The sequence below is a fragment of the Symphalangus syndactylus genome, chromosome 10 (genome assembly GCF_028878055.3).
Source record: "Symphalangus syndactylus isolate Jambi chromosome 10, NHGRI_mSymSyn1-v2.1_pri, whole genome shotgun sequence".
Lineage (NCBI taxonomy): Eukaryota > Metazoa > Chordata > Mammalia > Primates > Hylobatidae > Symphalangus > Symphalangus syndactylus.
The window spans coordinates 78,692,314-78,980,671 of record NC_072432.2 but is presented as its reverse complement, the minus strand read 5'-3'; the positions used below and the strand labels follow the sequence as shown (position 1 = coordinate 78,980,671).

Here is a 288,358-nt window from a genome sequence, read left to right as displayed (position 1 = left end):
ATTTAATTTGTTCTGCAATATTATTAAGAAAAAGTTTAGTTAGAATGCAAAATAAAAGGAAGATAATTTCTGTACCTATCCTCATACATATATATCTACTACTACAACAGGGATTACCTCCTCTCCAATTGAGAGAGTAATGTCAAAAATAAGGTTAAGATATAGATTCCTTGGCCACCTTCAACTAATAGAGAGCCAGGAAGAATGGTATCCCTGAAGGCCCTGTGTTCCCTCTTAAGGAGCTTGAACTGTGTTCTATATCAGGTAGTAAACAAAAGTCATCTTGCTTAGTCAACATTGACTTTTCATTCATTAAAGCTACCAACAAAGACCTCATTCTGTTTTCTATCTATGCTAGGTGTATTTTACTGAAATATCTTCTTTCCCTATATTCAAGAAATTTTCAGTTGCCATCAATGTCAGATTTTTAGCCCAATAATCTGGTTAATTATACCTGCTTATTCAAGAATGAAAATTAAGAAATTAATGCATAAACCAGTGTTATCATACCTTCAGTTTCCAAAGTATCTTTCAGTAGATTGCACTTTAAGCCAAACAAATAACTAAGCGTAGTGATTTCTGGCACATCAATGAGGATGATACTTTGACACATTTGAGAAATTTCCTATTTACTCAATCAACATCCTGTATTTGGCTATACATTTCAATCTCATATGAAACTAGCCTTACTTTGGACTAAAGTTAGTAGCCTAGAAAATACAGAATAGGATAAATGTGATACTCCAAAAAGTGACTAAAGCAAAGCATTAACTTAATTGTTAAAACACCTTAAATGATTGACTAACAAAGTATTGTGTGTGTGTGTGTGTGTGTGTGTGTGTGTGTGTGTATGTATGTGTATTTTCTCCTCCTGAAGCAAATGTGAAATATTGCTGGGTCTATAGAGTGGTGATTTGAATGTTATTTATTTTTAAATTTTTATTTTTAAACATAATTTTATTAAAAAAATATGATCAGCCTGATAAGAAATGAGTGCAAAAGCCAGTACAAATTAAAACCCCAAAATTACTTTAATTATAATGATCAGTGTCTCATTTATTGATATTTAAATAATATAGTATCTTCTTCATTCATTTATTCATAATTGTCCTTATATAGCTCTAGATTTCTAGGAATAGTCTAATCTTTGAAAAAGCACAAGGAACCTGAAAATTGTAATTGGTATAATTTCACGTACTATTCTGTTAAGAAAATATATCAGTGAATTGTAATTCACTTTAATATATGTGTGTGCATATATATGAATGTTAAAATTCCATATTAATCTTCAGGTCAACTAACATCTTCTCTCATCATATATTCCAGGTGAGTGTATTAACAGTAAACTCCTAGAAGTATGAGTATAGCAACCTCAATCATCTCTGAAAAAAAAACATTTAGTGAGCTCAGATCTCAGTGAGGATATTACTAGAATGTCAAAACTGGGAGTAGGCATCACCTCTCTTCTAAGCAAATATTTTGAAAACAAGCCCCAGGGAAAAGAGCATTTGGATGTCAATTTAGAACAGGTGGAGGAGACGACAGGGAAGCGCCCCCAGGCAAGAATCAACATACAGGAAATAACCGACAGGGCTGCTCTCTAGTCTATTTAGTGCCCAACAATTAATCCCTGAAGAAGAAAAAACAACAACACTAATGTGTAACACACATTTATTTGAAAAGAAGTAGTACCAGAATAAGTGGATATTAGGGCTTATATATCTGGAAATTGCAAAATAAAACTCTTACTGGACTTTTGAAGTTGAAACTCCTTGGAACCAGACTTCCAATTTTAGCAACTTCTTTTCTCATCCATTTTCCCCACTTCTTCAAGGGATTTAAGAACATTTTAGAAGCATGATGGCACTGTCAATCTTTAAATGTCACTGCTCAATTCTAGCCATCTTTTAAGTTACTAACTTTTCTAATCTAATTATATAAATGGTAATTACCTATAAAAATAGCAATTAATTCTGAGAAGCACCTGCAAAGATAAAATTGTGCTGATGAAGCCTGAAACCTTGTACTCAGTAGGAACTAAATTCAATGAAATCAATGGGAAGCAATGCCTGAAGTAAGCTTCATACCAAGGCCTGAGATTATGAATTTGTTCAACATTGTATAATTATTTTCCCCACTTTATTTGAGTTTCTCAACTATAGTGATGAAGGACATAAACTAATTACTGAATTGACTTTGATCCCTGTGGCAGCTTAGGTGATTAGGCTTTGTGATGTTTAACGTCTGTATTCTAAATATGCAAAAAAATAAGCGTAATGATTACAACAAAGGTATGCAAATCAGAAATAGTCATCTCTCCTTTCGTTTGGTACTATCGCCTCAGTGCCAAAAATTTTCAAAGTATTTTATGCGCATAGACTGTGTGACCATTGAGTTAGCTGTTCCATCAGTATAGGAAAAGAAGAAAAATGATACACGCCAGAACAATCCTGAAAATCCTTATATATCAGTGTTTCTCACCAGGAATATGTTGTCCCCTCCTCCTCACGGGCCCACAGGAGTGATCTGGCAAAGTCTCAAAACAATTTTGTTCACCACAACTGAGGGAGAATGCTACAGGCATCTAGTAAGTAGAGACCAAAAATGCTACTAACCACCTATAATGCACAAGAAAGCTCCGTGCAACAAAAACCATCTGCCCATGTTGTCAATAGTACCATCATTGCGTGCCTCGTGCTACATACAAACAGAAAATATAAAGTCAAATAAGTACTATCAGAGAAGAAATAAGGGCACTGTAGAACAAAGCTTGAATATATATTGACAATGGAATGCTGACGTTTAAAAAATAATTAAAAAGTCAGGAAACGACAGGTGCTGGAGAGGATGTGGAGAAATAGGAACACTTTTACACTGTTGGTGGGACTGTCAACTAGTTCAACCATTGTGAAAGTCAGTGTGGTGATTCCTCAGGGATCTAGAACTAGAAATACCATTTGACCCAGCCATCCCATTACTGGGTATATACCCAAAGGACTATAAATCATGCTGCTATAAAGACACATGCACATGTATGTTTATCGCGGCACTATTCGCAATAGCAAAGAGTTGGAACCAACCCAAATGTCCAACAGCTATAGACTGGATTAAGAAAATGTGGCACATATACACCATGGAATACTATGCAGCCATAAAAAACGATGAGTTCATGTCCTTTGTAGGGACATGGATGAAACTGGAAAACATCATTCTCAGTAAACTATCGCAAGGACAAAAAACCAAACACCGCATGTTCTCACTCATAGGTGAGAATTGAACAATGAGAACTCATGGACACAGGAAGGAGAACATCACACTCCGGGGACTGCTGTGGGGTGGGGGGAGGGGGGAGGGACAGCATTATGAGATATACCTAATGTTAAATGACGAGTTAATGGGTGCAGCAAAATAACATGGCACATGGATACATATGTAACAAACCTGCACATTGTGCACATGTACCCTAAAACCTAAAGTATAATAATAATAAGAAATGTAAAAATATTGAAATTCATATTGTGAACAAAAGCTGAGAAAATTATCATTTTTGTGATGATTAGATTGACATAACTACTATAGAACAGGTTTACTTAGAATATTTTTCTCAAAGGTGTATTTGTTAGAATTGCAGGTAAATTACTTCTAATTCTTCCTTTCTCCTTATAATTTTATGGTATTCTCAATAAGGGATGTTTTACAAAAATCAGCAGTTCCTATAAAAAATCTTGGCAATAATATAGAGACAAAGCCAAGAACTTGAATAGACCATAGATAATTAACTTGCCAATTAAAAAGAAGTTATTATCTTAGCTACTAGGTGACCAGTGGGTTTTTTTGTGTTTTTGTTTGTTTGTATGTTTTCAAAAAATCCTAAATTAGGATTTGAATTCTAAAATCTTCAGCTAAAACCTCCAATTCTTCAGATGTGGAAATCTTGATCTATAGCTTGTTCTGAATAAGAGTAGTCTTTTATTCCAAGAAAAAAGAACACATCTCCATTATAAATTATTTTCTACATGGAGGAATGTTATGGATTAAAAATTCCCTTTGTGAGGTTGTTTGTTCCTTTTAAATCTATTTTGTTTGTGTCATCACCATTCCCAAATGAATTTCCTCCATTAGGGATATTTACCCAGTATCTGAGAATTTCTGTGTATGATGCGTGGAAAATCATTCATCTCCTGAGAAAAACAGGTGCATATCATTTCCCATCTTTCTTTTCTTTCTTTCTTTCTTTCCTTCCAACTCCCAGAAAGAACTACTTCCTTGTTAAAACTCTGAACCATTTCAAATTCCTGGTAGGATGAAGACTTAGAGAAATAAAAGGTCATGGCATCCCTGATAAAAAATATACAATTATACACAAAATATTATAAAAATTGAGAAAGATGAAAATAATAAATATTTTATTTTTCACTATTATAAAACAATTATAAGGTTATTTGATTATAGTATCTGATATATCAATGTTTTATTAAGGGAATTCTGATACAACAAATAATTAAAAGTTGCTCAATTAACTTAGTAGAAGCATGAATGTGAATAAGTAGGCAATTCTTTAGTATTCATCATAAAATGCCAAGCAAGGAATACTGATGGAGATTTTTTTATATTTGTCTGCCTGAAAATCTTGTATTTACTTTTCATATTTTTGCCTGAAAATCTTGTATTTGCTTTTCATATTTTGTTTTAAAAAATCTCTTTGAACAGTGCAAACTTCAGAATGACATTTGAAAGGAATTCGTAATTGTTTCTATAATATAGTAAGCATAATGACTTTTATGTAGTCATTTAATTGGCTTGAGCGGAGTGATCTTCTAAGTAGATATATCATATAGTATATATGTATCTCTATGAGCTAGATGTTGAAATGAAAACCGAAATTTTTAGCAAGATATTATAAGTTCATCACGAAATTCACCAACAATTCACCTACTTGCAAAAAGGACCACATATATTATCTTTTTCTATTGTTTTTGAAAACACCTTGAAAACTAAAAATAGATGTACACAAAGGCCCTGTTGCAATGGAACTATTTCATTAGGATTTCAATGGAGTCATATGCAGGTTAGTATATGAAAATCATGTGTTTTATATGTCTATTTCCTCCCACAATTTTTATTTAACCAAATGTATCTAAAACAGTAAAATATAATGTCTTTATAATACTATTGAAAAAATCTCAGCACAGATTACAGATAACAAAAAGTGTTATGTCTTTTGTCAATTTCTTCTGCCTCTGAGTATATAGACTCACAGTTGATCATGCTAGGATCTGTGAAAAGAATGTTCCTGGAGAGAATGATTTTCTTGTTACTGTGCTTTAGAGTTCCTTTATTATTGTTCATTGTCATGCTTTACTGTGGGACAACAGGTAGCTTTTTCTATCACACCTATGCTTGCTTAAGAAAAGGTTCCTTAACCCTTCTCTGTCACTATAATTCCCACGTGGTGAGGACACCGACAAATGGAAAGGAATGGAAGTGTCCTGAGGAAGATCAAACCCTCTGACTATGCTCAGCCATATGAAATGACAGAAGAGATTCTGTAGACGAAAGAGCACAGGAGAATAACACATCAAGATACTGGAATTGTGAAATTTAGCGTAAATGTGTCTCTGTACATAGTGAACTGTAATCTAGCTTAGTATATAAACAAACTTTAACCTAACTTAAGAGTAATGTGTTATTTAATGATGGGGGTAAATTCTGAGAAATGCCAGATGAGAAAGGAGGTTTTGTCATTGTGTGACCATCGTAGAGTGTACTTACACAAACCTAGATGTTATAGCCTACTATATGCCTAGGCTATACAGTATTGCCTGTTGCTCCTATGCTACTATGTTACTGGACTGAATACTGCAGGCAGTTGCAACACCGTGGTAAGTATCCCTAGATCTAAGCATATCTAAACATAGAAAAGGCAATGTGCTGCCTTAAAACATTATGATGGCTATGATGTCACATCATAGGAATTTTTCAGATCCACTATATTCGTATAGGACCATTATGAAACATGTGGCTCATCTTGACCAAAAGCATCATTTTTAGGGCATGACTAGATATCCTTGTAATAAATATGTGAGCCTCAGCCAATCACAGGCTGCTAACGGATAAGACCATGTAAATAAACTAGCAAATGTTTTATCACACCATGCCTAAATAAGGCATATGCTGAGCTATAAGCAATTGAGCTGTTTCTCTATATCACTTTCTTTTTTTTTCTTTTGTTTTTTTTTTTTTTTTTTTGAGACGGAGTCTTGCTCTGTCACCCAGGCTGGAGTGCAGTGGCACGATCTCAGCTCACTGCAAGCTCCGCCTCCCAGGTTCACACCATTCTCCCGCCTCAGCCTCCCGAGTAGCTGGGACTACAGGTGCCCGCCACCACGCCCAGCTAATTTTTTGTATTTTTAGTAGAGACGGGGTTTCACCGTGTTAGCCAGGATGGTCTCGATCTCCTGACCTTGTGATTCACCCACCTCAGCCTCCCAAAGTGCTGGGATTACAGGCGTGAGCCACCGCGCCCCACCCCATCACTTTCTTTTTGTCTCTCTAAATTCTGCCTGCCAACATTGCTGACTGGATCTCTGTGACACCCTAGCAGTTCATAGTGCTGCCCAATTCATGAATCTTTCTTTGTTTAAATAAATTCAGTTAAACTTAATTTGTCTAAAGTTTTTCTTTTAATAGAACTGAGCAGCCACATTTTTTAACCTAATAATTTTTATATAAGGATAAATGACTAAGTTAAAACTAATCTTAAATAGCAGAATTGCAAGTTATTAACTCAGATATTGTGTGTGCTAATATATAATTCATTTTTCATAGTTGCTGTTATTCAAAACATACATAAAGGAGAAAGGGAGTTGTTAAGTGTCCATCTGTCTTACACTTGGACGTCAATAGATGCTATATAAATTTTTATCGTTGATTGTATAGTTCTACAAATATTTTAGTTATATACATGACAGAAAACAAATATGAACAAAATTCAGCATTTTCTTCATCAAAATGGGGATCTAGGTGTTCATTTTATAAAATTTTGAGGATTTTTAAGGGGTTTTTGTACAAACATGTATTTCACTAATGAAAATTATAAAAATAAGTATAATGAAATGGAAATAAGCCATTGACTTTAAGACATAGTAACTAATATATAATATGCTAGTAGTTCATGTGGATTTTATTATTATACAAATATTCACTCTTCCCTAGCCCTTTATTAAGCACCAAAAAAGCCCCCACCCCATTGATGAGTGCATCAAAGCGACTTGGCCAATTGAATGCACCTGTGTGACGTTTCTCAGTGGAGGCTTTAAGAGGCGTGATGGGTTCCTTGCAGACCTTGTGCTCCACCATCTGCCATGAGAAGAGCATGCATATCTCAGGTATCTATTAGCCCCAGAAAGTGAGACATGCAGAGCACATCTAAATCCAACCTGCAGGCAAGAGCAGACCTATTCCAGCCAATCCACGGGCTTTTAAATTTAAAAACACTAGTGTGAGCAAGAAATACATGTTCGTTATTAGTAATCCACTGAAATGTTGGGGTTTGTGTGTTTTGCAATATAATTGCAGCAAAATGTATATAACATAATCATGTTATCATTTTTGCCACAGTAAAATAGTGCACTTTATTTCCCCAAACAGGTAATGGAAAAACATTTATTAACACCAAAATAGTTAATGAGAATTCCAGATGGCAACTAACTTGAGTTTATCTCAGGATATGCATCTTTCTTTGTTTCACTAAATTAAAGATAATGAGGGCTTTAGAATGAGTGATACCTGTATTCAAATCCTGGCTCTTTCATTTAATAATCTGATTAACTCTTCCGTGAGTTTCAGCTCCTCATTTGCATACAGAAATAATGCCAACTTTATTGGTTTATAAGAGTCAAATACAAATAACATGGAAAGTAGCATAGTTTATGGAGCATTGTAAGGTCAATAATTAGTAGTTATTATTATAGAGCTCTATTCTGCCGTTTTTCAAAGAGAAAAACACTTCTGGATAATGTTGGATTCTATATTAATTTCAATTTTAGTACTCTATAATACCAAAAAGACACTGTTGACTTTGGAAGTGAATGTATGAGGCATTTGAAAAATACGAAGTAAACAGAAAAAAAAGGGTGATGAAATAAGTAGTAATATAAAACATGTAGTTATACATGCAAGATTCTTTTAGCTATACATAGCAGACAAATCAAACTAGCTTTATTATAAGGAAACATATTACCTCATACACTCTGAAAATATGGTGAGCTTAATGGCTAATTGGTCTTTCTGTCTCTCCCATTTGCCATACCCTGTACTGGCTTAATCTTTGGGATTATTCCAAAATAGCTAAAACTGTTCCAGGATCACCATCCATCGTGAGAAGGGGTGAGAGACCATCTCTGTCTGTGGTTTTCTCTAGAGAAAAAGGCAACTTCTTTTCCAATGCTCCTAGCAGAATTCCCCTTATGTTTTAACGCCATAATTCGATCGCACTGAAATATTATCAAGGCAAATAAGCGTACATTTAAAATACTGGAACCCCACCTGGAGATGGGCATGGTGGCTCAGCTGCCTCTGATGCACAAAGCATTCTGATGGTGTGATGGTTACCTGAGCCAAACAAGGGCTCTGGTAGAAAAGAAGCCAAGTATGAGGCAACCAACCATGCCTCTCACAAGATAAAAATGCACACTACCTGATAAACTGTTGCTCATATGATATAGGTTTTTTCTTATAATAGATATGTTTTAAATATCAACCAATCTGAAGGAACAAACAGAAACTTTTGAAAATGGCAAACAACATGTTTTAGCCTAGTTGACCATTAAACCTATAATTGATTTGGCATACAGCCACCACAAGCTGTTGCAAGAAAGAAAAAGTAAAGAGCTTTTATGAAACACTCATCTAAGAATAGAAGTATGAATTTTTCCTCTACGTGGGCATTGCACATTATAGTACTTTCTTTAAGAACTCTGCAAGAAGTTTAAACGCAGTTGTAAAAGTACATCCCAACACAATAGTCCTCTGTTAGTCATTTGCACAGGTTCTTGCATATAAAAATAGCTGGCTTTTGGGTAACCTACAGATAAGAAATTTCTGGGTCTTCAGAATAAAAGCCTGATTATTTTTTACATTCTATTCTAGTGTAACCACTTATAAAGACAATTTCAATTGCATGTTCAACATTTCTATATATTTAAATTCAACAAATGGAAAAATATTTTCTATCTGCAAAAAAGGCACTTAACTCTTGAATTCACAGACTTTGTATTTTCACTTCAACAGCAGTTAAAAATAATGCCTGCAAATAGGAATTTCATGATTCCTCAGTAACTCATAAAAAGTACATAGAGCCATTTTAATTTTCATTCCACAACTATAGAACTGTCAGATCTTGTTAACAGTCAATTAAAAGACTACCTGAAACACACGATTTAAAAAATAACAATCAGAACTTAGTCATATAATGGTGTCATTCTACCTCAGATGCACCACTACTTCTAGTTTTCTATCTTGGCCAAAGAGTAATTTCAGTAGTTTCCATTTGGACACTTCTACCATTATTAATATTGCTAGACAGCTCAGGAAACAAATTTGGGGGTTCTGAAAGCTGTTGTGTATATCTATCCCATAATGCTTTCAAGGACCAGGTAAATGAACATAGGATTGGTCCTTGGACCCTTTTTAGCCACTTTGAGACACAACATGGGTTAAGACTGTACTCCACATGTTCCCACTCTATGTGGAGAAGGCATGATTGTGCTTTGGATTTCCTGTGAGAGAGTTGCTACTCTGTATACATTCTTTGGCATCACAGAGTCCATCCCAGGGTTCTAGCCACCCCTTCACACAATGGTTTAAATATGAGAACTGGCTCAAGTATAAAACATTAATATCTGGCCACCACCACAGATCAGTGATAGGCAGCACCCCTGGGTCACAGTTCTGATTTTGCTTCCAAAATTCAGAGGTAATTATGGTAATTATGCCTATCTTGACTTTGGAGATAAAGAAATACTAATCCTTGCACCAAAGATCAGCCACCATAGACCTTCTCAGTAATGACAGTGAAGACATTACTAACACTTTTCTTTTGGTTTAGTAAAGAAAGAGTTTTCTGAAGTCTCTTAGGGAAGGTGGATTCTCTAAACTTATGAAATAAATTCACTGTAGCACACTCCACTCTCAGAGTTCTTTGAATTTTTCCTTATTCTGCCAAGGCAATTCTTCAAAACTTCATTTGCTGTTGGTCGTCATTTTTTCTAAACTTCATGTAGACATTGCGAAAGTAGCAAAAACCTCATTACTTTTACACTAACCTATAGTAAAACCTCCATTATCTAGCCTGATATTCTGTCACACACACTTTCACTTCCCAATCAGGTTCAGCAATCTCAAGATCCATTCCAAAACATGTTATGATAGTTCTTGCCAATATTTTACTTAGGTCCTGCAGTTCTTTTCATGAATAATATCTTTTCTCCCAAAATGTGAAGAGTACTTGCATAATTAGCCTTGTTGTCTCTTCAGGGTTTGTTGACCTAAAAGCCATGAGAAGTATAGACAATCTTGAAGAGATTGTATAACATGGTGTAGTCTTTTCTCTTCGAATGAAATTCTGCATGTTCTGTAACCTAATGAAGGCTATTGTCTTCTAGCAAAGAGGAGAATAACCACTTCCAAAGGCTCAGTGGTTTCAGGCAAATCTGACCATTTAAACTCCTTATGTGCGTCTACCCAGATGTCCCTGACAGAGGCCTAAGAATCCCACTCTATCTCTGGTAGTGGCCTGATTTTAATATTATGGTTATGTTACAACTGTGAATTAAACCTTCTCTTGATATTGCCACAAATGCTCAAACTAAGCTCCAGGTTTGAAAATAAAAGTGTTAAAATTCCGTCACTGAGGCTTTCTGACTCTTACCATACTTCTGAGTTGGTCACTGGGTACATGTGCACAACGTGCAGGTTTGTTACATATGTATACATGTGCCATGTTGGTGTGCTGCACCCATTAACTCATCATTTAGCATTAGGTATATCTCCTAATGCTATCCCTCCCCTCTCCCTCCACCCCAAAATAGGCCCCAGTGTGTGACGTTCCCCTTCCTGTGTCCATGTGTTCTCATTGTTCAATTCCCACCTATGAGTGAGAACATGTGCTGTTTGGTTTTTTGTCCTTGGAATAGTTTGCTGAGAATGATGGTTTCCAGCTTCATCCGTGTCCCTACAAAGGACATGAACTCATCATTTTTTATGGCTGCATAGTATTCCATGGTGTATATGTGCCACATTTTCTTAATCCAGTCTGTTGTTGTTGGACATTTGGGTTGGTTCCAAGTCTTTGCTATTGTGAATAGTGCCACAGTAAATATACATATGCATGTGTCTTTATAGCAGCATGATTTATAATCCTTTGGGTATATACTCAGTAATGGGATGGCTGGGTCAAATGTTATTTCTAGTTCTAGATCCCTGAGGAATCGCCACACTGCCTTCCACAATGGTTGAACTAGTTTACAGTCCCACCAGCAGTGTAAAAGTTTACAGTCCCACCAGCAGTGTAAAAGTTTACAGTCCCACCAGCAGTGCAAAACTGTGAACTAGTTTACAGTCTCGACATCCTCTCCAGCACCTGTTGTTTCCTGACTTTTTAATGATCGCCATTCTAACTGGTGTGAGATGGTATTTCATTGTGGTTTTGATTTGCACTTCTCTGATGGCCAGTGATGATGAGTATTTTTTCATGTGTTTTTTGGCTGCATAAATGTCTTCTTTTGAGAAATGTCTGTTCATATCCTTCGCCCACTTGTTGATGGGGTTGCTTGTTTTTTTCTTGAAAATTTGTTTGAGTTCATTGTAGATTCTGGATATTAGCCCTTTGTCAGACGAGTAGATTGCAAAAGTTTTCTCCCATTCCGCAGGTTGCCTGTTCAGTCTAATGGTAGCTTCTTTTGCTGTGCAGAAGCTCTTTAGTTTAATTAGATCCCATTTGTCAATTTTGGCTTTTGTTGCCATTGCTTTTGGTGTTTTAGACATGAAGTCCTTGCCCATGCCTATGTCCTGAATGGTATTGCCTAGGTTTTCTTCTAGGTTTTTATGGTTTTAGGTCTAACATTTAAGTCTTTAATCCATCTTGAATTAATTTTTGTACAAGGTGTAAGAAGGGATCCAGTTTCAGCTTTCTACATATGGCTAGCCAGTTTTCCCAGCACTATTTATTACATAGGGAATCCTTTCCCATTTCTTGTTTTTGTCAGATTTGTCAAAGATCAGATAGTTGTAGATATGCGACATTATTTCTGAGGGCTCTGTTCTGTTCCATTGGTCTATATCTCTGTTTTGGTACCAGTATCATGCTGTTTTGGTTACTGTAGCCTTGTAGTATACTTTGAAGTCAGGTAGTGTGATGCCTCCAGCTTTGTTCTTTTGGCTTACGATTGACTTGGTGATGCGGGCTCTTTTTTGGTTCCATACAAACTTTAAAGTAGTTTTTTCCAATTCTGTGAAGAAAGTCATTGGTAGCTTGATGGCGATGACATTGAATCTATAAATTACCTTGGGCAGTATGGCCATTTTCACGATATTGATTCCTTCTACCCATGAGCATGAAATGTTCTTCCATTTGTTTGTATCCTCTTTTATTTTGTTGAGCAGTGGTTTGTAGTTCTCCTTGAAGAGGTCCTTCACATCCCTTGTAAGTTGGATTCCTAAGTATTTTATTCTCTTTGAAGCAATTGTGAATGGGAGTTCACTCATGATTTGGCTCTCTGTTTGTCTGTTATTGGTGTATAAGAATGCTTGTGATTTTTGCACATTGATTTTGTATCCTGAGACTTTGCTGAAGTTGCCTATCAGCTTAAGGAGATTCTGAGCTGAGACGATGGGATTTTCAAGATATACAATCATGTCATCTACAAACAGGGACAATTTGACTTCCTCTTTTCCTAATTGAATATGCTTTATGTCTTTCTCCTGCCTGATTGCCCTGGCCAGAACTTCCAACGCTATGTTGAATAGGAGTGGTGAGAGAGGGCATCCCTGTCTTGTGCCAGTTTTCAAAGGGAATGTTTCCAGTTTTCACCCATTCAGTATGATATTGGCTGTAAGTTTGTCATACATAGCTCTTATTATTTTGAGATACATCCCATCAAAACCTAATTTATTGAGAGTTTTTAGCATGAAGGGTTGTTGAATTTTGTCAAAGGCCTTTATTGCATCTATTGAGATAAACATGTGGTTTTTGTCTTTGGTTCTGTTTATATTCTGGATTGCGTTTATTGATTTGCATATGTTGAACCAGCCTTGCATCCCAGGGATGAAGCCCACTTGATCATGATGGATAAGCTTTTTGATGTGCTGCTGGATTCAGTTTGCCAGTATTTTATTGAGGATTTTTGCATCAATGTTCATCAGGGATATTGGTCTAAAATTATCTTTTTTTTGTTGTGTCTCTGCCAGGCTTTGGTATCAGGATGATGCTGGCCTAATAAAATGAGTTAGGGAGGATTCCCTCTTTTTCTGTTGATTGGAATAGTTTCAGAAGGAATGGTACCAGCTCCTCCTTGTTCCTCTGGTAGAATTTGGCTGTGAATCCATCTGGTCCTGGACTTTTTTTGGTTGGTAGGCTATTAATTATTGCCTCAATTTTAGAGCCTGTTATTGGTCTATTCAGAGATTCAACTTCTTCCTGGTTTAGTCTTGGGAGAGTGTATGTGTCGAGGAATTTACCCATTTCTTCTAGATTTTCTAGTTTATTTGCATTGAGGTGTTTATAGTATTCTCTGATGGTAGTTTGTATTTCTGTGGGATCGGTGGTTATGTCCCCTTTATCATTTTTTATTGTGTCTATTTGATTCTTCTCTCTTTTCTTCTTTATTAGTCTTGCTAGTGGTCTATCAATTTTGTTGATCTTTTGAAAAAACCAGCTCCTTGATTCATTGATTTTTTGAAGTGTTTTTTGTTTTAGGACCAGTTCTAGTACAAAAACTCTTCTTGTAGGTTTCTACAGATTCAGAACTGGAGAAAATGATTCAAGTGCAATCTTTGAAGGGAAGTGAGGATTAATAATACAAAATGAAAGACCATAAAAAGGATATTATTAAGCCAATTATTACAGTGAGTAACTGAAATCTGCAGAGAGAATCTGGGAAATGATACCTAAAACATACAGCATTACTCCTCTTGAAGGTCAAGGGAACTAGACTATTAACATATTAATTTTCATCATTCATATTTTAAACGCTGCTCAAAGGACTTGTTAATTCCCTAGGACTTCTCATCTGCTTCCTGTACAGTCAGAGAAACCCCTTCTGGAAAAAGCTATCGTCTACAAAAAATACAAATACAATTAGAAATTCTTTAGAGCACATTGAAACTGTAAGGTCTCAGGGTCCTGTTTTGAGTGCTGACAGTTGTTTTCATTACCATATTTGACTAAGAAAATCAGTCACAAATCTAGAAATTCTCCCCTCTCTAGATTTTGCTATTCTCTTCAATTTTGGTATGATAATTTCCTTACTCTCTAATCAATGCTTTTAATAAGATGATTTTGCATTTTAAAATATTTTTCATGCATCTCATGTCATTATTAATGAAGACATTGACTACCATATGCCCCAAACATATTCAAAATTGGTTAATTGTCCCCAAAACATCTTTTATAATTTGTTTGCTAAAACCAGGTGTTTTGCCAAATTAATATTAACTTGGTCATCTTTTAATCTTTCATTTGCTTTTCTATCCTCTATATTGTCTCCAAATTAAACATTGGAGAATTTTGATGAAATTGATAAAATTGGCCAGGCATGGTGACTTGTGCCTGTAATCTCAGCACTTTGGGAGGCTGAGGCAGGTGGATCATGTGAGGTCAGGAGTTTGAGACCAGCCTGGACAACATGGTGAAACTCTGTCTCTACTAAGAATACAAAAATTAGCTGGACGTGATGGCACATGCCTGTAGTCCCAGCTACTCAGGAGGCAGAGGTGAGAGAATTGCTTGAACCTGGGAGGCAGAAGTTGCAGTGAGCCTCGATCACTCCAGTGCACTCCAGCCTGGGCAACAAAGTGAGACTCTGTCTCAAAATGAAAGAAATAAATTGAATAAATTTGAGTTAAATATTTTTGGTAAAAAGAGTACATAGGTGATGCTGTTTATTTTATGTTGTGTAGTCATAGAAGGCCTATACATTTAAATGATGTCTCAGTACTTTGTAAAAAGTGAAATACATACGTATTAGGAAACTTTATAAATACTCAGTAAAAAAAATTATTTACCAAGTCACTTTATCACAGTGCAATATGTATCATTAGACATTTTAGGGTTTCTTTTGTTTTGTTTTGCTTTGTTTTGTTTTTCTTGAGACAAGGTCTTTCTCTCTGTCTTCCAGGTTGGAGTACAGTGGTGAGATCTCAGCTCACTTCCAACTCCACCTCCTGGGCTCGAACAATCCTTTCACTTCAGCCACCTGAGCAGCTGGGATCACAGAAATGAACCACCAAGCCAAGCTAACTTTGATATTTTTTGTGGAGACAGTATTTCACCATGTTACTCATGCTGGTCTCGAACTCCTGGCTCAAAGGATCTCCCTCCTCAGCCTCCAAAAGTGCTGGGGTTAGTGTGCCTGCACCTGGCCAATTTTAGTGTTAATTTACTTCATTTTCTGTGCAGTATCTTCCAGTGTTTTTGTGATTAGAAAATTCTGCTCCCTAATAGATAAATGATAAATGTTCATTGATATTGTTACTAGCATTTTTTTTCAAATTTAACAAAATTACATATATATATATATATATATATATGTTCTAAATTACTATTTTTCCAAGTACCTATTTTTAAATACTGCTTTAAACTGATTATTTGTTAACTATTATAATCAGTTTAAATTAAACCACTATTGTACTCCTGGTCATTTTCAAAATTTTATTATGCTTGCATTTTTTTCAAAATAAGAAAATTTATTCTTATACAATTATATAACCCTTGCTTCAGTTTTTAAGAATCTCCTATAGTTTCTAGGACACTTAGCCACAGCTGACTTCAGACATCTTTTCTACTTAATAGTCTTGGCAGAGCCCATATTTTGAGACTGATTATGCCTATTCTGAATAGGTTTTGGGCTTGTCTCATTTTTCCTCTGGCATCTGACCATTAATTGTTTTCTTATTATTATCTAACCTAGTTATGTGAAGCAGTCTTCTAATTGCAGCACTGTGTTGGGCTGAGGCATGTTAAGGTCCATTCTTGGATACATTTTTTTAAAATAAATTTTATTGTGTATATTCGTGATTTGCAACATGATGTTATGGGATACACATAGATAGTACAGTGGTTACTATATTGAAGCCAATTAACATAACTATCATCTTTTATGTGTGTGTGACAAGAGCAGCTACAATCAACTTAACAAAAATCCCTAATACAGTGCAATTTTATTAACTTTAGTTTTCAAATTGTACATCAGATGTCTTGACTTGTTTATCTTATATATCTGCTATTTTGTATTATTTGATTTATACCTCCCCATTTCCTCTCACCCACATCTGTAATTTAAAAAAAGTTTCATTCTCTATGTCTATGTATTTTAAAATTTCACACATGTGAAATCATGCAATAATTTTCTTTCTGTGCCTGTTTTATTTCATGTAGCATAATATTTCCCAGGCGCATCTATGTTGTGGAAAATCTTAGGATTTATTTTAGGCCGAATAATATTCCATTGTATATATGTATGTCATGTTTTCTTTATCCATTTGTCCACCAATGTGTGTTTAAGTAGTTTCCACTTCTACATTTCCACCAACAGTGTACTAGGGTTTTCTTTTCTCTACACCTTTACAAACATTTATCTCCTGTCTTTTTAATAACCATTCTTGCTATGGGGGTGAGGTATTTATCATAGTGGTTTAAATTAGCAATTCCCTTATGAGTGGTGATTGGGAGCATCTTTTATAAACCATTTGTTAACCATTTTTGTGTTTTCTTTACAGAAATGTTTATTCAGGTATTTTCTCCATCTTTTAATCTATGTATTTGTTTTTCTGTTATTGAGATTGTGTGTTTAATAAAATTTTAGATATTAACTCATCAGATATAAGGTTTGCAATTATTTTTATTCTTAATCAGTAGGTTGCCTTTTTATTTTGTTATTTTCTTTGTTGTGCAGGTTTTTAGTTTGATATAGTCCATTTTATTTATTTTATGTTTTATAGCCTGAGCTAAAAATGTGATATCAAAAATATTATTGCCAAGGACAATGTCAAGGAGATTTTCCTTTGTCTTCTCTTCTAGGAGTTTTGCGGCTTCAGATTTTACAATTATGTCCTCATAACAATGAGTTAGGGAGGAGTCCCTCTTTTTCTATTGTTTGGAATTGTTTCAGAAGGAATGGTACAAGCTCCTCTTTGTACCTCTGGTAGAATTTGATGTTAATACATCTGGTCCCAGGCTTTTTTTTTTTTTTTTTTTTTTTGGTTAGCAGGCAATTAATTACTGCCTCTATTTCAGAACTTGTTATTGGTCTATTCAGGGATTTGACTTTTTCATGGTCAAATGGAATACTATGCAGCCATAAAAAGGATGAGTTTATGTCCTTTGCAGGGACGTGGATGAAGCTGGAAACATCATTCTCAGCAAACTAACACAGGAGCAGAAAACCAAACACTGCATGTTCTCACTCAAAGGTGGGAGCTGAACAATGAGAACACGTGGGTGGACACAGGGAGGGGAACATCACACACCGGGGCCTGTCAGAAGGTGGGAGGCAGTGGGAGGGAGAGCATTAGGACAAATACCTAATGCATGTTGGACTTAAAACCTAGATGATGGGTTGGTGGGTGCAGTAAACCACATGACACATGTATACCTATGTAACAAACCTGCAAGTTCTGCACATGTATCCTGGAACTAAAAGTATAATAATAATAATAATAACAAAGCCTAGAAAGCAGTAAGTTAAAATGCACGAAGGGTTATAGAGGTTTCTTGCATCTATGGCACACACAATGTCACTTCTAGCAACCACCGCAAAGAAATAATTTAAAGAATGGTCAAGACAGCACATGTGTATAGATATTTTGCAGGGCATTATTCATAAAGTGAGACATTGCCTAACATCCAATAGTTAATGGTTATTAACTTTGGTTTATCTATCCAGAACATGATATCATTAAAATAATTTTAAATGACAATTATGAGAATAGATATATAGATAATATTATGTAGTAAAGATAAATAAGCAAAGTAAAAGATTTTAAATTTTAGAATTCCATCTATTTATAATTGATACATATTTATATGTTGGATTGAAAGTAAGAAAATAAAAACATGTCATGTGTTAAATCAGAACAATAATGATTAAATTTCTGTCTAATTTTTGTTTTAAATAAATAAACTGTCTTAAAATTATTTCTAGAAGCTTACATTTTAAGGACTTTTTTAACCACCAGAAGTATATTTTGATATACTTACTTAAAATATGATGTATAATTCATATTTTTCAATGTAATAATCTCCACAGATTTTTTCTATTTCAATATTCTTATTATTATAGACACAATTATGTTTGTTATATAATACCATGCAATTAACTTCCTAAGGTAGTAATATCATCTTTGTAGAAGCTACAGGAAAATAAGGTTTTACATTTTTTGTTAGATATTCAAAAAACTCAAATGACTTAGTAACATTTTTTCTTTCTGTTTGGGCAAAGAAAACAACTTCTTACTTTTACCAAGATGTCATTTTATGCAAGGAATTTATCGATTTTTATTTTCCACTTACAGTAAAATGACTTCATACATTTGTGGAAAGATGTACAGAAAAAAATTAAGACAAAATTCAAGATGATTTTCTCTCACTGTAGGAGGCATATTTGAAATGTTTCCAGGCAACTAAATTGGAAGTGTTTGCATCACCAACAAAGAGAAATATCTCATGAGGAACTAGTGAATAAAAGCAAAATTTTTGGGTGTTGCTTTGAATTTGTCGATTGAAACTTGCTTCACTTGCCTGGGCAACATGGTGAAACCTCATCTCTACAAAATATTAAAAAAAAAATTAGCCGTGTGTGGAGGTGCACACCTGTAGTCCTAGGTACTTGGGAGGCTGAGGTGGGAGAATTGCTTGAGCCTGGGAGGTTTTGGCTGCTATGAGCCATGAATGCACCTCTCCACTCCAACCTGAGTGACAGAGAGAGACCATGTCTCCAAAAATAAATAAATAAATACAATTTACTTCTGCAGTTTAGCGGGTTGTCTTTAATGGTGAAAGTGTAACTCGGTCTCTGAGCATGTTAGATTTTCTTGACACATATATTGGATCATTTAGGAAATAAGATTTCTATTAATTTCAACACAACATTTTCTTTGAAGGCAAAGCCTAAAAAAATTAAAATGCCTGAAAAATATCAAGGACATACGAAAGAAAAATAGAGCAATGCTTTCTTATTCTTATTAATCTTATTCTAGATTAATCCATGATTTCGCGAGTTATAAATAAATATATACTATCTTCTCTTTGATTTAAACTTTGGATCTAAACTAACAAGCTGCTGAAAATTTTATTTCAACGATTTCCTTTTACTGGCAATAACTTTTGTCCCAGTTTCCATTACTGTACAACATATCTCTCTTAACTTAGTGGTTTACAACTACAACAACCATTTTTTTATGTTCAGAGTTTCTGTGTGTTACGAATGCAGAATGGATAAAATCAGAGCTGCTTTCCTCTCATCTACAAAGTCTGATACCTTAGCTGAGAAAACTCAAAGACCAAAAGTGAATTGATATAGCTAGGAGCCAGAATTACCTGAAGGGTCCTTCATTATCTTATTTGGTAGGGAGGAATAGAATTCTAAGTCTGCAGATCACTGTACCTACATGTGTACTTACATGTGTAAACATGTCCTCTTTATGTGGTAGGGCTTTCACATAGCTTTGTGACCTTAGTGTAACAGAACTTTTTTTTTTTTTTGAGACAGAGTCTCACTCTGTCACCAGGCTGGAGTGTAGTGGTGTGATCTCGGCTTACTGCAACCTCCACCTCCCAGGTTCAAGTGATTACCCTGCCTCAGCCTCCCAAGAGGCTGGGACTACAGGCACGCGCCACCATGCCCTGCCAATTTTATGTACTTTAGTAGAGGCGGGGTTTCACCATGTTGGTCAGGCTGTTCTCGATCTCCTGACCTTGTGATCCGCCCACCTGGGCCTCCCAAAGTGCTGGGATTACAGACGTGAGCTACTGTGCCCAGCCAACAGAACATTTTATGTGGTAACTCTCCAAGAATGGGTGTTTCAGGGAGCAACGCAGAGGCTGCCTCATCTTTAAGTCACACAGAGAGGAGACATAGACAACACTTCTTGATGACAGAAGTTCTACGTCACATTGTAAAAGGGCACATGAAATGGAAGGTATTATTGTAACAAACTTATTCATTTGTAACAACGGGCAAATAAGAAACTACAGTACTTGCTAGTAGTACTGTTAAAAGATATATCTAAATCTATATCTATATCTCTATACACACATACATATATATAAATATGAAGAAATTAGGTATAGGAAATATGATGGAAACTATTTTTTTAAAGAGTCTGAAATGATTAGTAGAAATTTGCTAAGAGAAAAAACGAAACTGTTAGAAAGTGTTTCACACAGAAGTACTTTTTTAAAGTTTTGGAAACCTGAGAATATGATCTAGTTGGGAGATGGGAAGTAGTTCAGAATGACAGGAGTTTAGAATATTAGAAAGCAGTTGTAAGAATTTAGACTGAAAAAATAAATTGAGTCAGATAATAAAAATTTTTGGAAGATGCACTAAAGAAACATATTGAAGCTCTTTAAAATCATGTATGGGTTTCAGTCAGGGGAATAAAGAATCCAGTTTGAAAGATCAAATAGAATTACAGAGCAGAGAAAGAATTGGAAGTAGGCAAGTACAGAAACAGGAAGATGAATTAGCACACTAGAGATTCTGAGAACTTCAGTGATAATGATGTTGAGAATTATATGACGTAGACTTGATTCGTGTGGGAAGTGGAATCAATAGAACTTCATGATTGAGTAGATGTCAGAGATGAAGGAGGTGACTGTGACTAGCATTTGCTTTGGGTTTCTGACTTTGGATACTAGGTCGTGTTGTTTCTTTTAATTGGGATGATGAATATAGGAGGCGGAGGACATTAGGATTTGAGGACAGAGTTGGTCAGTTGTGAATAGAGGCAGAGTGGTTTAAATGAAGACGTACATAAAGTGAAGATTAGTCTTACAATATAAATCAGGTCCCAGTAGTGTATACATGATAGATAAAGGAATGGATGCAGATGAGATTTTCTGATGAGACTCACTGGTGTGAGAATGAGACAAAACTAAACACAGAATATGAGGAAATGCTAATTATCAATTGAGATAGTAATTCAGTCAAAAATTCTGAGAAGTGGCTGACAGAAAATAAGAGGGAAACAGGGGAGTATCAAAAATAATCACTGAAAAAAGAATTTGAAGAACAATGAACAATGAGCTCTTCTTAAAAAAGACAATAGTATTCATTAATTGTTTTAACAGGAAGAATTAAGCACAAAATCTCGGTGAAAGAGTTATCAGTGGCTTCATATGTCAATACAAAGTGAGCAAGTGGAGCAAAGAATAGAGGTAATTATTTCACTATGTGCTGTAATGGGAGCAAGTGAGAACAGTATGGTTCTTTGGTTATGAGATGAGAAAATCTGAAGTGGTCTAAATGGGAATTCAAACAACAAATACAGAGAAACTGTTCTTAATACAAATACACACAAACTATAGCCATGTGAGGTGATAGATATGTTAATTAGCTTGGTTGTGGTAATCGTTTCACAATACGCGGATATATCAAAACATCATACTGTATACCTTAAATATACAGATGCTTCTTGACTTATGATAGGGTTATATCTGGATAAATCCATCAGAGCCTGAAAAATACTGTGAGCCAGAAGTCACAATATTTTCAATTTGTGATGAGGTTATCCAGACATAGCCCATCATAAATTGAGGAACATACTGAAGGTTTGTAGCTTTTGCATTATTGTAAAGTCAAAAATGGTTAAATCAAACCACCATAAGTTGGGGACCATGTGAATACAATTTTTAAAAAAAGACTGGAGAAAATTCAAATAACTACCGTTTTCTTTTCTTATTCTCTTTGGAGACCTGTGAGTTCCCTGGGCACTGGATCCAGACTAAAGTAAGATTCCAAGAAATATCAGTTGTCTCTTGGGTAATTTGAATTTAACTAGTAACATGCAGTGCATTATTGTTAAATGGGTATTCTAAGACTCATTATCCATAATTAAAATAAAAACAAGCCACGGAAACAGTCCAATTTTCTAACAATTAGTATGACAGAGATTATGAGATCATGAAGCGGAGATGAAATTCAGGTATAAGCCAATAGGATGGACATTAGATAAAGCCTACTGGAATGGAAAGAAAGAATGTGTGTGGTAAAATACAGAGTTATAGCTTGAACTAAATGGATATAAATAAGCTTAGGGTTTTTTTTTCTCAGAAAGCTCATCATCACTGATCATTAGGGAAATGCAAATCAAAGCCATAATGAGATACCATCTCACACTAGTCAGAATGGCTATTATTAAAAAGTCAAAAAATAACAGATGCTGGAGAGATTGCACAGAAAAGGAACACTTACACACTGTTGGTGAGAATGTAAATTAGTTCAATCATTGTGGAAGACAGTATCACAACTCCTCAAAGACTTAAAAACAAATACTATTTGATCCTGCAATCTCATTACTGGGTATATACCCAAATACTCAAAGGAATATATATATATGCATATTTATATGTATATATAATTTTATTATAAAGACACATGCACATGTATGTTCACTGCAGCACCATTCACGATAGCAACCACATGGAATCAACCTAAATGCTCATCAATGATAGACTGGATAAAGAAAATATGGTACATATACACTATGGAATACCATGTAACCATTAAAAGAATGAGATTACGGGCCGAGATTATGTCCTTTGCAGAAAAATGGGTGGAGCTGGAAGCCATTATCTTTAGCAAAGTAATGCAGAACAGAAAACCAAATACTACATGCTCTCACTTATAAGTGGGAGCTAAATGATGAGAACACATGGATTAATAGAAGGGAACAACACACACTGGGGCCTGTCAGAGGGTACAAGGTGGGAGGAGGAAGAAGACGAGGAAAATAATTAATGGGTAGTAGGCTTAATACCTGGGTGATGAAATGAAATCATCTGTACAACAAACCCCCATGACACAAGTTTGCCTATGTACCCCTGAACTTAAATAAAAGTTAAAACAAAGTACTACAGCTGAAAAATTCAGCCAGTTCTCAGATGAAAAAGGGCACAGTCTGATCGCTATAGACTGAATTATGTTCCCCTCCCCACAATACATATGTTGAATCCCTAATCCTCAATATAACTATATTTGACTTTAGGAGGTAATTAAGGTTAAATTAGGTTATACGTCTGAGGTCTGGATTGGCTAAGATTACTGTCTTTATAAAAAGCAATCCAAGAGAGCTCACTCACTCCCTCCATTCCTATGCACCAAGGAAAGACCATGTTAGAACACGACAGGAAAGTGAACATCTGACAGCTGTGAAGAGAGCTCTCACTTATAACTTAATCCTACTGGACCCGGATCTTGAACTTCCTAGCCTCCAGAACTGTGAGAAAATAATTTATATTGTTTAAACTATTCAGTCTGTGGTATTTTGTTATGGCAGCCCTAGCAAACTAATACAACGATGGATATTTACATTTGAAGAGGTAAAGCAGCCCATTATGCCATGTAGAAAGCAGACCACTACCATGGTCAGAGAAACCATATCAGATTTATTGTCTCAGTGTCTGCTTTAGTCTGTTTTGCATTTCTATAAAAAAATAACTGGGTAATTTATTAATAAAAGTGGTTTGTTTGGCTCGTGGTTCTGCAGGCTGTACAAGAAGCATGGCACAAAGATCTGCTTCTGGTGAGGACCTTAAGAAGCTCCCAATCATGGTGGAATGGGAAAGGGGAACCATTGTGTCACATGGCAAACGATGACGAAAGAGAAAGAAGGAGGAAGGTGCCAGGCTATTTTTAAATGACTAGCTTTCACATGAACTAATAGAGGGAGAACTCATTGATTACCTCAGGGAGGGCAACAAGTCACTCATGAGACATCCAACCCCTTGACCCAAACACCTCCCATTAGGCCTCACCTCCAACATTGGGGATGACATTTCAACATGAGATTTGGAGGGACAAATATACAGACTATTTAAGCATTTTTTAATAAGTATTACACACGCTAAGAAAATTCGAGTCATTCACAAGATAATGTGGGACAGATGGATAGTCAAGGGATTTATCCCAGCTGAGTGAAAATTATGGTTATTAAGAAATAGGACAAAAGAAACAGACAACATTGATGGGATCAAAATACAGGTCTTAATGCAGCATTATTGGAGTTTGTGTGGACCCATGGGAACCTCTGGTGGTTGCCAACCTTGAAGGACCCAAAGAAATCCCCCTCTATTTACTCCAGTTTGAAGGAATTTAAGAAGCCAGAAGCCAAAGATGACAATGATAAATCTTACCTTGAATTGTTGGAATACATTGTCTAGCAAATTAATAAGAATTAGGATTGAATAAGAATCATAAGTCTCTTGGTATGAGCCGTGGCTGAGGACTCAAGGCCATAGAAACTTGTGAAGGTAAAATACAGAAGATGAAAAATAAAGCTTTCAGGGGCTGTTTGACATAGGACCTCAATGCACTGTGATCTGAAAATGTTTGGTGAACTAATAGAGATTATCATTAGTTGAGGATGAGACGAGGATGCAACAGTTGATGAAACTAAAGTTTGTATAAAAATAGGAATTTTTGAATTGACTTTATGGTAAGGATTTGCCTCCATTTTTTTTTCTGTTTTTGCTTTTTTTTGAGACAGGTTCTCACTCTGTTGCCCAGGCTGGAGTTCTGTGACGCAAACACAGCTCATAGCCTTGACCTCCTGGGTTCAAGTGATCCTGCCACCGCAACCTCCCCAGTAGCTGAGACCATAAGCGTGTGCCACCAGGCCTGGCTAATTTTTTTTCAAATTTTGTGGAGGTGGGGTCTTGCCATGTTGCCCAGGCTGGTCTCAAACTCCTGGGCTCAAGCTATCTTCCTGTCTCAGTCTCCCAAAGTGCTGGAATTACAGGCATGAGCTGCTCCTGACCTGCTTCTTCTTTACATGAATGTATTACTGAGATGAATAGTATGTCTCACTAGTAAACCCTTCCTCTACCTAGTATTGTAAAGCAGAAGACATACAAATTTTCACATTGGCGAGTATCAGTTAAACATTCTAAGTGGCAACCGAGAGATTTGCCGTAGTCCACTGATTGCTAATTTGAAATAGTATCAGATACCTAGTGTACAAAAGGAAATCATCACTTTAATTAAGGACATGTTAGAAGTTGAAGTGTGGGTACAAACAAATCAACTGTGCAATAACCATGTGTGGCCTGTGAGAAAAGAAGATGACTCGTGGAAACTAACATATTATTGAGGCTTGAATAAAGTAGAATTGCCGATAGCATCATCAGTCCTTGACTTGATATTATCAATAAAAAAATTTAAAAAGATAAAGGAGATGGATATTCGTTGATTGCTCTTGCAAATGTTTTTTTCTTGATCTTGGTCTCAGGAAAAAAAAAACAAAACTCCAGTCTGCTTTCATGTGGGAAGGATGTCATTTACATTTATTGAATTATGACAGCATTATTTGAATCACCAGCTTACAGTCACAGATTAGTTAGGAAAAATTCAGACTTCATGCAGATTCAGAATGGGATAATACGTGACAGTGAGGATCTCATGATAATATTAGAACTGAAGATAGGACTTACTTAAATGTGGTGTTGACACACATGACTAACAGAGACTGCTCCATTTATCCAGCAAATATCCAAAGGTCTGCCCAAATGCTGAAATTCTTAGGAATAACCTGGAGAGGAGCCACTCATGACATTCCGCAACAACTGAAAATAAAATACTGTCATTAATTTTCCTGGAAATCAAGCAAAAAGTATACCACATGGTTGAGTTGTTTGGATTTTCAAGGATGCATATTTCATATCTTGCTATATTACTAGCTCTTATTTGTAGAACTACTCAAAGGAAGGGTATGTTTGAATGAGGACCTAAACAACAACACACTGTGTCTGATTTGAGAAAATAAGTGGCTCAACCAATACCTTTGGACCCTTGTTATCCTCACTCAAATATGATTTTGGAAGTGTCTGCAACTCACACTTATTCAGACTAAAGCTAATGGCAAAAGCGCATGAGTGTTGCATAGCAGTAACTACTGTATGTTTTTTTTTTTACCAGGCATGGTGATACCTTATAGGCCTTTTGAGGGACAATTATTGGCTTGCTACTGGGCATTAATTTTAATGACTCCTATGACTGAAGGACATAAAATAATCTTGAAATCTGACATAACCATAATTTCTTATGTAATGTCAGACAAACATGCTAATATGGAAGGTGGTGTCCAGAAGAGTTTCATAATAAAATAAAAATGATTTATACAGAAACATCATACTGGAGAAAAACAAGGAGGTACTTGCTGTATTAATGAGCAAGTAGTCTCTTCCTCTAGGGATGACTTTGGATCTACTTAAGGAACTGCTGGAATCCTGTTGCCCTATGAACAGCTGAGACTAATTTGTAAATAAATGAGGTTTATTTGCCTCATGGTTCTACAGGCCATTCAAGAAGCACGGCACCAGCATATGCTTCTGGTTAGGACTTCAAGAAGCTTCCAATCATGGTGCAATGGGGAAAGGGAGTGAGTGTGTCACATGGCAAGAGATGAAAAAAGAAAAGGAAAGAGAAAGGTGCCATCTCCTTATGAATGACCAACTCTCATGTGAACTAATATAGTGAGAACTCACTCATTACCTTGGGAAGGGCATCAAGATCTCATTTTTGATTGTTCTTACAATCAGCAGTCAAACTACAGGGGCCAGGAAGTGTAGATTCCTCCCACTCGATAGATTTCTTGGCTTTTCTAGAGAATGTTAGGAAGACAAGATGGGAGAGAATATTGGTATGACTATGTGAATCTTCCTCAGATCACTTCAACTTTCATTTTTTTTAACGCTATGCAGAGGTCATAGGACTAGGGATGCAACTTTGGATGCCAGAAACAGGGATGACCTCTCAGCAAGAAACTATGTAACTGTAATCACTGTATAACTATAAACTTTGATGACTGAATGCTTAGAAGGGTCACCAGTTATAGTAGACAAAATATAGCAGTTGCCTGCCAGACAGTCCATAGCGTGCTGGGCACAAATACATATCACTCTTGATTTTGCTGGTGGGAAGATATAAAACAAACTAGGAAATAAAGTAAGTTTCTGATAGGAATAAATTAGAAGGCTTCATAAGGTGGGTCAAAAATTCTCTGGGGAATGGTCCTACTCTGAAATGTAGAGGTCTATTGGGTGCCTTAGGTCATACTCAGACTCCTCTTGGTATGACAAGCATTCATCTAACCCTAATATGGGAGATCCAGTATTTGTGGGTATAAAGCATGTATCCCAACTTTACTCAGGCCATTAGTACACGATGGCATAAACATGTATGATAGAATAAAAAAGTCAGTGCATAAGACATGGGAGAACTTTAGGGAAGATAGATTCCTTCTAGACATCTGGGACAAGCTGAATTTGCTTTTAATGATGGGAAGCAGTCAGAAGGAAAAGATTTATTAACTAGAATAAGCATACTGTAGAGAATAAATAATCTTTCAGAAAGAAGGTCAGGGAAGGGAGTCAGTCTGGAGAGAGGATGAGGCTTTAGTGAAGTGGGTCAAGCAGTCTCAACAAACAATAATGCATATTGCAAGGACCTGGCATCGAGAAGTGCCTGTACACTGACTCAGTGAAGGGGATGAAGTGAATATTTTAATACAGATGGGGGCTGAAATAGCCAACGTACCATGGCCCTCCATCCTAGCTGCAGGAGTTCAAGGGGCACGCTTGTGGGAAACTTATGGGACTCCAAACTATTTAAAATTTATCTGGGGTGGGGGTGCTTGTAATTGACATTGATGCGCCCTACCTTCCCCTTTCCTAGGAACAGATCAGATAAGACATATCCTATACCACAGTTAGTAGGGATAGGAAATATTCTGGACTCTTATATCTTACCTACAGGAAGGAGTTGGGCCCTGCTATATAACAGCAAGCAATAAAAACCAGTCTAAGTAAAAGCCTCTGAACTGAGAATGAATGACTGACATTGTTCCCAACTGACTTAAAATCCAGAAGGGAGTCATATGAAAATATTAATACTGATTATCAAATCTATTGAAAGGTCAAATTAAAGCTTCCTCGGGACATAATACTGCTGGGAAATGAGTGCTTTGAGGACTAAGTGGATTTAGGTCCCCATCAGCTAGTTTCAATGCTGAGTTGTTTTGCACAAGTTTATCATGAGGTACAAATAATTGTCTACTAAGAAGGAAATTGAATAAATTAGTACAAAATATGAAAATGTGTGAAAATGTATGTCATAGATTAATAGGTTGGATTAGCTGTTTCTTTTTTCTTTTCTTTTTTCTTTTTTTTTTTGAGACTGAGTTTTGCTCTTGTTGCCCAGGCTAGAGTGCAGTGGTGTGATCTCGGCTCACTGCAACCTCCACCGCCTGGGTTCAAGCAATTCTCCTGCCTCAGCCTTCCTGAGTAGCTGGAATTACAGGCCTGTGCCACCATGCCCAGTTAATTTTGTATTTTTAGTAGAGACGGGGTTTCTCCATGTTGGTCAGGCTGGTCTCGAACTCCTGACCTCAGATGATCTGCCTGCCTCGGCCTCCCAAAGTGCTGGGATTACAGGCGTGAGCCATCGCACCTGGCCGGATTGTTTCTTTAAGTCTATCCCTTCTCCACACTGATATTCTAAATGTTAGGCATATTTGTAATGATACTGTTGTATCTGTTATATAAATGCTATACTAAATGTAGATGCTCAGGAAAATATAATATTTTTGTTCTAAGATAGCCTAGGTCAAGAGCCAGGAGAAAGGACTGTGTAGGCAAGTGTTAACTCAGCTGGCCTGTGTTGCTCAAACCCTAGAAACTGCAAAGAAAGAGTTGTCTTTAAGACTAATATTGATCACCGGAGACATAAATTCTGAGCCCTCAGAATATTTTGCTTGATAAAAGTCTTTTGTATGCCTGAGCCCTTGGACCATGTGATACCAGTTTTATTAGTTTAAGATAATAATGTAATTTATGGTGAATGCCTGTTTTTACTCTTGAGGGCTAGAGTCTAAGTAGCTGAGGTGTCACGCAGGTGACAGATGCCTACTGGGTGAGGACACCAGGAAAGTTGTACCTGAATTTTGATGCATGCTCCTTTGTTCTATGTTGATGTTTATCTGCATCTGCTCATTGTAATAAACTATAAACATGACTATAACAGTTTATCTGTGTTTTAAGAGTCCTTATACAAAATCATCAGGTCTGAGAATGGCCTTTGCAACCATGACACAAGATAAACATGTAGAGGAATTGAGTAGAATTGAGAGTCCAGAAATAAATGCTTACACGTATGGCCAGCTGATTTAACATGTGTGTCGTGACAACTTAATACGGAAATTACAGTCCTATTAACAAGTGGTGCTAGGACAACTGAATATCTGCATGCAACAAAATAATGAATTTGGACTCCTCCCTCACATTATATAAAAATTAACTCAAAGGCCAGGCGCGGGGGCTCACGCTTGTAATCCCAGCACTTTGGGAGGCCGAGGCGGGCGGATCACGAGGTCAGGAGATCGAGACCACGGTGAAAGCCCGTCTCTACTAAAAATACAAAAAAATTAGCCAGGCATGGTGGTGGGCACTTGTAGTCCCAGCTACTCGGGAGGCTGAGGCAGGAGAATGGCGTGAACCCGGGAGGCGGAGCTTGCAGTGAGCAGAGATCACACCACTGCACTCCAGCCTGGGCGACAGAGCGAGACTCCGTCTCAAAAAAAAAAAAAATAATAACTCAAAATAGATCGTAGACCCAAATATATGTGCTGAATCTAAAACTCCTAACAAAATACAGGAAAAAGCCTTTGTGAATTTGACTTGGGGAAAGATATTTTAGCTATGCTACCAAAATCCCAACTGGCAATAAAATTAAATAAATAAATAAGTTGGACTTCATCAAAATTAAACTTTTTTTTGCTTCAAATACACCATCAAGGAAGTGAAAACAACCCACAGATTAGGAGAAAATATTTTCAGATGATATACTTGATAAAGGGTTTGTATCTAGAATATATAAAAAACTGATACAATTCAATAACAAAAAGACAAATAATTTAATACTGGACAAATAAATTGAACAGACATTCCTCCAAAGAAAATATATAGTCACTGGACATGTGCAAAGATGCTCAACATAATCAGCCAATGAGGAAATATTAATCAAAGCAACAGTGAGATAGCACTTCACACTCACTAAGGTGGCTATAATCAAAAATACATCTAATACCTGTTTTTGCTCTGTGGCTAGAGTTTAAGTAGCTGAGGTGTCACACAGGTGACAGATGCAACTGTTGACCAAAATGTGAAAAAGTTGTCACTGGCATTAAATTGTTATTGAAAATATAAAATGATGCAGCAACTTTGGAAAATCATATGGCAGTATCCTAAAAATTTAAACATAGAGTTACCATATGATCTAGAATTCTACTCCTAGGATTATATTCTAGAGAAATAAAAACATACATCTATACAAAAAAACTTGTACATGAATGTTCACAGCAGCATTATTCATAATATCCAAAAGATAGGAACAACACAAATGCCCATTAACTGATGAATCGATAAATAAAATGTGATACATTTATACAATGTTGTATTATCCAACAATAAAAAGGAGTTTCAACATAGATGTACCATGTAAACATTATGCCAAGTGAAAGAATTCATTCAAAAGACCCACACTGTATGATTCCATTTACATGAAAGATCTAGAATAGGCAAGACCATAGAGACAAAAATAGATTCGTTTTTGCCTAAGACTGGTGTTGTTGGGAGGAAGTGAGAAGTGACTATTAATAGTTATGAGGCTTCTTCTCAAGGTGATTAAAATGTTCTAAAACGAATTACAGTAATGGTTGGAGAACTCTGTAAATACAATAAAACTATTAAATTTTACACTTACATGGATGAATTGTAGGGGATATGAATTATATGCCAATGAGCTGTTATTTATACAAAAGCAATGCACCAGAACTGATTGGGTTCATTTCTAAACTTTTCTAAATTATATATTCAATAGTTCCCCCTTTTCTTTTGGGAGATGTGTTCCAGGACCCCTAGTGGATGTCTGAAACTGTGGGTAGTACCAAACTCACATATGTTTCCTATACATACAAACTTATGAAAAAATCCATAAATTAAGCACAGAAAGAGATTAGCAACAAAAACTAATAATAAAATAGAACAATTATAACAATATACTGTAAAAAAAAGTTATGTGAATGTGGTCTTTCTCTTTCAAAATATCTCATTGCACTGTATTCACCTATTTTTGGACTGTAACCAACCATGGGTAACTAAAATCAAGGAAAGCAAAACTATAGATAAGGAAGGGCTGCTGTAATAAAATGTTTGTTAATATTTGTAACTTTAAAATATGTTAATTAATTAGTGTTTCTTGAAAAATAATCAGAAAAATCAAAGATGAACTGACTATGTATCAAGAGCTGGATTTCTAGTAGGGGTAATTTACCATCCAAACCTGACCATTTCTAAATGTTATAGGAGTGCGAGTGATAATTATGCTGGGAGAATAAGCATTAACTGAGACTTTCTCAGACCAATCAAGACATCTTTACACAATGCTAGTGAGTTTGGACTTTATATTAAATTCAATGAACATCCATCAGTTAAAATAATTCAAAGAAAGTAACCTAATTTATATTTTGTAATCATTAAAATTTCAAGAAATGTAGTATAAGGAATGGTGTGCATTTAGGGAGTTGGCAAGACTGAGAACTGGAGGCTAGTTAGGAGGATGTTAGAGTAATTCAGGCAAAAGAGAACAGCTGTCTACAGTGAGACAGTTTTAGTGGGAATGGATAAAGTGAAAGTACTTAAAAGATGAGTGCGGATGTGTTAGACACTAGTTGTTGATTGATAGATGCATTGACCAATAGAAAGTTCTGGCAACGACAACAACAAAAAAGAAAATGACTAGCGATGTGAAATACCGAACATAGAGTATACAGCAAATGAGCTATTTTACAGTAATATTACAGTTCTTACAGTTATTCTGGGTGCAGAAGTTGGATTTGCCATTGAGATTGTGAGAAATTTCTGGAGTTCCAGTATGATGATGTTTGACAACTCTGGGAAAGGAGATAAGGTCATCTCCTAAAAGTAAAAGTTAGTAAGAGGTGGAAAGAGAATAAGGAAGATTTGAAGTTATTCTTGAGATGAATGGTAAGAGTTGAGTGGAAATAAAAGGATGGAGATTTAGAATTTGATAAAGATCTAGTACTGCTTGAGCCTATAAATTTGTACAGGCAACATATTTGTAGATACATACTTTTTTGGGGCAGCACTGAACAGTTCAGATATAGAAGGAGAGAAGAAAATCCAAAAACTTGGGAATGAAACTTAATGTTTTATGCAATACAATGACAATAGCAAAGCGGCTGAAATTGAAAAAATGAATTCCATTGCCTAAGCTGAATGGGGAGTCACTGAAGACAGGATAATTGAATGAAAGCATAGAAATGTGTCAAAAGGCTAGTGTTCTCAATGGATCAAAGCATATATAAGGTAATAAGCTTTCAAGCATAAAAATATTTTAATTGTGTATGAGATTATTAATTTTAATATATGTGGGATTTATCAGTTCTTGGTGTTATAGTATAATACAAGTTGTGGTTTTGGAATTAGATGCCAGAGCCAGAGTTCTCGTTGTGAGGACTGTGAAGGAAATATCTGTTCCAGGCCCCTCCCCTTGGCTTGTAGATGGCTGTCTTCTCACTGTTTTTTCACATGGTCTTCCTTCTATGCATATCTGTATCTGTGCCTAAATTATCCTCTTATCTCAAAATAAGGTAATATTCTGAGGTCCTGGTGGTAAGAATTCTAACATATCTTTTGGTGGGGGGATACTATTCAACCCACAACATATAGGAATTAGGGGCTTAATGAATTAAGAGGAAACAGTAATATCTCAGGTTTTCCTTATAAAGTTGACATTACCTAGGATACTAGAAGTTCTCAGTGTACGGAAGAGGCAAATTTTCCAAAACTGAGCGGTACTTTCTAGAATAGGAAGGCTGAGACATTTAGTGTAATATTCCTAGATAACATGGCTCTCATCTGTAACAGTTTCTACTCTATAAAGGTAGGCCAATTGTATTTTAAAGTAGGTTGGAGAAGGAGAATGCTGAAATGATTTTCCAAATCCAAAAAGAGGGTAAAGAAGGATATCCAGAATAATGAAAACACTTCTAAGGCAGTGGTCTCAGGAATGACTGGCTTCTATTCAGACTAGGAGGCATAGAAGTATTTTAAGAAAGACATTTAAAATAAAGGTGATTTTTTAAAACACAGAATGTAGGTTTCATATTGCAGAATGGCACATTTAGCAAGGAAGGAAAAGAAAACTATTTGGATCAGAGAATTAGTGCTAAATGGAGGTGGAGGGAAGAGATTAAATATTCATTAGTGACCAAAAACAACAAAAAAGGAGACAAGATGGGCCTTCAGAATTTCTAAAGTATTAGTGCCCAAATTCCCATTTTGAATTCACTGGGCTTCCAAGGCACTCAGTGTTTTGGCAGGAGCACCTGAGTGTGAAACAAGGTTAGTGGATGTAAGATAACAAGCATCCCCTAAAAAGTTTCAATTCATTTTGCTGCTAAAGAAATCCAACCATTCATAATAATAAGCAGCTGAAATAATTAGCTGTATTTCCTTTTGTCAAAGTCATTTTTAATTGTAAAAATTATCAATTAGATAAGAGGTTTTCAGGGAGACGGGATGCAGTGGAAGTTTATGAGGACTCCACTGAATTAAATAAAGTGAAAAAATATTTTTTTCTAGTTGCTGAAATATAGACATTTTAAAGATCCTTTTGTGAAATACAAACAGCCACTGAATCAGGTTGAATAACTTAGAAATGATGACCTCTTTATAAGGAGGTAACTGAAACAGGGGAATCGCTGTGTTAAAATTTTATCTTTGAAGATAACTCTTTTTTCCTAGGTCTTTGTTATTCTTTTTTTCAGTTGGAAATACTAAAGTAGTGCATTCTTCATAAAATAAAATTTTAGAGGTCTTACAAATAATTGGTAGCATGATGTCTTGAAAAATGGATCTTCAATTTTTATTTTCATTGGGAAAGAAATTATAAATATATACTGCTCTGGAGTCTGATTGGAGGGTAAAAAATGTTTTATGCTGACAAATAAGACTGCAAATGACACCACTCAGAGTAGTAAAAACTTGCACTTGCACTTATAAATGGAAATATACTATATATTATATATATATACTTATTCCTATATTTAATATATAGTATATTTATATATAGTCTGACATTTGGAGGGTGAGAAGCTAGTTGACATCATCTTCAAGCTCTGAGACTCTTGTGTATATAAAAATATGGAGAACTAATTGAAAGTTCCCAGGAAGAGTAATGCCTCCAGAAGAAATCTAGTTTTGATCTATACAAGGTAAGAAATTATTTTATTAAAAGCCCTGAAATAGGGAAAGACAGTGAGTCCTGAAGATTTACATTTTCTTGGAAATTGATAGACCTGGGAACATTGTTCTGCCACCTTTATCAGGTCAGGTGATAGAAGGGGAGTTTAGATGTAAAAATCCATTTGCATGTTAAGAAAAGAGACTGTGTAATTAAAATGAAATATTGTAATGTTGGGAACATAGTCTCCACATAAGAGTACAATGTTGTATTAGTCCATTTTCATGCTGCTATGAAGAAAATACCCAAGATTAGGTAATTTATAAAAAAAGAGGTGTAATTGATTCACATTTCCACATGACTGGAGAAGGACTCTGGAAACTTACATTCATGGCAGAAAGGGAAGCAAAAATGTCCTTCTTCACATGGCAACAAGAGAGAGAATTGCCAAGCAAAGGGAGCAAAGCCCTTCATAAAATCATCAGATCTTATGAGAACTTACTCACTATCATGAGAACATTATGAGAGAAACTGCTCTTATGAGTCAATTATCTCCAACTGGTCCCGTCCTTGACACATGGGGATTATTACAATTCAAGGTAATATTTGGGTGGGAACACTGAAAGAAACCATATCATTCCATCCCTGGCTCCTCCCAAATCTCATGTCCTCACATTTAAAAACAAAATATTGCCTTTCCTACAGTCTCCCAAAGTCTTAACTCATTCCAGCATTAACTCAAAAGTCCAAGTCCAAAGTCTCATCCAAGACAAGGTAAGTCCCTTTCATCTACGAGCCTGTAAAATCAAAAGAAAGTTAGCTACTTCCTAGATGAAATGGGGTAAGGTATTGGTTAAATGCACCCATTTAAAATGGGAGAAATTGGCCATAATGAAGGGGCTACAGACCCTATGCAACTCTGAAATCCAACAGGGCAGTCAAATTTTAAAGATCCAGAAAGATTTCCTTTGACTCCATGTCTCACATTCAGGTCACTCTGATTCAAGAAGTGAGTTCCCATGGCCTTGGGAAGTTCCACCCCTGTGGCTTTGCAGGATGTTTTCATACATCCTCTGAAACCTAGGCAGAAGTTTTCAAACCTTAATTCTTGTCTTCTGTGTACCACAGTACCACATGGAAGCTGCTAAGGCTTGGGGTTTGCACCCTCTGAAGCCATGGCCTTAGCTGTACCTTGGCCCCTTTTAGCCTTGGCTGGAGTGGCTTGGACACTGTCCTGAGGCTGCACACACCAAGGACCAGCGGGCCCTGGACCCTGCCCAGAAAGTCTTTTTTCCCTTCTAGGCCTCCAGGTCTGTGATAGAAAGAAATGCCTTGAAGGTCTCTGACATGCCCTGGAGACATTTTCCCCATTGTTTTGGGGATGAATATTTGGCTCCTTCTTATTTATGCTAATTTCTGCTGCAGGCTTAAATTTCTTACCAGAAAATGGATTTTTCTTTCTATCATATTGCCAGGCTGCAAATTTTCCAAACTTTTATGCTTTGCTTCCTCTTGAATGCTTTGCCACTTAGAAATTCCTTTCCCCACATACCCTAAATCATCTCTCTCAAGTTCAAAGTTCCACAGATCTCTAGGGAAGGGCCAAAATGTCACCAGTCTCTTTGCTAAAGCATAGCAAGAGCCACCTTTGCTCCAGTTCCCAACAAGTTCCTCATCTCCCTCTGTGACCACTTCAGCTTGGACTTCATTGTCCATATAACTATCAGCATTTCGATCAAAGCCATTCAATAAGTCTCTAGGAAGTTCCAAAAGTTCCCACATCTTCTTGTATTCTGAGCCCTCCAAGTCTCCAGGAAGTTCCAAACTTTCCCACATTTTCCTGTCTTTTTCTGAGTCCTCTAAACTGTTCCATCCTCTGCCTGTTAGCTAGTTCCTAAGTTGCTTCCACATTTTCAGGTATCCTTATAGCAGTGCCCCACTCCCTTGGTACCAATTCACTATATTAGTCCGTTCTTATGCTGCTATAAAGAAAATACCCAAGACTGGGTAATTTACAAAGGAAAGAGGTTTAATTGACTCATAGTTCCACATGGCTGGGAAGGCCTCAAGAAACTTACAATCATGGTGGAAGAGGAAGAAAACACCTCCTTCTTCACAAGGTGGCAGAAGCGAGAAGTGCCAAGCAAAGGGGGGAAAGACCCTTATAAAACTATCAGATCTCATGAGGACTCACTCACTGTTGTGAGAACATCATGGGGGAAACCGCGCCCATGATTCTCCACCTGGTTCCAAGCTTGACATGTGGAGATTATTACAATTCAAGGTGAGATTTGAGTGGGGACACGGAGCCAAACCATGTCAAATATTCTTACCAGAGAATAAGAACTATGAATGGTGATTAAGGGGGCTCATTCTCCCCACTGATCTTTGAAGATCTCTGAGTATAGAACAGAATTTAGTCTTACCAGCAAAGATGAAGGATATTAACCATAGCAGGGTCTATATTTACAGTAAGCAAAATTATCTGAATTTACCAGGTGTTCATTTGGGCACCAGGTTACTTACTTCGTAGCACCAGAAGCATCTTCTAAGAAGGGGTTACTCATAAATTCTGGCTCCATCATCGATGTATACACGACTAAGGAGCCTTTGGACAAACATGCATGAGGATGGTTTAGGATTGTTACTGGCAGAATGACATAGAAAAATGTCATTCTCTTAGTGGGAAATAAAGTGACTTGTGCCCTTTGACTGTAACATTAAAAACAATAAGACTTTTCCTGTATTGCAACCTTCTGACAAGGAGACAATTATTATATATGATTTTGAACAGTTTTTAACAATTTATGAAGATATCAGTGATATAAAATTTAGTAAAAAATAAGAGATAATTGTATTTTTAATATATTACCAAAGTTTTTGAAATTTTTTCTTTACAAGCAAAGATAAGGGATAGAGGCAAATGCATAATATAATGATAGTATATAACTCTGGAAAAATCTACTAACCTCTACTTTCATAAATACCATTGTAAATGTAATTCAAAATGTCTGAAAAATATGAGATTATTTCTCCCAGCTTATGTGTTTTTCTAATTTTTAAAATATCCCCAACAATACCTTTTTACCAGAACTTGCAAATAAATGAATCTCTATTATTATAAAGATAAAACTGAGGTACTTTAAATTGCAGAGGTTCACAGAACAAAATATATAAAAAAGACAAATGCAAAATAGCACTTTCAACACTGCCCTCTAAAGAAAGGCTAGTGTTTCTGAAATAAATTTCTAAATTTAAAACATATTCTCCATATTCAGAATTTTGCATGCGATTAAAATGAAGGAGAAATCTAAAGAGAACAAAACATGAAGTAAAATGTGGACATTTGAGCAATTATCAGAGGAGACAAAAGGCCTTGAACCTAAGAACATTTTCTCAAAAGTAATTTTTCAGCTGTTAAATATCAAAAGAGTCCAGGCTTATTCCATGTAATGCAAGACTGCAGAATCCTCCTTTAAAAGCTATTCCAATACGGAAATAATTCTTCATATTTTATAGCTTATGAAGTCTTTCATGTAAGAATCTCAAAAAGGAAATAAGTGTAATAATTGAATTTTTTGAATATTAATGACTTCAAGAAAGATGGAAGCAATTAAAAAGAAATAGAAGTCTACTATAATGAAAGCTACTTTTTAATGTCATACATAAGGTTAGTTGGATAGTTACAGAAAAGTGATAGCTGATAGCTATTATTTTGTTTCTGAGTTTCTTTCTAAGCAGTATAATTATGCTCCATGAGCAGGGTGGAGATGTCTCAGAAGAAAGCATGTGTTTTACTCCAGCAGGAAGCTGTCTCTTTTATTTCTATCAGAACACTTCTATTCGTGAAGTGTTTCCATATTAAAACATATAGCCACTGCATTGAAGGCTGTTTACAACTCCAGGCCTCAAATAGGGAAAAAAAAATTCTAAATCTTAAAATGCTGAACTACTCTTTACAGTCAAGGCCACTACTCCATAGTAACACAGTGGCCTGTGAGATATGATTTACATGCCTCTAAAAGTCCCATCTGCTCCAGAATGATAGCCATATATTTAAAACAGTTTCTTAGATGGCCATCTTTATTTAACCCCCTTTGTCAAGCAAGGCCTCCACTATGTTACTTAGAATCTATTCAAATTGCAAAACAAGCAGCAGTTTTAAGCATATTTATATAAAATAGCCCTCCTTCCAGGCTGGCTCAGCCTCAAAACAAAGGGTTGGCCAAGCCAAAAAAGCTAGATTCTACTGTTGTCTTGGCTCGATGCCATTGTGTACTACAAGTACACCAAAGTATCTACAGCACCCTGGTTACACTATGGTGAAGACATCATTGTAAAAAAGTCGTGTCAAAATTAAATATTTCATTACCTCAGAATGCATAACATGTATGTCTTAAGTCATATTAGGGCTTAAGTAAAATCAGTATCATTTTAAACTTCAATTGCATTCTTAAAGTTACTATTTTTAAAATACCTTATTGCTTACTCCTCCATTGTTCATGGAAGAGACAGAGATTGTTCAAAGTCCCCAAGAAGGAAAAGTAGAGAAATAATTTTTTTTCTCTACATTTGAGATGAACTGAGGTGCATAATCAAATTTGGGGTAATAAGCTTCATAATGTGTAGTTCAATCCTTGGCATTTCTCTCTGAATCTTTCAGGGCCACGTACCCCAGCATATGTGTATTTTTTTTCCTCTTGAATTAATTAAGCTCCCTATCCCTCTGGGCAGGCAAAGTTTTCCAACAGCTCTGCCTCTTACTGGGTAGAATAATGTAATTTAAGAAGGCAAAATGTGAGGGGGGATATATCGTAGTAAACTTTTGACTACGGATTTATGCCGTGTTTTCTAATTATTTTATCACTAGAACTTTGACTCTTGTCTTATTTATTAATTGATTCAGAAGTTGAAGTTAAGAGGGAAATATAAGATAATATTTTTATACATTATCTAATCTCCAATAATATTTCTGAGCAGTAACCACTAGTGTTGCTTTCTCTAATAATAAACTTTTAAAAATATTTTGTTTTATATCAAAGAAATTATTTGGATATTGCTAATATCACAGTGTTAATTACTTTGTAGTTTTTATATTTTCAATATCAATTTGTGAAAAAAATACAGGATTTGCTCTTCTAAAAGAAGTATAAAATTATTTGTACAACATCTCATAAGCAGCTGTTAATTGGGGGAATTCAATTCTACTGCTTTTCCTATAATTAAATGCAAAAGAAGACGATTTAGAGTATTAAATGGGAAAATATAACAAATAGAAACAGAAGAGTGAAAGAGATAACCCCCAATTTTCTCCCCGTTTTAGAACCTTGTCAAGGCATTCCTATTCAGTGGCTCATAGGTAAACAGTTCATACTGAAACACCAATTCATTAGAAAGAAAGTGTTGTTAATTATAACATAATTAGAATGGAATGTCCAATAATGTTATTATCTCCAGATGCTATCTATTTGCAAAAGAAAACAAACACATGAGGTAAAGTTAGAAAAGCTATATCACAGAAAGGCATGATGTAGATTTCTGCTCTGTCAAAACAGAATGAAATGAAACTAAATGAGCTTTATAAAAGACAGCCTTTCCAGACCATACCTGGTTTTAATGAGACGAGAGAAATTCATTGAATAAATTTATCAAGTCCAGCACAATTTATTAATAATGTACACAGTTTTTAGTCTGATCATTGAAATATGGCCACAAATTACCAAACAGAAGGTAAACGAAGTCTAAGCAGACAATTGAAAGAGAATGTGTTAGTGTCCATTTAAAGAGATTCCCTACACACTAGACCTTCTCCCCCAGAGAAAGATAAATACTTCTTCGTTTCAAATGAATCACTGAACAGAGGAAGATCAATTTAAAATGTAGCTTCAAGAGAAGTTAAAGGGACAAAAGTGTGTGATTCTCCTGGAGCTCCAGACAGATTAGATGACCTTAATTCAAAGTGAGAATATCTAATCCAGTATCCATCACTGCTGATATGATCAATTTTCCATCTAATACATTTGAAAAATTTGCTAAAACAAATACTTGCTTTTATTTATTTATTTATTTATTTTTTTTTTTTTTGAGATGGAGTCTCACTCTTGTCACCCAGGCTGGAGTGCAATGGCACGATCTTGGCTCACTGCAACCTCTGCCTCCCGGGTTCAAGCCATTCTCCTGCTTCAGCCTCCTGAGTAGCTGGGATTACAGGTGCCCACCACCACACTCAGCTAATTTTTTTTTATTTTTAGTGGAGACAGGGTTTCACCACGTTGGCCAGGCTGGTCTTGAACCCGACCTCAGGTGATTTGCCTGCCTTCACTTCCCAAAGTGTTGGGATGACAGGTGTGAGCTGCCACACCCAGCCAGCAAATACTTTATTTTCTATCCTACTATTTAAAAAAGTAAGTTACATATCTGTGTACAAACATATAGTACACGTTTCTATAACCATACCTATATATTTTCTAATGAAATAGTGAAGTTCATTTTTACTAAACATGTTTTGTTTTTGTTTTTGTTTTTCTTTTTGAGATGGAGTCTCGCTCTATTGCTCAGGCTGGAGTGCAATGGTGAGATCTCAGCTCAATGCAAGCTCCGCCTCCTGGGTTCACGCCATTCTCCTTCCTCAGCCACCAGGGTAGCTGGGACTACAGGCACCCACCACCACGCCCAGCTAATTTTTTGTATATTTAGTAGAGATGGGGTTTCACCGTGTTAGCACAGGATGATCTCGCTCTCCTGACCTCATGATCCACCCGCCTCGGCCTCCCAAAGTGCTGGGATTACAGGTGTGAGCCACCATGCCCAGCCAATATGTTTTTTTTGTTTTTTTTTCTTAAAAAAAAAAACAACCTACCTATACTCAGTGTGGAGGATTCATAAACTAGTCACGAACTACTTAATGAAAATTGGGAAGCAAATGATAATCCAAATACATGAAAGCTAGTAATAATGTTTAATCAAAATAAAACGTAATTCAAGAACATTAATATAAAAATAAAACTAGAAGCTCTATATTCAGAACTTTCAAAAATGATCACAACTCAAACAATGCAAGAAAATATTTAGAATACAAAAAAATCAAGGTCAAATGCTAATAAAAGGTAATTAAAATAGCCCTATAACACAATATAAGAGAATTTTGGAAGAAATTACTTAAATCACAGTTTTAGTTTCTTCATGTACGATACTACACATGCATTTAGGAGTTGTAAAGGTTAAATGGCATAACTTGTCTAACAAGTCCTCTGTAAGTGATGAGGGAATGCCAAACTGAAAGGAACCATAAACCTGATTCCCTTCCCAAATTACAGAAACAAATTTCTATCACAGTGAAACACAACAATAAATGCCGTAAGTGGATTTTAATGTTATTTACCAAATAGTATTTTAGGCATGTCTTAATGATAAATCTAAACAGCAGTTTGTATTCCACAATTCTTATCTCTAGCAGCAGGCATTTAAGAGGAAGTAATATTTGAGTGCATCCAGAACAGTAAGCTGATCTGATACATTTTTTATTTTTTAAACTTAAATTTAGCATTTTACAACTGCTTTATTAGAGGGTTAAATAAAATATGAACACATATTTGAAATAAAATGGTCACCTTATAATAAGCATTTATTAAAAAAAAAAAAAAAAAAAAAAAATAAGCATTTATTTTTGAATCCCCCTTTCATCATATATTATAAAAGTCTTATGTGTTGTATTTTCAAATGTTGTATTTTAAGTGTAGCAAATGAATTCACCCTTTTAAGATATATTGAAGGATAACTCTGGCATACGGTCCATCCTAATTTAAATTACAAGTGGATATAAAAGTTAAATATTTGTGAATGGAGTTCTAAATCTTCAGGCTCAGTTCAACTATTCATTTGATAACTACTGATGCTTTTTAAAAAATACTCAGCACTGTCACAGAGAAAACTGCAGTTAAGAGATCATACACTTTAGAAACAGAAACATTCCAAAAGTCATGAATATAACTAGAAAAAATGATGCTTGAAACATTTTCATTTATTTCAAGGTTTTTAAATGAAAGCATAGAAACACAATCCCCCTAAGGAATGTGTTTAAATCACATAGTCTGAATTCCCATAAGGTCTATTTCTTGAATGGTTTTTACATGTAAGCAGAACAACCTTCTGCAATTGACTTCAAATATGTTTCTGTATACTTTATAGGAACAAAGATGAGAAAAAAATATGTTACAGCTCATGAATACTGGAGACTAGAATACACATAAAGTTACTTTTAAAGACTGTCTACAAAGTACAGCATGAATTGCTAATTTGTCAACCCTCTAGTCAATGTAATCAAAAACAAAGACAAAATTCAGAATAAAATGCCAGCTCAGAAATTTGTGTGTGGTAATTGCCAAGCTGCTTCTTGACCTTGCCATACACAAATCTTCTCTCAAATTAAATAATTGGAAAATTTCTTTCTGGAGCGTCTGCTTTCGGGAAGACGGAGAAGACACATTCTCCTACGCCTCCCATTAAATACACTCCAAACCTGGACATCTTCTGTAAAACAAACATAGCTTTTCAAAGGTGGAGAGAAAAAAAGCAGATAGGAAACTTGAGACTCAAATAAATGACGTAGGCATAAGTTCCCCAGTTTTCTTTTTGCTTCCTATACCTCAGACTCGGAGCTGAAGACGCAGCCACCTGGAAATACCAACAGGCACAAACAATAAAAACCCCAGAGTAGTCTGCTCTCTCTAGCCAAAAGAACAGGCAAGGAGCAGCTTAGCAGGACAGAAAAACTTTAAAACCCTAAATGCTTTTCTATAGCCAAACAACACAGACATTTAAAAGACAAAGTGGAAAGCTAAGACTTCCACTCCTGGCAGGTTATAGCAAGGCACCTGTGATAGTGAATTTCATGAGTCACCTTAATTGAGTTATAGGGTCCCCAGGCATTTGGTCTAACATTATGCTGTGTTTCTGGGTGAAATTTATATTTAAATCAATAGACTGAGTAACGTACATTGCTCTTCTCAGTGTGGGTGGGCCTCATTCAATCAGTTGAAGGCCTAATGGAACAAAAAGGATGACTCTCCCACGAGTAAGAAGGAACTCCTGCATGACTGTCATCAAGCTGGAACATTTGTTTTTTCTTCCCTTCAGATGTAAACGGAAACATTGGCTCTTCCTAGATCTCAAAGCTGCCAGCCGTCAGACTTGAACTACACCGTCATTGGCTTTCCTGGGTCTCCAGCCTGCTGGCTATAAATCTTGAAACTTACACACAGTTGTCTCTGTGTACCCACAGGGGATTTGTTCCAGGAGCCCCATTTATACCCAAATTCCCGCATACTCAAGGCCCACAGTTGGCCCTATGGATCCTGCATATGTGAAAAGTCAGCTTTGCATATCTGTGGGTTTCGTATCCTGCATATACTGTATTTTCTATGTCATTTGTCTGTGGATGCAGAACATGCAGCTACAGAAGGCCATCTGCATTTGCTGAAAATATGCATATAAGTGAACCTGTGCAGTTCAAACCAGTGTTGTTCAAGGGTCCACTGTATGTATCTATTTGTGTATATATATGCATGTATGTATACATGTTCATCCTATTGGTTTTGTTTCTCTGGAGAAATCTGACTAATAAAGCATTTCTACCTCTCCTTCCAGCAAGGTGGTGTCAGGAAAGGCCAATTAGGGAGTCAGAACATTCATGCACACCAGGCAAATAATGGCCTCCTTCTTTATGGTGTCTGTCAGTGGCGATCATGAGAGAGGCTGACTTCTACCGTCACTAGATAATAATCAGTTGTCCCTCCTACTCCCCCTGTGGTGATGTCTCAGAAAATCTGCTGGAGAGTCAGGCCTTTCACTACCTCCAGCCAGTAAGTTTTTCTACCACTCTAGTGTCAGAGGAGACCCATAGGGATTAGTAAGGAGGCCTGATGGAGGCCCAGTGTGAACCAGAATTCTTACACATGTCCAGCAGTAATGAAAAGCTTTCCCTTGTGTGTGGATCATGAGTGAGGGACCTAGATTTCCACACCCATCTGACAACAACAAGGCAGTGCCCCATCTCCACACACATACATTTTGTGTCAGCATGGTTTCATAGAAACTATGGTTTCATAAAAAGCCAGCTAAAACGAAAGTAAGCTCTTCAGTCTCATAACATAATAACCAAAATGTTTAAGGTTCAATAAGAAACACTTGTTGTATCAAGAACCATAAAGATCTTCGACAGAATTTTAAGACAGTTAATAGATGTCAGCACCAAGTAACAGAGGTGTTAGAAAAATCTGACAAAGATTTTAAAGCAGTTGCCATAAAAATGCTTCAGAGAAAAATTACAAACACAATTGAAACAAAATAAATATAAAATATCTTAGAAAAGGGTTGACAAAAAATTCAAAATATAAAGAAGAAACAAATAAAAATGTTTGACTTAAAAATGCAGCAATTGAACATATAAAAACTCAACATATGGGCTCAAGAGGATCACGAAGGAGACAGAAGAAAGGATCAGTGAACATGAATAAATAATGATTAAAAATTATCATCTGAAAAAGAGAAAGAAAATAAGACTGAAAAATAAATAAATAAAAAGAGCATCCAGAACCTGTGAGGATATAACTGAACTGAAAATTCATGTAATTGAAGTACTGGAAGAGGAGATAGAAGGTGAGAACTAATTTCTTATCAAAACCACTGAAGCCAAAAGGAAATGGCCTACTATTTTTCAAGCGCAGAAGAAAAGAATGCCCAGTCCAGTATTCAATATTCAGTATAAACATCTTTTATGAAAAAAAAAGTAAAAAAATCTCAAATGTATTGAAACTCAGAGAGTTTGTTGCCATCAGAGCCACCTTAAAAGAACAGCTATAATACAAGTTCTCTAAACAGAAAATAAACAGCAAATAAAAGAATCTCGTGGTATCAAGATGGAAGAGAGAACACATTAACAAAAAACAAAAAAATAGATAAATACTATAAACTTTTCTTATTTTATCAAGTCTTGTAAATTATGTTTGCAGATAAAGAAAAAAAAACTATGAATTGTCTGATGAGGTTCTAAATGTATTTAGAGAAAATATTTATTAAGGATATTGCATATGGAAGGTCAGGAGACATAAAGGGAGATAAGCTGTCTACAGTTCACTTGAACTAACTGGAAAAATATTGACCCCAGAAGACTGTGATAAGTTATGTTTATACAATACAATACCTAGTGCAACAATTAACAAAGTTGTGCAAAGAGATATACTGTGGTATAGACTGAATGATTGTATTCTTTGATAATTTCTATGTTGAAATCCTAACCCCCAATGTGATGGTACTAGAAGATGAGGAATTTGATAGCATATTAGTTCATGAAGGCAGAGAGCTCTCATGAATAGGATTTAATGTCCTTATAAGAGAGATCCTGGAGAGCTTCTTTACTTCTTGTACCATGAGAGAATATAGGAAGAAGAAAGCTATATATGAATGAGGAAACAGGCCTTTATTAGAAACCAAATCTTACAGTACCTCAATAGTGGACTTCCCAGCCTCTAACTGTGAGAAATAAATTTCTGTTCCTTATAGGCCACCTTGTCTATTCTATTATAGCAGCCCAAACAGACTAAGCCAACTTGAAAACACGATAGATAAATCAAAATGGAATTTTTAAAATGTTTTCCATATTTTCTAGAGAGGCAGGAAAAAAATAGATAGCAAAAAAACAAAAGACAAAAACAGAAAACAAGCAAAACAAAACAAAAAGCAAAAACCAAAATAATAGACATAATCGCTAACATATCAAGAATTATATTAATATAAATGAACTATATACACTAAAACAGAAATTGGCAGAGTAAATTTAAAACCTGACTCGATTGTATGCTGTCTGCAAGAAACTCACCTTAAATACAGTCATGCATTGCTTAGAGATGGAGATGCAAGTCTTTGCTATTGTAAATAGTGCCACAATAAACATACATGTGCATGTTTCTTTATAGTAGAATGATTTATAATCCTTTGGGTATATACCCAGTAATGGGATTGCTGGGTGAAATGGTATTTCTCATTCTAGATAGACTGGATAAAGAAAATGTGGCACATATACATCATGGAATACTATGAAGCCATAAATAAGAATGAGATTGGCCGGGTGCGGTGGCTCACACCTGTAATCCCAGCACTTTGGGAGGCCGAGGCGGATGGATCACGAGGTCAGGAGATTGAGACCATCCTGGCTAACATGGTGAAACCTCCATTTCTACTAAAAATACAAAAAATTAGCCAGGCATGGTGGCAGTCACCTGTAGTCCCAGCTACTCGGGGGCTGAGGTAGGAGAATGGTGTGAACCCAGGAGGCAGAGCTTGCAGTGAGCCAAGATCGTGCCACTGCACTCCAGCCTGGGTGACAGAGCGAGACTCCTCCATCTAAAAAAAAAAAAAAAAAAAAATGAGAGCATGTCCTTTGCAGGGACATGGGTGAAACTGGAAGCCACCATTCTCAGCAAACTAACACAAGAATGGAAAACCAAACAACACATGTTCTCATTCATAAGTGGGAGTTGAACAATAAGATAACACATGGACACAAAGAGGGGAATATCACATACCAGGGCCTGTCAGGGGGGTGGGAAGAATGGGGAGGGAGAGCATTAGGACAAATACCTAATGCATGCAGGGCTTAAAACTTAGATGATGGGTTGATAGGTGCAGCAAACCACCATGGCACATGTATACCTATATAACAAACACACACATTCTGCACATGTACCCTGGAGCATGAAGTAAAATTAAAAAAAAAAAAAAGATGGGGATACATTTTGAGAAATACATCATTAGATGATTCTGTTGTTGTATGAATATGTGTACATCTTAGTGTGTACATATATAAACCTGGATAATATAGCCTAGCTAGGATATATAGTATACCTTATCACTCCTAAGCTATAAACTGGCATAGCACGTTACTATACTGAGCACCCTTGGCAATTATAACACAATGATAAGTATTTCTATATCTACACATATCTAAACAAAGAAAAGCTACAATAAAAATATGATGTAAAAGATAAAAAGTGGTACACCTCTATAGGGTGCTTGCTACTAATGGAGCTTGTAGGACTAGAAGTTGTTCTGAATGAGTCATTGAGTGAGTGATAAGTGCATGTGAAGGCCTAGGACATTATTGTACACTACTGCAGACTATAAACTGTACACTTAGACTACACTGAATGTATTAAAAATATTGTTAATCTTAGCTTACTGCAACTTTATAAACATTTTTTGCTTTTTTAACTTTGATTCTTTTATAACAACACTTTAAACACAAATTGTATTGCTATAAAAATATTTTTATATCCTTATTCTATTTTTTCTATTTTAAAACTTATTGTTTTTGTTTTTTTTTTAATTTTTTCATGAGTTACTAAGATACACACTATCCTAGGCCTAAACAAGATCAAGATCATGAATATCACTGTCTTCCACCTTCACACCTTCTCCCACTGGATGGTTTTCAGGGGCAGTAACACATAAGGAGCTGTTATCTCCTATGATAACAATGGCTTATTTTGAAATATTTCTTGAAGGACATGCCAAAGGCTATCCTACAGTTAGCTTTATTTTTGATAGTAGGACTATACTCTAAAAGAATAATTAAAAGTATTGCATAGTAAACACATAGACCAATAACATAGTCATTTATTATCATTATGAAGTATTATATACTGTACATAATTGTACATGCTATACTTTTATATTTGAAGTGCAGTAGGTTTGTTTACAGCAGCATCACCACAAATACATGAGTAATCATTATACTAGGACATTATGATGACTATGATGTCTCTAGGGAATAAAAATTTTTCAGCTGCATTATAATATAATCTCATGGGACCACTAGCATATATATGGTCTGTCATTGATCAAAATGTCATTACACAGTGTATGACACTGTGACAATATCAGCCTGCTGAAAGTAAAAAGATAGGGAAAGATATATCAGAAAAAAATAATCAAAATAAAGCAATAGTGGCTATATAAGTATCAAATAAAGTGGATTTCAGAGCAAAGAAAAGTGCCAGGCAGAGAGGAGCAATATGTAATGGTGGAAGTGTCAATCTACAAGGAAATGTAGCACTATTACATCATGCATATTTGCTGAATGCAGCACTGCAGAATATGTGAAACAAAGATTGATAGTACCTGTTGGAGAAATAGTCAAATTAGAGTTGGAAACTTCAACAACCCATTCTCAACAAGTGAAAAAAATAGCAATAAAGTAGATCTCTATACCATCAATAAACGTGATATAATTGATATTTATAGAGGAAATACCTAGGAAATACCGTCCTGGACATAGGAATGAGCAAAGATTTCATGACAAAGACATCGAAAACAATATAATTAGATCCCATTTGTCCATTTTGTCAACAAAAGCAAAAATGGACAAGTGGGATCTAAATAAACATAAGAGCTTATGCACAGTAAAGGAAACTATAGGGGGTAAGCAGACAACATACAGAATGGGAGAAAATACTTGCAAGCTATGCATCTGACAAAGGTCTGATATCCAGCATCTATAAGAAACATAAACAAATTGACAAGAGAAAAAAAATTCCATTAAAAAGTAGGCAAAGACTTGAACACACACTTTTCAAAAGAAGATATATATGTGGCCAACAATCATATGGAAAAAAGCTCAACACCACGGATCATTAGAGAAATGCAAATCAAAACCACAATGAGATACCATCTCACACCATTCAGAATGGCTATTATTAAAAAGTCAAAAAATATCAGCCGCTGGAGAGGTTGTAGAGGAAAAGGAGCGCTTATACACTTTTGGTGGGAATGTGAATTAGTTCAATCATTGTGGAAGACAGTGTGGCGACTCCTCAAAGAGCTAAAAACAGAAATACCACTTGACTCAGGAAATCCATTACTGGGTATATACCCAGAGGAATATAAATTATTCTACCATAAAGACACATACACTTGAATGTTCATGGCAGAACGATTCACAATAGCAAAGACATGGAATCAAATTTAATACCCATCAATGACAGATTGGATAAATAAAATATGGCACATATACACCATAGGATACTATGCAGCCATAAAAAAGAACAAGATCATGCCCTTTGCAGGAACATGGATGGGGCTGGAGGCTATTATCCTTAGCAAACTAACACAGGAACAGAAAAAAAAATACTGCATGTTCTCACCTGTAAGTGGAAGCTAAATGATAAGAACTTATGAACACAAAGAAGGGAACAATACACACTGGGGTCTACTTGAGAGTGGAGGCTGGGAGGAGGGGTAGGATCAGAAAAGATAACTATTGGGTACTGGGCTTAATACCTGGGTGATGAAATAATCTATACAAAAAAAGCCCTGTGACAGGAGTTTACCTATGTAAGAAGCCTTCACATGTACCCCGAACCTAAAATAAAATTTGTAAAAAAAAGAAAATAATAAAAAAGGGAAAATGTGTTTACTCTTAAGTGGAAGTGAATCTTCATAAAGATATTTATCTTTGTTGTCATTGGTTGAGGGGAGGTGGTCTTGCTTTCTCAAGGGTGGCAGAAATGAAAAAAAAAAAATCTGTATATAAATGGACCAGAGCAGTTCAAATCCTTGTCATTCAAGAGTGAACCATACTTACAACAGACACATGGGGGACTGAAATTAGAAAGTTGATATCATTTGCGATTGCTTTAAAAAAATGAAATACTTAATGTCAATCTAACAAAACATGTATTGCACTTATATGTTAAAAACTACAGTGTTGTTTAAAAAAAGATGTAAATAAATGGAGAAACTCTGTGTTCATAAATTCAAAAATTTACCAAATTAAAGATATCAATTTCCTCAAAAATGATATAAAGATTTGTCACATTTCATTTCAAAATTATAGCAGGATAGATGTAGATAAGGTCACACTAAAATCTGCACACTAAGGGAAAGAAATTATAATTGTGAAAGAATTTTTTTTTTTTTTGAGACAGAGTCTCGCTCTGTCGCCCGGGCTGGAGTGCAGTGGCGCAATCTCGGCTCACTGCAAGCTCCGCCTCCCGGGTTCACGCCATTCTCCTGCCTCAGCCTCCGAGTAGCTGGGACTACAGGCGCCCGCCACCGTGCCCGGCTAATTTTTTGTATTTTTTTTTAATAGAGACGGGGTTTCACCGTGGTCTTGATCTCCTGACCTCGTGATCTGACCGCCTCGGCCTCCCAAAGTGCTGGGATTACAAGCGTGAGCCACCGCGCCCGGCCGTGAAAGAATTTTTTAGAGGAATGATAAAGTGAAATATATTCTATAATTTCAATTATATAGCTCCGGTAGTCAATAATGTGTGGTGTTGGAAGAGGGACTGATGTGTGGATTAATGCAAGATAATACAGCTCAGAAACTGATCTGCACAAATTTTATTAACTAGTTTTTGCCAATTGTGCAAAATCAATTCAATAAGGAAAAGTAGCCTTTTCAACCAATGGTGCTGGAGTAATTAAATATTCTTATGTTAAATATAAACATTAACATCAGTCCCACACGTTATGCAAAAGTTAACTCAAAATGGAACTCAAAATTTAAATATGTAAAACTAAAAACCTTTTGGGAAAAAAACAAAAGCATAGACGTCTTTGAAAACTACAGCTAGTCACAAAATCTTTAGAATTAACACTAGTGGTAAAGTCCATGCAAGGAAAAAAAAGTGATAAATTAGGCATCAAATCTTCTGCTCTTTGAAAGCTCTTGTTAAGAGGATAAAAAACAAGCTATAGACTGGCAGAAAATATTTGAAAAACACTTATTCAACGAAAGACTAATATCTTGAATATTTATAAAAAACTGGAATATATAAAAAAAACTCTCAAAACTCACAAAAAACAAACAAAAATATCCAATTAGGAAATGGTCAAAAGACAAAACAGACATATAACCAAAGAGGATACACAAGTATGATATAAATACATGGAAGATTGTTCAACATAATTAGGCTTTAGGGAAATGCAAATTAAAACCACAGTGTGATACCTATCTAAATGGCTAAAATAAAGATGATGGTGAAGAAACCAGATAAACCAAGTAGTCTGGTGAGAATGTAAAATGGTACAGCTACTCTGGATACAGTTTGCTAGTGTCAAAAAAAAAAAAACTGTCCAACTGCATTTATCCCAGAGAAATGAAAACTTTCGACTAGACACACCTTGTACATGATTATTTATAGCAGATTTATTTGTAATAGTCAAAAATGGGAGGCACGAGATGTCCTTCCATGAGTGATTAAACAAACCATAGTACATTAATCCCATGGAATATTATTAATAATAGTAATAAAAAGAAGTAGGCTATGTCAGTCTATTCAGTCTGTTATAACAAAAGATCCTCAACTTTGTGGCTGTTAAAAAAGAGACGCGGCTGGGCGCAGTGGCTCACGCCTGTAATCCCAGCAATTTGGGAGGCCGAGGCGGGCAGATCACGAGGTCAGGAGATCAAGACCATCCTAGCTAATATGGTGAAACCCCGTCTCTACTAAAAATACAAAAAATTAGCTGGGCGTGGTGGCGGGTGCCTGTAGTCCCAGCTACTCCAGAGGCTGAGGCAGGAGAATGGCTTGAACCTGGGAACCCGGGAGGCGGAGCTTGCAGTGAGCCAGGATCGCGCCACTGCACTCCAGCCTGGGAGACACAGTGAGACTCCGTCTCAAAAAAAAAAAAAAAAAAAAAGCAAGACAAGCCTAGTTCTCACAGTTCTGGAGGCTGAGAAGTCCAAGATGAAGGCACCAGATTTGGTGTCTGATGAGAGCTTGTTTTGTAGGTCATAGACAGTGCCCTCCAGCTGTGTCCTCACATAGTGGAAAGGGCAAAATGTCTCTCTTGGACTTCTTTTATAAGGGCACAAATTCTGTACATGAGGACACTGCCCTTAGATCTATTCACCTCCCAAAGTAACTGCTTGCTAATATGATCATCACATTGGGGGCTGAAATTTCAACATATGAATTTTGAAGGACAAAAACCTTTAGATGATAGCATAAACTATTCATACATGCAACAACCTGGTTGAATCTCCAGTGGAAAATACTGTGTTCAAAAATGGCAATTCCAAATGTTATCTAGTGTATGATTTGCATAACATGCATGCAATGACACCATCGTAGAAATGGAGAAGAGATTAGTAGTTCCTAGCGGTTGGTGGAGGGGTTGGTATGCCCATATAAGAACAGTGTGAAAAATCCTTTCGATTATGGAAATGAGCTGTATCTTGATTGTATCAACATCAACACCCTGATTATAATATTGTAGCATAGTTTTACAAGATGTTACCATTGAAATATATGCAATTATGTCAAGTAAAATATTTAATTATAAATATCATGTATTATATCTTAAATGTAATATTTTAGTAATTAAAAGTTTTAAGGTTGTAATATACTGGCAAATGAAAATTTTAAGATCGTGTGACTGATATCCAACAATTTAGTTTTAGTCTCCAAGATTTTTCATATTACAAGCTTTCAGAAAAAAAAATATTCTTAAAACATGATGACATGATAATTAATCTAAACTGGAAGATAAATTGTGGTTAATATCGACACCAAGATGTCTACCAAAAAAAAAAAAACTCAAACAAATAGAGCAGGTCTCAGCAGTATATAATTCTGTTTTTATAGTATATAAGCCTGATTCTTGGACCAAGTCATTACAAGGTTTTGCTTTTTTGAATAGGATTGTATTACTGCTTTAACACTTTAAAAAGGATTCTAATTTAACCATTTTAGTGATGTATTCAAAGTACAGGAATGTAATTTCTCAGTAGTCTAATGATTAGCTTGGGACTCCTGCTTCAAAACTCCAGTGTGTCACTGACTAATCATTATCTATTAATAAATGTCTTACAACATATAGATCATAATGTTAATGGAAATTGAAGCAAAATATGGAATTTACTTCCTGTTTTTTTGCAGTAATAATAATAATAGTTTTAAGTGTAGCTAGCATTTCTGGGCAAAACTAGATACTATTCTAAGCATTTTACCCAACATCAAAAGAGGGTTATTATTTTACATATTTATTATATAATACTTTATATATTCTTGGTTGAACGTCAAACTTAGGAATATATCTTAGCTGATGTTAGAAGAGGCAAGAATTCATGATCATTTACTAAATTTTACTCAATACATGTTTATTATCAGTATATAATACACTGATTAGAAACAAGGTAACTACTAGACCAGTCAAGTCAGTACTTGGCCAAGTTTAGAAATCCTACCGCTCATTTGCCTCTACTGGCAGTATATTTTTATAACTCATTTTGGCTTCAATTCATCATGTTTAAAATATACATATTTCTTTACATTGAAAAAACAAAATTGCATATTTTCCTGTCATGAAATAGTTTTAGTAAAGAAGTAGACTGTAGCAACTTGAAAACGATAAATGTTATAGTAACATAGTTCTGAGAATAACAATACATTTTGTTATACATACTTTATCTTGAACCAGTGTGTTTTTTTACCGCATTTTCATAGACTTACCACAAAATAATTGTAATTGGAAGAAAATTGTGGTAACATTGTACTTCTCGTTTTTTTCTGTTTTACATGGGGACTTGACTGTAACAATTTTTTTGAAAGAAATATTTAATGTGCAAGGCATATGAAAAGATTATCAAAATTCTTGCTCAGTAAAATTAAATTATAGTTAAGTAATTTACTACCTATCCTGGAATCCTAATTCCTGACAATCTAAAATTATTAATGAAATACATATGCAAAAGACAGAATATATGTATATTAAACACAATTTGAGTATACAATAATCCTATGTATATAAATTCTTATCTTTACCAAACATGTCAATTTATTGAGATAATTTCATTTAGCTAGAGTAATATATATACACACACATACTAAAACACACACGTGTGTATATTGTGTGTATGTTATATACATATATATGGAGACATATATTATATATGGAGACATATATGTTTGTCACCTACTCTGTCACCTACATATATATAAACAGACGTATATTTGAAAATAAGAAGTTCAAAATGATTCACATTTTCAGTAGGTATGTGCAGTTAATATCTAGTACTATAACTAATCCATTCATAAAGAAATAACATGAGATAAAAATTAACTACCTAGTGCAAAATTGTTTAATCTAATTATAAAGAACAAAGAAGCAATTTTCCAGATAAAATATAATTAATCAGAGTAGGTGACATAACACATATGGGTATTATATTGGACAAACCCTTTTGGCCCTTCCCTTTCTCTGTTACAAGAAGCACAAAGAATGAACACGTACTAAGCTTTAGAATATGACACACTGAAAATAGGACAAGAATTCACAAAATAGAAACGACTGACCAAAGATTTTTTTTCATGTCTCTTTTTTATTATCACGTTTATTTCCATTTATTTTAAAGCATATCTCCTTGGTTTTTGTCCTTGTTACTTGGCCAACTGAATCATCAAGGAGGATTAATGTGACTTTCAAGGACCTTGGACTTTTTGCTTTTTCTTAGCACCCTGCCTACCTACCCAGGCTGAAGATCCTTTGAAGTCAATGGGAAGTCCACATCAGATGTGAGGAGTAGGGTACAGGGCAAACAAGAATAGCTTCCTAACAAAGCCGTTACAGCTTCCTAACAAAGCCCTTATCCGTTCCACAAATATCCACAGTCTGGAGTGCCACAACTCTTTTTTAAAAATCTGAGTAGCTTACCTATTCAATCATTTTAGCCCCTGTGCCTTAGATCCGAGTAAGGCTGTTTGTTTGACAGCTTGGGACAAATCTCTCTTTGGGTCACATATTGAACCATGAACTTTTTGTCTCAGGACTTCTCTCATATTGTGAAACTGTCTCTCTGTGTCATGCTTCATAGAATACTGTAAAGGACCCGAAAAGTTATGACAGAGTGAAATGGAAAAGGTAGCTGCTGACAAGCACAAAAATGATGAGACAGATACATTTTGAGATGGCTGCTGAACCCTGACAGCTGACTGAAAGCTAATCAGGCAAAGCACCTCTCCCAGTGCCAAAGAAAAGTCTGGCAGAGGAGAGGAGCGTGCTCTCATCATTATGGGAAATTGAGTAGCATGTTCTAATGGAACGAGGACAGCCTTATGTTCTGGATCTGCCTCTGCTGCTAACCCCTGCATACCTCTGGGCAAGACAATCTAACTCTTTGGGCCTACTTCTTAATAAAAGAAGGCTAGAAAATAAAATATGTAAGTTTCCTTCCAGCATTCTTTGATAAGAAATCTCATCAATTTATCATTCAAATGTTTTTATCATTGTCACCGGTATGGAGACTAGTTGGGATTTAAAGAATAAGAAGCAAAAATAATCGACAAAGGACCATTAAGAATAAAGAGGAAAACAGGGAACAAGACAAAAATAAATCAAATATCATTTCTTGAGAAATGTCACTGACATGGAAATGAAAACTGAAAAGTGGAGTGGCTACAGCTAGCATAATGTTGCACAAGAAGGTACTGATTTTGGATGGAAATGTCTCCTTGTACCTCACATATCATCCTGTCATCTGTAGCTACTTTTATTTTGAACCCAGTAAAAATATTAAAGAAAAAGATCTTGCTGCCAACCTTGTCATAATGTTTTGATATTATTCTTTTCCTAGTAAAGCAGACACAGGATTCTTGAATAATTTTCTTCTTATCAGCCTTTTAAACTATTTATGTTTTTAATGACTTATGATAAGAAACTCATAATTGCTAAGTTTCTGCCATATGTAGTGTACCTCTGGATAGCTCAGAAAGTAAACATAACATATTAAAATCACAAAGCTGCAAATCTTAGAAACTCCATTGCAAAATTTTTGCTAGTATGTGTATAAACAGAAACCTTGGCAGCCACATGATTTTCATAGCAACCAGCCAAGAATTAAGTAGTGGAAAGGAAACCCGCTTCCCACAGAAGCTAAACAGTAAGAGTAAATGAAGTTTATTTTGATTATGAAGAAACCATTTTATTCACTGCAAGACACAGCCCAAGGATGTTTTATTGCATGAACAACATTAATTCAAGGAAAACCCACAAATATGAGCCAATTCTCTAGAAAATAAAAATATAGGTAAAATTATTTTATTTGTGAAAAAAATTGACAAGAGAGAAGAAAAATCCATCAACTCTGACACAAAGTAGAATTTTTCATCACCAAATTAACTCAGTGTTTTTAAGAAATATCAGTTGTTTGATAATGAGTATGACATGAAGAATAGTTCTCAGCAAATAAGATATTACTTTCTGGCTGGTAATTTTTTTTCCTCCAGTAAAATAATTGGTTTCTGAGTCAATCTCTTTCCAAACAGTAATTAATGAGAACTACTGACATTGGTGGCAAAAAGAAACCATATTGGCAGTTCGACTATGAAAAAGGATTTGTTCACTGCCTCTGCTTATGGGATCAATTGTTAGTTACATAAAATAAAAAAGTAATGTAAAGAAAAGAAAACATGTCTTTCTTAGTATAATGCCATAATTATATTGGCTTATCTAAATAAGAAGTGAAGTCAGATATGAGCACATTTAATTGTTACAGTGTCAATGGCACGAGTTATATAATGATAAAAAGATAAATTCAACATCAGAATAGTTTGCTGTTTCTAAGCAATTGTTAGGGAAATCAGAATTACCTTCAAAATTTATTTCTAAACCTTTGCCACATTCTTGCTATACTCTTATGTACTGAGAAACATTGTTGAGGATCGTGAAAAATTTATTCTTCTTTTTCAAGTGACTCGACTGTTTCAATAAGTTACCAATATATAGCATATTTATAGAGTCCAAAGATATATTTGAAGTTTCAGAGAGAAAGATATTTAAACCTTCATTTTGTCTATTATTTTTGAAAATATAAATGCTTAAGATATAAAAATGTAAAATATCCTTGCAACTTATTGATTTATTAAATGTCTGTGTTCTATGAGTTAAAGATAAGTAGAAAGAGCTGGAATGAATAACAAATGGCTATTTTTAACTTGTTGAGTGCTTTGCTCACAAGCCCATCAGCACACCTCAATGATAATTGTTTTTTACAAGTCAGTCAGAAAAATCAGAGAAAGCTGTAAATAAGCTGTTGTTATCTGAAGGCTGCAGTATAATGCAGAATAATTATTCCACTTACTTTTCATTCACTGTTTATGTGTGCCAGTTTCCTAGGTATTTTTTAAGTGTATCACCAAATTTTATCCCCATTTTGTAAATGAGGAAACTAATACACAAATACATTTACTGAAAAGAAAGACACTAATTATTATACTGAATTATAGATTGGCATGCTCTGCCAGACATAAACAGCTAATACTTTATTTTGAGGGTTAAAATAATTATCTGAGTATACTTCCATAAGAAAGCTAATCATATGGTTGAAGAAAATTTGATGGAATCAAGAAATTTATCATTAAAGATGGTTTAAGCAAGAGGCTTTGAGCTGAAAATTAAACGCAAAAGAAGTTTCTTATAGGAAAAAATGATAAACAAGCTTCTTTTCTTACAAAGTAAAAAGAAGAAATTAGGGAAGGAAGGAAGGAAGGAAGGAAGGAAGGAAGGAAGGAAGGAAGGAAGGAAGGCAGGCAGGCAGGAAGGCAGGCAGGCAGGCAGGCAGGCAGGCAGGCAGGCAAGAAGGGAGGGAGGGAGGGGAGGAGGGAGGGAGGGATGGAGGAAGGGAGGAAGGAGGGTGGGACAGAAAGGGGAAGAAAGGAATCATTATTTTGTTGGAATTATTTTAATAGGTTTAATTTAAATAACAATCATGAATTTCCCGCTGGTAAATTTGTGTAACACTGACCTCTTGGACACATTTTACAAATGAGAAAAAAATCAGAAGAAGGTAAGATATTAGGAAAGGCCAATATTAAATATTATTTCTCTATCATGAGAGGATAATTATAGATAGGATGAATAAATATAAAATGTGTGATAACTATAAAGGAGGTCCAAAGAAGCTAGATGTCCTAATATTAGAAAATGTTTCCAAGTAGGCCGGGCACGGTGGCTCACGCCTGTAATCCCAGCACTTTGCGAGGCCGAGGTGGGCGGATCACGAGGTCAGGAGATCGAGACCACGGTGAGACCCCGTCTCTACTTAAAATACAAAAAATTAGCCGGGCGTGGTGGCGGGCACCTGTAGTCCCAGCTACTCGGAGAGGCTGAGGCAGGAGAATGGCGTGAACCTGGGAGGCGGAGCTTGCAGTGAGCCGAGATTGCGCCACTGCACTCCAGCCTGGGCGACAGAGCGAGACTCTGTCTCAAAAAAAAAAAAAAAAAAAAAAAAAGAAAATGTTTCCAAGTAATATGGGCCCTGCCACAGAGCATCTTTGTTAAGAAAGAAACTAAAGATCTTCAAGGAAGATTATAATTGCACCTTCAACAAATGTAAGTGCAGAGCCATCATGTACGGAATATCCAGCATTGAGGGATACCTTTCCTAAGGCATTCATGGGCTGTCAGCTGTTCTAGGTATGCTACAAATCTATGAGTTACTCGGTCCCCCATCAGTGGATGAAGGATGGGAGGAGAGTGATCTATAGAATTGCAGTTTATTGACAAAAACAAAAAGTACTGACAAAACGCTAGCTTAATAATTTGTTTCCCTTTTGCTATTGCAAAATACACTAGGACCCTCAGTCACTAAATTTTCTTCCATAGGAAAGTATCAGAGACTTACCTTTCACAGAAACAAAGCAATATTCTACTGGTATCCTGTGGAAGGCAGTTCTTTTTTTTGAGATGGAGTCTTGCTCTGTCACCCAGGCTGGAGTGCAGTGGCGCGATCTTGGCTCACCGGAAGCTCCGCCTCCCGGGTTCCCGCCATTCTCCTGCCTCAGCGTCTCCGAGTAGCTGGGACTACAGGCGCCTGCCACCACGCCCAGCTAATTTTTTTTTGTATTTTTAGTAGAGACGGGATTTCACCGTGGTCTCGATCTCCTGACCTCCTGATCCGCCTGCCTCGGCTTCCCAAAGTGCTGGGATTACAGGCTTGAGCCACTGCACCCGGCCTGAAGGTAGTTCTTCTTAAGCTCTGCCAAAAATTGTGGTCTTGAGGTATATTGGATTTGCTCCTTTAAGAGAAGACAGTCCTCACATGGCTATGAGGTAATACCCCTCAGCACAGAAAAAGGGCGGGTGGGGGTGGGGAGGGTAGGCAGAGAGATCCTGTCAGTATCTGCCTTGTTATTTATTTTATTTGGGCATCTAGCCGTACATAAAAACTAGATCATGAAATATTCCATTTTTAAATATAGATGTGAGAAAAATAAGTGCATGCATGCAAATAGTAGCTAAACATCCTAATACAAAAACTTTGGTTTTAGATAGGGTTTGAAAGAGGAAAAGTTCAGTGATACAGAAAAAGGGGATTTATTACAAGAATTAGACCTTAAGCAGTTATGGGAACTGGTTAAGCATTCTGTCATCGCTGTGGCCTCTGCATGTACTTTTCAGCCTGAAATTAGGCTTAGAAGGCAGAAAAGAAAGATACATGTATAGTGGACAAAGAATAAGAACTAACTGGAAGCCACATCTGTCTCTCACTGCCTCCAACTATTTTGATAAGGATGACCTACAGGACAGCCTGGTACTCTTCACTGTGAAACTGCACACTCCGTGGCCCAGGATTCAAAGTTGAAGAAGATCCAGTGGGAGAGGAAAGAGCTGGAGGTCTAACTGATGCCCATTAATGATTCAAGCCAACAGATGAGCGAAGATGTGCAGAAGCTGTAACAGCACTTGGCCTTACACCAAACTTCAGAGCATTAAAAATTGTGCTTTTCCGAGGTCAGGAGATCGAGACCATCCTGGCTAACACAGTGAAACCCCGTCTCTACGAAAAATACAAAAAAATTAGCCGGGCGAGATGGCGGGCGCCTGTAGTCCCAGCTACTCGGGAGGCTGAGGCAGGAGAATGGCGTGAACCCCGGGGGGCGGAGCCTGCAGTGAGCCGAGATCGCGCCACTGCACTCCAGCCTGGGCGACAGCAAGACTCTGTCTCAAAAAAAAAAAAAAAATTGTGCTTTTCTTCTCACACAAATCTATCTTATAGCCAACTTGACTAGACACCATCCAGTGAAGAAAATCTGTGAAACATAGCTGCTACTTAGCTAAATTGACACAGTGAAAAGCACTTTAAAGAAATCAAAAACACTGACCCAAGTCATTTTGTACTGTGTATCTTAACTGGAAAGATATGCAAGAGTCTTCCTAGACTGTCCACAGGCTGCCTCCAATTGCAAAGAAATCTTCCTAAACTTTAGTTATGACAAAAGGAGAATCAACAGTTTGCTCAGTCCAAAAGAGGTCAGAAGATTCCCACAGTGGGAAATAAGCCAAAACATAAAACAAAATCTTTGTAAAAGTTGTTTTTTTTTCATACAGTCTCTACATTTTTATAACTAGAGAGGATATAGATATAGATATGTGAGTTAAAATAAAATAAATTGGAAACCATGCTTGAGAACTTTTTCAGCAGACAAAAGTCAGTTAAGCCATGGAAGCAACACTGAACTTACTTGATTTGCAAACATAAGCAAAATGTAAGTTGGGCTATTTTTTATAAATGGCTATATTAAAGAAAACAAAACCTAAGCTTAACCAATCAGAAGCTTCCAACTAATTTATACGACCAGGGACTTCCCGGTAGAATAAATCAAATAAGGCACCTACATAATTGTAACCAGTCGAGTTTGCCTTGCTTCCATGTTGACTCTGTAAAACCCTTATCTTTGTGTTCCCTCAGCAGAGCCTAAAACCACCTTGGTTTGGTGCTTCCTGACTCATGAATTACTGCTTGTTTAAATAAACTCTACAATTTCATTGTTCCTCAATTTACCTTTTAACAATAGATATATACAATTTTGAATTATCTATTCTTTTTTGTAGCTGAGGACATATGAGTACACTCAGCCATGGAAATTTGGAGCCTCTGGGTTTGAACTGACACTGTAAACCTGAGGCATTATTGAATTCTTGTTCTGTAAGCTCAACTAGCCTTCAACTCATCTTCAAAATAGAGCTCCTCTTATTGCTGATCCAAAATTTTTATTCTCTTCACATTTAGGATTCTAGATTCCCTTCAGAATTTTAATTTAGCAAGAAACAAGTGAAAAGTTTATACAATACTGGGAAAAACAAATCCATTTCAGTTTCAAGAAACTGAAGAGAATAGAAATTGTTTTGTTTTGTTTGAAGAGAATAAAAATATTGCCACTACTGATCCCATGCAGTTGTAAATAAATATTTATTAAATTTCTACTTTATATCATGCATTTCAGGGAACCAAGTACTTGCTGTCTTATGAAATAATAAATTCTAATGCAATAAATAGTACATATGAGTTGACATCGTATACTGAAGGAAAATCTCTATGTGTTGAAAACAATATCAAATACTTGTCTGAATAACATGCAGTTATGTGTTTGGCTATTATTACAAGCAAAGATGGAGACGAGTGAATAACTTTACAATATATACCTTTCATTTATCTCTAATTGCTATGCTTTGTTCAGAACAGATCCTTGGGCATTTAGCAGTATGCTCCTCTCGAGGCTAAACAGGATGTTATAATTTACACTCTAACATGATACTCCTAGGGCATTCACTTGATGATTGCGTAAGTGCCTTAGAGCATGATGGGAAAGCTACTGAGGAGTTAAAGTGGGCTACTGCATACTCAAATGTGGAAATAAACTAAGCAAGAAATGAAAAAAGCGAAAAGAGAAATAAGAGAAAGAGGAAAATACAGCATTCATTTGTTGAATAGTCACCAAGGGATAGTGCTATGCTAAGCAGATTCCTTTCTCTCTCCCAGTTCTCTCTCTCTCTCTCTCTCTCTCACACACACACACACACACATACACACACTCAAAAGTATTTGTTGAGCACTGATAGAATATCTGTAAACACAATAATGATTAAGACACAAGGTACAGAGAGCATAATTGATACAACTTCTAGGCCGCTGTGTTGTCATCCCACCAGAAGCATAGTTCTCACTCAACTTCTAACAAGTAATTATCCATTGTCATGGCTAAACTTGGTATCTTTTTTTGAAACTTTTCTTAACCCTACCAAATTAGCCTTCCCAATTTAGTGTGGTCTAATTTATTATTTTCAATAATTTAAAATAATCACTGGTTATTAGTAATAATTACTATAGCAATACTTTATCAATGAAAGATCTTATAAGAAGTACAATAGTTTGGGGCATGTTGAGTTTGAGAATGTCTAGGAAAATGTGTCTGTAGGCCGTTGTAGCTTGATCTACAACTATGCACCTTGAGCTTGAAATTTTGTTAACTTTAATGATAAATCTTCAAAACAAATGTCTTTTTACCTTTGTTAAAGATAAGACATTTGAAACCTATAGAGATGTTTTTAATTTTATTTTATAAAAAATTTTATTTAATAAAATGTCTGATAATGAGTAAAAAAATAAGATTGACTTCAGGTGTTCATAATGCTAATATCTATTTATCACTAAATTGCAATAATCTATATAATGATTTTATTCTCTGTTTGTCTTCAAGCACCCAGCAGAGGATCCAACTCATATAAATGCTCAATAAATATTCTTTATGCATCCAAAGTCAATATAGATTTGGTTATTTTGGTTGTATTTGGTTGTTGCCTATTCTGATTGTTCAGTTCAAGCACCTTACCAGTTGCAAAATTCGAATTCAATTCTGGCTGCACTGTTTACTTACCCTACACTGGTATCATATGAAAAAAATTAATAAAGAAAAACATCAATAACACCACAGGGTACTCTTAACTGTGCTAATGAAAGTCAGAAAAACCCTCATCAGTAAAAAAAGATAAATAATATACAATTTTATCGAATGTATACTTATAGGATTGTTTTAAAAGTATTGGTTACGAGGTTTGATACCTTTAATAGACAAAGTTTTGTTACATCTGTGGGTCAATAAACATTTCTACATGTAAAATAAAATATTAATACTTACAAGTGCCTATTAGTTAAAATAAGTATATCCAAACTATTAGACCCTAGAAGTGAGGGTTTTAGTTCATTACAACTTTAAGAATCATAGTGGAAGGAGATCTTATGGCTCACAGTGTCCTGACTCATTAAAAAAAAAAAAAAAAGATTTAAAAGAGCAGGTAACTATGAGTTTAATGTTAGTAATATGGTTTAGCTCTGTGTCCCCACCCAAATGTCAGCTTGAATTGTAATCCCTATCATCTCCACGTGTCAACGGTGGGACCAGATGGAGGTAATTGAATCATTTGGAGCAGTTTCCCCCATTATGTTCTAGTGATAGTGAGTGAGTCTCATGAGATCTGATGGTTTTATAAGCTTCTGGACTTTCCCCTGCTTGCACTCATTCTCTCTTTGCCTGCCCTGTGAAGAGATGCCTTCCTTCATGATTGTAAGTTTCCTGAGGTCTCTCCTGCCATGCAGAATTGTGAATCAACTAAGCCTCCTTCCTTTATAAATTACCCAGTCTCAAGTATTTTCTTAAGGCAACTTGAGACTGGGATAATATAGTAAACTGGTACTGAGGGAGTGGGACTCTGCTATAAGAATACCTGAAAATGTGGAAGCAACTTTGGAACTGGGTAATAGGTGAACACTGCAACAGTTTGGAGGGCTCAGAAGAAGCCAGGAAAATGTGAGAAAGTTTGGAACTTAGAGACTTGGAGGGCTCATAATACAGAAAGATGTGGGAAAGTTTGGAACTTCCTAGAAATTTGTTGAATGGCTTTGACCAAAATGCTGATAGTGATATGGACAATGAAGTCCAGGCTGAAGTAGTCTCAAATGGAGATGAGGAACTTCTTGGGAAGTGAAATAAAGGTGGCTCTTCCTATGTTTTAGCAAAGAGACTGATGACATTTTGCTCTTGCCCTGGAGATGTGGAACTTTGAACTTGAGAGAGATCATTTAGGGTAACTAGCAGGAGGAATTTCTAAGGTGCTAAGTGTTCAAGAGGAAGCAGAGCACTTAAGTTTGGAAAATTTGTAGCATGACAATATGAAAGAAAAGAAAAACCCATTTTCTGGGGAGAAATTCAAGCCTGATGCAGAAATTTTGCATAAATAACAAGTAGCTGAAAGTTAATCACCAGGACAACGGGGAAAATGTCTCCAGGGCATGTCAGAGACCTTCAGGAAAGTTCCTCCCATCACAAGCCTTCAAGCCTAGGAGGGAAAATTGGTTTCCTGAATTGTGACCCGGGCCTTGCTGCTTTTTGCCATCTGGAGACTTGGTGCCCTGCGTCCCAACTGCATCAGCTCCAGCAGTGGATAAAAGGGGCCAATGTACAGTTCAGGATGTTGCTTCAGAGGGTGCAAGCCCCAAGCCTTGGCAGCTTTCATGTTATATTGGGCCTGCTGGTACACAGAAGTCAAGAATTGGGGTTTAGAAACCTCTGCCTAGATTTCAGAGGATGTATGGAAATGCCTGGATGGCCAGGCAGAAATTTGATGCAGGGGTGGAGCCCTCATGGAGAAATTCTGCTGGGTAGTGCAGAAGGAAAATGTGGGATCAGAGACCTCACACAGAGTCTCCACTGGGACACTATTTATGGGAATTATGAGAAGAGGGCCACCATCCTCTAGACCCCAGAATGGTAGATCCACTGGCAGCTTGCGCTGTGTGCCTGGAAAAGCTGCAGACACTCAGTGCCAACCCAAGCAGCCAGGAGTGGTCCTGTACCCTTCAAAGTCACAGGGTCAGAGCTGCCCAAGGTTGTAGGAGCCCACCTCTTGCATCAGTGTGACCTGAATGTGAGACATGGAATCAAAAGAGATCATTTTGGAGCTTTAAGTTTTCATGACTGCCCTATTGCATTTTGGACTTGCAGAGGGACTGTAGCCCCTTTCCTTTGATGAATTTCTCCTATTTGGAATGGGTATATTTACCCAATGCCTGTATCCTCATTTTATCTAGAAAGTAACTAACTTGCTTTTGATTTTACAGAGTCATAGGTGGAAGGGACTTGCCTTGTCTCAGATGAGACTTTGGACTTGGACTTTGAGTTATTACTGGAATGACTTAAAACATTGAAAGACTGCTGGAAGGGCATGATTGTGCTTTGAAATGTGAGAAAATGAGATTTGGTAAGGACCAGGGCAGAACGATATGTTTTGGCTCTGTGTCTCAACCCAAATATCACCTTGAATTGCAATCCCCATAATCGCCTTGTGTCAAGGACAGAACCAAGTGAGGTAGTAGAATCATGGGGGCAGTTTTCTCCATGCTGTTCTTGTGATAATTAGTGAGTCTCATAAGATCTGATGATTTTATAAGCTTCTGACATTTTCCCTGCTGGTACTCATTCTCTCTCCAGCCACTCTGTGAAGAGATGCCTTCTGCCATGGTTGTAAGTTTCCTGAGGCCTCCCCAGCTATGCAGAACTGTGAGTAAATTAAACCTCTTTTCCTTACAAATTACCCAGTATTTCTTCGTAGCAGCATGAGAATGGACTAACACAGTTGGTCACAAAAAAAGAATGAGTGGAGGAGAAAAATACTATGGGATAGATACAATTGATTTGTGTATCCTCTAGATCAAAATTTAAGGTTTGGTGACCTTCCATTATATTGACAGGAATCCTGTTGTTCAGCAATTCCCAAATTTCCTTGATAATAATAACAACCAAGTGTATTGATATTCAGAATTAGTCAAGGTCTTTAGTGAAGGAGTTTAAGAATATTCATTTTAACAAGTGCATGAGGCAATTATTGTGATCATGCACATTTGCAGAGCACAAGTTGGACTTAGAATAAAAATATATAATTTAGAGTCTTAACTTTCATGTTATCCACATAACTTCTTACATAAGTTTTATTTAATAAATCCTAGCAGAATTTAAAGGAGTGTCTATTAGCTTAGAAAGGATTGTATGCTTGGTATTATAGTTCATTATTTTATTTTATAAAGCGATAGGTTCAAAAGAGATGCATTCTAATGTCTTTTCCAGCTGCAAAATGTGGAGACCACGAAACAGCTCCATTTGTGTTTTGTTTATCAGTTGGTTTGTGTTATTTTTAAGAGATTTATGGGAACATAGTTTAAATTGGAAATGCAGAGATGAAAGGTATACATTAGCAGTTTAAGCACATTGAGATTATCTCAATAGCTTTCCTATATAAGCAATTTCAGAAAGTCTATTAACCTAATCAGATAAGAAACAGCTATGATTATGTGAGTCACTTGTATTCAGAGAGAGATTTTTTTTTCAGAATGTTAAAACAGGATAAAGAAAAATAAAATATTTGTATTTGATGTTGACAGTTGTGTGACAATCAGTTTTGTGGCAATCTGGATGAATACTTCATAGAATACAATTAAACTAATTTTTATAGAAACCCATAATAATATACTTATAAAAATATATGGCCTAAATTTGAAGATCAGAAAATATTTACATTGCCTCCAATATGTAAGTTTATTAATCTATATAAATATACATATATATGTTTTGAGTATGCTAAAACATATCCTCAATGTAAATTGGTTATTGGGATATACACATATTAGAATAATCAGTAATTCACTCAAGAAACAACTGTGTATCAGCATTATGGGAGGAATTTCAAATTTAGGAATAGGTGTATCCCATCTTTAGAAGAAGATGGAATGGAATATGGGTATATTCCATTTTTAGCTCTGAAAAGAAAGATAAGCCTAATTTTATTAATCAGAGAGGATCCAATGACCAACACAGTAATCATTTCTGTGCTATTGGTGAACTGAGTGGCACTGAAGTAATAATACTATGGAGAAATGGCAATTTGCATAAATTACCTGAGAATTATTATGCAATAAAATTAAAATAATTCTATAAATATAGCATAATAATACCAAGATAATTATTTACTCTTCAAGGAAGTAAATATTTTCTATTTTTGCCAATAGAAACTGCACTGTACAATACACTTATATGTGCATATATAAATATATAAATGTGTATATTTGCATGAGAAATTTTATTTTTATGGGCTAAAATCTCAAATTTTCATATAATGAAAAGTAAGGTTATGCATATTTTTAATGTTGATAAATATTATGAGTCTTCAAATATGGCATAGCAATTCGGCAATATTCAGCAACATATGAGAGTGCCCATATTCTCATCATTCACAGAAGACATTCCTTTTGCCAACCTCATATGTTGTTTTAATTTGCATTTTCTTTATCAATTCTGAAGATATTATTAACTTTCATGGTGACCTTTCTGTTCATATTCTTTTCATGCTTTTCTCCAGAATGCATTTCTTTCATTTATTTCTTGGGCTATTTTAAAAATCAGAATCATTAATAATTTTTTTCATGTAGCCTGCAAATATTTTTTAACAATGTTTCATTTGTTCTTTGGCTTTGTTTATTGTAAATTTCACCATTTTTAAACATTTTTATATTGCCAAATATGGATATATTTATTGGTCATGGGCTTTCTTTCTGGCTAGAGAGGATGGTCTACATCTTGTGTTTTTTTAAAGGATTTTTTTCTTTCTAATATTTTTCTTATTTCTGTGTGATATAATTTGTTTGTCTTTAAATTACTGATGTGTTAGGAGTTATTCCTTCACAGCAGTGAAATAAAAACACAGAAAATATATTCTTGCTTTCAGATGGATGATCAATTAAGATCATTAAAACTGGGCACGGTGGCTCACGCCAGTAATCTCAGAACATAGGGAGGCTGAGGCAGGTGGATCATCTGAGGAGGCTGAGGTCAGGAGTTTGAGACCTGCCTAGCCAACATGGCAAAACCTTGTCTTTACAAGAAATACAAAAATTAGCTGGGTGTGGTGGCAGGCACCTGTAATCATAACTACTACAGAGGCTGAGGTGAAAGAATCACATGAACCCAGGAGGCCAAGGACGCAGTGAGCCGAGATTGCGCCACTGCACTCCAAGCTGGGCAACAGAGCAAAACTCTGTCTGAAAGAAAAATAAAAAAGTAAGATTATTAATAATCCTCCCCTTTCCCCACTGAATTGAAATGTAAACTTATTTTTGTGTTAATTTTAATGGACTATGTATTCTGTTACATTAATCTAATTCACTATTCTTAAGACAATATTATGTTATAATTAGAATGGTTTTATAAACAAATTCAATATCTGGTAAACTGAGTCCTTTGTAATTCTTTGTTTTTCTTTCATATTTTTTGATTTATGCAATTTTGGCCTTAACTAATTAATATTAGAATCTAGAAAACTATCCTTGGGGACAGTTACTGGAATTTCCTTACAGTTATACATTATTTTGGGGGAATTATTTCTTTCTGAAATTAAATCTTCCCAGTAAGCACATAACTCTCTCTGTCTTCTTATAGTTTTAATGTCCTTAAAAATTGGTTGCTTCCTTCCTGTAATTCTTATTTTAGGGCTACATTTCTCATTACATTTTTTCCTCACGTTCTTACTTCTTTGGCCACTCTTGTGAATATATGCGTCTGTGTATGTGTTATGTTTTTATTTCGATTTGTATGTAGCTTTTTCTTGACTTGGAGAAAATTTTTTTTATTTATCTTATATCAAACCATGAAAATCTTTCACTTATTCAAGTATTTTTAACCAGAGACTCTTAGTTTTTCTTTTTTTCTTTTTCTTTCTTTTCTTTTTTTTTTTTCTGAGATGGAGTCTTGCTCTGTCGCCCAGGCTGGAGTGCAGCGGCTCCCTGCAAGCTCCGCCTGGGTTCACGCCATTCTCCTGCCTCAGCCTCCTGAGTAGCTGGGACTGCAGGCACCCGCCACCACACCCGGCTAATTTTTTTTTTTTTTTTTTTAGTAGAGACGGGGTTTCACCGTGTTAGCCAGGATGGTCTCGATCTCCTGACCTCGTGATCTGCCCTCCTCAGCCTCCCAAAGTGCTGGGATTACAGGCATGAGCCACCGCGCCTGGCCTTAGTTTTTCTTAAGTTAGAAATCCAATTATCTTCCCCCCCAAAAATAAAATAAAATAATTTGGCAATGCTTTCTAAAATGTATAGAAACTTTCCCTCACCATGAAGAATAGCAAGAAAAAATAACTCATTTTATTCCTCCTGAATTTAATGGAGAAAAGGCTTTAGTACTTCAACATGTTGTCTGATGTTTTCTATCGTGCTTGTAAAAATTAACTGTATCCTGTTTAGTTTCCCTCTATTTATATTTTACTTAGAATTTTACTATGGACTACTGATGCATTTTATCAATTTGCTTTTTGGAATCTATTGTTAAATAAATTCACTTTTTAAAAATTATTTTTTCTTTGCAATGAATTTCTTGGAATAAAAAATAACTATATTATGCTGTTTTTATGAATTGCTAGTTTCACTATGCTAATATTTTATTTTGCATGTTTTATCTGTGTTTATGTGACTATACATTTGTTATTATCTTTATTTGTTAGAACAGTAAGTTTAAGCTGAATTCTAAGATTTTTTGTTTGCTTGTTTGTTTTGAGACAGAGTCTTGCTCTGTCACCCAGGCTGGAGTGCAGTGGTGTGATCTCAGCTCACTGCAACCTCTGCCTCCCAGGTTCAAGTGATTATTCTGCCTCAGCCTCCCGAGTAGCTGGGACTACAGGTGTGTGCCACCATGCCCAGCTAATTTTTGTATTTTTAGTAGAGATGGGGTTTCACCATAATGGCCAGGATGGTCTCGAACTCCTGAGCTCGTGATCTGCCCACCTCTGAATTCTAACTAGTATTATAGTTGAAAATATAAAGATGTTACGTTTATTTATATAATAGAATCCACTCTTAACTCGTTAATGTTCAGTGTCTCCCTTTGAATGGTGAAGCTTTTATTGCCTTTATGATCACTTCATTGATATTCTCTTTTTAAATCCTCTTGTATTTATTTGTTAGATTATATTTTCTTAGAAAATAATCAATTTACTCTAGATTTTTCTAATGTATAGCCATCGTATTACATGTAATTTTTTCTTATAATTTTAATTTTCCATTGCTAGGTTTTTCTTTTTTTTGTATTTCTGAGTTATAAGTTAAGATGCATTGGACAACAAGTCAACAAAAATTAAAAAGGAATCTGGATATAAGACAGACCTAAATCTGGTTAAATCAGCAGCTCAACAACATCACTGATGGCAAGTTTTCTCGAACACTTCCCCTCAACCGTTCTTAGCATAGCACTTTTCCTCTTAAAGCAGTGGTTCTCAAACTTTATCCTGCATCCAAATCAGAGAGACTTGTTACAAGCAGAATTTCTGCTTAGTAGTTCTGGACTGGAGTAGGCCCTAGATTTTGTATTTCTAACATGTTTCCAGGTGATGTTGATGCTATGGGATACAGCACAATTTGAAGAAACAATCTCAGACTGACTCCTCTCATTACCTAAAAACAACTGAAAATTTTTCAGAGTTTTTGGATATATTACAGCATCTTTAGGCAGAAAATGAAATATTCTTATCTATTTTCCCATTTTGAAGGAATTTCTTTTTTCAAAATCCATGTAGTTGCCTTTCCCTCAATTCTTATTTCCAAGAATTTTGCCACATGTCTGTAACTAAACCAAGGTCTTTGCAAGATAATCGATTGAGTTTATTTATATTTGCTTAAACTGTACATCAGGATTCACCATCTATGGCTCTCCTGAAGACCATCATCACTTGAAGGACAGTAAACAAAACCAAAGTTTTATTACTTAAAAAAAATGGAATGACTGTAGATAATAACAATGCTTAAACAATAACAAAAACCATCATAAATTTTGCCTCTTTCTTTTGATGTCAATCAAGCAGGCAAAGATTTGTTGGCCTTTTAAAAATTATTTGATTTTATTGTTCCTTTCTATTTTTTCATATTCCCTTTGTAATAGCTTAATTTCTCAATTACTTTGATTTACCTGGTGGTCTTTTGTTCAGTTTCTCAATGTAAATTTTTAATTTATATACTTTTAACTTGACTCTTTTAATGAATACATTTACAGTGACAACTATTTATCTAAATCCATTCTTACTTGATTTCCCTAGGTTTACTGAATTGCTTTCATTTTATTATTTTCTGGTTTATTTTCAATTGGTTTCTATTTTAGAGATCTTGTAGTATTCTATGGTTATTTTAGAGAATAATTCTTAATTTTTAAATCCAAAACTTTTTAGACCATATTTCTACTCTTGATTTATAGGTTTCATTTAATTATATCTTATAAAATATTTACCCTTTTGGAACTAAATAAAAGTATATTTATACTTTATACATTATAGGATACATTTTTGTAAGTGAGGTATGTATATTTTAAAAAGCATGTATTCTCTTTAGACAACAAAATTATATACGTAATGTTTGTAAACACATAAATATTTAAGCTTTTTGATTATATATGTTTAAATCTTCTGTTATAGCTATATATTTAGTTTTCTGTATATTTGCCTTGCTACAGTCTGAAAAGAGTATATTAAATCACCCATTACTCTTGTTTTATGAGTTGTTCTTGTATATTTAAGTGGTTTTCATTCATATATTTCACTTCTCATCTTTGATTCATAAATGTTTACTGTGTTCATCAATTTTAAATTTTATAATTACACGTGGCACTCTTTCTCCTATATAATGCTTTTGGGCCCTCAACTTCAATTTGTCTAACGTTTATAGTAACTATGATTTCTTTATTTGCATTTGCTTGGCCTATATTTGTTTGAGCCTGAATTTTCTCTTTTTAGTGTTTTATTTATTTTTTTTTTAGTTTGTTTCTTGTGAACAATATCTAGCTGACTGCCTTTTTTTCTATATACTAACCTTACTGTGGGCTGGTTTTATAATTCTAGAGTTGGCACTGAAATTGTTTCTTTTCTTTCTACAGAGAATCCACCTCATAATACACACGCCAAACATGAGCAATCCATCCTTCATTATCCTGAGTGCCAGTGGAAGGGAAGTTCAATAGCCAAAGATGAAGCAGAGTAAGATACTCTCATCCCTCAGGCTGTTAAAACACATGCTGAGAGTTTATTTAATCTCAGCGATTCCTAAGTGAATTATATTTTTCCTCACAGTTCAAAAGGGGCATTGAAGACTAAAGTCAAGCTGATAAATTATAATATATTCAAGTTCCATTAGCCAGGTCATATTAAGCCTTTAGGACTCAAAACATTTAGAGAACAACCTGCTGGCCAACATGATCAGGTCTGTTTATGGGGCTTACAAAAACTTAGGAACTCCTGTGGGAAGGCCTGTTCACATTCTGTCTGGCTCTATATCACAGTGGTTCTTTCACAGTTCGCTTACAGGACACAAGGGGACTTTAACCAATACACCCAATCTGATAATGTCCATATTTTAATAAGAGATTAAATGAATCCACGTTTAGTATAATAACTGGCATTCAATTTGATTCTTCTCATTTATATATGTTACTTTGTTACAATTTTGTTCATTCATCCTTTATCCTTCCTAGTTTCAAAATTCTGTTCTGCATTTTACTTTTGCCCAATCCAAGTTGTACTTCTTTATGATTTCAAATTTAGTTATCCAGATGATTTATTCACTAACAGCTTTTCCATCAAAATGAAATGAAATGAAATATTCTGACTACCCCAGAGGTTGAGAGGTTGAGGCAGGAGTATCACTTGGACCAGGAAGTTGCAGTAAGCCACAGTTATGCCAAAATACAACAGCCTGGGCAACAGGGCAAGACCCTGTCTCTAAAAAAATAAATAAATAAATAAATAAATAAATAAATAAATAAATTGCTTTGAGTAATTTACTTTTCTGTTTCATTCTCCTCCAACATGAAATCTTCAATTAGAACTACTTTACTCTCCTGATTAGCTCTGTCTTTATCCTCTTAGTTCTGGGTCATTATATATTTTTCCATACATTTTATCTTCTACTTCAGTAATAATTATTTAATTACTTATATTTTTAACTACTGTTACAATATTATGATTTATCTGAAGTTAGTCATAAGTAGTGTAAGACTTCTTGCTAACCACTGTTTGCTTATTGTATCTTTCATATCTTGAAATACCCATACTGATGCAACTGATACTTGGGTGAGAGTGCATGTGAGTAGATATTTTCTGAATTCTTGCATGCATGTCTAACTATGTAGCATTTTTATACTGACAAAGAAAAGATATACTGGCTGGATAGAGATTTCTGGAATTGCTATCATTTTCTCTCAATAGTTTGCAGGTGTGCTTTCATTGTCATTAGTATCTAGTAACAGCAGATAAAATAGTTGTCAGTAAAGTTTTCTTCTGCTATGAAGGTTGCTAAGATATCTGGTTATCCTGGAAATTCAAAAATATCATTGTTATGTCTAAGAGTAACTCTTTAAAAATAAATTCTTCTTAAATTATTGAGTTTCTTTAATTCAAATTTATTTTAGCTTAGGGAATTTCTTTTATGTTCAATTATGGTCTCTGCAAATGTTTTCTGTTATATTATTCCCATAATTTGCATTCACAATATTCTTCTTCTGTTCTCTGTATTATATTTTTCTTATGAATTCAATTTCCATATATATTGAAAGCAGAAAGAAAAAATGCCATTTATATATATTGACTTGATCTTTCTCAATAATATTTTTTCTGAATAGTAACTATTATTTTTCAGTTGATCTACTGACTTTACAATTTTTAAATTATGGGATGTTTTTGGTTCAGCAAATATTTTTTTCATATGTGTGAGCTTTCTCATTACTTTTTGTTGTTGCTGTTAGTTTTTTCCCAATGAAATTCTCTCTCTTTCATTCAACAAACTTTAAAGAGAGGCTTTTGTTTTGAATGTCCACCTTGAACATACATCTTCATTGCTTGTTAACATGTTTCCTTAATTGAGTTGTAATTATTTTCTCTTCTTAATTATACTTTGAGTTCGGTAAGCCCTGATGCTTTCTGTTAGGATTCCTTTCTCAGTGGCAAGGTGAATGACAAATAGAAGAAGTGGTAGTTTCTTCTCTAGGAAGAAGGTAGAGAAAAAGCTGGTGGATATTTACTGTATTGCTGATGCACGGCAGGAATCTCCCATCCCAAGCTTTCCTTGTGCATGTCAAAAGTTCTCCTCCAAGCAGTGAGACTATAGGCAATCAGCTCACAAGAGCAGTTATCTAGGAGTTCACTGAAGACAGCAAGATATTGTAGACCCTCACAAGATAACACTCAACCAACCAATACACATAGTCCATCTCTGATGGAATTTACTGGCTTCCTGAAGAGCCTTTCAGGAAATCTTGAGATCCTCATTATTTTCCTTGAGTCTAGAAGAAAAGCACAATTTCTCTTCTGCTGTAGACCCTACTCTTTCACTCCATATAGAGAAAAGTGAAGTACCATGTCTGTTCTTTCTCATAAAGATATTGGGAGAAACACTGAGGTCAAATAAATGTTCTAGGCTCTGGCAAATTTTATCACCTATCAAAGGCTTTGGGAAAAAGAAAGGATACATATGGCAGTAAATAAAATTTACTATATGTCCAGGCATTTCTATAAACATTTTTTCTTTGTTTTGTTTTGTTTTTTGAGATAGGGTCTCACTCTATTGCCCAGGCTAGAGTGTAGTGGCCTGATCAGGGCTCACAGTGTCTTAACCTTCTGGGCTCATACAATTGTCTAACCACAGCCTTTTGAGTAGCTGGGACTACAGGTTCATACTAGCACACTGAGCTAAGTTTTGTACTTTTTTGTAGAGAAGAGGTTTTACCATGTTTCCTACACTGCTCTCGAACTCTTGAACTCAAGAAATCTGCCCGCCTAGGCCTCCCAAAGTGCTGGGATTACAGACATGAACCACTATGCCAAGCAGAGTTTTTTATTTTTTATTTATTTTTATTTTTTTAAATATATATATTCATGTAATTCTTATAACAACCTTGTACAATATTATTATCCTCATGTTATATGTAAGCAAATCAGTGCATTGAGGCATTACTCAACATGGCCAATGTCACACTGCTGGTAAAGTAGAGAATATAAAATTAAACAAAGTCTCAAGCATGATACCAACTGTCATGCTATATTGCTTATTTTGTTATTTTCCTGTCAGTTTATTTTCATCAGAACACCACACAAATAAGACACAAACCTTGTTCACTTATTTGCACATACTTTGTCTTGGACCAGAGGAAAAATAAAAAGGACTTTTGTTAGGACTTGGAAATATAAGCAAGACATAAATCAAATCTTTAAGACCTTTAGTCTAATTGGCTTCATAGAAAGTGAAATCCATATTCAAACGTTAATTTCAATGTATACATGTATACACACAAAGAGACAGATTTGTTAATTTACAGGAGACATTTCCAAAAGGTTTACAATAGCAGTTTTGTTTACCAAGTTAGCTATTTATTAACTTCAAGTGTGCCACTAGATACTTAAAAATAAGCTGGATCACAGCAGTAGTGACTCATATAAATATTATGAACTTTGCTTTGTGCAGTTTCTCAAGCATGAATGTATTAGCATGTGGGTGGGGCTGAATAATGTTGTTGTTGGAAACTCTGCTCTGTACTGTGGGATGCTTAACAGCATCCCTGACCTTACTCACTGGATGTTAGTAGCACCCACTGTCCCACATTTTGGTGACAACCAAAAATGTCTCCAGACATTGCCTAATTTCCCCTGAGAAAAAAAATTGGCCCTAGTTAAGAACGACTGCTCTAGTATTTTTCCTCTTGGATAATATTCTTTACAGTGACAAGAAAGAAGTTATACACTCATAGATTTTATAGGGGAAAAATGGCAATTTTAAATTTTAAAGAATACAATTGTTAACCTGCCATTGCCAATTCTTATCTCAGACTGCCTTAATGATCATTCTTTAGTGGAAATATCATTTCTGAGAGCTTTTAATTCATGATCCCTGCAGGATCATTTATAAGTCTCTCTGTCCCAAGCCACATCAGTCTTGTCTTCTGTTCAATTTCTTGAAATAATATCTGTAATTCATCATGAGAATAATTGCATTCATCCTAGTTCTAGTCTTTCCTCCAGCTGAGATTGAGATGTCTAAGACTCCCTAACTGGTGGGGCTTCCAACAATAGTTAGACACACTATCCAGGCGAGAAGTCTAGTAGAAAACTTACTCTATAATATTGAATAAGTCACTGGATCTGAGAAGCTGAGCATCTACTGAAATGTAGGCAAAGAAAAACAAAGACTAAGGTCTATGATCCAGTTTTCCTAGAAACTCTTACTTTGGCATTGATATTTTCTTTGTTGAATATTAACTTGCAACCCTCACTTGGCTCCCTAAGCCTGGCACATACCCATATCCCTTTGTTCACTACGGACAAAGAGATTTTCATATCTAAGGCGGGCATTATCAAAGTAGTCACATTTTCGGCACAAATATGCAGAATTTTTACTTCTAGAGTTTGCATTAAGGTAGATCGTGCTTTGAGTAGTACCTGGCACTTCATAAAATATATTAAGTGAAACACCGTCATTAAGTCTTTCAACTTTTTAATTCTATGCCAATCCCTATCCTTGTATAAGTTAGCCATTTATCAAAGTTACATCGTGTAAACATAGGTATAAACATCATCTGAGTTTTGGGAGTGCCACGTATATATACACAAACAGCTTTCTAATTCAGAATGGGCCCTCTCCTCTGTTTGACATATTACAACAGTTCTCTCTGTAGATTTCTAGCACTTGAGCCTTACCCTTACAGGATAGTTTCACATATTGCTTTGTGGTGTGATACCTAAGCTCACTGCTGAATGTTCCTACACTTCATATGGGGGAAAGTACTCTGATTTTGCACTAGGGATTATGATATATCTCAAATTCCTAATAAAATGTTTAAAATAAAAATAACACCCATAACATCCTAACATTCCACAAGTTCTTCTTTTTTGATAAGAGGAGTTACTGCTGCTCTTAACATTTCTACTTATTTTACAATAGCCCAAGTATTACGATTCTCTTGAGCAATAAATCCTCCTCAAAATCTTTATATCCAATGCCAGACATAGCATATTTCAAGCTGTGAGCTTTAGTTGTCAAACTCTTGAAAGTAACTACAGGTCTAAAATAAGAAAAGCATGTATGATCTCCTTCCATTGCTGGAAAACCAAACATAAAGTTTTTGAATGAGAAAAAAGTGCTTGTCAGCTACAAGCACTTAGTGTCCAAAATGATATATGTGCACTTAGAATTAGTTCATGTTGCTAATACATATTAAATTATTTTATAATATTATAACTATATGGTACTTTTTTATTTTAGCAAAAACTTTACAATTAGAAACTGTTGGCAGGTAGAACTGGTTTTCATTCATGCCTAGTTAAGGCAGAAATGTCTGATTTGCTCTAATGAAGCTAAATAGTGCCTATTGCCCTTTGAGCTAGAGTTTTAGTTCTGGTCCCTCACATATTAGTTATATTATCTTGGTTAAATTGTTTCTTTTCTCCAGGCTTTAGTTTTCCTATTCATGAAAGAAGGGTTATATTTGAAATCTTCTTAAGTTTGTTGTGAAGATTAGATGAGATAATGTATGCCAGTACATTTGCATAATGTCAACACATTTGCATAATGTTGAGCAAAATTCAAAGTGTTTACTACATTAGCTACTAATAGCATTTCAATATATCTCATCATTCAACTCTAGTATGAATAGAGGTTCCTCCTGAGGACAAATGCATAAGACTCTGATAATGATCATAACATTTCACACTGTGCCTACACACCTGCCCCCAGACAGATTATAAGAATAGATTCATGGACCACTTCAAGATAAATGTACACTACTAGATACATTCATTTAGGAGGTTGATAGTCTAGACACTGTATTTTTATCAATTTACTACAGAGTCCTGAATTGTCAAATAAAGTAATCCTGGAGCAGCATATACCTAGCTTTAGAACCAAATGCAGCCCAACTACTTTCATTCTCCAGGGGAGCTAGAGAGGAATGGTTCTCTGTGTGAACTCGAGGATTTATTTCTCTAGTGCTATATATTTTGACATCTCCCAGGAAGTTTTATGAAGTACCCCTGATTAAATGTAGTTAGAGAAAAGAAGCTTCCTCTTTTAATCCTCCAGCAATCAGCTCTGTAATGGTATAGGGAGAAGTATTTGTACCCTTTTCAATATCCTCACACTGCAATTCTGACCCAGGAATGAGTTTATTGTCATACCCAAGACTTGCGGGGAACTCTCTTTCTGCCTTCTATTCATCTTTCCCCATTGGGTGACTTTGTTAATATTACTGGTGAAAGCCTTTACTGGGCCTGATTTCACTAATAGGCAAGAACCCTATCAACAGGTAAAATGGCAGTGAGGCTGACAGATAGTGTATCATTTTACTGTCTTTAATTTCTCTACTTTCATGGGACAAAGCACACCCGCCATGGCTTGTTTTGCCAGTTTTGGATGGGCCAAGTACTTTCTTTTTTTCCGAAGTAAGGTAAGTGATGTAGCCACCCAGGCAGCTCATTAGCCTTGGAGTACGCCCAATACTAACAGTCTTATCTCACAGTATATAGGGGGACCTGAGTAGATGAATCCAAATTTTCATTTTAAAGTAAAAACTGGGGAGATGGCATTTTAATACCAAGTAAAAGCCATGTTTTCCAAACTAGCTTTGATTATACTATACCTTTATACCGGGGAATCCAAACTTAACATATTTTTTTCCTTTTATTAGTCCTCCTTTTACTGGGCATTACATATTTATTAATACAACAATGTTTTCCCATTTAGCTATATTCTTTGAGTGCATATCCTGTATGGGAAGAACCCTGAAGTAGAGGAGAGTTAAGGAACACCTCAAATTTATTATAGAGAGATAATACTCTGATATCTGAATGGCAGTGATGTAAAGATTTTTCTTCTAAAGGGAGCAGGAGCAAGCAGAGTCTCAATTGCCAAAGTTTTAGCGGGCTGTGTTAGCAACACATAAGTTCATTAACAATCCACAAGACAGGCCGGGCGTGGTGGCTCACGCTTGTAATCCCAGCATTTTGAGAGGCCGAGGCAGGCGGATCACGAGGTCAGGAGATCGAGACCACGGTGAAACCCTGTCTCTACTAAAAATGCAAAAAATTAGCCGGGTGTGGTGGCGGGCGCCTGTAGTCCCAGCTACTTGGAGAGGCTGAGGCAGGAGAATGGCGTGAACCCACGAGGCGGAGCTTGCAGTGAGCCGAGATCGCGCCACTGCACTCCAGCCTGGGCGACAGAGCGAGACTCCGTCTCAAAAAAAAAAAAAAAAAAAAATCCACAAGACAAACATAGCAGGCAAAAAATGTCTTGAATTAGGATTTTCTGTTTGCAAAACTCTGCATCAAGAGTACACCAAGATTCAGGTCATCCTGCAGGAAGAGTCCACGGTAGATAGATTTAAGAAATCCATGAATTTATCAGAGAAATTGGGAGAAGGAATTCATGAAGTTTACTAGAAGTCTTCCTACTAAAATAGAATGTGAGCACTTAGAGAGTTTTTAATGACCTTATTCTGCATTCATGGTTTAGATATTTATATTCCTTAGAGTATTAAAATAAAACTTGTAATACAACAGTGACAAAAGGACATTTGTCCTAAAAATTATTTTATTGGCCATTTATTTCACCCAACTTTGTGAATGAATGAGGAGAGGCATTATCACCCCTGCTAATATAAAGTCATTCATTCAACAAGAGGCATATCTAGAAGAACCTCACAATATAGTTTCCTTTTGCCTTATGCCATATTGACCCTGAACAATTTCAAGTTGCTTTTTACTCCCAATATTTAAAATGCTAGAGGTCTGCTACATTTATAGCTGGACACAAGCCTTGAATTGCTAACCAGGTATCCCATTCTTAAAATTTTCTCATTATACTGTAATTTGCTGTGCATTTGGGAAAATTATCAGAAATACCACGTTAAATGATACTAAACATCTCTCAGTGAGGTGAATTATTACATACAGGATGACAGCAAAATATGTGCACATAAGAATTTGCCCAGCAATGAACTAAAAGTATATGGTAAAAAATGTGTGGTTTTATTTGCAAAAGTTGGTTGTTTGATTATTCAAATTTTGTGCAGGAGAAATATATTGACTGAGACTAAGTATCTTTTGAGTCAGACAAATCTTCATTTAAATTCCACTCTGCTTTTTACTGGGTGTTTGACTCAGAAAATTTCTTAATCTTTCTGAATTTTTTCTCTTGTATATATAGTTTAAATAAGAGCTCACTGAATTAATTTCAGTGTAAAGAGAAGCTCTATGTAAAATATTGATCACTGTGCATTGTGAAGTATTCAGTAAGAGTTTTATGTTATATATATATATGTGTGTAATTGCACAAAGGCGACAACTAAGTTGTATAATTCAATCATCACTTTGTTAGAGATGGCAACACACTATGTTGCCCATGCTGGAGTGTAGTACCTATTCATAGACACAATCGCAGAGCACCCTAGCCTGGAACTCTTGAGCTCAAGCCATCCCACTGCCTCATCCCGCTGAGTAGCAGGTATTACAGGCACACGCCGTAGCACCAAACAATCACGTTTTTATTTCTAAAATATGTCAAGCACTGTGGAAACTTTAGGGATTAGAAGATAAACGAACATATTGTTTATAAGCTGACGGGAGAGACACACATTAGGCAAATAATCATACTAGTCAGTGTAAAATTACCATTGCAATTAGTGATAAGAAAGAAATATATCAGGAGTTTTTATACTAAAGGTAATAAAATAAAATTAATTTTTAAAATAGACATATTGCTAAAATAGGTCTCGAGTATTTTAATATTTTCCTAAGAGCATAAGAAGTCAATAATATGTTTATAAAAAGGTGCTAATATGATCGGTTGTTTCAAAAGTTACCTGTAATCACAGTCTGAGCAGCAGTTGTTGGGAAGACAAGAATAGATTAGGTGAGGATAAATATCAAACAATTACAATATTCTAGCCTGAAGATGATGGCAGAATGTGGTTGTGAAAACTGAGAGGAGTCAAAATATTTCAGAAAAATTTATGACATAAATTGACTAAACATGATAATAATGAATAAGGATGATGAAGGACAGGAAATGTCAATGACTTCCAGTTTTTTGACATGCGTAAGGAGACGGATAGTGGTGCCATTTCAACAGCATCGATAATAATTAATAACGATAATAATATATTTGGAAACGTGCCTGTTAATGGCTGAGCAATCAGTTTTATTCATCGTATCAAGATTAAATGTCTTTCAGAAATGTAACTTATGATTCAAAATGTGTTAGAACATAAAACAGTTGAATGTTGAGGAGGTAAGGAAAATGTCATTGTTTTCAATATCATCTGATTCTGGAAATTGCAAAGGTCAAAAAGCTGTGGATAGTAGTTCTACTTCAAGATTTTGATGATCAAGATGTAGTTATAGCGATCAGATTTACCTCCCTTCTGAAAACAATTAAAAATTGCAGGTAATAAGAAGCAATGCTTTCAAGTCACTGGACTTCAGCCAAGATTAGTGATCCCTGAGAAGTGAGAAACAAACAAAACAAGTTTTGTCAATATTCAAGCTTATAGGCTTTATAGGGTTTCCAGATGTGGTCCAGGAACAGTGAACCTAGTCAGAGTCAAATGGACATCCTGAGTTAAAGCGGCAGACCTGAAGTACAGAGACCAAGGTAGGTAAACTTTGGAGGAAAGAATACAGAAATGAGAAAAGAGGATAAAGAGAAAATTTCAGAAATCTAGAGAGAGTCCCCCTTGAGTGTTCAGCTATCTATTAGTAAGTCTGTAAGGGTAAGGAATTAAGACTAAGGAAAGAAGCACACAAACAAATTTGGGGTAAAAGTATTCAGTAAGCATTCTGGGCTGGGAATAATGCCTGTTTCCATTGGTTAGACTGGAAAAACCTCATAATACAGTGGCAGGTGTTATTACACAGCAGGACCCGAAGTAATAAAACTGTTTCCAAGAAATAACGTCCCAAAACAAAGCTCTAAATTTGTATAATCATTTTAAGTTACCCAGCACTGAAAAAGGCAAAAAAAATCACAAAGTCTAGTATACAAGAAAGACTTACAAAGAATACAAATAAATGAGAAAATGCAACTCATAATAACAAAAAAGGATCAATTAAAAATTACCCAGAAATGGTAAAGATTTTCAAATTAGCAGATAATGACATTAAAGCAGTTATCATAACTCTATTCACATGCTCAAAAAGTTAAGCAAAGACATAGAAGATATTAAACAAATAAATAAATAAAAATTCTAGTGATGAAACTAGAATGTGCAAGAGGAAAAATTCTCTGGGAGAGATTAATTACCTATTAGACATTACAGAAGATATGATTAGTAAACTTAAAGACATCACAAAATTTTAAAAATAAAACAGAAATTAGAAACATAAATTTAAAATAAAAATAGAGATGAGTAACCTGTGGTGCATCTTCAAGTGCTCTAATATGTACATAATAGGAGATTTGAAAGAAGAGGAAGAAGTAGAAATAGAAATATATAAGAAGAAAAATTTGCTGAAAATTTTGAAATTTAAAAATATATAAATCTATATGTCCAAGGAGCTCAGTAGATGCTGAGCCCAAGGAATATATAAATAATACACCAAGAAATATCATAATCAAATTGATCTAAATTAGTGATAATGAAAAAAATCTCAAAATCAATCAGATCGAAAAGGGAAAATATATGGATGACTGAAAATCTGTAGTCAAAAACAATGCAAGATATCAACTTAGCAAGATCTTTAAAGAACTGAAGGAAAATATGTCAACCAAGAGGGCTATATTGATGAAAAATTCCTTAAAATATTGTGGAAGAAAAAAAATTTTTCCAATCATGCCAGAGATGCAATAATTTTCACTAGCATGACCTAACTATATTGCTTCTTAAAAGAAGTATTAAGCAACTTTTTTTTTATTATTTAAACCTCTTTAAAAGATAATTGTCTTTTCAAACAAAAATTAATATATTTGGGATTTATATCATATGTAAAATTAAAATGTCTGAACATATTACAAAGGAGGCAAGAAATAAAAGTATAGTATTATACAATACACAATATATAAAATATATCACAACAATCAAATATAAGATGTTAATGTTACACATATTATATGCATATATAAAATTATACATTATATAATCTTAATTTCATTTATAAAATGTAATATGTATGAAATCTTTTTTCTTCTTTTTTTTATTATTATTATACTTTAAGTTTTAGGGTACACGTGCACAACGTACAGGTTTGTTACATATGTATACATGTGCCATTAAAACTTACTTTAATATCCTTCTTCACTCCCCCACCCCATTGGGAAAAGGCTAAAACAATCTGGATGGGTTTAATTACAAATTAATATATACTGTCATTGTGTAAAGTAAATCAACATTGTGGCAACAAGGGACTATTCTTGGAAAAAATGAAACCCATATTAACAAAATATGTCATGGAAGAACCCCACTTAGTGATTTCACTGGCTGCTTGAAAGACAGTCAATAGAAAGGTCAGAGTTCTGCATGTTCTCTGGGGCTTGTCCATGCAACGGAAAAAGATCTTGCCCAGACTCAGCCAAGCCTAGTTAGCTCCAACCAGGCCCTAGACAAAAGCTAGGTAAGAGCGCATCCTTTCAATAGGATAAGGGTAGAAAAGGCAGATTGACAGATAAAATCCTGCAGCTTCACTTAAAAGCCCAGGGGGAAAAAGAAGGCAGGAAGTTGCTGGGAACGCTTAAAGAAAGATGCAGCATTTTTTCCACGTTAAAAAAATGTTAAAAAATTAAAAAACAAACAGAAATCAACTGCAAGATCATTGGAGAGGAAGAAAGAAGGAATAGAACTTCATCGTTTTCAGTGAGTTTGAACATGGTCTCGGCTTCATCCATGTCTTCATTAAGCAGACACCATCCTCTCAACGCTGTTCAACCTGTGAGACCCTTTGCTTAGCAGCTTGAAGGAAATGTCTTTTTAAAAAAGGTACTATATACACACATACATAAACGCGCACGTGTTTACATGTGCATGTGTATATACATATAAGTTGTAATAAAGTAGTTATAAAAAGCTGGGGGCACCAAGGCCTTTGGGGCTGACTTCCTTGCATTCAGAATTCCACAGGATGATACCCACCCATGAACTTCTCTCCAATTTGAAACACTCCATCTTCCCTTAAGATCGCCTGATACTGAGGAGACTGAGGCAGGTCCACAAAACAAACGAAGGTCCTAGAAAATGTGTCACCAGTGACATTGTTCACATGTGAAAGGAATACTAGGGTCATGGGTTATTTGAGAGCTCTCTACCCTTTCTGACTCCCCCTCCCTGCCCAGACAACTCGCAGGCCGGAATACTACATCTTTAAATAGTTCTGGCTAAGCCCTCTCGCCACATATGTCAGTAACATTCCAAGCTGACGACCACATGTTCAGGCTCTGGCTCCCTCCCTCTCTACTGAGGAGTGCTCTGATGTTTCAAGGGCACAGTGGGGCCACCTGTCTCCCATTTCAGCTCCATCTTCAGTTGATCATACATCTCAGAAACAACCAAATTAAAAAAGAAAATTGATGCCAAAAGAATGTTCATATTTGAAACACCTATTACTCCTTTTTTTTTTTTTTTTTCCTGAGACAGAGTCTCTCTCTGTCGCCCAGGCTGGAGTGCAGTGGTGCCATCTCGGCTCACTGCAACCTCCACCTCCTGGGTTCCAGAAATTCTCCTGCCTCAGCCTCCTGGGTAGCTGAGACTAGAGGCGCATGCCACCATGCCAGGCTAATTTTTGTATTTTTAGTAGAGATGGGGTTTCACCATGTTGACCAGACTTGTCTCGAACTCCTGACCTCGTGATCCACCCACCTTGGCCTCCCAAAGTGCTGGGATTACAGGCGTGAGCCACCACACCCGGCCTGAAATATCTATTTCTTTTGAGATTATTTTTAAAATTCCATTTGATGAATCTTTTAAAGTGAGCTAGACAAAGTGTGTGTGTACATGCACACACAGACACATACCACCATACACCCGCAAAATTCAGAGGCTTGGGGGGAAGGTTGGTTGCTGCCAAAAGATCTAACAGAAGAAAACTTACGTGCTGATCAAATTTTAATAATGTGGTTAACAAGAAATGTACACCATTTAGGAAGCACACGAAGACTGTGGGTAGGAACCACTGATCCCTGGAGTGTCTGGCTCCCAAGCCCATTTTCTGCCTACCTTCGGCATAGCTTGATAGTTACTACATTCAGAGAATCCAAGAGGACTGCATGGACAGATGAACCTTTATTTAAAAAAAAAAAAGCACTTCAAATAAATTAAAAGGGACAACCGTCAAGTGTTCAAATTGTGAAGAAATAGTTGAAAACCTAGACAGACTCCAAGCTGCAGTCTTCTAACCTCATTCTTTGTCCAATAGCAAAACCCCACACATCTCAGTACTCCCACTCAAATTTTTCCCTACTGAGACGAGGGAAGCAATTGCAACCAGGAGGCCAGGCGGAGGAGAAAGCTGCATCTGACTGGAATGAGCATTGCCACATACTTGCTAATACGGGTTTCACTTTATGGCCAAATGTATTCTTTCAAAAATAAAAAAGGGGAGAGGGAAGCTGCATGCTTTTAAAAATTGAAATTATTTAGGGATAAAACACTAACTCCAGTGCCTTTAATGGGCAATGGCAACTTTTTTCCTCCGAAGTCAAACACTATCCCCAGCTGAGCCTTTGTGCTACAAGCTTTACAGGAGATTTTGCCTAAACTTTATTAAAAGAAAAGAACAATTTTAAATATAGACACTGGACTAGCCCAGTCTGTATTTTCAAGTCCACATTCTTCATCAGAAGCACCGCCTCAGGGACCCCCCCGAGTCTGCATGTTTTCAAGTTCACAGTACATGGAACCAGTTTTTCTTTTAAATTTTGTCCTCACTCAGAGCAGCCACACACAGTGGCCGTTGACGCCAGAACCTCGGGTGGGGCCTTTTCCTACGAGGCCTGGCAGGAGCTGCGGAGCTGCCCAAGGTTTCTCCTCAATGAGAATCCATGCTGTCATGCTCTATGGATGGGAAAAAAGCAAGATAATACATTATATCTTTAAGTGACATATCTCCTCTAAAGCAAACTCTAAAATAACATAACAAAAAATGATATCTAATAAACCAACAAGAGAAAAATAAAATTTAAAAGATTTTATTCAATTTTAATTCAAAATATGAGGACAAAGTAGGAAAAGAAAACAACAGACTGGATAAGTAAGAAACAAGTGAAACGTAGATGGTGCATTTAAAAATGAAATATAGATAACAAGCACCACATGATTATCTCAATAGATGCAGAAAAGGCCTTCGACAAAATTCAAGAGCCTTTCATGCTAAAAACTCTCAATAAACTAGATATTGATGGAATTTATCTCAAAATAATAAGAGCTATTTATGACAAACCCACAGCCAATATCATACTGAATGGGCAAAAACTGGAAGCATTCCCTTTGAAAACTGGCACAAGACAGGGATGCCCTCTCTCACCACTCCTATTCAACATAGTGCTGGAAGTTCTGGCCAAGGCAATCAGGCAGGAGAAGGAAATAAAGAGTATTCAATTAGGAAAGGAGGAAGTCAAATTGTCCCTGTTTGCAGATGACATGATTGTATATTTAGAAAACCCCATTATCTCAGCCCAAAATCTCCTTAAGCTGATAAGCAACTTCAACAAAATCTCAGGATACAAAATCAATGTGCAAAAATCACAAGCATTCCTATACACCAATAACAGACAAACAGAGAGCCAAATCACGAGTGAACTCCCATTCACAATTGCTTCAAAGAGAATAAAATACCTAGGAATCCAACTTACAAGGGATATGAAGGACCTCATCAAGGAGAACTACAAACCATTGCTCAGTGAAATAAAAGAGAACAACAACAAATGGAAGAACATTCCATGCGCATGGATAGGAAGAATCAATATCATGAAAATGGCCATACTGCCCAAGGTCATTTAGAGATTCAATGCCATCCCCATCAAGCTACCAATGACTTTTTTCACAGAATTAGAAAAAACTAAAGTTCATATGGAACCAAAAAAGAGCCCGCATTGCCAAGACAATCCTAAGCCAAAAGAACAAAGCTGGAGGCATCACATTACCTGACTTCAAACTATACTACAAGGCTACAGTAACCAAAACAGCATGGTACTGGTACCAAAACAGAAATGTAGACCAATGCAACAGAACAGAGCCCTCAGAAATAATACCACACATCTACAACCATCTGATCTTTGACAAACCTGACAAAAACAAGAAATGGGGAAAGGATTCCCTATTTAATAAACGGTGCTGGGAAAACTGCCTAGCCATATGTAGAAAACTGAAACTGGATCCCTTCCTTACACCTTATACAAAAATTAATTCGAGATGGATTAAAGACTTAAATGTTAGAAGTAAAACCATAAAAACCCTAGAAGAAAACCTAGGCAATACCATTCAGGACATAGGCATGGGCAAGGACTTCATGACTAAAACACCAAAAGCAGTGGCAACAAAAGCCAAAATTGACAAATGGGATCTAATTAAGCTAAAGAGCTTCCGCACAGCAAAAGAAACTACCATCAGAGTGAACAGGCAACCTATAGAATGGGAGAAAATTTTTACAATCTAATATCTAGAATCTACAAAGAATGTAAAGAAATTTACAAGAAAAAAATCAAACAACTCCATCAAAAAGTGAGCTAAGGATATGAACAGACACTTCTCAAAAGAAGACATCTATGCAGCCAACAGACACATGAAAAAATGCTCATAATCACTAGCTATCAGAGAAATGAAAATAAAAAAAGTCAGGAAACAACAGGTGCTGGAAAGGATATGGAGAAATAGGAACACTTTTACACTGTTGGTGGGACTGTAAACGAGTTCAACCATTGTGGAAGTCAGTGTGGCTATTCCTCAAGGATCTAGAACTAGAAATGCCATTCGACCCAGCCATCCCATTACTGGGTATATACCCAAAGGATTATAAATCATGCTGCTATAAAGACACAGGCACATGTATGTTTATTGTGGCACTATTCACAATAGCAAAGACCTGGAACCAACCCAAATGTCCATCAATGATAGACTGGATTAAGAAAATGTGGCTCATATACACCATGGAATACTATGCAGCCATAAAAAAGAATGAGTTCATGTCCTTTGTAGGGACATGGAAGAAGCTGGAAACCATCATTCTGAGCAAACTATTTCAAGGACAGAAAACCAAACATCGCATGTTCTCACTCATAGCTAGGAATTGAACAATGAGAACACTTGGACACAGGATGGGGAACATCACACACTGGGGCCTGTCGTAGGGTGCAGGGAGGGATAGCATTAGGAGATACACCTAATGTAAATGACAAGTTAATGTGTGAAGCACACCAACATGGCACATGTATACATATGTAACAAACCTGCATGTTGTGCACATGTACCCTAGAACTTAAAGTATAATAAAAAAAGTAAATGAATAAATAAAGTAAAACATAAGTAGTCCAAACCAAAAGGCAGAAATGTTTAGACTGAATGCAAAAAAACAAAACCAAATTACATCCTACTAAAATGAAGAAACTTTACATATAAAGGTACCAATAAGTTAAATGTAAGAAAATGAAAGAAGATCTATCATATTAATATGAGTCTAAAGAAAGCAGGAGTGTCTATATTAAAATAAGACAATGTTGATTTTATTTTATCTTTTAATTTTGTTTTAATTTTGTTTTGTTTTTGTTTTGTGGTTTGTTTTTGTTTTTATAAGGCAGGGTCTTGCTGTGTCGCCCAGGCTCAAGCACAGTGGTACAATTACAGCTCACTGGACCTCCCGGACTCAAACAATCCTCCCACCTCAGCCTCCTGAGTAGCTGGTACTACAGGTGCACACCAACACACTCAGCTAATTTTCTTTCTTTTCTTTTCTTTCTTTTTCTTTCTTTTGTTTTTTCTTTCTTTCTTCTTTATTTTTCTTTTCTTTCTCTTTCTTTTTTTTCTTTCTTTTTCTTTCTTTCCTTCCTTCCTTCCTTCCTTTCTTCCTTCTTTCACTCTCTCTCTTTCCTTTTCTTTCTTTCTTTCATAGAGAAACTTAGCAAACTGACCCAGTGAAGTCTACAATAATGCACGGTTGGTTTAAAATTAAAAAATCTACCAATGCACTTCAACATGTTAACACATTAATAAAAAAACACATCATCAATTTAAATCCATTTGGAAAAATCCGTATTTGATTCTTTTCCACAAATTTTGCTATTGGATATCACTTCAAAATTAACTGCAATCCATGCTGCATTTCATATGAAAAATTAACAATATGATAATTGACATAATTTTAAAATCTAAAACTATAATTATTTTAGAAAAATTGTAAGAGAAACCTTTTGTGACTTTGAGTTAGAGAAAGAATTCTGTGATTTAACAAAAGAATCGTAATATATAGATTAATTTGCCCTCCTAAAAATTTTAAATGTCTGCTTTTCTGAAATGATGGTTAAAATCATGAAAGACAAGCCATAGACTGGGAGAAAGTATTTGCTAAGCATATAACTGAGTCACCATAACACATAAAAGAATTTCAAAAGTAAATTTTAAAAAACAACAATATAAAAATCAATAAAAGTAGCCAGATGTGGTGGCTCATGCCTGTAATCCCAGCACTTTGGGAGGCTGAGGCAGGTGGATCACTTAGGTCAGGAGTTTGAGACCAGCCTGGTCAACATGGTGAAACCCTATGTCTACTAAAAATACAAAAAGTAGTCAGGCATGGTGGCATGCACTTGTAATCCCAGCTAGTCGGAAGGCTGAGGCAGAAGAATCACTTGAACCTGGGAGGTGGAGGTTGCAGTGAGCCAAGATCACACGTCACTGCAGTCCAGCCTGGGTGACAGAGAGAGACTCTATGTCCAAAAAAAAAGACAAGAAAAAAGAAAAGTTGACAAAAGTTTTGAGCAGATTCTTTACCAAAGAAGACATATTAAAATAGTTATAATCATTCATTAGTTATTAGAGAACTATAAATTAAAACCACAGTGACATACCACTATCCATGTATTGGAGTGGCTAAGCTAAAAAATGCCAATTATACGAAATGCTGGCAGATCTGTTTGTATTAGCCAAAAGTGAAAACAATCTGATTATCCACCAACAGGTGAATGGATAACCAAACTGTAGTATATCCATGCAATAGGAAACTACACAGAAGTAGAAGAGAATGACCTCTTTACACATGCTATGACATAGATGAATTTTAAAATAATTCTACTGATTAAAGAAACCAGGCCAAAAAAACCCAGAAAAGTACACATTCTGCAAGTCACTTTAAATATATTTCTAAAATATGAAATCTAATCTCTAGTGAGAGAAAGCAGATCAGCAATTGCTTAGGGATATGATGAGAAGAGAACAACAAGCAAGAGGTATTGCAAGGGCATAAAGAAAATTTAGGGTAATGGACATGATAATTATGTTGATTTTGTTGATAGTTTTTCATGTATGCGTATGTCAAAAATTATCAAACTTTACACTTTAAATATGCGCACTTTATTGCCTGACAAAAAGGCTCTTAAATTTAAGAAACTCTATTTATCAAGAGACATCACAAAGTCAATAAAAAGATGAAGGAAAGAATACAACAAAAAGCTATGGGCTTTTTAATTAGTACATTCATCATTAACATAAAAGGTTCCAGCTGGAGGTGCAGAGGTGCTTTGTGTCCCATGAGCAAATGGCTCAATCAGCTCTGAGGACTTCTAACCATGCCGTTTAAAGGATTGTCATAACCACCAGTGTTTGATAATGAGCAACTAGGGAAAAGAATGATGGATAAGGAAAATGTCCAGTTAGATACAATAATCTCATTGACGTTTTATTCTGTGTTCTCACTCCAGAGAATTTATGCTGAAGGTTTAAACCTGCATGTGATGTTCAGAGCTAAAGGAATATTACAATTACGTGTTTGCCAGATGTTGGTCCACCCAGAAGATACACGATGCCCTTTATTTCTCTCAATATCATATGCCATTTTAAATTAAAATATTTATTTAAAGCATAAAATAATATTCTCCTATTAGGAATCATGTAATTTGTAATTAGCAATTAGAATAACAGTTATTATGTGGATTAAAAAGGTATTGAGGATTTAAATTATCGTGAATATATCTCAAATGCTACCTTGATCACATCGGTGATAATAATCAAGTTATGTGCAACTAAGTAGATCAGAAAAAATTTTAGCTTCATTTTAAGAATATTTATCATTAAGAGATACATCATATGCTACCTAATTGTTCTCATATATTTTTATTTTATAATTTTGACACAATACACAGTTATAGTAATGGAAATAAAAATATTTCAGCCAAACGAATAGCAGCAAAAGACTATGGATTTGTATATTATCTTGCCAGCATTTATATGGAAGATTTTCTCTGTAGACCTTGAATTTACATGATAAATATTCAAACTCTGTGGACTGATTATATGTCTAGAAAACATATTATAAAAGTCCAAGGCACTTTCTTTTATCTGACAAGTTATGTTAGGTTTCCCCACTGACCTAATTATGTTTCCTTTAAATCACAACAGATCTTATGTAGCAATGTAAGAAAATAGCCAAAGGTTCTTGACCCCTCTTCTGAAACAAATCAACAAAGTACCTCCACAAGCAAGACCATTTCAGTAGCCATCTTTAATCTTTCATGAGGCTTCTGACATTCAGTTATGTCTGGGTACCTGCTTCGAGATGGCATGGTTCTTTAAAGCAATCATTTTAGCAAACTTTGTCTATGTACATATCAACTGCCTTTTTACACACCAGAAAAACCAAACATGATCTCAGAATTTCATTCTGTGAGAGGAAAAGAATCCTCAAAGAAAGCAATAATTTAAGTATCAAAAACCACAATTACTTTTGCACTAATCTAATAGCAGAGTGGGGCGGAGTAATGACAGGGTTGAAAATGACTTAAAAATAACAGAAATGTGAGAAAACACAGTAACAAACAAAGCAAGGAGGAGGGGAGAAGATGAGAAAAGATTGCTTCATGGAAGAGCTCAGGGAAATAGTGAAAAAAAAAAACCCAGAAAACCCTTAAGTCTAAAACTGAAGAATTCTCCAGGATGGCCACTCACAAAAACTACATGTCCAATAAAACTAACTGTACCTTTCTTAGCTTTTTACTTTGCTTCAGTCAAAGTACTCATATAAAGCACATTTCTCCACCTCTGTTGTTACCTATATTCTGAGGTGAATAGGGTTCACATGAAAGTTGTTCTCGTACATATTCAGAAAATGTTGAGATTCACTTAGAGATAGTGATACTAATACAATTTCAATATATTATAGGTTATGTCATTTACTCTCCAGGGTGAAAAACAGAAGCTACTCTAAGGAAAAATAAATTGCTATTAGAATTAGGTGCTTATAAAATTGTTGGAAGGTCTGAAAAAAGCCAATTCTAGTCTGGGACTCCAGAGCAATTCTAAGAATATCTAGAACCAGTCCACTTCTGACGCAAGGCTATCCAAAGTAGGCCATAATGCCTCCTCTCCTACCAGAGAAGGATTAGACACCAAAAGCTGAAACTGACACACATGTTATAACACATGGAGGGAGCAGTAAGATCAAAGAGCTACTACTTCTACTAGAAAGCCAAAGAATAAACCCTCAGCCCTGTTGCCCAATAACTATGATATTTCCAAAGAGTAGGTACAGCCAGAGTGAAGGAAGAGGGTCTCGCTTAGCTATAATTTTCAGAGCTGATGGACAACATTTAATAGGTGAAATCTAATTCACATTTAGAACCTTAGCTGCAAGGGAATTTGGAAATTTTGGTGGTAAGCATTGTAAAATTTCCAAATAAAGGATAAGTAAAATACAGATTGAGAGACCCAATCATAATATTTTAACACATGAGGTCATATATGTATTTTCTAATTTTATGTTTAGCAAAATAAAATAAGTATCTCATGAGTTGCCTACATATGGCACTTTCAATATGCATATTTCTGTTAAATAATTAGTTGATATTCCATTAATATCTATGACCTTAGGAAGTGAGATGGGATGACATATGTGGATTATATATAATATCAAGCAATTTCTATTCCACAAACTTTATTTTGGAATTCCATAACAATACAGGGCTCAGAAAATAACTCACTTTGTGTGAATTTAAATATAATACCTGCAGTCCATTAGCTAAATACAAAACAGTGATTTTTAAAGTTGGTGATTTTAATAATTGAATACATATCCCAAATCTCATATGAAATGTGCTAAAGTCAATGATTTGAAAATATTGGATAAATATTGCCTCTTCCTCACGTTTGCTGAACTCTTAACACTCAGAAAGAATGGTATTTTGATAGAAGTACATTTCACAGGTGCCTGTTTGCATATGGAGAATCTACTAGCAAAACTTTATGTGGATTAATAGCTCCTAATGCACAATAGGATATGGACCCTTAAGGGATTTTCCATTCACACTTCTATTTCTCCATCAAAGAAAATATAAACCAACACTTTCTTCAATGAGATTCTTTCCATGTACCAATGTAATTGTCCCGCGGAAAAGATGGTATTTTCTCATTACAAATTGACATCGTCACTATCACTGTTTAGCTCCTCAATACCTCTTATGTAGGTAACATCATACATTCCTGACTTGTTTTACAACCTCTCTAATTTCCCTCTCTATGCACGCAAATTCATCTTAAAATACAGCTCGAAATCTTTCACTTCTGTGTCAACTTTTCACTATTTTCAATGGCTCCGCATGTGTATCTTCCTTTTTTGTTCAATTTCTTGGACTAATTCAGTTCAAATTTCTTAGTTCGTTACTTAATATCAACTTTGTTTCCATTATCCTACTTATTTAATATAGAATGGATACAATGTATTTCACAGCCATCGCATCATATCCAATGTTTTTCCATTTCCCCACATTTTCTCATGTTGCTCTCTGCCTAGAATGTCTTTTCTTCTCCAACTCCTCCTACTGGCATGAGTTCATCCTTCATAAATTGGCTCTAATGTCACCCCCCTAGATTTATTTTCCAATCATCCTTGTGGTTTATTTTTCCTCTGGAATTTTATAGACATATTTTGGAGCTTCTTATGGCATATGCCAGTCTATTTGTTTAGTAGTTATTTTGTGTCCCTTACTACACTGCAAGCCCTCCATAGTGCCCAGTATAATGCCATATTCTGTGGCACTAAGTTGCTATTGATTGAATATACATATTCATAAATTAGTCTAGAGAAAAAAATTCTTATCTGCTTATTAAAAACATGAAAACCACTGAAATTACAGTCTTTTTTTTTCTTTTTCTGGCATCCTGCAGAGTAGCTTAAAGCCATTTTGCAATTTTCTAACTAAGAAATAATTCATACACAGGTTTTTTCTTATTACTTCCCATAACTTACTTTGTAGAATTCTGAGCTTTGATTATAAATCAGAGTTCAAAGTTTTCAAATTCAGAAGAAAAATTGTATTGGGGTTACATGACAAAATCAATGAACAACCAGATTTAAAACAGCAATTTATAAACTACACAGTTGTTTGTTTGCAATAATTAACTTTATCTACTTCTTAGAAATGTTTAAATCAGTTGCTATTTTAATATTTAAAAGCTATTTATCAAATTAATTTTTAAGACACAAAAATGTACTTCTTGTGAAAGCTGAAAATAAATAAGCAAGTAAATAAAAAACATTCATAGACAAGTTTCTTTATTTTAATTCAGGAGCACTGATAAAAAGTCAAATAGACTCCCAGTGCCCACATGTCTATTATGTTACACATATTACTTGAAACATTATATTTTAAAAACTAATGTAAAATTATACATAATAAACTATATGTGTAATTTTAGTTTTTTGAAGATTATATAAAATAATTTAAATATTTAAAATAATATAAAGCTATTAATATAAGTTGGAGAAAGTCAGATTTATTTTATTGTCATTTACCCAGAATGTTAAAAGCCAGTTTGCATAGAATAATGTTGAACACAAATATAATGTGATTTAAACACCAGGGAAAAGAAAACACTGTAAGTTGCCTCGAATACTTATTTAGGCATTAGGCTGAGACTTAGAAACCCAACATTATATGCAGGGCAGCACTGCAAATGGGAATTTTTTCAGTCTTTTTTATTTGAAAATTTAAGAATAATATTATTTACATCCTGAATATTTTAAATCAAACTCTCCTCTCTACTTTTGCTTCCTTAAGAAATTCTCCATCCCAGCCATTGCCACAGTTTTAACATAGACAGTCATCATTCTCACCCCTCTGACCTAAAGAGCTTTTTAATCTGCCTCCAGCCTCATCCTTGTCAATTCTCTCTTCGACATTGCATTTAACAGATTATTCTGTATTGCATATATGATAGACATTTCTTTATTTTAAATGTATGAATAAATGTCTATATTTATAAAAATAAATTCCAAGTTCATCCTGTACGTGACTTAATGATCTCAGTCTTACATACTATATCCAGCTTCATATTTATCATCCCATCTTTGATTTTGTTTGAGCACTTCAAAAACTCTGTATTCCACCTGATCCAAAATAGCTATTTGAGACTTTCTGTTTTCTGAAAACTTAGAATCACACCGTTGGCCAAAAACAATTAGTTGGTTATAAGTGATTGTTCTCTTAAAGAGTTCATTAACAAATGACATATGGAAAAAAAAAAACTCAATGTTGTGTATTGGGACAAAGCATAGTAAAATTTAAATACAAATTCAATCACTTTTATAAGTATATATTGTGAAAATATGAAAGGTCAGGCACAAGTGAGTCTTTAGGATTTCAAGACCAAGAAACAGTTCATTAAAAATTCAGTCTCTAAAGAAGGAAAAGTTGGACTTTGCAGTCAGATAAAAAGCCACCACATGTAGAAACTCAGGGTTTAGCTTCTCGTTTTCAACTTCAGAAATGGTTTTATGTTTTTGTCTGCTTCATATTGCTTTGCCTTTGTTGTTGAATGTGTTAATGAAATTGAGAGGAATTAAGGATTTGGCAGTGACAGTAAAGGCAGCCTTCTCAGCCCTTGCAGGGGTCAGAATGGGGACAGAAAGGATAGTAGTTTATAGTTCAAGGTAAGGACAGCAGGGAGGCAACTGGTGCCTCAAAACAGACCTAAAAGTATCTGGTTAAGTGCAAAGTGAAAAGACAGAAGGAGGCTGCAGCATGGATTGAACCAAGAGTGAATTTAAAAAAAAAAAAAAAAAAAAAAAAAAAAAAAGGCGGTGGAAGAAAGAAAGAAGAAGGAGGAGGAGGAGGAGGCGGCGGCAGCGGCAGAGGAGTGGACAGCAGCGGAGGAGAAGGCGGCGGCGGAAAGGGAAACTTCTTAAATTAAATATTGTGGAGAAAGTTGACATTGAAATTGGAGCGTAAGTCAACCCTGAGTTCTCCCTGAGAAAAAAAATATATATTTTTTTCTGAAAACAAAAACAAAGCCCTCTTCCTGCATTCTTGATTTCACATGAAATTACCTGAAAAATTTTGCAGGCACGGCTTGTGTCTACGGGTATTACAGCTATCTAAAGTAGGTCACTTTGAAATAATTCTTTGTAAATGTTCTTGTTCATTCAGAAATCACTATGATAAAAATAATATAACTCATAAGTAGAAGGATGCTAACTGTTCAGGAAAGGTAATTTTTACCTTCCTGTGTGCATGAGCATATGAACAATCTGTCTGAATTGAGAAGAGATTGCAAAGAAACAGAAATGGTGTTCCATTTGCTGACTTCTGATGTGTGTTGTTTATAGTACATATAAAGGGTAAGAAGAGAAGTTTCACAACTTCATGAAATTTCATACGTGGAATTTCACAGCCGGGAGAATGATGAGGGAAGCAGATGGCATAATAATTTATTAAAAAATCAGCCACTTTCTCATATATTTAATAGCTCTTTCTTCATTCTTTGGGATTTGCATTTTAAATGATTAAGGATACAGTAAGACAGCATGAAACCTCATTAACAAAGATATATCTTCGGGCCTCTACCTGAAGGGAAAGTGGTGATTTTTCCACCTCTTAGCCCTCAGTTTAAATACCTGCTGATTTGTTTTATCTCTACTTACTTCAAAGTATTTCAGCCACATTAATGCAGCTTTTAACTATAGAAACCAACAGAATACAAAATCGAGCTTTTAGCTATATCCTAAAACAAACCAGAACATTTTTCATTTATGAAGTCTCTATTGTCTATGACAATATGTAATATATGAGGTTAACCAAGTGCTTCCCTTGATGCTAACATAAGAGGGGATAAACACATCTCTATGATTTTTGAAGTTAATTATGAGAACTACATAGCAGATTTGCTTTTAAACAGATGTGGTGTCTTTAGTGCTTTGACGTAGGATACTAGAGCAATAGTGGTGGTAGATAGTATATATTCTCACTGTACATATAACAAAGCAATGTAATAATTAAGGCTTAATCAGAGCATTCTCCTGCGGCTTTCCCAATGACTGTTGAGGCAATAATGACATTATAGATTAGATAGCAAATTGCAACAAAGTTAGGCAACAGCATCATAAAAAGCAATATTGATGTATAAAAGAATTAGATAAACTTAGCCAATGAAGCATAACACCTTATTCATATTAACCTCCAGCACGGCCCTGGAAGTCCCAGGCATTGATCCAATCATTTGCTTGCCTAAGTATTTTCCACCTTCTATGCATCACTTACTTCTTCTCTCTAACACCCACTCTGTTCTATAGAAATGCTTTGTGTTCTCTCTTTTACAAGGTAAATACTGAGCAAAAGAAGTGGGAGGCAATTTTCAGCAAAAGACAGTATTCAAGCAGTTAAAGCTACATGCACGTGAAAAGCATTAGAATCTGTGGGCTGTTTTTATACCTGACTCAGTCCTGAAAAGTTAATTAAAGCATGGCAATCCTACTGACTTCACAGAATAGTGGATGTCCTAGGAGCATAAGTCCTTCTTGTTGCTAGTTAGGATCAAGGAGAACACTAGTGTGTGCTTTTGTGGTTGCACACTTGCGTTGGTGTTTGCATGTGTGTTTTCTTTCGATGGTTTACTCTGTTTTTTTTTTTTTGAGACAGAGTCTCGCTCTGTCGCCCAGGCTAGAGTGCAGTGGCGCAATCTCGGCTCACTGCAAGCTCCGCCTCCCGGGTTCACGCCATTCTCCTGCCTCAGCCTCTCCGAGTAGCTGGGACTACAGGCGCCCGCCACCGCGCCCGGCTAATTTTTTGTATTTTTAGTAGAGACGGGGTTTCACCGTGGTCTCGATCTCCGGACCTCGTGATCCGCCCGCCTCGGCCTCCCAAAGTGCTGGGATTACAAGCGTGAGCCACCGCGCCCGGCTGTTTTTTATTGTAATGGTGATTACATTCCAATAAAAACTTTTCAACCCTACTTCCATGATAAAAATATATATATTTTATAAACAATAGTGAGCATTGAAGTCAGTGAAGGTAATAATAATTGTCGTTCTCAGAAAAGAAAAAAAAGAGTATTTAACCTGGATGAATCTGGGAATACGAGAGCAGAGGGCTTAGGTGACCTCTATAGATTCCACTGAGAAGTTTTATATTCCAATTCCTGTAAGAATATAAAGAATGATTACTGTGTGTCTCAATACTCTACCCTGTGAGATGATAAGCCTTCAGGAGTTCCAGGAAAGTGACAGAGGGTATTAAGTCAGAGGCTCACTAGGAGACACACTGACACCTAAGATACAAAGCAAATACAATAAAACATAAAAAAAAAGTGCTCAAAAATGTTTCCTTAATGTATGAATTTCCTCTAATTCTTCTGTGGCTAGTAACAATTATCCCCAAGGTTGAAAAAGAGAAAAGTGAGCCAACCCTATTATGTTAAAATACCAAAAATAATCTACTATAAACTTTTTTAAATGTGCTTTATCTGTTAAAAATAAAAATAACTGCCTATTCAAGTGGGTCAACATCTGAATAAAATATAATTATTTTAATAAAAAACATGTTCATATTTAAAAGCAAATTTTTATAAACAGTCCACATGCATGTTGATATGATTTAGCTGTGTCCTCACCCAAATCTCATCTTGAATTGTAACTCTCACAATTCCCACATGTCCTGGGAGGAAGCCAGTGGGAGGTGATTGAATTATGAGGGCAGGTCTTTCCTGCACTGTTCTCATGATAGTAAACGAGTCTCACGAGATCTTATGGTTTTAAAAAAGTGGAGTTTCCCTGCACAAGCTCTCTTCTCTTGTCTGCCATCATATGAGATGTGCCCTTCACCTTCTGCCATGTGAAACTGTAAATCCATTAAACCTCTTTCTATTGTGAATTGCCCAGTCTCAGGTATATTATTATCGGCAGTGTGAAAATGGACTAATACAGTAAATTGGTACCAGTAGAGTGAGGTGCTGCTGAAAAGATACCTGAAAACTTTGGGAGGCCAAGGTGGGCAGATCATGAGGTCAGAAGATGGAGACCATCCTGGCTAACATGGTGGAACTCCATCTCTACTAAAAATACAAAAAAATTACCTGGGCATGGTGGCACGCACCTGTAGTCCCAGCTACTCGGGAGTCTGAAGCAGGAGAATCTCTTGAACTCGGGAGGTGGAGGTTGCAGTGAGCCGAGATCACAGCACTGCCCTCCAGCCTGGTGACAGGGCGAGACTCCATCTCAATCAAAAAAAAAAAGAAAAAAGAAAAAAGAAAATGTGGAAGCAACTTTGGAACTGGGTAACAAGCAGAGGTTAGAAAAGTTTGGAGGGCTCAGAAAAGACAGGAAAATGTGGGAAAGTTTGGAACTCCCTAAAGACTTGTTGAATGGTTTTTACCACATGCTGATAATGATATAGACAATGAAATCCAGGCTGAGGTGGTCTCAGATGGAGATGAGGAACTTGTTGGGAACTGCAGCAAAGGTGACTCTTGTTATGTTTTAGCAAAGAGGCTGGTGGCATTTTGACCCTGCCCTAGAGATTTGTGGAAATTTGAACTTGAGAGAGATCATTTAGGGTATCTGGCAGAAGAAATTTCTAAGCAGCAAAGCATTCAAGAGGTGACTTGGGGTCTGTTAAAAGTACTCAGTTTTAAAAAGGAAATAGAGCATAAATGTTTGAAAAGTTTACAGTCTGACAATGTAATAGAAAAGAGAATCCCATTTTCTGAGGAGAAATTCAAGTTGGCTGTACAACTTTTCATACGCAATGAGGAGACAATGGTAATCCCCAAGACAAGGGGGGAAGTGTCTCCAGGGCATGTCCGAGGTCTGTATGGCAGCCCCTCCCATCACAGGCCAGGAGGCCAAGGAGGAAAAAGGCATTTTGTGGACTGGAACCAGAATGCCCCACTGTGTGCAGCTTAGGGACTTGGTGCCCTGCATCCCAGCCACTCCAGCCGTGGCTGAAAGGGGCCAACATAGAGTTCAGGCCACGGCTTCAGACAGTGAGAGCTTTCAAGCTTTAGCAACTTCCACGTGATGTTGAGCCTGCAAGCCACAGAAGTCAAGAATTAAGGTTTGGGAACCTCTGCCTAGATTTCAGAGGACGTATGGAAATGCCGGGATGCTCAGGCAAAAGTTTGCTGCAGGGGCAGGGCTGTCATGGAGAACCTCTGCTAGGGAAGGGCAGAAGGGAAACCTGGGGCCGGAGTCTCCACACAGAGTCCCTATTGGGACATTGCCTAGTGGAGCTGTGAGAAGAGGGCCACAGTTCTCCAGACCCCAGAATGGTAGATCCACCAACAGCTTGCACCACGCACTGGAAAAGCCACAGACACTCAACACCAGCCCGTGAAAGCAGCTAGGAGGGAGGCTGTACTCTGCAAAGCCACAGGGGCAGAGATGCCCAAGACCATGTGAACCTACCTCTTGCATCAGCATTACCTGGATATGAGACATGGAGTCAAAAGAGATCATTTTGAAGCTTTAAGATTTGACTCCCCCTCTGGATTTCAGACTTTCATGGGGCCTGTAGCCCCTTTGTTTTGGCCAATTTCTCACATTTAGAATGGCTATGTTTACCCAATTCCTGTACCCCCATCGTATCTAGAAAGTAACTAACTTGCTTTTGATTTTACAGGCTGATAGGCAGAGGTACTTGCCTTGTCTCAGATAAGACATTCGAATGTGGACTTTTGAGTTACTGCTGAAATGAGTTAAGACTCTGGGGGACTGTTGGGAAGGCATGATTAATTTAGAAATGTGAGAACATGAGATTTGGGAGGGGCCAGGGGCAGAATTACATGGCTTGGCTTTGTCCCCACCCAAACCGCATCTTGAATTGTAATTCTCACAATTCCCACGTGTAATGGAAGGAACCCAGTAAGAGGTGACTGAATTGTGGGAGCAGGTGTTTCCTGCACTGTTCTTGTGATAGTGAATGAATCTCATGAGATCTGATGGTTTTTAAAAAAGGGGAGTTTCTCTGCACAAGCTCTCTTCTCTTGTCTGCCATCATGTGAGATGTGCCTTTCACCTTCTGCCGTGATTGTGAGGCCTCCCCAGCCATATGGAACTGTAAGTCCAATAGACCTCTTTCTTTTGTAAATTGTTTAGTCTTGAGTATGTCTTTATAAGCAGTGTGAAAACAAACTAATACACATGTACTAAATAATAGCATTGAATATTCAAAAGAAAACATTAATTCAAGAAGAAAAGTATAAGCATTTGTGTTTTTTATTAATCATGGAAATCGGTTTCATTCTATGAAACATTTTTCATAACTTTTTCATAAGTTGCTTTGTTGCCAATCAATCCAGGGCTTTTCATAGAAAAAATCACAATAAACAGAGATAGTGCTGGCTTTATTTCTAACACTCTCTCTTAATAGTGGATTATACTAGAACAAAATCACCTACTTGCCTTGCGTCATTGGCAAAAGATTTGGTATCCTCAAATTTGTTGTCCTACTAAAAGAAAATCTGTTTTTTATTGAAATGTACATGAACAGGTTACATGTAACTTCCTTTCTGATCAAAATTTTTATACTATTTGATCGATGGATAGAATTAAATGTATTTATCTCTGTCTCTGTCTCTGCCTCTCTTTCCCTCTCTCGTCTTTCACGTTCATGCTCTATCTGCATGAGAGACACAGTAAAAATCACCAGCACTCACTAATTTTTTAAATAATTACCTGTCCTTGAAATGTTTCTCATAGGTGTTTTATCCTCTAGATCTTTCACCTCCAGATGTTAATGCTTGCTGGAGTCCAAAAGTGCATGATCCTGAAAAGAGTTTTAAAATAATAATGCACAGAGACGAGAAGATTCAAGGTCACTTCAAAGTTATAACTTACAAACTATTTAAGTAATTAAAAATGAGAAAATATACCTGAATTAACTAGGAGAACTGAGGAAATTACATAAGTAATTTAATAACATTATCTGACTAATTTAGATATATGAAATTAAAGTATCTTTCCATAAACAGGATCCTCACATCTCCACTTCAACATATTTATTTTCTTTTTTTCTCTCTTCTTCACTTCTGAAATAGAGAACATGTTAGAGGGAACAACAAGTAGAGTGCATCTAGTACAGGAAAAATATTAATTGCTTGAAAATGCAAAGTGAGGAAAGAAATCAATTGTGAGTAAACAGCACAGAATGAAACCCCTTGACCTTGTCAGATGCTTTATGGGAGAGACCCTTCAATCAGAAATGTGCTGATGCTAAATTATCACAGGATTTGATCTATCTTTTAATAATTGAAAACTCCCACTCCTGGAAGAGAACCAGTTCTCTTAAGAGCCACTAATTTTTCAGAGTGGAAATTTAGTACCTGAAACGATTGCAGATTTATCCACTAAGACTTGTATTTATATTATATGGCACATCATATTCAATATTAGGCTCTGATTGTAAATAGCCACATTGTCTTTTGAGATGCACTATCCTGTGATGTTATTAAAATTCTTTAAAATGCTGTATATAGTTTAATATCTTTAGTATCATTCCTTTAAATACCAAACCATAAACAAAGATAAATGCCATTATCTACAACATCAGTTGTTACATGTTGCATAAAAAGATGCTAAATTTGAATTCATCAGGTATTTTTGTACAGACATAAAATAAAGAGAATAATAATTAAAATTGTTATTCAAAACTTTCACTTTATTTTATATGTACAATATCCTTGTGTTTTAAAAACTGGTATATTACTGTAAGAAAATTTATCAACGTTCATCAAAATTATAAATGCACATTCATGTGGTCTAGCAATTCCATGTCTAGGAAATTATCTTCTAGATATAGTCACATATGGACATGTGTCTGAACAAAGTTACTCAATGCAGCATTATTTTTTAAAAACATATTATTTTTATTGTGGTAAAATACACAAAGTTTATACCTCAACCATTTTAATGTAGTGCAGTGATATTAAATATATTCATCATGTTGTGCAACCACCACCATCGTCCATTCCCATAATTCTTTTCATCCTGTAAAACTGAAACTCTGTTCCCACTAAATAATAACTTCTCTTTCTTCTTTCCCTCCAGCCTCTGGCAAATACTATTCTACTTTCTGTCTCTATGATTTAGCCTAATCTATCTACTTCATATAAGAAGAATTATACAGCATTTGTCTTTTTCTGATTGACTTATGTCACTTAATGTCCTAAAGTTTCATTCACATAATGGCATGCATCATAATTTTCTTCTTTGAAAGGTTGAATAGTAGCCCATTATATGTATGTTTCCTATTTTGTTTATCCACTCTGTGTGGACAATTGAATTGCTTCGACATTTTAGCCTTTGCTACTTCTGTGAACATGGGTATACAACTATCTCTCCAAGATCCTGCTTTTAATTATTTTACATACATACACAAAAGTGGGATTGCTGAATTATATGATAATCCAGCTTTTAGTTTCTTGAGGACCTCCATACCGTTGTTATCCACAGCAGCAGCTGTATCATCTTAACATTTTCCCACCAACAGTGCATGAGTGTTCTAGTTGCTCCATATCTTTGCCAACACTTACTATTTTTGAGGTTTTATTTTTATTGTTTTCATACACTCCTACTAGATGTGAGGCAGTAGTTATGATTTGCATTTTCCTAGTGATTAGTGAAATTGAGCATCTTTTCCTGAGCTTATTGGGTATTTGTATATCTTCTTTGGAGAAATGTTAAAGTCTTTGGGTCATTTTTGAATTGGGTTGTTTGGTTTATTTTGTTGTCCTCTTGAGGACTTCTCTACATATTCTGGATATTAAACAGATATGTTATTTACAGATATTTCCTCTCATTCTTTGGATTGCCCTTTTCATCTATTGATAAAGTCCTTTTTCACATACTTTTAAAAAAACTTTTCATGGAGTCACATTTGTCAATTTTTTCTTTCGTTGGGTGTGCCTTTATTGTCATTTCAACGAAGTAACTGGCAAATCTAATTTCATGAATCTTCTTCCATATGTTTTCTTCTAAAAGTTCTATAGTTTAAGGTCTTACATTTAGGTTTTTAATCCATTTGGAGCTAAGTTTCATATATATATAAAATATTAGGTAAGGGTTCAAATTTACTCTTTTTCATGTGAATATTAAATTCTCCCACCACTATTTGTTGAAAAGACTGTTCTTTCTTCATTGAATGGTCTTGCCACCCTTGTCAAAAATCATTTGACCTTACACATGAGGGTATTTTTTCTAGGCTTTCTATTCTATTGCATTGTTCTATATATCTGTCTTTATGACAGTATCACACTGTTTTGATTACTGTAGCTTTGCAGTAAGTTTTGAAATTAGAAAGTGTAAGTCCTACAGCTTTATTCTTCTTTTCCAATATTTTTTGGTTATTGGGGTCCTTGAGATTCCATAAGAATTCCAGGAAGAGGTTTTGTATTTCTACAAAACAGTCATTAGAGTTTAATAGGGATTGCATTGAATCTGTGGATCACTTTGTGTAGTATTGATATCATTAACAAAAACTTCCAAATTAGAAAGAAGTAAAATTATCCCTATTCACAGATTATGTAACATTGTATATAGAAAATCCTAAAGATTCTACTAAAAAACTATTAAAATTGATCATTGAATTTAGCAACATGGCAGAATAAAATCAATACACAAAAATCAATTGCATCTATATACACTAACAATGAACAATCTGAAAGAAAATTACATAAACAATTTCTTTTACAATAGCATCAGACAGAATAAAATACTTAAGAATTAACATAGCCAAAGAGATAAGAGACATGTAAAATAAAAACTATAAAACACGGCTGAAATAAATTAAAGAAGACATAGGTAAATGGAAACACATCTCATATTCATGGACTGGGAGACTTAATGTTTTTAGGCGGTAAATGTTATCCAAAGCAATCTATTAATACATATTGAATACAGTCCCTATCAAAATCCTAACGTCTTATTTTATCATTTAAAAAAGCTCATATCCTAAGATTGTTTCTAAATAACAAGTATGTAAAGAAAATCTCAAACTGATGACTCATGTGAATATGTAATAAAATTACTCTAGATGATTTTGCTGAGTATTAAATAGCTAGTCTAGAGATACCTAGGGAATGTAAAATGACTTTTACTGGAGGGTTTAATACCTATGATACCTAATTAATAGCCCTTTTCTATTCAGGTATATGTAGGAACTAGAAGAGAAAAGATACCTGTTACCTGCGCTTGCATATTTACAGCAGCACTAGTTACAACAGCAAAGATATGGAATTAGCATAATGTCCATCAATGGAAAACTGGATAACTGGATAAAGAAAATGTGATGTGTGCATGCACAAATCATATACCATGGACTATTGCTCAACAATCAATAAAAGAATGAAATCATATCTTTTGCAGAAACATGGATGGAACTGGGGGCCATTATCCTAAGTAAGATGACTCAGAAACAGAAAGTCAAAGACTGCATGTTTTTACTTATAAACAAGAGCTAAACAAAGGGTACACATGGATATATATAGAGTATATAGAGTGGAATAATAGACATTGGAGACTACAAAAGATGGGAGGATGGTATTGAGTTGAGGGTTGAAAAATTACCTAAGGGGTAGAATGTTCGCTCTTCAGGTGATGGGTATACTGAAAGCTCACGCTTCACCACTACATGATATATACATGTAAGAAATCTGCACTGTACCCCCTAACTCTATAAAAATAAAAGGCACATTTAAGGAAAAATAAATAGGCCAGGCATGGTGGCTCAGGCCTGTAATCCCAGAACTATGTGAGGCTCAGGGGGAGGATCACTTGAGGTCAGGAGTTCGAGACGAGCCTGGCCAACATGGGGAAACCCCGTCTCTATTATAAATGCAAAAATTTAGCTGGGCATGGTGGCAGATGCCTGTAATCCCAGCTACTCAGGAGAATGAGGCAGGAGAATCACTTGAACCCAAGAGGCAGAGGTTGCAGTGAGCCAAGATCGTGCCATTGCACTCCAGCCTGGGCAACAAGAGCCGAACTCCATCTCAAAAAATAAATAAATAAATAAAATAAAATAAATAAACAGTACTATCTTCATTAGTTGAAAGATAGAACAGAAAAAAGGAAAATGAATAATTTTATAAAAAAAATTTAAGAAAGGTACATCTCCATTTATGCATGAAAATTTATGTAATACATTTGTAATATTTATTCAACGGATTGAGCACTTACTCTCCACTAGGATGCCCAAGATGCTAAAAATACAATGATTAATAAGACAAAGTTCCTGCCCTCAAAGATCTTAGTGTGAGATCCAGATTGGTTTGATAAATGCTGCAACTGTCGTAAATATCAATAGAGTTAAGTAGTTGTGGAGTCTTTATGTCTGGGCTATGGGAAGTGGTTAGGATTGACTCATAAAGAGTTATTTTCTCATTAAAACTTGAGAAATCTTACAAGATTTTAAGCAGGAAAGTGACAGCTGTGATTTGATCCTTTTTTTTTTTTTTTTGAGATGGAGTCTCACTCTGTCGCCCAGCCTGGAGTGCAGTGGCACGATCTCAGCTCACTGCAACCTCCGCCTCCCAGGTTCAAGCAATTCTCCTGCCTCAGCCTCCTGAGTAGCTGAGATTACAGGCACCCGCCACCACGCCCAGCTAATTTTTGTGTTTTTAGTAGAGATGGGGTTTCACCATGTTGGTCAAGCTGGTCTCGAACCCCTGACCTCATGATCCGCCTGCCTTGGCCTCCCAAAGTGCTGGGATTACAGGCGTAAGCCACCACACCCGGCCCTGATTTGCTCTTTACTTACCCAAAAACCTTCAATGAAAAGAAGAAATAGTGACTTAAAAGAAGTAATGTGTAGAACAATCCTTTGGACCCATGAGAAGAAAATTAAATTGTTGTAGAATCTGCTTCCAAAACTAATGCCAGTGACACTGGCAACACAGACAGGAAGGTGTTTATTCTTATGTCTATATTTCATAAGATCTACTTCAGGCAACAATTTCACCTGGTGTCTTTCCTGCCAAATTATATGTATTTTCTTCATCTAAAACTATTCAGACAAATACCTGTAATCTTAGATCAGTATACTCCCTCAGATAACCTAATATTGTCTTACCTGACGATGTGCTAGAAGAGACAATTTTGAAGTAGAGATAGACCCATATTGTATGATGTATTTTGAAAATAATTTCTCAAACATCTTAAATGACACTTTCTTAATCACTTGAGAAAGTTATAAAATAGTAATAATAATTATTTCATCAGATTTTTAAGAGGCTTAAATAAGTAAAAACATATTATGGAATATAGCATAAGCTCAATAAATTTATGTTCTTTTTTTTGTCCTTAAATTTGTTAATCATCGTATTGGACTAATTAACCCCCTTATTCCAATCTTTTGATTTCACCCTAGTTATTTTGTCTGTTGTTTTGCTTATTAGTGAGTTGGACAGCCATTGTTCTGGTGCCTTTTTCACTAACTAGACTTGTAACCTACTGTAAATCTCTTCGCTTCTTTGCAACTGAAGGTATTCCTTTGAAACATAAGCACACTGAAACTTTTAATCCCTGGGACCCCCTCTTTTTTTCTCTTTTCTGACACAGAATCTTGCTGTGTCCCTCAAGCTAGAGAGCAGGGTTGTGATCTTGGCTCACTGCAATCTCTGCCTCCTGAACTCAAGCGATCCTCCTACCTCAGCCTCCCAAGTAGCTGGGACCACAGGTAGGCACCATCTTGTTCCAACAAAGAATGTTTTTTTCTAAAATAAAATGAGAATTAATAGCATATTAAGCACCAGAACATAAATGAGTGGGAAAAATAAGTATTCATAATAATGTAAAAGAAACTCCAAAGTCTACAATAGAAGTATGTATAGAAGTATTTCAATGCCTGAATGATGGGCTCTAACACATATAACAAACAGGCAGAAACAGGTCTTTTTAAAGGTAGCATTCAACAAAAGAGTCTATTTACCTGATTTTAACACTACAAACAGAACTGTTAATCAAAGAATCAGGTTGGGTTATGATTGCCAGATAAAATGAGAAGTTCCAATTAATTTTGAATTTAAGACAAACAAGATATTTTAGTATAAATATGTCCTATGCCATGTTTGGTATATATGTATACTACAAGCATATTTGTTTTTTTAATCTGAAGTTCAGATTTAATTGAACATCCCATATTTTTATTCTAAATTTAGCAACCCTAACAGAATTCACCAGATACATAATCTATATTTAATAATACATTAAAAAGTTTTCTAGCTCAAGATTTCATTAAGAAAAAATAGCCCTTTATCAGATAATTCATTCATCATTCATTAATTTATTATGTTAAAAGTGTCTCAGAAGTCAGATTTTGTGCTAGGTATTTGGGTATTCCATATTTAACAAAAGACTACCAGATCATTCTACATTCTGGGATAATTATTCTCAGTATATGAATTATAGACCACAAGGGGCAGAAAGAGTAGGCTAAATTATTTCAAATTATAAATGTTAGCTTTTAAACAAAAACCTATAATTGGAAAGTACGTCACAGGTTTACAAAACCCTCATACTTATTCCTGACAATACTGAATAACAAATACATTTTAGCATTAAGTTTAGAATATAATTTTAATTAAAGTCAACACATTCTATTAGTATTATAGAGTATTATGGTATCATGCAGAAACCTAGAGATATGATAATCATAATCATTAAGTCTGAAAAAAAGTAATAGTATCCTTGTGAGACTAATTGAGACAATGTGTATGAAATATTTTTTTCTGTGTTTGATACAAGGTACATAATAAATGGGAATTGTCTTTACTGTTAATATTAACAAGCTATACTCTCTGCTTGTATCTTCTAGGTGTTCACAGTGTACTCTAAATAATAATAAAAATGTTTGGCTTTACAAGCGTAGGAACATAGGAAAAGAGTTTTAATTTAATGCAAACAAAGAAGTCTGTTATATGCAAGTTTCATTTTTACTCTATTGGGATAAGAGTAGGTAAAACTAGGGAATTTATGTTCCCTCCCTCTGTAATGTCTGCTAATCAGATAAGTTTGAAAAGCATCATCACAGAATATTAGAGAACAGGCTTGCAGACTCTTCAAGGAGAATGCCACATGTGACATTCCTATTTTATTTTAGTTAATTTCAGCTGTTTTTATACTTCACTAGATAATAGCATGTGTTAATGTCTCCAATTTGTAAATCTTTGGCTACAGCCTATTTCTAATACAGATGAACTAGGTAGAACCATCTGCTTATTTTGAAATTTAAAAAATATTTTCAGTAAGCGGATTTGCCGAATATAATTCAATTTGCACATGAAACTTAATGCCTGGCATTACTCTGGTTCATTGACTATGTGTCAGTTGAACCATATTTATATTACTTGGTTTATTTGAGATAAAAAAGGTAAAAGTAATTGTAATTTTTTAAATGTGAAAAATTAGCTTTGTCTCAGAGTATACATCATAACTGTCAATAGTTAGCAAATATATAAATTAGTATCCCATATTACACTTCTTATTAAGACACTACCTATAGAAAAACTCTACAAAATTCACTAGATTTATAAAAAGTACTAATTAGCTAGGCATGGTGGCGCATGCCTGTAACCCCAGCTACTCGGGAGGCTGAGGCAGGAGAATCGCTTGAACCCAGGAGGCGGAGGTTGTGGTGAGCCAAGATCAAGCCATTGCACTCCAGCCTGGGCAACAAGAGCAAAACTCTGTCTCAATAAATAAATAAATAAATAACACAATCGGGGCTCACTGCAACCTCCGCTTCCCAGGCTCAAGCGATTCTTGTGCCTCAGCCTCCCAAGTAGCTGGGACTATAGGCACACGCCGCCACGCTCGGCTAATATTTTGCATTTTTTTTTTTTTTTTTTTTGAGACAGAGTCTTGCTCTGTCGCCCAGGCTGGAGTGCAGTGGCACGACCTTGGCTCACTGCAAGCTCCGCCTCCCAGGTTCATGCCATTCTCCTGCCTCAGCCTCCCAAGTAGCTGGGACTACAGGCGCCTGCCACCACACCTGGCAAATTTTTTGTATTTTTAGGAGAGACGGGGTTTCACCGTGTTAGCCAGGATGGTCTCGATCTCCTGACCTCGTGATCCGCCAGCCTGGGCCTCCCAAAGTGCTGGGATGACAGGCTTGAGCCACCAGGCCCGGCTAATTTTTGGCATTTTCAGTAGAGACAGGATTTCACCAAGATGGCCAGGCTAGTCTCGAACTCCTGACCTCAGGTGATCCGCCCACCTTGGTCTTCCAAGATGCCGGGATTACAGGCGTGAGCCACCGCACCGGCCAGAAGTGCCTGCCTTTTGAAGGCTGAATAGTCTTCCATTGTATGAATGAACTGCAGTGTGCTTCTTCATTCATCTGTCCACGAACCTCTGGGGTGCTTCCACATTTTGGCTGTTGTGAATAATGCTGCTGTGAATATGGGTGCACAAATCTCTCTTCCATTCCTGGCTTCTAATTCTTTTTGGTAGGTACCCACAAATGCAACTGCGGGAACATCTGATCATTCTGTTTCTGATTTTTCCAGTACACGCCATACTATTTTCCCTGTTCCTTCACGGTTTTACATTCCCTCCAATCATATTCGAGCATTCCTACTTCCCTCTAATCTCACCAGTGCTTGTTTGTTTATCATATCCATCCTAATGTGTGGTGTCACATTCTTGGTTTGATTTGCGCTGCCCTACGATTAGTGATTTTGAACGTCATTTTAGATGCTTATTGGCCATTGCTATATCTTCTTTAGGGACACGTCTACTCGAGTTTTCTGACCATTGTTAATGGGATGCTTTGGGTTTCTCATTGTTTAGTTCTAGCCGTTCTTGATATACGATGGATATCAGCCTCTTTTCAGAGATATAATTTGCAAATATTTTTCCTAATCCACGGGTTATCTTTTTACTCAGTTCACGGTGTTTTTTGCTGCACAAAAGTGTCTGTCATTTAGATGGAATCCAAGGAATGTAATTTTCTTTCGTTGCCTAGGCTTTTGGTGTCATATCCCAGAAAGCATTGCCCAATCTGATGTCATGAAAGTGTGGCCAATGTTTTCTTTTAGGCATATGATACTTTTAGCACTTGGGGTTAGGTCTTTAGTCCAGTTTGTGTTAATTTTTGCACCTGGTGTGACATAGGGTCCACCTTCATTCTTCTGCATAGGGAAATCAAGTTCCTCCAACACCATTTCTTGAAAAGGCTGCTTTTCCACCAATGAGCTTTCTTAGCACTCATGTGAAAAATCGTTTGAACATAGAGGTGAGAAGTTATTTCTGGGCTCAAAAACAAACAAACAACAAGCGACAACAGATAAGGATACAGCATGGGCCAGGCGCAGTCGCTCACGCCTGTAATCCCAGCACTTTGGGAGGCCGAGGCGGGCGGGTCACCTGAGGTCAGGAGTTCAAGACCAGCCTGACCGACAGGGAGAAACCCCCGTCTCTACAACAAATACGACATTAGCTGGGCGTGCTGGCACATGCCTGTAATCCCACCTACTCGGGAGGTGGAGGCAGGAGAATCGCTTGAACCCAGGAGGCAGAGGTTGCGGTGAGCCCAGATTGCACCATTATGCTCCAGCCTGGGCAACAAGAGCGAAACTCCATCTCAAAACAAAAAACAAAAAACCAGCATGATTTCAAGAGCAGAAGGAGAAGAGCTTCAAAACCAGCATAATGAGAAAGTTAGGAAGCTTCTTACCAAAACGTCTGGAAATAGACAAGAAATTCTTGTGAACTCAAATTTTCATACTGTACTGTCAAACACTAGAACTCACCGATTCCATCTTTCTGTATTTTGGGACCCGATTATCCACTTCTCTTCATTTCCCATCCCACCCCTTTTCTTCCTAGCGTCTGCTAACCCCCTCTGTACTCTCCACCTTCCTGAGATTCCCTTTGTGTGTAGGTGTGTGATGGAGTCTCTTTCTGTTGCCCAGGTTGGAGTAAACAGGCACAATCCGGGCTCACTGCAACCTCCGCCTCCCAAGTTCAAGAGCTTCTTGGGCCTCAGCCTTCCGAGAAGCTGAGACTACAGGCATGCCTCACCACGCCCGGCTAAATGTTTGTGTTATTAGTAGAGAAGGGGTTTCACCATGTTGGCCAGGCGGGTCTCCACCTCCTGGCCTCAAGTGATCCGTGCGACTCAGCCTTCCAAAGTGCTGGGATTACAGACCTGAGCCACCACATCTGGCCAAGATTTTCTTTTTTGTTCCCACATCTAAGTGAGGACATGTAATATTTGTCATTCTGTGCCCGCCTTACTTCACTTAACATACAGACCCTGCAGTCTCATCCATTTTTTCTGCAGTGGAGAGGATTTTATGCCTTTTTAGGCTGGATAATACCGCTTAGTGTGTGTATACCAGTTTCTTCATTGAAACAAAATTCTAAAAAGCAAATATTTTTAAAATGTCTCGGAATGTGAAACTTTAGGGATACTGTGCCCATTTTATTCTTTTCTATTTCCCATTTTATTTATATGTAAGCGTATAAAAAAGCAGCAATCAATGTGTGTAGAGATCTGTGACTTCAACAAATGTAAAGTGAAAATGCTAAGTGGTGGATGGGCGCCGTCGCTCACGCCTGTAATCCCAGCACTTTAGGAGGCCGAAGCGGGCGGATCACCTGAGGTCGGGGAGTTCAAGACCAGCCTGACCAGTATGGAGAAACAATGTCTCTACTAAAAATACAAAAAAAAAAGAAAAAAGAAAACTGAACAGGGCGTGGTAGCACATACCTGTAATCCCAGCTACTCGGAAGGCTGAGACAGGAGAATCGCCTGAATACGGGAGGCAGAGGTTGCAGTGAGCCAAGATCGTGCCATCGCACTCCAGCCTGGACAACAAGAGTGAAACTCTGTCTCAAAAAAAAGAAAAGAAAGAAAGAAAAAGAAAAGAAGAAAAAAAAAGAAAATATTACTCCCATTATCGCAGGGGGTGTTCAGCCCTGATGATATTGTTTTCTAATATCCAGGGAAGGAGAGTATGATATTACTCCCAGTATCGCAGGGGGTGTACACCTTTTTGTGATATTGTGTCTAATATCCAAGGAAACAGAGGATGACATTACTCCCAATATCGCAGAGGGTGGACACCCCCCTGGGATATTGTTCTGAATATCCCAACGGGGAGAGGATGATATTACTCCCCATATCAACCCTGGAGGGTTATCTTCCACCCCTACTCTTGGCCACCGCTTAGCCGGAGCTGGTCTTCTCTCTTGGCCCGGCTCAGTGAAGAAAAGTCTCCATTCCTCCTCTCGGGGGACCGTAAGGGTCATAATGACTCCCGTTCTGGGTAACTTCAGCAGCAAAGAGCCGCGCTCTGTCAAAGAGACAGTGGCTCTCAGCTTGTTAAGCAAGTCCCTCCCCAACAAGGGCAAGGGACAGTCAGGCATGGACAAAAACTGATGAGTCACTGTATGTCCTCCTACAGTGCAAGTCCCAGGCAAGCAGAAAGCTTGCTTTGCTGAAACCCCCGTGGCTCCGATGATGTCAATAGTCTTTCTGGAGAAGGGGGCGACCGGGGCGGTTACTAGCGAATGTTCAGCACCAGTATCTACGAGAAAATCAACGCCTCTACCCCCGACTGTCATTCTGACCATAGGCTCTTTGGGGACACTTGAACCCGCTCTCCCTCAGTCCAAGAACCCTTCTGCCAGGCTGAGCAGGGCCCCTTCCTCCTTGTCCGGGGCCTCCTGCTCTGAGTCACCTTGTTTTCTTTTAAGCTGAGGGCATTTGTTCTTCCAATGTCCTATTTCTTTACAATAAGCACACTGGTTACGCTGCCAACTCTGACAGCCAAGCTGAGTTTCTTTCCCAGGGCCCCCCTTCCCTTGCCTCTTTGGGGGGACCCCTCTGATTCCTGCAGCTAACACACAGGTCGGCGTTTCGCTGGGCCTGACGTTCAATCTCTTTGCGGTGTTCCTTACGGCTTACTGCATCCCTGTTTACAAACACCTGCTTAGCTCTTTCTAATAATTGTGATGTATTCGTCCCTGCGAGCCCAGCCTGTTTCTGCAGTATTCTTCTCACGTCTTCTGCGCTTTGATGGACTCAAGCCACGTGAAGCATGTGCTGATTTTCAGGGCTATCGGGATCAAAGGGAGTATACATACAATAGGCCTCACACGATCTCTCGTAGAATTGTGCTGGACTTTCTTCTTTTCCCCGAATGACCTCAGAGACCTTGTTAACGTTCATGGCCTTCTGAGCTCCCCTCTTGAATGCTTCCAAGAGAGCTTCCCTGTCTCGGTTTAGCCTTTGCATATCCTCTCTTTCATTTGGGTCCCACTGGGGGCCGCTTCCTGGTAACTGGGTCCTTCCATACTCTTGGGGGTTATGATAATCAGCTGGTGCATGTTCCTCTAGCCACTTAGTTGCTGCTTGGAGCACTCTCCGCCTTTCATCTCTGTGAAAGAGGAACATGAGCAACCGGTGGCCATCAGCCCAGGTGGGGTTGTGGGTCTGGATAATAGTTTGGAGCAAATCAATTCGAGCTTGTGGCTTTTCGGTATAGGACGGGGTATTGTTTTTCCAGTTGAGAAGGTCGGCACAGGTGAAGGGCTGGTACAGAAAAGCACGCCTCTCCACCACGTGACCATCCTCATCTACCCCAGTATACCGCTGCTCTGTCCGGGGCATGTGTATCCCCGTTTTGGGTCGTCAACAAGCTGCCAAGGGAGGGGTTTCTCCCGAGGCCTCACCTCCTCTCTTGTCTACTCTGGGTGGCCTAGGGATACGCTTGTCTTGCGGAGGCGCAAGCACTGTGGGCTCAAGAGTGGGGAGCCTCTTTCCCTGGTAAGGGGAGGGCACCACTGGGATCACTGGTGCCATCTCCTGCAATGGATCTTCTGACGTTGGGTCGAACAGAACTTGAGGAGTTGATTTCCCTGAGCGGGTGGAGCGGGATCCTTCCCTAGCTGTCTGTCCCTTGGCTACTAGTATTGCTGCTGCCTGCCCTCTTAGCCACTGTGGGGGGTCTAGCACCAGCTGTCACCAAGTGTCTATGTATGGGAAGCGGTCTAGGTATCCTTTCCCAGTTACCTTGTGCCACGCTTGAGAAACAAGGGACCTGTCCAGGCTTCCTTCTGACGGCCAACCCACTTCTAATGTTGGGCAATCTATTTCCCACGAAGTTTGAAGCTCCCCGGTGATCTGGTGGTTAGGAGTCGGCGCTCTCACCGCCACGGCCCAGGTTCGATTCCCGGTTATGTGAACCAAGAAGTGGAGCAGGACGAGTCGCGGACAAAATCCCTCAGACGCCGGATTCAAGAAGGAAGAGGTTCCTTTTAATCGGCCGGGGGCGTCGGCAGACTCGCGTCTTAAGAGCCGAGCGCCCCGAAGGAAGACAGAGTTCCTAGGCCTTTTCTCAGGGCTTACAAATCTAAGAGGTTCCACGTGAAAGGGTCCTGATGAATTCAGAGCACATGTGCTTAGAGTGGGGGAGGGGGGTTCATCTTTTCACCTCAGGCCGGCTCATCAGTGGCACCGGCTGGTCTTGCCACTGACTTCAATCCTCTTGTTTTTCAACTTTTACTTCCTCCTCCTCTTCAGAAACAGGAGACAGAAAGAGAAATGCCTTCTCTCCTCAGGGCCACAGGATGATATGACTCCCAACATCGCAGGGGGTGTACACACCGCAGAGAAACTCTCCCTACTATCCAGAGGGAGGGAGGATGATATGACTCCCAATACCGCAGGGGGTGTGTACAACCGCGTGATATTGTTCCTCATATCCAGAGCGAAAGAGGATGATATGACTCTCAATATCGCAGAGGGTGCACACCCCTCCTGTAATACTGTGAGGAAGGTCGCAATATTACTTATCACAATTAATAATATCAATTATTAATTGATATTAATAATTATCAATATTAATAACTGATCGTATAATTTTTAAAATCAATACCGATAATGATGATAATTTTCAAGAGTCACACTGACGATAACAATAAATTATTATTATTAACTATTAATAACGCCTGATATTAATAACTGGGACTGATCATATTCATTAGAACACAGTAATATTAGCTCCTAATAATTAATATTAATATTAATATTAATAACCCAAAAACTTTTTATTAGCAATTATTTCTTAACATTAATATTGGTAATTCATATTAATGTGAATCATAAATGAGTAGCAAGTAATACTAATATGACTCCTAATACCGCAGTGGGTGTACCCCCACCTGCGATAGTGTTCCTAATGTCTACGGAGGGAGACAGCATGGTATTACTTTCAATATCGCAATAGGTGTACACCCACCTGCCAATATTGATCCGAATAGAATCTCCAGGGGGTGGAGTATGACGTCACTCCCAATAGAGCAGTGGGTCTACATCCACCCGGTGATATTGCTCTTAATATGCACGGAAGAAGAGAACGCTAATACTCCCAGTATCTCAGGAAGTGTACACCCCGTCGGTGATGTTGTTCCTAATATCCATGGGGGGGAAAGGGTGATATCACTCCCAATATCACAAGCAGTGTACACCCACGCTGTGAATTCTTCCTAATGGCCAGGAAGGGAGCGGACGCTCTGACTCCCCATACAACAGGAGGTGTCCAGCCACCCGGGGATATGATTCCCAACATCCACGGAGAGGAGAGGCAGCAATTACTCCCAATATCGCAGGGGGTGTACATCCATTCTGTGATATTGTTCTTAATATTCCAAGGCAGAGAGGTTGATATTACTCCCAATATCACAGAAAGTGTACAAACCCCTGTGATATTGTTCCTACTATCCAGAAGAAGACAAGATGTTATTACCCCCCATATCGCAGGAGGTGTACACCCACTCTGTGATATTTTTCGTAATATGCAGGGCGGGAGAGGCGGGGACTGAGAGCCAGCCCCTCTTGCCCCCCCCTGGCTCTTAGGACCCCCATCGCAGGGGTGCGAGGCACCCCCCGCAAGGCGGGGACTGAGAGCCAGCCCCTCTTGCCCCCCCTGGCTCTTAGGACCCGCGGTGGACTCTCAGCCTGTTTACCATATTGTGAGTAATATCATCTCCCCCTCTGGAAATTATCAACTATTGCACAGACGGGTGTACAGCGGCTTTGTACAGAAGACGTACACCCGTCTGTATTCGAGTAATATCATTCTCTTCCTCCCTGAAGATGAAGAACAGTATCACAGGGGTGTTTCTTCTCCCTGCGATATTGGGTGTCACGTCCTCCTCTCCCACGTTGCAATTAGAAACAATATCAGTGGGGGTGTGTTCACCTTCTGTGATATTTAAAGTAATATCAGCCCCTTCCGTCCAGGATCATGGGAACCATATCCCTGGGGGGTGTACACTTTCTGCGATATATGTAGTCATATCACCCCCTCCGCCTTGGAATATTATTAAGGAGCATCTCACCCGCGGTTGTACACTTCCTGCGATATTCGGGGTAATATCAACCTCTCGGCCTCTGAATATTAGGAGGAATATTACAGGGTGGATGTACACCTCCTGCCCTATTTATGGGAATAATATCTATCTATTATGTGGAGTAACATCATCCTCTCCCTTTCAGGATATTAATAGCAATATCACAGAGTGGGTGAACACAGCCTGCGATGCTGGAATTATTATCATCCTCTCCCCCTCGGGATACTAGGAATAATATCACAGAAGGGGTGGACACTCCCTGCGATATTGGGAGTAACGTCATACGCTTCTTCCGTGAATGTTAGGAGCAATATCACCGAGTGGCTGTACATTCATTGCTATGTTGCAGTCATGTCATACTCTACCCGCTGGATATTAGGATCAGTGTCACAGGGTGAGTGTACACCTACTGCGATATTAAAACTAATATCACGCTCTCCATCCCTGGATATTAGGAACAATATCACAGGTAGGTGTACACCTCCTGCGGTATTAGGAGTCATAATATTGTGAATTATTAAACATCAGTCTCATTAATAACTATCAATGGTAATATTAATTCATAGTATAACGTTATTAATCATTAATGATTATTTTAAAGAGGATTATGCATGATTAAAATTAATTATTGCTATTAATGTCATTTTTATTATTAGTTATTTATCTTAATATTTATCATTGTTTTATTACCAACATTACTTATTATTGATTTCAGTAACATTCATTACTGATATCATTATTTTATAATTAATAGTGATATTGCTATTAATTAATAGTAATCTTTTTTTTTTTTTTTTTTTTTTTTTGAGAAGGAGTCTCGCTCTTTCACCCCGGCTGGAGTGCAGTGGCGCGATCTCGGCTCACTGCAGGCTCCGTCCCCCGGGGTTCACGCCATTCTCCTGCCTCAGCCTCCCGCGTAGCTGGGACTACAGGCGCCTGCCACCTCGCCAGGCTAATTTTTTTGTATTTTTTAGTAGAGACAGGGTTTCACCGTGTTAGCCAGGATGGTCTCGATCTCCTGACCTCGTGATCCGCCCACCTCGGCCTCCCAAAGTGCTGGGATTACAGGCGTGAGCCACCGCGCCCGGCCTATCATTAATATTTTTAATCCGTATTAAGCTTTACTCTCTCTACTGTAATTATTAATATCGATGATTACTATTAATTATTATATTTATTAATATTAGTAATTAATAAAACTGTTCCCGATATCCTTGGGGGAGAGGATATGACTCCCAGTATCGCAGAAAGTGTACACCCCTCCATGATGTGACTCCTAATAGCCAGGGGGCAGAGGATGACATTATTGAAAATATCGTAGTGGGATATCCATCCCTACGGTCATCTTGTTTCTAATGTCCTGGTTGGGAGCGGATGATAGGACTCCCAATATCGCAGGGGGCGGAGACCTCCCCCGTGATACTGTCCCCAACATCCAAAGGTGGAGAGGACGATATTTCATCCAATTTCACCGGGGGTGCACACCACCCCTGTGATATGGATCCTAATATCCAGGGGCCGAGAGGATGATATTAGTCTGAATATCGCAGGAGGTGGACACTCCCTAGGGATATTGTTCCTGATATCCAGGGACCGAGAGGATGCTATCACTCCCAGTATAGCAGAGGGTGTACACCCCTTCTGTGACATTGTTCCTGTTAGGCAGCGGAGGAGAGGAAGATAATACCCCGAATATCGCAGGGGGTGTACACCCCCTTGTGACATTGTTCCTTCTATCCTGGGAGGGAGAGGAAGATAGTGGCGGCAATGTCGCAGGGGCTGTCCACACCCACTCTGATATTGTTCCCGATATCCCTAGGGGGAGAAAATGATGTTACTTCCAATATCGCAGGGGGTGTACATCCTCCTGTGATATTGTTTCTTCTATTCAGGGGGAGAGGATGATATTACTCCCAAGATCGCAGGGGCTGTAGACACCTCCTGCGATATGGCGAGTAAGAGCCAGCCCCTCTCCCCTCCTGGCTCTTAGTACCGGGGGGCGCCCTCGCCCCCCTGCGATGCGGCTCGTAATATCCAGGGGGGGAGAGGGGGGTGATATTACTCCCCCCATCGCGGGCGGCGCCCTGTTAATCCTTTACTCCTGGGATGTTTTCTCTACTGCCACACTTGGTTGACACCCTGGGACATTATTTTCCGTATTCTGGGAAGATGCCACTACTAAAGTCACAGGGGGTACACACCCTGCTATATCCGAGATGTAGGGGAATGTTCATCTTCATGTCACAGGACTCTGCACACTGCGATATTATTCACAATATCCTAGCGGGACAATAATAAGAATATCATAATGTGTGTACACCGTGGGGTGTTAGTCTCCTAAGGGGAAGTTACTTTGATTGCCACACGGGCTATGTTCCCTTTAATATTATTCATCGTATGCCAGGGGGATGTCACTCCTTGTGTCATAGGGTTTCTACACCTTGTGAAATCCCTCGTATTATCTTTAGAAGATGTCACTTCTCATATCACAGAGGGTGTACACTCTGTGATATTATCGTCAAATTCTAGGGAAATATTACTTTTAATGTCACAGAGGGTGTACACCTTGTGAAATATTTTGTTATAGTTTTGTGGGAGGTTACTCCTAATGTCACACGGGGTGTATGCACAGTGATATTACCTGTAATATTTTCTGGAAATGTTAGTCGTAAGACACAGTTCCTGTACACCCTTTAATATTCTTCGTAATATTCTGGGAAAACGTCACTACTAATGTCACAGGGCGTGTAGACCCTGTCATAGGATTCGTAATATCCTTGCAGGAGTTCACTAATAATTTCACAATGTGTGGACACCGCCTGTGTCATTTTTCGTAATATCCTGGGGGGATGTTTCTTTCAGTGTCACAAAGGGTGTACAAAATGTCACAGAAGGTGTTCACCTTGTGACGTTATCTGTAATACCCTAGAAGGATGTTACTCCTAATATGTCACAGGAGTGTACACACTTTGATATTATTTGTAACGTCATAGAGAGATATGACTTCAAATATCACAGTGGATGTACTCACAGAGTGTATGCCCTGTGACACGATTCATAATATCCTAGGGAGATACAACTCCTGATATCACAGTGCGTGTACCCCGTGTGTGTTAGTCGTAATATCCAGGGTAAAGATTACTCCTAAGATCACAGAGTGTGCACACCCTGTGATATTTTTCTTCATATTATAGGGAGATATTGCTTCTAATATCACAGTGGGTGTACCCCTTGTGTGTATACTCTGTGACAGTGTTTTTTATATCCTAAGGAGGTATTACCCCTAATGTCACAGTGGGTGTTCACCCTGTTATCATTCTTATTTGACCTGACTGCCTTTTTTAACCCACACTACAAAAGGAATAGCAATGCCTCGGCCTCCCAAAGTGCTGGGATTACAAGCGTGATCCACCACGCCTGGCCATGTTATTATTATTAAGTCTGGTTTGGTTAGGAAAAACTGAGATTAAAAAAATTTAATTAAGGTTATTATATCTTTATATCCTCCTGTATGTGCCTGTATGTGATTTTTTTTTTTTTTTTTTTTTTTTTTTTTGAGACGGAGTCTCGCTCTGTCACCCATGCTGGAGTGCAGTGGCACAATCTCGGCTCACTGCAACCTGGGTTACAGTGATTCTTCTGCCTCAGTCTTCCTAGTAGCTAGCATTACGGGTGTGCCCCACCACACCTGGCTAGTTTCTGTATTTTTAGTAGAAATGGGGTTTCACCATGTTGGCCAGGCTGGTCTCGAACTCCTGACCTCAAGTGATCCACCTGCCTCGGCCTCCCAATGTGCTGGGATTAAAGGCGTAAACTACTGCGCCCGGCCCTGTATGTGCTTTTAAAGTCTTTGTGACATTGAGTTACAGGGCTTTGACTCCTGGGTCTAAAAAGAACATCACGTCCTGCTAAATCTATTACTTAATTTAATATAACTTTAGATTCTAAATTATGATGAGTTTGTCTACAAGTATTTATCCCATTACATTTACCTAATTATTTTATTTTAATCATTTATCTAGATTATTTATAAAACTGCTGTTGTCATCATTTAAAATTGTGGAGCTGCCATTGCAAAATTATAACTAAGACAATGAAAAAGATTTGACCAAACTGACTCCTTCTTGCTTCCAACCACCAAGCTGTCCTTGTTCATTCCTGGGTTTAGGCTGAACTAACTTTGGGAAGAACTTAGTTTATAGTTTATCTTTGAAAGAAAGATGATAACAGTCCTTTCCCAAAACAAACCTTACTGCCTGTGGACTAGACCGCCAAAAGCCACAAGATTAGAAGTCACGGTAATCTAGGTCGGGCGCGGTGGCTCACGCCTGTAATCCCAGCACTTTGGGAGGCCGAGGCGAGCGGATCACAAGGTCAGGAGATCGAGACCATCCTGGCCAACATGGTGAAACCCCGTCTCTACTAAAAATACAAAAATTAGCCGGGCGTGGTGGCGGGCACCTGTGGTCCCAGCTACTCAGAAGGCTGAGGCAGGAGAATGGCGTGAACCCCAGGAGGTGGAAGTCGCAGTGAGCCGAGATCGCACCACCGTACTCCAGCCTGGGCGACAGAGCCAGACTCCGTCTAAAAAAAAAGAAAAAAAAAGAAGTCACAGTAATCTTAATAAATTGAAGATGTTGGCAGGGCTTGGTGGCTCGTGCTTATAATCCCAGCACTTTGGGAGGCTGAAGCGGGAAAATCACATGAGCCCAGGAGTTCGAGTCCAGCCTGGCTAACGTGGCGAAACCCCGTCTATACAAAAATACAAAAATTATCTGGGAACGGCGGCACATGCCTGTAATCCCAGCTACTTGGGAGGCTGAGGCATGAGAATCACTTGAACCAAAGAGGCAGAGGTTGCAGTGAGCCGAGATCATGCCATTGCACTACAGCCTGGGTGACAGAGTGAGACTCGGTCTCAAAAAAAATAAACAAAGTCAGGGCGTGGTGGTTCATACCTGTAATCCCAGCACTTTGGGAGGCCGAGGTGGGCAGATCAGGAGATAAGGATATTGAGATCACCCTGGCTAACTAAATCCCGTCTCTACTAAAAATACAAAAAATTAGCTGCGTGTGGTGGCGGGCGCCTGTGGTCCCAGCTACTCTGGACTGAGGCAGGAGAATCACTTGAACTTAGGAGGTGGAGGTTGCAGTGAGCCGAGATCATGCCACTGCACTCCAGCCTCGGTGACAGAGGAAGACTCTGTCTCAAAAAAACACAAATACATAAATAAATAAAATAAACTGATGTAGCTTATTACACCAGTATCAATCTCTTATTTATTTAAAGATTACACAAGCAAAGATCATTCTGTCTTGGGCTGGTTTTAGTTTTGTAACCCCTATGCCAAATTTTGACACCTTATAGCATTTGACAGGGATAAGTAAGAAATTGCTTGATTAATAAGTACAAAACAAAAATGTATGCTGGTAATTCTTAAGACATTTCTAATATTACTTTACCAATAATTTTAAAGCTAGCTTGTTTATTAAAGATTTTACTTAAGTTCCATAAACTTGAATAAGCATTTGACTAGTCTTTTTTCCCAATAAAGTATTTGATTCAAGCACTTTTATTTTCTCAAGCCAATTAATTACAGCTCTTTTATCTATTTTAAGTAGTGAAACATTGTGTACAGAACATAAATACATAGACATATTAGGCATGCTGATAAATTACATCTTATAGATATATAAAAACTTTTTCTCCCTATCTTAGACTTTCAGATTTTTGATAATCTGTTTCACAACCCTAGGCATTGATCAGGTAAACACCCTGAAATTTGCAAATTAAAGGAAACCACTCAGGTGAAAAGCAAATAGCAAAATTTACATCACAAGCTACTCAGAGAAAAAGTCTGGTGGTGCCAGAGGGAGATTAAAGATAGATGCCAAATCAAACATAAAATTACAGAAATCTATCGTAAGATTGGATAAGGAGACCAGCTTTATTTAGATAGGAACTACCTATCTTTTAACTGGATCTCTGAGCTGTGGGCAGAGCCCACACTGATTCCTGGGTCTCCAAAATGGGAGAATTATAATAAGGTTAGACCACATGATACTTTTAAGTTTTTTTAAGTGCACTTAAAAAAATTTTTTTTAAAAAAAGACATTTCTAAGTGTCTAAAACTCACTCTTCCTTAAAAACCCAAGAGCAAACTCTGTTGCAATAACTATGTTAGCCAAAAACAAAAACAAAAACCAGGTAACACAATACAAAAGTGTCAGGCCCCTGAGCCCAAGCTAAGCCATCATATCCCCTGTGACCTGCACATACACATCCAGATGGCTGGTTCCTGCCTTAACTGATGACATTCCACCACAAAAGAAGTGAAAATGGCCTGTTCCTGCCTTAACTGATGACATTACCTTGTGAAATTCCTTCTCCTGGCTCATCCTGGCTCAAAAGCTCCCCCGCTGAGCACTTTGTGACCCCCAACCCTGCCCGCCAGAGAACACCCCCCTTTTTCCTTTACCTACCCAAATCCTATAAAACGGCCCCACCCCATCTCCCTTCACTGACTCTTTTCGGACTCAGCCCGCCTGCACTCAGGTGAAATAAACTGCCTTGTTGCTCGCACAAAGCCTGTTTGGTGGTCTCTTCACGTGGACGTGCGTGAAAAAAAAGTAAGCAGTTTAAGAGCTGAGAGGACCTTGTCTGTTTGCATTCTTGGGCTTCCATAAGGAAAAACAGGTTTCTCCTCCAAAGGGAGTCTGGTGCCTTCTCTGTTTTCTTTAAGGAACCGCAGGCTATTACAAACTATTTTAGGTTCCCCATGCAGCAGAGGGTGCAAGAGAAAGGAGAGAGAGCAGAAACCAATAAGTGAAGAAAGCAGAATTCAGTCAACTGAGAAGAAAAAAACTTTTGGTCAAAAAAAAGAGACAAGGTCCTAGGAGAAAAGCAAAAACAAAACCATGAGGGTCTTTTAAATACAAACACACACATATGCACACATACACACACACATCTTGGATGTTAGCTTTTAATTAAGCTGACTTTTAGCCACTGAGCCCCTTTAAAAGATACATTTTTAAATATCATTACATATTTCAGCTAGGACAAATGGCTGCTGTTCCAGAAGTAATAGCCATTGCCCTTTCAGTTTGCCCCGATCAGCAAAAAGGCCACCTTGCTGTGTAGTTAAAGCCTATTACTAGTCAAAATCAAAGCTTTTCCTCTTTGTTTTCCTTTTGCTGGTATATTTCTCTGCTACTGCGTCACCGTCTTTGTTGTTGTTGTTTTTGATGTTGTTGTCGTCGTCGTTGTTTTTCTGGGAATTTAGCCACTTCAGAGGCCTTGTTCCATAATTTGGAACTTCCTTTGGATTTGATCTAGTTGGATAGAGCTGATCAAACCCAATGGGAAAAAGACTGAAACAACAACAAAAACAGAAACAAAAAACAACAACAAAACAAAAGTTAAGCAAAATGAACCATTGCACAACTTACATGATTACCAAGCACTCTAATGGTAAGGAGAAATTAAGACCAGGCAGTTGGAAATCTTAACTTTAACCAAGACAAACCCCACTTCATTTACTTGCCTAGGGATGGGTTTCAGGCTGAAGGCTGCTCTCTACCATCCTGAAGTGGGGGGCAGCGGGGGGGATCTCATCTGGCTGGGTGTGGTGGCTCACACCTGTAACCCCAGCATTTTGGGAGGCCAGGGCAGGCAGATCACTTGAGGTTAGTAGTTCAAGACCAGCCTAACCAACATGTTGAAACCCTGTCTCTACTAAAAATAAAAAATTAGCTGGGCATGGTGGTGAACGCCTATAGTCCCAGCTACTCAGGAGGCTGAGGTAGGAGAATCACTTGAACCCAGGAGGCAGAGATTGCAGTGAGCTGAGATCGTGCCACCGCAGTCCAGCCTGGGTGACAGAGCAAGACTCTGTCTCAAAACAAACAACAACAACAAAAACTCATCTTCCCTGTTGGAAGTGAGCTCAAACTCCATAAAGGAGTTACCTGCCTTCCATCATTATGGAAGCAGGGAAAACTTGCCTTCCTTGTGTTGGAAGCAAGTAAAATTCAAAAAAAGGAGTTATGTACCAAAATAAACTGTAGATCTCAACCAAATTTTGGAAGATCAGGGATTCTCTGGAGAGGGTGCTTCCAGACCTCAGCAAATTATCCTATTGGTTTGAGCCATAAAGATAGCTCAAGCTGATACCAAACACCAATAGGAGATTTGTCAAAGGTCAGGGGCACCTCTACTTAGAATCCCTCCGTGGTTACCAAAACGTGAACCCCCAAATTATGAGACAGGTCTCAGTTAATTCAGAAAGCTTATTTTGCCATGTTTGAGGATGTGAGCCCATGACAGCCTCAGGAGGTTCTGATGACATGTCCCAAGGCAGTCAGGGCAGTTTGGTTTCATACATTTCAGGGAGACATGAGACATCAATCAACATATATAAGATGAACATCGTTTCGGTCTGGAAAGGCAGGAAAACTGGAAGCTTGGAGGAGGCTTCCAGGTCATAAGTAGATAAGAGACAAATGGTTGCATTCTTTTGAGTTTGTGATCAGCCTCTCCGAAGGAGGCAATCAGATATGCACTTATCTCAGTGAGAAGAGGGGTGACTGAATAGAGGGGGAGGCAGGTTTCCCTAAGAGGTTCCCAACCCTAACTTTTCCCTTTAGCTTAGTGATTTTGGAGACCCAAGATATTTTCCCTTCACAATGTCAGTGATTTTCTGGCTGTAGTTCAGGGAGTAAGTAACCCAAAGGGTATTTGAGACAGTTCCCAAACAATTTAGAAGTTTATTTTGCCAAGGTCAAAAACATACCCGTGACACAGCCTTAGGAGTCCTGAGAACATGTGCCGAAGGTAGTCAGCTACAGCTTGGTTTTATACATTCTAAGGAATCATAAAACATCAATCAGTACATGTAAGATGTACGTTGGTTTGGTCTGGAAAGGTGGGACAACTCGGTTGGGAGGGCTTGTGGGGAGTGGGATTTCAGGTCATAGGTGGATTCACGTTGAAGAGTTTATCTAAAGGCGTGGAATCAGTAGAAGGGAGTGTCTGGGTTAAGAAGGGGGTTGTGGAGACCAAGGCTTTTATTATGCAGATAAAGCCTCCAGGTGGGAGGCTTCAGAGAGAATATTTCTCATCAGACTTAAAAAGGTGCCAACTTCTTAGTTAATTCTCTCCTGGATCAGGAAAAAGACTTGGAAAAGGAAGGGAATTCTTTACAGAATATGGATTTTCCCCACAACAGACACCATTGCAGGGCCATTTCAAAATATGTCAAAGAAATAGCTCTTGGGGTAAAATACTTCAGTTTTCTTCAGGGCCTGCTGTCTGCCATGTTGCTCTCTTATTGATACAATGTCTCCCTTTGTTGTCTTAAGGTCTCTGTTTTAATGTTAATGCTGGTCAGTAGTGACTGAATCCCAACAGGATGAGGCTATAATGAGGCATGTCTGACCACTCATTCCCATCATGGCTTGAACTAGTGTTTCAGGTTAACTTTGGAAAACCCTTGGCCAAGATGAGTGTTCCATTCAGTTCACTGGAGGCCTTGGAATTTTATTTTTCATTTACAAGCATTTATAGTGTCAGCCTGTAAATAGAGTTCTTTCTGTTCATAACTCATTTTCCTTGACCACCTCCTCCCTACTGACAATTTGTATTTCATTCCTTTCTCCGTCTGGTGTTTCCTGCTCTATTAGTCAGTCATTTACCCCTGGTGCCCATAATTTAATACCAAATGGTGGCTTCCCAATTTCAGCTCAGTCCACTTATTGAATGATTCCAAGTTAATCTGTTAGGATTAACTATTATCCTCCTCACATACATACATATATATTTATATACACATATATATACATAATGTCTCACTCTGTTACCCAAGCTGGAGTGTAATGGCACAATCTTGGCTCACTGCAACCTCCACCTCCCGAATTCAAGTGATTCTCCTGCCTCAGCCTCCCAAGTAGCTGAGATTACAGGCACATGCTAACATACCCGGCTAATTTTTGTATTTTTTAGTAGAGACAGGGTTTCACCATGTTGGTCAGGATAGTCTTGAACTCCTGACCTCAGGTGATCTACCAGCCTCAGCCTCCCAAAGTGCTGGGATTACAGGTGTGACCCACTGCACCCAGCCTTCCTCATGTACTTTATTGTCTCTTGCCTATTTCTATACTATTGCTTATAGTACTCACTTCAGGAAAGACCTTATTCCAACACAATGATAGGAAGGGTAAAACCAATGATTAAGACAATAATTACTGCATCAAGTTTAAATTCTGAGATACAAAATATCTACAGTAGTAGTTTGACATTCACAATCCCAGCAATGCTTAGGACTATGTATTCCAAAGAAGTAGCCACACAGTGTAGAGAAGTCTGTACACAACATGGCACATTATGATGATGGAACGATGAAAATAATAAACATTGTCCTTACTCTTCCATTTTTGTCCAATGTTTCCTATTGTAAAGACACAGCGACACTGTTCCTTTGTGATGCCATTGTCTCCCTACACATGGAAGAGATATGGTTAAGTTTTATTCAGTAATTTATTCACTAATTTGATGGTCAAAAATTTCAAAGTATGGGCCAGGTGTGATGGCACATGCCTGCAATCCCAGCACTTTGGGAGGCCGAGGTGGGCAGATCACCTGAAGTTGGGAGTTTGAGACCAGCCTGGCCTACACAGTGAAACCCCATCTCTACTAAAAATACAAAACTTAGCTGGGCGTGGTGGCACGTGCCTGTAATCCCAGCTATTCTGGAGGCTGAGGCATGAGAATTGCTTGAACCTCGGAGGCAGAGGTTGCAGTGAGCCTAGGTTGCACCACTGCACTCCAGCCTGGGTGACAGAGCAAGACGCTGTCTCTAAAAAAGAAAAAAAAATTTCAAAGTATGTGCAATGAAGAACCATATTTAATAGACGTACAAATATTAATTAATTAAGAAATAAATCTACTTATCTCTGAAAATACTGCTGATTGATCTGAGGGACTTGAACTTCAGCTATAATCGGATATATATATTTAATTAATCCATTGTAGAATTTTAAGCTGTAAGCTCCTTCATGAATTTCCCTAAATCAGTAGTTTCATGGAATATTGACAAATGAAATATTATGTACCTTCACTCCATTTCTGGCACTCATAGGGAATGAATAAAATATTAGACACCAATGCAATGTAACAAATCTCAAATAAGTGCACAGAATGTACAATTAAACTGAGGATTTCTGATGAGCCTTATTCTACAAAATCTGAGTGCCCACTACTATAGCAGTAGGTACTACTTCAAAATTCAAGCCACACAGCCTCTCTTAAGTCTGTAAAATGTGTAACTTGTATCCTGCCATAAAGTCAACAAGTATCTTTTTATCATGCTATGATCCCCATTCTTTTCACAGTGAAGATTCAACAAGATCATCCATTTAAAGGACAGCAAAGAATCTGACACATAGGAAGCTATTGGTTCATTCATTTGTTCATGCAATACTTATTCCTAGAAATATTTCCTAATATGGGGGAAAGATTCAATAAGATCATCTATTTAAAGGACAGCAAAGAATCTGACACATAGTAAGCTATTGGTTCATTTATTTATTCATGCAATACATATTCCTAGAAGTATTTCCTAATGTGGGGCATAACTCTATGGCTTTGTGCCTTAACACAATCTAACTGATGTACATATTCTAAAAACTCACATGCAAGTCTGTGTATATACAGATCCATCTATCCTTTCTATTCACAGAAAGAGAATATTTTTTCTTATTAGTTAGGGCTAGAATGTTTTGTAACTGCATATCTTTATTCCTGGGCCATCTTGGAAATTACTTGACATGGGGAAAAGAAGAAAGATGAGGAGGAAAAGGTAAGAAGGAGGGGGAAGAAGGCAAGAATAGAAAACATTAATCCAATGAAATTTTGAAATGATTATTTCCTCTTTTTACTTTTTATGCAGGCTGGAGTTTGTTTGGTATTTTTTAACTAATTAATACACAATTCTCATTCTCTCTAATTTTCTTTTTTATCTTCTCAAATTTTTCCAATTACCATGTATTACTTTAGAGAGTATGCAAAAAATATAGCAGGAAAGCTGAAATAAGAAGAAACAAGATAACTTTAAGACTATTAGTTACCACCACAGTTCGCTTGTGCCCTTGCATGGACTTGGCATATGACCCTGGAAGGGTCATCTCCTGTAGCAAACTGCTGACCTTGGCAGGTGAAGGATGTTCTGTCACTTCAGGGAAAGGCATTATGAAGAAATAATAACAGGCAAAATTAAATGAGGACAGTGACAACCAATACATAGGTGGAGCTAGAAAACCGGCCCAAGAGAGTTTCAATCTTCTAAAAAAGGAATGGGATGACTGGGAATAATTAAAATCAATGGCAAGAGTCCTTTCCTCTCAAATTGACTGCAGCAAGAGCCAGGCAAGGGCTAAATAATTCTTGTTAAAAGGAAAGAAATAAGTAACCCAAGCATTACTCATATGAAAACTCTCACACACCTGACCTCTTGCTATTTATTAATTTTGTTCTTACTCAAATCTCAAAATAATTTGATATCTCCTTTTTGCCACTGGAAAGGGATGAGCATCAGTAATTTATACCTATAGACCTAAGCTCTGATGAAGGGCTACATTTTTTAAAATAATAAAAACAATAATTTATGCCTTGCCTTTTTTCTGAGAAGTAGGATAGCAATATTTTAAATGGAATAATTGCCATACGGTCCTGAAACATTCACATGTATATATACAACCTCTCATTAGACATAACAAATACTGGATGATGTGTAGAAACTAATCTTTTTTTTTTGAGATGGAGTCTTGCTCTTTCTCCCAGGCCAGAGTGCAGTGGCGCAATCTCGGCTCACCACAAGCTCCACCTCCCGGGTTCACGCCATTCTCCTGCCTCAGCCTCCCGAGTAGCTGGGACTACAGGCGCCCACCACCACGCCTGGCTAATTTTTTGTATTTTTAGTAGAGATGGGGTTTCACCGTGTTAGCCAGGATGGTCTCGATCTCCTGACCTTGTGATCCGCCCGCCTTGGCCTCCCAAAGTGCTGGGATTACAGGCATGAGCCACCGCGCCCAGCCCTAGAAACTAATCTTGACCAAAAAACAACAACAAAAAAATCCTGACTTATGGCATACGCCTTTACAGAAAATTTACCTCGTGTGGTAAGTACGCAGCTAGAGATGGCCTTAGAAAAAATACTGTAGGTTGGCCACGCATGGTGGCTCACGCCTGTAATCCCAGCACTTTGGGAGGCTGAGGCAGATGGATCATGAGGTCAAGAGATGAGACCATCCTGGCTAACACGGTGAAACCCCATCTCTACTAGAAATATAAAAAAATTAGCTGGGCATGGTGGTACGTGCCTATAGTCACAGCTACTTGGGAGGCTGAAGCAGGAGAATCGCTTGAACCCAAGAGGTGGAAGTTGCAGTGAGCCAAGATCATGCCACTGCACTCCAGCCTGGTGACAGTGCGAGACTTTGTCAGAAAGAAAGAAACAAAGAAAGAGGCCGGGCGCGGTGGCTCACGCTTGTAATCCCAGCACTTTGGGAGGCCGAGGCGGGTGGATCACGAGGTCAGGAGATCGAAACCACGGTGGAACCCCGTCTCTATTAAAAATACAAAAAATTAGCTGGGCGTGGTGGTGGGCGCCTGTAGTTCCAACTACTCGGGAGGCTGAGGCAGGAGAATGGCGTGAACCCGGGAGGCGGAGCTTGCAGTGAGCCGAGATTGCACCACTGCACTCCAGCCTGGGCGACAGAGCGAGACTCCATCTCAAAAAAAAAAATAAAAAAAAAAAAGAAACAAAGAAAGAAAGAGAGAGGAAGGAAGGAGGAAGGAAGGAAGGAAGGAAGGAAGGAAGGAAGGAAGGAAGGAAGGAAGGAAACTGTAAGTACATATTTTTTTTTCTCACATGTACTGGTTTATTATAAAGGATATTGCAAAGGATCCAGATGAAGAGAGCCACAGGGGAAGGTATGAAGGAAGGGGCCTGCAGCTTCCGTGCCCTCCCTGGGTACGCCACCCTCCAGGAAGTGCCACATGTTCGGCTATCCGAAGCTCACGGAACCCTGTCCTCTTGAGTTTTTGTGAAAGCTTCATGACATCAGCATTCCTTCCCTCAGGATATAGGAGGGAACCCTCTGCTGCGAGAGTCTTAAGACTCACAATTAGAAAAGTGGGGAAACACTAGAGTGAAAGGAAGGCAGGAGAAGGTCAGAGGCTTGCTCCTGAGGCCTAACGTACCCAACATTGTAACAAAAAAAGAAAATACTGTAACAAGGGATATAGGAGTTGTAAGCCAGGAGCTGTGGACTGAAACCAGTGTACATCATAGCAGCACAGGCCACTCCCTGGTTTTCCACCATGTTGCCTTTACTTCAAAAATAGATATATTACGCATAATCACTAACAATTAATCCAATCCTTCATACTGTTTGAATGTCTTCCAGGATGAGGCCACTCAGGTTTGCAGGTTTCCTCTCAATCTTGTCAGGTCTCGGAAGCAGGCTTGGCCTCAGTAAATACGCAGCTTCACCCTTTAAGGCATCTGGGATAATTAAGCTAAGAGACAGTGTCATCTCTTGCTCTGAGATTCTTTTGAGTTGTTAATGTAATACTGAATTTTTCTCAATTAATAACTCATGTATTCATTTATTTACTCTCAGCTACCATTTCTCCTTCTCTCCATTAATACCCAAATCTTTTCACCTTTGGAAGAGAAATTAGAACCACCACAGTGCGGGTCTATGTTGCAGGCAGTAATACAAGTCCAGCAAGTAGCTCCTCCTCAGTCCAAGCCCATCCAGACCGGGTAAGGTTACACAGGTGCAGAACTAGTGAGCTGGTTTTACCACCAGTCAATATAGCTGCATTCACTGACAGCCCCAATTTTTCTAGATAGCAGGAAGACACAACCCACTCCCATCATGCTTTTGGGAATTTTGATATAAGGTTTCAAAACACAGTTACAGTTTTTTGCTTAGAAATCTTCCCTGCTGTTCCAGCAGTTATAATTGCAGTCCTGGTCCTAGGACCACTGCATCAGCCAGGGGAGAAAAAAAATAAATTTCTTTTAGGTGATTTGGGGAAGAAAGAAAAACTTCCATTTGTTATACCAGTGTACTCCTCCCTTGGCAAGAATGGCATAGTCATACTAGCATCCTCCCACCTCCCTGTTCCCCAGATCAACCAGAAAAACAAAGAAAAAAAGTCCAGCAGAAACACTCTAGCGCTGCTCACGTTGCGTGTGAGAAGAGAGGAAGGCAAGTGAGCCAGCCCTTCGTGCTTTTATCTCCCCGTTTTACGCAATCAGTGTTTCAATTGCCTGCTCTACTTCCCTATCAAACTATTACTCTAGATGGATATCTCTTTGCCCAATGTTAGACTATTGTTATGGGCTGTGCAGTGTGTTCCTTGGTCTGAAAAAAATGACGGTTAGCCATCTATATCCATGTAATATCTTCTGTTCCGGTTTTTTATGGCACTCAGAGAATTTTCGTCTTCTTCTGGGCAAGCAACATCCACTGCATAGCCAGTGTCTGTTCCTGTCAAGACCCATTTGTAGCCCTCCAGGGCTACCAGCATTTGTCACACTTGCCAGCTATGTTCAGGGCCTTCCCACCAGGGAATCTGTCCCAAAGCCATCAGCAGTCTCTGACTTTCTTATTAAGAAACACAACAGTTCTTTCTGGCATTTTGTGCCTGAGAAGGTGCAAAAGAAACATCTCTACATTCAGCCCATCTCTGCCCTGTTACAATACCCCCATATCCACGCAGTTCAACGGCCCGGGTGGCCACTTCAAGGGAGTACGTGGGGATATCTCCTCGTCAGTTCCAGTCACTTTCTGAACCTGGAAGGGAGTTCTTCTGATGGGCGTTGACTTGTTCTTCTTTAATGCACCCCTCGAATCTCCATAGAACAGTGCTCCTATGTGCATCCGTTTAATAGGCCAAATTTCCATGGCCCTCTTGCCTGAGTGTATGGCCAGGCCATGGGTCACACTGCCCAGGGGTCAGTAAACACCCAAACTCAGGGGCTTTTACCATTGGTCAATTCTTCCATCACTGTTAGAAAACCAGCGTGCAATTCAGCCCACCAAGCAGATCTGGTTTTACCTTCTTTTATCAAAGTAGCTGCCTTCCAAACACGATGGTGTCCATTTACCTTGGAATTACCGTCCACAAACCAAGCAGCTCTTTCTCATCAGTTGAGAGCCATTTATCAGGCACTGTAGAACCCAGCAGTTTCTCACACAGTTCCAGAGTCAGTCTTAGGAGAAAGGAAACTCCCTGCTCAAGACTATCCTCTCCTTGCATTTCTTAGGTGGCATGGTCCTCTATAAACCACGTCCGTTTTATTACGGAAGTCTCCTGGGCACAGCAATCCCTGTTAGAATGTTTCTCTGACGTCGCTGGGACAACATGGGTATTTCAGGTGTCATGCGCGTAGCTTCACCTAACATTTCATAGCAAAGCAGTAAATTCCCCTCAAATGGAAATTCCATAGTCCCAAGTCCCAGTAGATGTTGCTGGGAGGTGCTCAGAGGCTTTTGCCACAAGCTCCAGGAAATACATCACAGAGGCTTATCAAGTGGAGAATTTATCCATAACAGCATTCTAGCTTCTACTCTGCACGGTGTAGACTTGGGCAATCTCACTGGTTCCCATTTAGCATGTCCAATTAATATGCTTGAGGGCAGATCTACATGCCTTCTGTTTTACAGTACCAGGGAGGAGAAGTATTTCCCAATGAGATACTGTGTTCATTCCCACACAAAAAAATCAGGTAAAAGAGTTGCAATCACTTCACATAAAGTGTTTTCAAATATACCAACCTTCATAGTCCTATCAACCCTTACATTTTTATGTTCTAGTTTCAGGATCTTCTCTTCTTTACCCCCAGGTCATTTTACCCTCTCTTGTGTAAAAAGCTTTGGGTCCCCAGCCAAGGATTGAGCCAAAGGACCATGGCCCTTTTATTAATCTTTATCTTGATTAGTCTGCCTGACTGTTGCCCCAGGCAATTTTAGATCTGATTTTTCATTGTAATCTCTGCCTTCCAGCTTTTTAAATTTCTCCAAACTGGCAGAAATACAGCAGACTGGTTTGCGGCCTTTTAATGTTGGGGGACAAGATGGGGCCCCCTCTGGTCCATCCAACCTTCAATAGTGTTGTATTAAGACCTTTGCTTAACCCCATCAATTTCTATTTTATTTATTCTATTTCTTAATAAGCATCTAAAGTTTTCCATTCTGCTGGGACGAGTCCCATGACTCTCCCCTTTCTTTTTCTTCTTAGTTTCACCCCATCAATGTTTTCTTCATTCACCTTATTTTTTAATAACCACTTTAAAATTTCTATCTATCTTCCTGGGATGAGTCTTTGACTCTCTCTTTTGCCTTTCATTGTTCTGTTATTAATTAACCTAATGTTTTTATTAGCATCTGTGAGATCATGAGGGGAAACTGAGACCACAAATTTGATAAGGCTTCTTGAACTATTGTTTGAGTCTGCAGGAGTAATGTCACATGGGGTGCCCATATAGAAGGGGCCCCCTTAACCAGAGTATTTACCATGACCTGAGTAATGGACATATTCACTGAGTGAATATTCATGTCCTCATAAAGCCAGTCACACATGGCTTGCATATGAATTGTATCAGCTGCCTTATGTAAGGTGTTCCACTTGGCATTTATAGGTGGAGTTCAACAGTCCACCTTCTCTTTTTTTTTGTTGTTTTTGAGACGGAGTCTGGCTCTGTCGCCCAGGCTGGAGTGCAGTGGCGCGATCTTGGCTTACTGCAAGCTCCACCCATACCCTCATGTACTTCATACAGATACACACCACAGAGAGAAGTGCCACAAGTAAAAAAAAAAAAAATCCTTTTTTTGTATATCTTGATGTGCCTCCAGTTACCCTTTACTGAGAAACTGGTGATAACTATTAAGATTCATAAATTTTAAAAAAGTGATTTCCTGAAATTCCACCAAGTATTTTTAGAACTATTGAATATATTCTAAACCAAGAAAACACATTAAAAGTAATTAAGTGGCCAAAATGGTAATATCCCAAATCTCTGGAAATTTAGAAACAGGTTCATCTCCTAATTATGGCAACAGCACTGTCACAGCTTCTTGCCATTCTGTGTGCCTCATTATGTGGTCATCCAACCACACTGCAGCCCTTTGTTTTATGGTCTCTATTGTTGGCCACAGTTGTTTGTTCCTGATCTTTACTTGTTGACTCTAAGAACCATTGCATTATACTTAAAAAAAAAAAAAAAGAAGAAGAAAAAGAAAACCACATCCTGTCTCTGTGACTGTCATCGCAGCACTTTCTGTTCTATGTGTCTACAGAGAACATATTTTCTGTGTCACAGGCCCTTTCTATGAGCTGTGGCTCTGGGAAAAATCTCATAACTGCTTTGGTAGAAAGAATAACCTCTTAATTGGAGTACATTTTGGAAATAGATGTAGCCTTTGCATAGAATTATGGAATTTCTTGTGAAACACCATTAAATTTATCTCTCACTATTCCTCTCCCCCATCTTACTCCCCCAGAAAACAAAACAATGCTGGATAGTCAATAACTTTATGTCTAAGATTCTTGGAGTTACAATGCCACAGACTTAAACTGTACTTGTCACCAAACACTTCCAAATAGATTAGAAATGTTACTTATTTTGCTAATCCTGGCAGTGTCCATTTACAAACATACTAGTTCTTTTTTTTGTTTATTTTCTTTTTTTTTTGAGATGGAGTCTCACTGTATCACCCTGGCTGGAATGCAGTGCTGCAGTCTCCACTCACTGCCAGCTCTGCCTCCCGGGTTCACGCCATTCTCCTGCCTCAGCCTCCCAAGTAGCTGAGACTACAGGCACCCACCACCACGCCGGGCTAACTTTTGGTATTTTTGGTAGAGATGGGGTTTCACCGTGTCAGCTATGACAGTCTCGAACATACCTCAAATGCAAACAACTAAAATATATATGATTGTATGTTTAAAAGAGCAAAAGGCTATTGTTTCATTAATTTTCAGACCATTTTGAAAAATAATAACCAAATTCAATTCTGTTCTTTCTTACACATTTATTGAGTTAATGTGGTAAAAATGGAAAATGCAAATATCTTGGAATGAAGAGACCATATCTTTAACTGTAAATAACTATAAGACATTTAGAAAATTATTCATGGTTTAGAGATAATGAATACTTTTCATTATTTCTGTTTCTCCATCTATTTCAATCCAAGGTGGGAATGGTAGAAGGCAAGGGAAAATAGCGAAGTAGTTTATGGTATAATCTAGATGCTTTTCACCTAAGCCTAAATTCTATATATTACATTCTAGTGATAAATGTCTAGGCTTATTTAAAAAATAATCCCTTTTGGGAATTTATGAGTACGTGCACATTAATATGCTCTGTCTCCAATCCAATTCAAATGGATTCATTAAATATCTACCAAAGATTGAATATGTATAAAGTATTAGTCTAGGTACAGCATACTTTTTTCATTATTAACTGTAAATAAAGTGTTCTCTATTTTCTTATTTAGACAACTGGAAGGCCATAACATCACCCCCTTAGTAATGTTCAATTGTGATTATAAGTGCACAGTCCTAAGAGTGATACACCGAGGAATATTTCAGTGGCAGAAGAATGTAACTTAGATAATTTCCTTCTTAGGGGAGTCCAGAAATTGTTACGGCTTCCACCCCATCCCCTTAAACATCCACAAATAACTTTTGAGACCTTGCCACATAATTAATCTCATCAGCTCTGCAAGATGCTGCTCTTGGAATGATATTTATGTAGGCCATAATTATCTTACATATTTTTGGTTCTAGAGCAATTAAAATACTGGAGATAGTGGGAAGGAGTCTAACACTCTGGTGAGTACAAAGTTGGGTAAAAGTGAGCTGAAATAGCAGAACGTTTTCTGAGACTTGTGAGTACGCACGGTCTCATTATCGATTCCTCTTTGCATCATCTCTCACTTTGTCTTTGGCTTCCTATTTCTTGTTTCTGCAGTCCTCTGATCCTCATGTCAATCAGTTGCTCACTTCACACATTCTGATTCTTTGGCTCCCACTTCCATCTGACCAGCCTCTGTTAACCATCTGCTGCCATGGAATATACACTGATTTCTGTCTTTACCTGATAAAAGCTTAAAGCTGCAGGTACTTTAATATTTCACATGTGCTCTCTTTCCCAAGTACCCTTCTTCAACATCTCAAATGGTCAGTCATTTCTGATATAGGTAATAAATGTGTCAGCACACTTTTTTAAGTGTTACATTTTCACTGCACTCACTATGGTCAGAAGTAACACCTCAATATCTGATATTGAAATTGCTGATTTCAAAAGCCTCCATTCCTCTATCCACACATATGGGGGAATGAAGATAATTGCTGCACGTATGCTGATCTTGTCCTTAGAGCTTTTCACACATCAGGAACAAGGCCACTTTCTCCTTATTAGTGCAGCAAGCACCTGTCCACACATTGTGATTTTTAAAGAGTGTGAAAAGATCTTGTTGCTTCTCCAACAATCTCTTCCCATGCCCGTAATTCCTCTAATTGGGCAAAGCCTTTTGTAAGAGAATGAATAAATGGCTGATATGAGATCATTTCCTAAGAAAAGGGTTTAAAATTTGAGAAGAACTAGGAAACAAAAAGACACTCAGCAACATGAACCTGAAGGAGAGGAGGGATATAAATGAGATGTTTCATAGAAAGGAAATCTTAATTCGAAAATAGATATTTGAGAACAGTAAGCAAATGATATGCTCTTCCATTTGTGATGGCTTTTTTTTTTGCTTACCCAATGTTGTTTTATGCCTCAACACCCTGAACGCTGACTCCACTGCCAAAAGCACTCCTTAAATATAATTTAAATAAAATATCAAAGGAATTATACCCAATGATTGATTTATTGGTAGAGTGCTCCTCTTTGGCTATACTTGGAATTTTTTTTTTACTTGAGTTGACCTAAAGCATATTTTAGTATTCTTCCAATGCCTAGGATATGTGAACTGTTTCACAAAATGTACATAGGCACTTATAAGGGATAACTGAATAGCATTATTCCAAATGTCCTCAAATTGAAATGATTTCTCAAATTCCATGCTAAATTTCTCATTACATTAAGCTTTTATTTAGCAAAAATGTGTATCAAATCATCAGGTTACTACAAAAATCCACTTAAAAATAATTTAGTTTTATGTGATAAAATAAATATAAATCTGTGATTAAGGCAGGTATTTACCCAACATTAATTAACTGAAAGGTAATAGTTTGTTCTTATTAAACATCATTTGATACAAATAAACATTCCGAATTATATCAATAGCATTGTCAGTTATAAGTTTAGAGAAAGACATAGTAAAATCAATCTCAGGGGAAGCTGGTGAGTCATAAAGGTAGAATAAATTGTTAGAAAGATGGTAAATGAGTTTTAGCACCATATGACCAGAGTACTGAGAGATCTACTTTACCAAATGGACAACAAAATAAACAGTAGAAGTCTGATGAGAGCTAAGGTAAATTTGGAAGACATACTATTTGAAACAAAAAGAGTATTATATCAAGACAGAAAATATAAAATTTTAATAATAAATAAGTTAAATGTATTTATTGTCTCTTGACAGTAGACAATTTGCCAAACTGTTTACAGGTTCTACAGCCAGAACTCTGAGTTGCACTTGAAAATTTTTCTATGCAGGATCATATTTAGGAGTAATCTTAGAGTATTAAAACTGAAATTTTACTGTCCCCTAAAAGGTATATTATATATTCCTTTCACATATATGTATATGTATCTGGCAATATCAGTGACTATTTTTATATTTTAATGATTGTTTCAACTGCCAAATGTGCAAACACACTTTCAACATTGTCTAAGGCAATACTTTGCTTTGTACCTTATCAGGATAAAGTAATAACTTTTAAAAAATCTTTTTAACTATTAAAAAAAGTAGCATATTAAGTACAGGCTCAAGTGAGTTACTTTTTAATCAATCCTTCTTGATTTATATGTCTTATTAATCTAGTTCAACTCAAATAACCACTTATTGAGGATAGGATTAATGAGAAACACTACGCAAGGTAAAATGTTCTTGCATTTATTTTGAAACATGAAGAGCAAGAAAATTGTAGATGTTGACAGTAGAAACTGAACAAGGCTGAGAGTTTGAGAACGACTAATATAGACATGTTTAGTTCACTGTCCCTTGAGGTCTCCCTGCATTCTGTTCACACCTTTAAAATTAGCCTGGTAATAAACCATCCTTAAATTATCCTAATGTGTTTGTCGTCTCTTTCCACTTGGGACTAATATAGTTACCCAAACAGAAACGTGTTTAGGTGGCTGTTCTTCAGTGCCTTAAGCATTCTCTATTTCAGTACCACAATACCATGCCATTTAAAAAAATACGTCTCCTTAGGTCAAAGAGCCCCCAATCAGATCAGAAATCTTCTTCATACAGAGAAGAAAAATATAGCACGTAGTTAGGAATAAGAATAATAATATATTATAAATTATTGTAATAAGTTACATATTGCAAAAATAATATTTCAATAAAATATCCAAGTAAATGTATAGCAGGTTATACTAGGGCTTTAAAAACTATCAGTGCTTGTTAGTTTGGACATAATTTTACTAAAAGTAAATGAAATAAATTGTGTAAGCTCATATCTTGAAGATAGAACAGTCAAAAATAATGAAAATTTATTAATCTGGCTTCATTTTAATAAAATTGGAAATATCAATGACATATACATTGCTACATAATAAATTTTTAGTAAGCATTGTACTTTGATGTTGACTTATTTTCACTGTGGAAAAACAAAAAATGTACTTTGTTTCTGAAAGAATCTTTACTTAAATATGTATAGTCAAAAAAACCTGAATTACTTTATAGATGACATATTTTAAAATAATTAAGATAATTAGCTATATAATGGAAGAAGTTTGACAAGAACTCTATTTTCCTATTAGTTTTGTTCTTCTATATGATGTAACTCTTCTTATGATAGTGCCATTTCTAAATGCTATCTAATTGAACATGCTGACATTTATGAAAAATGCTTGTTAGTTTTTACTTGCAATGAACTTTCTTTGCATTAGAGTTTAATAAAAGACAGCAGATTAGTTGGACAAGTGACTGGTGTTAAAATGTAACTCTAATAAACATATTTATTATCTTTTAAATGGACTGTTGCCAGAAATAGTGTACAAATGTGGCTATCTTTATGAATACTCTTAACAGTTTTTACAAGTACTGCTGTAGTTTACTGAGCTACCTCACTTTACAAGAAAATACAGTGATTTTTTTTTCTCCCTACAGTTTGCAGAGACAACCTGTTTATCTTGGCATCTGACTCACTCCTTCCACTACCCAGATCTTGCATTTTCAATGTAATCTTCTACCCCACCACCTAAAAATAAGAGAGACATTTATTCAACATATAATGTGATTTTCACTTTTCCATCTTTACTTATCTTCTTTCTTCTGTCTGAAATACATTTTGCTGAGATCTTTGATACTCAAAGTAAAATCTTCCTTCAAGCACCAATTCAATATTACTTCCACTAAGTATATCTTCTGATCATCTCAGTCGAGTAATTTTTTTTCTATTATCTGCTCGTATAGTTCTTATGTTGTAATATTTACATGCACTGATCTTTTATTTGTACACTTAGTAAGTGTGTACCTGACTTAATCTTCACACTGAAGAGGTGAAGGAGATCAGAAAGATGAAATGAATTCCATGTACTCAAATGAGAATGGGTAAAGGATTAAGACGAGAATGTAAATTGGGATAAGTGTTGGCACTCAAGTGTGAAGCTGTAGCACGTAACTTCAATGCAGTAAACAACTTTGTCTTTATTTTGAACTATCACAGTATTTTTAAACTAAAGATTAGGAAAGGAGACCATTTCATATGGTGGACCATTTTGTACTTCACTTGTTGCTCCCCGTAATAGTTGGCCCATAGTTGTCATTCAAAACCAGAATGCTAGATTTAATATATGGAAAAACATTGTTTACAAAGCAATTCACTGGAAAGGACTACTGAATCAATTATTTAAAAATTTAATGAATCTGAATATTTATTACTGCTTTAATTGCTATATTTAATTTTTAATTTGTTATATTTTTCCAACAATAAGAAGACATTTCTAAATAAACCAAAAATGAGTTTGAGATTCTTATAGGAATATTCTGTCATTCCTGCTGTCAGAATCTACTGTAATCACCCCTTCTTTTCACTAGAATAAACTGTTTTCAGGCTATTCATCAAAAATACCACAACATCACATTAACTACACTTGGCAAACATAAAACATAAGTCACTTATAAGCATTAATTTTTTTCCCAAACATCACTATGAACTAGTATAATATTGTGCAGGTTTTACAGATTGTATTTAAGATCTATTTTTCAAACACTCAATATGTGCATCTGGATCACTGCACCCAATATTGCATCACAAATATTGAAGCACAACTCAGTAGCTATGTTCCAGATATATCCCACTGACATTTTCTGTAATGCAAAAAGGGTGACATCTGCTTCCCTTCTTATTCATTTTCATAAGAACATCCCACTTCTCTTTTTTTATATAAACCATCAATACATATTCTAAAATAAGATACAGCCTTCGGATGTAAACCCAAGAGTTCACAGACTGAAAGATCTGCTTCCACACCTGTATGTTTTTGGCAGAAAAATGCTTCATTTGGATAGAGAAAAAAATAGAGCGGGAGCCAGGAACAGTCATATAATGTGCTTTGGCAGCTTTTCTACGCCACCGTATTTTTATTTTTAATCTCTATGGATAATTCACAGAGAAAAAAATCTCCTAATGTGTTGCTGAAATATATATTATATTGACAGCCAAAATGAAAACTCACTGTTTTCTTAAATATTTAAAAAGATAAAACTAAGATGTTATGGCGTGTTAAAGTATGAAGAAAGAAACATATATTGCAAATTAATATTAAAATATTTTTCACATGCTCTTCAGCTGTAATAAGTACCAGATCTCACAAACACAAACTGTAGTGACTAATAAGTTGTGCTGAATAGATTTCAGAGAGAAAGCAAAAGAAAAAAGTATGATTGTATGTATTTCAGGAGATTTCAAACTCTCCTTGATGTTTATTTGTTATTTCCACTTCATTTTTTATATAGTGTTTCAACTAATATTTGTGTTATGTAACCCAGATGTTAAAAAAAGTATTAAAATATGTTGCTTCTACTTTCCTCCCTTTCTTTCTCTTCCCTTCCTCCTTCTTCCTTTCCTTTATTTGTTTGAGCATTTCATGAGTATTTTCTATATACTATACCCATGCTAAGTGAAGGGTTTCAAGGCAGAATACAACTGATAATTAAGTGTAGGAAATTGATACTATTAAAGTAGATTTTTTAAAAGATGTATTCAAGTAGAAGTAAGATGATTTTACTCATCCAGCTTAGTGGATTAACACTCATGCTATCCTGGCCACTGTAGCCTCCATATTAAATAGTGTTCCAGGTCCACTGGTGGCATGTCTTTTTTTTTAATCTAAGGATAGATGGATTTGGTCATAATTTCATAGTCTTTTTCTTTCGCAATACGTTTCCTTTTTCTTATGTGTTTTTTTTTTTTCGTTTTGTTTTGTTTTGTTTTTCTGAGACAGAGTCTCATCCTGTTGCCATGGCTGGAGTGCAGGGGTGCAATCTAGGCTCACTGCAACCTCCGCCTCCCAGGCTCAAGCGATTCTCCTGCCTCAGCCCCCAGACTAGCTGGAACTACAATCACATGCCACCATACCAGGCTAATTTTTATATTTTTGGTAGAGACAGTGTTTCATCATGTCGCCCAGGCTGATCTCCATCCCCTGAGCTCAGGTTGTCTGCCCACCTCAGCCTCCCAAATTGCTGAGATGAGTCCCGTGTCTGAGCCACCCTGTCTGGCCACAGAATGTTTATTTTAACCTTTTTTCTTTTAGGTAATACACAAAAATTATGCATTTTTTTTTCTAATCACCTAATGCAGGGTACACCTGCCAAAGTCATGCATTTTTGTCAAGAATTTGAGAACGTCCATCTCCATCACAAACTTCTCCAGTGATTTCTGCCAGTCTGTAGCTCACCAGAAACCAAGAGCAAACAAATTACTGAGTTGACTGGTTGGAAACTCCAGAAACAATATTCCAAAATAACACTCATATGCTTTATATGACTAGTTGCTGCTGCTTCCCCTCTTTCTTTAGATAATCCTTCCCTATAAGGCACTGCACCTAGCACTTTTCACACTTTTCATGTATATGCTTTGAGCTATCATATTGATGGAAAATACTAATAAAAATATTTCCAATGGGAAGAAAGTTTCAAAAGAGTTGGGATTTGAAGGATTGGATACATTGCACCCTCGTTTTATTTTGTTTTGTTTTGCTTTGCTTTGTTTTTATTATTATTATTTTTATTATACATTAAGTTTGGGGGTACATGTGCAGAATGTGCTGTTTTGTTACATAGGTATACAGGTGCCAGGCTGGTTTGCTGCACCCATCAACCCGTCATCTACATTAGGTATTTCTCCTAATGTTACCCCTCCCCTAGCCCCCCACCCTCCCACAGGCCCTGGTGCATGATGTTCCCCTCCCTATGTCCATGTGTTCTCATTATTCAACTCCCACTTATGAGTGAGAAAATGCGGTGTTTGGTTTTTCTGTTCTTTTGATAGTTTGCTGAGATTGCTGGTTTCCAGCTTCACCTGTGTCCCTGCAAAGGACATGAACTCATCCTTTTTTATGGCTGCATAGTATTCCATGGTGTATATGTGCCACATTTTCTTTATCCGGTCTATTGTTGATGGGCATTTGGGTTGGTTCCAAGTCTTTGCTATTGTGAACAGCATAGAACAACCCTTCTCAAATTTCATTTCTTTTCTTTTTTTCTTTCTTTCTTTCTTTCTTTCTTTCTTTCTTTCTTTCTTTCTCTCTTTCTTTCTCTCTCTCTTTCTTTCTCTCTCTCTCTTTCTTTCTTTCGACAGAGCCTCACACTGTCACCCAGGCTGGAATGCAGTAGTGCGATCTTGGCTCACTGCAACCTCAGCCTCCCAGGTTCAAGCCATTCATTTTTGTATTTTTGGTAGAGATAAGGTTTCATCATGTTGGCCAGGCTGGTCTCTAACTCCTGACCTCAAATGATCCACCCACCTCAGCCTCCGAATATTCTGAGATTAGAGGCGTGCGACACCGTGCCCAGCCCGCATCCTTCTTAAATTCTGCACCAAATAAAAAAACAATGGCATCAATTGAAGAAAAAAGAAAAGTCACCTTCATTCCTGATAGAGCTACTGGAGAACATACATACTCAGTGTGAGAGGCTCCACGTGGAAGCCCATAGGTGTAGAACTCAACCATTTCTTCAGAGGAAGTGCTGGACTCTTCAGAAAAGATGCATCTATCCAGATGTCCAACTCACACTATTCAACTGTTAAGTGAAAGTGGATATAAATAGGGATTTTTTTTCTATAGTGGTGAAATTTTCTCTACCCATTTGAGAAATCCAAACCAATTGCTAGCATTTGTAAATGAATTAACACACTTCACCTCAAATCAGAGGAGTAAGATAGGTGGGCAAAAGACCAAAGAAAATCCCCTCTAATGAAAACCAGAGAAATTGAAAAACATTACCCTACCAAAACCCCCAGAAGAAACAACACACATTTCTTTCAGAAATCACCCTAGATTCAGTACCATGTCTTTTATGGTACTATGTTGGTTACCCCCATAAACCCAATGAACTCTTCTAAACTTCTTGCAGCTGACTTGTTTTCCATCTTCATTTTATTATCACAAGAGACCTGGAGGCCATGATTACAGACAAAATAATTCAAATATTAAATACTGATTATAGTATATAGTAATGCACAGTATCATACATGTTATATGTCAAATGCAAAGAGAAGAAGGAGAAATTTTCTACTAAGTAGTAGACCTTACTTTTTGACCGGCTACATAGCAGCAATTGAGACAATATGAATACATAATGAATAAGTAATATTAAGAAAAATAGAGGGTTTTTAAAAAATCTTTTTAAATAGTGGGGACAGCTTACAAATTAGCCTACTTCAAAGCCAGTATTTTCCCAAAAGCAGAGGGCTTTCCCCCAAAACTAGATCAATGTTAACCCTATCTTTGACAGAAAGAAGGAGAGAATCACATATACAACAGTTTTATTATTCCCATGATTATGCAGTTGCAAAAAGAGTATTAATAGGAGTAACATCAGCTATAGCAGCATGTATTGCTAATTAAAATAGAAATAGCCTTATATTATAATGATCAAACAAAGACAGGAGTCAGAACCACTAAAGTCTCCAAAATATAAAGCTCTAGATATTAATAATTCAGATTTATAAAAGATAATATAAATCTGAATTTATATTATAAATTAAATAATATAAATATTTTTATATTTATATTATAAAAGATAAAGATAATGGAATTTTTTCTAAATGATTAAGAAACAGAGAAACTAAGATTCTGAACTTCATCGAGCCCTTCATTGTTAACTTTTATTAATAAAATATTGATGGTAAAATAAGAACCACGCTTGTATAAAACATAATGAACTGTAAATATCAAGGCTAACATTTTGGCATATATTCAAACATAGATACATAGGGTTCTTTTGGTTCATTTTTTTCCTCAGTTTATATTGAAGGCCTAGTAAACATACAAGGAGTGGAATTGAATCTAGGCAGACGAATTTGACTATTCAGGGCACCCTCTTGTAGGTTGCATTGGGTTCTCAAAATTTTAACCTCAAGTATCTGAGATACTGATACAGTCACAGTATCTCAGAATGTGACTGTTTTGGAGATAGGCCTTCCAAAGAGATAAAAGTAAAATTAAAATGAGCTCCCTGAGTGTTCTACTCCATTCTAACTGGTGTCTTATAAGAAGATACTGCGGGCCGGGCGCGGTGGCTCACGCTTGTAATCCCAGCACTTTGGGAGGCCGAGGTGGGCGAATCACAAGGTCAGGAAATCAAGACCACGGTGAAAACCCGTCTCTACTAAAAATACCAAAAAAAAAATTAGCCGGGCGTGGTGGCAGGTGCCTGTAGTCCCAGCTACTCTGGAGGCTGAGGCAGGAGAATGGAGTGAACCCGGGAGGCGGAGCTTGCAGTGAGCCGAGATCGCGCCACTGCACTCCAGCCTGGGCGACAGAGCGAGACGCCGTCTCAAAAAAAAAAAAAAAAAAAAAAAAAAAAGAAGATACTGGGATACCTGAAGAGACACCAGATAAGCTCTTGCACAAAAGAAAGACCATGTGAGGACACAAGGAAATGTCAGTCCTCCACAAGCCAAGGAGAGAGGGCTCAGAAGAAACAAAACCCGCCAACACCTTACTTTTGGACTTCCAGTTTCCAAAACTGTGAGAAAAAAATTTCTGCTTTAAACTACCCCATCTGTGGTATTTTGTTATGGCAGCCATAGCAAACGACCACACTATACTTTATTCCTTAGAAACTACACATTGTTTAAAACTGCCTGAAAAGCTGATTTCACATTATTAGGGGCTTGGCTTCAAAATTACTAGATGTATAAAGGTTGTCATAAGCAAACAGAAATCATAGGTGCCAAGGATATTTATCACAAAGAACAGCCTTCCCAGTTACAAATTGTAATACTTTATAATTTGTTTCTCATTTAAAAATTATAATCTCTAAATTTAAAGTAGCTGACATGCCTTTGTTACCAGTAGAAGGTGTCCAGGTTCTTGGAGTTTTGAACAAAGAATTGGACAAAATGCACAAACAAACCAAGGAAAGCAAAAGCAAGTATTTATTGAAAAACGAAAGTACACGCCACAGTGTGGGAACAGGCCCAAGCATGGGGGCTTAAGAGCCCCGGTTGCAAACAAATTTTCTGGGGTTTCAATACTCTAGAGGTTTCCCATTGGTTACTTACTGTATGCTCTATGTAAATGAAGAGAATGAAGTGAAGTTATGGAGTCATTTACTAGGGATTCACCCTATGTAAATGGAGAGGATGTTACTTGGCTTGTGTGGTCTATGTCAATGGAGAGGATGAATGTGAAGTTACAAAGTGTAAATGGTGTAAATGGAGAGGATGAAATGAAGTTCAAAGCCATTCACATTCCTGTCATTGCTAAAGTGCTTTCATTTGATTTAGTTCTAGGAAGTCAGCGTGGGTCGGCCTTATATTCCCTGCCTCCAGGCCTATTTCCTCTCTCATCTTGATCATGGGTATCCATAGGTGAAATAGTAACGAAATTTGGGTTTGTCATGGAATTGATAAACTGATTTTAAAGATTTTGTAAAAATTTTGTTCTCACTTAATGACCAGTATGAGTAGAACCTCATATTTCTTATTAAAGCAATAATTTTTATTAAGAGAAGCATCAAAAACTTAATTAATGAACTGATATTTGAAATTACTTCATGAAGTAGGTATTAACCTATTTTTTCTGTGGCTCTGTTTTAATGTGTGCATTGTATTAGTCTGTTCTCACATTGCTAAAAAGAAAACCTGAGATTGAGTAATTTGTAAAGAAAAGAGGTTTAATTGGCTCACGGTTCCACAGGCTGTAAAGGAAGCACGATGCTGACATCTGCTTGGCTTCTGGGCAGGCCTCAGGAAACTTACAGTCATGCTGGAAGGCAAAAGGGGAGCAGCACCTCACGAGGCTGGAGAAGGAGCAAGAGAGAGATGGGGGAGTTGTTACCCACTTTTAAACAACCAGATCTCACGAGAACTCACTCACTATCACAATGACTGTACCAAGTGGGATGATGTTAAACAATTTATGAGAAACCACCGTGATAAACTAATCACCTCCTACCAGGCCCCACCTTCAACATAGAGGATTACAATTCCACATGAGATCTGGGTGGGGACACAGATCCATAGCATGTCATGCATTTAATATTGTAGTATGATATTCACATACTGAACCTTAATATGCTTTCACTGCAGATTCTATGTATTGTATTTGTCAGTGTTTACAATTCACTTAACCTTTTCTTTGGCTACTTAAATTTTCTTAACACAAACCTAACACTGTATCATCAAGAAGAACCCAGTAACTTCAAGTCTTCTCTCTATTCATTAGAAGATTGAGTATGGTATATTTTCCACTGTAGCCTAAGTTATCATTGTGGAGTCTCATAACGGTGTTACATTCCTATTTATTAAAAATACCTAAATTGTGAAAGTGTTATGCAATTGAACATAAATTGGCACACACGTACACAAATTTATAATTATTTAAGCTGAAATACAAGTTAAAATTAACTAATTTTTGGATAATATAGAATATTATAAAGAGAAAAAATTCAGGTTCTCACCACAGACAATATTACATAGGAATCTTTGTTTAGATCAAGAGTATTTTATTTTACATGATCATACTGCATTGACAATTTTATAAATTTTTTTTATCAGGTTTTCCTTATTGGTATTGTTTTTTCATATACTGTATTTGAGCTAAGTTCAAATTGGTATATTTAAGTGCTCACATTAAAAAAGAAATCTTTGGCTACAGTTATCGCAAAGAGAGTGAACTGAGGAATGTTGAAAAGATATTGGGAGAGGCAACCATATAGACTATAACCCATTCATAGATATACATTTAATTTTTTTCAACAAGGTTTTTGAGCAATTAAAACTATTAAGCAATGATGTTAATTTCATGATTAAAGAGGAGACATGGGAGGGGGTGTGTATGGCACATACTATTTTATTGGGATTGAGTCCATTTCTCTTTATTCCCTTTGGAGAACTGTTCACATTCGGCTGGTGAATAGTGGCCTCTGTTTACTGATACCCTCAACCTGCTCTGTCGAAAGAGTCAGAGTTGCTTATTCTTCAATGTCTTCACTGTAGTTTATGAAAATTCTCAACATATTCTCAGGAGAGGCAGTGAGAGCAATGTGTGGTTCTCAAATGTTCAATAACATAGAGGGCTTTTTTTTTTTTTTTTTTTTTTTGAGATGGAGTCTCGCTCTGTCGCCCAGGCTGGAGTGCAGTGGTTCAATCTCGGCTCACTGCAAGCTCCGCCTCCCAGGTTCACGCCATTCTCCTGCCTCGGCCTCTCCCAGTAGCTGGGACTACAGGCACCCGCCAACACGCCCGGCTAATTTGTTTGTATTTTTAGTAGAGACGGGGTTTCACCGTGTTAGCCAGGATGGTCTCGATCTCCTGACCTCGTGATCCGCCCACCTCGGCCTCCCAAAATGCTGGGATTACAGGCTTGAGCCACCGCGCCCGGCCATAGAGGGCTTTTTATATTACTTATGACCCCAAGTAATATATGTCACAGACGCATCTTACATTCTGTTGGTTCAAGGTCACTTTGTTTATATCAGGGAATTTATACGCATAGTCTATTAGAATATGTTTTGTTGTTGTTGTCTTTTCATTTTTTTTGAGACAGAGTCTCGCTCTGTCACCAGGCTGGAGTGCAGTTGCAGGATCTCGGCTCAATGCAACCTCAGCGTCCTGGGTTCAAGTGACTCTCCTGCCTCAGCATCCCAAGTAACTGGGACTACAGGCACGTGCCACCACCTCCAGCTAATTTTTGTATTTTTAGTAGAGACGGGGTTTCACCATGTTGTCCAGGATGATCTCAATCTCTTGACCTCATGATCCGGCCGTCTCGGCCTCCCAAAGTGCTGGGATTACAGGTGTGAGCCACTACACCGGGCCAGAATATGTTTTTTTTTTAAAGAATATTTTTAAACAATTTGTCAAATGTTCATAAATTATGTTTTATTCAGTTACAACATTGGGGCAGTTTATATCCTGAGCAGGTAGCAGGTACTTATTTGTGAGTGAGCTAAACTAACAGTTGGGTGATTAGCTTTTCTTACAAACTGCCTTTTTTTCCTACTCAATGAATCACAGTAAACAATTCAAGGTAAGATCCTTTAAAATATTTATAACTTACCTATACTGCAGCTGTATTATTAAATAACATTATCTTTGATCATATGCATACATAGATATGTCATTGTGATATATTTATACTTATGAACAGGTATTTAAACACACACACACATACTTCATCTTTGTCTATAAAAAGAAAAATAATTTCAGATATTTTAACAAAAAGATATTCAATACAGGGAATTATGTGCTTGCAGAACCCTTAGCAGCACAGGAGGGATAAAAGACATGGAGTCACTTTTGGCCCTGATGAAGTCAGGAGCACAAGAATCTCAGTAGGTAGATATCACATTTCTGTTGCATGAGCACCAAAGCAGAGTGACAGGATCACAACTGTAAACTGCTATACATCCCAATTGTGAGGTCTTCTCTTGACTCTATCTGCTACTGTCATAGAAGGATAATACCCCTTCTCCCTTTCTGCTTTCAAACTTTCACCCTCATTACTCTCAACCAGTGTACTCTAAACCAGAATTCTCCTGGCAAAGGATTCTTGGAAAGGTAGGTGCCAGTGTTCTAAGAGAGTTTAAAAGGCTGTCTGTTTGGCCTGTGTTCTGTACATTTTAAAGGTACCATGTAACTCAGCTGCAGGTGGTGGCTCACGAATGTAATCCTAGCACTTTGGGAGGCTGAGGTGGGTGGATTACTTGAGGACAAGAGTTCGAGACCAGCCTAGTCAACATGGTGTAACGCTATCTCTACTAAAAATACAAAAAATTAGCTGGGAGTGGTGATGTAGTAGTCCCAGCTACTCTAGAGGCTGAGGCACGAGAATTGCTTAAGCCCAGGAGGCAGATGTTGCAGTGAACCAAGATTGTGCCACTGCATTCCAGTCTGGGCAACAGAGCAAGACTCTGTCTCAATAAATAAACAAATAAATAAATAAATAAATAAACTATGTGATATGGTTTGGCTGTGTCCCCACCCAAATCTCATCTTGAATTGTAACACCTACAATACCCATGTGCTGTAGGAGGAACCTGGTGAGAGGTAATTTAATCATGGGGGGGCAGGTCTTTCCCATGCTCTTCTTGTGACAGTGAATAAGTCTCATGAGATCTGATGGTTTTAAAAACGGGAGTTTCCCTGCACAAGCTCTCTTTCTTTGCCTGCCACCATCCACGTAAGATGTGACTCACTCCTCCTTGCCTTCCACCATGATTGTGTGGCCTCCCTAGCCATGTAGAACTGTATGTTCATTAAACCTATTGCTTTTGTAAATTGCCCAGTCTCAGGTATGTCTTTTTCAGCAGCGGTAAAAACAGACTAATACACTATGTAACCCACTATTCAAATAACTAATACAGATATCTACAACAGTAGCAATTTTTATTGTTATTTTCCTATAAAACAGGAACTTGATTTTGGCAGAGATGAGAGAAGAAATGTTGAAGATGCAGCAATTAGAAGCAGTCAGAGAAGGGCATAGTCAAATTTACATATAAAGTTTGGGCATGTGTGGAAAGAATAGAGATATCAACCCCACCTCCCTTTTTTTGTTGTTTTGTTTTGTTTTATTACAATAGCTTTAGGGGTACAAATAGTTCTTGTTTACATGGATGAATTATATACTAAAACCAAATTTTAAAATATAGCCAGCTCACTACTTGAATTGACTTTTATAACAGAATATAGAGAATGAGATATAGGCATACTGAATAAATGAGAAACTGAAATTAACCATGTCCCTAAAACCACCTAGCTCCTAAAATTCATTTTACGAAATCTATCATTAATATGTCCTATCCTGGAAAATAAAGAAAGTTATAAAAAGGCTTTAATAGATACTTTTTATATCTCAAAAACTCTAATCTTTCTCTATGGTGGATATGTTTCCTATAATTCTTTTTTTTTTTTTTTTTTTTTGAGATGAAGTCTCGCTCTGTCACCCAGGCTGGAGTGCAGTGGCGCAATCTCGGCTCACTGCAAGCTCCGCCTCCCAGGTTCACGCCATTCTCCTGCCTCAGCCTCCCGAGTAGCTGGGACTACAGGCGCCCGCCACCACGCCCGGCTAATTTTTTTTGTATTTTTAGTAGAGACGGGGTTTCACCGTGGTCTCGATCTCCTGACCTCATGATCCGCCCACCTCGGCCTCCCAAAGTGCTGGGATTACAAGCGTGAGCCACCGTGCCCGGCCTGTTTCCTATAATTTTAACTAAAATATTCTCATGAGGTCTGAGTGGAAAAACAATCTCTACAGTGAGTTTTCTTGCTCTGGTTATAAGAAACTACTTAAAGGAAAAACCAGTAAGTTGTTCATCCTTCTTTTTTGTTTTTGTTTTTGTTTTTTTTTTTTTTTTTTTGAGACAGAGTCTCCCTCTTTCACCCATGCTGGAGAGCAGTGGCAGGATCTCGGCTCACTGCAGCCCCTGCCTCCTGGTCCCTAGTGATTGTCCCTCCTCAATCTCCGGCTTAGCTGGGACCACAGGCATGTACCACCACACCTGACTAATTTTGTATTTTTAGTAGAGACAGGGTTTTGCCATGTTGCCCAAGCTGGTCTCAGGCTCCTGAGTCCGAGCAATCCACCCTCTTCAACCTCCCAATGTGCTGGGATTATAGATGTGAGCCACCGCACCCAGCCTGTTCCTTTTATTTAAACTTAAAAATATGTACTAAGTAATTATTATTTGTTCAACAGTATTTTATACACTAGAAGTTTAAATCCAAAAGGATGCTTCAAGGAGACTGGATTGTAATTATTGTCCATATGTTTGTCAAGTAGAAGCTAAAAATAGGGGTTAATTAAAGAATTAAGGCACGGTTTCAGTCTTAAAATTTTGATGATTCAAATTTCTCTTAGGATCACACTATTCCTTTCTTTAGAAGCCCAGGAAATGATTGATCTTCCAGTTTTCTCCCCAAAACCCCTGAAACAAAAATAGTCTTTTTTTCTAAAATCATCTTGGGAAGCAGTGTAGTGAGAAGAGTCAAATTAGCCCTATTGATGGAATGATGGAGAGGCCCACCTCTGCCATTAAGCTAAGAAGGAGGGGTCAAAGCAGTGTTCCAAGGCCAGATCTGAAACATCTGCACTCTCCTGTAGCAGAGTGCAGGACATTTGACACGAACTACTACCAACGAAAATGTCATCGAAAGAATGACTCCCAATCAGAAAAGAAGATTGCGTACCAGAAATGTCTCTGTGTGGACAAACACAACAGATGTCCCCTATACAGACATGCAGCAACCAGTTATAAGAGAGAAGCATGTTATTAAATTGTTTTAAGGGTTCATTACCAAGGCTTAAGTCTTGTCCAAATCCATCATGATGTGCAAAACAACCAGAAATTTTTAAGGACAGGATTCACATGATCTCATTCATGTTTTAAAAATAAAACTTTAGAGCTAAGTGTAAAATAAAATGGAGTTGAGGAAAAGGGACCATTTAGTAGGCTGATCCAGTATTTTTGATAGTAGGTGATGGTGACTTGGAGTGTGGTAGCAGCAAAAAATAAAAAAATAAAAAATAAATGGAGAGAACTGAGCAAGTTTAATGGGAATTTAGTGGAGAGAAATGATAGAACTTGGAGGACAAACAAGATAAAGGAAAAACTAATTCATTCAGGCTGGGTGCAGTGGCTCACGCCTGTAATCCCAGCACTTTGAGAGGCTGGGGCAGGTGGATCACGTGGTCAGGAGATCGAGACCATCCTTGCTAACACAGTGAAACCCCGTCTCTACTAAAAATACAAAAAATTAGCCAGGTGTGGTGGCACACGCCTGTAGTCCTAGCTACTCTGGAGGCTGAGGCAGGAGAATTGCTTGAACCCAGGAGGCGGAGGTTACACTGAGCTGAGATCACGTCACTGCACTCCAGCCTAGGAGACAGAATGATACTCTGTCTCAAAAAAAAGAAAAAGAAAAAAAAAGAAAAAACTAATTCATTCAATTAATACATATTTATTGAATTACTGCAATATTACTGGGCTTGGTGCTGCAACAGTGAACACAACAAAAATCCCTGGAATCATAGATTATGTATTCTATGGAAAGGTCATTCTCATTCTTCAGCTACTGGTCCTCGTATTCAATCTAACATTAATCATAAACTTATATTTCAAGACAACTGACAAATCTGTCACAAGCTTGATTCATCATCAAAGTTTCTATTCCCCTGAATATTAAAAAAAAAAAAAAAAGAGATGCAGCTCCTGAAGGAAAATGTCCCAGTTGTTTTTTGTTTGTTTGTTTGTTTTTACATGGAGACAGTAGATCAAAGGACTCCTACAGAGAACAGAGTTCTAGTCAGCCGAACTGAATGGCTGCTTCAGAACTGTCAAATCTTCCAGGACAAGAATTTTTGCTATCCTTGGCCAGAAAGACCACTGTGATTCTTTCTTCCTGTACCCTCGTCTAAATGGAAGCTTTTATTGCTGTTCTTCTGCACCGTTGTGTTTTGAATGTGTGAAAGTTTGTAAAATTTATCATTTCTCCACAGATTACTGGACTGTGATGAGCTCCATCTGGACTTGAATGAAAGGAATGCTAATCATCCTGGATGTGGATCCGGGCAAGACCCTGTGCTGTCTTCCTCTGGGAACAGGATGAGTGAGGTTCCAGTTGTATATTGATAGTTGCATTATGTTAGAGGAGAACATATTTTAAATGTCATGTGTAAGAAGAAAGGCTTTGGGCGTCCATGGAAATGGTGGAACATAGCTAATATATTATGCTTTTACCAAAAGAGAGTTCCACTCCCACTAATAGACACTCTTTTTTTTTCTTTAGAAATTATCTCTTGCGTATTCTCTGTCCATGTGATTTGTGTGGGATTGACGCCAACTACAGGTTCCAGGCATGAGAAAACGATCTGAACCTGGCCAGTAAGAGCACGTTCTTCCCAGCCACATTGACTGTTTCATGCATAGTCATCAAAAGGAAAGCACAGATAAAAGAGGGAAAGGGAAGATTCTTGATTACATTGTTTGAACTCACAGAAATAGTAATGCTAAATCATTGCTAACACTAGCATTTTCAATAAGTGTAAGGGCTATGTCTGTCTTGATTACTATATTATTCACATGTAATAGGAAAGTACCTAGAAGATAACGGGAAGATAACTATTTGTTTAATTGAATTAAATCAAATTCAATTTAATATTTTAAGATTTTCCTGGACTGTAAAATATAATTTTGATGAAAGGAGAAAAGAGCAAATTGTATCACACAATGAAATGTGTGCTAAGTAGCCCTGAATTAATTGGTTTTCCTTTCATTAGACATTTCACCTTAAATCTTACAATTTCTTATCATTTTTATGGTCTCAGCTCGAATTTAAAGCCAAAGTACAAGAGGAAAGGCCTGTATCACACAAGTCCACTTATTTCCTCACAGTATTCAGAAGACTTTATTATCATCATATTAGAGTTTTTTTTCTACATCTTATTTTATGTACTTCTTTTATTCGGTACATAGTTTATTAGTGAGATACGCTCCATTGTTTCCTCTTTATTTATAGGCAAAAAACTTGGTGAGTAGCTATTTCACAAAGGGGGAACAGGAAAATTAGAAGTTGGGGGTAGGAAGAGAAGGAGTTAAGTTTTGAATGTATTGGAATGAGGTATCATGGGATATCTGGGTGGCGGTATCTCTCACATACAGTCTGCAGTTTAAAAGAAAGCTTTGTGTTGGAAATCACATTTCAGAGTTATCATGTTGTAGATGTTAAGTAGTTGTACACAGATCAGTACAAGAGCCCATTCAAGGTGAACATCTAGACTAAGAAATGGAAAATGCAACTGGGACAAAAGAATGTTTAAGAGTTACAGGCCAGGCGCAGTGGCTCACGCCTGTAATCCCAGCACTTTGGGAACCCAAGACAGGCGGATCACGAGGTCAAGAGATCAAGACCAACCTGGCCAACATGGTGAAACCCTGTCTCTACTAAAAATACAAAAATTAGCTGGGCATGGTGGTGCGCACCTGTAGTCCCAGTTACTTGAGAGGCTAAGGCAGGAGGATCGCTTGAACCTGGGAGGCAGAGGTTTCAGTGAGCCGAGATCATGCCACTGCACTCCAGCCTGGTGACAGAGTGACACTCCATTTTAAAAAAAAAAAAAAAGAATAAGGGGTACAAAGAAGAGCACACAGAAAGGTAAACATAACAGCAGACAAGACAGAAAATATTTCATGAAGCACAATTAATGTGAACTGAACACAAGTTGAGTAAAATTCATTAATTCTTTTGTTCAATGAACATTTATTAAACCACTACTGTGTGTCAGGTACTTTTCTCAATGTTGATGAAACAGGACGGTATGAAACAGGGCAGAAAAAGTCTCTGTTCTCCTAGACCTTATAGTTGCTCAGTCCTCTGCCTGCTACGCACTGGCATTACAGAAGAGCATAGACAAGGAGCCCATCAATGGAGCAAGAAGTGTCGTCCCATTTATGCAAAGAATATCCATCCCTAATTCGGGATATTGTAAGACTTTCCAGGAAGAACATGCTATCACCATATTGACCAGAATCAAGAGGAGAGATTGATTGAAAATGCCCATTGGATTGAGTGCCATAATCTTGAAGGACTCCCTGACATAAGGTAAAAAACTTGCAGAGGGGGTGGTGTGACTGTACTGGGTACCCATGGTAAGGGGACCACAGGAAAAATCATACTTGTTACCACACCAACTGAACTCAAATGTTGTAGGTGGAGGTGGCATCATGTTCAGAGCAGTCACAGGTAACAGCTGACAAATGGACCCAAACAGAGCTGAAGCACAAAATTTGGCCCTTAATGTAACTTTTCTTCCATATGAGTATCAGTAGCCCAAGACCAGCATTTCAACACTGGTCTACTTATTCAGTCTCATGCTATAACGGGATAGGAACATAATGTCGGCCAGCAAAGTCAGTCTGGTCACCAGACTGTTCTCCTGAAACCAGGTGCCTGAGACAGCCACATGAGGGAGTCTCAGAGCATCTCAGGACATCTGGTAAATGCCACATAGGGAGTTAGTGGTTGCGAAGCTCTCCAAAAGAAAAAAAAAAAAATAGGAACCTTAACTTGTAAAATTCACAGTGGAAGTTCAGGACACACCGTTGCGATGGTACTGCCAGTGCCAACAAGATTTAAACTTTGAAGGAAGACATTTTTGGTCCCAGAGCAGTGAGCATATGGAGCTCTGACAAGATGGCACTGCTGGCCCTGGCTGGTCTCAGCCACCGAAAGGAGACTTACAAAAATTGAGAAAAGCCATCCAAAACACAGGGTACCCAGAGATACTATTCTGGGACAAAGGCCCTGCTTTCAGGGTCCTGGCGTCATACCACACCACACTGCCCAAATACACTGCTAGCCCTCAAATCCTTGTCTCAGGGTCAGCATCTAAAACAGGGTCATTTAAAATTAAGAAAGTCAATATTTAAATAACCAACATAAATGATTGCTTATCCTGACTGAATTTGGTGCAAATCTCAGTTCCAGCACATGATCTGAAGAAACAGATAAATGATTTAATTTTAAAAGCCTCAATTTCCTTCTCAAGAAAATGAGAGCAATTCCTCATAGACTGTTCTAAGGACTTAAAGAGATTGCTTGTGCTAAGTTCCTCATACTGTTCTCGGAGTAAAAGCGTACTCATTAAAAAGCAAGTTTTAATAATTAACATATTATTCACTGCAAATTTTCATGGTAAAATAAAGTAGATCTTGTCTATCCTTCAATTCTTTCATCAGAATGAGGGAAATATCTCCACATGAAAATATCAGTGAAACATCTTCACATGAAAATATTAAGATTTATTCATAGGAATGAATCTCTATGTAGGAAACCAAATAACTTAAATGCTAGGAAGACTATATTTTAGATAAAATTGTCAACCCTTAGTCAAATAAATAAATCAAAACCCTAGATGCTTGAAAAAATTTGATTATTTACTAACACACTTTTGTAGTTAAAATAAACTGACATATTTTCATGCTTATCAGTGCTATTTTTTTAAAAAAGTGAGCTCAAATATATCCTGGTGAATCAATACCTATTAACCTACCTGTAGGTTAATAGAATTTTAGCCAAATTTCTTTCATGATTTGAAACTCCCACTGGTGCCAAAAGAAGAACACCTGGGTTTTCATATCATCTTTTCCAGATGTGGAGCAGAGGAGAGAAAGGGGCTTGAGGCTCAAAGTTGTCTGAGGTCAAAGATCAAAATATTGAGTCAGAATTTTTATTACAATTAATCCACTAAAGGGATGACATAAATAAAAATGCTTATGACACCAACAGTCATAATTTTTGCGATATGGTTTATCCACTTACCTTGTTATTATTTTTCTCCATTGGTCTTACCACTACTTGGCAAACCTTATTGCTGTTTATTTTCTGCCTTTCATGCTAGAATATAAGTTCCATCATATCAGATTCTTGCTCAATTTTATTCACTGCTGTATCCTCAGCATGTAGAATAATATCTGGCATATAGTAGGTGCTTAATAAAAAGTTTTGGGGTGAGTTAATTGGAAAAAGGCACACTCCAATAGCAGATATTTGAAAAGAAATCTTGAAAGAAGCAGGATTTGAGCTTCAGTTTAGAGGAAGAATGTGATCTCGCTAGGCTAACATAAAAGGATGTTTAAAGTAGAAAAATTTTGCAACATAATAAGTAGTTTGGCTTAATTTTGTATTTGCACTTCGGTGATTTTTTTTTCACTCCACTTTGCCTCCAATTTTCCCACATTAACTTGTCATTTAGTATTTACTTAGGGTTGTCTCACCTGTTTATTGTAGCATAACAGAATTCCAGTGAGAATGGCTGACACTGATTGAGTACATGCTCTTCGGTCGTCTTGTTTTGTCTGTAGCATTAGGTATGGCTCATTGGTGGTATTAATGGAGAAGCTGAAAACAACTGCATAATATATGAATCCAACAAACTGCACCTGAAGTATCAGAACAACATTTCAAACGTGTTTATTAAACTATTAGCACAAAGACCAAAACTCAAAACATAAATTGAATCTGCATTATTATGGACTTTTGATACTTATGCAGCTAAACGGAGTCAGCATTACATTAAAAATATGCAGAACGTTTAGGTGATTTCATAGCATCTGTCTTAACAGCTGTAATAGCTTCCTGCCTAAGTTCTCTACTTCAAATTTTCCCTACTTCACTCAGATACACACGTTGTTAGAAGATTAATTTTTCTGAAGCAAAGCTGATGTTTGATTACTCCTTTCACACATTTGTTCAACAAATATATAGACCAACTTTAATATGCAAGACAATGCACTACATACTGGGATGCACATAGGTAAGGTCCTTGTCCTTACAGATTCCAAAAACTTTAGTGATTCTCTATTATCTAGAACAGCATTTTGCATTTATGTTTATATGAGCTAGAGTAAATATGACCAATGTCGGGCAATGTGGAAAAATTTGGATGCAGTAAATAAGTTTTAAATGTACAATATACCTTTGGATTTTCAAAGGTAAATATAGTATTTAGTATATTCTGAATTTTTGATTCAATAATTTGTGTATATGTGTGCTTATGTGGAGAAGCTTTGGCTATGGCAAAAAAAGTCACATTCTGCAGAAATGCTTCTTTATTTTGTATATCATGTAATTTCATAAATGTTCTTCTATATATGTATTTGCACAAAGAAATTTCAATAAACACTTGTTGAAGGGTAAAATACCTTATTGTCCAGTGAAAAATAGTGAAAAATTAGACCTTAGATTTTTAAAGATGGTATTGTGGAGATCTTGATGGAATAATTGCAAAACGCCTTACAAGAAATAATAAAGCACATTCTATTTATCATTCTAGGATTCATATTATTGACAAGTTTACCCTTAACCACCAGTATGTGAAACCTACAATATGAATAACAACAAAAACATTTTGAAAATTCTAAGAAAATATATATTCCTTAGTGTACCAAAGAAAACTCATCTTGTTCATTTACTTCTATACAAGTAGTATTCAGTACTAATGCATGAATATCAATGTATTAAAAAGTACCTGCACTTTTTCTGTCCACAGCACAGAAAATAATTCAAAGATTAGAGTCCAATTTTGAAATTAAAATGTGGATAAAGAATAGACAATGATGGGCCGGGCGCGGTGGCTCACGCCTGTAATCCCAGCACTTTGGGAGGCCAAGGCGGGTGGAGACCATCCTGGCTAACACGGTGAAACCCTGTCTCTACTCAAGATACAAAAAATTAGCCGGGCGTGGTGGCGGGCGTCTGTAGTCCCAGCTACTCGGGAGGCTGATGCAGGAGAATGGCGGGAACCCGGGAGGCAGAGCTTGCAGTGAGCCGAGATCGCGCCACTGCACTCCAGCCTGGGTGACAGCGTGAGACTCCGTCTCAAAAATAAGAAAAAGAAAAAAAAAAAAGAAAAAGAATAGACAATGATGGCATAGTGAAATTATTTATTATTTCACTTTCAAGGTAAGATTAGAGAAAGGCAATTTGCTATATGTAGGAATTATGTTTCATTAACAACCAGGAGCAGTGAGGGCTGAAATCACATTCTTAAATACATTAACACAATTTTTATCGTTTCTCCCAGAGACAGAGTGTTGTGTTTAGTTGTTATTAGTATTCAGCTTAAGGGCAAATTGCAGTGAAAATTTTGTTGAGGTGAACTGAGGTCTCAGCTATTTACCATGGCCAAAATGAAATTGATTACACACCTTGAACACTGCCTATACTAAAATAAGTGTTGTTTAGCATAAAACAAATGAGAGAAAATAATATATGTTAGCACACAAAATCAAACTTTTGATGAGTTAAAAATTACATAACATTTAAGTATGTCTTTAACAATGTTCCTTATTAAGAAAACATTGAGGGCCAATGCTTTACCGCTATAATCCCAGCACTTTGGGAGGCCAAGGCAGGAGGACCACTTGAGGCCAGGAGTCTGAGGCCACCTGGGAAAAACAGCGAGGTGTTTAAAATGTTTAAAGTTTACAAAAAATGTTTAAAGTTAACAGGATGTAGTGGCACATACCTGTAGTCCCAGTTACTCAGAAGATTCAGACAAGAAGATGGCTTGAGACCAAGAGGTGAGGGCTGCAGTGAGTCATGATCACGCCACAATACTCCATTCTGGGAAACAGCATGAGACTCAGTCTCTAAAAAAAAAAGAAAGAGAGAGAAAAAAAGAAAAAATTCAGTGTGAGACCAAGATAAATTCAATAATAAAAAAAAAGTCTCCTAAATCTACCAGAATTCAAGAAGAAATTATCCTTACTAATTTGAGAAATGTAGATTGTGGAATTTCTCATTTATTATATTGGAAACCTTTTGTCTCTGAGCAAAAAGTAATATCTTTAAAAACTGCTATTCAACAAACACATTCATTTAGAAATAGATAAAGTCAAAGATTCATAGAACGTTAAGACTGATACTACTTGCTTATTAGAGAAAGGATTATTTTCACATATTCGATTTATATCTGTAATTACAAAATCATAAAAAGTTAAAGAACTACATTTACTAGTTTACATCTAGAACTGAAATAAAATAATAATAGCAATGATCATTAAAATAATGATAATGATTATAATGATGATGATATGATGACAAAAACATGTGACAGAATGATAGTATTTAATATTTGCTTGAAATGGAAAATTGTCCTTTAGCTTTTACTATTGGAAAAAAATATATACACTGAAATAGCTTTATAAGCATCATAATACCACTTATAATAGGAAGCATAAAAGTTAGTACATACAATTTGCAGACTTTACATATTTTGGTTCAAGTGAATCTGTTACTGGGGGTCCTGGTTACTCCAAAAAGGGAGCTCTTTTCCATCCAGTTTCACAAAGCCAATATGCAAAACCAAAGTGAGTGTCAAGCAGTGCAAATTTTATTCAATGGTCACAGAATGGGAGAAGTGGGAGTGTAGCTCACGAATCAATTTCTCAGCTCTTGGGAAGAGGGAATTTACAAATATAGAGTATATTCAATGATGGGGCTAGGCATTAAGAGGCAGGGGAGAAATATTCATGTTTTTCTTAAAAAGAGACAGAGATTTTCTTAGAATTAAGGAACCACCTCTTTTCTGTCCTTTTTGGGTCTCTTCTAGTCATTGTCATGGCAATTGTCAACTGTCATTGTCATTTATCATGGAAAGTGAAATGAAGCTAGAGGTTCTTCAGAGGTCAAGCTGCCACTGTGGATTCTGCCAACTTCAGTTGATTTAGTCCTAGGAAGAAACTTACGGTCTCAGACATGCTGATTCTCAAAATGAAGCAGAGTTAAAGCTGAGTAGAAATTTAGCTGTCCCTTAGACACTGCCTTGGGCAACACAGGCAGGGTAGGCGTCCTGCTAAGTCACTTAGGCATTATATGGATCCAGTTAAATCATGTAGGCATTGTATTGAGCAAAAACAGTGGGGTAGGGGTTCAGCCAAGCCTTGTAAGCACTACCACGGGTAACAAGCCCACAAGCCTGGCCTCAGCATTCCCATCAATATCATAACACAATGTAATTGCACACAGATATATAGAGAAAGATATACATTAATACATACATTTGAATTAAAGATAACTATTTAAAGACCTTTGCAAGTGCTTCATACTAGGATAGGTCCTTGAAAATTTTTCTTTAGTCCGAGCGCAGTTGCTCACGCCTGTAATCTCAGCACTTAGGGAGGCCAAGGCGGGCAGATCATGACGTCAGGAGTTTGAGACCAGCCTGACCAACATGGAGAAACCCCTCTCTACCAAAAAATGCAAAAACTAGCCGGGCGTGGCATCGGGTGCCTGTAGTCCCAGCTACTCAGGAGGCTGAGGCAGAGAATCATTTGAACCCAGGAGGTGGAGGCTTCAGTGAGCCAAGATCATGCCACTGCACTCCAGCCTGGGTGACAGAGTGAGACTCTGTCTCAAAAAAAAAAAAAAAAAAAAAAAGAGAGAGAGAGAAAATATTTATTTAAGCTTAAGCTTTCCATGTATCAATGTCTTCATTGGGTCATGATGATACTTAATATGTGCAGAACTTGAAAAATAACACAAACTAAAATGCTGAAAATGCCTGGAAGAATTGCTGATATACACATTTTTTCCCTTCTTTCCTTCTTTTCTCTTGGTTTCATTTTTTTGTCTTGTTCTCTTACTGCACATAATTTTTTTTAAAAATAAGCATGGTTAATATGGATATTTTCCTGGTATCATCCATATTGTTTTCTGAGATTTTTCATAGAATTAGTTTCTCTTCCTGTTATTTGGCATTTATCTCTGTTATTTCGATGTCTTATAAAAGTCTATACAAAAGTAACCTTTAAAAAATTCTTTCTTTAAAAAAAATGGGCAAGCTAATTAGCCTGCTATGTTGATTGTTTAAAAATGAAAATGTATACAATGTTATTATAAGGCAATCTCAAAAAATATCTTGCCTATGACTGAAGTTCTAGAACATGGTAATTCTGTCATCGGTATGCACAGTGGCATGGCATGTGCAAATGGCAGATGTAATACAATCAGATTTTGTGAGGAAAATAAATACTTCTTATGGGCTGGGCACATGCCTGTAATCCCAGCACTTTGGGAAACAGGAGGATCACTTGAGACCAGCACAAGGCCAGCCTGCATGACATAGTGAGACCCACTCCACAGAAAAAAAAAAAAAATTACCTCGTCATGGTGGTGCATGCCTATATTTTCAGCTACTTGAGAGGCTGAGGTGGGAGGATCACTTGAGCACTGGAGTTAGAGGCTGTAGAAAGCCATGATCACAACACGCCACTTTATCCCAGGTGACAGACTGAGACCCAGTCTCACTAAATAAATAAATTAATTAATTAATTAGATATATATCTATATATGTATATATACACACACACAAATACATACATTTTCTTATTATACATAACTTCATAATTTCTTATGCCACAATGTGATTCATAAAATTCAATTAAATTATTTATTGAGTATCTACCGTGTACAAATCACTGTCCTAGGTCCTGGGAATTCAAATCCACTTATTTGATTTGATATGTCAATTCAATTTCTATAACTGTAATAGAGACTCTGAAGGATGAAAATAATTTTAATAAACATTTTCTGCACTTGCAAGTAAAGCAGATTATATTTCTTGAGAAGCTATTAATATATATTGAGCAAAATAGGTTAAAAGTGAAATAAATTTTAAATTTAATTTTATTACTAATTCCTCACATTTAATATGCAAAATTGCATTGTTTATTGCTGAGAAAATGAAACAGGCGGTATTTTCAAATCCTATTTACCTATAAAATCTTTATCTCAGAGCAACAATTAATGTCTTTTAAAACTAATGTTCTAGAATAAAAATGGAAAGAGAAAGAATTAGACCAAGAGGAAGGAGATAAAGATGAAGACCGTTATGATGATCCACTTCCACTAAATGAACAGTAAATATATTTTCTCTTCCTTATGATTTTCTTAATAACATTTTCTTTTCTCTACCTTACTGGATTATAAGCATACAACGTATTATGCATATAGCATACAAAATATGTGTTAATTGTTTATGTTAATCAGTAGGGCTTCTGGTCAACAGTAGGCTATTAGTAGTAAAGGTTTTGGGGAGTCAAAAGTTATACATGGATTTTCAACTGCATGAGTCAGCACCCCTAACCCCCGCATTGTTCAAGGGTAAACTATAAGAGGAGACTTTTCAACCACTATCTATCAACTCCTTCCCCACTCTCTCTGGCTTCTTGGCTATAAATCATCACTTACCCTTGTTGTATTTGAAGTTGAGCCTGTGTGTGTATGTGTGTGCATGTGTGTGTGTGTGTATATATATATATATACACATTGCTATAGCAAAGATTTTGTACCCTTTGTTTGTTGTTTTATATATTAAAGTCTGACAATTTTTTTATTATTTTCTAATTGGCTTATTGATCTCTCATTACATTTTTCAATGTAAATGTAGAATGGGGCAGTTTTTTTTTTTTAAGCAAATTTCAAATTTGCATCCTGTTTAGGCTAAAGCGTGACAAAAGCAGCTATCAAAGCTCACCTTAACCTTTTGAGTTCTCTTTTTTCTCTTTGATTTTGGCCTTGTAACTCTTTATTAAGTTATCAGAATTTTGATGTTTATATGAAGTTTTGTTTCTTGTGTTTTTTGTTTTAATATTTAAACTGACATTCTATTTGTTTTTAACAGAATGATTAGTTTGAATAGATGAGCTTGCCCCAATGACACTTCAGAATCCATTATGTATATTGAATAACAAAATAACAACTTTTAATTATATCAGCAGAAATGTCTTTATACCGAAGTTATGAATAATAGTGAAATAATTGGAGCAATGCAAACATGCATAAATAGCAACAATTTTCAACTTAGGTATTTGATTGTATAAGTGTAAAAGAAAATATTATTCTAGCAGAAAGACTATTGAAGACTATTAAAACTGAGTATTGTAATGAAAGATAAGGCAAGACTCCAAATACAACGAGGGTAAATGATGATTTATAGCCAAGAAGCCAGAGTTGGGAAGGGGTTGGCAGATAGAAAATTAACAAAAAGAAACATCGAGGTATGAGAATTCTTGCCAAAACAAATTGAATAATTTTTGCTTTAGGCCGGTGAGTGTGATCAGATGTCGAGAGTGGGAAATAAGAAATTCAATTAGATTTTGAGAGTGACCAAGGGTAGAAGATTCTTTCTAAACTAACTTAGCAGAATTCTTGCTAAGACTGGGCTACAGGCCCAGCAGGCATGAGAGCCAAGGTTGAGGCCTAGTCAAAAAGAAGACTCAGAAGAACCTGACTAAGCTTTAGACAGGGATTCTTTTTCATTAATATATTATGGATTTGTTAAACTTTCCTCTTCAAATAATTTTATTATGCATGATATTTATTCTTTTATCATGAAATATAACTTGAGCACCTATCATGTTTTAGTTATACTTTTAGGAAATGTGGAATCCAATGGCTGAAAAATGCCAGTTTTCTTGGTCTAGTAGAGAAAATATTCAATTAACAAAGAAGCAAAAAATTAATAATTTTAGATAATAATCAGCTTATGAAGAAAATGTATTCATGAAAGAAAAAGTTTAGAAAGGGTGGTCTGGGAAGGATTTTCTTCTTTTTTTTTTTTTTTTTTTTGAGATGGAGTCTCACTCTGTCGCCCAGGCTGGAGTGCAGTGGCGCAATCTCAGCTCACTGCAAGCTCCGCCTCCCGGGTTCACGCCATTCTCCTGCCTCAGCCTCTCCGAGTAGCTGGGACTACAGGTGCCCGCCACCACGCCTGGCTAATTTTTTTTTTTTGTATTTTTAGTAGAGACGGGGTTTCACCGTGGTCTCGATCTCCTGACCTCGTGATCCGCCCGCCTCGGCCTCCCAAAGTGCTGGGATTACAAGCGTGAGCCACCACGCCCAGCCTTTTTTTTTTAAATTATACTTTAAGTTTTAGGGTACATGTGCACAACGTGCAGGTTTGTTACATATGTATCCATGTGCCATGTTGGTGTGCTGCACCCATTAACTTGTCATTTAACATCAGGTATATCTCCTAGTGCTATCCCTCCCCGCCTCCCACCACCCCACAACAGGCCCTGGTGTGTGATGTTCCCCTTCCTGTGTCCAAGTGCTCTCATTGTTCAGTTCCCACCTGTGAGTGAGAATATGTGGTGTTTTGTTTTTTGTCCTTGTGATAGTTTGCTGAGAATGATGGTTTCCAGCGTCATCCATGTCCCTGCAAAGGACATGGACTCATCCTTTTTTATGGCCGCATAGTATTCCATGGTATATATGGCCACATTTTCTTAATCCAGTCTATCATTGTTGGACATTTCTAACAAGATAACATTCGAGTCAAAATTTAATGACTGAGAATTCAGACTTGAAGAATGGGGAGATAGCATCCTGAGTAGAGGTAGCCTGCAGAAACCCCCAAAGCAGGAACAAATCTGGGAATACCTGCTAAATGAACTCCCAGCTTCTCAGCTTCTACTCTGCTTACTGCCAGTCTATTTTTTATGAATAGCCCAACTGATCTCCCCAAAACATAGATCACACCTTGTCACTTCTCTGCTCATGATTTTGCAATGACTTCTGGCCTCACTCAGGCTCAAATGCATCATGTGTACTGTGTTCTACATGATCTGTTCATTTCTCCATGTTCTGCTTCTTCATGCCAGCCTTTGGGATCCCAGCTACTTCCATTCTCATCATTGTTCATTCAGCTGCAGCCATAATAGCCTGTTTGCTGCTATTTGAAAACACCACACATGCTCCATTCAGGACCATTACACTTACTTCTTCCTCCTTCCTCAAATGCTTTCATAAATGGCTCACTTAATTTTGGTCCCTGCTCAAATGTCACTTTAGCAAAGAGATTTTTACAAATAATCCTTAATTTAAATAGCATCCTTCCAACTTATTCTCAAGTCGTTTGCCCTGTTTATTCTTCTCCATTGAACTTATAAACTCCCAGTATTATATCTAGTAGTCTCATCTTATCCACACTTTTCCTTTCCATGGTTTCGGTTACCCTCAGTCAACTGGGGGTCCAAATATAGGTAAGTACAGTATAATAAGATATTCTGAGAGAGAGAGGGAGAGAGACCACATTCACATTACTTTTATTATAGTATATTGCTATATTGCTATTAATGTTCTATTTTATTCTTAGTGGCTCTTTATCTCTTTGGTATAGATTGAATATTTGTCCCCACCCAAATCTCACATTGAAATGTAATCTCCAATGTTGGAGGTGGGGCCAGGTGAGAGATGTCTGGGTCATGGGTTTGGATCCCTCATAGTTAGGTGCTGTCCTTGCCACGGCAAGTGAGTTTTTGTGAAATCTGGTTGTTTAAAAGTGTATGCACCTCCCCACCCACTCTCTCTCTTGCTCCTGCTCTGGCCGTGTGACCTGCCTACCCTTCACTTCATCTTCCACCTTCTGCCATGAGTAACAGCTAACTGAGGCCTCCTCAGGCACCAAGCAGATGCTGGCTCCATGCTTGTACAGCCTTCAGAAGCGTGAGCTAATTTTGTTTATAAATTACCCAGTCTCAGATGTTTCTTTACAGCAATGCAAGAATGGCCTAACTCTTACTATGCCTAACTTATAAATTGAACTTTATTATAGGTGTGTATGTATGGAAAATACATAACATATATAGGTTTCAGTACTGTCTGCAGTTTCCGACATCTACTGAGGAATTTGGAACAGATGCCCTTTGGATAGGGGGTCTACTGTATACTTATTTGTTATTTATTTTCACTTACTTTGCTGCCTCCAAGAGTGTAAGCTCCAGGAAATCAGGGATTTCCTAGTTTTATTTTAAAATGGTATCCTCAGCACTCAAAAGAGCTTATAAAAGACAGTGGGTATTGAAAATTTGTTTCTCGACTGAATTATCATTCTGAGCTATGTACTATTGTAATATTCATTGGACTGATGAGAAAATTATAATTCACAGAATTTATGTCTTAGCAAAAGCTGCTTAGCTGGTAAGACGTAAACCTGCTTATGTTATTTTAAAACTGATTTTTCATTTCTTGGTAAAACACATTTGAGAATTATGGATAACAGTGTAACATTTATTTTTTAAATAAAAATTGTAATAATCACCATGTCTTTAAAATAAAAAAAATGCTTTTTAAAAAGAAGTCCTAGAATAGATAAAGAATAAACATCTCTTAGTTAAATATAATTGTAGAAAATGTTAGAAAATTAGAGAGACAAAATTTCCAGTGTGCATATCATGTTTCTTAGGTAATGGGTGGCTTGCAAGATGATTCTCCAGGAAAATGTTTTATAATTCAAAGCCCATTCTCCTTGGTGGAAAAACTCAGACACAAGAATTCAGAATTATTGCAAATGCTACAGTATCAAATGCTAACAATTATAATAAAAGAGGTTTAACTTGTTTGTAATGGCTTTAAAAGATGAGCTACTATATATCACTTCTCCTTTATCTGACTTACACTAAAAAGAAAAAAAGTTTGGTATTCATAGACTGTGTAATCCACATATACAAATTTGGAAATAGGTGGTCCAGTTCAAACCAGTAACTGTCAGACAAAGGGTATAGATTTCATTCCTCATCCTCTGATCTAAAGATTTCCATATTTTGATCTTATAAAAGCTTTCATGTGTTTTGGAAGTTGCATATTTGCTAATGGTAGAGGTTAGACTGAAAGCATTTAGAAATGAACCATCTTAATTGAAAGTAAGACAAATGCAGATGCATTATAAAATAATTATTTTTAAAGCTTTCAGATGAATATGAGAAATTAGAGATAAAAAAGCAGGTAGAATGATTACTTGATAAATTGGAGTATTGTGTTTTGAAAGGAAGGCAAATACTAAGCAACAAGGACAATTGTGAGACTATATAATTAAGCCTTTTCATGAAAGAAAAAAATTCCTCTTCTTACCCATAGTTTGAGGCTGTCTTTAGCATAAAAGATAAGGTTGCAATTAGAGGGATGCACAGCACAAGTACCAAATTATGTTTATTAGAGGATAAAAGATTCACATGTAAGTGTATTTTGTGTTGTTAAAATGAAAATTACATGAATTGGCTTTGATAGAACATAATAGAACATTTTTGCTATGATGATATATTTTCTTTTTAAATGGCCTTAACTGAAAAAGCTGTAGAAGTGACTTATATTTAGCAATTTCTTTAGCCACTGTCAGTTAGGATCTTAAGGAATTATGTGAACTTAAAATACAAATGACATGACTTTTAGAAAATGTTATAGCAGAAGATATTTAAATAAAATGTAAAATAGGATTTAAAGTCAGGAATATATATGCCAGTGAAATGAACAATTAACTTCGTTACATAAATCTTAAATCTTATAATGCACTTCTTATATTTATTATAACAAATTATGAAGTAAGCTATTGTATTATATTGTCTGATTAAATTTTGGAGGTAAAGTACTTTCTTTTGCATTCCTCCTGCTTCTTTTGGAAGACAACAAGAATAGTTCATTTTTAAAAGTGCATTAAATGTTTATGTCAACTGACCTATCATTTAGTTTAATAAGGAAAGAAATTTATCAGGCTTAACTTTGAAATATTTGTACGTAAATTTTCCACAGCAAATATGCAGAGCCAGGCTGACTTCGGGCACTCAACATACTTTTGTGCTACTTTCCTTAGTTGTGTATGCTTAGATAATTCAATTTAATGTTATTAATAAATTGAATAAAAAGAGAATCAGAAGGATAAATATTTGTGCATACACACTCACATGGAAACAAAAACATACACATGTACTCAGGTGCATGCACACACCCACGTGGTGAAGAAGTAAAGTAACATCCACATTGTTCTGTGAATTCATAGGTCCTTCTATTCAATTCTTTAACTCAAGCCTTGCAAATATATGGCAGGGTATAGAAATATGTGAGGAACTCCAAGCAGGATGTACAATGATGGGACAATAAATTATTTTTAAAAAAATTACTGATATGGAGGAATCAAGTGAGAGTTCGATTTCTAAAAAAAAAAGACAAGAGCTGTTCTCTTTAAGGCTCGGAAACATCTGAAATAATAGGAAAAGATGAAAGCTCCTTACAATTGGCTGGAGAAGTAATCAATTTGTAGAAGAATGATAGCATGAAAAACATCTGTGAATAGAACCTGGATGAGTTGGAGGAAAATTTGATAAAATTCTTGCATTCATTCTGTAGCAAAATATAGTAAGTGAAATAGAAAGGTGAAATTATTGTAAAACAGTGTGGGAATATTTAGTGTAATCCAAATTTTGTTTTGTTTTTTTGTAAAAATTTTGTCATGCTACTATAAAAAAATACCCAAAACTGAGAGGCTTAATATAACATAAATTTATCATCTCTCAGTTCTATGAAGCTAAAGCCTGAAATCTAGGTGTTGGCAGGGCCATGCTTCTTCTGAAGCCTATAGAGAAGATGCTCCTTTGCCTCTTCCCAGCTTCTGGTGGTGGCCATGGATCCTTAGTGTTTCGCAGCTTATAGCAGCATAACTCCCACCTTTGCCTCCATCTGCACGTGACATTCTCCCTGCATCCCTCATCATCTTCCTCCTGTGTATGTCTGTCTCTGTGTCCAAATTTTCAATTTTTAAAAGGAAACCATCATTACTGGGTTAGGGCCTACTCTGAAGACGTCATTTTAAATCGATTACACCTTTAAAAACAGTATTTCCATAAAAGGTCACATTCTAAGGTATTGAGGGTTAGGACTTCAATTCATCTTTGGGGTAGAGGGAGATATGACCTATCCCGTAACAATGTTACTTCCAGTACGTTGCATAAGAAACACATACACTGGACCAGGTTCTAAGATCTGGGGAGGGAATATACATGAAGATAAAGAACTGAGCTTCAATACAAACCTATCCTACCCCTAATTCAGACTGCATTGCATCCTCTGGCACCTCACCTAGTCTTTCAATGTCTCTTCATCTGTAAATTGTAGTACTCCCTGAAAAGTTGTAAGGATTGACAGCATGACCTTGGGAGTCCAGTCTTAAAAATATCCTATTGATGAATATCACAAGAGTAGTCTTTGCTCAGTTTATGTAGCAAAGTCAGCTGGTCGACATATGACTGAAACCTAAGACACGTTTTCTAATCAAGGCAACAAATTAACCCCCTATCTTGCTCAGGAAAAAAGCCCTCCAGATGAACATAAGCAAGTTACTTTATCTCCTCATCTTAAAATCTGGTTCTGGTATTTCAGCAATTGTGTAGAACTCTCTAAATTAAAACTAACTCATACAAATTAAAACGTGTAAATCCTTCGAAAAGTTGCTAAACAAGCTTATCCATTTTTAAGGTTCATAGAAGAACAACTGCTGTCAACTTTTCTAAAAAACTTAAAAGCAAAGATTGTTAGTGTTATTTTATATTATTTCTAATAAGATAATGTCACTGTCTCCTATAATTATTTCCATTATTTTGTATTAAAAAAATCTCAACGTTACTTTTATTTTCAATTCTGTGTCTATAATACTAGATTAAAATTGAGATACTGAATTACACTTAAAACAGTAAAGAATTCCTTATCAAATATTTTCTTTTTTTCATTATATTTTAAGTTCTGGGATACATGTGCAGAACATGAGGGTTTGTTACATAGGCATACAGGTGCCATGGTGGTTTACTGCACCCATCAACCCACAATCTATATTAGATATTTCTCCTAGAGCTATTCCACCCATTGCCCCCCACCTCACAACAGGCCCCAGTATGTGATAGTCCCCTCCCTTTGTCCATGTCTTCTCATTGTTCAACCCAACTTATGAGTGAGAACACACAATGTTTGGTTTTCAGTTCCAGTATAGTTTGCTGCGAATGATGGATTCCAGCTTCATCCATATCCCTACAAAGGATGTGAACTCATTCTTTTATATGGCTGCATAGTATTCCATGGTGTGTATGTGGCACATTTTCTTTACCCAGTTTATCACTGATGAGCATTTGGATTGGTTCCAAGTGCTTACTATTGGAAATAGTGCTGCAATAAACATACATGTGCATGAGTCTTTATAGTAGAATGATTTATAACCCTTTGGGTACATAGACATTAATGGGATTGCTGGGTCAAACGGTATTTCTGGTTCTAGATCCTTGAGGAATAGCCACACTGTCTTCCACAATGGTTGAACTAATTTACACGCCCACAAAAAATGTAAAAGCATTCCCATTTCTCCACATTTTCTCTAGCATCTGTTGTTTCCTGACTTTTTAATGATTGGCATTCTAACTGGCATGAGATGGCATCTCATTTTGGTTTTGATTTGCATTTCTCTAATGACCAGTACTGATGAACTTTTTTTTTATATGTTTCTTAGATGCATAAATGTCTTCTTTTGAGAAGTTTCTGTTCATATCCTTCACCCACTTTTTGATGGGTTTTTTTTTTTTTCCTATAAACTTCTTCAAGTTCCTTTTAGATTCTGGATATTAGCCCTTTGTCAGATGAATAAATTGCAAAAATTTTGTCTCATTCTGTGGGTTGCCTGTTCACTCTGATGATAGTTTCTTTTGCTGTGCAGAAGCTCTTTAGTTTAATTAGATCCCATTTGTCAATTTTGGCTTTTGTTGCCATTGCTTTTGGTGTTTTACACATGAAGTCCTTGCCCATGCCTATGTCCTGAATGGTATTGCCTAGGTTTTCTTGTAGGATTTTAATGGTTTTAGGTCTAACATTTAAGTCTTTAATCCATCTTGAATTAATTTTTGTATAAGGTGTGAAGAAGGGATCCAGTTTCAGCTTTCTACATATGGCTAGCCAGTTTTCCCAGCACCATTTATTAAATAGGGAATCCTTTCCCCATTTCTTGTTTTTGTCAGGTTTGTCAAAGATCAGATAGTTGTAGATATGCGGCATCATTTCTGAGGCCTCTGTTCTGTTCCATTGATCTATGTCTCTGTTGTGGTACCAGTACCATGCTGTTTTGGTTACTGTAGCCTTGTAGTATAGTTTGAAGTCAGGTAGCATGATGCCTCCAGCTTTGTTCTTTTGGCTTAGGATTGACTTGGTGATGCGGGCTCTTTTTTGGACAGGTAACCTACAGAATGGGAGAAAATTTTTGCAACCTACTCATCTGACAAAGGGCTAATATCCAGAATCTACAATGAACTCAAACAGACTTACAAGAAAGAAACAAACAACCCCATCAAAAAGTGGGCAGAGGACATGAACAGACACTTCTCACAAGAAGACATTTATGCAGCCAAAAAACACATGAAAAAATGCTCATCATCACTGGCCATCAGAGAAATGCAAATCAAAATCACAGTGAGATACCATCTCACACCAGTTAGAACGACCATCATTAAAAAGTCAGGAAACAACAGGTGCTGGAGAGGATGTGGAGAAATAGGAACACTTTTACACTGTTGGTGGGACTGTAAACTAGTTCAACCATTGTGTAAGTCAATGTGGCGATTCCTCAGGGATCTAGAACTAGAAATACCATTTGACCCAGCCATCCCATTACTGGGTATATACCCAAAGGACTATAAATCATGCTGCTATAAAGACACATGCACACGTATGTTTATTGCGGCACTATTCACAATAGCAAAGAGTTGGAACCAACCCAAATGTCCAACAACGATAGACTGGATTAAGAAAATGTGGCACATATACACCATGGAATACTATGCAGCCATAAAAAATGATGAGTTCGTGTCCTTTGTAGGGACATGGATGAAACTGGAAACCATCATTCTCAGTAAACTATCGCAAGGACAAAAAACCAAACACCGCATGTTCTCACTCATAGGTGGGAATTGAACAATGAGAACTCATGGACACAGGAAGGGGAACATCACGCTCCGGGGACTGTTGTGGGGTGGGGGGAGTGGGGAGGGAGAGCATTAGGAGATATACGTAATGCTAAATGACGAGTTAATGGGTGCAGCAAAACAACATGGCACATGGATACATATGTAAGAAACCTGCACATTGTGCACATGTACCCTAAAACCTAAAGTATAATAATAAAAAAAGCGATTCTAACTGATATAACTAGCATATAAATTTTGAAAGCTTTCTTGATGAATTGCATTTTAATAAAATATATTATTGTATAAATATTTTCCTGAAAGCCTGTGAATGGAAAATATATTTTAAAGAATAATAACTTCAGAAAACAGTACTTTCAACTTTTAAATTTTTCCATTACCAGTATTTTATAATAGTGGCTATGTTGGCTGAACTAAATATCTACAAGTAAAATTTTTATTTTTATTTTTTCTGTGAACATTACTATAGTATGATTCTCACATGCTGGCTTAAATTTTACTTGCCATAATCTGAAACATGCCTTTTATCAAAATAAAGTCATGAAATATTAAAATCAGAAATTAATATTGAAATCAGCAAACATCTGTTGATTGTTTAATACGGTACTAAATTAGGCTTTCTTGAGACCAAAAACTATAACGTATGTATATTATTTGCCATGAGATAATGTAAAATGAAGCTTCATATGAACAAAGAAAGCAAAAACAACATGCCAAACCCTGCACAAAAAGACTTACCATAAGACAAACTGCTGTAACAAGCCCCTCTTGGACAACCCATTTTTCTGATGAACTACAGTCTCTTTTGGTAAAATGAATATCAACTTTGGCTGAAGATGTTCCTGCTGGTCTTTGGCTCTTGAGCACTGACATTACTAGTGATGATTTTATTTTTTTTAATTTTTATTTATTTTATTTTATTTTTTAGAGATGGGGTCTCACTCTGTCACCCAGACTGAAGTACAGTGGCAGAATCATACCTCACTGCAGCCTCCAACTCTTGGGTCCAAGCTATCCTCCCACCTCAGCGTCCCGAGTAGCTAGGATGACACCTAGTGTGCACACCACCGCACCTGTTTTTTGTTTGTTTGTTTGTTTGTTTTGTTTTGTTTTGTTTTTTAAGAGACAGAGGGATATGTGTCTTCTTATATGACTCAGGCTGGTCTCAAACACATAGCCTCAAGCAATCCCCCTGCTTTGGCTTCCCATAACGCTAGGATAGCAAGCATGAATCACCACTCCTGGTCCCCAGTATTGCTTTTGTATTGATTAATTCATGTCACATTTTTATAACATTTAACATTTTCAGCAATATGAATTCAAATGAATAAACTAAGTTGCAAACATCATGGTAAACTGTAGTTCCATCCAACTGTATCGAAGATGTCTAATCCTTTAATATGTCAACCCTGCCCACACCTATGGCCAACCACCTCCTCATAGATTACCAAGGAAAAGAAATCAGAGGTAAATGTTATGTAATATATGCATATAACAGACTAACATGGCTGAACTATATAATTGATTTTAGAGACATTGGTGAGGTAAATCTGTAATGACCAATCGAATCTGGTTTCATCCCTTGTCAACTGTATTTTATTCACAATTTTGAGAATAGGTGAGGCATAGTATAATTTGATTGTGAACATAAATCTGGTGCCTGTGAATAGGAAAAAAAGACTGGATAAATATTAGGAGGGATATGGAGAGGTGAAAAACAATGAAGAATATTAAATAGTTCCCATCTGCACTGCACAATTTCTCAGTACATTATTTTAATTAATTCCATACAGCACCATAATTGTATATTTTTGTACACTTTCAGTCATTTGTCAAAAGTACTTTATGGTGTTTTTTTTTTTTAACAGTTTGTCTACAATGCCTACTTTATTTCAGAAATCAGGCACTTAATGCAAATTCATTGAAGATTGAACCAATTATTTTTCTTCACAGACATAATTTTACTTTTTTAAAATTTTTTTAATAGTTTTTGATGGATGGGAGACTTTTGTAATTTAAATGAAATGGAAATTGTTTTAGGTCAAATGTATAATTGTGCTAAATCTTTCCATGTTTGATAAGCTATTCGCAATAAATTTGTACACTATTTAGCCAGTATTCCTAGACACTTTATCGTCTCCTTTTTCTAGTAAAGCATTTGAATCCTAGGATCCAGCAAAAGATAACACTTATAATTTAATATGTCAATAAAAGATACATAATTCAATTTAAAAAGGCTGCTGTAACCAGTTTGACTATAGCATATTATAGCTATTATTGAAATAGATGAAAGATAGTAGATTAAATACTTTATGGTAATTTTATGGTACTGAGATTTGTTTTCTTGTCACAGCTGAACTGAGATTTCTTATCACATAGCTATAAAAGAGATTTCTAGATTTACATATCTAATATTTGCATTATAAAAATAAAGCACCACAATTATTTGCGTATCAAGGGTATCCGTAACAAATATGCAATAACATGAACATACGCAAATGATTGACACACTTTTCCACTTTGCATCCTGATATTGTTTTACTTCTGTCATAGACATGATACATGGTTGAACTCTGAAGGCATGGTAAGGGAAAATGGAAGAAAAAAAAACAAATATAACAAAGACCTCATATTATCACTTATTTGGGCTTACTAATCATCAATTTCCTGCATTAAGACTATTTTAAAAAAATCTATGAGAATAAGTACATTTCCACGAAAATGTGGTAAACAACAAAAATATACCAGGATCAATTATCAAACAATAAGGAGTTATTGAAGAATTATAATGTCTGCTTCAATATGGCGGAAACATTACCATTAAAACTTTTTTGTATAGTAATTAGCAAAAAATAAACTTCCACTTGGGAAAATTATGCTTGCATAAAAGAAAGTTAATGCATTTTATCCATCTAGTAGCATTTATCATTGATCCTGTTTTTTAAAAATTGCAGTACTTGAAGCATTTTAATAGCATTCACTTGCTTTTGGCATTTTGAAAATATTTATATCACTCATATTGTCCAGAATCTTTCCAGAATCATTTTCTACCTTTTTCCATCGTATTCTGTGCCTGAGGAGGCTGAACTTCATGGACTGAGTCAATAGGCTCTCTGACCCTTGAACTTCTCACTGGATTTAGGCCATCTGAAGAGAAAATTAGGGGGCAGGGTGACAGTAAGAGTGAAATATATTCCTGGCTCATTTTTTGTCTGGTTGCACATTAGCTATGGCTAATTCTCAACTGAAGTCATAGTTCCTGTCAGATGGCCATGTGAGACTACAGCACTCCCTTCAGGTTGTGGGAATCTCTCCATCTTCCTCACTCCTTGAAGATGAGAGGTGATGATACTCTTCAACCTGTTAGGCCCAGTGTGGAGGGTTCATCATTCCATGTTGGTTTTCCTTTACCATGCTGATACCTTTGTAAATATCATTTTATTCAATGCCCTTTAATTACTACATTTGAGGGTGGCAACTGCTTCTGCCTAGAACTTGAACTGTTACATTTTTCTTGAATTTAGTATAGTATTTTTATATTGGACAATATCATAATTCAAATACCCAACATTATCAGAAAAGTAAAAATGTTGGATTTTTAGTATACTGACTTATAAGCACATGAGTAAGTGACCTTCAGTAAATACTCATTACACATTTGCCTGCTAACTTAGGGTATAGTTACTCAAAGTTAACTTTTTTGATGAGTAGAGTCATTATCAATTAAAATAGTTTATTAACACTTATAGTTTAAACTTTAGGTACAAATATAGATGACATGGATCAACAGAAGTTAGGTGTTAAAATGGACTGTGCAAAATTGTCTTCTAGGAAAGCTTATCATTTGTACTACCACTAACATCATAAGAAAATAAATATTTCTGGGCAGTAACAGTATGGATTTTGTATATATTTTTTAATTTTGTCAGTCAATTAACAAAAAGTAGCATCTTAGTATTGTTTTAATTAGTATTTTGGCTGCTAATGAAGCTGGATTTATTTTTATGTGCATATTGACAATGTGCATTATTTTTTAGTGAAATGTCTCCTCACAGTTTTATTCATTTATGTTGGAGTAATTAAGTTTTAGAAGGCTCTGATGTCCAAGATTTTATTGAAGGCAATATAAATTATATAAAATATAAATTATGATGTTTTCCATTGATGTGAGGTAGACGTGGAGGACATTCTTGAGTGAAGATGATGAGTTTTGTTTTGGACAAATGATACATTTGTGGGTACCCATGGATGTCATTTATATGACATGGGTAGACGGATGGGTAGTTGATTTTACAGTATATTAGAGCTTGGTAAAGAGTTTTGTACTGTAAATATAAATTTGTGAAAGTTCAGAGTACATAAAATTTAAATACTCTAAACGATTAGTGTGTAAAGTGATTTTTAAAAACTATAATATTATAGAGAATACCAATTTAATGGCTTTGGAAAGAAGTTCATGTAGAAGAGGCAGAAGGTGCAGAGAAGGAATAGAAAAATTAGAAGCATGTAATATCATAGAAAGTGAGAGAAAATGTTATCAAATATTGGGAAAGGTCAAATAAAATGGAAACAAAAAATTACAGTTTTTTAATTAACAAAAATATTTCCTTAGTGACTGTGTTGAGAGACATTTTAGTGTTATGGCAGAACTAGCAACATTAGAACATAAAGAACAAATGGAAGTAAGTGACTGAAGATGAGGGTGTAAAAAATGTCATGAAAGGACTTTTATTGTGAAAGAAAATTCAGACAGTTTTATTTGCAGGAAGTTGTGGAACTGAGGGAATTCAGGTAAGTGTTTCCAAAAAATTAAACTGTAAAAAGAATTGAGCATATTTTAATTCATTAAGAATCAAATAAGACTTAATTAAGACTTAATTATTAATAAAGAAACCAGATGTGTCAGAAAACTACAAGCACTTTTACACTGTTTGTGGGACTGTAAACTAGTTCAGTCATTGTGGAAGTCAGTGTGGTGATTCCTCAGGGATCTAGAACTAGAAATACCATTTGACCCAGCCATCCCATTACTGGGTATATATCCAAAGGATTACAAAACATGCTGCTAGAAAGACACATGCACATGTATGTTTATTGTGGCACTATTCACAATAGCAAAGAATTGGAACCTACCCAAATGTCCAACAAGGATAGATTGGATTAAGAAAATGTGGCACATATACACCATGGAATACTATGCAGCCATAAAAAGGATGAGTTCATGTCCTTTGTAGGGACATGGATGAAGCTGGAAACCATCATTCTCAGCAAACTATCACAAGGACAAAAAAACAAATACCGCATGTTCTCACTCATAGGTGGGGATTGAACAATGAGAACACATGGACACAGGAAGGGGAACATCACACACCAGGGCCTGTTGTGGGGTGGGGGGAGGGGGGAGGGATAGCATTAGGAGATATATCTAATGCTAAATGATGAGTTAATGGGTGCAGCACACCAACATGGCACATGGATACATATGTAACAAACCTGCACGTTGTGCACATGTACCCGAAAACTTAAAGTATAAAAAAATAAAAAAAAGAAAGTGTATAGCCCTAAACGCCTTATTCAAGAAGTTAGATCTCAAATTAACAGTCCAACTCTGCATCCAAAGGAGCTAGGCAAAAAGGACAAACCAAAACCATAGCTAGCAGAAGAAAAGAAATAACTAAAATTGGAGCATATAATAAGATTGAGATGCAAAAATCCATATAAAAGATCAATAAAACAAGAGTTGGCTCTTCAAAAAATAAATAAGATTGATAGATTATTAGCTAGATTAACACAGAAAATGAAAAAGAAGATCCAAATAAGCACAATCAGTAATAACAAAGGCAATATTACAACTGATCTCACAGAAATACAATAGATCCTCAGAGACTACTGTTAAAAACTCTATGCACACCAATTAGAAAACCTAGAGGAAATGGATAAATTCCTGGAAGCACAATATCTCCCAAGATTGATTCAGGAAGAGATTAAAACCCTGAATAAACCAATATCAACTTCTGAAGTTAAATCCATAATAAATAACCTACCCACAAAATAAAGCCCTTGACCATATGGATTCACAGCTAAATTCTATAAGATGTACAAAGAAAAACTGATACAATCCTACTAAAATTATTTCAAAAAATCAAGGAGTAAGGGTTCCTCCCTGACTCACTCTATGAAGCCAGCATCATCAGCCTAATACCAAAATCTGGCAGAGACATAATGAAAAAAGAAAACCTTTGACCAATATCCCTGATTAATATAGACCAAAAAAACCTCAATAAAATAATAGTAAATCAAATCCAGCAACTCATCAACAAGTTAATACACCACAATCAAGAAGGCTTTATTCCTGGGATACAAGGATGGTTCAGCATACACAAATCAACAAATCAGGTATGAGAAAGAAATAAAAGGCATCCAAATAGGAAAATAATTCAAACTGTTGTGGTCTAGCTATCTATGTCTGCACCCAAATTTTATCTTGAATTGTAGCTCCCGTAATTCCCATGTGTCCTGGTAGGGACCCTGGGAGGTAATTGAATCATGGGGTCAGGTCTTTCCTGTGCTGTTCTCATGATATTGAATGAGTGTCACCAAATCTGATGGTTTTATAAAAGAGAGTTCCCCTGCACATGCCCTCTTGCCTGCCACCATGTAAGGCATGATTTTGCTCATCCTTTGCCTTCTGCCATGCTTGTGAGGCCTCCCCAGCCATGTGGAACTGTGAGTCAATTAAACCTCTTTCCTTTATAAATTACCCAGGCTTGGGTATGTCTTTATTAGCAGCGTGAGAACAGGCTAATCCACAAACTATCTCTCTTCACTGACAATATGATTCTATACCTAGACAATCCTAAAGACTCTGCCAAAAAGCTTGTAGAACTCATAAACCACTTTAGTAAAGTTACAGGATACAAAATCGAAGCACGAAACTCAGTAGCAATCCTATACACCAGTGACATACAGGTTGAGAGTAAAATCAACAAGACAATTTTACTTACAATACCCAGGCAGATTACCTGAGGTCAGGAGTTTGAGACCAGCCTGGTCAACATAGTGAAACCCCCATCTCTACTGAAAATAAAAACATTAGCTGGGCATGGTGGCACATGCCTGTAATCCCAGCTACTCAGGAGGCTGAGGCAGGAGAATTGCTAGAACCTGGGAGATGGAGGTGGTAGTGAGCAGGAGATTGCACCATTACAGTCCAGCCTGGGCAACGGAGCAAGACTCCATCTCAAAAAAAAAAAAAAAATTCTAGGAATACATCTCACCCAGAAGTGAAAGATCTCTACAAGGAGAATGACAAAACAATGATGTAGGAAATCAGAGATAACAAAAATAAATGGAAAAAATATTCCAAGGTCATAGATTGAAAGAATCAATACATAAAAGTGGCCATACTGTCCAAAGCACCTTACAGATTCAATACTATTCCAAGCAAACTACCAATGTCGTTCTTCACAAAATTATAAAAATAAAAATAAACTATTGTAAAATTCATATGGAACCAAAAAACAGTGCAAATAGCCAAAGTAATCCTAAGCAAAAACAACAAAGCCAGAGGAATCACATTATCTGACTATATTATAAACCTACAGGAACCAAAACAGTATGGTACTGGTACAAAAACAGACTCATAGACCAATGGAAGAGAATAGAAAAATCAGAAATAAAACCATATACCTACTACCATCTGACCTTCAACAAGGCTGGGAAAAAAAAAAAAAAAGCAATGGATAAAGAACTCCCTATTCAAAAAATAATGCTGGCATAACTGGCTAGCCATATGGCGAAGAATGAAGCTGGACCCCTACACCTCACCATATACAATAATTTATCCAAAAAAGATCAAAGGCTTAAATGTAAGACATCAAAAAATAAAAATGCTAGAAGACAACCTAGGAAGTGCACTTCTTGACATTGGCCTTGGCAAAGAGTTTTTGGCTAAGTCTCCAAATGCAATTGCAATAAAAACCAAAATAGGTAAGTGACACCTAATTAAACTAAAGATAATCTGCACAGCAAAGAAATTATCAACAGAGTAAACAGACAATCTACAGAATGGGAGATAATAGTCACAAACTCTGACAAAGGCCAAATATCAAGAATCTATAGGAAACTTAAACAAATCAACAACCAAAACACAAATAACCCCATTAAATATGGGCAAATAACATGAACAGACACTTCTCAAAAGAAAACATAAATGCAGTCAACAAACATATGAAAAAATGCTCATCATCTCTAATCTTCAGAGAAATGTCAATCAAAGCTACGATGAGGGCTAGGCACGGTGGCTCATGCCTGTAATCCCAGAACTTTGGGAGGCTGAGGCAGGTGGATCACTTGAGGTCAAAAGTTTGAAACTAGCCTGGCCAACATGGTGAAACCTCGCCTCTATTAAAAACACAAAAATTAGCTGGGTGTGGTGGTGTGCACCTGTAATCCCAGCTACTCGGGAGGCTAAGACAGGGGAATTACTTGAACCCAGGAGGCAGAGGTTGCAGTGAGCTGAGATTGTGCCATTGCACTCCAGCCTGGGCAACAGAGTGAGACTCTGTCTCAAAAAAAAAAAAAAGAAAACAAGCTGCAATGAGATACCATTTCACACCAATAAGAATGGCTACTATTAAAAAATCAAAAAACAACAGATGCTAGCAAGGCTGCAGAGAAAAAGAAATGCTTATACACTATTAGTGAGAATGATGTAAATTAGTGCAGCCACTGTGGAAAGCAGTCTGGAAATTTCTCAAAGAACTTAGAACTACCATTCAACCCAGCAATTCCAATACTGGGTATATACTCAAAAGAAAACGAATCATATTAACAAAAAGACACATACATTTATATGTTCATCACAGCACTATTCACAATAGCAAATACATGGGATCAACTCAGGTGCCCATCAATGATAGATTAAAGAAAATGTGATACATATATACGATGAAATACCACACAGCCATTAAAAAAAATATTACAATCGTGTTCTTCGCAGCAACATGAATTCAGTTGGAGGCCATAATCCTAAGTGAATTAATGCAGGGACAGGAAACCAAACACCACACATGCTGTTACTTATAAGTGAAAGCTAAACATTGAGCACACATGGACATAAATATGGAAACAATAGACACAGAACTACCAGAGCAGGGAGGTAGGGAGAGGGGTGTGGTTTGAAAAACTACTTATTGGTTACTATGCTCACTATGTGAGTGATGGGACCCATATCCCAAACATCAGCCTCACGCAATACATGTAACAAACCTGCACATGTATTATCTGTATCTAAAATAAAATTTGAAATTCTAAAAAGAGTTACATATTTCATTTTTTTCATATCCCTTGCTTCTTTTCCAGTCTGCAGCTTAACTCAGTATACTATATGATACTCTATTTTATTTAAATTTTAGATTATGACTATTAATGTTATTTATATGTTGATATAATTTTATATTATTTATATATACATAGATTTATATTTTTTTCTCCAATTACTTAATTGAAAATTCACAAAGACTTTCTATTAGTTATTGAGCTTAATCTAATGGTTCCATCTAGAATCTGGAATGCAGAAACTGCCCAGTCAATGTGAGGTAGAAGTCTGAATCTTTGTGTTGTTTTCAAATTTGATAAGAATGTTTATAGCATTTTAGCATTGAGTTTAATATTTATATTTACTATTTAGAAAATACTTGATATTACTACAATAACTTGTGCTCTATTCTTAGCTTGCAAACGTGCATAATGAATGATTGCTGTATTTCTCACTTGAATATATTTTCGGACATAGACGTAATCTTGCATATTGAATTCCTGATTATGTCATAGCCTTCTTTTAAAATATCAATAAATGTAATTTGCAGCCAGGTGTGGTGGCTTATGCCTATAATCCCGGCACTTTGGGAGGCTGAGGTGGGCAGATCACCTGAGGTCAGGAATTGGAGACCAGCCTGGCTAACATGGCGAAACCCTGTCTCTACTAAAAATACAAAAATTAGCTGTGTGTGGTGACACACACCTGTAACCCCAGCTACTTGGGAGGCTGAGGCAGAAGAATCACTTGATCCCACAAGGCCAAGGTTGCAGTGAGCCGAGATTGCGCCACTGTACTCTAGCCCAGGTGACAGAATGAGACTTAGTTTCAAAAGGAAAAGAAAAGGAATATCAATAAATGTAATTTGAAAATATTTTATGTAGAATGTTTACATGCATATTCAAAATTAATTTACACTATATTTTTGTTTGGCTGTACTGTACTTCCTTGTTTTTTTCCAATCAACATTGTTTAAATATTTAGGAACTTCCCTCTATCAATTATTTTTTAAAAATTCTATTTATAACCTATTGCTTGTAAATACTAAGCAAAACAAACCAAAAGCAGAAACATAAAACTCCAATATTTTGCTCTGTAATTAAATTTTCTTTAATCACGTTTAAAAGTATAGGCTTAAAGATGGTTTTATTGTAAAGTATAATGCATGTAAGATTCTCTTTCTAGGTAATTAATGTGTCTTCTTATGCTGGAAGCTCTTAGAATTTTCTCCATCTCTCCGTAATTTTTATACTTCAAAAGACAGTTCCAAATAAAAATACTTTTGTATTAATCCTATTCACATTTGTTGGACTCTTTAAATGTGAATGCTAAGGTTTTCCTTCAGCTGTAGTAAGTTATTTTTATTATTTCATTTGTCTTATATTTTCTCAAACTTTCATTTATCTCCATTTAGAAATAAAAATGGATAGATGTTAACATTTTTTATGTCACTCACTAGATCTTTTAACTTTTCTTTGTCACATTATATATATTTGACATTTTAAAATGTATTCTCAGCAACTTTATCAGTTGATGTTCCAGCTCAAACATTTCATCACATATTCTATTTATTTTGTTGCTAAATCCATCTATTATGAATTCTGTAAATTTTGCAAAGCTGTCAATTGTTATTTTATGGATACTCTCTTATCCCTCAGAAGACTCTAATTAAAAAAAAATTATGTGTCCCATGAACTTTTAAAATTGTGTTTTAAGAAAATCTAAATCTTTAAAATTGGCTTAAAATCTAATATACATTTGACCAGACAACCCCAAAAAAAAAAAAAGAAAATTAAGGGTTTTTAAAATATTTGCTAATAAAAAGTCCTCAAGTACATATGATTTTATAGGTTATAGGCTATATTTAAATTAAAAATAGAATCATATAACTCTATACAGTTTGGCCAGGCGCAGTGGCTCATGTCTGTAATCCCAGCACTCTGGGAGGCCAAGGCAGGGGGATCACCTGAGGTTGGCTGTTCAAGACCAGCCTGACAAACATGGTGAAACCTCATCTCTACTGAAAATACAAAATTAACTGGGTGTGGTGGCACATGCCTGTAATCCCAGCTACTTGGGAGGCTGAGGTGGGAGAATTGCTTGAACCCGGGAGGTGGAGGTTGCGGTGAGCCGAGATCACGCCGTTGCTCTCCAGCCTTGGCAATAAAAGGGAAACTCCGTCTCAAAAAAAAAAATCTATACTGTTTAGCACTGTGTATAGAAAAATAAAATGTATTAAATTATTTTATGAGTCAAACAACACCCATTATTAAAACTTACAGAACATACAAGAAAACCTAGACTCATTCATGCTGAAAGATGCCAAATATTTAGCAAAACAGTAGTAGATAAATACAGGTATGAACTGAAAAAATAATATACCGTTGACAAGTAAGCCAGAATTCCCTCTCTTTAACCCAAAAGTGTAGGGATCTTAAAAACTAGGGTATAAATTACTATAATTTTTTTACATTAAGAAACTTCAAGAAGAAAAAAACAATGTAAAACACACATGTACAAAAACAGCTGATTCTTTTAGAGAGTATTTAAATATTTCTCAATAAATTATTATGAAATTATTACAAAAGTTCCCCAAATTATACTTTATACCTGGTACAATAGACATGTGAAAATTGCTAAGAACATTTTGAACTACGGAGAACAATGGGGAGTATTCGATTTAATCAGAGTAGTGGGTGCATATCTAAGATAGACAATGCACTGAGTTATACATTCATTGGTTTGTTCTGAAACATATTGAGTTAGAGTTGCCTAGACTGAAACGTGATAATGTGCTGTCTAATGAGCTGCCCTGGTGATTCCAATGAACAGAGTTCAGAACTCTAATCTTAGTTCTCAAAGGCCATGATTCACTAGGATCACCTGAAGTCACAGACAATTCAGATTACAGTTTCTTCCTGCAGAAATTCTGCTTCAACAGACGTAAGTAAAGAAATTGGAGTCAGCTGGGTGCGGTGGCTCACGCCTGCAATCCCAGCAATGTGGGAGGCTGAGGCGGGTGGATCACCTGATGTCGGGAGTTCAAAACCAGCCTGACCAATGTGGAGAAACCCCGTCTCTACTAAAAATACAAATTAGACAGGCATGGTGGCACACGCCTGTAATCGCAGCTACTCAGGAGGCTGAGGCAGGAGAATCACTTGAACCCAGGAGGCAGAGGTTGCTGTGAGCTGAGATTGCACCATTGCACTCCAGCCTGGGCAACAAGAGCGAACCTCTGTCTCAGAAAAAAAAAAAAGGAATTGGAGTCAAAATTTAAGATGAAACATTCCAAGTTGAAGCAGTAAACACTAAGAGAAGCACAGGTTTACATTACCATTTGACTAGTAGTCATTTTAATTGTTAATTTTGTCTCCAGCCTAAATATGACTGCTATGTGTAGGCAGAGTTATCATAGGGAAAGATTACAAATGGGTTTAGGAGTTAATCCAATTATGTCATTTTAAGATTATTAGGAATAGGTGGTTTTATACAGATTAGCCTTATGGGGCATCGTTTAGATAGAATGTTTTGTTAACTAATTTGTTAACTAATTAGGGTGACCATTGAGAGGGAGGGGTCGTACATGGCTCTTGGTAATGACTTTTGAAGAATAAGCCAATTTGAGGGAGATGATGATATATTTTGTCAGCCAATAAAGATAAAAGGATCGAAAAGATCTCAGGAAATAAAACCCTGTCTTTGAAAGAATAGAAACAACATTTGAACTACTAAAAAAGAAAGAAGTCTAATAAGAAAAGAGGTTAGAATCGAATTTTTGAGACTACAAACCTTTCAAGAAATAAGAAGTAACATCACAAATTTCTAAAATGAATGAGAATGCCAAATACTTGAAAATTAAATGCATACTACCTTAATTCCTCAGAGAACAGCTGAATGTAGAAGCCCTTCAACCTAATATTCTTTTCTCACACATGCACAAAGAATATGCCTATTGTACCAGTTCCTCACTTGTAACACAAACCTCCATAACCTTTAACTAAACTCCTTATTGATACTAAAGTGTTTTTATTTCCCCCATTAACTACATTTGCAATCCAAATACAGTGTGGAAACACTTGAATAACCTGTGTTTAGCCTCAGAGAGGTATTAGGTTACAAATTATATGTGTCCAATATCAATAAATTTTAGCTTTTTGAAATGTATAATAGGCCGCCGACTTTACCTTGGACCACTTTTCATCTCGTTCAGAAAAGATCTTTATTATGTAGAAAAGTGTGTTATATGAAATATGTGTTCCACAAAAGCACTCTGGGAGTCTCATTTTATTTATTGAATCGTATTTTAAGTAAACAATGCTAAAAAAAATTCTCCATTGAATTTGGCTGTAGGTGAAAGAGTTTTATAATCTACTCCTTTTCACGTTTTTTATGTTCTACCTTTCATATCTGAAGTGTTGTTACATATATCACTGTTTCACAAAATCAAAAAATCAGATTTCTAAATCTAATCTCCTACACAACGATAAAGTCTCATAAACCGATCAAGTGATACCACCAAGAGACATAATTACTTATTTTGTACATTATAAGGAACACCTCAAATAAAATAATTAACTCATTTTTCATAAATACTAATTGTTTTTGCTTAACTTTAGTAAATAAACTTGGAAATTACCTATCACTATTTTATGTAGTTCATAATTATTTTTATGCTACATGTTTTATGAAAATTCCCTGAATATTTCAAGGTTACATCCTTTGAAACATAGAAAGCCTATTAAGAAATTTAAACTTCCAAATAAATTCTTTTTCTACTAAATTGCTCCTTTCAGTCAATACATTAGCAATATTGAATCACGTAAAGGCTCAGCTCTTGCTTCTTTATTTCTCATTGGGAAATCTAGTGGTAGTTTAGGTAACACAATTGCTCTGTATGTGGATTTACCCTTGATGAGCCAAACCCTTGAATGTTGTGAGCCACTGGAATTTGATTATTCCTGTCTCAGACTCACTCATTTTTCATCAATGTTAGGATAGCCTGTCCTATATGGCTAGGATAGAATTCAGCCTAGCCTTGCTAGAAGGTCAATGACAACTAGTCCTGATGTTATTTGGGGCTTCTCTTCTCATTCTGTTTGTGTTGAATACCCTCTGCAAGACTGTGAAAGCACATTTTCCATATGACACTCTCACTGTGTGAGGTGGACAATCTGAGACAAATTCTATGCTAGCATATAATTTTTTAATTGGATTTCCTCCTAAAAATGGATCTTGGCCCCAGTGGCCTAATTTTCATAGCATATAGACCCTACTTACCGTAAATTTTAACCACTTCTTTTTGTCATATCTGTATCAGTGAAGCTGTCCACTAGATTAAATTTCTTTAATATCAGACATGTTCATCAATAAGTTCTAGCTCACAAGTTCTTAGACAATTTCATATTGAATTACTGAGTGTTTTTCAGGAGAAAAGTGACCCTTCCACAATCATTAGTAGTTCATAACCCTCCCTACCACCTAAATTTCTATTTATTTCATGTTTTGGTTTTATTAAAGCAACATGTTTAAAAATTGTTCATATAACTCAAAAACTTGAATAATGACTTTCCTCTTGGAACAGAATTATTCTCTTTGGGAAATACAAATTAATTTTATTTTATCTTCTCATTAATAAGCTCTTATTATTCATGTTTTGGTAGTTGTAGTAATTGCTTAACTAGAAAGTTCCTTTTAAAAATACTTTCTTTTCATCAATAGTCTATCAGGTTGAAGTGACATAATTTAATCCAATTCCCACCCTTCCTTTTCATTGAAAAAGTATTTTAATAATTTTAATTCTGAGAGTAAAACAGGAAAATTTAGTTCATTGATTTTCTGCTACAATCAAAATAGCAGAAACAATTTCTTTAGGTGTAATTAGCAATTACATTTCTTAGTGTGTAAGTGGTTTGCTTTATACTTGTTATTAAATAATGCAAACTAGAAATGAAATATCTTCATTTCAAGCTATAGATTCTTTTCTTAGAGGGAGAATTATAATTAAACTAGTGCCTTTTTTTTCTTTTTATTTCAACCATAAACTAGCATAAAGAGGTTACTAAACTTACAACTTATGCTTACAAAGAGTTTAGTAAAACTTAATTAAGTATGTTCATCTACGTCTTACAGGTATTGTTAGTTCATCTTTGATTTTCATTGAATTTTATATAAAAATGTTCTATAATGGTACTATTCCGTATAAATTGATTGATATATAAAAATGTACAAACACCTCTTACAGGTTTCCTTGTCTAATGTTTCTTATACTTTTGTTCCTCTAATCTTACATTTTGCTGTTTTCAGTTCATTTTTAAGTTACACAAGGAGTTTCCCATGTCTATTAAGCAGTTCTCACATTGTTATAAAGAAATAGCTGAGACTGAGTAATTTATATACAAAGGTTTAATTGGCTCACAGTTCTGCAGGCTGTATAGCAAGCATGATGCTGGCATGTGCCCAGCTTCTGGGAAAGCTTCAGGAAACTTACAATCATGGCGGAAGGCGAAGGAGCAGCAGGAGCATCCACCATATGGCCGAAGCAAAAGCAAGAAAAAGACAGGGAAGGTCTCAAACACTTTTAAATGGTCAGATCTTATGAGAACTCACTCACTGTTGCAAGGACAGTGCCAAGGAGATGGTACGAAATCATTCATGAGAAATCTGCCCCCATGACCCAATTACCTCCCACCGGTCCCCATCTTCAACATTAGGGATTACAGTTTAACATGAGATTTGAGTGTAGAAACAGATGCAAACCATATTAATATATTAAATACAAGACTGGTGTTTTCCTCAGTAAAATATTGATATTTTTTGAAAAATATTGGATTTATAAATGTTCTTTATTCATTGCATAAACATCATAATATTCCTGAATTACATGAGTTAATACAATTTTTTAAAGTTCAACTAATTTTCAAGAAACATTGTCATGCCTACTAAAAGACTCTTTTATTAAAAGTGAAATTAAATGACCATGAAGTTTAGATAAATGGAAAACCAAAAATTTACTACCTGATTATCACCTCTTATCCATCTCTTTGATCTCTATGTAGTTTTTATGATTTGCTGATTTAATCTGGAAGTTTTCGATAATCAATGTAGCAAAAAGTAGAAATTCATTTTTTTAGCATACTTCTCAAAATAAAGATAAAATAAGGTAACCAATCAGTTATACAAAGATGCAAATAACTTCCTCTGTAAGGTTATTCAATATCTGTTTGTCTTTGCATATTTAATGAATGTCAGACTCAGATAATTGAAATAATTATGGTCCTCAGGTTGGCACATTTTTTTCATATGTCCATTTGCAGGCCCTATCTTGTTTAATTTATCAAAATATTCCAATCCTTCCTAATTGTTATAACCTCAAATGCTATCATCCTGGCTCCAACTATCATTTCTCACATGGGTTAATGTGTTATAGAGCATCCCTTAGGGCTCTGCACTGGCCATGCACTGTAACTGGAATGTCCTCCCACATATGCTAACAAACAGCTCATTGAATTTCTTCAAGGCTTTGCTCAAATGTTTAGCTCTCAACATCAAAAATTTTACTTTGCAGCTGGGCACAGTGGCCCATGCCTGTAATCCCAGCACTTTGGGAGGCTTAGGCAGGTGGTTCACTTGAGGTCAGGAGTTCAAGACCAGCCCGGCCAACATGGTAAAACCCCATGTCTACTAAAAATACAAAAATTAGCTGGGCATGGTGATACGTGCCTGTAATCCCAGCTACTCAGGAGGCTGAGGCAGGAGAATTGCTTGAACCCGGAAGGCGGAGGTTGCAGTGAGCCGAGATTGCATCATTGCACTCCAGCCTGGGTGATAGAGTGAGGCTCCATCTCAAAAAAATTTACTTGGCAATCCACCTCTGGCAAAACTGCTTATTTTTCTCTGTCTTTTAGTATAAGACACTGTTAACTTTCTATATAACTTATATCGTTTGTGTCTATTATCTGTTGACTTTCAGCCAACCCTGTTTGCCCCTTATTTTTTAGTTATGTTAAAGTGTCTAGAATGTCTAACCCACAATAGGCATACTAGAGTGAATGGATGAAGCTTTCACCTTATGCCAGTCATGTATTTTACCAAGACTTCTGGTTCACTTTTTTATCTGCAGATATATCAGTATGACACCATCAATATAAAAGACAAATATGATCAGACTCCACTGTTCTCTTACTTCCAAAATCATTCTACAATGCCCTATTCTGTGGGGAATTATATATATAATTTAACTTTTAACTTCTTATTCTTTCCATATTTTTATCCTAAATAATGCCTGGCCTTCATTCAATCACACTGTTTTGCCCAAAGCTTTTTCAAATGGAAGGTGCGTTCACTTGCATAACCCACAAAACTTCCCATTATAATTATGAATCATCCTCATCAGAGTCTGACATAAGGTCATATATGAGATGGGATCTTCCTTATTTCACATTGTGTCTTCCAGACCATTTTTTTCTTCAATAATAAGAAAAGCCCAGATCCTCTACAGTGCATGCATTTATTGAAGTCATACCTATGCAACAAATTATAAGTACTAAGCATCATGATCAGAATTGTATACACATTATAGTTCATGAAACACATATATACCACATCCCATTTTCTCTCTTTATTTACATTTACTAAACTTTGATTATTCACCACCATTTCTTGAAGTATTAATGTCTTCTATGAGCCTATTCATTACTCAGAGTGACCTTTAAAACCAGACAAAAATATACACACACCCAAATTATGTGTTTTCTGGGCTATTTCCTATCTGCTATAAACTGAATGTTTATGTCCTCACAACATTCACTTGTTGAAACCTAATCCTCAATGTGATGGTATTTGGATGTGGGGCCTTTGTGAAGTGATTGGGTAATGAGGGTGGAGATCATATCAGTGAGATTATTGCATTTATAAAAGAGACCCCAAATAGGTGCCTAGCTCCTTATATCATGTAAGATGACACAACAAGATGACAGTCTATCAACCAGGAAGTGGGACCTCACCTGACACAAAATCTGCTGGTGCCTTGACCTTGGACTTTCTAGAATCCAGAATGGTAAGAAATAATTTTCTGTTGTCTATAAGCCACCTAGTTTATGGCATGTGGTTATAGCAGCTCAGATAAACCAACATCAGGTACCAGGTGACGGGTACAGCCTGGAAGAGTTTTGACTCACATGCTGAAAGTGTCTACACGGCCATGAATGAAACTTTAAGATACTTCTCAATAAAACTCAAAAAGAAAAGGAGAAATTACAGAGAACGCCTCAATATTTTAAGAGAATACCTAAGTGATCTTGAACAGATGTTCATAGAAATATGGATAGTAAAGGGCATTCTGATGAGAACTCAGAATGCAAAGGAATGTTTTTGGAAACTGAAGAAAGATCATCTTTATTATAATGTAGCAAATAACTTGGCAGACTTGGTTTTGTTCCATATTTTTTGTGGAAAGTAGAACTTGTGAGTGATGAAATTGGATATCTGGCTGAGGAAAGTTCTCACCCAAGTGTTGAAAGAGCAGCATGACTCTTCCTGATTGCTTACAATAAAATGCAAGAAGACAGAAATGACATAAGGACAATGATTTTAATCAAAATGGAAGCAGAATGTAAAGATTGGGAAAACTGAAAACTCTCAGTATATTCATATTATAATGAATGAGAAAGCCTCTTTGGGAAAGAACACTAAGGGTGTGGCCAAGTGACTGTTTAATAAGGAGATTAGTGTGGATCAGCCATCTAAACAGAAGCCAGGAGCTATTATCCAGGACAATGGAATAATTACCCTGAAAGCAATTTAAGGATTATTAGGACTACCTCTCTTATCACAGGCTCAAAGTTCAAGGGCCTTCAGGGAAGAGTGGTTTCAAAGGAGGGACTGTAGAGCCTGTGGGACCTCAGTTTGCCTCAATGCCTTGCTCTCTGGCATTACACACAGCTGCCTCAGATAAAGCTTAGGTGGGCCCTCATGTGGCACAGGCTGCATTGGCCAGCTGTCTGAAGGGCACAGACAGAAAACTTTGGTGGTATCTGCATGCTGCCAACTCCACAAGCTCACAGATAATAAAAGCCCCAGGAGCAGAGTTGCCTCCACTTAGATTTCAAAGGATGAGACTGAAGTCCCACAGAGCCAGTGTGTGTGTGACCTTCACCCCACTGGCCCCGCAGGGCAGAACATTGAGCTAGAAAGGAAAATGTGTTAAGGTCTAATGAAATTTGCCCCATTCAGTTTCAAACTTACTTAAGAGCTGTCACTCCTTTTTCTTTTCTCTCTTTTGGAAAAGTATTATCTATCCTATGCCTGCCCCACTATTATGTTTTGGAAGCACATAATGCATTTGATTTCACAGGTTCAAGACTGTAAAGGAATTACTTCAGGATGAATCATACATTAAGCGTCATCAATATCTAATTTGGATAATATTTAGATGAGATGTTGGACTTTATACTTTTCAGTTAATGTTAGAATGAGTTAAGACCTGGGGCTGTTGAGATGGAATGAATGTATTTTGCCTGTAAGAAGGACATAAATTTTGGGGGAACAGGATTATGATACCATACACTGAATGTTTTTATACATTCAAAATTCATGTATTGATTTCTAATGTAATGGTATTTGGAGGTGGGATCTTTGAGAGTTGCTTAGGTGATAAGAGTGGAACCCTCATGAATGACATTAGTGTCATTATAAAAGAGACCCCAGGAAGATCTGTTGCCCTTTGTGCCATGTGAAGTTACAATGAGAAGGGGGCAGTTTATTAACTAGAAAGCAGACCCTCACCAGACACCAAATCTGCTTGTGCCTTGACTTTGGACTTCGCAAGCCTCCAGGACTGCAAGAAATAAATTTCCCTTATTTATAAGTCACTGGTTTATGGCCTGAACAGACGGACATGTAAAACATGTGATCATTTAATTATACTTTCATTTGCTCCATGATACAAGTTATCATCTTGTATCTCTCTATCAGACCTATCCTGCTCTTACATTCCATTTATCCAGCATAGGTTCTCCAATCCTTTGCTTTAACTAATGAGTAATTAATTTTCTAAACTCACCCATGTCTTTCCATCACATAACATCTTAACTTTGCATAATTGTATATGTTATCATGTCCTCTCTCTATACATATGCAACTAAGAGCTGCTGAGGAACATAATAATAATAGACAACATTAGAAGAATGCTTACCCTATACCATTGCTAACATATACCAATGTTAAGTGCTAACATATACTAATTTTATAATTCTAACAATCATACAAAGCATGAACTACAAATAACTCGTTTAAAATAGGCGTAAGTGAAGGTAAAAAGAGCTTAAATAATTTAATAAAGATCAGTTGACTATTAAGTGATACAACTAGGATCAAAATCCAGGCAGTCTGGGTCAATTGTCTGTACTTTTAACTGCTACAACCTACCAACTCTTATTGAGGAAAAAAAAAAAAAATCACACACCCATACTAACTGTAGATATGGCATTTCAAGATCTTTAACTTCGACTGGATCTTTCACATTGCCAGGCAGTCCATCTCTTTGTAACCAATTTTTCAAAAAATTTACTGTCTGGGACTAGTTCTCTAAGTCCAAAATTTTCAATGCACACTCGTAATATGCAAAGGTTTCTATTTATTGTAGTTACAAATGTTTTATTTCAGTAAATAATAATGAAGTCCTACACAGAATGATAAAAATTCTGCTAGTCATTTTAAGCTCCCTTCCTCATTTCTGGCTTATGTCTAGATGGAAGCCTAAAGTAAGAAATGGAAAAAAAGAAAAAAAAAAAAGCCTCTTCTTTATTTCACTAGTTCTCATTCCCTTTCCTTGTAAGTTTCCAGTGGTGGTTTGTAGAAGTTCTGGCTCAGAAAAGGAATAGATAGAAAAAGTATTGTGCTGAAGAATGACTTTACGTGCTTCTTACTACCCTGATATGCCATTGGTGCTCTCTTGATTTGGAATGTGTTCAAAAATATTTTGTGGTGATCTGTTAGTTTGTTAGAGACACTCTATTCCTAAGTATTTTTCATCTGCCTTTTTTAATATGGATAAAGTGTCATCTGCTTGGCCTCTTTTGATACACTTGCAGTGTCTGATTTTTGATGGTCCACCCTCATGATCTACAGAGATCTCTGATCAATTAGAAAGCCGTTTGGGCAAAGTACCTTCAAGATAACTCCTGAATGACTCATTCCCTCTTGGCTCATTTCTAACCCAAAGAAAATGCGTATGCTTTTTAAAAAATCCCAACAAGTTCTGATGTAGACCAATTCTAATGTAGGCTCTCCTTTCTCTGCCATCAGAGAAGCGAAGCAGACACTGCCATTCTTTTCTGTGATACATGAATCAAGCTGTAGCTCCCACTCTTCCTCACTTTAGGAGACACACACTAACCTCTCCAACTAATTTTAATGAAGCCCATCACTATGACTCTAGCTTTCTTTCTTTTATATTTTTAAGATAGTGTGTGAGCTAAAGACCATAACATTCTTAATTTTTTTCTTGCAATACCCACAGAAGTTTTCTAACATCTCCAAATAAGATTCACTATAAACTGACCTCTATTATTTTGTGCTTAGGCTTCTAGATCTTTAGAAAATAGAGAGAAAAAAATATTTTAATATCTTTCAAATACGTTTTGTTTTCTGACTTATACTTTCCTTCTCCCTGAAGAATTTCTTCTAATATTTTTTTGGAGAGAAAGTCACCTGGTGATGTATTCAGTTTCTGTTTATCTGAGAAAGTATTTATTTCTCCTTCACTGCTAAAGGATAATTTCACTGAATATACAATTCCAGAATAGTGGTGTTTTTCTTTTTCTTTCAACACCTTAAATATTTGACACCACTCTATTACTATATATTCCTAGATGCAGTATTTTTTTATTGTTGTTGTTTTCCCTCCATGTTTGGTGTTCTCTGAGCTTTCTGGATCTGTGTTCTGTGTCTGCTATTGATTTTAGGAGTTCTTGACCATTATTTCATTAATTATTCCTTCTCCATTTCTCTCTCTTTGGTATTCCAGGTAGGTATATTTCATGATTTTGAAATAGTTCCACAGTGTTTTGGTGTTCTGTTCTTTCAATTATTATTATCATTCATTATCTCTTTGCATATAAGTTTGGAAAATTGCTTTTCACCTAATTTCAATTTCAATAATTTTTCCTTAGCCACATCGAGTTTACTGATGAATCCAAAGAAGATATTCTTCATTTCTGTTATGGAGTTTTTCATTACTAACACTTTTCTTTAATTCTTAGACTGTGTATATTTCTGCTTCCATTACTCATTTTTTATGCATGTTGTTTATTTTCTCCATTAGAGCCATTAATATATTAATCACAGTTATTCTAAATTCTGTCAACTAATTCTGATATGTGTCGTATCTAAGTCTGCTTAAGATGATTACTTCCTGTTTTTAGATTGTGTTCATCTTGCTTTTGAGTATGCTTTGTATTCTTTTGTTGATAGCCAGACCTGTTGCATTGGGCCATAGAAACTGAGGTGTATAACCTTTAGTGTTAAGACTTATTGCAATATGAATAGGAGGTGGGTTATGTTTAATATCTGTTATATTTGAAGATGCCAGAAATTTCAAATTCCTTTCAGTTCCTTGTTTTCCACTCTTCTTTAAACTTTGGACTTCATTAAGTACTCTTCTCAGAAACTGCCTACCTCTTGCAAGTCTTTAAATTCTAATCTACTGTTCCTATACTGGACTCCTGTTGATATGGTGGCCCAGTGTTGGTGGGAGGGACATTCTATAGTCTTATGGTTAAATCTCAGTTTTTTAAATCTGAGTGACCTATTACTCCTGGTTGTGAACTTTACAACTGTTGCTCCAGTGACATGCAGGTTGGTATTCCTAATTTGAAAATCAAAAATTAAAAAAAAAAAATCCAATCTGTGATGGTTAATACTCAGTGTCAACTTGATTGGATTGAAGGATGCAAAATATTGTTCCAGGGTATGTCTGTGAGGGTGTTGCCAAAGGAAATTAACATTTGAGTCAGTGGACTGGGAAAGGCAGACACACCCTTAATCTGGGTGAGTACAATCTAATCAGCACTCAGCCTGGCTAGAGTATAAGCAGGCAGAAAAATGTGAAAAGAGAGACTGGCCTAGCCTCCCAGCCTACATCTTTCTCCCTTGCTGGATGCTTCCTGCCTTCGAACATTGGACTCCAGTTTGGGAACTCAGACTGGCTCTCCTTGCTCCTCAGCCTGCACATGGCCTACCGCGAGACCTTGTGATCATGTAAGTTAACACAATATAACTCCCCTTTATATATATGTCTATTCCATTAGTTCTGTCCCTCTAGAGGGAGTGTGAACCCTGACCAATACACAATTCAAAACACTTCTAGTCAAAGTATTTCAGATAAGGGATATTCAAACTGTATCTTTTTCTCTCTCCTCCTTCCATGAGACAGAAAGGTTAGAGGCAGCTAAGATGGAAGAAATGCCTTTCTGCAAAGTGTGACAAAACTTTAAATTATTTTTCACTGGAAAGAAGTCCTTTTTTATGAAAAATACTCTAGACATATTTCACAGTGATTGTTCTTCCATTCTTCCAGACACAGCCACAAGGGACTTTTTGTTGGATCATCACATCAACAATCTGTTGGAATTTGTGGAGTTAAAACCCACAAAAGTATGGTAATCTATTTAAGACTGATGCCAGCGCTTTCTCATTCTCATGTTATTCCATACTCAGTCTCCTATCATTCATTAAAATTATGTAAAAGTTTCTACCAGTTTATTACTCCTGTGGCTTCTGCTCCAGGTAGGCAGATCTTAGCTGTGACTCAGTTAAATTGTCTCTCCAGATTTCAGGCTGGAAGTTTGCCCTACAACCTCAGCTCTCTCCTAAGTTGAAAAAAGTAATTGCATTTCAGTTTGTTCTGTTTTTTTCTGGTGGTTAAAAGGACGTGTGTGACAACTCTCAAGCTCTTTAATATTTGAAGGTAGAAGTCTATTTTTATTTCTTCTATTTACAATGTAAATTTGAATTTTGAATTCACTTTCCAGAGATACTGATTTTCACCTAGCTTACTGTTACCAGTTTTCATTTATTCACACATTTCTTCTATTTATTTATTCATTTATTCCATGTTACTGAGCACATATCACATGCTGAGTGGTGTTCTAAATTCTGGTGTTCAAAGATAAATGATATGTATACTTAACAAGTTATAGAAATTAAAATACTCAATAAATAATTTACTCAAGAAGGGCAAGACAACAGTTACTTAACTATTCGCATGTTCTTTTAGTTTACTGTAAAAGTATTCATTTTACTAAAAAAGACTTACTTGTATAAGCCTTTTATAAAAGCGTATTTATTACATAAAAGGTTTTAAAAGCATATGCATAAAATTTAATATAACCCCACCCATCAACTAATTCAAATTTTTTCATGCTAGTACGTTGGTTGAACTTTTTAATTATATTGTGTATGAAGAGATAATTTACTATACAATTTAATAATACAAGCAGTTTTTTAAAAACTTAATTTTTTAATTTTACTTTAATTTCTGGGATGCATATGCAGAAGATGCAGGTTTATTATATAGGTACAAGCAGAATTATTACCATAAAACTTCTAAAGAGACAAACATGTTTAAAAGCTACTGTTTGAGTATATAATGTTATGTTAATTTTTATATGAATCTTAACTATATTCATGAAGTATGGTGAAAAATGTACTGGACTCCTATTCAAATATTCACCATTTGCTAAGCTTCTGAGTGTAAACAGGTTCAACATGGAATTGTCAGAGATTCCTTATACATTGCTTGTGGGTGTATAATTCAGGAAACTGCTTTAAAGTAGAATTTTATAATGTTTAATATAGCAAAAGATGCATATGTCTATGAAACAAACCCATTGTTAAAGGAACTTTCACACCAGAATGCCATCCTTTGTAGGGGCTAAGACCCTTGACCCCCTGAAGTTATACTAAAATGTCAACCTGCAAAAGGCACCTTAATTGGAGAAAAGGCTTACAAATTTATTTAACGTGTATACATGGAAACCTTCAGAATGAAGACCTAAAGATACAGGGGAAATTGTCCATTTTTATGCTTAATTTTTACAAAGTATGGGCAACTTGCGTTGAAATATAATTTGACAGAAAGAGTACAATCTAATGCTAACCAAGTGTGGAAACCCAGCAAGCCCTCTCTGTCTAGATCCTTCTTGGCCTCTCTGAATATGCATTCCTTCCTCTGGGTATGGGCGTGACCATCACTGGAATGGTGGTAATATGACCCACACTCAAAGAAGGTAGGTCAGAGAATTTATTTATGGCCAGTTATCACACAGAATATTTTTAGGCTTTATGGCTGACTTTCAAGACAATGGGTCCTCTGGTTTCTATGACCTGCATTGGGAAAGGACCCTAATGCTCTGACTACTTTGGGGGAGAATAGGAACGAAAGACAGGAGGGCAGAAGAAAGTCAGAGACAAAACTTTTGCCTATGAGGTTGCTTCTGAGGACTTCATTGTGGGTATTGCTTTCTGAGCCACAGAATTTTATATATATGCATTGCTTACCATAGCTAAAAAAAAAAAAAGAAACCTAAGGTTCATCAGGAAGAGAAAGGTTAAATATATTGCTATGTATTCATAATTTTAACACCATATAACAAATATCACAATGAATAAAGTTATATAACTATACATGAATATAGATAAATGTCAATAACAGAATACTGAGGAAAAGAAGCAAGTTAAAAATGACATGAAATTTGATATTATTTATTTTTTTATTTTATTTTATTTATTTATTTTTTGAGACGGAGTCTCGCTCTGTTGTCCGGGCTGGAGTGCAGTGGCACTGTCGAGGCTCACCGCAACCTCTGCCTCCCGGATTCACGCCATTCTCCCGCCTCAGCCTCCCGAGTAGCTGGGACTACAGGCGCTCGCCACCACGCCCGTCTAATTTTTTTGTATTTTTATTAGAGATGGGGTTTCACCGTGTTAGCCAGGATGGTCTCAATCTCCTGACCTCGTGATCCGCCCGCCTCGGCCTCCCAAAGTGCTGGGATTATAGGCATGAGCCACCGTGCCTGGCCGAAATTTGATATTATTTATATGATGATAAATTATGTACAAATAATGGTATATTTTGTTTTAAGTGACATATGTAACTAGTATTTATACATTTATAAGTACTGTCTTCAGGATAGTGATTTCCTCTGTGGAGGAGGTAGGAGCCTGGGGGTTGGGAAGGGTAAAACTGTGATACTTTATTTGTTGTACTAGTGGTGAGTCAAGAATGTTTCATGTGTCATTTTGTAAATCTGTTTTTATATTTCTATAAAAATAAATAAAACAGCAAAAATTACAAGTTCTCTGAGTATCAGCTTCTTCATCTATAAAAATTATTCTATTCACTTGGTTTTTCTGAGTAATTAACTGGGTAATGTATGATGAAATAATTAGATATTTTTAAATTTAAAGTGATATTAATTTGTATAAACATATATGCACAAAGAAAATGTATTTCTATATAAACATAGATATACAAATTTAAAGGCTAGAATTTTTCCTTAGAGTCTCAGAGTACTATTAAGTGTCAAATTTTGTAAGTAGTTTTGTTGCTTCAGTGGCTTGGTTTTAAGAAGATTTCACGTTAATTGTTAGAAATTTTTAATTATTATTCTAGAACCTTAAATTCAACATGAATAAAAGTGAATTTTCTTGTTTTCTTCATAAATGCATCATGGATATTTCTCACACCAAACTAAAAATTGTTCATTATATCTATCACAATTTCCTAATTTTTCCTTTGATTCAATGAAAGTAATTTATTTTAGAATTGTATTATTTTGTTTTACTTTGAGCAGTGCAAGCTTTCAATTCCTATCAATATGCACCAGATTATAAGAAAACACAAGTTGACTGATAGTCAAAGAGAAATAAAATAGTATTTTTCAGAACCAAGAAATGTGGTAATGTAGTTAATTGCTACAATATTCCTTGTAGATTGGAATAAATCCACTGCAAATTAAAAATTACTCATTGGCTTATGGATCAACAAATACTTTTCTACATTGTTTAAACAAGGGGCAGGGAGAAATGACAATATCTTTTTGTCCAAGAAACTCTACTTAATTTCCTAGATACAGGGACATTTTCTCAGCCTGCCTTTAAGGATCTCAAATTTGTTAGAGGAATGCTTTAGTAATTAATATGGGTCCATTAAAGGCTAACTTATTTTTTCCTTCTTTTTATTGATTCTCAAATTTATGTCAGGCAATCTATAATAGTAATGATTAAAAGCGGGTTTACTACCACCTTGGATTCATAAAATTAGGCTATTGTTCTGGAAGGGAAATAAAAAGTTAAGGACATGGAGGAAGTGGATACAAAGCTTATAGATTTAAATAATAGAACATGATATTTTAAAAATTATTAGATTCAACAGCTTTCTTTGCTACTTGAAGTCACAGAAGTTGTTTATCAAAGAACAATGGATTTTCATTAATTCTATTTTTGGATAGATTCTGTTTTAATGGCTGGCGAAGAATGTTGCAGGAAATTACTACCACTGCTATGTCTATTGCAGTTGCTGTCATATTTAATTCTTGATAAGCATGTAATTAAATAGTGTCATTACCACATCAAATAGAAATAAGACAAGATGATTTAATGTTTGAAAAATACATGGACACACAAATAGCACAAAGTTAACTTCCTGGTGGAGACTCGCTGCCAGATATTTAGCAAGAGTAATCTTGCAGAGTAAAGACCTCAACAGCACCAGACGTTAAGATCTTTTCTACTCAGCACATTGGAAAGCATAATTATTACCAACCCTTTGCTATTAAAACATCATGAAATTATGTTTGTAGAATATTATTCACTGAGAACTTCATAGCAGTTTCCCAACAATAACCCTGACCATATTAATGCATAGGGAATATTAGTATTGACTCCTTCAAACCAATAAAAAGCCAATGTAATAAATTATGACTCCAGAGTGAACAAAATAACCCTTACTGGCCATATGATGTTAACATAGCTATAAAATATTTCCTTCCTACTCAGCAGTACATACTGGACCACATACCATGAGGAAAATAAAAGTTAGGAATTCCTTTATGGAATAAAACAAACATAGAAATACATGAGTACCTTACATTTTCCCCATGTTTTTGGTTTATATAAATATTTTAACACATGAGCATATTAAGAAAATACCCAAAGTGCATGGCATTGACTAATTTAATCATCACAGCAAACCTTCAATAAATGTATAAATAACCCCTATCCATTAAAAAGAAAAAAAAAGAAAGAAAGAAAAGAGAGACTTAGAGTAAATAACTTGTCTAAAGTCATGTTGCTGCAAGTGAAAAAGCCAGGTTTGCCTTATCGTCTTTTTGGTTTTGTTAATTTATTGTTGTTTTGTTGTTATTTTTATTGGACATTGGGACTGTTTCTTCACTGATCTTGTTTGGCAGGGAATCTCTTAGCCATTTTAACTAAGTCAGAGAGAAATGTATTTGTAGGGAATTGATACATTTAGAACAAAGGTACTGATTTAGACTTAATCCTGCCCCATAAAGTGTATCTGGGTGAAAATGTGAAGGAGATGGGAATCTTGGTGGAAAATGAGAATAGCTCAAGGTTTATAAACTGATTTTTCAAGGAGTGGAATATTGGGATCTGGGAGACATACAGCCTAGGTACTGATGATAGACTTGTCTTCTTGTATGAGATTGGGATATGGGAAAAGATGGTGCACTCATATCCATGGCCTCTTTTGTACAAGATATAAAATACGGGCCCTGCCTGAAGTCTTATTTCCTTGTTAAAATTGCAGCATTCCATTCTTATAATTTTCTTCTATTATTTTCTATATAGAATGTTCAGTTTTTAACCCATTTAGTACTTTTGAAGTTTCAACTTACAAAGAAATAAAATTTTGCCTCATTAATTGCATAAAATGATGCTATCTTTAAACACAGGGAAGTCTTCATAGCATAATAATAGTAATGACATTTTACTGCTTGAAATATATGTTATTGATCATTATTAAAAAATTGTCTACTAATTAAGAAAATATTAGCTCACTATTGTTTTGTGTTTCTGTAGCTTCTTTAAAAAATCTCAAAGTTATAAATAAAACAATATTAAACACAAAGGAAAAATAATTTCAGAGATTTAGACTTGATTAATAGAGTTTTTAGTTATTATATATGTCATGAAAATATTTATACATCACCAAAAAATAATATCTAATGTATACAACTTTTATAATTAATAATATTGTTATCCAGTGAATTTTAATTAAACATTACCTCCAAACTTTTCCCTTGAGGTTAGATGGTACATGGAATCTACAATTACTTTGAAAGCATAGTTATGGAGAAAAAACAGTAAAGACGTCAATAGTGTGGTACTGGTGTATCACATTATATATGTTCATGACTCAAAGAATAAACAGAAAATGTTGATCTCTCACCCTCGATACTAAAAGGAAGTTTTACCCCAATTTAGTTAACTGTATTATAGTAATAATTTAAAAGAGTGTTTTCTTAATCAAAAAAGAAAAACAGTACATCCAATATGAGGAAATATGATTCCTTCAGGAATGAATGTATGTCCTTCTTTAAAATGTCAAATGAAATTAAAACAAAAAAAATGTAACACAGAAAGAAAAATTTCTCTGTTAAAACACCAAAGTCTAATTTTTAGAATACAGACTTTCGTTTTGAAGTATTTAATCTGGAGTAGCAATTATATTCCTTGATTAAATACAGGTGATGGAGATTGTTGCTTCTGGGTGTTACTCTTGTTGGCAAATGGAGAAAGAGGAGAATAACTAATATGTCTGGAAGATTTACAAAGCCTACTTCTCAAACTATTCCAAATGAAACTCTAAAATTAGTAACTTTAAATACTGTATACATGTTTTTTTTTCAAAATGATTTTGGGGTCCCTATTCTTGTGGATTGATTCTCCCACTAAGTACATATGTGTGACCTACGAATGACAGCATGTACAATCTAGACTTACAGAGCTCTTACAATGTAGATTGACACTTAGTATGTTGACATAGAGTAGGTAGTTTTCAAAAAATATAACCTATAAATTAGTAAATTAGAATATGCTATATATGCGACGATTAAAAAGCTGTTGAGATTTAGATCTGTGTTATAAAACAACAATGGGAAGGAATCTTCCCATGAGAATCCGGTTAGATAACATGAATGATCTCAGTGAAATTATAGAAGGTAAATGGAAGCTGAACTAGATAGTCTATAGGTTGTCAGCACTGAAATTCTGCTATACTATGATATCATGAGAGAAGCACAAGTTAAAACAAGTGGAGGAATAAAAAAAGATTACACCACAGCAGCCAAGATTGGAGAGAGAATATGCAAGTCACAAGAAGTTTTGTGATATTATCGAAAACGTATCGTATTGAGGACTCTAGAAACCCGGTACTTACTAATGGCTACATCACGATCTTATGGTCTTGCAAACATTTTCCCACTTAACGTAGAAAAGGGATTGGAATTTACTATCTTGGATTAGAAATGCCAGTAGAGTTAAACTAAAATGAAATGCTAAATAACTACTTTGGGCATATATGTACGCGCGTGTGTGTGTACACATGTGTGCACACGCATGCACACATAAATTTAAGTGTAATAAGTATGATATTTTAAGGTTTATGCTTTATATACATATGTAACAGCGTTTTTTAGATGTGGCTTTCTTTAGCTCTTTAAATATATTTAAAATTAATTATTTGAAGTTCTTATCTAGTAAGTCTAATATCTGGGCCACCTCAGAGAAAATTTCTATTGATTGATTTTTTCCTGTGTATGAGTCACACATTCTTATTTCTTTGCATACCCCATAATATTTTTGTTGAAAACCGGTCATTTTGATTATTATTATGTGCCAAATTTAGAAATGAAATTCTTTCCCAGGATTTGTTGTTGATACACTTGTTGTAATTCTTTAATATCTTTTCGGAACAAATTTTGTAAAGTCTTTACTCTTTGTCATGTGGAGTCACTAGACTCGTTTCCATTAGCTTAATGATCGCCTAATGATTAGGCAGACATTTTCTTAGTACCTGAAACCAAAAAATTTCTGTTTTTTCAGAGGTTTCTGTATATGTTGGGGCACACCTTCACCACACAAGCAGGAAGGTTAAAACCCTAAATTAATCATCTTTCTGCTTGCACAGAGCCTCCAGATTGGCCAAAGGTTGTTGAGTTTAGTGTCTTTTCATGCATTTCCTGATCATGTACACAGTCTTGGGCACACACACAACCCTCTAGATTCAAGGAGTATGTGAAAGCTTTTCAAATTCCTTATTCCCCAAAGCATCCCATTCTTCACCTTTTCTCCCAAGCTTTTTGGTTAGTATTGATATGGCTCCCATGACTGGAGGAACACCAGGGTCGTTTGTCTTGCGCCAGTTTAAATAAAACGACACGGACACACCTGGAGTGGTTTTAAGGCACACAGAGAGTTTAATAGGCAAGAAAGAAGGAGGAGGCTCCCCTGTACAGAGACAGAGGGAGGAGAGCTCCAAGTAGAGAGAGGGAACCCTTACTGTGCAGGAAAACATTGGTTATATTTGGAGGCTGGAGGAGGCGGTATCTGATTTGCACAAGGCCCAGGGCATTGGTTTGACCAGGTATGTTATTCACATAGCCCGAGAAAAAACTGCCCCCCACCCTAGCCTTTTAATATGCAAATGCAGGGCACGAGGACATTCTATGTACATGGGGACATGTAGGGGAAGCCGTGATGCTAGGCACATGTGGTGACAAGAAGGTAGGAATTGCCATTTTGGATGGACCCAGTTTCTAATGACCGCCATTTGTATGTCAAAGCTTGCTGGCCTGGCCCTTCAAGCCATTTTTCAGCTAGACAAGAAACGTTTCTGGAGCTGCTTTAAAAGAAAAAAACAAAACAAACAAACAAAAAAACCCTACCAAGGACCCTTCATCCTCTCTATCTGCCTAAAATAATTTTTAAATGACTCCTGTAATAGCATACTGTTTGCCCCAATTGCTATTCATTGCCTCAGTAGCTAAAATGTCTGCCTGCCTGCGCATATTTCCAACAAATGCCATTCTCCAATCCTCAGATAATGAGTTTAGCACACAGTAAATAAAGACAAATAAAGATAAATAAATCAGGCAAAATAAAGACAGGGCTTTTGAGTAGATTTTTTCTGGAAGTCAACAGACAGATCAGAGAAGGACAATTATTCAAAAATAAAGTCTATTTTGCTCCCTCCACAACTGCTACCAGAAATGTTTTCTGTTATTTTAAAGTCTACTGCTGAGCTGAGAAAGAAACTAAGGTAAGTTAAAATGCCACAGGTCTTACTGTTCCTACAGAGATTAAGCCATTTTTCTTGAATGAGCACTTTCCAGGTTGCTGCAAGCTTTCAGTTGCAGAATTCCAAAACAGTTAATTCTAGGCATTTTTGCTATTTTTTCATTGCTTTTTAGAGGGGGAGTCATTTGCATGCATTTCCTCTCTCTGTCATTTTCACTGACACCTTCTTTTTTTTTTCTTTTCTTATTTTCAAATGTGGCTCAAAGTTAGCCAACAGAGAAGATATTTGAAATGTTACTTGCCCCCTTCTTTGTGTTTTGAAATACAATGTGTTTTAAAATTTCTAAAAGACATTTATTATATGCAATTGGTTCATGCACTTATGGAGGCTGAGAAGTCCCACGGTCTGCCATCTGCAAGCTGTAGACCCCAGAAAGCCAGCAGTGTGGCTCCACTTTGAATTTGAAGGCCTGAGAACTCAAACAACTGATGGAGTAAGTTTTAGTCCAAGTTCAATGGCCTAAGAATCAGAGAGACAACAGTGCAAATTCTAGTCTAAGGCCTGAGGGCCAAGGGTGTCAATGGAATAAGTCCCAAGTCAAGGACAGACGAAGACTGCTGTTCTAGCTCAGTCAGGCACAGAAACAGTTAATCCCCACTTCACATTTTTGTTCTATTCAGGCCCTTAAGAGATTGTATGATGCTAACCTGCTTTACACAGACTACCAATTTAAATGCAAATCACATCCAAAACACCCTCACAGACACATCCAGAAATAATGTTTCACCAAATATCTGGGCATCACATAATCTGGTCAATTTGACATATAAAATTAACTGTCACAGATAGTGCTGCACTTTATAATCTGAGTAACTGGATAAATAGCAATGTTATTAATCAAAGGAAGAAAAGAAGGATGAGTAACATATTTGGATGGTAGAGAAGGAAATTCGTGATATTCTTTTGGGACATAAGAATTTCGTCTGGAACATCACCTAGCAGAGAGAGTCCAAATCTGGACATGGACATGTAATCATTGAAGTGAGGTTGGAGGAACAGTCCACTGAATGAGAGAGAATGAAGTGCTGCCTAATTTACTTTTATTTTGTCTAACACAAAACTACCAATTCTCTCCAAGCAATCTTGTCCTGATTTCTAACCCCCTCATAAAACAACTCAATTTCTCAATTTCTCCATAAAATAAGAACTCAATTTCTCCAGTTAATGTGATGACAAACATGAACTTATTTTTACTCTTTTCTCTCTTCATTTCCACAGTCAATCTGTTAGAAAATCTTGTTGTTTCCACTTTTTAAAATATGTCTCAAAATTGAAACCGTCTCACCACCTCCACTAATACTATCTTGGTCCTATCACCCTGCCCCATTATTCTCTTTTATATTATTGTAATAGCCTTTTTACTGTTTTCTCTACTACTATATTTACCCCCTTTCAAATAAAAGTATTCTCAACACAGCACCAAAATCATAACACACAACTTTTCTATGCATGACCCTCTAACGAACAAACTACATCTCATTGTGAATAACATTACCTACAAGATACTCCATGAAGCAGCCTCCGGTGATGTTACTCATCTTGTCTCACTCTGTCCGCCCTCACTCCTAACTGGTTCATCCACATTTCTTACTGTTTTTGTAAAGCATAGCGATGCTCTGACCCCTTGTTCTTTGCGTTTGAAAATGTCTTTGCCTTAATTTCTACATGGCTTAATTCTTTACCTTCTTTAGCTATTTTGCCAAATGTTATATGTTCACATATTTAAATTTGCAATTTTTTACCGTACCTTTACAATCCCTAAATTGCTTCCCTATTTTATTCAACAGTACTATTACCAGCAATGAATCCACATTCATACAGGTCTGCAGCAACCTCAATTCTTGCCTCCGCAGAAGAAATAATTCACCCAAGGGGAAGAAGGCAGAAGGAGAGACTGAGGCTAGTTTTAGAATAGGAGTGAAAGTTCATCAAAAAGCATGGAGGCTCACGCCTGTAATCCCAGCACTTTGGGAGGCCAAGGCGGGTGGATCACGAGGTCAGGAGATCGAGACCATCCTGGCTAACATGGTGAAACCCCATCTCTACTAAAAATACAAAAAATTAGCTGGGTGTGGTGGCGGGCACCTTTAGTCCCAGCTCCTTGGGAGGCTGAGGCAGGAGAATGGTGTGAACCCGGGAGGCGGAGCTTGCAGTGAGCCGAGATTGCACCACTGCACTCCAGCCTGGGCAACAGAGCAAGACTCCGTCTCCAAAAAAAAAAAAAAAAGCTTTATCATACCAAAAAAAGGAAAGGAAGTAAAGTACACTAGGAAGAGGGCCAGGCAGAAGACTTGGGAGATGAAGTGCATGGTTTGACCTTTTGACTTGCAGTTTTATACTCTGGCATGTTTTTGGGGTCTTGCATTACTTCTCCCCTGATTGTTACCTTGGAATGGGCTGTCCACATGCACAGTGGCCTGCTAGCACTTGGGAGGAAAGCATGTGGAGTGTGATTACTGGAGTTGCATGCATGCTCACTTGAGATGTTCTTCCCTTACCAGTGGAATGGTCCTGGAAGGTCATATACCATTGAAACTTTGCCATTCTGCCTCTGAATGTGCACGCTTGAGCCCACCTGCCCAGCTCTTGAGATCTTACCAGGAAGCTGCTGATCACCAGTTTCAGATGTTTCTATCTATTGGGAGACTGCCGTTCACTGGTACCAGCTGCAACCAATTATTATTTTAGCGAGACAGTGTAACAACTGTCTAACCATCACCTGATGGTCACCTGATGTTTCTGGTAGGGTCATGGGAGGGGGGTCCCTCTCTTGTCCTGCTCATGCCTGAGTAGCTACCTACTATAACAGTGCTTTTCAGCATCTTGACTATATCAGTTTTCTAGGGCTGCCACAACCAATTACCACAAACTTGGTGGCTTGAAAAAACAGAAAATTAACCTTTCACACTTCCAGAGGCCAGAAATCCAAAATCAAGGTGTCAGCAGAATTGGTCCCTTCTGGAGGTTATGAGGGACAACTTGTTGTCTGCCTATGTCCTAGCTTCTAGGGGCTATTGTCAACCCTTGGCATTGGGTCTATATAACTCTTATTTCTGCTTTCATATTCACATGGCTGCTTTCTTTCTGTGATTCTGTTTTCCTATCTTCTTGAAAAAACAACTGATATTGAATTTTGCACCCCCTACCCCTACCCCAAAAAATCCAACATGATGTCATGTGGAAATTTTAAACTTAATTACATCTACAAAGACCCCCTCCTCAAAATAAGGTCACATTCACAGGTACCCGGGGTTACAGCTTGGAGATGTCTTTAGTGTGGAGTAGACATAAGTCAACCCATTATTTCACTTAGTATGAATTTATTTATTTGTTAATTCTCAGTTCCCTTCCACTAGAATGTCAAGTACATGACAATAAGGATTCCATGTGTTTTAATTATATTTGTGACTTGACCAATTTCTGACACACAAGGCAAGCTTAAAAAACATATGCTGAATAACTATAAGAAAATGTGGAAAGTGCATAGGGATTATCAATATAATTAGAGCCAAAAGTAGAAAAATCTGGGAAGCCGAATAATTTTTTTTTTTAAGTGGTGCTCCTGAAGTCAAGAGTGTTCGCTTAATTAGGGAGTGGTTTTTAAATTGAAAGAGGCATGAAAAGAGGCCTCCTGGCGATTTGCGTATCAGAATTGTGAAGATCTTCTTATCACTTGGAAACATGCCCAAATCTGACACAGGTTTTGCCTTTGTGTTTTAGTATCTTAATGGCTATGTCACTCTCTTGTTAAAAATGATAAAATGAGGCCAAGGCGGGTGTATCACCTGAGGTCAGGGTTTTGAGACCAGCCTGACCAACATGGTGAAACCCCATCTCTACTAAATACAAAAATTAGCCCGGCATGGTGGCACACGCCTGTCATCCCAGCTACTCAGGAGCCTGAGGCAGGAGAATTGCTCGGACCCAGAAGGCGGAGGTTGCAGTGAGCCGAGATTGTGCCATTCCACTCCAGCCTGGCCAACAAGAGTAAAACTCCTTCTCAAAAATAAATAAATAAATAATAAAATAAAACAGGTCAGGAAGGAAATAATCTCTGTCACTGTATTAGAACTCATCAACTCTGTTTTTTACTAATATTCTTTTGGATTCTCTTGCTTCTTACTCCCATTGAATTGTCAGCCTACTCACCCTTATTTGGTGTTTGAAGACTATTGGGCCCGTTGAAAGGAAACTAAAATCTCAGGACCCCAAACTCACTATGCCGAAGGGAGAGTTAAACTTGGGAACTCAGTCATGCAAAAACTGTGTTCCTTTTGTTCCCAAACAGATAGCAATTTTACATCCTTTCTCTATCTTGTATAACATGTAGATCTACTGATTGGGAGACAAATGCATAATTCACTCTCTCCCCTCAACCCACTCCTTTCTTTTCACATGTACAATGTAGTTTCACTGAGTCCTAACCAGAGCCTCAAAGAATGTGACCATTTGCTTCATTGCCTACCCTCCCCACTTTTTTTTCTTTTCCTCCATCCCCTCCTGCTTGCTGTTTCCTGTTTAAATATAGAAGTCCTCACAACCCTCTTTGGAAAAAGCACAGGTCACAGATCCTACTGTGACTTGTGTTTCTTTTTTCCCAGAGCATCCACATCCTTGGCAAAACAAATCTCTAAATTGATTGAGATGCTTCAGTAACTTTTTGTTTTATAGAACCTCTGGGTATACGTGTTATTTACCGGCTCTATCTTTTAAACTGGACCAAAGTTTTCACCCTTATTAAATCTATCTTGCCAATTCCAACCCATAATCATTTTGTGACAATTTGTAACTTTTTTTCATTGACCATATCTAAGTAATAAACTTTTAAATAACTCAATGTTTAATTCAATTTATTCCAATGTATTCTTTTAGAAGCATGCAAGTAATTTATAAAATATAAACAACAGCTCTTAGATATGAAAAATAAATGTATAGAGGTGTGTATTTTATTCAATAACTATAATAAAAATTTATTGTGTTGAGCTACAGTGCAACATGACCATAGGGTGCCATTTATAGTTATAGGGCTGTTTTTCTTGTAGAAAAAATGCACAAAATAGTGTAAGCACATCAACCGTGATCACAATAAAAATGTGTTTATTATGTGTGAATATATTTCAGTCGTATTACCTTAAAATATTTTCTGATTTAAATTTAATTTTTTATTATGCAACTGATATATAATCCACATAATTTACACTTTATGTGGTACACTTTTTCAAATGCAAAGTTATTCAATTCTTGCAAATACTTTCAGCATATAATACGTACGCATTATATATTTAGGAAAATAAACTGCCTTTTTAGAATTTGGCTGAAATTGTTGTTTTCTAACTTAATATCCATTTAGTAGTAATTTGTAATAATTTATTATTACAATGACTTGATCTTAAAAATCTCTCTAGAAATCTGTTATTTTCTTTTCTTTTCTTCTGAGTTCAGAGTATAGCTTTCCACAAGTAGTGACAGAATCTTCCCATTAAAGATGTATGTGAAAATGGTTTCATGTCATGCTCCCGGTATAGAGAAATTCAGGACATAATCTCATACTAAAGGATAAATACAGTAACCACAAAAGAGAGAACTAAGTAAACCAATATACAGTTGAAAAATTGCTTCAAAGTCTTGTTGATTTAAATCAATGTAATTTTACTTCAGGATTTGGGATTTCATTAGAGAAGTTATGGTTTTTATTTAATTGTGAAAGCGTTGGCAGGTAGGAGAAAGGAACTCAAAACCTGAGTGCAATTGGACTTTTTAAAATCAAAGTGAAGAAAAAGTATATATTATTGGAAAAGTGAAATATAATAAAATTTTATTCAAGTAGATGAAGAAGTTAGAAAATATTGTAATACAAAAAGTCTCAACTAAGTTAATATATCACTTAAAACTGCTTATCTGAGAATGCATTATAGACCATCCAAAAGTGATTTAAAGTAGAAAAAAACATTCTCACGCAAATGACCAGAATTCAATATATTGTTTGTTCACTCTCTATAGCATTTATTGGTCTGTGGCAAAACCAATACCAATGGTGTGATGATAAAATAAATTTTGGATGTTTTGTTGTTAATACATCGATATCTTTGTGAATATCAATTTTGCAAATATTACCATTCTCTGTCTTTTCTTCTTTTTCTTTTTTCTCTTTCTTTTTTCTTCCTATCCTTCCTTCTTTCCCTCCCTCCTTTCCTTTTCCTTTCTTATCTGCTTACTTGCTTGCTTTCTTTATTCTTTCTTTTCTTTTTTCTTCTTTCCCTCCCTCCCTCCTTTTTCTTTTCTTTTCTCTTTTCTTTTCTTTCTTTCTTCTTTCTTCTTTCCCTCCTTCCCTCCTTTATTTTCTTTTCTTTTCTTTCTTTCTTTCTTTCTTTCTTTCTTTCTTTCTTTCTTCTTTCTTTCTCTTTCTCTTTTTTCTTTCTTTCTCTCTCTCTCTTTCTTTTCTTTCTTCTCTCTCTCTCTTTCTTTTCTTTCTTCTCTCTCTCTCTTTCTCTCTTCCTTTGTTTCTTTCTTTTCCTTTCTTTTTCTCTCCATAAGCTTTTCCAGAAATAAGTGAAGATGTATGAATACCACTTATACATTCTGACTTTTCCCCTTTAACCTAAGACAAGACCTCTTAAATTTTACTTCAATAATTATCAATACTGAGAGCTAAACTTTTCTTCAGAACCATATTTTCAAAAGAAAAAATATTACTGCATTTTAGAAAAATAAAGCCATATTGAGAGACACAAGCTAGGAGGCCAAATAGGCTCAATAGTTAAGTGAGACCTTTCTTTAAATAAGCCTAAGATTGAATTTGCTTCCAATTCATTTCTCAACCATTGTATATGTTACTATATTTTACTAGCCTTCTAGTTGATCAGAAAATTTGGCAGAAGTTTCCACTATTAAACCCATGAATATCAGGGTTCTGCTGTATTAGGTTCAAAATGTTATCCGAATGCCTAACTTGCATAACAGATTTCTGGCTCACCAATCATCCATGACTAAAACTGTCAAATCATAAATATGAGAATAATACAAAATTATATAAGTTCATCAAGCTCACCAATGATTAAATGAGTTTTAAAGTGGTAAAATTGGGACAGATTAAGAAAGCTGTAATTCACCTGTACTTCCACTTATTCCAGAGCTGTGGCTGAAGGATTTCTTGAGGTTAGCCAATCAAAACTAGCCTGGGCAACATAGCCAGACCCAATCGCTCTCCTTTTTTTTTTTTTTTTTGAGACAGAGTCTCACTCTGTTGCCCAAGCTGGAGTGCAGTGGCGTGATCTTGGATCACTGCAAGCTCCGCCTCCTGGGTTCATGCCATTCTCCTGCCTCAGCCTCCCGAGTAGCTGGGACTACAGGTGCAACCATGGCTGGCTAATTTTTTGTATTTTTAGTAGAGACGGGGTTTCATCGTGTTAGCCAGGATGGTCTCGATCTCCTCGTGATCCTCCAGCTTTGGCCTCCCAAAGTGCTGGGATTACAGGCGTGAGCCACCACTCCCGGCAACCCAATCTCTCTTTAAAAAAAAAAAAGAAGAAGAAGAAAAGGAAATAAAGTATTTGTCAGCCATGGTGGTACACACCTGTAATCCCAGATACTCAGAAGCCTAAGGTGAGTGGATCTATTGAGCCCAGAAGTTCAAAGTTGCAGTGAGCTATGTTGAACCACTGCACTTCAGCCTGGGTGACGAGCAAGATTCTGTCTTTTAAAAATAAGCTATAATTTCTTCCATCAAAGAACATTAATTCAACATCTACTTTAGGTATTTTCAAACACTAAGGATACAATTAAACAAGGTCTAGAAGAAGACTCAGTTATATGAATGGGAAATTAAACAATGAGCGAAATGCCGTAATAAGGAAGTACAGTCTCATGGAGTCTTATGGCAGTCCATCGAAGAACCATCAAACCAGGAGTTAAGGTAGCAAAAGGAGAGATGGTGGCCAAGGAAGAACGCCAAGAAGAAATTATACATAAATATACGAGACTTACAGGGTACAGCCATGGAAACGAGTAGAAATAAAGTCCCTGTTTTAGACAAACACAGCATCATATGGAAAATTCTGGGTGATGGAAAAGCATGTCAGTCAAATAAATGAGAAGAGGGATGGAGAAGATGGTAGAATAGAATGCCACAGCCAATCATGTCTCCCACGGGAACATCAAATTCAACAACTAAAACAAAATCCCCTTAATAAAAACAAACAAACAAAAAATCGGGTGAGCACTCATAGTACCTGGTTTTAACTTCATATCACTGAATGAGGCACTAAAGAGGGTAGGAACGACAGTCTTAAATTGCCAATGCCACTCCTCCCCTATTCCCCTGCAGGTCATGTGGTGGGGAGAAATCTGTCAACTTGGGAGAGGGAAAGCATAGCAATTGTGTGACTTTGCAGTGAATTCAGTGCTACCTTTTCACAGTGGAAAGCAAAACCAGGCTGAACTTAGCAAATGTCCACCCATGGAGGGAGCATTCAGACCAGCACAAGCCAGAGGGGAATTGCCCATCCCAGAGGTCAGAACTTGAGTTCCAGCAAGCCTTGCCACCATGAGCTGATGTACGCTGCGGCCCTAAATAAACTTGAAAGGCAGTCTAGGCCATAAGGACTGCAAGTTCTATTGCTGAGCTGGGCTCTAAGCCAGTGGAAGTGAAAGGCACACAACTTACTGAAACACCAGCTGGGGCAGCTAAGGGAGTGCTTGCACCACCCCTCTCCCCATGCCAAACAACACAGCTCACGGCTCCAAAAGACACCCCTTCGTTACACTTGAGGTGAATAGAGGGAAGAGTCAGAGGATCTTTGTGTATCATCTTAGATACCAGCTCAGCTGCAGTAGAATAGGGCACCAGTCACAGTCATGTGGCCCCTATTCCAGGCCATGTTACCCAGATGACATTTCTAGACACACTCCGAGCCACAAGGAAACCTGCTGCCTTGAGTGAAGGGCACAGTTATGGAAGGATCCATCACCTGCAGACTAAAGAGCCCTTAGGCCTTGAATAACCAACTGTGATAATTAGGTGGTATGCTGTGGGCCTTGGCTGAAACTCTGAGACTTTCTGGGTTCCAGTGAGACTCACCAAATTCCCAGCAGCAGTGGCTACAAGGAGAACATCCTTCTGCTCGAGAAAAGTGGAGAGAAAATTATAGAGGTCTTTTTTTTGGCAACTCAGGTACTAATTAGGCCACAGCAGAGTTAAACACCAAGCAGAATCTTGGGGTCCCTGATTCCAGGCCTTGGGTCTTGGATGACATTTCTGAACCTTTGTTGGGCCAAAGAGGAGTGCACTACATTGAAGGGTGCATCTTAGGCTGACTGTAGAGCCTATGGGCTTTAAGGGAACATAAAGGGTAGGCTGGCAGTACTCCCTGTGAGGCTGTGGAGTTCCTGGCCATGCGGTGAGGTTCCTCTGCCTGTGGTTAAGGGAGGGAAGAGTGGGAAGGACTGACTCTCATAGTTTATGTGCCAACTCAGCCAGAGAACAATAGAAAACCAGGTAGACTTACAAGGTTTTTTGACTCCAGTTTCTGGCTTCTAGACAGTACCTTTGGACCCTCCCAGAGCCTGGGGGAACTCACTGCTCTGAAACAAAAGAAATAAGCCCAGCTGACTTTGCCACCTGCTGATTTTAGAGCCCCAGGGTCTTGAACAAATATAAACAGTAGCCAGGGAGTGGTTACATTGGGCCTTGGACAAGATTCAGTGCTGTGCTGGCTTCAGGTCTGACTCAACACAGTCCCAGTGGTGGTGGCCACAGGGGTGCTTGTGTCGCTCCATCCCCATGTCCAGGGAGCTCAGAACAGATAGACAGGCACCATTTGCTTGGGAGAAATTAAGGGGAGAGATCAAGAGTCTCTACCTGATAATCCAGATAATTCTTCAAGATCTTATCCAAGATGACCAAGGCAATAACTCTAAGAGTTTGCAAAAACCTCAGTGTAATTATGCTTGGAGGCTTGGAGTGTCTTCTAATGCAGATATAGCTTAGATTACAACACCGAAATCCTTTTGAATACCTGGAAAACCTTCCCAAGAAGGACAGGTAAAAGCAACCCCAGGCAACAAAGACTACAATAAATACCTAACTCTTCAATGCCCAGACACAGACAAATATCCACAAGCATTAAGACCATCCAGGAAAACAAGACTTCAGCAAATGAACTAAATGAGGCATGAGGGTCAATCCTGGAGAAACAGAGACACGTGACACTTCAGACAGAATACTAAATTAGCTTTTTTGAGGAAACTTGAAGAAATTTGAGATAACACACAAAATGAATTCAGAAATCTATCAGTTAAGTTTAACAAAGGGATTAAAATAGTTAAAAGGAATTAAGCTGAAATCCTAGAGTTGAAAAACGCACTTGACTTAATGAAGAATTCATGAAAGTCTTAATAGCAGAATTGATAAAATAGAAGAAAGAATTAGTGAGCTTGAAGACAGGCTATTTTAAAATACATAGAGAAGACAAAGTAAGAAAAAAAAAATAAAGACTGAAGCATGCCTACGGGATCTAGAAAATATCCCAAATAGGCAAATCTCAAAGTTATTGGCCTGAAAGAGGAGGTAGTAGAAAAAAGAGATAGGAGTAGAAAGCTTACTCAGAGGGCCCAGGCACTGTAATCTATAATCCCAGAACTTTGGGAGGCCAAGTCAGGCAAATCACTTGGTGCGAGGAGTTTGAGACCAGTCTGGCCAAGGTAGCAAAACCCCATCTCTACTAAAAATACAAAAAATTAGCCTGGCATGGTTGGCATGGTGGTGCATGCCTGTAATTCCAACTACTTAAAGGACTAAGGCAGGAGAATCACTTGAGCCTGGGAGGCAGAGGTTGCAGTAAGCCAAGGCTATGCCACTGCACTGGGTGACAGAGTAAGACTCTCTCAAAAAAAGAAAAGAAAAAGTAGGAAAGAAAGAAAGAAAGGTCTAATCAAAGAGATAATAACAAAGAACTTTTCAAACATAGAGAAAGGTATCAATAGCCAAGTACAAGAAGGTTGTATAACACTAAGCAGATTAAATCCAAAGAAAACTATCTCAAGGCATTCCATAATTGAATTTACACAGGTCAAGGATAAAAAAAGGTTCCTGAGAGCAAGAGAAAAGAAACAAGTAACATACAATTGAGTTTCAATACATCTAGCAGCAGACATTTCAGTGGATATCTTACAGCCCAGGAAAAGAGGCAGGACATATTTAAAGCACTGAAGGAAGAAAAAAAAAAAGGTATATCCAGTGGGACTATTGTTCAAACATGAAAGAGATATACTTTCCCAGGCAATCAAAAGCTGAGTGATTTCATCAACACCAGGCCTGTCCTACAAAAAATGCTAAAGAGAGTATTTCAAACAGAAAGAAAATGATGATAATGAGCAATAAGACATCATCCTAAGGTACAAAACTCACTGACAGTAGTAAGTACACAGAATATTATAGCACTCTAACTGTGGTGTGTAAAGCACTCTTCTTAAGTAGAAAAACTGCAACCGACAGGCCAGGCGCAGTGGCTCACGCCTGTAATCCCAGCACTTTGGGAGGCTGAGGTGGGCGGATCACGAGGTCAGGAGATCGAGACCATCCTGGCTAACATGGGGAAACCCCGTCTCTACTAAAAAACACAAAAAATTAGCCGGGCATGGTGGCAGGTGCCTGTAGCCCCAGCTACTCAGGAGGCTGAGGCAGGAGAATGGCGTGAACCTGGGAGCGCAGCTTGCAGTGAGCCGAGATCATGTCACTGCACTCCAGCCTGGGTGACAGAGTGAGACTCCATCTCAAAAAAATAAAAAAAAAAAGGAAAACTAGAACCTATAAAAAAACTTTTCAAGATATAGAAGGTATAATAAGATATAAATAAAAATGACAAAAAGTTAAAAAGTAAGGTGATGAAGTTAAACTGTAGAGTTTTTATTAGTTTTCTTAATGCTTGTTAGTTTTTCTGTTTATAGAGTGTTAAGTTGTGGTCAGCTTAAAATAATGGGTTATAATATAGTATTTGCAAGCCACATGGTAACCTCAAACCAAAAAACATAAAACAGATACACAAAAAATTAAAAGCAAGAAATTAAAGCATACTGCCAAAGGAAATCACCTTCACTAAAAGAAAAACAGAAAGGAAGAAATGAAGGAAGAAATGATCACAAAACAATCAGAAAACAAATAACAGAATGGCAGGATTAAGTCCTTAGTTATAAATAAACATTAAAGTAAATAAACTAAACTCTCCAATCAAAAGACGGTGTAGCTGAAAAGATTACAAAACCAAGACCCAGTGATCTGTTTCCTACAAGAAACATACTTCTCATATAAAAACACACAAAGACTAAATAAAGGAATGGAAAAATATATCCCATGCCAATGGAAACAAAAAAAGAGCAGGAGTCGCTACACGTATATCAGACAAAATAGATTTCAAGATTAAAACTATAAGAAGAGACAAAGAAAATCATTATTAATGAAAAAGGGTCAATTCAGCAAGATAATATAATGATTGCAAATATATATGAGCCTAACCCTGGAGTACCCAATTATAAAAAACAAATATTATTAGAGCTTAAAAGAGAGATAGGCAACCACACAATAACAGCTGGAAACATCAACACCCCACTTTCAGCATTAGGCAGTTCTTTCAGTTGGAGAATCAGAACAGAAACTTTGGACTCAATCTACGCTATAGGTCAAATGGATCTAATAAATATTTACGGAATATTTCCTCTAACACCTGCAGAATACACATTCTTGTCTTCAGTACATAGATCATTCTCAAGTATAGACTTTGTGTTTGGTCACAACATAAGTCTCAAAACATTCAAAAATAATTGTCAAAAATCTTCTCTGACTACAACGGAATAGAACTACAAATCAATAACAAGAGGAATTTTGGTAAGTATACAAACATATGGAAATTAAGTATGCTACTGATGACCCATTGTACAATGAAGAAGCTAAGAAGAAAATTCAAAATTTTTAGAAACAAGTGATAATGGAAACAAAACATACCAAAACTTATGAGATACAGTGAAAGCTGTAGTAAGTGGGAAGTTTATAGTTACAAGTACCCACATCAGAAAAGAAGAAATAACTTAAACAACCTAATGATACATATTCAATAATTAGAATAGCAAGAGCAAACCAAACCCAAAATTAGTAGACGACAAAACATAACAAAGATCGGAGAACAAACAAAAGGAATTGAAACTAAAAAAATACAAAAGATAAATGAAATAAGTTTTTTTAAAAGGTAAACGAAATTGACAAACTTTTATTCAGACTAACTATGAAAAAGGGAGAGGATACAAATAAATAAAATCAGAAATGAAGAGACGTTACAACAGATACCACAGAAATCAAAAGAATCATTAGTGACTAGTATGAGCAAATATATGTCAATACTTCGGAAAATCTGGAAGAAATTGACAAATTCCTAGAACATACAACCTACCAAGATTGAACGAGAAAGAAATCCAAAACCAGAACATTCTGATAACAAGTAATGGGATTAAAGCCATAATACACAGTCTCCCAGTAAAGAAAAAAAAGGACCCAATGGCTTCACTGCTGAATTCTACCAAACATTTAAAAAAGAATGACTACTAATCCTACTCAAACTACTGCCAAAAATAGAGGATGATAAAATATTCTAAACTCATTCTACAAGACCAGTATTATTACCCTGATACCAAAACCAGACAAAGAAGAAAGAAAAGAAAAGAAAGAGAGAGAGAGGAAGGAACGAAGAAAGGAAGGAAGGGAATGAGGGAGGGAGGGAGGGAGGGAAGGAGGAAGGAAGGGAGGGAAGGAAAGAAGGAAAGAAAGAAAAGAGAAAGAGAAACAAGAAAGAAAGAAAAAGAAAGAAAAAAAGAAAGAAGAAAGAAAGAAAGAAAGAAAGAAAGAAGAAAGAAAGAAAGAAAGAAAGAAAGAAAGAAAGAAAGAAAGAAAGAAAGAAAGAGAAAATTAAATTATTAAATTACAGGCCAAAATAATCTGATGAACATTGATGCAAAAAATCCTACACCAACTCCTAGAGAAGTGATTCAACTCTACATTAGAAATATCTTTAATCATCACAAAGTGAGATTTACACTGGGATGCAAGGATGATTCATTATATGCAAATCAATCTATGTGATACATTATAGCAAAAGAATGAAGGATAAAAGCCAAATGATCATTTTAATGGATGCTGAAAGAGCATTTGATAAAATGCACCATCCCTTCCTATATAAAAACCCTCCAAAAACTGGGTATGGAAAAAATATACCTCAACACAAAAAAAGTCCGTATGACTGACCTACAGAGTGTCATACCGAATAGGAAAAAAACTGATTTTCCTATAAGATAATAACAAAAGATGCCCACTTTTACCATTGTTTTTCAACCTAGTACTGGATGCATGAGTTAGAGGAATCAAACAAAATAAAGAAATCAAGGGCATCCAAATTGGAAAGGAAGACAAAAAATCACCCTTGTTTGCAGATGATGTTATCTTGTATTTGGAAATACCTAGAGAATACACAAAATAACAGAACCGGTAAACAAATTCAGTAATATTGCAGGATACAAAATCAGCATACAAAAAATAGTAGCATTTCTATATGCCAACAGGGAACAATCTGAAAAAGAATTCAAGAAAGTAACTTCATTTACGATAGCTACAAGTGAAATAAAATACCTAGGAATTAACTTAACAAAAGAAGTGAAAAATTACTACAATAAAAACCATAAAACATTGATACAAGAAATTAAATAGGAAAAAAGAAAGATATTTCATGTTCCTGGGTTAGAAGAATCACTCAAACTATGAAACTACTAAAAGAAAACTTTGAGGATATTCTTCAGAACATTGGAGTGGGCAAATATTTCTTTAGTAATATCCCACAAGCATAGGCAACCAAAGCAAAGATAAACAAATGGGATCACATCAAGTTAAGAAGCTTCTGCATAGCGATGGATATAATCAACAAAGTGAGGAGACAACATACAGAATGGGAGAAAATATTTGCCCATTACCCGTCTGACAAGGGATTAGTAACCAGAATACATAAGGTACTCAAACAACTCTATAGAGGAAAAAATCTAATAATTTGATTTAAAAATGGGCAAAAAGAACTGATTAGACATTCTTCAAAAGAAGACATACAAATGGCAAACAGGTGCATAAAAGGGTGCTTAGCATCATTAATCATTAGAGAAATGAAAATCAAATCTACAGTGAGATACCATCTCACTCCATTAAAGTGGCTTTTATCCAAAAGACAGGGGATAACAATTGCTGCGGAGGATGTGAAGAGAGGGGAACCCTTATACACTGTCAAGGGGAGTGTAAATTAGTAAAGTCACTATGGAGAACAATTTAGAGGTTCATCAAAAAACTAAAAATACAGCTCCATATGATCCAGCGATCCCACTCCTACGTATATATACTCTCAAAAAAGGATAATCAGACCATTGAACAGATATCTGCACTCCTCTGTTTACTGCAGCACTATTCACAATAACTAAGTGGAAGCAACCTCACTGTCCATTAACAAATGATTGGGTAAAGAAAATGTGGTACATATAGACAGTGGAGTACTATTTAACCATAAAAAGAATGACATCCTGTCATTCGCAACAACATGGATTAAACTGGAGATTATTGTGTTAAATAAGCAAGGCACAACCACAGAAAGACAAACTTTTCATGTTCTCCCTTATTTGTAGGAGCTATAAACTAAAACAATTGCACTCACGGAGATACAGAGTAGAAGGATGATTACCAGAGGGTGGGAAGAAAAGTGGGAGTGTGGGTGTGAAATGGGGATGGTTAATGGGTAAAAAACATACTTGAGAAAAAATGAATAATACCTAGTATTTGCTAGCAAGCAGGGCAACTGTTGTCATAAATAATTTAATTGTACATTTTAAAATAACTAAAAGAGGATAATTTGATTGTTTGTAACACAAAGGATAAATGGTCAAGGTGATGTATACCTCATTTACCCTGATGTGGTTATAACACATTGCATGCCTATATTAAAATATTTCATGTAATCTATAAATATATACATCTACTATGTATCCTCAGAAATTTTTTTTTAAATAAACATTTTATGTCCAAGAGTGCTCCCAGTTTTAAAGTACAGTTGTGAGAGGAAGCTGGAGAAATGATCTGCAACTCCATGCTAAGGAGGTTGGCCTTTATCTGAGGACAATCATGGGCCAAGCAGTAAAGTGACTTGATCAGACTAAGGACTCAGTAAACTTTTCTGGCTTTGGCGAAATATTCGTTAGGTGATAAATTTATAAAAATTTCTCCCCAAAATTAAATATGTGAAAATAAATGTCAAAAATTATTATATAACAAATAGAAGGAGCATTGAACTGGGAATCTAAAGATACAGATCGAACCCCAATTCTGTCATTTACTAATTGTATGGCTTTGGCCAAAGTATTTAATATCACTTCAGATATACATTTTTACATTTGTAATTTATAGATAAAAGTATATACCCTTTACAAGATGGTTTTAAATAAAAAATAAAACCTTGAAAGTTTTATTTGTTATGTAGGTTTTGTTATTTAAAACCAAAATCAAGAACTAACTTTGAAAATCAAGAAGAAAATATTGAATATTTTAAGAAATATAATTATGAATAAAATGCCAAAATGTCTACCAAGAAAGACAAGAGAAGTATTTTAAAACTCAAATGCTATAAATCTATAGTGAAGAAGAAAAATATTTTCATGTTTATGATATGGGTGAAAACTCTTTGAAATGAGCTAAATCTATATATGTGAAAATTACTTCGGTGTTATAAAATGTATGTTAGAGCTCACCTGCTACATACATTCTACCGCCACTTTTTATTTGTTGATAATTTTGGTAACTTACTCCTATTTGGAGCTCGAGACCCCTCGATTACAGTTTATAATTAACTATTATTGCTACTTGTAGCTATAATGGCATTTATCTAACAAAATTAAAATTATAGTGAGATTAGAACCATTGGCTTATGGTCCAAATCAACGTGACATCTTGACTCATTTTTCTTTAAAAATTGATTTAATATTAATTTTCATAGGCATACTGTATGTCACTTTATATATTTTTAGAATAAGCAGAAGATTAATAAAGTCATTAGAATCATTAACACGTATTGACTAATCAAATGGTAGGAACACTATACTTTAAGTCAGATATAAACAGCTGTGTTTTCTAAAAATGAGTAAAATAAGAAGCACATATTTCTTCAAAATTAAATAGCTAAAAAAATTCCATTAAAGACACGTATACTGTATTAAAGATTCTTATTTATAAAACATGGTTCTACATGCTGTGACAGTCACGATGTCATTACGGCATTGTCTGTGACCTTCACGCACTCAGGATTCAGTGAAGGACTCTATCACACACATGCACAAATCCCTCTCTCAAGAAGAACGAAGGAGTTTTTTTATAAGCATGAAAAGGGCAGAGAAATGTGAGAGAGTTTAAAAGATAGAATTTTAAAGAATTTGAACCTTACTTGACAGAGAATGGAGAGTGAGGCAGAGAGTAAAAGTTCAAAATTTTAGAGCTTGCAGGATAGAGTCAAATAAAGTATCATTAAATAATATTGAAAATTAGAGAATATGATTATATTTAAGATAAAAGGTGGATTGGAAAATAAAGTGAGTCCTATTTAGATAAATTGTATTTGAAAAGCTTGGAGACAACTATGGTAAAATGTTTAATAGACTTTTAGAAATGCAGGTCTTGTGTTCTGGAATAAGGGAAAGAATAGAAGCATGGACTTTGGCATTAGCCACCCAAAGATGATATTTGAAGTCTTGGGATTTAAAAAAAAAAAAAAAAAAAAAAAACTTGTAAATGGAGAGAAGCCTACATTCGAAAGTTGGGAAAATAAGTAGAGTGCAAACAGCGGTACCAAGGGAATGCAGTGTCATAGAAACCAAGAGAAAAGAAAACTTCGAGAAGAATGAAGCAGCTTAGTACTGAAGGTAGATTAAAAATAAACTTAAAAGTAGCCATGAAATTTTAACAAATGACTCTTTTTAAAGGGAGAATTTTAGAGGTTAAACCCAAAACAAAACTAACGCATATACTGAAAGGAAAGGAAATAAATTTTGAAATGTGTAGAGCAAAACGGACAGGGGAATAAATCACCTTTTTCATTGTTAAAACCAGAGAAAAATTCACAAGTTTGGTAATAGTTTTAAGACTGAATTGGAGGAAGAAAAGAGAGAAGCAGGCTGGGTGCGGTGGCTCATGCCTGTAATCCCAGCACTTTGGGAAGCCGAGGCGGGCGGATCACCTGAGGTCGGGAGTTCGAAACCAGCCTGACCAACATGGAGAAATCCCGTCTCTACTAAAAATACAAAACAATTAGCCAGGCTTGGTGGCACATGCCTGTAATCCAGGCTACTAGGGAGGCTAAGCCAGGAGAATTGCTTGAACCTGGGAGGCAGAGGTTGCTGTGAGCCGAGATCGCGCCATTTTACTCCAGCCTGGGCAACAAGAGTGAAACTCCGTCTTAAAAAAAAAAAAAAGAATAAAGAAAAAGAAGAGGGAGAAGCTAGAGATTGACAGTGAGGCTATTCCAAGAATAAGAATAGCATGAGATTCAATTTTCATCCTATATTTTTGTATATGTACTTATAAACAGATCTATAAAATTATACTCTACTCCTAGTAAAAATAATGGCTACCCTTCTGAAGGATTATTGTCTTCAGGAAGCATTCAATAAATGTTAGGTATAATTTTGTTTTAGGCATGTTTTTGAAGGTGTGGCACGTATTATCTTATTTAATCGTCACAAAAACCCTCTGTGGAAAGTACCAATGTCATCTCAAAATCATAGATGAAGAAACTGCGGCTTAGAGATTTTAGTATGGTTCAACAATTTACAATGCAGACTTTCAGGAATCAGAACTTCAGTTATTATATTACTGGCTAATTCTCTGCTGCCTTCCTGATATATTCTTTGATGAGTTTACTGAATTGCTTCTTCTTCTTCTTCTTTTTTTATGTTTAATTACATCCTAAAACTTTGGAACTAAAAAGCGTTAATATCACTCTACTCCAATCCTTGTTTTACAGATGAAAAAACCACGGCCTACTAGAATCTCTTTAACTTATCCAGGGTCACCCACCTGAATGCAAAATACCAAGAATCATAGTTCTGCCACTGCTAATTTTCTTCTCTTTAACTACTATTTTAACTTGTCATAAAATGGCTTCTGAAATTTGAATTCTTACTTGGGGACTTAATGGTTTTGACAGAATGGGAGGTTAGTTTATATGACTAATTATGTAACATATGTAGCTCATAATTTCCCCTAATATTTCATTTTGCAGTTTGCATTTACCCATCTTTCTGCTTACTGTCTGCATCTATTTTTCCAGTGTTTCTTGAGTTTGTGTATGTACATGTTTTACCTATATCAAAGTGGCATTATGAGCCTTAGACTGCAAATTTCCAGAACACAGGGGCTATATACAGAGTAATGAAATTTTGTTTAGCTCCAAGTTTAGTCAATATTCAAGGCCTAACCTTGAATATTGAAAACAAATGACCTAGATTCTACACTGGGTTCTATTCCTGTTATCAACTGGACAACTTTAGACAATTCACTTAACCTTTCAATTGGCTTATCTCTAAAAGAAGAATGATTAAATCATAACAATAATTATATAAAGAGACTAATATTTATCATATATACTTTTTATGGACTTTAAAATCAGAAAATAAGAAAATAAATACTAAAAATTTTGTGGAATGGAAAATGCATTTCAATTTAAAATGTGAAAATGGATGGTTCAAAAAGAGTGATGGGAGGATTGAGGTGGGATGCAATGGAAGGCATTTAAATGTAGTTTTCTGCTCAAAAGACACATGAGCTATGAGTTAATTTTGTCTTCATCTCAAAGGCAAAGAAAATCATAGACTCTTAGCAATCAAAGGGTCTTTAAGATTATTATATCAGCCTCCTTCTTTGACAATTCAAGGTGCTAAGACTTTGACAAATAAGATCACCAGCCAAAATGTCACAAAATTAGAAGTGACACTGATATTCTGATTGTCAATATTGTTTTTTAAAGTACCACATTGTCTCATAGAGAAAAGCAAATAACACAGTCACAGTGTGTATAAGGAAAACAGATAAGTGGTTGGTAGTTGCTTCCCATTTACTCGTCAATTCCAATGACTGACATTCAAAATCTCCAGGCAATACACTAGCAATGTCAGATAAAAGACACGTCATCCAGTACTTATTGAAAATTGCTGAGGATTGTAGAGTCCCTGAATAATACAGTGTACAGTAATGTAAATACTTGGTCAATCAAAGTTCCAGTAACCCAAAACACTACATTCTACTCTGTGATTAATAGCTATCTACCTTCCTGGTGCCCCCTGCAACTTGAGAAATATGAAGATGCACTTTGCCAGAGTTGACAGCATCCTCTCATCTGACACCAAAACAAAGAAAAATGTGTTTCCCAGATGTATTAACAGCAACATCTGGTCCTATTAATGCAGGAAAAAAGCATAATCCTCTGAAAAGCAAATGCATAATATATACTCCAAGGCTGGTACATATCTTGCATTTCAATGTGACACAAGTTTCAGCTTGCTTATGATTTGGCTTTAGTCTCTGATTTAAAGGTTGCCAGCTGCAACAAGAGTATTTGGAGGTGCCAACCTGGGACCACAGATAAGTCATTCTAGTATGAATGTTTGCTCTTGCTGAACATCAGGGTTCTACAAGTCAATACAACGTGAGGGAAAATGTCATTATGCTTAAAGATGTTCAATTATAGATTCAAATGCATCTGCTATTCATCACTTTTAATCATCGTCATTGTCTGATAAGAGCACCAAAAAAGGAAAGATAAGTTGATGCTAATGAATCTCAGTCTCTGAAAACATTCCATTTCTCAACCATTTCAGAGGGGAAAAAACAGATCAAGTGGCATCTTGTGTACCTTCTAATAACGTAAGCTTGCTGAGAAATAAATATTGCATAATGCTAAAAATAAAAAAATGCCTTTAAAATTTATTTTTGGTCAGGTGTAGTGGCTCATACCTGTAATCCCAGCACTTTGGGAGTCCAAAGTGGGAGAATTACTTGAGCCCAGGAGATTGAAAGCAGCCTGGGCAACATAGTGAGACCCGATTTCTACCAAAAAAAAAAAAAAAAAAAAAAAAAAACTGTGCTTGGTGGAACAAGCCTGTAGTCCCAATTATTCGAGGAGCTGAGGTGGGAGGAGCACTTGAGCCTGCAAGCTGGAGGATGAAGTGAGCCATGATTGCACCACTGCACTCCAGCCTTGGTGACAGACCTGAGACCCTGCCTCAGAAAAATATTTTTAAATTTTTTATTTCTTTTCAGATGGGATCTTGCTAGGGTAGACTAAAACTCCTTGGGATCCTCCTGCCTCAGCCTCTGAGACTTAGAGGCACATCCCACTGCACCCGGCTATTTTAAATTTATTTATTTATTTATTTATTACTTTTGCTAAAGAAATTCACAAATTCTCAACCTGATCTTCCATGAGTTTTAGGGTAAAATACAGCATAGGTATTGCAATTTTATTTTTATTTTTATATAAAATAAAAGTAGTGATTTGAGAAACCTTTTAGAATTGCAATGCCCTATTAGTTATCAATTTTTATTTTGAGGAGGTGGTGAATGGACCAAGAATAATAAGGTAAATCAGCTAATTTTCATAAAAAAAGTTCTCCTAGATAATTTCTATTAGCTTTATTGTTTGATTTATTTCCCCTTTTAGAATGCATTCCTCTGGATTGGAGATTTAATAACCCAGCAAAAATTACCTTAATCATTTGTATAGGTTGCTGTCTTCTTTATATCTACCTGTGATTATGTTTATACCAGAAATAAGGACTTTGGAGAAGAGAAGAAAGGAAAGTCACTATATGTCTGATATGGAATATCTGAAACTATAGCACATTATTCACCAATACCGTAGGAGCATATGATAAAACAAACAAAAAGACCCACTGAAACAAACAAAAAGACCCACTGAAACAAACAGGGGTAATTGAAATGGTAAATGTTTCAGTTACCATCCATTTAAATTAGGCTACATGCCATTGATTAAGACCATGTAGTTTGACTAAAACTTAATTGCCAAAACATGTTTAAATCAGCTTAATTACTTTTTGAGATAATCTCAAAAAAATGAAACAAGAAAATTCCTGAATTTTTGCCACGTTAGTGTTTAAAGCATCAGTTCATGCCTGTTATCCTAATGAGAGTAAGTGAAAGTCTAATTTAATCAGTTAAAGTCTATTTTTTTATCATATTTCTTTTTGCATAAATACTATTGTGAGCATAAAACTCTTCCAAGAATGTAATAATAGACTATTTTATCATTTTTTACCTCTGCTGACAGAGGATAAAGAATTATGTCCCCCTACCCCCAAGAAATTTGAAGAACTTCATCTATGACCAAATACTTAGGACTAAGGCCTAACTTGAAGGACAATATCTCTGATTACTATGACAGCACATTCATGTTCCAACAATACGTATACCGGGCCCTTCACACACACAGACACACATACACATAGACATACAACATACTAAAAGCTCATACAATAGTAAGAGGATGATAATTATGAAAGATAAGTTTCTTTTTTTTTTTTTTTTTTTTTTTGAAACAGAGTCTCTCTCTGTCACCCAGGCTGGAGTGCAGTGGCACGATCTCGGCTCACTGCAACCTCAGCCTCCCAGGTTCAAGCAATTCTCTGCTTCAGCCTGCCGAATAGCTGGGATTACAGGCGCCTGCCACCAGGCCTGGCTAATTTTTGTATTTTTAGTAGAGACAGGGTTTCACTATCTTGGCCAGGCTGGTCTTGAACTCCTGATCTCATGAACCACCCACCTCGGCCTCCCAGATTGCTGGGATTACAGACGTGAGCCACCACTCCAGGTCTTGTTTTTTTTAATAACTAATTTTTCCAATAGCTGTTACAGATTCTGAAAAACCCGATCTATAAACATATCTGTAAAATAGAGTGCTGCATGAGTCTAACAAAACATTGAATTGCAGTTAAGATCGTCACTTTGGCATACAAATGACAAGTAAGATAATATCACTAAATGGCCTTGCTTGAAGCTAAAATGACCAAGGAACAGAAGGCAAAAGAACTTAATACCACACAGCATATGAAAGAATTGTGAACCGTTTGAGTCTATGTCACTTATTAATGTTAAATTTAAAGAAAGATCTAATAATATAGCTGTTCTGTAATATAAAAAATGGTTGCTGATTATCACACAAATATAATATTTAGGCATTCTGCTAATCTTTCCCATGTTACAGACGAGGAAAACCGAATAAAATACATACAACAATTTGGTCATGTTAAAGACATTAAATACCACAAATGGGATTCAGATAACTGTGTGAAGTGTAAATCCCTACCACAATTCACTTGCCTTCACTATGGATCCTGTTTGAGTATAATACATGAAATAACTTTTCTAGATATTTCACAGATCATTGTTTTTCACATTGAGGTAGTGTTTACACTGACAGTAATTTATTATTTTATTCAAAATGTTGTCCCTGTACTATTTAACACGAGGTGTAAAGCCAAAATTCATGGGACTTGTCCACATAGAACATTTCTTGTTTGGTTGGCTTTTGTTTTTTCATGAAACAAATAGTTGTCAATCGAATAATTGAATAGATATACAAATGGTGTGAGTAACATAAAGGAAAAGAGTAGGTTAACTGGAGAGCGAATAACAGGAAAACTTTAATTCAGATTGAGAACACAGGGAAAGTCACATTTTAACAAAGTGGCATTTAATAAATTGTCCAATGAAAAGCAGGGAATGAGACAAGGGAACAGTGAATAAAAGGAGACTAGAGAGAGGAAAAAGTGGCTACGAAATCTGAGTTTGAAAAAAATGGCCTATTCAACAAAATAAACACACTTAAAAGAAGAAGAAGCAGAACTAGATATTAGATCATACTGATGGGAAGAGTTTATCAACTAACGAGGTTGAATGTATTGGGGGAGAGAAACAAGTAATTATGACTGCAGGTGAGAAACTTAAATATGGCAACCATTCATAAGGAAGATGGTGGAAGAGAGGACAGGAAGGATGAAATAAGAGACACATAGGTTTTTTGGTATTCGAGCCACATTGACAAGAGAAGACCATCAGATTAATTTTAGTTAGCAGTCACACTTTTTCACAATGGGCATTTAAAAATTCAAAGGCTATTGTTATACTAAGGACCCTTAAATCAAGCATGTGCTGTCAATAAGCACTTTCAGTAGAAATTGATTTTAAACAAGACAAAGTGCATTGGCTAGAATTATTTTAATGGAGAATATAATCAAAATGTTTAGTGTTTAGTTGCATATGTTGACTTACTCTTTTCTAATGCTCATGAATGTAGTTATATAGAGAGAAAGTGAATCGAATAATATGATTAAAAATATCACAAAATGCCAGGCAAGGGGTCTGACACCTGTAATCCCAGAAGTTTGGGAGGGTGAGATAGGAGGATCACTTGAGTCCAGGAGTTCGAGACCAGCCTGAGCAAAATAGGGAAACCCTGCCTCTAAAAAAAATATAAAAAATTAGCTGGGCATAGTGGTGTGCTCCTATATTCCCAGCTACTTGGATGGCTGAGGTGGAAGGATTGCTTGAGTCCAGGAGGTCAAGGCTACAGTGAGCCATGATCACGCTACTGCACTCCAACCCGGGTGACCGAGTAAAACCCTGTTTCAAACATATATATATATATATATATATATATGAGTGTGTGTGTGTGTGTGTGTGTATATATATATGACAAAGTGTTCATTCAGGAACTAATACGGTCCTAATATAACATGTGGATAACAAGTGCATTTTGGGTAATAATTATTATTTATATCATTTACAGCTAACTAAACGTAGATTCAGATATATAAAGGCAAATAGAGAAAATACAATATATCATATTTAAAACCCCTACAATATATTCAAAATGTATTGGCCAAAAGAAAAGACACTACTATTTGGTGTACCTAAAAATAAATCCTGCGCTCAGTAAAAAAGATACTGTGTTAAGTAGAAATATCAGAAATAACTACACAGATAACAATGCATGCTTTTGGTAGATAAAGTAAAGTAAGCGTAAAAATTTAACAAAATTAAACAATGAGCATCTTAATCTCTGGAAGATGATGTAATGACTGAGACCTTTATTTTGTGTTTGTATGAATTCAGAAAGCTCTATTTTGAGGAAACTATCATCTAACTGAAAAATGCCTATTTTAGCATAGATTAATTACATAGGAATGTCAAGTAAAACCCATGCAAGTTTCTTTGTGAAAACCAAATATACCTTAGCTATAAGTCATCATAAGCATTCTGATGTTCCACAATCAATCTCAGGAGAAGATTTTTGAAATAATGTTTTTCTTTCAAATGCCAAAAAATCTAATTAAATGGATATAAATTTTTATGTTCATTTATTATAATCTCTTACAACATGGCACGTACTTTTTTAGATTTGTATTTGTAATGGGAGTCCCAATTTGTCAAAACATGACTTCTTTAGTTTTATGGCCTTTAGCAATTTCACTTACAACACATTCATAGTCTGATTCTCCTTGAGCCCTCATGAATCTTGATTTTACAGCATGAGCACAAATTCAACAGAACATGGTTCTCATTTAAATTATGTGAAATTGATATTGTGCTGCATTCAGATGTCATAAGAAAGAATGTATCTGGTCATGGCAGGGCTGTCAGAGACAACGGAGACTGAAGCCCTTGAGAGAGAATGCTTCACCTTCGCACGAACTTCAGAATCCTTTCCAGAGAGAATTCTGATACTGTCATGGTACTTCTAACACTGGATTTTATTACAAGCCATAATGCAGCCTTCATAATGTAAATTCACGTACCCTATTGAATGTACAGATGTTTTTAAATAATCTATTCTTGATAGAGATCAAGAGTTTATTTTACATGAGAGCGGCATTAAACTACTTTCTTCTGGGTCTTAGAAAACCATTTGCTTCCTACTTATTCCCTGATGACATTAATGTATCTATCATTTCACAAGATAGAGAATCAAACTGTGTAAATGTGAACAGTTTTCCAGAGATTAACAATTTGTATAGTTAATTCAGGGGTGGAGGGAAGCCTGTCAAAATTGTCCTTTGAAGTCATTCAAAATGCTGCAAAAGAGCTGGATTCTATATTGCTGTTTCTCTTCTGCTCTCAGAAAGTGATAATTAGTTAGAAATACTGTTCATTTAGAAGAACAGGATTTGGGATTTCTAAGACTAAGGCCAAAAATTTACTCTGAAGTCTCTTCTAGTAATTTCTTCTTTAAGTCCATCCTCAATCCTATTATATCTAGTTGTTAATATGTTAACCATATTACTTTACTGATGGTTAACCCATCAGTAAAGTAATATGGTTAACATATTAAAAAATTGGACGTATTTTCAGTTCTGCTTATAAGCAGAGTAATCCATCCAAAACTGCTTACAATGTGGTTAAAAAAAAAAGTAGGAATCACTAGAATCTAAATAAGCTTTATTATCAGGATTAAAATATAACTGAAATATCAACTATATTGTTATACAATAACAATATAAGTGCCGATGTCTATACAATATATTTATAACTGAAGAGTATTTATTTGTCAGGTACAAAATAGTGCTCTGTGAAATACCAAATAAATTGTTTTATGGACACTATTCCTAGTAAGGACAACTGAGCTATAGGGATTTAAATTTTAAGCAAGTGTCTGAATCCTAGTTATGGTATTTAATATCTAGATAAATAACAATGATTAGGTTATTTAATACACTTCATTCCAAATCTCTCATTTATAAAACAGGGAAAATAGAGAATCAATAAAAAGCAACTAACACAGTGCCCAAGATAAAATGTGTATTTAATATATGATAGCTACAAATACTGTATTACAACAAAACTATATTATTACATCTTTCCCTGTTTCTAGGAAAGTGAAATAGGCTTATGAGGTTTATCTAATGCTGCTCAAGGAAGGCGGACCTGACTATCTTCCATGTATGAGAATTACTGTACTAGAAGGGCATATTCTCTAGCACCGTAGGGAAATTCTTCCAGCTGCATGGCATGGAAGAACTATCTCTCGAAACATGTAGTTCTCAAAATGCATATTAGAATCACCTGAGGATCTTTTTGTTCAAGTTTCACATGCTTCTTAGTGTATATTATTTTAAAAAACTATATTAAATTTGGGTGAGAATGAAGCACACATATTATCTCCCCAGGTGAATCTGAAGTTTGATCCATCCCCAAATCAATTCCATTTGCTACCCTCGGCTCACAGCGTCTGTATCCCTTTACTCTAGTGCTGCGTTTGGACAGATTCTGATTATGAATTTGTTTCTCTGTGATCCTGATAACATAAAGGGTTGTGGGAGACAGAAGAACATGAATATTCTGGGCAAATATATATCCCCTTCAATGAATTAATTAATTGAAATCTGCTTTATAAGTCATTATCTTGTTCATTAATCAGCATGATTCAGTCTCCTCAGACCAAATCCATTCTGGCTCTCTCTGTAAACCCGGTTTCAGCCTTGAAACACTGTGGACCAGATCTTGGCTAGTGATGATTGCAGTGTTATCCCATATTATTAGGCTTTGTTCAAGTTGAAATTTCACTTGTTTGTTCTTCCTGATTTTCCTGCTATTTCCGCGTGTAATAAAGTTAAGAATAGAGTAGTTATATGGGGGTTCCAAGTCATCTTCAAGATATGGTGATTTTCCAGTAAAGACAAAACAACTGAGCTTTAAAATTCATTTAACATAAGTGTTTAGGGTGGGTAACATATTTTTTGAAGGGTGTATATGCCTATTTTGGCCTTAAGATATTTAGATCTCAGACATAGTGAAGACCATAGAAGACTATTTATTTATGTATGCATTTACTTATTTAGTAGTTAATTGCAGTTTTACTATCAATACTGAAATGTAGTTTTAACCCAAATATGAGTATTCTAAAGATTTTACTTTTAATCTAATTTTGCACAGTATTTTTTTTTAAATAAGGGCAGTTAAAAGTTACTAAAAGGGAAGAGAGTCCATTGTCAAATTTAGTCAAGATTCCATCAATCCATTTAACCAGCACACTAAAAGTATTTTTCTACATTTCACATATTATTAGCACGCATTAAATTTATGTTCAATATTTATGCCAATTTAGTCACAGTAATATAGAAAATAGCTTTTAAAAGCTATAATATTGCATAGTAGGTAGACTTCACCAACACAGAATTTCTACCGATTGTATATTAGGAATAAAGTTTTACAGAATCGGTTTGGTATTGAGTAGTATTATACAAAAGCTGTCTAACCCTTGCTAACTTTGGAGAACAATGTGTTTGAAATCAGTATCAAAGCAGAATTAATATAATTTTTATTTTTTCTTCATTCTATTAATCCCTTCATATATTTAATGAACATTTATAACATTGAGGATTTTAGTCATTTCCCTTATAGTTTTGAATGTCGTGTCAGGCACAGGGAAAATATCCAGCTCTCCCCTCATTCTGCAATTCTGAGCTGAGAGCTTATATTAGGTCCCTCATTTCTCTTTCATACCTCTTGTCAGTAGACGGCACTCAACGTTAGAAGGGCAATATTTAAAAGTGGTACTGAGCATGAAATACTGGCTTCAATGTCCAACTCTGCTTTTATTACTGAGTAAACTTGGATATGTGATTATATCTCTCCATGCTTCCATTTCCTCATCTGAAAAGAAAGCAGACTGTAACAAAGGACAATATTTTTGAGTACTTACCATGTGCTAACATAGTGTTAAGCAATTCATGTATGAATTGGTTTCCATTTAATTCACCCCAATTAATACAAGGGATGGGTAATATCTTTTTTTCTAAAGAAAAGGTAACTAGAGATCTGAGATATTAATAAACTTATCAGAAATAGTGCCAGTAGATAGTAGCAATGTTGATTTCAAATAAATCTTCTTAAATTCTAAATTCATACAGTTCTGCTACTGATAATATCTACCTCAGTGATATTATTAGTGATTATAAAAATTATTTTATAAAATATAAAGCAATATAAAAGTGGTAGAAATTATTGGCATTGATAGTACCCTTAATCTCTCAAGACTTGTGTATGTGAACCAGATATTTATCAGCACTCAAATTTAAAGTAAGATAAGATAAAAATTCCCTACCCAAGATGTAGTGCCTTTAGAAGATTTGAATTATTTCTAGCAATAAGTAGAAAACTTGGACAACATTTAAGCTAGGTAGAAAGATGTTATAAACAGTTAAAATTATGTAGTTTAAATCATATAAAATTAAAGTACCTATGATATATGTTTTTTCTGTTTCTTATCCAAACATTAAGAGAACAGTTGTATGAACTGTGTATATCCACTACATATGTATGTGTTTTAAAAAAGCAAGTTACAAATTATAGATACTGTGTATCTGTAATACAAATTATAGATACTCTGTATCTGTAATACAAATTATAGATACTCTGTATCTGTAATACAAATTATAGATACTCTATAATACAAATTGGAGTATTATATATAATATATATAATAAAAATTATAGCTACGGATATAGATATCCATATCTATAATACAAATTGTAGATACTCTATCTATAATACAAATTGTAGATACTCTGTATGATAGGTTTTGTGAGATATATGTTTGTGCCTATTTCTTATGCATATATATATTGATATGGTTTGGCTGTGTCCCCATCCAAATCTCTTTTTGAATTGCAGTTCCCTTAATCCCCACATGTCCTGGGAGGGACCCAGTGGTAGGTAATTGAATCATAGGGGCAGTTAACCCCATGCTCCTATTCTCGTGATAGTGGGTGAGTTTTCAGCAGGTCTAATGATTTTATAAGGGCCTTTTACACCTTTCGTGGTTCCCATTCCTCTCTCTTCTGCCATCACGTGAAGAAGGATGTGTTTACTTCCCCTTCAGCCATGATTGTAAGTTTCCTGAGGCCTCCCCAGCCATGAGGAATTGTGAGGTAATTAAACCTCTTTTCTTTATAATTTACCTAGTCTCGGGCATTTCTTCCTAGCAGCATGGGAATGGACTAATAGATATGTGTATTACATATTTTATATAATTAATCTATCAATCTATGTATGTTATAGGCATGGGCAAGAAACGAGAAGAATCCACTCTAAATAGATGATTCTTCTTGGATATTGATGTTGGCACATTTTTATTTTCTCTTTATGGGTATATCTCAGTCTCCTTTGCATTTCAAATCCAGCATAATTACTCATTAAATAGGAAAATACTCTAAATATTTTTAGTAAAAAGTTATCTAAATAGTACAAAATTTTTTACCCTTACGATAAGCAGGATAACAGTTGCCATTCACTTAATGAAAATGAGCCTTTTTAATTTAACATAATAATGTAATTTACCGTAGCTTAAATAACAAGAATATACATTTCCTATTTTTGTTCATTTACTATTTAGCTTTTATATTGGTCTTATGTTAGACATTTTTGTAAATATAGTATTTTGTTTTAATTCTAAAGAAAGGTAAAGAGATTGCTTCAAGAGTTGGAACCAACCCAAATGTCCAACAACGATAGACTGGATTAAGAAAATGTGGCACATATACACCATGGAATACTATGCAGCCATAAAAAATGATGAGTTCGTGTCCTTTCTAGGGACATGGATGAAACTGGAAAACATCATTCTCAGTAAACTATCGCAAGGACAAAAAACCAAACACCGCATGTTCTCACTCATAGGTGGGAATTGAACAATGAGAACTCATGGACACAGGAAGGGGAACATCACGCTCCGGGGACTGTTGTGGGGTGGGGGGAGGGGGGAGGGACAGCATTAGGAGATACACCTAATGCTAAATGACGAGTTAATGGGTGCAGGAAATCAACATGGCACATGGATACATATGTAACAAACCTGCACATTGTGCACATGTACCCTAAAACCCTAAAGTATAATAAAAAAAAAAAAAAAAAAAGAGATTGCTTCATTGATTACTAATCACAGCACTAGTTTAGTTAAACACGAAATGGTCTTTCAAAAACATTTTCTAAAATGATGGATTTTGATAACACATGATGTTATCAGAAAACTCAGAAAAGATAAATAATTGCATTGCCAACCTCCAATAAGAGTTTGTAAATATGAAATTATGAGCGTACTAGATGGACAGAGACAGCAAACACTTCAAAAATATTTTAGATACTGTAGACTAAAATAGAAGTTTGAGCATTATAGGGAACTTCATAACTACTGACTACAATAGAATTTGGGGAATCAATCCTTTTGGTGTCAAATTATTTTCATACCAAATTTAAAGAATAGCATTCTGTGAATTCTTTTAAATTAATTTTGCTTATACTTTTTGTGCTTTAATTTTATTTCTACCTATGTTTTGATTTACAAATGGTGTGATAATTGCTCTCACACCAAATTGTTTAACTGAAATTAATATAAACACTGAGAGGTGGGACATGCCATTATATTCCTTCCATTAAAGGAGGGGGCTGAGGAGGCTATTTACATTTTCTTTATCAACCAGTGCTGTCACGTAAACATTTCAGATATTCCTTGTTTAACTTGATTAAATCCTTTTAATTTTGACAGTTTGGAACAAATGCTTTTAATAAAATGCACATCTTGCAGAGTATGTGTTAATGATTATGGTTAGCTATTCAGACAAAGAGAAACAGGGAAGGTAACTGAGATTAATTTACTAAAGAGGGATAAGAAAGTTTTCTTAGGAAATCCTAAATGTGAGCTCCTAGTACCTCAACCTGAAAATTTACTTTAAAATTATTAAAAGCCTGTGCAACATAAAGAAGGCCTGTCTTTACTAAAAAATACAAAAAAGTAGCTGGACATGGTGGCATGCACCTGTAGTCCCAGCTACTGAGGAGGCTGGGGTAAGAAGATCACTTGAGCCTGGGAGGTGAAGGTTGCAGTGAGCTGAGATCACACCACTGCACTCCAGCCTGGGCAACAGAGCAAGACTTTGTCTCAAATATAAATAAATAGACAAGTAAGTGCATAAATAAATAAAATGATTAAAATATGCTATTGCTCCCACATGCCTTTTAAAAATAAATACAAATGTCTTTTCTTCTTCTTTTGGAAGGCTCTCATGTTTCATGAGAGCTTCCAGAAATTTCCAGAGATAAAGCTCCAAGAAAAATAAGATCTCAGTGACTAAAGCAAAGGAAACAAAAACAGCAAGCAAACAAAATACAGGTTCCCATGAACGACAGAAGAAAAAAACAAAAAAGGCTCAGATACACAAAGGTTTCAGATGCTGAAATGATCAAACATAATGTTAAAAATGTTTAAAGTAATAAGGAACTGAAATTATTAATAAAGGGCAAGGGACTAAACATTGGCAGGTACTATAGACAGAACATAAATGCATATAAAATCTTAGAAATTAGCAATATAGTATTAAGATACATATTTAATTGATGTGTTTAATAGTGGAGTAGGCACAGCTGAAGAGAGACCTGAAAACATGATGGAAGGGAGTTATCAAAAATACAACACACAAATATCCAAAGAGGTTGAAAATATGAAAACACTGATTAGAGACCTAAATAGCAGAATTCTAATGTCAAATATAGATCCAATTGGGAATCCAGAAGGGAATGACAAAGAAAATAAAAAAGACACATATTCAACAAGAAATGGATGAAAATTTTGTGTAAATTAATATGACATTCCACAAATTTAAGAAGGCTGTATGATCACCCCCTCAAAAGGTAAAGAGAAATACCTAGACAAAACAAATTTAAATATTTAGAAAACTGAAGACAAAAAGAAAATCCTAAAAGCAACTAGAAAGAAAAAAGATGGTTAATTTTAACAAAATTGTAATTAAAGTAACTCCTGAATTTAACATAAATCATAGAAGCCAGAATACAGTGGAATGACATCTTCAATGCACTAAGAGAAAATGAATGTCAACCTCAGATTTTATATGAAGACAAAATACCTTTCAACTATTAAGACAATATAAAGTTGTAGACAAACAACATTTTAAAACTAACAAAAATTAAGGGAATAAAATTCTAAAGGATAGACATGAGGGCATAAGGGAATTTACCCTAAATGAAAAGTCTGAGCTACATCAAGGAATATAGTACTTTGCAATGAAAGTTATAGATCTGACAATTAATCAAAGCTCCTATGTATCTTCCTTTTTTACAAATACTATTACTCTTTGGTAAGACTTAAAAACAAAGACAGACAAAAAGTGATGGTTTAGGAAAGATCATGGATTTGTTTTTAGACCGGTTGTGCATTGGGTATCTTTGGAAGATTCATGTGTAAATGCCAGGTACACGTTTGTATCCAGGGATCCAAAACTTATGCGAGATGTCTGGGCTGAAGATGAAATACATAATCAATGTGCATATAAATGGTTACTGGAATCATGGGTGTGGTTGAGATTACCCCAGGAGAGGATGTAAAATTTAAAGGAAGTAATCTAGGACTGAGCACGAGAAACTCCAACTCACAGGAATTTTTCCTGTGAGCTGAAAACTTGAATTCAGTTTTGTAAAGTGACTTTTACTTCTAACAGGATAAAATTTCTTTATAAATTCACAATACTTTTTGGGTCCACCTAACTTTTAATTTTCAAAAAGAGAAGTAACATTTGCTAGCGGTATTTGATGGCATTTTTTGAAGTTATCTGCAGGGGAAGCATAAAAGATAGTTTATACATTTTGAAGATTGCAGAGTTAAGTGGTAAAAATTGGATCGTAATAGCCACCATGTTATTTGTTGATTTTTAAAACGCATTCAACCTATATTTACTAAAGCCTTTCTAGGTATTTGCTTTGGATCTTCATGAAGCTTACACAGCAGTGGGGGAGCCAGAAAATAAACAAATATGATACAATGTTATAAATCAAAATAAATAGCCATAAGATGAAAGAATGGAACAGTGTGCCATCTTAGATTCAGGGATTCTAAATCTCCAAAAAGGTAACAGTAAGCGGAGACATAAGTGAAATAGAATAGGAAGTCTCACAGATATCTAAAAGGAAAGCATTTCATATAATCTTAGCATGTTCAGGAACACGGGGTACAATGATCAAAGTAGAGGGTGTAATTCTACCTTAGTAAAAGGAATTAAGCTAAACATGAAGAAATAAAGCAATAGTATTATCCGTCTGGAGGGCATTGGTAATCAGGTAGAAAAAGAGATGTCAATGTTTTTTTTTAAACTGTAGATCAAGTTGAATTGTCGATTATTAAATTGTCATAGAAGGTCTATTTAGGTGGATGAGCAGGGATATGAAGACAAAAACAAACAAAAAAAACTATTTATAATAAAGGATAATGGTTTCTGAAATAATAATTATATAGAGGTTTAGATCACATTCACGTATTTCTCTATCAAAATGTAAATCTGAATTTCTTCCCCTCAGTGTGATATTCCGCCAAACAATGCTCTAGAGCCCATAAAACTCCTGGAATTAGATGTAAATATAGAGTATTACATTATCGGAAATCATTAGACAAATCAATGAACCTTAATCGTATTAATAAAATATGTTAAAGAATTAATCCATGGTTCATTTATCATTTCTTCAAGGAAATTTGCCGTATCTACATTTCATAATATTTTCCAAAATTAAGCATTGGCACCCCTGGAATTCCCAAACTACCATATGAGGGAAGGAAGAGTAGTTCTTTGTCATTTAGAGGTCACTTTGCAGCCTTGACCACCCAAGTTCAGTAGGTGTCAACTACAGGATGGTCTAGCTGAAAATTCTACAGCAGGATATCAGGTTTGTAAATTAGATGGACTTAAAAGAATTTATTTTTTTCTATATAAAAAGTGCCATGTTCTTGCCATTATTTTTGAACTTGAGCCCTTTAGCATCTCTTTCAAGTGTATGCCATCTGTTTCTTATTACCCTGCCTTATTTACTCATACTTGTCTTTCATTACTGTCTGTGCAGAAGTTCCATTCCTGACCCACTAAATGGTTGTTTTCCTATTAATTTGTTTTGAATATGTGTTCCTGACCTTTGTGTATGTCTTTGTTATAGATGGGAATCAATCCTTCATCCCTTCTCCATTATGCTGTCCTTCCAACTTTAAAATATCTATTTAAAACCATCTGGTCAGTGCACTGCTTTTTAACAATTACTGAATTTTATCTCTCTTAGCGCTTAAATACTTAGTTTCTTTTACAGGCATTTTGCAAATTTTATATCCCATATTTGAATATGTATTGCCCTATATTGCTCGCTGATGTGAAAATTTCAGTTACTCTTAATATTCTTCATAAGACATAACACAATGCTATTCGCAAATCAAGAAATAGCAAAACATCAATCTTTTTTGGTTGATCACTGGATAGTAGCTTGTTTCTCTTTTTTTTTTTTTTTTTTTTTTTTTTTTTGAGACAGAGTCTCACTCTGTCACCCAGGCTGGAGTGCAGTGGCGCGATCTCGGCTCACTGCAAGCTCCGCCTCCCGGGTTCACGCCATTCTCCTGCCTCAGCCCCGGCCAGTAGCTTGTTTTTCTAACTAATCTATTCACATTTGGTAACCAGTAGATTTCTAAAATTTGATAGCATTTAGGTGTATATTTTTCTAGTCTTCAGATAAGGAGAAGAAAAATTTATACAGTTTAATTTTTATCTGTGATACTGAAATATAGGCACACTAAAAATTTGCTATCATAGTCTTCAAATGTGTAGCAATGCAGAGGCTAATCTGATTGAAAAACACTGCTGGGTGATAGGCCTGAACATGTGCAAATTGTCTAAGAGGATAAGTCCCTAGGTAGTTGGGATCTCAAAATATTCCTGGAAACAGGCATCATAAATAACGACACGCCTTCTTGATCTGTCGATGAATACGTTCACTCTTTCCTTTGAATAGTAAATCATGTTGAAAAAACATCTACGTTTAAACATGTTAGGGTATATTCTGAGATGACAATACATTGTCAGCACATTTACAGATGCCATTATTAGAGTAAGTGGATGATTGATGAAAAGAAGTACTGACGTAGAGTTAAATTTTTTTTTATAAAATTTATGCTAAGCCCCAGGCAACTACATTCAGTATTCATAGAGTCACTGTGCTCAGTCGCTTTATCTGTTTACACAAATATAATAGCATTTGATAGATGATGTAGATATTTTAGCACAGTAGTATAGCGAATAAGGGAAATCATAATTATCTTTTTAAATTATTAATGGCTGAATTTACGCTGTCACTACTTCCAGCTACCTAACAGTATTGAAGTGATGTACGATCACCTGAAAAGTACTTTGCTATTCAAAAACAGTATATTATGCCTTCCTAAAAATCTCACATCAAAGACTTATTAAGTATGGTGTATCATAGAAAGGTAAAAAGAATAAGCTGTACAGAGTTCAAATAAAATAAAACTTGTAAAACGAATGAGTAAATTAACGGTGCCCACTTATTGAACTGGTTAAATTAGAAAGAATAACATGGAATTGAATGGGCATATAGTATAATTTATGTTCAAGACTGCATGTACAGCAGCATAATACATAAATATTCTAAACACAAATATAATTAAATCTACAAATAGGAACTATTTATGTGGTGCATAGAGACTTTGTGGTAGATTAATAATATTCCCTTGCAACTGCTTAAGAGAGAAAACGAGGAACAGTAATTTTACTTGGGCTAGTAGCTGCTGATATTGCCTATTTTAATATTTAATTGTCATTGCTCTTGAATGGTATTGAGCTTATGATATTCTACTAAAATTATATTTTTCCCTTGACAGAAAAATTCTTCCAAAATAAATAGAGTATTATCTAACTTAAAAAGAAACAAAAAACGTGTTCTTAAATGTTGAATGGTGTTTCTGTGTTAATAGTCATCTGTCTCATACTTTGTCTTCTCTCTTTTATATTTTCATTCATTTGTTCTATGCATTAGAGTGTATACATGTGTGCATACGCATGTGCATGCATGAGCAAGAGGAGAGACGGACCCTGAGTGGCAGAGAATTATCTTTTACTTTCCATCTCACTGTCATATATCTTACTAGTGAAAAGCTAGTTGTTTCCCATATATCCCTTAACATTTGTCATAATACATTTGCAGAATCCTTTTAATCTGCCAAATGATTGAATGTATAGAAATTGAGTCTTTGCCCAGTAGGATATCGTAATAACATTCTTAAGGCTGCTGATATTAAATGCACGGTTTAAATAAATTTGTATCGCAGTCATCCTGATCTGTATTTTAATTCATTACATGTTGCTTTGTAATTTGATTGTGCTTGTGAAATAACCTCTGGAATGTTTGCAGAGTGTTTGTAAATGGTTTACTTCCTTCTCTTTTATCTCTGAATACCTATTGTATCTGGGAGATTACCTACTAGCATGAGTAACACAGTATTTAAGCTTCAGGATGAAATCATTTGATGTGAGAAAAAATAAATTATTTAACAATATATTTAAAAACATTATACTAAATAAGAAAGAAAAAAAATCCTAAAAAGGGAATTGAAATAATTCTTACTTTCTTTTATCTTTGGAGCTTATATTTACAAACTTCAAATTACCATGTGAAAACTAAAAAAATAAAGGCACATCTAGAACAGTGTTATGTATGCACACCACATATTTAACAAATGTTTAATGATAATAAATCCTAAATATACAAAATATGTCTTTAGTATTGAAAGAAAGATATTTTCTGTACTATGTACAAAACTATTTTATTTTCTGTACACTATAGATTTAAAAAAATAATTCTTTAGTATCAGTACCCTGAAATTTATCTTCTGAAGGCCTTCCCATACAGAGGCAAATCTTTATCGATTCTGTGATTTAAGCATAGGCCAATGTATTCAGTACTACTTCCCATTGGCTTTATTGAATTGTACAATGTATTATGTCTTTCACATTGTTACTACATATTACTTTTCCTAGAGGAATACATCAGCCTGTAGACTTTCAGTTACTCCCCATTATCTATGAAATATCTCCACACGATATTTTTTATTCTTTCAAGAAAAGCTACCTAAAGTATAGCTCAATAATTACCCTCTAACTTTCTTAAACTTCCCTTTGTTACTGAGTTCCCTTTCTCTGTAGGTTGCCTCCCGGTGTTCCAGAATGCAGGAAGTCATAATGTTTTAATCAATTTATACACTTTTACTTTCAACCAAACAGCAAGTTCCATCTAAATCAACAAAATTTCTACCTGTAGAAACAAATGTTCTTGAAAGGAGAATAATATTCAGTGTTTTTGAAAACCCCATGTAATAATTTATCTCAATCCCCATTTTCCTATTTTAATCAATTTTAATAAAAATCAAGAAAGAAGGGCCAGGCATGGTGGCTCACGCCTGTAATCCCATCACATTGGGAGGCCGAGGAGGGAATACCACTTGAGTCTAGGAGTTCAAGACCAGTCTGGGCAACACAGGGAACTTCATCTGTACAAAAAATTCAAAAAATTAGCCTAGTGTGGTGGAGCGTGCCTGTAGTCCCAGCCACTAGGTAACTGAGGTGGGAGGATGGCTTTAGTCCGGAAGGTCAAGGCTGCAGTGAGCCATGATAATGCTACTACACTCCAAACTGGGTGAAAGAGCGTGACTGTTTAAAAAAAAAAAAAATCAGGAAAAAAGAATGTTTTATGACATGGTTATCCTTAGTAAATTCAAGAATATTCAGGAAGAAAACACAACATATTGATAGTGATAGCATTTTAATAGTGAGTTTTAGAATTATTAAAGAAAATTAGTAGATGAAAATATTAATGAAACCTATAGAGGCTAAAATTTTTTAAAATCTTACTTGAGTGGCATAATTATCTGTTCATGCAGGTAATTGACATCATCCAGAAAAAAATTACAAAAGCAATAAAGTGATATTTATAATATTAATGTAATTATGTAAAAATATTTAAGAAAAATACCACACACCTTTGAAATACATTTAAATACACAAATAAGTAAATAGAATACATACTGTTGTGCATTTTCCAAATAATTAGTATTGGATGATATTCCAGGGAGTCCTAGAGACTAAAATTAAAAATGATTGCTTGCTTCATGTTTCTAGAAGTTTCTCAATTACACAAATGCCTATATCTTTGAATCAGTAAACATAACAATAGTAATAATACCCGGATAATTTTATTTTTACACAATTATCACACCTACAAATATAGCCAAACATGTTTCTTCAGTAAGAAGTAAAATAGATCTAAGGTCTTTTAGTATCAGTGTTGATTCATTTTAGTACTTTCCCATTTTTTCATTCAGAAACTATTCACTGAGGCCTCATTATGTGTTGAAAGGAGGGGATGCACTGATTTCAGCATGCTCCTCACATATGACCCTAATCCTACCACTACCACTACCTTTATTGCTGTTTCCAGGTAGATGCTTCCCCCTTTCCTAGGATAATTCAGCTTCTCTAAAATGCATGACTTCAGACACTGTATCAACTATCTGTGCTTATTGCAGACATTCACTGTTCTTCCTATTATGCTCTCTTTTCATGAAGACATTAGAATCTTGTTTTCTGGGTTTTTTTAATCCATTATGATTCCTGCCTTATGGTGATTTTAACAGTCATTCTGATTCTCTAAGCACTCCGGTCTTTCAGTTCCTTGACTTCCACATCTCTAATGACCTTGCTCTTTGACTTTTTTCACCTGCCTACCTTATATCCGTACCTTAGGCATTACCAATAACAGAACCTCATCCATGGCTCAATTAAGTGCAATCCTCTCTTTGATCACCACTTCCTCTCTTTGTCACTAATTTCGTTTAATATCACCCTGTTATAAAACTTGGACCCCGGGAGGGATGATCCCACTCACTCCCCTCATATTATCATTTACATCCTTAATTAGCTGTGATTTCATGGTGTTTGCATGATGATCACCATTTTGCATTCCATCTCACCACCCTTGGCTTTATTCTCCCTCCGCTGTACTGATATTTTAAGATTATTTGTAACATGGCAAGAGCTGACTACTACATTCACCAGGCTCTGTTGTTCAGCAGCCATAATTATTCTTCTGAGAAACAATTCAGATCATATTGCATCATTACCTAAAACATACAGTGCATTTTAAGTACATTTGAAATAAAATACAAAATGTTGCAAATGGATAATGGAATCTACATAATCTGGCCCCTAGTTTCCCTTTGCCTACACTACCTGTGGCTTTCTGTCTTCCTCACCATGCTCCAGCTATACTGGTCTCCCCACTGGCCTTTGAAAATATGACGCTGCCTCTTCCTTTCAGGGCTTTTGTTAGGTTGTTCTCTCTTCTTAGACCACTCTATTCTAGGTATTCACGTACTCCCCTGTGATTTAGATTGCTGCTCAAATGTAACCTTCTTGAGAGGGTCTTCGCTAGACAATCTATTTTAAATTGCACTTGCTTTCCATTCTATTTTTTATCCTGATTTTTTTTGTATTGCACTTATCACTTCTTGGCATTCTATTGCAACTATATGGTTGATGTATTGTTTCCATTACACTAAAATGCAAGCTCTAAGAGGGCCTAGAGTTTTTTTTTTGTTTGTTTTTGTTGTTTGTTTGTTTTGTATTCACTGCTGCGTTTCTAATGCCTGATATTTAGTGTGTGTCCATATTATCCTCATGCTATTCCATTTGTTGAATGAATAGCTTGGGAATAATATGAATAAATAATGAAAGGGGAAAAATAGGAGTAAAAGAGTTCAGGTACTGCAAACAACACATACTTGCAATGGGAAGCATATTAGTAATTTGAGTAATGGACAGAACACCAGGGAGACAGGATAAGTAGTAAGCAGATGAGTAGTAAACAAAGGAAAAAGGCACATGGAAAGGAGTCCTGAGAAAGTCCACACCAGTTAAGGACTGGATTATAATAATTATCAAAGCCCATACATGGCATTTTTCTATGAATTTTATCATAAATGCATCAGGAAGCCACTGAACGATTTTAAACACAAAAGTGATATGAACTCTATGGTGTTTTAAAAACAATTATAAATAAATGAATAAAGTTATTTGTATAAAAACATAAATCATTTTACAAAGGAAGCTTAAAAAAATGGAAAAATCTCTGCAGTGATACTTACCTGTGCTAAAACAGTCTAAAGAGACTATCTACACACATGTACCTGAAATGTCAGTTGAAGATCGCAAACCAGGATGACAACTCAAGACTGTGAACAACTAATTGTCTTACTTCATTAAAAAATATGGAACATTTAACTTATTCTAAAAATCTGTTCCCATAGTACCATGTGTTTCTAGATTAATGACTGTATGTATGTGAGTTTATTTAATGATTAAGATGGCATGTTTAATATCTCTTCAGAATGGAAGGGTTAATAATGTTGAAAAAGGGCAGAAAATATTATTTCCTATAAAATATTAATATATTAGAAAATTACTTCTCCCTTAGTGTTTGTATCTGGTTGTAGTTCATTACTGTGTACTAACATGCTTGTAATTCTCACATAGCCTCAACACTAATTAAAGAATAATTCAACTTCTTTATTTTGTTTGAAATATTTGAAATACATGTCCTCAACAAATCACATGAACATGTTGACAGATAGCACTAATATCATTATATAAAACTTACAGCAGCAGTAGCAGGGTTTAAATTCTGGTTCTCTAAAGCAAATGTCTTTTGCTTTTCCCCATGTTGGTCTGCTTTAATATTTACATACCATGAGTAGGTGTGCTATTAGACTTAAACATACAGACATACTTCTATATACCACACACATAAAGACAATCATACATTCAGCTTATGAGTTAACTGCTGACTAAAACAATTAATTCCCATAATAAATTCCAGCATACTAGCCCTCTACAATATTTGTTGAAGAATTTATCCTTAAAGTACATTTATTGGAATAGAATGGAAGAAATAGGCTTGAAAGGGTCAGGATTGAGACAGCCCCTGAAAATCAAAGAAACCACTTGATCACAGACTCTGCTGCTTAAACGAATTAATTTCTTCTCCTTTTTTTCCCTTTTTTCTTGCACCACTTTGTTTTGGATTCTCAGTCTCTAGAATAGAGGTAGTCCACTGCCTGAGTATTCCTTAGCAATAAGAACATGCATGTAGGGGGAAAATCTCTAAGGGCTCTTGGATTTTTGTAAAAAGAGAGTAAAAATTGTTGTTCAACAATCCAATCAAAAGTGAGCATAATTTGAAGGCCAGGAGCATTGGCTCATGCCTGTAATCCCAGCACTTTGGGAGGCTGAGGTGGGTGGATGACTTGAGGGCAAGAGTTCAAGACCAGCCTCGTTTTAGTAGAAACACAGTCTCTACTAAAAATACAAAAATTAGCCAGGCATGCTGGTATATGCCTGTAATTCCAGCTACTTTGGAGGCTGAGGCACAAGACTTGCTTGAATCCAGGAGGCAGAGGTTGCAGTGAGCCGAGATCACGCCATTGAACTCCAGCCTGGGTGACAGAGTGAGATTCTCTCTCAAAACAAAACAAACAAAACAAAACCAAAAAACTGGCCATAATTTGAATGTCCTAATACCTAAAAGAATACCAGTTTGCTGTTAAGAAAGGTAAATTGAGTATTGGATATCCAAACAATAGATGTTTACAATATACCTTATTACTACTTTTTTTATTTTTATTTTGAGAAAAAATAGTTTTCACATTGGTATATGTAAGTTTATATTTTTGTACTTAGAAACTATTTGAATATTTGTATCTACTTTTAGTTAAAAACTCTTAGCCTATATGCTTATTAAGGCTTGAATACTAGCCCTAATTCTTAGTAATATGGATAAAAATATTTTTATAAGTTTATTATAATTAAAAGAAATTGTATTTGGATAAAATAATATTAGAATTGGGATGATCATTCGTATTGGTGAGAGTTTTTTTGACACTTCTCAAATTTTTTGTCAAGATTTCAGCTTTGCCGTCTAGTTGTTTGATTTCTGATGCCCATGGAATGGTCACCGATAAATAACGTGTAGTGTCTATGTTCCTGATAATCACTATACAATATTAGCTCAAACTTTTTGCAAATCACATCATTCATTGAAAAATCTTTAAGAAGAGCAATATTTATGAGGTATTTTAGAAGAAAATGGCATTCACTCTTTCTTCAACATTTGGCATTCTCAAGTTTTAACACCTATAATAATAATGGGTAAATCTAAATATGTAAACTACCAGGTACCAATCTAAGATAATTCGATTTAACAGGTCTGGGATTGGGTCTGGGAATCTTCTTTTCTGAAAGCAAGTCATCTGCATTCCATCTTTGAGAAATGTTGCTTTGGATATTATCTAGTGATTGGTTATCAATGGTGAGCATACCAGGGGAGTACATTGGAATCTCTTTTGAAAAATCTTCAAGTGCACTGACTCCAGCTTTGAGATATCAGAATTAAGAGACTCAGGAAGGGAACATTGACCTGTAAATTTTGAAAGAAAATCATAATTGATTCTAATATACACGTTCATAAAATGTTAAGAACTCCTCCTCCAAATAATCAATATTTTTCTGTATGCAATTTATTAAGTTAAATTTCTTATGGGAGTTATATCATGAAACAACAGCTACAGCAAGAACCCCCTAATAGGTCTCCCCACTTCCATTTTTGTCTCTTCTTTTTCCTCCGCTAAACCCAGAGCAATATTTTTGAAATGCAAATTTGATCATGATCTGTTAATGAATTGGTGTGGGCTTCCATGCATGGGCTTACTGACACACGCTTCATTCCCCTTGTCCTTTGTGTTTTAGGTCACTCTTCAGTTTCTCAATTCCTCCATCTACCTCAGATCCTTAAACATGTATTATCCTCTACTGGACTGTTTTATTTATGAAGCTATGAAACCATCAAAACTGCTTTGCTACATGAAGAGCAAGCACCCTGCGTTAAAAGACAAGGCTTTGGAGTTTTTCGAAAGAAAAAGACAATAAATGTTTATATCACTAGAATGAGGGAAAATGGAAATAGAGCAGAAAATGATGGAAAGCACTGCAAACTTATTTTACTAGACTCATCAGCAGTTGCAAAAAGACACAGCGAGTCGTTCAACTGGTTACCCACTCTATAACATTGGGCATATCTTCACAACATTGGATAGCCAATTAGAGGGAGGGAAAAAACAGCAAATTTATTTGTCCAATTGTGTCTAGATTTCTTTCTCAGTAGTCAATATTTCCTCATCAGGAAAAGAAAATGTAATGCACTTGAATCATCCCAAAACCATTCCTCCACCCCAGTGTGGTGAAAAATTGTCTTCCATGAAACAAGTCCCTGGCACCCAAAAGGTTAGGGACAACTGATGTAAAGTATTAATTTTATTTTTCAATATAAAAAAGCTTATATATTTTTATAGTCCTCATCAGTAATCATGTACCCATGTCCTAATGGACAACATCAAAAAGATCAAGGAGAAACAACGTAGTAAATATGTCCTATGGTCTTTGTTGAATATTGAACACATTTCATGTGCTTCCTCCCATTCTCTCAGGGCCGTAATTTCTCAAACCTTCAGCCACATACCTGCCTGGGCTGCCACTGAGCACAGCTTAGCCTCATGTGATTTTGCTACCCAGTTAGTACTAGATATTTGCGTAGTCAGGCTGGGGTCTCTTCCTTCCTATCTCTACACAATCAGAATAGTACAACACATGATCTTACTTTGTGCTTCTGCCATCACTTCCCAGCTGAATAAGGCACCCACCGTAAACCATGACATCTGACTTCCTGGGTAACTAAAGAGGGAACAGAGCACAGATAATATAAATGAAATGGAATTTTTTTTCCTGATGGGGAAATATTGACTACTGAGAAAGAAATCTAGACACAATTGGACAAATAAATTTGCTGTTTTTTCCCTCCCTCTAATTGGCTATCCAATGTTGTGAAGATATGCCCAATGTTATAGAGTGGGTAACCAGTTGAATGACTCGCTGTGTCTTTTTGCAACTGTTGATGAGTCTGGTAAAATAAGTTTGCATTGCTTTCCATCATTTTCTGCTCTATTTCCATTTTCCCTCATTCTAGTTGCCCCAGGATTGTACCTTCTCAATAGAAGACTAGCAATACTCCGTGTCTCAGATTTTGTCTTCTAAGGATTCAGGTTTAAAATAGGATGTATATAAACAAGCATTTGTGCATGTACTCTTATTCTTTTGTGCATAGCTTGCGCTGAGATAGTAAAAAATCTCAATAGCTGTCAGCTAAGAAAAGTAAAGCTAGTAATGTGTTTATATTAAGTAACCAATTTAGGGAGATATTTCATTCCAAATATATTTGGAATAGGTTCAAAGGATAGGAAACCCAGTGATCTCTGATCCTGTGAGCCATATGTTGGTGTCCTAGGCAGGGTCTGAGAACATGAGTCACATGCACATCTCACTTTCCTCTTGCCCTTTTCTGTATTAGTCCTTGAGAACCTCTGACTTAAAGGCTTTGAGAAAAAGCATGAACACAAGGCATAATCAAATACAGAAAAGCAGACATTTGCTGCAATTGATGCCTGACAAAGCCGTAAACTGTACATGAGCATTGAAGACATATGCTTGACACAGTAGGGGTAAATAGGTCTGCTAGTACAGATCCCGTGAGGCAAGAGATCCTGTGGCGTCATTTGAAAGTTCAATATAGAGAGGGAGTGTCGCTGTGTCCAAATACGTGCACTGGTTGCTTTTTATTTTTTAAATAGAAAACCCATCATCTCTGCAAGAGTAGCTTGTTTATCAATACTGGCACCCTGAAGGCACCTTAATCTGCTTGAAAATGACATTGAATTTGATGTTATGTTGTGCTTCAAAAGAGTATCTCTGTACACAGAGAAGGGTTGCATCCAGCAATCCTAGCTTCATGTAGCAGAAAGAATTTAACTGAAGTGGTGGCGTGCAGCTGTGCCTAGCTGGCAGATTGCACACTGTCATTTACATGGAGTGTACCAGGAGGAGAGAAGAAACAGAAGTGTATCTCTTGATGTTAATAAAGTCTTCCAAATCGGTGATCAATAGGATTTCAAGATACTCACCATTTTTCAAAGTTAAAAAAAACGAAAATAGACTCTTCTATACAATAACTTCTATACAATAAACTCTTCTATACAAAACTAAAACACACATTTTGGTATAATATTTGTATTATAACACTAGTGTGCTGTTAAAATATATTTGAAACAGTAATAAGATTTTTAAAAATAATTTATGTATTTTTACAACTACTGGTATTATTTGAAATCTAAAGCCAGGTAGGTAGGTGAGAGAAAGTGACTAGCTGTATAACAGACATCACAATGACCAATAAATATTTATGTGCTGTTTTTAAAAAAAATCATTTACTTAATCTGTCAGGTGCAGAAAATGTATATCGAGTCCATGGTTATTACTTCTCTGACACAGATTTTCCTGGAGGTCATAATTGTGGAATATTTTATTTTCACCTCTAAGTGAAAACACGAAATATACTGCAAATAACTTTTGTCATCCTGCAAAAAACATACTGTAGGTACTATAATTGAACAAAAAATCTTTAGAACTTAAATAAAAGTTTATGGTTTAATAGTCCAGGTGTGGCGGCTCATGCCTGTAATCTCAGCACTTTGGGCAACAGAGGCAGGAGAGTTGCTTGAGCCCAAGAGGTCAAGACTAGCCTGGGCAACATAGTGAGACTCCATCTCTAAAACAAAATTTTAAAAATAGCCAAACGAGCATGTGGCATGCACCTGTAGTTCCAACTACTCAGGAGGCTAAGGTGGGAGGATCGCTGGAATTCAAGAGGTCAAAGCTGCAGTGATCATGACACTGCATCCCAGCCTGGGCAACAGAGCAAGACCGTGTCTCAAAAAAAAAAAAAAAAAAAAAAAGAGGGGGCTGTGGTTAAAAAGAAAAAAGATAAAACTTGTTGCATGCTTTCATGGAGATTGTATGAGACTTAAAGATTTTGAAAAATAAAATAAACACTTCATTAAATACAATATTTACAAATAAACTTCTACACATTCTTCAAGTTTTATTTTACACTAGCTGTTTCAGAATAAATAATACAATTAATTAGCACAGCATATAAGGTCCCTCAGAACCAGTCTCAAGATTACATTACTACTTTCAGCTCTCTCAACTGTGTACCCAATTCTTTAGCCAAATCATTGATTCCCAAATTCAAAGCATTTTATTCATTTTTGCATTTCTTGATGGTATTCCTTGCACCTGCTATTCCCTCTTCTATTCTCCTTCCCTCCTCTACCCACTCTCCTTTTTTTTCCATACAACAAATATCTACTCATTTTTAAAGGTGACATCTTTTTTATAACTGCCTGAGATCATCTTCCTCCCAGTTCTCCTGCTAGGCAGAATAAATTATTTCTGCACATGTATCTTATTTAAATTTTAATTATTCCTCTATATTAGCCCTTGTCGTGTTGTACAGTTGTTATTTGCTATTGTGTTATTTTTGATGAGCTCCTTGTGGAAAACAATTGAATCTTGATCATCTTGGAGTACCCTGCACCTAGTACCAGGCTTAGCACTTGTTTACAAGGCAATAAAAAACGTTAGCTTGATGAAGACAAACTTTAAAATTTTTTATTATTACTTATTTTGGGGTTTTATTGTGGAAAGAACATTTAATATGAGATCTACCCGTTTAGATTTTTAAGTGTACAACACAATATTGTACTCTTATCTATAGTTTATGTATCTACATGTTTATTTGTATGTTGTACAGCAGATCTCTAGAACTTATTCACTTTTCATAACTGATGGTTTAATTGAACATGCAATTCTAGGGTTTCAATATTTTTCTTTCAAAATTCTAGTAATATCTTTTACTGAAAACCAGAAGAAATTATAGGCCAAACACTGCTCTTGCCACGTTCAACCAATATCATTTTCATTTTAAAATTGTTGCTTTTCAGCTCAAGTGCTTTATTTAGGTTATTCATTTGGCCATCATTTTCTCTAATACGCTTCTCTGTCCATTGATTGTTTCTGTGAATTTCTCATTAAATTATTCCAGTCACATTCCTCAACCATAGTTTTCTGTAAACAACTTACAAATTTTTCATTACTATGTATCTCCACATACAATAAATGCCCTGTAAAAATATGATTTTTGAGGGTTCAGGACTATGTATAAGTTTCCTTTCTGCATAAAGAAATATTCAAGTTAGTACTCTGCATATAATTACCTTTTGAAACAAAATTCTGCAATGAACAATAGACAAATGAACGATGGTCTGACAATCATTTACCTTTAGTATTACTGGTTTTATAAAAACTAAAATAAATTCATTATAAATGCATTTTTTCTCATTTATAACATCATGCATCCCTTAATAAAATATAATTGGTTATGCTGAGTAATTATATTTTTATTGTTGAATTGATGTTGAAACACAATAGTTAATCAAGAAACTTTTTAAATTTAATTACTTGATGTACCAATCAAAATCCTTATCTAATTTCCATGTTGAAATTATTTCTTTATTAGAGCTCTGGAAGCCTGAGATGGTACCTTTTCCTACTCCTGGTATCTGGCTTGCATTCTGAACTGAAAAAAATACATAAATTTTGTATTGGAAAAATGGATTATTTTATAATGATATGAGAAGCAGGCCTTTGTAATCAAGCACATCTTGATTTCACATTTATTACTTAGTAGTGTGTAACAAAGGATGTTAATCTCATAGTTCTTTTCTGTAAAATGGAATATAGCATCCTCATAGGGTTGTTAGAATTCCATGTGAAAATGTGAGTAGATAAATGGATTGGTATGGTAGTTGGCCTAAAACATGTTTTTACCTAGTAACAAAGTGAAAATTTTATTATCAAATTAACTTTTTATTTGTAAAATCACATTTAATTGAAAATTAAATAAGAACAGTCACAGAAAACTAGAAATTCCCTCTATTTGTTAAAAAAAAAAAGTTCCTATGTGTTTAATCATTGTGTGAGGAAATTTGACATAAAACAAGTAGTTTTATCTGTCTACTTGGTGCAACCCTTCAGGGCAGCTTAAGATATATTGCCGGAATGTTATTGGGAATCTAAGTTATTTCAGGATAGCTCAAAAAAGAAGGCTGAAGAGCTTCACAAATTTGGTTAAATCTAATTATATTTCTCTGTTTTACTACATAAAATATTGCTTCCCTGATCCTTTGCCTTCCTCCCCCATACTTAGGGGTGTTTCCAATGATTTGGCAATTTGATAGTAATAGTAAGAACAATATATAATCAAAACTTGATTTCATGCATGATTTGATTACAAGGTACTGATTAAACTAATGCTAGCAAATTCCATTTAATTCAGTGATTAGGAGAGGGGCGTTTTCCCAAACACCTTTTGAAAGACCAATCAATATAGGTAAGATTCCCTGTCCTTTATGATGGGAAGCCTGAATCAGGCTTTAAATAATGTATTCAGTTCATTTCTATGTAAATTTAGCAACAGGATTTTAGGTTTTTCTGAGAAAACTGAGACTGTATGTCCCCGGGTAAATGAAAGCAAAGCCATCTCCTTTCTCCTGGGTTTAATGACATTTATTACTTCAGAGTCTTGACAAGTCCCATTATTACATGTCACTTTTTGAGTAGTGGCAGTATGCTAAGCGTGGCACCTGACGTAGCATTAGATATCTTGCTCAGTAGGTTTACAAGTTAATTCATTAAACCAAACCATTTTCATTGGAACACTGGCCTCATGTGTTACTACTAGCACTAAAATAAATCATTTTATTCTATCCATTATGGTAAGTGATACATCTGATACATTTATTAAGTTAAAATGTTCTCTCAAATTCTCATGTTAAATTATTTTTGTCACCACTGACTATGCTGGTAACTCTCTCAGGAATCATTACCTATAAGGATAAATTCCTGACTTTGTTTCCTTGTCCTTAGTTTCCTTCACAGTTTGATCAAAGGCTGCTTTTCCAACCTCATCACCTATTACTTTTGTACACAAATCGTCCATGGCAACTAGGCTGCCCTACTCATAGTTCAAAGGTCTGCTAGGGACAGCGTCATCTGCACAATATGTCTCCCTCCAACCAGAAGGCTTCAGCTCCTCTTTGTTTCATCAAACTCTACCCTTTTTCCATGAAAAGATTCAACTTATTCTCTTTCATGAAGTTACCCTTCTACTTCTTATATATATATATACCCTTCCTTCCCACGATATGTTCTACTGATGATAACCCTTTTGTTTCGTCTTTACTGTGCTGTTACTTAACAGTTATCATTACGCAAATTTCTCAGGTGGGTGTTACTTGGAATTCTAATTTGTTTTTAATTCTGTCTGAGGATATAAACCACTTTCTTATAGTTTTTTATGTTCATCAAAAATTTAGCATCAAGTGCAGAGAGAACAGTGTTCACATTCTGAAAATGTCTTAATACTTGCATGTCATATTTTGACTAGTAGCAGAGGAGTGGTAATACATCTTTACCAAAAACACCCTTAATGAATAAGCTCTATGTTCTCGACTCACATATTTGTGGTCACTCTTCTTATTTATTTGAATCCCCTGAAGTAATAACATGACTTAGACAATAATTGCTTCCAGCTACCTTCTCTGTAATTGTTGAAGAACATTCCCAGGCAAAGTGATATTTCTTAAATGCCTAACATATACAGGGACTTATATAAATCTTGAATTTCCAATTTAATTTTAGTTCTATGTGTGCTAATATCCCTTGAATCTTCTTGAACCGCTGTAGAGTTCATTTTTTGGATGTATCAAACATTGCTATCATGCTATCACTTGCACACTTTTTTTCAGCATTATGGTGCAAATGTTTTAAATGAAGTAGAAGCTATTGATTAAAGTAAAGGCACAGTTGAATAAATCATGGAGACTACATACCCTCCTCAATTTTTGACAGCTCAATTTAGTGCTTATTTTCTGATGGCTAGTGGTATGGTGCAAGAAAATTCTTGACCATGAATATACAGAACAGCTTCATTTACTAGCTTTCATTGGCTGAAAGCATAAGACAGAATAAAATGTATATTAATAGCATAAACTAATAGGTTGGCACATATGGAATATATATGTATATATACTTGTATATATTTTATAAATGTGTGTTTGTACTACACATACATATTAAGTATTTAAGAGAAAAAAGCATGAAAATAGTTTTCCCAGGATACTGCAAAAATATGAGATGCTTATACTCAAAATTAAAGCAACGACATATACAGGTGAATGTGTTTGGATAATTGCCTGGCTTATATAAAACAGTTGATTCACTACTTCAATCATTCTCGTGAGTATTCAACATAATTCTGATAATATTTTTTAAAAATTTGCAATAGTTTAGTAACCAAGTATTCAAAATTTCAATCCTGGGCATTAGATGTCCATAATATTGGGGAAGAGAGGTATGGCACTACATAAACATAAAATAATATTGACACCTGAGCCCACGTCTCAAATATACCACTTTGATGGCTTATTGATGTGTGAACTTTGCAAGGCTACAGCCCTCAGTTATTCAATCAAATACAAGTCTAGGTGTTGCTCTGAAGGGAATCTATAGATGTAATTAAGTACACAAACAGTTGACTTTGAGTAAAAGAGATATTCCAGGTAATCTGGATAGGCCTAATTTAATCAGGTTCTGAAATGCCTTAAGAGCAGAGCTGAAATTTTTCTAACGAAGAAGAAATTTTACCTGTTGACAGTAGCTTCAGTCATGACCAGAAGGGTTTTAGCCTGCCTTTCTTCTTGACCCTCCCTGTGAATTTCGTACTTGATCAGCCAAGCCCTCGTAATCATATAAGCCAATTATTTGCAATAAATATCTTAATATATAACTCCTGTAGTTGAACATTGCTTGACTGGTAACAACTATGCACACTGACTGCATGTGTACAAATATTTATAACACATACATAGATACACACTAAAATGTATTAACAGAGTGTAAATATCATCTATCTCTCCTAATAGGGTGATACTTTAAATAGCAAAAATGAGGACAATTCTTGGTTACACTGGAATACAAGAGTAAACTAGGACTACTCAAGATAGGCTGGATAAGTCTAATTTTTTAAAAAACAGACAAAACACTTATCAGATCAAAGGAGGGCTTCAGATAGTTCTTTATTTTTCTGAGTTGAAAGCAAAAAGTTGTGTGTGGAAGGTGGGGTTGTTTGTGTTTGGGCATATATGTTCATTACTTTTGAGTTTCCCAAAATGTTCATGGCTTAAAAAGTTAAGAATCACTAAGTTTTCTTCTCTCATCTTCTGCAAATGTCTGTACTACATTATCTTACAGTGGGCTCAATTTTTATCATTTTCTCTATTTTGTGACATGCCTATTATATATACCCTAAAGATTTCGTGTCTTTTTTTGTCCTCTAATCCCAAAAGGGTCATTCATTCACTGCCAAACATTTAATTAGCACCTATATTGTAACACACACTCTTCTATACCTTGGCATATGAAGGTGAATAAGGTTAATTCAGTAATCACAGAACTCACTAGCTAGTAAAAATGTAGACAAAGAAACAAAAAGCAAAAAAAAAAAAGCATGTTGCATTTCTCCTAATCCTCTGATGTTTCACACACTTATTATAGTATGAATAAAACCATTAGCAATAGTGAGAACGTTCATCAATTTTGACCTTCAAAGTGGACTATATTATTTGTTACATGATATTAAGGTCCATTCTGTCAACAACAACTTTTCTTTCTGATCTTTATAACTGTACTGCTCATTTGCTACACATTAATCTCTATCTGTCCTGGCTTAAACTACCCATGATATTTGTCATATACAAGGAATTCCACATTCAATTATGACAACATATTTTCATAAATCCATTTTTCTATTGGTATGCTCTCTCAGCATGTTGAGTGGAGAAGGAAGTGGGTATTTATCTTACCTCTAAATTTTCCTACAGAAAACTATCGGGTATATCACAGCTCTCCACACACTGCACTCACCTATTGCCATTTCCAGAATTACAGATACATTTCTCTGTGGTCGCTTCAGTTCTCCAATTGCAGTCACCTCTGCATTTGTAGGAGGTGGTATCCAAAGTGATCTGTAAGCATGTTTTAATCCTTAAGCTCACCTCAACTTTGACATTCACCAAATTATATTGGTTATAATTTTCAGTTCTTTTTCTGATCTAAGAACAGATACAAGTCTTCTGTCCTGTCCTTGAGTCATGAATAGATATCTGATTCACACACTACTGATATAAGAAAGAGGGGTAGTTCTAATAAATAAAGACACAGAGTTCCACTAATCACTGCTTGCATTTTGTATATTATACTATGTTGCTGTACCAAGATGTCTTCATTTTAAGCCAATCACATACTAATTTTAGACTGCATGGTAATTCAGCATCGCCATGTTTCTGCGACTTTACCATTACTGTGTGATACCTACACCCTAAGTCCATTTGATTCTATTCCTGAAGAGTAGAGATGTAAATTTTTGTTTTGACCTCTCAGGTTTTTGAGCAATTCTAAAAAGAGATCCTTGAAACCAAAGATCAAACTGTTATTAAATTAAACTTGAAATCTAAAGGATATGTGAAGCCTAAAAATATGAAATTTTGTAAGGAACAACCATCAATAGAATGGGACCATTTTATGATTTCTACTGCTAAGATTAAAGCAGCATTCTTTATAATTTTAAGAGAATTGGAGTCAAATGCAATGAAAGTATGTAAAGCAATGTGCATGCAAATTTCCAAGAAGACAATTTGATCTTAGAAATATTTTGATGGACTTCAAATTTAAAAATTCAATGCACACCTGTGACATTGTGAAGATCAGATCATATTTTACAATGACAGTCGTCAAATTTCTTAAGAAAAGATGAGGTTAAAATCAACTTTGTGATTATCACCCACTACTCTGTAAACCTTGGATCTATCGTCAGCATAATGTAAGCCATTGTATATGAAAATTATAGCAACTCAAAATTAGAAGCCATGTGTAGGTAAGAGTGAGTTAAATGTTTTAAACAAGTTTGTTCTACTAGCCAACATGAATTATCAAAATTAATGAGAGCTATGCAGTTTATCCAAGGTATCATAATCTCTTACTGTGTCATTCCTGAGATTAGATATTGCATACATTTTTTGCAATCTCCAGTATTAAACAAAATAGAACAGATTGAATTTTCATAACAAACTCTTACAGAAAATTTATTTTTTTGGTAAAGAAACTCTTTATTTTTGCTTTTTTTGTCTTTTTTTTTTCTTAAACAGCAAAGCATTCATTTTTTAAAAATAAGAACATGATAGAAAATGTTTGGAAGAAATCTTGAACAGGAATCTGAGCTTTCTTTTGAAGACTACAGTTCACAGAAGGAAAATACATACTTGAGAACCAAACAAAAACCACAACAAAATCTATTCAAACCAAAAGAAAAATTTAAAAATGCACATATTATACAAATCTTTCATTTTCCAAAGTCCTTAAAAAGATTTTTCAGTATTATATTTCCATAGTTCATAAACTATCTTTCCTGTATGAAAATACAACATTCTTATTTTTGCTTTACTCTTTGTTGCTTATCTTTCTCACTGGTTTCTCCTCCTTGCTCTGAAAGAACACACTCTGCAAAATGCAAGACATGGCCATCAATTCTTTAAACTCTATATTTTGACCTTGAATAAAACTATTCTCAAAATTCTCAAGTATTGACTTCTATCTCCTACTTTAGACAAACCTTCAAAATAAATAATTCCTAATAATTCTTTACAGCCTAATATCAATTTCTTCTTCTGACTAACATGTACTTTCTCCTTTTCACCTATCTTTTGGACAGAATTAAAATAATACTTAATATGATGCCTCACAGTTAGTATTTAGAAAATGTAGAATTAAATGGATCACATTGTATTGCTGCTGTATATCTGAAAATTCTATTATTTTTGATGCTGTATTCTTTCCCTGCAGAAAGTGTCTTCAGCTTCTTCCAGTTTTTTTTTCTTGAGGCCTTCCTTTTATATTTATGGCATGAACTAATTATTTTAAATAACAGTGAAGAAGACACTTTATTCCTATTATGTTTCTTCCCATCAATAGAGATTGTAAACATCACATTAATCTTCTTAACCACAAATTTTGTTAAAATATTTTTATTCTGAGAAATTTTCAATGATCACATAATACATCCTATTGGCTTTTCACCTAGTAACGTAAATATTATACTTTTGAATAGCATGTTGGTTTCTCCATCTGCACCTGCTTTTGTTTGTAAGTGTCATCATCCCAACAAAGTTGATATTTCCCCTACACTTTAAATATTTTATAGAGATTTCTATTTTGGGCAGATATTTTGTGCTACCTATTGCTCCAAATCTTAATAACCTCTTTCCCATCTCTTCACATATTCAAATCTTATTAATGTTTAAAAACTCAACACACATATTACCTATTTCAGGAAGATTTTCCTGAACCTGCTAGCCCATGGTACTCTCTCCTCTTACTGAGGCATTAAAACATAGTAGGCTTTGGAAACAAACAAAACTGCTTTTCAAATTTGCATCCTGTTACTAATTTGCAATCTTAGACAAATTTCTTAAATTTGTATTTTTGAACTACTTAGCCATTAAAATGAGATAAGTATCTAACTCATGAGTTTATAAAGACTGGTATAAAAATATACATATGTTTGTGTGTGTGCATGTGTATGTATACACACAGTCTCCTATTTAAACATAGGCAGTGTTAAAGAAATTGCACCTACAATTGTTATCACAAAAGCACTCTTAATGTTTTCCATTCATTTAGCCATCAATCACATATTGGGCGGGTATACTCCACATTTATGGATGCTGTCCCCATTCTTTCCACTTTTGACCTTTATGTATGAGTTCAGTATTTTACTTATATTCAGCACCTCACAACACCAAATACAGAAGTCACTTAATAGATAATCTTTTGACTTCGGTGGGATAAAATTCCATCAATCTCTGGCTTGGATAATAAAATGTTATACATGGTAACACATTCTGAGAATGCACATAGCTAAAATCGCAGACTCAGGAGAATTCAAAAACAGTATTTCTAAATATTGATAACAAGAACATCCCGAGAATAATTCCTGGTCATAATATTGGCCTGATGTAGTATAAAGGCTTTGGGTTAGAGTTAGTATAAAGCTCTTATTCACTGAATATTAGTTCAGTGATTTTTGGTCAGGTGGCATAAATTCTGTAAGCATTCATTTACTCCTCTACAAAATAAAAATAACACCATTATTACACATAACTGAAAATCAATGAAAATAATCAATATGAAAGTACTTTGTTAAGCTACTCTCTACATAAAAATATTGTCATAAGCACTTGAACATAAACCTGGAAAAAATAAGTTTTGTTTTCATTTGCAGCACTTTTTAACAAGATGTTGATGACTGTGGTCTAAAATTAATGAGAATGTAGCATTTCCTTTTGAAAAAGGAATAGACTGTTAGAACTGAGAATGAAAGAGCGGACATCATAAGGTCCTGGAAGTCACTACATATTGGGAGAACTCAACAGAAAATAGATAAAGAAGAGGAAAAGATGGATGTGAATGGTCTTGTTGAGATGAACAAACCAAAATTAAAGAATGCTAGAGAATAACCCAGTGAGCTCATGTACTAAATAGTAGGCATTTAGGTTCCAGACAATCAATAGAGCCTTCTTTTTTAAGTATACCCAGGAGGATAACTACGTGGCCAGAACCTCAGTGAAAGTATCTTCCAGATAGACAGCTATACATATATAGTGGCAATTTTCCCAAGGCTAGGAACCATGGAAGCTTAACATATCAACAAGAGAAGTAATTTAGGGTTTTGTGTTTTCGCCATAGAAGATGAATATGTATCTATTTGTGGGTAACACTTATTAAACATTACCTAAATATAATAGGATTCTGCAAAGTAACATTTATGAAATCAGAGACAAATCTTAAAAAGTTCTTATCACATGGCCTCTGGACCCAAAATGGACAGTGGAGATTCAGAGTGGGTGCTTAACCAATGTCTCATCAAACTTAAAGCAATGGCTATTACAGCAACATATTTATTTTAAGAAAGCAAATGAAAAGTTATGAAAAGGTTTTGTCTGTTTTTAAACAGAACATTTATGTTCATTCACATTGTTCTATGTTCTCTATTTTTAACTATATAGAAAACTGTTTTATGATTCACTAAAAATAATTTCTAACAGTTCCACCAGTGCTTTTTGTCTTTTTCCCTTAACAGGGATCCTAAAATAAAATGAACTGGATGGCCTGACTTTCATTATGATGACTCTGAACGAAATATCTCAAACAAGCTAACTGGAGGACCCCAAAATAACAGACCGTTGTGAAAATATGATATAAAATAAACAGCCTGATTGATCAAAGTTTTGTTTGGGGTTAGAGAATTTCCACAGTTTCATAAGAAGTCCAGAAGAACTGTTTCAATAATGAAACAAGGAAACACTAGCCAGACTTCCAAATAACTTAGAAGATAGCAAAGAAGAATAAAACTAATTCAACATGTGACAAAGAAAAATGTAGCCCTGTATACAAGGCTCTGGCAAATCCTGATGTCAATAGTTTTAGTGAAATTTTAAACTGAAGTTGATTGAAAGCCATTTTTGAACATGTATTGATACCTATTTAAGCATTCAAACAACCATAACAAATAATTATAAAGAGATCTCTCAAAAAATAAAAGACAACAAAATGGGAGACAGAGGGAGATGGATTGCAATTTATTCTACAAAATTTCAGAGCATAAAATTGCAGGCAATAAAATATTAAGATGATATTTTATCAACACTAGCAAATATCAAAACAGTAGAAGCAAACATTTAATGTAAATAGTATTACTGGAAAATGATATTTATTACCAAAACATATAACTAGTTCTACCCACGATGTGGGTCAAATATTTTAAAACAGTGTGCATCTTTTTTCTATATAGGGGAATTCTGGAAACAATATTCCTCTGATGCTGCCCCACACTGCTGGACACTTTCTATTTTCCTGGACAGTATCTCCAAATTACATCATCATTCGTACAAATATAGATGGCTTTTTTGCAAAATATAATCTAGTTATTTTTTATAATGTAGCAATAATAGGCTGAGTAGAAATTAAGATAATGATTTTCCCTCTTTATCAATAAGACACAGAAATATAATAACCAAAGTGTTGAGAACTGTGTGAACAGATTCAAGTATTACAATTTCAAATGGTCCGGTTAGAATTCTTAAATTCATACCTCAAAATCAAAGCATGCTTTAAAGATAATTCAATCAGTAAAGCATGGGCAAAATTGTAACCAGCTTTACTAATCAGTTAAATTAAAAACAAACTAATTACAGATACCGATAGGTAAAATTAAAAAATATAAACTAAATTTTCATTGGCTTCTAATGAGAGAAACCCAATAGCTTGCTAGTTTGCAATGCTAACTCTATACCTCAATCCATTTATTTTGCCCATTTGGTCTCGGTTGATTATTCTTTCAGTTATTGCTATAGAGCCCATTTCAGGAGCAGACAGATTCCCATGGCAAGTATCACCATTTCCTTGTTACTTCCACAAATAGATCATACTTCTCTAGATTCAACAACTCTGCTTTATCCTCTGGTTTCAGCTGTTCTTTCTCCTCTCCCCTTTTGTGCCATGACATTTTCTTTTACTTGATTTTCTTTAAACTCATCTGTTAGCACTTTATCTCTAATCCTTCTTTCTTTCATATATTGCATCTCTCCTGCCCAGTTTTCCTTTCCCCAGCCCCCTTTCAAGTTTCAAGAGCACTACATTGTCTGCTCAAGTTCTTTCAGATGCTCCCCTCCTTCTCAGCTTGGTCAGAAGATCCATTTATCTTCTCTTCAGGAAACCTCCATCACAGAACTTTCAGAAGAAAAAGAGACTGGCCATTGACACCTGGAGGGAGATTCTTGCTAAGAATCCAAACAAATCTTCTATACTGGTTTCTGTTTCTTCAGTTTAAAGCAACATCCAATAGAATAAAAGCCACATATCAAATGTGTCAGCCCCAAGGAACAGCAGATAGTGAGTTCAGCGTTATTTGAAGCATAGCAATTATTCTTTTATATTTCTCCTCTTTAATCTATTTTTACCTTAAATTCTCCTTGACATTGTCTCTGACGACAAGCTTCAAATGCATTGGCACAGGATCATACACCCTGTTTTATCTGTAGGAAGAGGCAGGAAAGGAGAAGATGGTAGTGAGAAGAAAGGAAGTGCCACTATAGTTAACGTCTGGACGGCACTGGTAAATCTCTCAGTGGTACTCATGTGGTTGGTGGTTGCTGAAATCTGTGTGTCAGAAACACTTTCCAGGCTGCATAGTAGACTCCAGGATACAATGAAGAAGAACCATATGTTAGACTCTTTCTTAGAAAGATTTCATGTAAGAAACTAAGAATTAATAGGAGGATAAATGAGAGGGGGTGAGGGTAGGAGAAAGGGGAAACATGAAAAAATGAAAGAGATGAAAATGAAATGCCAAGTGTTCTAGCTGTTTTCCTAAGACTTTTCTGTTTGCTGATTACTAACACTATATCCTGTGAGTTAATTTAACATTGGCAGTGGGATCACTTGAGGAGAGGTACAGGCATACCTTAGAAATATTGCAAGTTCACTTTCTGACCAATGTAGTAAAATGAATATCACAATAAAGCAAGTCACACAAATTTTTGGTGTTCTAATGTCTCAATGCATATAACAGTTATGTTTACACTATATTGTAGTCTATTAAGTGTACAATAGAATTACGTCTTAAAAACAGTGTACCTACCATGACTGAAAAATATCTTATCGCTAAAAAAATGCTAATGATCATCTAAGCTTTCATCAAGTCATAATGTTTTGCTTGTAGAAAGTTCGCTGGAGTAGTATTTTTAATATTTGTCAAGAATGTTTCCTTTGCATTCCCCACTTGGCTAACTCTTCAGCATAAGAGTCCTAGCTTCTGGCCTATTTGGACTTTTCCAAAGCCTTCCTCACTAAGCTTAATCATTCCTAGCTTTTGATTTAGAGTTGAGAGATGTGCAACTCTTCCCTTTACTTAAACCCCCTACAGGTCATTGCAGGATTACTAACTGGCCTAATTTCAATATTGTTATGTCTTAGATAATAGAGAGGCCCAAGGAGATAGAAATAAGGGGACCTGCTGGTCAGTGGAGCAGTCAGAACACACACATCATTTATTGATGAAGTTAGTCATCCTACATTGTGTGCAGTTCCTGGAGCCACAAAACCATTATAACAGTAGTATCAAAGATCAGTGATCACAAGTCACCATCACAGATGGAACAATCATTTAAAATTTGAAATCTTGTGAGAATTACCAAAATATGACACAGAGGCAGGAAGTGAACATATGCTGTTGAAAAATGCTTGATGCAGCATTGCCACAAACCAGTAATTTGTAAGAAATGCAGTATTTACTAAGCACAATAAAGCAAAAGGCAATAAAACAATGTATGCCTGTAATTCTACTTGCCTATTTGTAAATAAGATTCTTTTTTGTGTCTCATACATAAAGGATAGGTAAAGAGACAAATAGGTCAGGACTTGAAGGAACGCTTATTGGCCGTTGTAGTGGAAAGAAAAAAATGAGGGAATGGGTCTACATCTGGCTCACCAACTGACTAGCGTATGAGCTTAGAATAGAAAGTGAGTTTCAGACATCTTCAGGCCTTCAAAAACAAAATAAAAATTCTCTATGATTGCAATTTCTGTATTCACGAAAGAATCTCACTGAACATGTTTAATGATAATACTATTATTCAAATTAAGATTTTGTGCTAGGTGAATACTATGAATTATTCTGTTTCGATATAAATAGAGGAGCTAAATAACTTAGCCAATATCATATACATAATATTTAAAATCTTAGCCCAGAATCCAGAACCTTAAACCAGAGTAAATATATTTTATTATGCTTCCTGCTCAAATTTCCCTTCAAAAAGCAATACCTTGGCTATCAAATGTTTCATCATATTGTGGCCATGTAATCTGGATTGTTTTAATCATATTTTGAAGATAGATTTGATTTTCATAAAAGCTATTAAACAGTGATCACTGCTGGAATCATATGTATGTTATTTATACATATTACTTACTTTATATATATTTATATATTATCTGTTAGAATTATGTTTATAAAGATGTGAGGCTGAAGTGACTGCAGCGATTTTACTACTGTAAGGGTGGACTCTGAGTGAGACAGGAAAAAGAGCTAAGAAGATGGAAAAAAAATTGTGATAGTTTTACGCTAATACTCAATTCTCGAAGCTCATCAAATTATACTAAAAATCTATGCATTTAATGTGTATTAATTTAACTTCAATTTCAAAAGCAGGTGATATTCCATTCTGTTCCTGTTTACATCAGTAATATCTAGATCTGCTATCCAACATTATGACTACTAGCCATATGTGACTACATAATTTTAAATTAAATAAAATTTAAAATTTAGTTCCTTCATTGCACTAGCCGTATTTTAATCGCTCAGCATGTTCATATAGCTAATGACTGCTGTATTCATCAGTGGAGATATAGAACATTTACATTATTGCAGAATGCTCTCTATCACGTAGGACTAATGTAAAAACCATGCCATACACTCAATGATTTAGCGATAACCATTATTTGTTGCTAATTTATTTAATTTTGTTGATTGAGCAATAACCATTATTGCTAATTTATCTAGTTGATTTTGTTGATCCATCTGACTACCCTCTTATTCCTTTCCTTTTTTATTGACAAAATTTCCCATCATGTTTGCACGTTTATCTTCCATTCTGTTCATTTTAATCTTAATGTACTCCAATAGGACACAGAGGATCACCCTATCTACCCACACCAACCATAGCCTTGACTTTAAACCTACGTATCTCTTCTACTCTCAAAACACAATTAGCATAGGCTCATAGTGACCAATTACTCTCTTATTCAAATTACAACTTGAGTTTTCAGTCCAACTTCTTCAACTGAACATTTCTTTCTACCACGGTGTCTTTCAAACAGACCATATCCTAAAGCAGTGTTATAATCATTTAGAAAAATGATTTCTATCTTGTTTCCTATTTTCATCTCTTCTTTATTTTATTTATATCAAAATAATCTTATGTATCCTTTTCTTTAATGTCCTTCACGACTACTTTGATCAACATTATACTTTCCATTCACTCAACAATAGCCACACCTGCTTTGGAACTATGCATTGCCATTGAATCATATTATGTCTTGAACTGCAATTAAATGTTATTGTGTAATTAAAAAAAAAGTCTCTAAATGAGCAGGTACTTGAATTATAATGCGTACCAAAAATGTTAGCTGTCCTCATTATTATGTATATATATGGCCTTGGAACCTGAATGATAAAGACCTTAATAACAGAAAAAACATACCCAATAATTTTAGTTCATCTACAATATCAGTGCCTAATAACATTTTTATGCATATTACTTATCTGTACAGCTTATATAGATTAAAAATGATACCTTGTTCTACACATATTGGTAATCAGCAAACTTGAAAGATTTTAATTACAACGTATGCAAACAATTTGAATGCAAATAAGAACAATAGAGTATAATCCTCTACTAGATGAAAGAGCAATGTAAAAGAAATCGGCTCCGAATTTCTTAACATCAATGCATGTTGTTTATTTGATGTTTAACTCCCATGTAAACAATATTTAAAATAAAACATAAGAGCTCATTGTCAAATCAAACATGCTTTCTTGAAACAAAGAGCCAGAACACAATGACACAATGAGCTGCTCATCCTACAAACCAACTGCTCTGAGCAGCCTTCTCTCTCCCCTTTGGCAGATGGTACTTGTAATGATTGCTCTCAAATGAGGGAGTGGGTTGAAGCAGGCTTGTATTTACAATTATGGCTCTCAGATAAGAAGGCTGACTAGGGTTCTAAAGCTAATTAGTTTTGTCCACATCTCAATATTTTATGTTCCTCTAGCCCACAACCATTTTGCAATTGTGAAGAAGGGAGAACCTAGGGAAAGGGCAGAGAAAAACTAAAGATATAGATAAGAACCTTATAATGTTATTCTCTTTAAAATTTTTGGTAAAATAATGGTCTTAAAAACATTGCTATTGTTACAAAAAGTCATGGGGCATATGACAATTCAAGATACAAGGAGACAAATATTTCTACACAAGAAACGAATATGTAAAATATCAGTTTCAAACCTGTGCTTGTTCATATCATTCTGAAAACATATTAGAAAGGAGGTTTGAGATTATGTATTGCCATTGAAGATCCCTTAAGCACAGACAGCTGGAGCTCAGTTGGGGAGAATTTGACTGCTGGTATATCTGAGAGAAGAATTTTTTTTTTTCAGTTTTTAAAAAAAGAACACTAACATAACAAGATATATGGTTATTGTAAAAGGCTGAGTGTTTGAGGACAGGGAAAATAAGTGGAAGCTGACTTAAGTTTTACAAATGGGAGCCGCATTCCTGAGAAAAGTTAAGCTAGTAAGCCAATCACCATCAATCTCCAGAATATAATTCAATCAAAAGCAAAAGTATATTAAAAAGTAAGTTGCTACATGTCATTGATTTTTAATAGTTGTCATATAAATAAAATCTCCATAATAAAGATGCAGTACACATATACTCTGCCAGGCTCACAAAAACAAAAAGAAAAAAGTCTCGAACAAGACATTTATATCCATGAAAGTATGGAACTTGGCCTTCTAAAACTCAGTATTCCTCTTTCTCTCTCTCCCTGTATCGACTAGACTGCATTAGTAAACCTTCACTGTTAGCCCTGAGAGTGTCTTTATACTAATTTTTAATATTTTTTAATTTTTAATTTTTGTGGTGACATGGGGTACCTGAGATGTTTTGATACAGGCATGCAATGTAAAATAAGCACATCATAGAGAATGGGATATCCATCCCTCAAACATTTATCCCTTGAGTTGCAAACAATTCAATTATACTTAGGTTATTTTAAAATGTATAATTAAGTTATTAATGACTATAGCCATCTCATTGTGCTATCAAATAGTAGCTCTTATTCATTCTTTCTTTTTTTTTTTTTTTTACCAGTTAGTGATCCCCACCTTCTGTCAGCCCCCTACCACTCTTACCAGCCTCTGGTAATCACCCTTCTGCTCTCTGTGTCCATGAGTTCAGTTGTTTTTAATTTTTAGCTCCCACATATAAGTGAGAATATGCGATATTTTTCTTTCTGTGCCTGGCTTATTTCACTTAACAAAATGGTCTGCATTTCCACCCACGTTATACAAATGACTAGATCTCATTATTTTTTATGACTAAATAGTACTCCATTGTGTATGTGGACCACAGTTTCTTTATTCATTCATCTGTTGATGGTTACTTAGGTTGCTTCCAAATTTTAGCTATTGTAAACCATGCTGCAAAAATCATGAGTGTGGATGTCTCTTCAATATACTGATTTCCCTTCTTTGTGATATATAACCAGCAGTGAACTCAATTTTTAGTTTTTTGAGGAATCTCCAAACTGTTCTCCAAAGTGGTTTCACTAATTTACATTCCCACCAACAGTATACAATGGTTTCCTTTACTCCACATCCTTGCCAGCATTTGTTATTGCTTCTCTTTTAGATATAAACCATTTTAATTGGGCAAGATGATATCTCATTGTAGTTTTGATTGGCATCTCTCTAATCATCACTGATACTGAGCATCTTTTCACATATGCTTGTTTGCCATTTACATGTCTTCCTTTGAGAAATGTCTTCAAATTTTGTTCATTTTTATCAGATTATTATTTTCCTATACAGTTGTTTTCATTCCTTATATATTTTGGTTATTAATCCCTTGTCAGATGGGTAGTTTGCAAATATTTTCTCCTGAAAACTCTCATACTGCAAAATCCAAAGGGTCCAAATTTGCTTCTTCCCTTCCTTAATTTTATCCATTGCTGCACAGAAGCTTTTAAACTTGGTGTAATCCCATGTGTCTATTATTGCTTTGATTGCCTGTGCTTGTGGGATATTACTCAAGAAATTTTTGCCCAAACCAACGTCCTGGAGATTTCCCCCAATGTTTTCTGGAGTAGTTTCATAGTTTGAGATATTAGATTTAAGTCTTTAATCCATTTTGATTTTGTATATTGCAAGAGATAGGGGTCTAGCTCATTATTCTGCTTATGGATATCCAGCTTTCCCAGCACCATTTATGGAAGAGCCTGTCTTTTCCCAAGTATATGTTCTTGGCACCTTTGTTGAAAGTGAGTTCACTGTAGGTGTGTGGACTTCTTCCTGAGTTCTCTATTCTGTTCCATTGGTCTATGTGTCTGGTTTTATTCCAGTATATGCTGTTTTGGTTACTATAGCTCATTAGTATAATTTGAAGTAGGCGGTGTGATTCCCCCAGTTTTGTTTCCTTTTCTAAGGATAGCTTTTGCTATTCTGGATGTTTTGTGGTTCCACATAAATTTTAAGATTTTCTTTTTCTACTTCCATGAAGAATGTCATTGGTATTTTAACAGGGATTGCTTTGAATCTACAGATTGCTTTGAGGAATATGGACATTTTTACGGTATCAATTCTTCCAATTCATGAACATGAAATATTTTTCCCTTTTTTGGTGTCTTTTTCAACTTATTTTCTTTTAGTCTTTTATAGTATTTATTGTAGAGATCTTTCACTTCTTTAGTAAAATTAAATTTACTTAATTTTATATGTGACTAGTGCAAATGGGATTACTTTTTAAATTTCTTTTTCACATTGTTCACTGATGGCATACAGACATGCTACTGATTTTTGTATGTAGATTTCCTATACTGCAACATTACTGAATTTGTTTATTAGTTCTAAGCGTTTTCTTGTTGCGTCTGTAGGTTTTTCCAAATGTAAGATTATATTATTGGCAAACAAGGCTATTTTGACTTCTTCGTTTCCAATTTGCATGCCCTTTATATCTTTCTCTTGTCTGATTTCTCTAGCTAGGACTTCCAGCACTATGTTGAATAACAGTGGCAACAGTTATTCATCAGTGGACGAATAACAGTGGACATCCTTGCCATGTTTCAGATCTTACAGAAAAAGCATTCAGGTTTTCCTTATTCAGTATGGTAGTAGCCATGGGTCTGTCATATATGGCTTTTATTATGTTGAGGTATGTTCCTTCTATCCCTAGTTTTTTTGAGAGCTTTTTATCATGATGTTGAGTTTTATCAAATGCTTTTTCAGCATTAATTGAAATAATCATTTGGTTTTTATCCTTCATTCTGTTGATACGAGGTATCACATTGATTGATTTGCATATGTTGAAGCATCATTGCCTCTCAGAGATAAATCCCAGTTGGTAATAAAGAATGATCCTTCTAATGTATTGTTGAATTCTATTTGCTGGAATTTTGCTGAGGATTTTTGGATTACTGTTCATCAGAGATATGGCCTGTAGTTTTCTTTTCTAGATGTGTCTTTTTCTGGTTTTCTATCAGGGTAATTCTGGCCTCACAGAATGAGTTTGGAAGTATTCCTCCCTCCTCTAGTTTTTGTAACAGTTTGGGTAGAATTAGTATTTATTCTTAGATGTTTGGTATAATTCAGCGGTAAAGCCATCAAGTCCTGGGTTTTCTTTACTGGGAGACTATTTATTATGGCTTCAATCTTGTTACTTTTTATTTGTCTTTTCAGGTTTCAGATTTCTTTATGTTTCAATCTTGGTAGGTTGTATGTGTCTAGGAATTTGTCCATTTCTTATAAAGTTTCCAATTTATTGGCATATAGTTGCTCATGACAATCACTAATGATCCTTTGGATTTTGCAGTATCAGTTGTAATGTCTTCTTTTCCATTTCCGATTTTATTTATTTGGATCTTCCCCCTTTTTTGTAGTGAGTCTTGCTAAAGGATTGTCAATTTATTTTAACTTTTTAAAGAACCATTTTTTGTTTCATTGATCTGTTATATTTTTGTTTATTTCAATTTCATTTATCTCTGCTCTGATCTTTATTATTCCTTTTCTTCTACTAATTTTGGGTTTGGTTTGCTTTATTTTCTACCTCATTAAAATGCACTGTTAGATTGTTTATTTTTTGATGCAGGCACATTTAGCTATAAACTACCCTCTTAGTACTACTTTCGTATCCTATAGATTTTGGTATGTTGTATTTCTATTATCTTTTGTTTCAAGAAATTTTTCAATTTCCTTCTTAATTTCTTCATTGGCCCACTGGTCATTTAGGACATTTAGGAGCATATTGTTTAATTTCCATGTGTTTTCATAGTTTCCAAAATTATTCTTGTTATTCATTTCTAGTTTTATTTCATTGTGGTTATAGAAGACGTTTGATATTATTTCAATTTTATTGAATGTTTTAAGACATTTTTCTTACCAAGCATATAGTCTATCCTTAAGAATAATCCATGTACTGAGGAAAAGAATGTCTATTCTGCAGCCACTGGATGAAATATTTTGTAAATATCTGTTAAATCCATCTGGTTTATAGTACAGATTAAGTGAGATGTTTCTTTGTTAATTTTCTGTCTGGAAGATCTGTCCAATGTGAAGGTAAGTTGTTTAAGTCACCAGCTATTATTGTATAGGGATCTATCTCTCTCTTTAGCTCTAATAATATTTCCTTTATATATCTGAATCCTCCAGCATTGGGTGTATATATATTTATAATTATTATATCCTCTTTTTAATTGATCTCTTTGTCATTATATAGTGACCTTCTTCATCACTTCTTATAATTTTTGTCTTGATATACATTTTGTCTAAGTATAGCAACTTCTGCTCTTTTTTTTGGATCCCATTGGCATGGAATATCTTTTCTATCTCTTTATTTTCAGTCTATGCGTCTCTTTATAGGTGAAGTTTGTTTTTCTAGGAAATAGATCTATATTTCTTGTTTCTTCAACAATTCAGCCAGTCTACATCATTTGATTGTAGAGTTCAGTCTGTTTGCATCCAATATTATTATTAATAAGTAAGGACTTACTACTCCTGCCATTTTGTTACCAGTTTTCTGGTTGTTTTGTAATATTCTCTTCTTTCTTTCTTTCCTTTCTGCCTTCCTTTAGTGAGGTGATTTTCTCTGATGATATGATTTAATTTGACCTTTTTATTTTTTGTGTATTTGTTGCATGCTTTTGATTTGAAGTGACCAATGGGCTTGCAAATACTATCTTACAAACTATTATCTGAAGCAGATAACAACTTAATGCTGTTTATATAAACAAACATGTAAAACTAATAAAAACTCTGTGCTTTATCTTCATTGCCTTGCTTTTTCAGTTTTTGTTGTTTTTATTTATTTCTTATTGTACTGTCTATGTCTTGAAAAGTTGTAGTTATTTTTTGTTGGTTCATCTTTTACTCTTTCAATTTAAGACTACTTTACACACCACAGTTAGTGTTATAATAGTCTGTGTTTTTCTGGGTGCCTACTATTCCCAGTAAGTTTTGTACCATCAGATGATATCTTATTGCACATTATTATCCTTTGCTTTCTGATTAAACTACACCCTTTAGCATTTTTTTAGAGAAGTCTGGTGTTGATAAAATCCTTCAGCTTTTGACTGTCTGGGAAAGTCTTTATTTCTCCGTCATATTAGAAGAATATTTTTGCCAGATATACTATTCTAGGCTAAAAGTTATTTTTTCCTCCAGTGCTTTAAATATGTCATGGCGCTTTTCTTGGCCTGTAAGTTTCCACTGAAATATCTGCTGATAGATGTGTTGGAGCTCCATTGTATGTTATTTATTTCTTTTCTCTTGCTACTTTTAGGATCCCTTCTTTGTCCTTAACCTATGTGAGTTTGAATATTGAATGCCTTAAGGTAGTCTTCTTTGGGTGAAATCTGCTTGGTGTTCTATAACCTTCTTGTACTTGGATATTGATATCTTCCTCTAGGTTTGGAAGTTGTCTGCTATTATCTCTTTGAGTAAACTTTCTACCCCTACTTCTTTCTCTGCCTTCTCTCTTAGGTCAATAACCTTTAGATTTGACTCTTTGCAGTGCTTTTCTACATCCTGTAGGCATGCTTCATTATGTATTATTCTTTCTCCTTTTGTCTTTTCTGTGTATTTTCAAGGCTTTTCTTTAAGCTCACTAATTCTTTCTTCGGCTTGATCAATTCTGCTATTAAAGGATTCAATACATTCTTCAGTATGCCAATTGTGTTTTTCAGTTTGAGAATTTCTGCTTGATTCTTTTCAGTTATTTCAATTTATCTTATAGATTTCTGAATTTCTTCTCTGTGTTATCTCTTTTGAATTTCCTCAACACAGCTATTTTGAATTCTGTGTCTAAAAGGCCACATATCTGTTTCTCCAGGATTGTGTCTGGGTGACTTGATTGGTTCATTTGGTGAGGTTATGTTTTCTTGGATGGTGTTTTGATGCTAGTAGATTTTCTTCAATGTCTGGGCATTGAAGAGTAACATATTTATTGTAGTCTTCACTGTCTGGGTTTAGCCATCCTTCTTGGCAAAGCTTTCAAGATATCTGAAAGGACTTAAGTGTTGTGATCTAAGCTGTATCTACTTTAAGGGACACCCCAAGCCCATTAACACGTGATTCTTGCAGACTCGGGAAGGTACCACCTTTATGGTCTTGGACAAGATCCGGCAGAATTCTCTGGATTAACAAGCAGAGACATTTGTTCTCTTCCCTTACTTTCTCCCAAACAGAATCTTTCTCTCTTTTTCTTTCTCTCTCTCTCTCTCTCCACTCCCTCCCTCCCTCTCTCCTGGGCCATCTAACATTGAGGATGGATTGACACAATCACCCCTGTGGCCACCACCATTATTACTGTGCTGGGTCAGACCTGAAGCCAGCACGGTATTGGGTCTCACTCACGGCCTGCTGTAACTACTGCCTGGCTACTGTCTGTGTTCACATCAAGGCCCTGGAGTACTACAATGAGCCAGTGGCAATGTCAGTCAAGCCTGTGTCCCTCCTTTCAGGTCAATGAGGTCGCCTAAGCCCTGGGTGGATGCAAAGGTGCCATAGAATCAGGGACTAGAGTACAAAACCTTAGACGTCTACCTAGTATTCGAGTTTATTGTGGATGAACCAGCACTCAAACCACAAGATGTAGTCCTTCCCACTCTTCCCTCCCCTTTCCAAAGGCAGAGAAACCTCACTCCATAGCACTCGCCACCAGGCCATGAGGAGTACTACCAAACTATGATTTAGCCAATGTTCTCTTAAGGTTCAAGGCTGCCTGGCCTGAGACTCACTCTTCTGGGCAGTGGGCTTTCTCTTGTTCTAGGGCAGCGCCAGAAATGCCATCCAAGGGTCAAGTCCTGGAATTGGGGATCCCAAGGCATTGCTTGTTGCTCTACTGCTCTCTGGCCATGCTGGTATGTACAGTACAGGACAAACTGTCCTTTACTTTTCCCTCTGCTTTTCTCAAGCAGGAGTTTCACCCCATAGCCAACACAGCTGGGAATGTGCTGTGTCTCGCCAGAAGCCAGCAAATCTCTGAGGCTCACCCAAAGCCCTCAACATAGTACCTGTGGATTGCTGCTGGTTATTCAGGGTCCAAATCCTCTTCAGTTAACAAGTGATGAATTCTGCCACAACTGCATCCTTTCCTTCAAGGCAGCAAGTTTTCTTCTGGTCCAGGGTATGTCTAGAAATGTCATCTAGGAACTAGGGCCTAGAACAGGAGCCTTACAGTACTGATGGTGCCCTGTCATTCTGTAGCTGAGCTGGTATCCAAGATGCAAACAAAGTCCTTCCCATTTTTCCTTCTCCTATCCTAAAGCGGAAAAAAGAGGGTCCCTTTTGGAGTGTGAGCTGTGCAGCCTAGGGTTTGGGGAGGGGTGATGCCTTGGCTGCACCAGCTGATGTCTCAGTATGTCATATGCCTTCCAATCCAGTGTCTCTGGACTTAATTCAGCACTAGGACTCATCTAAGAGTTGTAGTCCTTACAGCCTAGAGCACCTTCAAGAAAGAAATGACAGTAAAGCAGAAGAAAGTGTATCCTCTCCTAACATTCATCAATATTTTACTTTTTATAGAGCATAAACTTATCTCCTGAATATGTTATAATTGTCTGAAGAAAGTAACCCACCAGTTGTCAACTTAGTCTGCAGATACTCTGGTATCGTGATTATTTCTTAGTTGTAAAGAAATGTTTCAGTTAAGGATGGGGAGGAGATTTAGAAAGTAAGGAGCTACAAAGGAAGCACAAACATTTTAATGCAATATATATTTAGAAAAAGTAGATTACAAAACAATTATAGTTTCAGTCAAGAGAATGCCATAATTGGCTCATTGGTCAAATTGGAAGATTCAAGCTTTGGGAATTGATAGTAAGTATTGCTGACAAAATTATTTCTAAAGTATAAGAAGCACTGAACTAATTGTCAACATTAATTGAAAAGCCCTGACATAAATAATAGGTAAAATCTAGACTAGTGAAATAGGAATCAACCTAGGATTCTGCTGAGACTCAATCTTGAGTCTGCATTTCAAACTAAGGAATTTCAGAAAATTTAAATTTCTGGTTAAATTGGATAATTGTCATATACCACCATAGTTTAAATTGGTTTTTCACATACAGAGTGTTGTTATTTTTTAAAAAATTAAAGATATCATGTACTAACATTTGGATTCAGTAATTCTTTGTCAACTGGGTCTCAAAATTTGATGTATTTTAAATTATATTCTATAATTGTGAATGCTACATACAATAGTCCAAAATACACAATTATAAGTTAAACAAATGCACCAAAGTGTAATTATATAATTTAATCCATTTTCAAAATATCTGCAACCTCATAGTACTTTATTTAAATCACTTACCAAAGATGCCAGGGCAATGTTTTCTCCTTTGTAAACTGTTAATTTTATTCATTTTTCACATGTGCATAAATGCAATAGGAAAATTGATACTGATTGAATGGCAAATATGATTTCAGAATATACCACCAACTTGATATAAAAATCATACTGTATCATTATTATAAGATTTATTGAGGCGTAGAAAGAAATTATGGATATCTGGTATATTTTAACTAATAAGCATGGGTTACAAAACTTTATTGAATTAAGTAATCTACTTAAATAAAACACTGGAAGATATTCTTCTGAAGTAGTTTCTGAAAGCTTTTCTTTCTGTAAAGAATCATAGACTATAGGTGCCATGATTTGAATGTTTGTGTCCTTCTAAAATTCGTGTTGAAACTAAATCTCATTGCAATCATATTAAGAGGTGGAGCCTTTCAAAAGTGTCAACAAGTCTCATCAGGTCTCAGCTCTCAGGAATAGATCAGTGCCTTATAAAAGAACTGGAGGGAACTATCCTGACCTTTTCCTTTCCATCCTTCCTGTCATATGTGGACACCTAAATGGTGCTATCTATGAGGAACAGGTTTTCACCATACATAGAACCTGCCAGCATCTGATCTTGGACTTCTGGGCCTCCAGAACTGCAAGAAATCAATTTCTGTTGTTCACAAATTATCCAAAAAAGTATTTGTTATGGCAGTACAAATGGACTAAGACAAAACGTTTCAAACCCAACTGCACTTTAGAATTATTTGGAGAATTCATAAAAACAATGCTGTTAGGCTCCACTCCCCAGAGATTCTGATTCGATTTGTTTGTGCAGTGCAAGGTGTCAGTATTTTTTTCAAAGTTCTTCAAGTGGCTGTAATATGCATAACAGAGCTGAGAACTACTGTGGTAGATTCATTTTCCTATCTGTGAAAAACCATGTATGCATATTCTTAGTAACTTCTTGCCTTAAAATGTTTATCTCAGCATAAATTTTAGTCAAAATACTTATGATATTTTGAACAAGCACAACAGTTTGTTTAAACAGTTGCTTCCATCTTTTGTATGAAATATTTCCATTGGTTACTATATCCTTTAGCATCTGATTTGTTCCTTATATACAAATCCCTGCAATCCTTAACAATATTAAGCTCCATCTACAGGCAAAGTTTTAAACTCCCTCTAGAACAGGATTTTTCATCTCCAGTACTATTGAAACTTTGGGCTAAATTATACTCTTTTTTGGTCGGGGGAGGGAGGATGTCGAGTGCTTTGTAGGATGTTTATCAGAATCTCTGGTCTCTGATCTCTAGATGTGTAACATTCTTTAGCAGTGACAATTGAAAATAGTTCCAAACATTGTCAGGTATCCCTAGTTGAAGTGACTTCTCAAGAGTTACTCATGTCTTTAATCAGGGTCTAGGTAAAGAATCCTGGTTAACTGTAATGGACTGAACATTCATGTTTTCCTGTACTCTCTGAAAAAAAAAAAAAAAAAAAACTCTCAATCAAATAGCATATAAAGATTAACAAGGCACAAAGTAACGTAACAGGAAAAAGAGACAAGTAGGATAGGTTGAAAATATTTATACACAGCAACTAGCCTCCCAGGTCAAGTTTTATAAACCTTCATAAGAGTACAGGATCCAAAAGGTAGAAGAGGGAGATGAAGTGATCACCTAGTTATTATAGAGTATCTAGTCACCTATTTCACAAATTCCTGAGAATACTGGCACACAGGCTTAATTTCCCTAGGCAGGAAATTAGAGGATTCATCTCTGGAGAAGATGAAAAGAAACAATTTGCAAATACAGTTGACCCTCGAACAACATGGGTTTGAACTGCATGGGTCCACTTATACACAGATGTTTTTCAACCAAACACAGATCAAAAATACAGCATTCCCAGGATGGGAAACCTGCATGTAGGAGAGACCAACTTTTTCTGTAAGTGGGTTCTTGGGGTCTACTGAGGGACTTGGAATGCTCAGATGTTGAGTACATGTAGAGGTCCTGGAAACACTCCAATGTGTACGAAGGGACAACTGCACTAACAGTTTAGGTTTTTCAAAAAAAAGAAAAAGAGCATACCACAATGAAATCAACCAGTTGAAAGCAACCACACTTCCAGTTACCTTTGTGGTTCCTAACTCTTAAATATGAATGGACATCCAAAGATTACCATTCATCCCCGCAAAACCTTTTAAGATATATGATGAAAGAAGAAAAGAGAGAAAACATAAAAAGCAGAAGAAAATTTAAAAAGAAAAAAAAACTATCCCAATGAAACTTCAGAGATAAAGGAAGTGATTAAGTGATTAAGCTAAATGAAACAGAAAGAGATAATACAAAACATCTGTTAAAAAGTAAAACTATAACGTGAAAATAAAATGAATATTAAAAAATAAAGCCAATACATTCTACTAGAAAGGCAAATAAAATTACAAAGAGAAAGAAATTGGAAATAAAATATTAGGAAATTACCAATGATTAAGAAATACACCTGATGGGAAAGAACAGAGGAACTGGATGGAAGGTAGACTCTCAAGAAAATCAAGGAACTATCTCAGAACTAAAGGGCTTAGAATTGTCTCCAACTGCAAATTTATGTTGAAACCTAATCTTTACTACCTCAGAATGTGATAGTATTTGAAGACAGGGCCTTTAAAGAGGTGATTAAGTTTAAATGACGAACAGTAATAAAATTTGACTGGTATCTTGAAAATAAGGGGAAATTTGGACACACAACAGAGAAATGAGGATGTGAGGACACAGCAAGAAGAAGACCATCTGCAAGCCAAGAGGAGAGGCCTTGGAAGAAACCAAACCTGACAAGCACAGAATTTTGAACTTTTGGCTTTATAGCAGTGAAAAAATGAACTTTTATTGTTTAAGCCACCCAGTCTGTGGTATCTGGTTGTGTCAGCTTCAGCAAACAAATACACCAAAGGGTCAAAAAAACGCTTCTCATCAAAGAACATTCTAGTGAAATTTCAAAATACAAAGGTATTTTTTAAGGGCTTCCAGAGAAAAAGCCCTTACAAAACATTAGGAATCTCAAGTATTATGCTTTATAAACGCTGCCCTGGAAACCAGAAGGCAGTGAAATAATGCCTTGACAATTCTAAAGGGAATTAATTTCCCAGCTAGACTTCTATATCCAGCCATCTTATCAGTCAAGGATGGAAGAAAGCAATTTTTGGTAATGCACAGTTTCAAAATATTTACCTCCCATATGTTTCATCTCAGGAATATGTGGAAAGACATATTCTACCAAAATTGGCAAGGTACTCAAGAAATAACACAACATGGGATCAAGAAAAATAGAGATTCAACTCAAGAGAGAAGAGAGGAGAATCCTTGGGATGATAGTGAAGGGCTCAGAGAATAACCATGACTTTTTGGAGCAGCGACAGAAAGCTCCAATAAAGAATGATGCCAAGAAATGAAACTAAAATCAAACTAAATCTTTTACTAAAAAAAATTGTCTTGCACTCTTGAGAGCGAATTCGTGATAGAAGTAGAGAGACTAAAGAAATGAAAAATTAGGCAATCTTTAATTTTAGCAAAAAGAAAAGTTGCATAAGAAAGAAAATGTAATTTTTATATACTGAAGGGCTCAATTATGAATGCTCACATAGATAAAACAATGTATGCCTGGGATAATAACTTTAAAGCAGTAACTCTTGGGAGGATGGATAAAAGGGAAATGGATGTAGAGATAAGTGCTGGCCAGGTGTAGGAAGCTATATTCTCATCTCCTCTACTACAAAGTCAATAGTCTAAAACTAGAACTGAAAGCTCACATAATATTATATAAGCATTCTACTTAGAAATATGGAAGTGATGATTAGGAGAAATGTTTAAAATAGCTGCCTCCATGAAGCAAGAATCAGAAGTGGAGGGGGATAGGGCAGGTGCTGCTTGTCATTGCTGTTATAAACTGGTAAAAAATTTTGAATTTTAAAACTCTGTGCATTGCACAATTTGAAAATAAATAATAATTTAAAAAATAATAAGTCAGGCTAGGTGCGGTGGCTCATGCTTGTAATCCCAGCACTTTGGGAGGCTGACGCGGGTGGATCATAAAGTCAGGAGATTGAGATCATCCTGGCCAACGTGGCAAAAAACCCCGTCTCTACTAAAAATACAAAAAAATTAGCTGGATGTGGTGGCACATGCCTGTAATCTCAGCTACTCAGGAGGCTGAGGCAGGAGAATCACTTGAACCAGGAAGTTGAAGGTTGCAGTGAGCTGATATCGCACCACTGCACTCCAGCCTGGTGACAGAGCAAGACTCTGTCTCAAAATAATAATAATAACAAAACAATAATAATAATAATAATAATAATGTCAGGTAATTTTGAGTCAAGTTGAACTTTGATTTGAGGTAACTCTGTTTTCTCAGCATTTCTACTGGTTGTTATGGCCGAAACCCAGCCTCAGGCTGAGTCATCATTGATTTAGGTCTCATCAGCCGCAGAATCAATTAATATTGGGTTTCCAATAGTCTTTCACCCTGTGTCACCTTCTAATATCCTTGGATCCTCTTTTCAGACAAAAAGGATCTTGCAAATACTTGTACTGGAAATTTGACCAGTTTCTTATTTTCTTCTTCACAGCATAGAAGTCCAGGAACAAGACAGAAATCCATTTATTTGAATGGCTGCCCTGGCTCAGAAATGAGGACATGTCTTTGTGTCACTCTTCCAAATGGAAGTCTTAGAACTAATGAATAGTCTGAATAATAAAGTCTTTCTCTGATTCCTGATTGCATGCACCCCAGCTATTAAATACATAAACTCTGATCAACAACTTGCCCTTTACCTTTGGAATGGAAATCTCTTGAACTTTGTTGCTGGTTGGAGTCCCCTTATGTTCATTCATTCATTCGTTGAGTCAGTCAGTCAGTCTTTCATTCAATTATTCATGACTCATGCAGCACACAGTGCCAGTTTATCTGTCTACAGACCTCGCTGATGACTGACTACCTGCCCACATCCCTCCTTAAAGGGGAGCTGTAAAGTATCTGCCTCTATAACTTCTGCCTGGAAACCCAGCAACTAGCTTTGCTTATTTGACTCTCTAAACTTAGTAGTATCCCTTCATTTCAGCACTAGTTTGAGTTTTTCTCCCATTAACCACTTATTAAAGTCACTTTAGATTTAAGATACCTTCCTTGAAATGAGCATAGTGTTACCTTGCCTGCCTAAAGACAGAAAAGCTTGAAAACAATGATCTTGACTTTTATTCTATCTTCAAGAATCTTTGTTTTTAAATTGTATAGGCCTTCTCAGATATAGTTTACTCTGAAAGCCTCCTATTTTAAAAAGTAACACAGAAGCAAAGAGGTTTTTAAAGCCTCTGACAATAACCATTGACGGGATAAATATTTTAGAGAAATATTTCCCACTGTTATTCTTTGATTATTATTGAGAAACTAACATTCAGAAACAGACAAAAAAGGTTTTTGGCAATTGAGCTCTTGAACAAAGAAAGCTGATGGATTTCTCAGTGGGGAAATAAGAGATACATGGTTGGCTCCATTTTAGGTCTTGTAAGTACATTAATGAGGCTTGTTCTAGGGTTTTTATGAATATAAAACTCTCATGGACTTGAATGTACTTCAGTGTTCCCAGACTACCATTGGAGTTTTGCCTGAAAAAGGACATAGAATGAGACTTCTGCACCATAGGTCCTTAGGGACAGGTAGCCCCAGATTTTACACAGATCCTCTATAAATGTCCCACTGTGATAAACATTGACATTACAGAATCATTTCTTAGTTTTTGTCTCAAATTTTTTTTTATTTTCATAAATGCAATTATGATCTGTGTGTTATTTTTCAGTATATTTCTTTAACTTTTCCTGGACTTGTCTAAAAAAAAAAAAGCAGTTGCCTGCTTTTCAGATGAGTGGGTGCCTATAAGACAGCAAAGAGAACAGAGCATTTTGACTTGCAAAAGATAAAAGTTAGCACACATGTACTGTTAGAGATTGGAATAGCTAAAACCCAATTTCACCACTTCTCTGATGGCCATGTGTTCAATTCCTGGCCAATGAAACAGAGCTCTGTTGCTTTTACTTCTTTGAACTTTCCATGGGATGCCTGGAGGAGTGGCAGCCATTACCAAAGATGATAGACTGGAGGGTAAGAGACAGATTCCCTGACAGTCTAAGGTTTGGCTAGAAACTTGTGTTTTTACTAGCTGCAGAACATGGTTAATACATGCAGATGTGGCTTAGTATAGAAATGAATGGAAATTCATGGTTTGCAGCAAGGCCACATTCTACCATCTGAGTGTTCTATCCTCAAAGCCCATGGCAGGCCTTTAGAAAAGAGATGTAGTCTTTACAGACCTGTAAGGTCAGTTTACCAAACTATACAACACACCTTTGACAGTATATATTTGAGAGAAAATTATCTCATACTTTCTTCCCTATTTACTCCACCCTGTAACACAATATGCAGACTTAACACTTCAGGGTGATTTTAAAGATATAGTTTTCTAGAACTATTCCAGAAACATCAATGGTGTAGGTGTGATTTCTCCAAGTTAGCACAAAATGTAGATAAAAATAGATTATATTAAAGCATTAATACATATACCTGGTGTATAACTTATATAGGTTAAACACAACTTTTTCCATAGAAATTTAGTTTATGGTCGCTGCTCATTACATAAGCTGATGTTAATTCTACTGCCCACCAGGAAGCAGAAATTCTTTGAGCTGTTGTTTAAGCATATGTCAAAGGCAGAAGATCACAGAGCAGGATTTCTCCCCACCTGCCTGTGTTGTTTCCTGCTGGGGGATCACCTCTCATTAGTAGCTGCTTAAAGAGCAGAGATTTGCAGTAAAATAAATTGATAAGCAGGGACTGAGTGGAAAATTTTCAACCACTAATACACTACTAGCTGATTTTGTATATCTAAAAATGTCAATATACATACTGAAATACTAAGTGATGACTTCTAAGAACACACAGGCGCACACACACAAACACACATACACACGAATACCAAGTAAAATGAGGATGAGTAGGGAGAGGATTCAGTGTTTCTACCATTTTGTAAGACGAGGCATGAATATGTGAATTAGTATTGACATAGAGAACAGGCACTTGTACTCTTGTGGGTTAAAGTTCCAATGAGTACTAACGAGCATGCCTTCAGCACTTTCTCATTAGACTCCAATTCTTTTCTTTCAGTTTCTCAACTCTTTCCATTATAAACTCCAAATTCAATTAATATTAAAATATTCAAGAATCACTATTTTCAGAAAAAGTCAGCAAACTGCATCATCTTTAGTGTTTTCAATAATACATTGCACAGTGACTTTCCTTCACAAATAATTCATTTAACAGCTAAGATGCCACATTTTGAAACTAGGGATGTAACCTTAAGAAATCTTCCACAAAGATATTGCAAACAAGAGGAAGCTTTCCAGAAACCTGTCACAGTTAATGTGTATGAGACATATTTTCTGAGCCCATACAAAAGGAAGCCTGAGTTAAATAAAGACTTTCTCACCCAGCACTGAAAACAATAAGTGATGACAACTTCAATTACAAGTAATGAAAACAGCTAACATGTATAGAGCACTACAGAATTCAAAAAGAGTTTATAATACATTGCGTTGTACAAACTATCGTTATTCTAATCATTGTTTTGCCAGGTCCCTACAAAACAGGTTTCCTTAGGGTGTTTCACTATGTCAGGCTAAAGACACAATGATTTGTGACAGTTGGTCAGGTTACAAGCTGCAGGAGATAACAGAAGAGTTTCTGGGTTTTCAGTTTCATTGTCAAAAGAAGATAGGATCTCTAACTCTACATCGAGGCAGCCCCTTTAAACCTGGTCTGCAGTGTCAGTGGAAGTTACCTTCAAAAGTAGTTAAACATCAATTAAGCTGCAGAACTTTTTTTTCTTCACCCCAATTACTGACATTCTAAGTCATCTTAGCTAAATTAGGAGCTGTTTAAAAATTTTCCCAAGGATTTTTAGACTTGTCAAAGTGGAGGAATTTCTGACATTGAGACAGATTTAAATCATAAGAACACATTTACAGATTAAAAATTAAAAGGTAGTTCTCGAAGAGTCCCATATTACATGATGGCTATATCCATTTTGGTGGGTGCGAGAGTGATAGGAGGTTGTTTAAGAGAT

General features: G+C 36.1%; 2 long non-coding RNA genes across 2 annotated transcripts; one reads left to right on the top strand and one right to left on the bottom strand.

The window, feature by feature from the left end:
- Positions 1–102,120: 102,120 nt before the first annotated feature.
- Positions 102,121–158,871, top strand: LOC134731645 (uncharacterized). The gene is made up of 3 exons (XR_010114095.1): positions 102,121–102,164; positions 155,897–156,011; positions 156,187–158,871. It is a non-coding gene; the product is annotated as an uncharacterized lncRNA (long non-coding RNA).
- Positions 158,872–177,264: 18,393 nt separating this feature from the next.
- Positions 177,265–237,169, bottom strand: LOC129492332 (uncharacterized). The gene is made up of 4 exons (XR_008660795.2): positions 237,018–237,169; positions 178,737–178,832; positions 178,180–178,258; positions 177,265–177,345 (listed from the first exon to the last, which is right to left on the bottom strand). It is a non-coding gene; the product is annotated as an uncharacterized lncRNA (long non-coding RNA).
- Positions 237,170–288,358: the final 51,189 nt, after the last annotated feature.